Below are 250,000 nucleotides of genomic sequence, written 5' to 3'. Positions count from 1 at the left end.
GAAATCCATTCTCGGCGTGGATTTCAGTCAAGAAATCTTCTATTTCTTTTATTTGCGTTTTTTAAGGAAATTCGAAATTGCATCTTTCTTTTTAATTTAAAATTTACCCGTGATCAGTAATTTAACTCCATCATATGATGGTTGAAAGGGAAGTTCTGTTGCAGAAGGATAAGAGCTTTTCACAGAATAGATACTCTAGACTTAAAGTATTTCATATCATGTTAACGGAAGAAAAAAAACGGGTGCGACAGGTTACAAATAGTGCAGGTTTAAAACCGTGAAGCTTCTCTTTTGTCAATCTATTGATCATCGGTATTTCGAGTCCCATGTCTGTGATAAAACACCTTTGTATCTCCCGAAAAACAGAGCCAACGAAAGAAATCCGTGAGATCCGGAGTTGGATTTCTTAACTGAAATCCACTTCGAGTTCCGTGGTTTTTCACCGTCGAAATCCGTGTTTGAATTTCATGTTTTATTGCAAAATCCGAAATACGGATTTCAAATTCTAATTCCAGATTTCCCAAGCAAAAGCAACAAAGATTTTTTGTCCAACCTCATCTAGTTTTGTTTAAAGTTCAAGTATCTGAGGTCAAAACAAGTAGAACTTAAGCTAGACTGACCCGTGCCTCAGGTGTTCCTGTGAGCCGGATATCGTGGATGAAAGTTTGAGAACCCGGCGGACCCAAGTCTACACATCGACTGTGGTCTACAGGACAAAAATTTCGAGAGATGTCGAGAGAGATGACAATTAAGTTACCAATGTCAGTTGCGTCAGTTAAAAGTAGCAGCGAATGCTATCTTATGCTTGAAGGTTTTGAATTTAAAGAGCGATTCCACTTACGTTGAATGACGAAATCGGAATGACAAAACCGTTTCGAGCCTACTCTATCTTTGAAAGTTCATTAACGATTCTAACACTGGTCACTGAGGGTGAGGAGATTGCAGGGGGGTAAACATAACAAAGATTTAGCGTGTGTAGTTTCGGTGCTAAGAGCGTCAAGTATCTATTTTCCTTTGAAGCTCTTTTTTCTCTCTTTATGATACGATATTCTATTTTACGATTGCTGCCGGTTAAAAACAGATTCATGTTAGCGGTTCCTAAACCTAGCCTAAATAGGTGTGGGGTATGAAATTTTTTGGTTCTTAACTTAGCATCATACGTTTAACAAACAGCAGCTCATGCAAACTAGTAACTTATGCAGAGAAAAAAAACATCAAATCTTGTAATGGCGCGTAGCACATAGGACTCAATCGAGTTTACCAAGGAAGCCGGCGAGTTGGCTGCTGGTGTTAGCTTGCGCACTGAGCAGACGCTAAAGAATGGTAAGAGTAACAGTGAAGCGGTGAATCGGCTATGCAGACTAATTGTTTCGACGAGTTAATTTTCGGCAAGTTCACTTGTCGGCATAGTGACCAGGCACCGTTTCGTGTTTTGAAATTAACAGGCAGCTCGATGAATACATCCAGGTTTGGAAAAATGGCCTCCTTTCACTGGCTTCAGCTAATGATCCCAGTCTATGCTCTCAGACGGTACGTGTTTGTCCGCCTGCGCAGCTCCTTCAAGAATTTAGAATTCTCTAAATGCTTTGTTTTCACGACTTATTCACGAAATTGGACCAAAATAATATCTTGTATATAATTACACTATCTAATTTGTTTAATTGCCTTTTAACAAATAATCGTAACCACTAAACCCCTCTGATAATCTGGCCGGCCCTCGATCAATCTCACTAGAAAAAATAAAATTCCAATGCACGGTATGTGCGTAATCGTATTATATTAAATCTTTGGATACAATGAAATATATGAAGTTCATATATTTAGAACTGCGGTATTAGATACATATGATGCACGATCCTCGCAGTAGATAGCGCTATTTAAGCTATAGCGAAAATCAGACCTGAAAAAAATCAGGCCTGTACGGGATTCGAACCACTGACCTCTGCGATACTAGTGCAGCGCTCTACCAATTGAGCTAACAAGCCAACTGGGAGCTCTCAGTTGGCTTGTTAGCTCAGTTGGTAGAGCGCTGCACTAGTATCGCAGAGGTCAGTGGTTCGAATCCCGTACAGGCCTGATTTTTTTCAGGTCTGATTTTCGCTATTGCTTAAATAGCGCTATCTACTGCGAGGATCGTGCATCATATGTATATTAAATCTTTGTTATCTAAACCACTATATCAAAAATAGATTACTGCTATTCCTTTTGGGAAGGTCTAACCCAGTTCAATAGAAATCACTTTGGAGGGGGCATTTAATCGGCTCCTGGTAACTGACCTCGTGTATAATAAAAACATAAGATTAGAATTCCAATTTTTCATGGCCAAAATGACGCTCTATGACTGAACAGTCCTTGTCTGACGTTTTACTTTATATAACATGGACAGACAAGTAACTTGACTGGAAAAGTTCAATATACGGATAAAGTAAAACAACATCATGTGACGGTGAATTATTTCAATCAATCTAAGCTGTTTTTTCAGCAGATTTTTACTATTACTGTTTGAGACAATACCTCAGGTCCCAAGGTAATCAAAGTTAAGATGACCCTTACTATGTCAGCTTTTAGGTTTTAAGCCATGACTGTAACAATATCATCAGTTTGAAAACTTCACGAAAAACAGTATTTGAGAGACTTATTTACCTAGTCGTAAAATTCCTCAATAAAGCTGATTATAGGTTCTTTTTGTCTGATTTCAAAGAATAATGCAATTCAATAGTCAACGGAAATGGACAAACATGAAGTTTGGCGAATAACCGAGCAGGCAGGCAACGTTTCTCTTTCAAGTGCGAAATATCGCAGCTGCGCCGAATAGCCCTATAGTTATTGGCATCGGCATCATACTCAAAATTTTGTCTTTTCCAAAAGAACAATGACTGTTCAATGTCGCAAACTATTGTGGGAAGAGTGGCTCATTTCACTTTCGTTCATCTGAGTTCAAAGTCCAGGCCCCGGTTGTTCGAAGGCTTGTTAACGTTTTCAGGAGCCCATTACTTAAAAGTAATGGGCTCCTGCGTTATCCAGTGGTTAATATAAATCTCTATCCGGTGGATAGCGCATTACGTTTCGCGATTACTTATCCTCTGAATGGCGATTTATCCGTCGGATAGCGTTAACTACTCGCGCCGTTTCCATAACTGGCCCTGAAAGTTGCTGTGGCAGAAAGAAATCAGCGAAAAAAGTGACATCAGCGAAGCAGGTTTAATTTATATTCCGTAATCGTCAATGCTGAAGTTTATGGTCTACGTCATTCCTAACCGTTGAACATCTTGAGTTTGTTGCGTATGTTTTCCTAACTACACTCAAAACAACTTTGCGAGGACATTGCACGACCTATACCGACACCACCTGCGCACGAGAGGATTGTGAGAACTTGAGGAGGCGCGAAAAGCTCTTTACACACGTGTTTCATAACAACATTGCCCACCAAGGTCACCGCAATATGAATGGGTTTAAATTTATTTTCGGCATGGGTTAAAAATATTCTTTAGGTTGGGTTGTTTCAATGATAAAAAAAAACTCAAGACTGCAAATTATGTAGTTAGCCTTAGCTATAGCTCAAAGTTTTTGGTCAAATCTGGTTAGCATGAATGGTGGTCCAGATATTGAACGTAAATATGAAATTGAAAAACGTTCCCTTCTTATTGAAATAGGGACCGGATTTAACCTGCTCGACGCTAAAAGGTGTTTCTTGGGTCGTTTGCTATTCGATATCGATAATGCTAAGATGAGGTCCTCCTGTTTGCCAAAATTGATATGACTAATTGACTGGTTGCTCCGGGAACATACGGGTACCAGTTTGTTTTGATGCTCAACTTGAGTCATTTCTGGACAAAAATTTGTTTTTTTCCCGCGCGGATTAAGCAGCAGGAAAAAACAACAAAACTAATGCCTCCTGGTTTGTGATGTATCGTGTACCAGTTCTCGATAAGACAATTATTTCATCAGGAGCTTTGCCAGAAAGTGCTACGTAAAAGAGACGGATGAAAATAGTTTTATCATTTCAGTAACCTCTCGTCATATTCATCTACTGCTGTTAACTTTAGCAATTGAACACCTCGAATCTATATCATTTTTGCCACATTTTTTCGGGTTGTATTTTTAAAGCCCACGGAACATCGTACTTGCCGGAACTTTTTGCATTGCTTTCTTGTCCTTGATTGTGCTAATCTGCCAATTTTTTCAAAAAGCTTTCCCGTCCATGATCTTGAACTTTTCGTGTTTTACTCTCCGCATACCTTCTGCGCTACTGCGTAAATAAACCTGACCATCTCGTTTTTCGTGGAAATGATACTTTTCCGCAATACAAGCTATTTATAATAGGGACACTCTAAAGTGGCCAGTCCAGACTAGATGACCCGTCTCAGTGGCTAATGATTTGTTCTCGTGCAGGATGCGAGATTGCTTATTATGCAAGCTGTTAGCAGTACAGGTGGTACCTACTGATAAACATCCGAACGTGTATTGGCCTCCGTCGGACATAGAATCGTGTAGTGCCGTGGAAAATCCGCCAGCAGTTAAAAACAACACTAAGATGGTTTTCCAGCTGTTTTGAGGGTGAAAGGTCATTTTATTCTGCTATCTGGCGAAACGAAGAAGTGCATACTTTAGTATTCCGTGGGAAATGATTACACAATACAGATTTACTCCCCTGGCGCGGAAAACAGCTTTCACTCATTATAAATTTCCTGTTGTCGAAAGAGGATCAGTCGGAAACTAAATACGCATGAGAAACAGGAAAAGACCGTTTTGCGTAGCACAATTACTGGTTGTTTTCTCGTACTTTCCTATTAAGCGGACGCGTCAGAATTCATCTAGAATATAGAATGCCGACCGGCTATCGATCTGTAGTTCGAAAACTGGGGCCGTGTTCCATTTGTAATCGACGTACTTAAGCCAGTGGTACTTAAACATTGGCAAGAGACGTGTTGCTAGGTCATTACCTCAACATTTCAACTGTTTGACAAAACAATAGTGCCATGGGTCAATTGCGTTTAAATTCGTAGACGCAATAGGCATGTTGTTCCTTTCGAGAAATTTATGAGTGCAAATTTTCAATCACGTAAAGCCACTGAAGTTAAAAGACAATCAAAAGGGAGATTGAAATCAACATGATTAACACGTAAATATGCTGATTTCATTGTTTTCTTCTTGAGGCAATTAGTTTACGTGGTCTGCAATTGAATAGAATTTTTGAACAGAATGTATGGTGTTACATGATTAAGACGCAATATTCAGAGATTTTTTAGCTCAAATCGAGCCTACACTAACGCCTGAAGAGTATATCAACCATTCCTAGTATGTTTTGTTAGATTGTTGTACCTTGTGTTGTATTGTTTCATTGACCCGCGGAGACCGAAAAATCAATACAGATTTGCACTTTAAAACAAAAACGCCATGAGGGCATTTGTGCAGAAAAATCTAAACATTTTTTAAATATTAAGGATCTACGATAGAAATAGTATTTTTGCTGTAGTAAATTACTTAGCTCTGAACGATGCTATTTTAACACTATGTAGTTTCATAAAAATGTAGATGTCGGGTTAAATTTCTTGGTTAACTTGTGAACTGTCAATCATGATACCGCAGAGTATCGCACTTATAAATCCTCGTAAACTTGCTCGGTTGAAATGTAATCCAGTCCTAACCCTGCATACTTCAAACCTTTAATAACTTGAATCTTTACGATAATCTTTGTCTGTTCATAGACTGTAGCATGGATTATAGAGGTTTTTAGTTAGCTTCTTTCATTGGGTATATTTAGAACAATGCTCTTCTAATCATCCGTGACCTTTTGAAAAGTTTACTAAGGTAATAAAATCTCTTTGAACTCCTTTAATTCCTTGCGCAACAGAAAAAATTTCAAATACATTTCCCGTAAAGTGCCTATATTCTCATCTTTCTTACAGTGCATCGATGAAGCGTCAGCGGTTGGGAGAGAAAATCCGAGACGCAAATATACTTGGCAACCTGTCAGCAGATAAAAATTCATTGAAATTTGATCTACAAAAACCCTTAGGTGTCAACACTCATTTTGTTGGTCATGGGCGGTTGGTTTTAAGTGCTGGAATGCTTGGAACGTAACCTTTAGCTCCACCTTGTTCGATTTTAAAGGTAGGAAATAAAGCGTTAATGAAAGCGAAAGAGCAACCAGTCAATCATGTAATACAGAGACCATGTCTGATTGCTTTTACTATCAAACGATTTGGGAAATCGAAGTAAAAATTTCAATCCTCACGGTGAGATTGTGTGATAGCTTCATAATCGTTTCCGGTGGAGTTAAGATTTTGCGGCCAAAGATAGTCTTCTATACGCCCGTGCCGCTACTCGCTGATTGGTCAGTTAATGAAAGACAGGAAGCTGTCACAATGCACGTTGCCTAGCGTAAGTGGAAAATCTACCCAGCAACGTGGAGACGTCGGTGTGCATATGCCTAATGACCGATTGTCAATTATAAATTTACAGAATCCCAGATTTTTGGCTCTCTTCGCACCTTGCCTAGCGCAAGCACACTAGACAGCGGAGCTTAGTTGCGCCGGGGGTCAGTCGCGAAGAGGCCACACGCTAAAGGTAGAGATTCAGCAGCATTCCTTCCATCCGTTGGAGTATCTGCTGCTGTAATCAAAGCCTGCGACTGCAAACTGGCTTACTTTATATCCCCGGCGCTCTCCGTGTCAGCGTAGCGCATGACTTCCGCTGCCAGCGTCGAATCTAACATGGAACTGTTGTGTTGCGAGGGACCTCGAGTTCGGTACGCATACCAAGATCCAATTCTACTTCAAGATGATCGTGTTCTGCGTAATTTACTGACCTGCGAAGACAAATACATTCCCAGTTGTAGATACTTCAACATTGTACAGAAGGAGATTGAGCCTCACATGAGGCGAATGGTTACGAAATGGATGCTAGAGGTAAGTACGAACACGAACATCCTTCTTTTAATGTGTATATCCCTTTGCTGAACTGCGATGTGATAATGGTGCTAAGATTTGCCTTGTTTTGAATTTGTCAGGTGTGCGAGGAGCAAATGTGCGAAGAAGAGGTCTTTCCACTGGCAGTGAACTATTTAGACCGATTTTTATCAGTCGTACCAACCAGAAAATGCCAGCTTCAACTGCTTGGCGCTGTGTGTATGTTTATTGCAAGCAAACTTAAAGAGACATCACCGCTATCGGCTGAAAAGCTGTGTATTTATACAGATAATTCCATCACGTGTCAGGAATTACTGGTAAGTATACGATATAAAAAAATTATTACTTTAGGAATATGTTCATTCATAATTTCATTCATTTCTTCTCTGGTGTTCGGGTGCTTGCGGTCTGGCAGCTGATTTCAACGAGTTGTAAATCTATCTCCGGTTAAGTGTATTTCTAACTAAATACCAGAAAACGTGATTTTCCTTGTTCTTTTATGGTAACGTTTTTTTCTCTCTTTATCTTATTCGTGCAGGATTGGGAAATTTTAGTTCTTGGGAAACTTAAATGGGACTTGTCAGCCGTTACTCCTTACGATTTTCTAGAGCAGATTTTTAGCCGCCTCTCCTTACCCAATGAAAGCGTGATCCGAAAGCATGCGGCGACTTTCATCGCTTTATGCTGCACAGGTAAGACGAGCTTCCTATCTATTTACTTTACAAAGATAAGGATTATATCTCAGTCTTCAAGACTGTCTGCGCCCGCCCATCATACCTTAACTTCTTTAAAATGTATGCCACCACTGAACTCGTCTATTGTAGCACTTTACTCCCCCCCCTTTTTTTTTTTTTTTTCGCAAGTTATGCTTTTCTCTTTATTTTTGCCATATTATATTTTTAAACATAACTACATGCCTTTTTTTAATTTTTTTAAATTCTTCATTTTTCAGATGAGAAGTTTTTGATGTACCCACCATCCACTTTGGCTGCGTCGTCTATTTGCGCGGCTGTTGCTGGTCTCACAACAACAGAACAAAAAAGCGAGTGGACAAGAGGAGAACTTGAATCATTCCTACAAGGGCTCACAAATATCGAACCGGTACGGATGAAAGGAAAAAAATTGTATAATTTGAATTAAAAAGTGTTCGGAATGACTTGTCATTTATGCCGTGCAAACAAAGTTTTGCAAAGAGCAAATAAGGAAAAAGCCATGCGCAAATTTTGATAACACCCGCAGGTTTTTCACACATTTATCTCTTGTTTTTAAGATTTCAGTTTTTTACTTTTTTTGCACCAAGAGGCCCGCGCTTTGGTCATTTGAGATATCATCAGCTAGAAAGAGAAACATTCTTCCCTAAGACACAACGTTTCTTTGCATAAAAATGAAAACGCTAAAACAAACAAAGTGGAAAGTGATCTATTTTAGGATTTTTTTTTTCAGGAATACTTGCAATCGTGTCAAAGACTGATGGAAGAAGTACTTCATTTTAATGTCACGGAAACTCCATTAGATAAAATCGAAAATGGAAGCTCGCCGAGTACGCCGACAGATTTACAGGAAATCCATTTTTGACAGAGGCATTTAGTGGACTGTCACAGAACCTTCCGTGTGTGTGTGCCAACCTATCTATCGTGTGTAAATACTGTAATAAAGACTAGAATTTTCTCAAATTGCCGTCGTTTGTTTCCAAGTGTGTGGCTTGCCAGCGCCCGAGTTGTTTTTCATGCAAAAAACGCTCGAGATAACACGCTCCGGTTTCCTTTCTCTTTAAAGTGCACGCATCGATAATTAGAAGTGACGTCTTTGTTCAAAGAATGCGTTTGCCTTCAGAGAGCAAATGGAATTAGGCCCACCGAAGAGTGAAAGGCATTCTTTAAGAGAAAGCAAATATCACAAATCCTTTAGCTTGAATTTGAAATGATAACAAGTGTGTTTTGTGCTGCTTAGTTAACGATGTGTTATGTTTACCAACCCACACGCTAAAAAATGCTACCAATTTGTTTACACCCTTCTCTTTATCACCGTCCGAACCCAAGCGGTGTCAATTAAATGGACAGCCTTGGCACTAATTCGCCCAACTTTGACAGCCAAAGCATGGCCAGTGAAATTGTGCGGTTATTATTTCAGGTGCACACTTTCGACATGATTTAAACACGCGATAGAAATCTATATTTGCCCTATGTGTGTTTTAACCGCGCTGCCTGCCCTCAAACTCTGATGTACACCTGTCTTGAACATGAAGCCACGTGCTAAAAAATTCCTTGGATGATTTTTGAAAACGTCATTCTTCAATTAACGTTATCTGTTTTCGAAAGTGTTATTATCTCTGATTTTAGAGTTCAGTTTTCTTAATTGCCGATCGCTAATAAGGACACGTACCATAGTTAAGGTGGCACTACTATTAATTATTTTTGCGTCACGGCGACAGAACTTGAATCGTGCTTGGTTATAGTTCATTGCATGATGTTGTCTCACAATCAACATACTGAAGTGCGAGCTATGCGGAGCCACCGTTGTTTTCGGAAAATGTTCCCACGAGTAGGTTAAAAATTCAAATCGATACGGGTCAGGAATTTCATAAAGGCCACCGGTTAGAGGGTACACAGACAACAAATTACCTTTTCTTCTTCAAGATTTCTGATGATGCCGTTCCGTCGCAAATTTCCAGAAATGGATCACTACTGCCAAACAAACAGGAGTGTTTTCTCACTATTACATGATCAGACTTAAGAAAGTACAACTACATTCGATCCCGTTACATTTGCCACCGGGCTGTTTGCAAGACCAATGACTCCACTGACGCTTGACTAGGTGTCTATGCAGGACAATATTTCTTTATCAGTCGTAACTTATTTGTCGACTGAATTTCAAGTTACAAAGCTCTACATTGCGATTTTAATGAATGTGCTGAGCTGCCATGATGAAATCCTACTTTCCTGAACAGTTACCTGTTCTAAAATTAGAATTTTTTCCGCAATTTTTGTTTAGACAAACAGCATAGCCCGCACTTCAATGAGCAGGTTCTCGAAACTTGAAAATATCCGGACAAGGAACTTACATTCCCAAACAACGAATCTTAATTTCAGTGTTAATGGGTAATGGAAATAGACTTGTATGTGTCTGACCACAATGATGATAACTAAATCCTGGATCTCTTTATTCTTAAGAAACAGTTTTGTGAAAAGGTTTTAGTTATGTACCAACTGAATGTTATGTAATAGGCACTGTCAGCTGCTGCTCTAGAAAGAGTTCACTTTTACAGCGCAGCTCGTTAGTAAGAATTCAAACTGAGTAGATATATTCGTAAGGAAAACAGACAAATGTTCCATGAGACTTTTTAATACTAATGCTTTTAAATTTTGAGAGGAAACTGTGTCTGAGATTCTCATTAGTACACCTGTTATGGTGTCACCCGCGAATATTGCTGGTTGTTACAAAGTTTGAGTTTATCTGCGTTTTAAAATTTTGTCTCAAGCGATTATCGGTAATTATTTGCTTTATCTTCCTACATTGGCAACATGGCAAAACATTATGCAACGGAAAGAATGATGATTTTCTTCGCCCGGAGTGTGAAGTTCGTGTCCCATATATACTGCTTTCCCAAGCAGTAATATCAGTGGAAACTGAAAAGACACTTGAACGCAGATAAGAAGTTGGTATCAGTTGCTTCTCCAAACATAGTCCACCCTTTCTCGACTTTAATTAGATAAATAAGTATTCCATTTAAGCCTTCCTGAGTGTCGGCTTAGTATTCAAAGTAAATATTTCAGTTTTCAGAAGAACCGGCCACTCTTAAACACTTGCATCGCAGAGATAACTTGGCCTCTTATCAGAATCCAACGATTGATGGAAAAAAATCACCAAAGTGTAGAGGTATCTTAATACTGGGGCTTGAAATACCTAGGCGTTTTTTCTAGCAGGATTCCTTAGCTTCTGGACTGAATCCGCACATAAAGGAATTACGCATGATCGCGAGCGTGCTAGTAATGAAAGATTTTTAATAAAGAAAAGAGGACAGAGCATAATGTAATACTTCACATAAAGTAGACAATACAGGGATATTTTATGACTTTTCAGAGATAACAAAAATCTTTCGTTTGCAGAAACACCTATCTCAAGTTTCCGCCAACTTGGATAAACTGAATGATAAAGGTCCAAAAGTCAGTGAAAAGAGAATCTCGATCAATCTTGTTAATAAAATGTGACCGGTTCAATATCATCTAACTCAGTGCTAAGTTACAACCCAAGTGAAATTAAAATTAAAGTCAGCACACTAGGTGTAACAAGCTTAATCAGTTAAGGAACACACACATTTGCTTCTAAGAACTGAATATTCTCTCACTGAAAGTCAGTGTCAGGTCTCTCTGAAAAGTTCATATTCAGGTTACCCCAAAACTCTTAATGGAATCTCAGACTAATGCGCGCAGCTCTTGAAATAACACTCTTAAGACACTCAAACGGAAAAATCTAAGAGGCTTCGAGAATGCTTCTCTAAATAACAAGGTTTTGCATCTGATATATTCAATCACTGCTCATTCCTGTCCTGGATGGTAGCAGTTGCGTGCACAACTGCAAGATTAACAAGTTATCTTAGACAATCCAAAATATTTGGTAATGCTTCTTCATCTCAAATGACCATTTAAATCAGTAGTGCATTCAAAAATTGCTTTCTTGTTCTTTGGCAGATAACATGTTGGAAGTATTAGAAATTTGAAAAGCTCCAGTTATAAATAATGTAATATTTTTTAGTAGTTTGTCCATCATTAACTGCCGGCTTTTATTTCTTAAGGTTTACACTTTCGTGAAACCGTACCCTGCCTCATTTCACGGGACCGGTGGCAATTGTATCTGCTGTCGAAAAAAACCCGGCTTTCTTTGACTAGTTCTAGGTGGCCATCATCCGAAACTTTTACCTACAGCACAATTTGATTGTGATATGGCTTTTAAGATAAGCGATGATAGTTTTGTTTTCGCGTCAGTGTGAGAGAAACCTCTTGAGAGAGGACCCCGACCGGGCTATCACGATAAAAAAAAAAAACATTTTTTTAAAACAACATTTTCATTTAAAATTTTATAGATGTGCTCTGTTGTACCGTGGCAAGGAAATAAAAGTTAAGGATTGTTTATGACATCACGGCAAATTATAAGTTGTCGTGCTTTGATCGGCAAAAAGCGTGAGTTAGACACTACAGTAGCCCCTTCTCTATCTCTTTTCCAAATGCAAGAATGCAGAGTTGATCAAGAGCCAAAAGCAGCTGTCTTAAACAATACTTGTTCATGTTACATCTTTCAGTTATGAAAATGCAAATTCTTTTAATGCTCATTAACACTTGATCGATTTCCTCAACGTTTTTTTCTCATCTATTTTCAACGGCACTCGTCTATACCGTTAACCTTGGCCATTGATTAGAAGGAGAATTTTGAGGGGTGAAAGTCCACCTTTGGACCGAGTTCAACAATCACGAAAGGGAAAGCGATGAAAATCATTTGTCAAGAGCTCGGGTGTTGATATCGTAATGCCATTGGCCTGTAATCACTGTGCGAATGCAATTTAGGTATATGATAGTTTCTTGAGGGTACCGTGATTTTACTTCTCTCTAATCTTTCTTCCAAGTAGCTTGAATAATTACCCTCACGATTGCTACTGAGCTATTTTCAAGAATTTGAAGTTGCTCAGTCTTTGAAAGAGAGCAATACGGTCAGATAATAAATCTCTTCAGTTTTTTGGGGCCGACATGATTTATGAAGGATTGAGTAGCATTAAGAGTGTTAAAGTGAAACACCATCAATTGTTGTCTATCAGTGACAACTAAAGCCCTCAAAGGTTGTCTAATAGTCTGAGTACCGGTTTTTATCTCGGGAAACAATTTGAATTATGTTGCTGATCAAAGTGGTGTGTCTTGGAGGAATAATTTTGGAATACCATGACTCAAAAGTCGTCTGAAAGAAAGAAAAGTAACTTTAACGTTACATGTTCGTTTATCTTCACCACTGAATAGCATTTTAGTAAGGGACGACAGAGGGAAGAAATTTGCGACTGCAGAGATTACATAAATTCCACCTGCTTTGAAACGCTACGCTACACCAAAAGGCGTCCTGTGAAAGCGGAAAGGCTAATTATGAATTTGCTCGCAATGGCTGGTAAACTCATGAAGACCACATTCATAAGGCTGCTTTCGTACGTGAACAAATGATAAGAATTTCAGGCGGCTTTTATTCACTAATCAGACAGGTTATGGAGTAAATTGTTATTCTGCCTTGAACTTGACCCATCTCAAATGAAATTTAAACAAAAAAATGTCTACTATGTCTTCACGTTAAAAAAATGGTTTTCCAAAGGACTAAATTCAAGTCATAAATGTAAAGATCACAGAATGCTTCCGTCATGATGATTACCTTCGGCTGAGCGGAGATCACGGACTGAGAACAGAAATGACTGGCAAGTAATTAGTACGTAACTGAAGTGAAAGCAAAAAGCCGAGGGGTTGATATCCAAGAAGTTGTGTAATAGAAACCTCTTCGACAAAGATGCGGAAAAAAATTCGATTTTTGTCGTCGCGATGAAGATAGTCACTGAAGCGATTCGGTGGTTCCTCAAATCCATGAGGTTTATCAGATTGAAAAGTATATAAAGTAACTATTTCAAGTTGTTTGAAAGTTGTCCAAGAATTTAGCTTGAGCCATGAATTTCAGTTTTTACACATTGAGAGGGATGAAAACATTTCAGCCCAGAGATAATTAAACGAATTACGAGATATTCAGTCTCTATTATCATTATAAAGCAGCTTTTCACTCGAGAACTGGGGCGGAAAGATGCAAATCTCGGATGTTCGTTTACCCACAGCTTCCAATTTGAGCTCTCAAAACGAACTGATCGCTAAAAATGGTGTTCCACTGTCTCTTCGAACAAGACACTCTCACTCTGGTTCACGATAAGAAAGTCTTGGTTTCGATATAGAATTTTCCCCTCCTGTCTTTGCGTGATTGCCTGAGGCATCGTTCCTTGGTATAACTGCAAACGGTGTGATTTGCAGTGTGATAAATGAGTGTGTATCAAAACATAGAGAATGCAATGTTTTATTAGATAGTCCCTGAGTTTCTCATTCTGTATGCATACAATATGTGCATGGAAAAACAAACCAAAATTACGAATACGCACCCAACGTCAAAATATGCAACTTATTACGGAAGTGTTTTTGGTAGACTGAAACAACAGCTGGAGAGACAAACAGGCTCCTTTAGAAGTGTCCAGAACCACACTGAGGACTTTGTGAGTTCCGGTTTTTATTATTTCAGCGTCAAAAAGACCAAAACGTACTTGTTTTTCTAACGTAATGGGATCTTCGCTTTCTTGGGCTTTTCAGCACCAAAGGAAAAAGTCCTCAGCCGCAACACAGCACTGAAGAGTTAAGCCATGAAGATATTGCTTCACTGTAATCTCTTTCCCATGTTAGCAGTTTGGCTTCTAGCGGATTCATACGCTAACCCGAGAAGTGGTTAAATCCGATGAGAAAACCTTAGATTGAATTTGTGTAAGACTAAGACATTCAGTTGTACACTACATGGTTAGCCGCACGTTCATACTGTATATCATACCTAGCCTGCCTCAGGGTGTAAATTAATGTCTCCCTTCAAAAAGTGAAATGCAATGGATTGAATAAGAAGTCCTTGGGCTGCAATGAAGCTTCTATATGATCAATATGAAATTCATGAATAATCCTTTGCCAACTCTGACAAAAACAAGTTGCAACGAAGAAACCTTGGACTGAAGTGTGCCTTCCATATATTCAATATGAAACTAACAGAAATGTTATTTAAACCACATGAAAGATCTTCCCTACACTCAGTCAGTAACAAGACATAGAAGAGCAACCTTAAAGAATCCCGAATGTTGTTCTTTCTGAGTCACTGATCCACCCGATTCTTCACTATGGGACGTTTTCATGGCTTCAGCAATTTTAATATAAAACGTTTCTCAATGAGAAAAAGAAATCTACAAAAAAACCCAACGGTTTTTTTTTCTTCCTGTTCTCTTCGGCCTGCGATCAGAAATGCCGGACAAAATATAAAGTTTTTTTCCAAATACTTGGTCGCATCATACTTAAACCTGTTGTTATTTTCATCGGAGGTCCTTTTAAATTGTTCGTTCGATCAGCTATTTAAGTACTACTGTAACGCTGGTCAGAACCTGGCTTCAGTACATTTTTGGCGGGAAACATGCCCACATATCGGCACTATTGTTTTGAAAGAGTGGGGAATGGAAAAGACCTTTTTCGGGCCCTTCTCAAATGTTGTTAACACAACGTGTCACAAAGAATATTCTGTACAAAGGCACAATCAAGTTCCAGCTCAAAAGAACACATCTCAATGAAGGAGGAAAAATCTTTTATCATAACCTTGATAGCTGTTGTCAAAAGTCCTAATACATATCATTTGTCGCAACTAACAGGGAGTTCCTTTCTAAAAGTGGGGTTGCACTTTTAGAAAGGGACTCCCAGTAATTTGTTCATGTATGTAGCTCAAATTTCTCTTTTTTAAACAAAGAGTCCTTCCCGTAAAATTCCAAGAAACACAGACAGCCTCTTTATTCAATTGCCGTACTTTGAGCAAGTCAAGTGATAACTACTTTGTACAGAAATATTTCTTTGTGTTCGGTCAGTGGCGAGATGAAAAGGTTTAATCAAGTTCTCAATGCATTCATTGCCATCCTTTTGTCTAAAATAATTAATCTAAAATAATTAAGTCCGAGCCCCAATAAAAATTTCACAGCCAAAAACGGATGAATGCTAAATGCCATAGCTCTACTTGGACAGTTTTTCGAGCCATTTTATGAGACGCGATAATGGAATTTTTCTCTGCCTTTCCGTATATCATTAACATTTAAAGAATTTGATATCGTCTGAAAAAATGTTCCGACAGCAAAAAGATAAGACCGCCCAAACCTTGTCTGATTTCAAAATATTCAGGAAAAACAATACGTTCGATTTGTTTCTCAAATATTTGAATTTCCTCAATTACTTGTTCCAAATAAATATTTCTCTGCAATCCCAGGTCATTCAGAGTGCCTTTATACATTTCGAACCGCCTATTTCTTTGAAACAAAACCTAATTGCACAATTATTTTGGTTTTATCAACCAAGTTGATAATGTAAATTGTCCACCGTAAAGATCTTTAAAGCTGACGTTTCGAGCGTTAGCCCTTCGTCGCTCTAACACACCGACGCAGTACCACAGTTTCTTTTGAAACTTACCCTCTTTACAATTGCATAATTGCTTGTTTCGTTCCTTTTATCTTTTTAACTCCAAGATCCTTCTAAATTCACAAATGCAGCGACATAAATTATAAAACTCTAAAAACTTATGCTCGAGTTGGTTAATTTTTGTAATCAAGTCAGCTATGGAACTTTTTAAAAATAGTTTCTTAATAACAGCTAGTATGAACCCTTTTATTACATCTCGACAGTGAGATTACAATAGAGAGAAAATAACTTCGTCGCCAGCCTTACTTCTAAAACCATGCAAATTGTTACCTAAACATTACACATCACTGCATCCACACCGGTCAAAGTTATTTCTGTCTTTTCTTTTCTTTTGCGGAGGAAAGCACTCCGTGGGACATCAGACTCCCTGAAGTGAATATATCTGACTGTTATTCCACTCTTGAACAATTTGAGTATTGGCTATAGTGGTTCCCCCGTGGGACATTGTTCCCTTTTGAACAGAGAGCAAAAAGCGTAAGTTATGTTAAATATACCAGGGGTGTTCTTGAAATAGTAACAAGACTTTTCCAACAGCATCCCACTAATATTTAGGGAAATAAAGCTTTGAAATTTAATCCCTAATCGCATTCCTACCTAAAAGTCTTATTCATCTAACCCTTGACTTCATATTTGACAATACATGGTTTGAGATGCGCCACCCTGGAAAAGAAAACGGGGGTAAAAATAAAACCATCTTCATTCATCACTTATGCCGCTCATTGTCTGGCGTGGCTGAGTTCATTTTGGAGGTCTCAAACGGCACGTGCACCTGCACACTTTCCCTAACAGCATGAGCTCTATTACACCATGAATCGTCAGAGAGAGAGAGAGAGAGAGAGAGAGAGAGAGAGAGAGAGAGAGAGAAAGAGAGAGATAACTTTATTTAATGAGGGTGAAAACACTTTACAGTTAAAACTGATAAAATAGTGACCCTCATTGTACTTTACTTAAAATGAAATTGATAGAATGACTAATGACCACGATACTAAAGAAGAGTTTGACTTAAGAAATAGAGAGATGGTCGAGACCAGTATACGATTCTTTAAGATAATTCACACCATTTTTCTTAAAAAGCTTAACTATTTCGGGCCTATTAAACTATAGATTGTTTAAGTCCTTTTTCTTCAAATCAATTTTGAAATTACTAATTTCACCTACAAGAAACTTACCCATTATCTCAACATCGACCTGCTCGAAAATTGTAGTAGTCCCCGGGAGACAAATCCCTCATTTGATAAAAAAAACAAAACAAAAACAAAGGTACCTCAAACTGACTTAGTTTGTTATTTAAATAGTTCCAGAGACAACAAATGCCACTTCCAGCGGCGTTTCATTGTAATTAGGCCTGTCAATTTATCCCTTTGAAGTTCAAAAATGATTATAAATTGTAATTGTCGATCCTTCATTCCTTACCACGAGGGAAGAAGTTGTTACATGAAGGTACGAAACTGGTAAAGTAATTTATTACATCCGTTTTGAATTAACTGGTGCAATCTTATTGGCTCTTATTGGTGCGATTTATTCACAAATGGCACCATTTTTCCAGCCTATGAGGAACCTTAAAAAACACAGAAATCAATCATATTCCAAGGCTAGTTTAAAGTAACCAATCAAATTAGAGGAAAATAAAATACAACTTTTTTACAAACTAGCTCAGCACTGGATCAATGTAAAATTTGTAATGATCACACAAATCCTAAATTTGAGCGGTTTAATTCTGTGATTTGAAAATGGATATAAGAAGTCCGTAATTGAACTTCGCGTCCTGCAATTTCGTTCTGAATTCATAATTGTTATTTCAAATCAAAGTTCCGCGGTGCGTACGTTCGATTTTGAAATCACTCGTATATCGTATGATTTCAGAACAAATTGCACTCCACTCAGTTCAATTACCTCTATTAATCACATCCAAATTTTATCTGGCTTTGATTTTTCTTTGCTTAAAATTAATCGATTGGGCAATTTATAAACTACAAATCAGTATCTTCATGCCACTAACGCAAGAAATTATCAAACTTGAGAAACTCTACCTAACTCATATTTCGGATTGGAGATGAATGGTTAGAGACGAGGTTTGAAAACGGACCCTCCATTTGACTCCAGCTTCAGGCTAACTGAATCAGCATGGCCATGGGTGACTCCGCAAAGCCAACCAGTCTTTGACCCTTTAACTCCCAAAAGTGATTAACATGTAACTTCTCCCTATGAATTATGCAAAAAAAAAAAAAGGTAATAAGCCTTGAGAATACTTAAAATAATAAGGTATAAGTTGTTTTATTATATAGATACTGATGAAATACCAGGATTTCTCCTTTTACTAAAAAATCATATCTTCACCGCGCGCAGTGAAGATACTATTTTTATCTTTCACGCGTGAGGATATTGGTGTGGCCATGGTTACCAACATAATTACCCAATTGCTGTTTCGAAAATGAATAAAAAAAGTTGTTTTTTATGTGGAAATTTCATCAGTTTCTATATAATGAACAGAACATTACGTGGCCGCCTGGGGATACGAATTTTATCTTCTCGTGCTGAAAGTATCTCTCACTCATTCGCTGCGCTCACTCGTGAGAGATACTTTCAGCACGAGAAGATAAAATTCATATCCCCAAGCGGCCATGTAAAATCCTCTATATCTCGATCTAACACCAAATTCTTGTAACTAATTAACAAGGAAATGTGCAGCAGCCAGAGGGAAGAATTAACAATCAGATCCTGGGAGTTAAAGGGTTTACGGTAGTGATAGATTGATTTGTTTCTCGAAAAATACCTCTACATAACGGTTTTTTTTTTTCGATCTTCCTATTTTAACCACGGGATGCGAGGCTGAGTGCAGAAGGTACCGTTGAACGTCTTTAAAGAGTATCCCTCTCATGCGTCACTTGAAAAGTACCATGAATAGTTGGCATTTATTCCGGAGTACACTAAAGCGATTGGTGTTGAAGCCTCGCGCACCCTTACCTTACTCAAAACTGTGGAGCGAGCACAAATGCACAAAACCTCTACGGCCAATCACCCGGGACAAACAGCAGCCTTTTTTTTTCTTATATAATTTGGATATATCAACAAAGTTGAAATGGTAAATTGGCCACCGTAATGATTACAAAAGCTGACGTTTCGACGAAGGGCTAACGCTCGAAACGTCAGCTTTTGTAATCATTACGGTGGCCAATTTACCATTTCAACTTTGTTGATATATCCAAATTATTTCGTTACTCCCACCGACGCAGCCCCAAACAGTTTCTTTCGAAACTATCAGCCTTTATTCATTTGTTTTTTTTTCTTAATTCCTACATACCAAAAACATACACTCATGAATTTAATTCATTTTTCTACAACCGCACACTGTTAGACTGTACACTTTGATCAATTAATGTTCAACGTGAGAGGTAGCGAATAGCTTAGCCAATCTATCTCTAGCATTTGTGATAGGACTCTAGTATATTTACACTCACAAAAAGTAGCTATGGTCGCCAATAGCAAGTTCTGATTGGGTTAGAAAAATGAATTTATAACACTCAGGTCACTTCGCCTCATAGTCAGCTCGATAAAAGTCAAATTCTTCCCTTAATGGAATAAGTCACTGAGATCGTCTGTCATTAGCGTCATACAGATCGTTTCACGATTTAAATGGTCCGTATAGATTCGTAGAATTAATTAATTAAAACAGTGAAGTGTTTTAAATGGTCAGTTGATTGATTGATCAATGTTGATTTCACTACTACACAATAACAATCTGCAGTAGGTGTTCATTATCTTCTTTTCTTATGAAAATAAAGAAAAGAAAAAGAACGATTGAAAACTTATGGCCAAATGTTTTGGGCTCGTGATTTGCAATCCGTGTTAATTCTCTCTATCCTCCAGCATTCTTAGTATTTGTTTTTTACCTTTTTACTGCTATTAAATCTATGTAAATTCCTTTTCTACTGGAAAAACAATTCTTTACGTCATCAAAAACTTTGAATGAAAGCATCCTTAATCAGCTACAGACGAAATGGATGTACCTTCACGGTCGCATGTAAATTTGCCTTCTTCATTAGAATTTTGACTTTTTGGAACAGAAAATGTAAGTATTATCTGTTCTCCTTTATAACTTTATATCCGAGTTTCACAACATTTTTATGACAGGCATTTTGCGATAGGCGACCACTTTAATTGCACTATTTTGCTGTTTCGAAAATGAATAAAAAAAAGTTGCGTTTTATTTGGAAATTTCATCAGTATCTATAAAATAAACAGAACATTACATGGCCGCTTGGGGATACGAAATTTATCTTCGCTCGTGAGATATAGTTACAGCACTCCAAGATAAAATTCGTATCCCCGCGCGGACATGTTATATCCTCTATTTCTTTTAACTGAGACACAATAAAGGACGTAACGTCTCAAGATTTGCATTACCAAATTATTCTCTCTATCCTCCAGGATTCTTAGTATTTATTTATTTTTTTACCTTTTTATAACTAATCTATGTAAATTCCTTTTTTATTGGAAAAAAAATTCTTTGCGTCATCGAAAACTTTGAATGAAAACATCTTTAATCAGTTACAGACGAAATGGATGTACTTTCACGGTCGAAATTAAATTTGCCCTCTATGGTAAACTTGAAACTGTTTTCGTTATTAGTTCAGCATTTAGCATTTGTTCTCTTTACCAGTATCCTCTTAGACCTTATTTACACTGTGTTACAGGTAAAATTTTATTCTAGGGTTTTCTGGAATCTAAAAACAATTTTTTTAACTGAGACGTAATAAAAGGACGTAACGTCTTAAGATTTCCACTACCAAATGAAGGGATGTAATGTCTCTCTACGTCCGTAGCCTTTTTGTAGGCAAATTCCATCCCAGTGCATGGTCGGAACTAATAAAGGACATGGAGATGACCAAAATGAACGTAAAAACGAAGACTACTTGGCTTAGAAACTTGTGGGATAATGCCTGTCCACTAATGTAAACAGCACACGTGGTCAAAAGATTTTCCGTACGTGCTAAACTTTGACGGTTTCTTTGTGACGTCTACAATTTACTCTTTATCCTTCTTTCCTGGGTTTTTATAAAAATGTGAATAAGGTGGTCATAAGTTTTAACCGTGTAAGATTTACAAACAAAAGGTGAAATTATAAAAATAGTAATATAAATAGAATGAACTCAAATTTATGGTGAAATAAAACTTTTTTCAACAAAGATACACCTATATTTACTCCAAGCATACATCCTGAGAGCACACAATTCCTTTTGTCCTCTTTCTTTGGTAACAGCAGAAACAGTTTTGACTGAGTAGTTTTTACCTATACCTTCGTACCGTGAGACATTTGCACCGGTTTAAACTAAATTGCTAAGAAACGGTGACGAAAATAATGGCAATTAATTTGAATTAATGATGCGAATTTTGTTGTAGTTTCGAATTCATTTCGTAGCCGTGTCAGGCAGTGTTATTTGTTGTTACTGTCATTTCGCATTGAATTAATTTAGCTTCACGTATCTTTTTCAGCGGATAAACCTTCAAAAGTTCAAGAATAAGAAATCCTCTTTGTCTGGTGGATGTGAATAAAAAAAGCTTCCCACAATACACCAGCTTTAATTACTCAACACAACAGATTAAAATGCCACGTATGGTTTCGCGTAAGCTTGGCGCAAAACGTGAAGAATGGGGAAAATTTTTCGAATTTCTGAAGGAGTCCTCTGTATCTATTGTACTGAAGAAAATTTGAACGCTTTTTCCAGTATCAATAATTTGCTTCGAAATTCAATCATGCGATCTCTTTTTTTTATTATTATTCCCATAGTCATCGAATCCTGTTTTCTCATTTGTTGAAAACGCCACGTTTGTACTCATGACTCGAGAGCGAGCTAGTTCATCGTGCGTTTGTGCCACGTGTCCGCCTGCCGTCAGCAAACTTACTCGACAACGTGTTAACTGTGGCGTGAAATTGAGAAAATAAGGAACTGTTGAATAAATAACCATATCCCCTTCTTATTGCATGAACTTTCATTGTGTCTCAGCCGGTCCAGCGCGGGTGGCCTGCATTGCTAATGAGACCTATTTGCATGACAAGAGGAAAATAGAAAATTTTGATTTGAGTTTGTTAATTCTCGACATTCGATCGTCTTGTGGGAAATTATCAAAGCAACTCAGACGAGGAAGGAATTACATCAGCGCTCTCTGTGGACCTCACTATAGTTAGGTAAAATCCTTGATTTCTTTTTTTTTCTTCTCATCGTTCAGAGATATTTGAATTAGTCGCCTATATTATAGCAAAAGAATCGGAATTAATTACTCTAGCAATTCCAATATGAACTTGGCCTTAATAAGTTATGGTTTAGTGGCGTTTCACTCACAAGATTAAGATCGGCTTTTTTCCATTCACCTCTTTTACGCCGATTTTTGCTGAAGTAAATAACTCTTACATCTTTACGGCGTTATTGCGAAACGTTTGCCTTGTAATATTTGGAAGCTCCGTTCATTCAATAACCACGATTCAAGGTGGTTGAAATTGGAGATATTTGCAGAAGAATTAAACTCTGAATTTTCTTTATAACTTCCATCCGGTCTATTCGGAGATCGATTTTCATTTCTGGCTCCAAAAAATTAGGATGTAAGCCTTATAAATGTTGAGATCAGGAGAAAAAAGTTGTGTTTAACTATTATTTACATCTTAAGGCTCCACGCGTGAAGGCTTTAAATAGTCTCGCTCTTTTTTTTTATCTAGTGTAGTTCACAAAGCAATAAGTATTTAAGGGATAGAATAAGAAGAAATTCTTCTTAAAAATCCCTTTCAAAATAAATGGTCCTCCATTTAAAGTGGCGATTAAAGCGGCGCTTGTAACTTCATGCAAAAACTTTGAGTGGTGGGCGAGAAAATTAATTATTGCATTATGTGCTTGCTGTTTGTGGTGGACCGGAGATGACACGAACCCTGGGTCGTCCGGCGGAACGTTTTACCTTCTAAGAAATGTAAATTTGCGAATATGTTTCTTGCTTTGTAAACTGGGCTTTTTATGATGGGCAGCTGTTTAAACAGGAACAGGCAGAAACCCTGCAGTTCTACAAGATTAAACAGACTTGGAACACATTCGTAATTACATCACCCATTTAGCTTAACAAAAAGGAAAATTCTCGAAATGCTAACCATAGAAATCCTGATGTAAGCAGAAAATTTACACCAGAAAATGCTGTTTGGATATCAAGGGAGATCTCATGGAACTTGTTTGATTTTTCAGCTAACAAAAAAAAATTGGCAAATGCGCATTTTAGTGAGTAAGCAATGTCAAATATCTCACAATTTTGCAACTTAGTTCTTTATAGTATCGCTTTCTTCAATTGAAAAGGAACTGTATTTCCATTCGGCTGAAAATACCTTTTTGTTCAGAATTTTGAATTTTTTCTTCTTCAATGTGTAAATAAAGCAAAGGTGCATTGTTTAGTCTCTGCTTATTGTACACGAGACATGTACACTTTTAAATCGTAGTGTTTTTTTTTTCGTGACATAATTACTTCATTTACAGTTTTTCTCGTTTGCACTGTATAGGTCAAGGCTACAAATGCATTTTGAAAATAATCTCAGTTTAATCAGAGCGAAAGTTACTCTTGAATTATACTATACGACGATTTTTTCTGGTTCGTGGCAACACGTCGAAACTTGTAGTAACACAAACGTGTGCAGGGGAAAGATTCTTCCTACATGACGACAGTTACTGAATTCGTGTTTACCGAGTACAGAAAAGCTGTCTGAAAAACTCTTCTCATTTTGTTCTAAAATTGCTTGCAATTTTTAATAAAAGCGCAGTATTGGAAAAAAGTGAGCAAGCTCGCTGGCAATAAACTTTTAAGTTTTAACAGCAAAGACGTCGCCCGTATTTTGACTAAAGTTAAGTGCACTAATCAGCCCTCTTCTTTGGACCAGTTGACGTTTTTTCCACGCAGATCTAAGTGCGCCATAGAAACATCCTCCAATAATGACCGATGCGCTGGACATTTGTTGTAATTTGTCTTCGACTGAAAAGATGAGGAAACAGCAAACCATACTCACGTGTAAAATGGTATTAAACGTGTTTTTGGTCAACATGTTCTCCACTTCTATTTTGATTTGCATACACCTCGTGAACGCCTCTCCAATGGACAGTCAGCTTTACAGTTCAGTGGGAAGAATTTGGTTGACCTAAAGAATTTTCGGTTTATTACTTAAAAGGTCCAGATTCTGTTTTAAACGGGGTAAGGCGGACTTATTTCAGTCTGACGGGAAAAGATGTGTTTTGAAAAAATTGGGATTCGCTCATACAACCGTAGTAGCGGCAATATACCAACGCTCGAGGTTATTTTCACGTCCTGATTGCATAGCAACTTGTCCACTTTTTCAGCCAAAACGTACTAATTAGTCGTCAAAGGGGAAAACTCGCACTGAATTTTGCGATAGAAAATGAATACGGGAGGAGATGCAGGAGTGACTGCGTTGTAAAGGTAGGATTTGCCTTTCCCCTACTGATTGTGGATGAGTAGACCATCCGCACTCTAACTGCCTAAAGACTTGCTTCATCCTCTATATGCATATTTCTAGGCGACAGCTCATCGTCGATAATGTTGGTTTTTTATGCAAGTTAAAGGTTCTACCTGCTATGTGTTAAAAACAATGCAACATATCTTCAAATTAGAATTACCAAAACAGTTGTGATGAAGGAAGTGCCAGCTTCATAACAACTTCTATTTAGTCGTATCCGTCATAGATGAAAAACTCATTAAGGGTAAACGTTATTGTACTTGTATCACACTTAAAATCAGTATGATTAAGTACCTTTCATTTCTTGAACATGAATGCAGCATTTTTATGGATCGCCACGAAATGCCATAATTTCAACCGAAATAATCATGCTTTGCTTGCATTTGTGACCCGGCGACAGATGGTGAGTTTTCGTGCGATATTTAATGGTTTTGATACGACAATGCTTCCATTAACGATATTAGTATCTATTACAAAGTAACTGTTTTCTGTAATAAATAATCCAACGGCAATTTTAGGGTGTTTAAATTTATAGTTTATTCTTCAACTTGTCCTTAAACTCCTCTTTGCGTCATCCATCATTGTCCTGATCATTCTTGTGTCAGTTTTTACGTCGGTAGAAAATGTCTGTGAAATTAAAACAAAATTATTTATTCACTTCAATTTGTAGTTTCTGACTGCTACGTGACGAAGACGAGGCAATGGAGGCGTTTAACCAAGCTTATGACGAATTTACAGGTGTTCATTCTCTCAAGGTGAGTTGCATAGGTTAGATTTTCAGGCGCAGAAAGCTTAAAGTTTATGCAAATCATAGAGGGATTTTTATTTAATGGTACTGATACGCCAAAGAAAAAATAACAAAAAAAAAAAAAACAACAAAAAAAACACGACTTATTAATCAATTCATAGACATCCGTCCAAGTCTTCACAGCCGTATGTTATACCGCGCTGCTTCGTCTAAGTCGAGAAGTACATCTTTTAAAAATTCAGTTTGGTTTTGTTTTGTTTTATTTTTTTTTGTATCGATGCTGCAAACGGAAATGGGTTTTATCCAAAAAAAAATTAATAACAAAATATTTCTGATCGCGTTTGGCTTATTTTCTTTTATGATTCTGTTTTTCTAGTTGTTATATAATAATGAATCAAACGCACAAAGTTCGACAATTTGCTAGTGCATTCAAATATCTTCATTATGGCCGCATTGAGTTCTGTAAAAATAGGCCGTTGAAGATACTGAGTTGGCGGTTATAGGTAAGTATAGGTGTGTTTACTACAGCTTATGATTAGGAAACAAATTTCAGATTCACATGTAAATAAGGAAGAAACCAAAAATCGATTTCCAGGAGAAAATTGGCAACAGAACAAACCGATTTAAGGCACTGTGAATACAAAGGTCTGTGAAACGTTCACTTTTGCTAGAAGGAAATTTTTTTCTTCTCTTTGACGAAATAAAGGTAAAAAGGTTGTCTCCTCGAGCGCGTAAAGGTTGGGTTGCTAATGAGGAGAGGTTGAAATAACAAAATATGGCTCTTGTTGGACAAAAGAGGAGGTTCGAGCGTTCGTTTTCATGCTCAGTCAGCAGAGCGCTGCTCTGAGTCCTTACTGAATATGTATGGTAGAGTCAGGGATGAAAATTCACACCGATCACACCTAATTAAACATGCGTCACAGTCTATACTTTACTTGTTCTGATATTTGCAATTGTTAAGCAAAGCTTCGCTTTCGTTTACTTTTAAATCTTTAAGAGGAATTAGGTTGCAGATTTCAAATACATTTACCTCAGGTCTTGAAAGCGATGGGGCCAGAGAAAACAAAATTCCAAAGGAAAAGAGCTTGTCAAAGAGCTGTGAAGGAGATTCGTTCGGTTCAAGTATGAGTTGTAAAAATATATACAAAAAAATGTCAAAAATCCATGGTTATTTGATTTGGGTTTGTCTCATGATTATCTGGTCTTGGAATCAAACATTGTTTCATGATATCATTCGAAATCATTTCAGTTCTACGATGTGGCCAGATCCTTTTACGATGTACTGTGAATAGGTGGTTTGCACGTTACGTCATTGCCGCCATGTAGATATCTCAGTAGCTTCTCTTGTTCGTCCACCAACATTTGTTCCTTTCATCTTTGTTAACTGTGTCTCTAGAGATTGGTTGTAAACCACCTATAGGGATGTTAGCAAAAAGGTCTGGCATTCAGTGAATTTTAAAGTGTCATTGTAAGCGGGTTTTTAGTGAGAACGAGTTTTATTATGAGCTAGTCTAGTCTGGTTGGGTTCGTTTTAAGAGGATTTCATTTCATCAAGTTCAGTTCTTTCTTATTCATTTTTGTTGTACTTTGGTCCATGAGAAATAATATATATTTTTTTTCATAACAAAAGGTTTCGTCACGTTTGATATTCTCTTTCCGTCCATTAGAATGCAAATTCATCGAAAGGCTGTCACGCATTCAGCTTGAAAAGCTCTTCAAAGGACCGTACACAAGATAGAAAACTTCTTTTCAAGATCTCTTCGCTGCTGGAAAAGGTAGGAACGTTTTCTTACTAAATTTTCATTATTGTTCATGTCGCAAGAATAATTTTTTAAAACGTAATCACAAACAGTATAACGTAAACGTTAGCTTTGTTACTTGAGGTTGCTAACCACGTCCGAAGTGACTTGAGCGTGAGATGCAGAATTCTCAGGTTCAAAGTCTTGTGCGACCGTCAGCAGTGCATTGCTCTTCAAGGGAGAAAAAAATAGGACCCCCTAATCTAAGTGTACACCATAAGCCTTTTCTTTTCTTCTCAGAAAGAAATAGAAGTCGCATCTTACCCAGAAGATCTCTTTGAGGAACAAGAGCAATCAGACAGCAGCGATATTGACGTCAGTGGAGAACAAGGTTATTCACTCAATGACGACGATTGCGATCAGGTAAGGACGACAAAATATGAAATAAAAATTACTCAGCTGCTGCTGTCTTCATTCCTATTTCTATTTTCTTTGGAGTGACGTGAACCATAGAACGGAATATTGATTTATGGTATGAAATATTGATAAATTTTTTTTTATTTATTTATCTAAATTGCGAAGGACGTCATTTTCGCTAAGAGTGGCTGCGATGATAAAGTAAAACTCACAGACGAGGAAAAGGAAACTTTCGTCTCAGAAGGACTTCCAGTACCAAGCAGGATACCACTGACTAAGGTATATCTAAAGTTCATTCATTAAAATGGCTCCTACACTCTCAGCTGGAGACTGGATAATAGAAAGAGATCATAAACTGTTTTTCAATCTCTTGTTGCGTCCTTTGCTAGCCGGTGCCGCGGTCTTACTAACCGTCAGAAAGTATTTTTTGTTGGTCAGCGCTCAGAACGAAATGATTACTAAAAGGTGGCAACATATTATTTCTAGGTAGAAGAAAGAGCCCTAAAAAGGATTCGGCGTAAGATTAAAAACAAGGTAAGGAATTATCATTGCTTCCCGTATTATACGTAGCAGTTTTTTGACAGTATATCCTAAATATATTCTATACCTCATGTAGTCCTTATGCATCGAACACCTGTGCCAATTCTTGCAGATCTACAACTTAATTGACACAATAATAACTTAAGTAAGGTTGTAAAAATAGGAAAAACTAAAATTCAAGACGATTTGTTATACTATTTTTTGTTCTTTTCCAAGCTTTCTGCACAAGAAAGCCGACGAAAGAAAAAGGAGTATGTCGAAGGTTTGGAAAAAAGGTAAGTCGCAAATTTAACAAATAAAATCGTTAAAAAAATTATCAGCAAAGTAACTAGGACCCTTAACTTCTTAGCACTTCAATTAAAAAGCATTTGGTGACACCTATGGGGATGGGTATGGATATGATGTTCAAGAACCATGCACGCAATGTGACCATTGCTTATAAAACTTAAAATTGGAATTATTGCCGCAAATATAATTAGGAAGTGTTACACACTAAGGGCTCGCTTCATTTTACTTCATTTTTTAGATATATATATATATTCGAGTGTAAAACCTAGTTTAACCTTTTTTTAGCCTGCTTTCGTCTTTTTTTTTTTTACCCTTACACTGGCTGATTGTTTATATAAGTGTCACAGAATTGCTCTGAGAATGTTATAGAAAAGCAATTTGATCCCACTCTTTTCCAGGGTGGAAACGTGCAATTCAGAAAACAGCATACTTCGACAAAAAGTGGACTCACTTGAATCGACAGTAAGGTAACGTGACAGAAGCCTTCCAGCCACCATACAATTAAGTTAGATCAGGATTAAAGCTGAATAATTTTTTATTTAGACAGAGAGAACACAAAGTGGTTATCAGGTTATAACGAACCGGAAAGAAATTTAAATCATCAATTGAGAATGGAGAACAAAAACAAGGATATATTAGTTAAGAACGCACGAAGCGCATGCGTGTGACCTTGCTTTAACTGGCACAAGTTCATTTAGAAAGATAATTATCCCTTTTTTTTTTATTTGCCTGATATCTATTAATGTATCTGTTGAAAAGACTGAAAATTTTAACCACCGAGCCAAGTCTCCATCTAGAAACAAGAAAACAAGAGGAATTTTACGTTCGTAATCTAATGTCCTTAATGGAAGCAAGTGTTTTCACTCTTAAAGGTCGGCACAAAATGTACTTTATTTTCATACAGTGTAATGTAGACTATTGTTTTATTCACGGTTATTTAAGCTTGGCCTGAAAAACTATTTCTGATTAATTGATTTAAATTGTTCGTTTGTCTTCGTTTCCGCCATTGTTGTTCAGAACTTTGCATTTATCAGTTTTTTACTTCATAAGGATTATATGGTATCAGAATGCTTGCTTGTTTTCCAATATCTTGCAACCGAAACGTACAAGATAAAACGTTATGTGAGAGTCCCTTCCAAAAAATCTTAGTTTACTTTTTGATGAGTTTTATCTTCACCAAAAGACCATCTGTCTGGTATCTTGTTTACACCAGAAGTAAACACCTGAAAGTCGAGAACCGTTTGGTGACAAGCTTTTGGTTAAAAAAAATAAAAGTAAATTTAAATTCTGGAATTTTTAGAGCGTTGCTGACAGAGCTGAATAGATTACGTAAAGTTTCTCTGGAGAAAGAAAGAAGAGAAAGACCTGAAATGAGAAGCAAAGGAACTCAGACGGGGACGTGCTTAAAATGGTAAGAGCCCCCACAAAGCTTCACTGGAGTAAATCAGTGATACCTCCATATTCCTCTCAGTTTCAAACTGAAGCTATATGCTTCCCCATTGTGTTGATGTATCGGTCTAAACGATCGGTTTAAATGCTAGATTTTTTGTAGGAATCGTTAGGACTGGTACTCAGTTTTAACAATTCTGATACCTAGCAACTCCCGCAGTTCCTCTCTATTATCAGGAACATTAAAAAGAATGGTATAGGGTTGTAGCAACGAAAAAAACAAAGCGTCAATAATTATCAAGCTACAACCAACTTCATCCTTCCAAAGGTTACTAGATACCTTTCTAATACAGATCACTTTTACCTACTTTTCCAAACGTAAGTGTTCGCCCTCTTTCCTGATAAAATGTGAGTCCACTGATAAATTATCTAAATGTATAGTTTGACAAATTTTTGTTTTCTTTTTGCTTTCACTTTTTTACCGACTCAGTCTCAAGAAAAGAAACGCCGTTTACAAACAGCAAAACCTGGCAAGACTGGAACATCTCCGAAAAAATAACAACTTCTGCACACCTCAGCCTTACAGCTTGCACAAGCTTGAAACACAAAGTTGAACCGAGGAGATGACAATTGGCTTCCAAGCAGTTCCTGTCCTACAGAGCAAGGCCGATTGTAATAGTTCTCGTGTGATGTATTTGTATGATGGTGCTGGAAACAAGTTCAGTTATATAGAAACAACGGGATGTAGATGGAATACTTTTATCGAACGTTGAGAAAGAAGTCATCTTTTAGAATTATTGATATATTGGCCATTTAAAATCAATTAATTGCATGTAAAATATGGGGATACTATGTAAAAAATACCTTGACTTTGCAATACCTTTATATAATTCCGCCCTGGGAATTCAGCTCCTATATCAATAGGGTAAATGTTTTTAAACTACTTATACTGACAGATCAGAAATCCATACGAAATTTTTGTAAAAAATCTTGAAAATCGGGTAGACTTCGAAGATGCAGTGTGTCACGTATGTCATGTGAAATGGCTGTAAATAGTTTTTGACTGGAATTTTTTTTCTAGAGGAGTAAATAGCATGTATTTAGGATACAAGTGCAGTTATTACAAGGAGGTTAAAAGAACAAAAGTCTAATGTAGAAAAGTAATCCAGTCGTTTAAAAAGAAGCAGGCGACGTGCTAGAATTTCCCTGTAAACCCCTTTGGAAAGAGGAAACTTCAGTCCTTGGTGCAACACTGATATGAGCCAAGAACTAGGTGATTTCTATGAAGGTCAAATTTTATGCAACGTCTACGTTATTCCTGTTACATCTGAAACATTAACACTCCGGATTATAAGATAAGGAGAAGCAAGCCGTAAACAGTTGAAACCTTTTTAATTTTGTGCTCTGTTCCGTTGCGCTCCGTCGACCAAAAATTTTAAGGCTATCGATCAGTAACTACTGAAAAGCCTCACTAAATAGAATAAACGAAGAGTCGAAGGTAAGCTACCTGAGACAGTCTAAGAATAGTCAGTTCTTCTCTGAAATGGCAACAATGAATTGTTCTCGCTCGATTGGTCAATTTAATTGGCCAGTGAGGTCTAAATCAGGTTTGAAACACGACTTGCTCTGCCAGGCTCTCCTTAGAAACAGAGATTTGAAATAATATAATACAGTGAAGTGGGTCCTCAGCAGACATCTTTCCATTACCGATCTTCCCTTAACACCTTCATTCAGTCTAGTCTACGCCATGAGAACTTAAGCACGGAAAACAACGCCTGTTCCTTGTTCTTACTTGAAGATTTTGGATTGACCGGTTTGGGTTGTTGAAAGTTTCTCAAACTGGACTGGAACGTTCATTCCAAAAACATCATTTACATTTCGTTTTCTATAATCCTTCGTTGATATTTACCTCCCAAAATCCCATCTGAATTTTTGTCGTTACGTTCACAGCATATGTTTTGAGGTAGAAAGGCCGACGTGACAGCCGGAAATCATGGGTATTTCATATGATTATTAGCTACTGCTTGACGAGCATCAGTTCCAAATGTTGCGCACGAGTTTAACATATTTCCTGTGGACAAAAACATACATCTTTATCCTAATTATTATCTATTATCAGCCTTATCCTTGATGCTGTGAAAAGTTTTGCTAATTCCGATCTCAAAGTTACTAAAGTTTATGATCCACCCTATCTTCTTACGTTGGTATGCCTGTGACTTTGGTAGACCAAGGTGATCAACACCATAAATGGTCAGCAGTAGTTCCCCATTGCGTGTTTTGCTTTCGCAGGGTTCGAAGTTTTCCAGCATCGCACCGACCTTAGTTTATTCGATTGTGTAATGGAAGAAATGGAGGTGCAGAATGTCCAAAGTCCGATAATCATTGACGATGGTAAGGTGTATCGTGGTCATTCTGCGAGTTTTTGCTCATCATTGTGGAAAGTCAAACCTCGGTAGATAGGAAACAGAAGTTCCTTGACCAAATATTATCGATTAGGCAATTCTCAATTTTAACTGTTCTTTTGCAACAGTGACGATTTGACTCTAAGAACGCTATCTTGAAAGCATTTAAGTTAAAACTCGACTTCAAAAAACCTCAAATGCAACCTGGTAGCCCCTTCTATAATAATGGTTTCCTAAAGGTCTTGTAATGTATTTAATTACATGTTCAACTACAAATCGAAACTCATGCGAACGGGTTATTCTATATGATTCTTTCGATTCCTTTCGCATGCCAGGGTCGCTATCTTTTTGCTGATTGTTAGCCCAGTTTCTCATTTTATTTAATTTTAAAGGCGTTTATGATTCACTTTGCATTAGATTGGAGTTCGAGGCTGAAACTTGAGCGGAATATTGATTGTTTTAATTTTAATTGTTCAACATTGTTTAGATAAATCAGAACATGCAATTAACCAGGCAGCTGTGTTTGTAGAAGATGCAGCACAGGTAATAAGGCCATCTTTATTTTTTCTTTGGTTATTGTCAATGTGCTTCCTAATTTTGGTTTGGCCATTTGGAGTTGAATTAAAAGAATTGAAGCAGTCCAGATGGAAGAGGCCTGGAGCAACAGTACATTACTAGAAAGGAGAGGCTAGGTATATTTAGTGCTTCACTTCTCCATGTCCTCCACCTCTTTCTGTATGCAATGCTCTTTAGGTGAAGGAAGACATGATTCTTGTAGTGCTCAAGTAATAAAACAACAATTCTCCCCCCCCCCAAAAAAAGGAAGAAAAATCACTAGTGGGGATATTCCATCAAATATCATGCCTTTGTGCTGGTTTATTTTTGAGAGAAGTGGGGAACATCTGTCTGTAGTCTAAGAAGGTGAGATTTAGGTTAAATAGGGGTGAGCATCAGTCGCTACATGGTTTAGAATTAAGTCCTTTACTGTAAAAAAAGTAGAAATTTGCACTGTTAACTATGAAAGAGCAGCTCTATCATCACTGATGGTGTCAAGGTCTTTCAGATTCCTCCATTTAAGCTGCTCATCTTAAACAGTGGTTATTAACAGACTGTAGTTATTGACTGACCGGAAGGGGCAGATAAGAATTATTTACTTTTGGTGATGACCTGGATACCAAGCACAGAGATGTGCATACTTGAAGACTGAGAAAAGTATTTATTTGTATTGGGCTTCTTGCTGGGAAGGGCACTTAAGCAGGGAGTGTTTCATGATTGTTTTAATAGCACTCATACAGCTGTATGTACATGCAAATCCAAATGTGCTTCTTCTGCAGTACAGATCAATTAACCATAAAGTTGACAGCAAGTCACTGTGGATGTACAGGTGGTACTACAGCAAACCTGTAAGATGGTAAGCAGAATATTCCCAGAGAATGTAGATAAAAGTTACAAATTTTACAATACAATGAAATTTTTTATTGCTATTCATAAGTAAATACTTGTTAAAAACAATATTTTAACATATAGCAAGGGGGCCTCTAGAAACCATGGCAACCATGGGGCTTATACAAGAGAGGCCTCCTTACGAGAAACAAAAGTATATGTATGTGTAGGTGATATGTGTTCAGTGGTAATTAACACTTCTTTTGCCAAACCACCAATCTTAATAGTAATTGTGTCATTGATTTAGTGAAAATTGACTTTGAAGATGTCTTTTAAAGAAGCAAAAGTTTCAAAATGCCCAATATCACTGGGTGAGGAATTTAAAAGTTTTGGTCCTTGAAAAAATATTGAAGTTTGGTTTGACATTGATGAGACTGGTAATCATTTCCTCTTCTAGTGCTGTATGAGTGCGTGAGGTATATGGTGACAAATAGATTAAGAAATGATGGCGGAAGTACATGTAGGCAATAATGATAGGAAAACATAAACTACTACAGGTAACACTTTATATACCGTAAAAGCCGCACCCGCAGATAAGCCGCACCCGCAGATAAGCCGCACCCTGAATTTAGCAGCCCAAATTTTGGAAAAAAAGTTTTTTGAAATAAATCAAAAGAAATCCAAAGTCAAGTCTTGAGAAGTCTTCTTCATTCACTGTTCATCTAACGTAAACTCAATATTAACATTGCAACGGAAAATACTTCAAAGTCTTACCCACACTCCGCTTAGCACTTTAATATAATGAACATTGTTTCTACCAACTTTGACATATGATTGGTCTTTTTCTGGTATTTGTCGACAGGAATTTCTTCATTCAACGCAGTTTTTCCATACATTTTTGTATTACAACAAGAACATGACCAGAACATTTGAAGTTTAGTAACCAGGCATTAGATTGGACGCGAAAATGGAAATTGGTGTTGACATTCACGACGCCTTTTTTGAATGTTCCCGCAGATAAGCCACACCCCCAATTTCTAGCGACTGGATTTTTGGAAAAAAAGTGCGGCTTATATGCGGGCTTTTAAGGTATATACAGTTGAACAGAGTGTTGCCTTATGATGTTGGCATAAGTATATCCATTTTTTATCACTCTTGGCATCTGAGGTGCTACTGATATCCTTGAAACTTTGATACTTGGAACCTAGTTTGTACCTGTTCACCCCACCTACACTCAGTTCACTGTTGATGAGCAGGGGTTTACATTTTCCCAAAAATGGCTTATTTTTTTCCTGGCTAATGAGTAATGGTGGGCAGACAGACTTTTTTCACTTTTGAATTTATTTGATTTAACCAAATTTAAAAGTAAGGTTTTTTATAAGGGCATAAACATTTGGGCAATACTTGTAACTTGGCAATAATAGTGATTTTACAGTTTTGCTGTTAGTGTTGCTGTGCCAATTTTTTTTTTCAGGTTTTTACAAATCCAGCAAACTGTTTTGATTTATTTAAAATGAATTCATCTTCTGATGAAATTTTAAAGTTACGTGTACTCACAGCCCAAGACTTTTGCTTGTACAGATACATGTATTTTGGAGTGATGTGATGTGCAAGCTTTCTGTTATTAAGAATTAAAATGATTTTAACTGTGATACAGGGGACACACCTTTATCATCTTCCTTTACTTGATGCTGGCATTTGTTGAAAAGCCTTCATCTTTAACGTAAGTATTTTTGCCTGTTTTATTTGTTTCTGATAATGTGCTAACATACTTCACATTGCATTCTTTGGAACAAATTTTAAAAGTGAACACTCTCCCATTAGCAAGTTAGACTCACAGAATTTTGCAAGGTATTTGTGTTACATATTTCTTAGTTGATGTTGAAAAAATTGATCCAGTCAGATTGTGTTGTAAATACTATCTGCAACCAAAGAGATTTTCAGTTTTGTTATCTCAGCATTACTGTACAAGCAGATGTTATTGAGAAAGATGTTACTTAATAGAGAGAGCACCAAATTCTTGTTCTAAGTAATTGCTGAACATACATCCCCCTGTTGATAATTTTTCTATGTGCTGTGCTTTAATTTTGTTTGTGGTTCAAATTTTACTTCCCTGTGTTTCCGTTCTGTGTTCTTTCATTTAACTGTATCCAAAAACAGCTCTAGGAAATTTAAAGTCAAGCCAGGAATGAAAATTAATAAAATTGAGTAAGAGGTCATATAATTATGCAATATGGTGGTCATGCACCAACAATTAGTTGCCTATAGATAAATATGATTGTTTAATGTTGATTGTAACTGGTGGCAATCTTTAATTGTTAAATTTCAAGACTCTCGTCAGATCCTCGCTTTCGTGGTAAGAGACCTGACCCTCCTTGTGGAGTCACAGAGAGCTTGGAAATCATATTTCTTCTTTGTTTTGTCTTTGACTTGGTTGTCAAGGTAAGTTTGTGTGGTGTATTTGTAGAGACTGGGCAGTATTTGTTCCAGTCTCCCCCGACGTTTGTTGATCTGGTTGTGAAGCGATGCCATGCGCTCGTGAGTTGAAGTAGAATTAAACCTTTTCCTTCGCAAAGTAGAGTAGGGTCTTTCTTGGGATTTAATTTTTTAATTTGGTTTTCATTTGATTATTCTTTGCCTTTTATGTAAACAATTTTGAGTTTGATTGTGTGTCTGTTTTTACTTGCAAATTTGTTTATTATTGATCTTTTTACTTTATATGTCTTTTGGTGATGTGAGTTTTTAAATTTTATGTAATTTTACTGATAAGATGCATGACCCTCAGGCTTATAGCTTTAAGATCATTTTGTTCAAATATTTTAGGTCAGGTGATATCTGATAGCGATTGAAACCAAGAAAGTTGATGGAAATTTGATCCAAATTTAAAGACGAAATATCAACAACTAAACATCTATAAAAGTTTTTAGCTGTCCAAAGCATTGAACATCATATATTTGAACATTCTCAAGATCCTACATAAAGATCCTCAAAAATGTGTAGATTGCATTTCCCACAACGTGCTTGAATGTTTGGTAATTCTAAATTAATTATTTGACAAGTGAATTTAAGATAGTGTTGTGTAGATCTAAACTGTTTACTTGAATTTATTCTAAGTTCTGATGTACTTCCTATGTTTAGGGTCATGTGCTGGGAAGACGGCAAGTCATCAGGAACAAATGGCTCTTGTCATATAGTGTGGTTCTTATAATCTCCTTCATAGATGTTTTCATCTCACTCAGTTCAGGGTGTAATCTGGTGAGTTTTTTATGAGAGATTGTATAGAAGTTTTTATAACATAACCAAAGTAAAGCGCGCGCTCTGATTGGTCAATTCAGCGTCCCCCATTTGCCCATGGGTGTACGCTGCTGACGTGAGCAAATGCAAAGACTAGTTTTCTGCGCGCGCTTGTTTTTTCTGGTCACGTAAGATTTGTTAAATAAAAGGAAACTCTTGCTACAATGTATCAATGTTATGTTATAAAACAAATGGTAAATGCCACAGTGTACACGATTGAGTTATGGGTGCACTTGGGAGGTTTGCTAAGGACTCAAGGAGCTAGAGTTGCTCTCGGCTATCACCTCGTGCGACTCTTACGCTTCTTTTGTGCTTAGCAACCCCCTGCATGCATCCATAACTCAATAGTGTACGCTGTGGTGTTTACCATATGTTAAATAGAGAACATAAATTTATTAGAAAGCTATTTAAATATACACAAGACTTCAAGCAAACTGGCAGACACTAATTTGTACCATCATTTTAATCTGCTTACTGTGGTGCACTTTTAGTTATGCCTTTCTTTGTTTTGGTTATGCACCATGATCTGTGTAACAGAACTGTTGGTATTCAATTGTGAATATTTTATTTTTATTTCAACAGCTGATTAGGATTCACCGCCTTCTCAGACCATTCTTTTTGATACAAAACTCTTCATTAATGAAGAAACTGGTGAGTGATGCTTTGCACAGGATGAGACTACAGGCTTTGAGTTTTGTGATGGTACATGTCAGTTAGATTTAGAGCACTGAATGAGAAAAATCAAACAGAAGATGAAATTAAAAAAAAAAAAAACCCAAATAATGAAAGGGCAGCCTGTCTCTTTAATTTACAAGATGAAATTGAGGAATCATTATTGTAGACTTCTTATATTGAATTTAAAATGGAATTCAGGAAAGTATATCAGATTCCAAAAGCACAATTTCTCCAGAGTAAGCAAGTTGATGTGTGAAAAAATGCCATGCATGGAAGGGTGTGCAATTTAACTTAGCTGGAACCTCTCAATTCTAGTTGAACCTGATATTACTTGGCCTTGATACCCTGAAGGTAATACACCTTGATCTGAACTGTGCAATAATGTATTTCAGTACTCACACTGTAATACTTAAAGTTTTGAGAAACAACCCCTTGCAGTAATTCATCATCATCATCAGTCTTCTTTGTGCTCTGTTGCCGGTCTCTTGCAATAATCCTTGCTTCTTCCCACGACTTCCAACCTGTGTCACTTCTTTCCTTTTCAATCGATCGCCTCCAAGTTGTTTTGGGCGTGCCCACCTTTCTCTTACTGTCTGGTGACCATGTGAGGGCTGTAGCGCAGTGGTGGTCTTGCGGCATCCTCAAGACATGTCCAAGAAACTTCCACCTCCTTCTTCTGACTTCTATGCTCATCGGCGCGGATCCAGTTTCTTTTTGTAATTCCTCCTTTGAAATGATGTACGGCCAAAATATACCTTGAATTCTCTTCAAGCACTGGTACTGAAAGGAATCAAGTTTCTCGTAATCTTTAGCATTTGTCTTCCATGTTTCACTTCCATACAAAAGGACTGGTTTCACGAGGGTGTTGAATAGCTTAATCTTGGTCTTCTTACTATATTGCTTGGAGCTCCACACTTTTCTCAACTTCCTGAATGCTGTCTTGGCCTTACAAAGTCTGCTTTTTATGTCCTTATCTGCTCCCCCATCCGCACTTACACATGCTCCAAGATAAGTGAAGTCGTTTGTTTCCTGGATGTCTTGACCGTTTTGGAATTTGATCGAGTTGTTGTTCTTGCAATTAACTTTCAGTGTGTGTGTTTTCGATATTCTAATGTTGAGTCCCACTCTCTGAGCTGCCTCTGTTAGCTTATCTGTCTTCTTTTGCATCTGTCCGTGATTGTTTGAGATCAGAGCGATGTCATCCGCGTAGTCTAGGTCTTCTAGATGACTGGTGAATTTCCGTCTGATGCTTGTCTTTGCTAGACTGGTTGTCTCTTGCATTATCCAGTCGATGGTGAGGAGGAATAAGAAGCCTGACATTACACAACCTTGCTTGATGCCAGTTTTTACTTGGAACCATTTGGATGCTTGCAGTAATTGCTTGCAGTAATTGCTTACCTAAAAATAGTCTCAAAGTGTAATAAGTACCTTGTTATGTTGACTTCAATATGCGTTTTCTTTAAGGGCTACATATAACTATAATTGATATTTTATATTTTCCAAAATCATTTCTCTTGCAGCTACATGCAATAAAGAGAACAGTACCAGAAATTCTCAGGTACAAGCCATTTTCTGACTTCAAATTTACTTACAATTGACTTTGTAGCTAAGTGCACTCTCACAATTATTTTTAGTGTGCTGTTTCTTCTTCTTCTTCACTTGTGGTTCTTTGCCATGTGTGGTATGCTGCTGTTCCCACAGGTGAGTCACTTTCTTAAATACTTCTTTTAGCTGTCATACTGTAGGCCTGAATATTGGGCCACTGTCTGTCACATCCTTAATCCTCTTTAGCCCTTTAACCCCCTGTCATCAATATGCATATTCTCCATTCTGCTCTCTGTAGATTTCCTAAGGTGCTAACAGGGAGAATTTGGCTAACAATCAAAAGCTCCTTTTGGTTGGTGATCGTTATCTTAATTCTCATGATATTAATGTGATTCAAGGAGGATATTGCAAGGAGAAATTAGATATTAGTCACTCTGAGGGGTTAACTGATTATTGCTGGTGAATAGTCTACCAACTGTCCTGTAGCAATCATTATTTGTGTACTGTCCTTCTTATGCTTAAAGTCAAGTTATTGGTGAGCAATTACATTCAAGAGTTTGTTATAGTTTTGACTTATTCTTTAATCTCTATTTTTTTCTTGTCATGCCATATTCTTCACATTGGAAGGCATCAAGACAGAACAGTACCCTTTCGGTAAAGTGCCATTAAATTTCTGCCTAACTGACAAACACTGATCCGTCAAATTAGAGATCCATACACCTTAACTTAGGTGTTATTTGACTTGTAGTAAATCACATGCTGCACATAAACAGGCAATACCCATTCACATTTCAGAGTGACCCGTGTAGCAACCTCAGGAATGACTCAAGCAAAGGTGTAGCATGTGAGGGAAATAAATATTTCCCAAGACTGGAAGATTCTCTGCGGAGCCTTTTAGTTCTGTTGACTACAGCTAATAACCCAGATGGTAAGGAAAACATGTTCAAACAAAACCATTGTGAGATTACTCCCAAACCTTTGAAACATTTTTATTCAGTACTTTTTAACTTCAACCTTATCAACCTTATTGACTTATTGGGTTTTTCCCGGCCAATCATCCTTGAATTCATAGTTGCCTGCTATCTTTTGCTGCATATTTGTAGTCGTTGGTAGTGCTGTGTTGCTTCCTCGCCCGTTTACTTACTGATTGCCTGGAATAGGGAAAGATCTAAACAACCAGTGGTCTCTTTTTTTTTTGTCTTCGTACTGTCTCAGGAATGGGTAGATGTGTAATGTGGTATGGCTTGAAAGGGCTGGGTCTAGTTTTCTCGTGCGCAAGACAAGCGAGATACGCCCTGTCACTTTCGTGTCTCCCCCAATCTCTACGGACCCAAAAGTTTTCGCTCCCTAACGAAAGGAAATTTCTCTCTTTATCGAGAAAAAACAGACCCCTAGCTGTCTTAGAAGGAGTTGAGAGACTTTTACCCGCTTGCGGACTTGAAATGAATAGTTAACTGGTGAATGAATGACTGATTGGTTGATCGAGTCTTAAGGCATCGTTCGGCTGTTTTACTACTTTCTAGTTGAAACGTTTCTCTTTGTTTTGAAACAGTGATGATGCCTGCATACATGCAGAACAGATTCTACGCAATTTTTTTCATCACTTTTACTGTAATTGGTGAGTACTTAGAGGAACAATATTACGCTTAAGTTGATGTTTCACAAGTTGTGGCTAACGATCCAGCGTTCGCGTGCTCTTCAATCGTCAGTAAGTACTTACGAACTTCACAGTAGCAATAGGCTAAAAACCTCACGTGGGTAGTTATTAGGTCTGAAAAGCTGTCAAGCAGTAGCAGGTGCTTTAAAATAGGCAATTCAAATGACGAGTTGAAGGTTGCGTCTCTTACAACTCAACCATTTCAAGTCCTTCCAATGAAGTGCTGAACGATTAGCACGTCCAAGTGTTGGCGACTCTTTCCCAGGTCTCAAAAGGCTTTTTAAGCAAATCGAAAGAGTACCAAAGGGTTTACCCTTCGAGCAGACTCCTTAAATCTTTAAGAGGATACGTCGAGGATAGTTTTACGTACAGGGTGATTATCGATGCTCCAGCAGAGACTGTGTTCTTGAAATTTTTCACGTCATAAGGGAGTTCACAATAACGGCAATCCCTTATTTTTGTCCGACATTGTCCAATTTAAACGCTGTGCTATTCTAAATGTACTCAGTCTGCTCAGTTCTGTATTCACAATGCGCATTAAGTAAAAACGCCGTCAAACTACCGTAACAGTACAGAAAACTAAGATTGTCAATAAGTTTTGACATTTCTTCGTAAATATTGTACCATAATTCCACTTTTCTTTTATGTAGGTCTTTACTTCTTCTTAAATATGTTAACGGCCATCATATATAACCAGTTTAGAGGATACCTGACCGTAAGTCTGCTGTTTAATTGTTAAAATGTTGTCTTTTCTGGTTGTTACACTCATATTGCGCGCGCTCAGTTGCAAATTGACTTTTCGTGCAGTATGACACGTGCCATCATGATATGAACAGAACAAAACCTTTTTACTTTCATTGAGCCTGCGATGGAAACTGTTCAGTGTTTTAAGGATATAGCCTGATTTGTGGCCGTATCTAGTGGACAGCGGTAACGTGAAAGGCACCTCAACGTGTTATTAGAAGGAAATTTGTTCTTACGGTTCTCTTTTTGTTTTTGTTAGCTGGTTGTGCCAGGTTACTCATTAATGATTGTGAAATGTTTAGCAGCTTTGATATTCTATGGCTCTTAGGATTTAAGACGAATGGTTTTACGTTTTAATGTTCTTCCAGAGTTCGCTTCAAGCAAGTTTTTTCCGGCGAAGAGTTGGAATCAGAGCCGCGTTTGAGGTTCTTCTTAAAATTCAAGATCAAGATAGCGACGTGCCATTGTAAGTAACAACCAATTATTGTCACGAATTGGCCGCGAAAACCTGGCCCTTAGAAAAAACCTTTTGGGCAATGTTCATTGGCAAAATTAGATAGATGTTAAGGATGCTAGGAATTAAAGTCTGTAACATACAAATGACAATTTTACCAAGGCGATGTAAATTTTTTCGGCTAACCGATTTTGTAATTTTAGAGTACTGTTGCACTAATAGTGTCATTTAGACTAATCAGTAATTCTTTGTGTCTTCCTCTGTTAACTCGCGAAGAGGACGTATTAGCACAGCGGACGCCAAAAAGACTATCGAAAAGGCAAACATTGGCAAAAGAGCTGGTCAACTCGTATTGTTGGTAAGGAGTTGTTTCGCCTCGAACGTAGCTCAAGGGCTTGTACTGGAAACAAATACGACATTTCTTTGGTGGTGCACTTACTTTACCCGTTACTTCCTAACACCAGTGTGCATATTCTCCATACTTTTCTTTATACATTTCCTAATGTGCTGACAAGGAGAGTTTGGTTAAGAATCGACAGCTTCTTTAGTTGGTGATCATTTCATATAATCTCGTAACCTTAACGTGTGCTTCGAGGGTGATTTTGTAAGGAGAAATTAGCTTTTTGACCAGTCGGGTACCCAAAAAAAAAGGACTCAATCACCTCTTGATTGACTGGGTTGCATCCATTTTCCCACGCGTGGTGCCGGTCACGTGTACAGTGTTTCAACATCTGCCTGGTTCCTTGTTCTATTTCCTGAGTTGTCAAAGTTCCGTCATGCAATCTGCTCGTTTGTGCATTGCAGTATTCATTTTGAAAATCGCTTGCAAATTTTACAGTACCTCATATCTTTATTAGATGTAGCGATTCTTTTAGCCTACGTTCTTTTAGCCTACCTTCTTTTAGCCTACCTTCTTCTTCTTTTAGCCTACCTTCCCCCCACCCCGCCCCCCCCCCCAGGAGAAACGGAGAGGAGGGAACGTCTACTTTTCCCTTTTTCTCAGTGATACTTACAGCTTGTACTGCTTTATTTCTTGTATTTTTAGCGCCTGGCTCAAAACACCATAGGTCACCTTGATTCTAAGCAGTTTCAAGACTTGTTTGTTGTACTTGACCAAGTAGCCAAACGTCGAGTCAGACCGGCCATGAGTTACGTGGAGAATCCTCTGCTGAGGAAGATTCAAATTATTGTCTCCAACAAATGTTTTGACTACGCTGGGGATTTCATGGCTGGGGTTAACGTGCTTCTTGTTTCTGTAAGTGTTTTCTCTCTATAAAGGAAGGGGGCAGGTTGCAGGTTGTTTGTGTGTGCGGGGGGAGGGTTGTCTGTGGAGGGGGGGGGGGGAAAGAGAATCGTCTGCTTATCACACCTTAATCACCTGCCTCTCTATCCTGGACTTTCATTTTCCACTCCTTTCTCCGTCCCTCGTTCGTCTTCAGTATAGAAACTTCACCAACATTGTTCAAGCCCGTAAGCACCCTTTTATTCGGTGGTCTTGTAAAATTCCATTCAGCCGATGCAGTTTTTTTAAGAAAGTTTCAGACATAAGTTTGGTTATGACTATTTCCGCTACCTCCTGTCATGCATTTGTTTGTAACTACGACCAATTCATACCATCAATTGTCATTGACGTGAAATTTTCAGTATATCAGATTTGATTCATGCAATCTTCCTATAAAAAAGTAACGCGCCAGTTGTTACACCCGAGACAAATTTTAGGTAATTGTTGTACGGGTTAAAAAATAATTAAGACAATCACCGCTATTGTAAGATTGGTTTAGTTGCAAGACATCACGGTTCTAAACCACCCGTTCGTAGGTCTGATTATTCAAGTTGGAATATGCCAAAATGGTAGCCTAGTAGAGTTATCCTCTTAAATTTAAGATTGTCTTTTCTGAACAGGTGGAAGGTTTCACACAAGCTGTTAGACAAGTTGTTTTCCTTCTGTCTTTTTTTCCTTTCTTCTTCTGGCTTAGATCCTTCTGGACTTTGAATACGACAAGACATGGAAGAAGACCAATTCTCATTTGGCAGTAAGTGATATTTGTGTGATGGATTTTCAGCAGATGTGAAGTGTACAGTTGTCCAAGAGAGACAAAGTAGCTCTACACCAGAAAAGAAGTATACTGATTGAGATTTGTATCGTTTTGTTTGGATTGTGTAGGTCAGCGCAGGTAGTAATGACGTGGGTCGTGGCACTTCAGTTTCAAATGGAACGTATTACTAAGAACCCTATATTACTATTTAGCTGTTTTTGATTTCAGGTTAAAAATACGAACTCTGTTGTGTAGGTTCTGTACCTTATCAGGAGAAAACTCTCTTCTTCATATTTATAAAAACTGAATAGCAATGAAGTATATCTACATGTACACTTTAAACTAGGAAACCTGATGCCCCCGGTGAACTTTTAAACTGAATTCTGACAATCCGCTGAAATTGGAGATTGATTCATTTTTGAGCCTCGATGTTTCTCGCATTTCTAATAATCCTTCTATCTCCGTTCCTTTTTCCTGCAGGTTGTAAACTTCTTTTTCATACTTTACTATCTTATTGAACAGGTAAAACAGTTCTATATCATCAAATGCAGGTCTCAAAATTAACCGAATTACGTTAGATCTGTATTGCTAAATAGAGGATGCTTTAGTCTTGTAAGGTCCAGTTGAACACTTTGCATTTTATTTCTAGTTATTTGCCCTTAGTTATGTTATTATTGCTCATCATTCCGGACAAAGCATATGTCAGTAAGGAAGCCTCAATTAGCGGACGGTGGTATAAAAGGGTCATTTCTCTCTTACGGAAAATTGCCATCCTTTAAACCGTTTCGTGAGAAGCATACCTTGTGTGTTTGTCTGTTGGTGTGTGAGAGTACCTAACTTTTTTTTATTTCCCATTTGGATAAGAGGGGATGAAGGTAAACCATGTAATGTGATACAATAGTGACTTTTCACAAAACGTTCACGAAGTCCATGTTTACCTTCTTAGTTCATTTTTGTTTTGTCTTCTTTGTTTTTCCTCAAAAAGTCGAAGAGTTTTCCAGGCTGATCCTGTTTCATTTGTTAATTATTGATTTTTTTCTTGCTAGATGGTAAAACTTTGGGCTGTGGGCTGGCAACGGTATCGTTCATCCTTAGTAAGTGAATTGATACTTACCCTTGGCGCTCCTAAAATAATAAAAATAAATGTTTCATGCGTGATATTTCTTAACGCCCCTTAATACTGTTTATCAATTGACCCGTACGGCTCCGCGCGCGTAATCCCATAGAACACTGACGTGTGTAGGGCCGTACAGGATGACGTAAGCCGATCAAGAAGAAGCCGTCTGACCCTGTTTCACACGACTTTGTTGCAAAAACCTAAATGGAAAAAAGAAAAGGGCTAAAAGGTCGTATTTTTTGATGAATTAGGAGTTTCGTGTTCTGACTCGAAAAACAAAGGAAAAGTACTTATCGTAAAAACATTTTTGTGGTTGTACCGTGTGCGCTTGTCTATCGCGTCCTCTTTAGGTTGAAACAAAATTTTCGACATTGTCAACACTCGGTGGCCATATGATGTCATGCTTATTGACTGAGTTTGGTCGGGCAGGAGGGAAAGATATTTGGCTCTCGATCCACCATGAAGCATGGACCTCGCTGTGCTCGGTCCTCAGGTCATGACCCCGAGCCAAATATTTTCCCGCCCGGCCCCTCCCACTCAGTCAATGAGTACATGTTTTTGCTGATAAACATAGTGAGCTTGATAAAATAAGCTTGCGCGTTTCCTTGTTTTGGACGCGGCCCGTGTTTGTTGGACCGCTTAGGATGCATTGCAAGGATGGTGGAGTTAAAGAGCGTACGATGTTTGTGACAACTAGTTCTGGACGTTTACTTTTGAAGTAAAAAACTGACTGACAGCGTTTTTCCACAGGTTAATATCTACTGTGGTGTTGTTACCCTCCTTTTGGTGGTATACATATATTTTTTTATTTTATTCCACCACTTGTACTTAACTCTTTGACCCCTAAGAGTGACTAACATCTAAATTCTCCTTACTATACCCTCCCCGAATCACACTTTAAGGTCACATGAATATTATCCATGTTAGCACCCAGGCAAATGTAAGGAGAACATGCCTACTGATGTTAACGTTAAGGATTAAGCGCCCCTAATCAGCGTTGCATGTCAGAAGTAATTTTCAGAGAATTTATGATTTGGTACATAATCCTTTGGACTAAGAGTTCGGAAGTTTGGAGGGTAACACAGTGATAGTGAAATACATTCAAGAGAGAGCTTACGATTGTGTCTTTAAATCTTCCTGTTCGTTTTTGAATAATCAGTTTGGTTGTAGTAATAAGCGTATTGATCGTGAACATCTGTTGTTTGCGCTTCAGGCCCTCGAGATAGTTCATGTTAGTTTGTATGGCGCTCCTTTCCAAAGGTAAGTTATCCACATCTTCGTCAATTTTTTTTTCCTGTATTGCTTATCGTGCGTTATTTTGAGGTTTACAGCCAATAAAGAACGTGGCATTTGTCGACATGTTCGTTACATATCTTTCGCGTGGGATAAATGCCAAGCGTGGGTTTGTTAAGTCGTTGGAACAATCCCATCAGCAGTCTCTTTAAGTAAAAGAAAGTTGAAAATATTTATTACTGTAAAACATTCACTAAGTTTTTTTTTCATTTTCTCTCTCAGCTCAACAAGCAATCAAAGTGAACACAATATAAAGAGAATCTTCAACGTACCAAACATGATACGAGTAATCAACATGTTGATTATCTTCCGACTTTTGAGAATAGTTCCCAACATCAAGGTAAGACATTTATCTCTTTATTATTGTTGGCATTTTTACGTCAATGAACATCAATGCAGAATTTAAACTCCTTCATCGAGTAAATAGCAAGTTTTCAGACGTGCTTGACGGGGTTGCTGAAGCTATTCCCCCGTCGCCTACTATTCAAAAGAGTCATGGCAATTGAAGACTTGATTATGGATTAAACAAAAAAAAAAAAAAAAATTGGGAAAAAATTGAGAAGGTGAGCAATGATTACCTAGTCCCGTTGTGCACCATTAGCAGCAACAGGTCGTAATTGTTTCAAGACCTATAAGCTACAGTAAGTGGCAAAAGTCTTTGCATCTTTTCTACGTTTTGAATTTTGTAATAACTTCCATTCATCTCCCCCTCTCCCTTCCCCCCCTCCTTTTCAATATTGCCTGATGTAACAAAATGCTCGCAATATTTCAGACAACATTTTTCTTGGGGTAAGGGGGGAGACTTCAAGTAACTTATTGGAGATGAATTATAAGATTTCTGATTGATTGTTCTGTTGAGTGGAAGGTTGTCGATCACCCGGTAAAGGGGGGATGGGGGGGGGGGGGCGTGCCAACTTCTTTTGCCACTGAGGGTAAGCCTTACTGGTGATGCTGATAGCTTAACATCTTGTCTTATGTTTAATTGTGTTGTGTTTCCTTTCAGTCCCTTTCCCTTATTGTTGAAACACTGATAAAATTATTGAAACACTTGCGGCCTTTTGGAGGTATCATAGTGGTATGTAGAATGTTTGGTTTTTTTTTACTGAGTTGAAGGAAATTCATAAGTAGTTTTCATCTTCACTGAAAGAGTAACTTCAAAGCACAAACAGTTCTAGCACAACAAGTCAGGCGCAGCTGGAAGGAAAATCTTGCCTAGATGGCAAGCCTCAGATGAAGCTGCCTTGACTGATTGTTATTTCGGGTTTGCTTCTCATTGGCCGAAAAAAAGAAGTGGTTTCCCATGATTCATTAGAACAGTCACAAAGGCCCCATCAAAGCATTTAGAGCTGACTAAACACGCTACAAGAACAGGCTTTGGGTTCCTTGTGTCAATGTTTAATTTGGTTTCAGGCCTCCTATTATGTGTTTGCCATACTGGGAATGATGCTCTTTAACAAAGTGACCAGTCCGTCAGCTGTTGGGGCTAAAGAAACAAGGTACGTTATTTCAGTTGGTTGTGAGTCTAACCCTAAACTGCCAAGAATTACCAATAAGTAGAATCTCTTTCGGAGATCAATGTACTGCTAAGCAGAGGGGCGTTGAGAATAAGTAGATACATCAACCAAGGTGGTTTTGACCGTAATTGCTCCTAATTTGAATTTTAAGAACTGGGTCCAGTTGTTTGAAGGCCGATTAGTGCTAACCCAAGGTTAAATTTTAATCCAGATTTCATATTTCTCAGTTCAAAAGCCGTTTTGGGATAATGTTCCCAATTCATTCAATCATCAAATTATAGACAAGTGGAATTAAACTGAATTTTCTTTTAAAGCTTTCGTATCTGAAATCAAATTTCACGCTAACGCTGGGCTATCTTAACTCACCTTTGAAAAACTCAGCCCTGTGGTCTAGATAATATGAAGAAATAGACATGTTGGGTGCGAAAGGGTTACCATTACTGTATAGTATTAGGTGTGTTTTGACTGGTGTTTTGTTTCAATTCTCAGAATTTTAACTGAAGAGTGCGGCTCTTTTGACCAGTTGCAGTACTACGCCAACAATTTCGACGATTTTGGGGTAATGCACACTTTTGTTTTGAAAACAACTACCACCGTCACCTTGAAGCACGAAAACAATCAGTCCCACAAATTGAATAAAGTAAACTGCTTTGAATTGCTGAGATTCCACATAGTTTAAAGGTCCTCACCAGGGTTTTATTGTTGACTTGTGCGCTGTAACATTTACAATTACCAGCTAACAGTTGGTCGCCAATTTGGGTGTTGAAGCTGGAATCTAAAGGATGGTGACCAGCGGGCTTGTTACTCGGCGTCTTGTCAATTTGAAAATCTCAAAATGGAAGGAAATACATTAAGATGGTTTCACAAGAAGAATTATTATCACGATCAGAGTTACTAGTAGTTACTAGTAACCAAATTATCCTGTAATAGAGGTTTTGCACGGCAGTCATGTTGGATGGCAGAAACAATAGATTATTTTACCCATGGGAAAAAAAATTATTTCTTATGCAAAATATTTTCTTTGTTCCTGCCATCCAACATGGCTGCTGTGCAAAACCTCTATACTCCCCAACGACGCAGTACCACAGTTTCTTTAGAAATATACCCCCTTTCATGTTAGGTGCATTTTTATTTCACCATGTTTTGTTTATTTGTCTTTAGGCAGCTTTGGTGGTTCTGTGGGATCTGATGGTAGTAAACAACTGGCATGTATTTCTTAAAGAGTACGCCAAAGTTGCGAGAAGGTATGTTAACCTTAGTTCTTCCTCAATGTTTATGATGCAGTTGTCAGTGTCCTCGTCGACAATGGTATCCAGTCGTTTCGTACCCACGGTCGATTCGTATCCAGTTTGAGTCGGTTCCTCCCCAAACTGCTTGTCGATTTGTACTCGTCCCAAGCTTTGTTAATTCGGAACACCTTGCGGGCGAAAGCGTGAAAAGATGTCGATTGTTGTGTGCTACAAGTTACACCTTTTGCTGTTCCTTTACGCAAAATATGCATTCATTTACGTCAACAGTTGAAACTATACGGCAAATGTACGTTCATTAGCGCTTCCATGAACTTCATTTATGCGAACTAACTTTTGAATAACGCCATTTGCGTATGTATTAACATTCAATAGCAGTAACGGATGAACAATTGCACCTTTGGACAATCAAAGATAACAAAGATACTTTCAATCTCGTGCAATGGTTTATTCGATAAATAACAACGTTTGTTAGTTCACGTTTATTATTGACCATTGATTGTATGAAGGTGCAACTGATTGTGCGTCTCCTATGCATAGTAATGCGCCATTGGTTGTCATACTATGCAATTGACTTTCTGTTGGTGTTATTTGCCGTATAGTTTCAACTGTTGACCTAAATGAGTGTATATTTTGCGTAAATGAGCAGCAAAAGGTGTAGTAGAGTCAAGTGAGGTAAGCAAGTAAAGTAAAAGCAAAATTCTGCTGTGTATACTTGTGACTTTTTTTAAGAAACTACTAAATTATTGCCTAATTGTGATATTTTTAAGAAAACAGCTTGTTGTTTATACTTGTTGTTTATACTTGTGATTTTCAAAACAATAACAGCTATAAGGTAATTGTGACTTTTTCTCCCTTTGTTAATAACGGTAATAAATTCGTTCATTCGAACATACTTAACATACTTTACTAGTATGGGTAAGAAGCGACCTCGATGGGAACGAATCGGCTGGGTAGGAAACAGTAGTGGGTACGAAACGACTGGCGACCTCGACAATGATCCATGGAGTGAAGCGATGCATAAATTTTTACTGGTTGAACTCACTTGTTACTCTTATACTAACACATTTTGAAAGACAAATCGTGGAGAGGTATACATCGGCAGTAAGAAAACTTACCTGCCTTCTTGAACGCCGTCTTAAGACGTTATGATGGCTCTTCTTCGCACCATGCGTAGCTACATCATTTCCTTTACAAGTCAAGATTTAGACTTAGATATGGACAGGGGTATAAGCTATATTGCTTGTACATTAAACGTCACTCGATTTTCTTGTTTCAGCTGGTCACAACTATATTTTGTTGCCTGGTACCTTATCTCTGTTATCCTCATCATTAATCTGTTTGTCGCCTTAATTCTCGAGGTTAGTCGGTGTCCTTGCTTTCTGTCCGCAATTTCCTTAAACCCTCTATACCCTAATATCAGTATGCATATTCTCCATACTGTTCTTTGTACACTTCCTATGTGCCGACAAGGTGAATTTGTTTTAATAATCGAGAACTTCTCTAGTTGATGATGACTTCACTATAATCTCGTGACCGTAATGTTTGATTCAAGGGTAATATCATCAGGATGGAGAAATTAGATCTCATTCACTCTTTTAAGGTATAACCTAACGTTGAGAACGTTGAGTACGTTGAAAACGATTGGTCAGTTTTTTTATGCTCTAAGATTTGTGTAGAGTTCTTCAGTCGTTGGCGATAGCTTTACTACCGTTTCAATAAAGATACACTATATTCATAGGTTTTTGACACTTTGAAGTCGTTGATATGAAAAGTTTTCTTATTTTTATTTACCCGATTTAGTGAGAACTTCGAATGAAAGATTTTGTTTTTGGAATTGCTGAAAACCTTTGAGATTTTGATCATATTTGACAGGCATTTATCAGCCAATGGGAGATGAAACAGCAAAGAATAAGACAAAACGATGGAGCGAGGTCTCTTGAAGTGAGTTTGACCGAAAAAAATCTGATATTTGCCCATCCTTTGGCAATTTATTTTGTTGTTGATGTTGTTGTGACTGGATCAGTTGCTCGTACAGTTGCTTATTATATGTTCAACGAAAATCCAGAACTTACGCCATTTTATGCCATAATTGATCACCGCTTAATTGGTGCCGCTTAGTACAGGTTGGACTGTATGGTAAAATGGCGTATTGATAGAATGATGAAATGCATTGTAATAGGCTGAGTTCCAATGACTCAGCATTTCACGAGCTCCTTGCCACTGTAATTTGGACATTCTTTGACAATTTTGATATAAGAAAAACTATTTCTTGTATTCGGTAATGAATTATAGAAGACGAAAAAACATCAGTGACACACCCCCTTCGGCGCTTTTGGTACATTTTTTAATTACTCCCCTAATTTAATATCATCTTTGATCTATTATTGGCAACATGGAATCTAGTTTTTAGAAACAAGTTCTGTTTCTGTTTCTCGCACAGACCGAAGTGACTTCACACGTAGGTAGCCGGTTTCATCAACTCTTCAGCACCAACTTAGTTGAGCCGACTGAGGAGGAGCTAGTGTTTGAATTGTCAGGTCACCACCATTATGCATTTGATGTTCAAGGTAATGTTGAAAATACCGCAAACATTCCCCCATACACCGATTCGAAAAATGGCGGACAGCTCGGCTTGCGCGGATGGACTGGTGATGAAAATAATCGAAAACGAGGCTAGTCAGTATACATGCCAACGTACTGCTGTGTGCCGAAATGCACACAAACTGACTATTTAGATGACAACGGATGGCCTGTTTCTTTCTTCAACTTTCCAAAGGACCTGATCTTGCGTAAAAAGTGGATTCATGCCATACGAAGGGACGAAGGGAAAGACTTCACGATCGTGAAGTCAATTAAAGTTTGCTCGCTTCATTTTCGTCCATCTGATCTGCGAAAGTCCTTAAATGGGAGGATTTTTGTAAAAAGTAATGCAGTACCTTCAAAATTTGAATGGCAAAAACAGTCCCCGAAGGAAAAAAAAGTACCAACACAACGATGTTCTCTTCGTCGTAGAGCCGCGCGCAAAACCAACAAGGCGGCGTCAACGTCCACTGAATGTCGTGTTATTTGGCCACAAGATATTTCTGCCGATCTTCCTTCAGAAACTAGTGTAGATCAGCCAGATTTACCCGATTTCGAGATGTGCACGTCAATTTCAGCTCGAGTAAACATAGGTAGCCTAGATAGTTTCGTTGAACATCCATATAACGGATATTTTACTGCAGTAGTACGAGAATTCGTCGCGACATCGCTTTCAGTGTGATATTGTTGCCAGTCGTTGTTTTCTCTTTGTAAAGACTTATTTTTGTCCGGATCGACTATATTATTGTCACGGCCCGAACTTATATATTCTTCGACCATAGAGTAAAAGGAATATGTGGATTAAGAACTGGGATTAAATAAAACAAAGAATCACAAATACAATTTATAATTCAGAGTATTCTAACGGTATCGAAATAGCCTAGTAAGATCTCTCACCTTTTCACGAATTGTGCCTTAATTTTAAGTCCCTTGCACGAATCTGCACGGCACTGAAGCCAGAATCTAGTTCCTCCATCTTAAGCTGAGAGGGTATTCTACGCACCAGAGAAGCCCCGGGAATATCATCTTCTCTTAAAACAACCGAGGAATCCATATTTTTAACCCGGAGGAAAAGGACCTAAAAGGAAAAGCCTGAGCTATTACTGACTAACCTCGACATCACGTTTTTCGTTACCAGTCCATGCGCGCGCGAACCGAGCTGGCCGCCATTTTTCGAATCGGCCTATAGGGTCCCCCATAGGTGAATTATTCTTCTCTATTGCTATCGTCGTGTACTCAATGAGACCAAGCATCGTCAAAGAGCGCCTTTCCGTCGAGTGCCTTGAAACAAACTCAAACAAATCGCACCGCCCAATCAGAGGGAAGAAAGATATCACCAAGAGCCAACGAGAACGCAAAATAAGAACAAACATACTTCCTTCTTAAGCGCGGGAAAACGCACATGGCCAAGAAGCATTTGGTTTTGGTTTATCATTTGATTGGTTGGGGGGGGGGTTGGGCACGAATTTTACAGGCCAATCATAAAACGAGAAAAAGCAAAACTAATGCGATCGTAAATTACTTTCATCCTCTCTTGCTTTCGACACTCTGCTGAAAAATTTTCAGAGATATCGCGAGATCTGGAGCTTTGTATCAAACAACCTTGTTGACAAAGCTGCTCATCTTTACAAATTCTGCGTACCTCAGGGATCAGAGCGGAGAGAATGGCAGCGAGGTTGACTTTTTTTTTACTGAACAGTTCTGTGGAAGAATTTCATGGGACCAACACAAACTTTACATCACAGGGATACAAAGAAAACTTAAGTTCTCAATGATCAAAGTTTCTGAGTTACACGACCAAAAGTTTTCTCGGTGCTTGCTAGATTGGAAAGCCTCTCTTTATACCACCGTCATCGCAGATCTCGTTTGAATATCCATCTTTTCAGTAGTTATGGAGATTTGTCATTTGGTGCCCCTTGATCTTTGCTGAAAATGTAGTGTAGTTCTCAAATAGATATATCACTGAACTGAAAAATATTCATCGACGGATAAACGTGAAAATTACATCGTCCTAGGTCAGAGTTGTATTACTGTTTGATGCTAACGCCGCCTATTTGATAAATATCTCTGAAAGTTAAACTTTTTTGTCATTTATTTATTTACTCAATTTTAATTAAACAGATCTTAATGTAAAAAAAATCACAAGATCTGATTAATTAGGTCAGTTTATACAGAATACGAGGATTCCTTATAAAATAAACTACCTCAAAAAAAAAAAATATATATTTTCATATATATATAACTGCAGACAGTACTGTTTCGGCCTTCTGGGCCTCATCAAAGCAGTGCTGATGCTAGGATGGGGGAGGACCGAGACGGTCACCCCAAACGACCCAATCTTTGTGGTATCGTCTAAGCCATGCCAGAGTGCTCAAACTACAGTAAACTAGCGAGCATGCGCATATATATATATATATATATATATCTATATATATATATATATCTATATATATATATATATATCTATATATATATATATAATGTGTGGTAGTCGGAAAAAAACAACTACATATACATCACTACAGACCTGTTTCGTGGTTGTCCACTCATCAGGGGATTTTATTGGCAGAATAATGCGATACCATCGCTTATATATTACACTAATTGCTAATTAATATGGTTTATGCAGTGTGAAAAGTGTCAAGTCAGCTGTTGCGTAGGAGTGCTTTGTTTCTGTGTCGGCAGGAAGTAACGAACTCGAACTCCTACGCAACAGCTGACTTGACACTTTTCACACTGCATAAACCATGTTAATTAGCAATTAGTGTAATATATAAGCGATGGTATCGCATTATTCTGCCATTGAAATCCCCTGATGAGTGGGCAACCACGAAACTAGTCTGTAGGGATGTAGATGTAGTTGTTTTTTTCCGACTACCACACATTATACCCGCTCTACTATTTGTATCGAGCACTGTTTCACGGACACAAGTTTTCATAAAAATTGCGAGGATGGACAACTTCTGACGTCAAAAATATAAAAAATTCTAATAAAAAGCGTTTCAGTCCGAGACCTTCTTCAGTTATTTACAACTTTTGAAATAAAAAAAGAGCTTTAAATAAGATCGAAGTGCTAATGATTACGTAATTACAGATAACGACTAATGAACTGGTGCTAATAAAAAGATAACAAAAAACCTAATTACAAAGAAAGCAATGGACAAAATACAAGAAACAAACCCTAAAAACTAAGAGATAAGAATACTAAATATGTTAAAGTGAGTCAGTTTGAATTGTTTTTCGTACTATACTCATGCGTATTGAGCACTTTCTAGCAGCATCATGATTTACGACAATTTCCCACAATTATATATATGCATAAAAAGTTATACAAGTTTGCTCAAATAATATGAAATATCATAACAATATATTATTAATCAATTATAAAAATCTATCCCTATTTACGTTAAATTTATTAAGGTAAGATTTGTTAGTACTATTCTTAAATGATGAGAAATGTTCAATTGTTCTGATATCTAGTGGTAGGCAATTCCACAGGTTTACAATACTATTGAAGAAAGGAAACTTAAAAACGTCAGTTTTAAAAAGGCCTTTCACCAGTGTAGCTTCACTATTTCTGATGTCAGTATTTGGGTGTCTTAAAATTTACATATGACAAAACATCGAAATTAATATAACCTGTCAGGCACTTAGAGAAAAAACAAATATCCAATATCTCTCTTCTATATTCTTAAGGTAAAAGTTTCAGTTTGACAAGTCTCTCAGGATAACTTAAGTCAATTTTCAGGATGAATTTAGTTGTACGTCTTTGTACACGCTCAAGTGCAGTGATCTTTACTTTAGTGTAAGGTGACCAGACCTGTGAAGCATACTCCAGCTGTGATCGGACAAGTGATTTGTATAAAATTATCAATGTTTTCTGATCACATTCATTGGTACAGGTTCTTTTGATCATTCCCAGCATCTTGTAGGCTTTACTGATGATGACGTCAATGTGATTATTCCAAGATAACTTGGTAGAAACATGCATACCAGAATCTTTCTCAGTTGTAACTGACATAAACTGCGAGCCATTAAGTGTATAGGTTGAATAAAAATAAAAAAATGTTTTCCTTACAGGTCCAGAGGAAATGTCGGATGGACGACCTTTTCAATCACTTTAGGCTCTGCTTCGGTTACCCAGCTGAGGAAATCTGCCCAGTGAAAGCAGTGAAACTGTTGTGCCGCTCACTTGAGGGGTATCTACATTTACAAGTTCAAAAATTCGTCTCTTTCCTCGTCCTGAGTGCGTGTAACGTAGGGATGCCTTAGATTAACACCACTTGTTCCAGTCCATTGGAGTGTCGATTTCTAACGAAACGCGTGGTTATTCTTCTTTCATATAAAATATCGCTACGACACAGCATCTGGGATCAACGTGGGCCGATATCGCTCGTCCAACCCCAAGGCAGGGAGGCGAGGTGAACTGCCGCTAGTAGGAGTGTCCGTCGGGTGTCATGTACCCACCCTTTCGTATCATTCATCCCTAAATGTCTCTGTACAAGTTTTACCTGTTCTTTTTAATTAATCTTCTGTTTTCTTAATTCAATTTTTTGTCATTTTTGAAGTGTGACACGAGCCAAGATGTTATCATTCAGACTATGGAAAGGATTGAAAACATTTTTATTTTCGTTTCTTATCGATTGCGTCGGCTCCCCGTTCGTGGCACCATTTTTATAACAGCTGTTTCTTTCATGCGTAATAATCTGTGAAAGACAAGATTACTTGACGATAACTAACATTCCATTCACACCAAAGCTTAAACATTCTTAAAAGCTGTTATTTTAAACACGGCTTCAACTTGTTTTGTTTTGTTTTTTCCTCATAGAAGCCGCTTAAACCGATGTTTGTCGACGTCAAATTTAGCACTTTGAAAATGCAAGCTAGGGACCTTTTGAAATTTTTGGGGTAATCCAGTTTTTCACCCGTCTGGTTCTGGTCTTCATTCTGTTAAACCCGGTTTGACGGATCATGTTTTGCTGGTGTGAATGGGTCATTAGTCGTAGAATTTTATGCACCTGAGGCTTAAAACGGTCTTAAAGCCGTTATTTGGCACCCACCCCACCCCACCCCCCCTCCCTTTTAGTTAAACCCTTTTACTCCCAAGATCTGACGTTAATCCTCTCTTCCAGCTGCAATACATTTCCTTGTTAATAGTGTTATCTTGCAAGTTTGATTATCCCCATTACCTGTTTGCTGGATAGGGTATGGGTATCGAAGGGAGAAGCAACATGTCATCATGGCTAAAAATTGGCGGTCGCACTGTCGCCAGTGGCGAGTTACAATACTGACCCAGGGCCACCGAAAGTTTAAGGTTTGAACGCCCGATGCATGTGCGACTATGCTACAGAATTTCGAAAAGTTGCAATGTAAATTAGGCGAAGTACAAAGTTAAAAACAAAAGTCAATATGTAGTTTAATTGGACTACCTTTCTCTTCATTTCTTTGCCTGGACTCAAAGGTCATCCATTTTAGTGAATTGTTAGTTCTGAAGTTGAAATTCCGAGCCGTTTTGACAGTGATTTCACGAGCGATCCACATTCACAACATGTAGACGCCATTTTGATTTTGTGATTGCACAGTTCCGAAGCACACGTTTTCGCTTTGAGAACAGACTTTACACCGAGATTTGAATATAGATTTGGGAAAAAAATGTAGAGATTCGTCCCCGGTTGTGAGCCGCCGCCGCCGCCGCCGCCAAAAAAAGTGAAAAGTGAGGAAGATGTCTCCGAAAGAAGTAAAAATTACGAAAAGAACAAAAGGCAGCGGGCATTTCAAAACAGCCGGAAGCAAGGGAGGAAATGGCTAGTTTTCGACGATAACGCGATGTTTGCTCAGTTTGCAAAGAGGCGACAGAAGTGAACCCTCAATCTAATTCAGAGGAAGCACTGCCTTCAGCTGTCGTACTGCCAGTAGACGAAGATCCAGAGGAAGCTCTTGATGCTGAAATAGTTGGTTGCACAGGTGATGAAGAAAGAGATTCTGGAGATGATGACAGTGAAAGAGGAAGAATTTGTTGATAGGCTTATCCAGAAATACCTGTAACCACAGTCACTGTATGCAAGAATGTCTTCAAAAAAAACCCCAGCTTTTTATACGATGATTTTTACAACAGGTGCAAATAAATTTTTGAAGTTACTTTAATGCAGTTTACTTTATTTACTTAAATAGATAAAAACGCTCAACATTTCTAATAATTTTATTGTGCCAAATGAATGGCCGAAATGTTAAAGAAAAATGTCTCATGGCATTATTGAGGGTATTGCCTTTTGTGTTCTTTCCTTTTAGTTAACTCTCCGTTAAAAGCCATGGGGTGTTTATTCAAGTTTTTCATTTTAAACTAGAGGAAATCGAGGGCTACTTCATTTTGGGATGGGCCACTAGGAATTCAAGGAAACTGGCCTGACTGGCCACCAAGCACTGGAGTTAATTTTTAGCCCTGGGCATGTTAACCACTTCTTGGGCTTAAAAGGTTAATGAGGATTGTACAAAGATAGCCAATTTTATTATTTGGTTTCGTTACTTTATGCCATCGAACGGTCCGAATGGCGAATTTACTCATTCTTGGTGTGTAAAAAAAAAAAAAAAAATGTATCAAATGAAGAATATTCTCAGCAGAGTAAAAGAACAAATAACAGAGGCGACCGAGCATTTTGAAACGTGGGGGAGGGGGGAGGGGCTTATCTTTCACCCAGCCATGCGCATACCCAGAGTCAAATTTTCCAAAATGTCCTTTGCGTCGTTCGTTGGCATAAGCAAACCTCTGCCAACTTTACAGTATGTCCGTAATCGATCTGTGACCGACTCTCATTGTCTCTGGCACATAGTAAATCTTTCAGCTTGGCATTCGATTGGGTGTCCTCAGACAAAATTAACTCGTCTAATTTCCTATAGACACGCTGTCTTGTTTAGTGGGAACTGCTGCAGTTGATAAGCTTCTCGCACACAGGCCTGAGCTGTTCAAAAGAAGTTTTACAACCTATTGTTTCGCCTAGCGCGATGTAGATAAAATGATTTGTGAAAAGAGCTACGGCTACGCCACCCCTACCTACCCCTCCCCCCCATGCAAAGATGGCTGGTAGCTTTCCTTAAAAATTATACGTTTACTTCTGAAAAAAGAAAAAAAAAATCGCTTAGAAAGGAAATTCTACGTCCATCGATTTTCTTGAACCACGGGGTACATGTGTATGTTAGGATCGTTGAAATAACCAGCTCTCGATATTTTGTCTCGTCTGAAACTCATGTCGCTTTCTGGCGTTTTTTTCTAACTTTACCGTCCTTTAAATAAATGAGACGTTTTAAACACTCAATAGAGCACTAGCGTGTTAATCAATTTTGCTTTTTTAATGTTGTAGATAAATTATTGCCGTGGTTTAGAATGTGTTTGATTATTCGTCTCCTCTACAACCTGCGCCTCTATAAAGGTAACGATTTTGGTAATTTGCGTTTGAGAACGTACTACCGAGTTACATTCAACATTAATTCACAAAAACTGGTATTCTTTTTTTGTTACAATGTTTGCGGTTCTTTAACAATAGAAATCCATGACGAAAGACAGGTGACTTAAAGGTTTCAAGTGCACTAAGTTCCTGTGTATTCACGAGCTTCTTCCCTTTCCAATTCCTCGTGTAAATTTTTCGAGGGTTTTTCTCGGAGTAAAAGAGGCTCAAGTTTACCTCGATACGGGTTCAACTCTGTCTTCGCTCGAAGAACTTCGTCGCGTTTTGTACCAGCTGCTGAGTTAGACTTCCTGGGATTTCGCACACCAAATTTTAACTCCGTGGGTAATCTTTCCTCTTTCAAGAATTGCCTAGAATATAAGCGAAATTGGTTTTTCAAAACACCGTCGACCTGGGCTGATCGGAAGGCAGTGGAACAATTGAGGCGCCATGGAAGTATGTCAATATATTCTGGATTCAGCTTTTTCTTTAACGACGCTTCCAAGACTGCTAGCAGCATGTTTCCTTTCTCACCATTATTCACGTCATGTTTGTCATCTCTCAAATTGTCCTCAGTTCTTGAATTATCGCCTTTTTGTTCATTGTCACCCCGCTCTCTGGACGCTTTCACCCTCGATGCTGAAATTGTATCTGCTCGTTTCTGTTCACGTGCAAGACATACTCCTTTTATTTTTAAGTCTGGTGGCACAACTACACTTGTCTTAGGAGTCCACATTTGTGAAGAATCATTCTTACCCAGTTTCGATTGCAGTACTTCTGCCTTACGTATTACTGATCCTTTCACCGTAAAACAGGTGCGAAGACTCAGTTCTTGATCTCTACATGTTTGCCCTTTCCAATCCATTGTCGTTTCCTTCAGAGTTAGAAACTCACCGGCGAAAATCAATGTAACAAAGTAACATCCTTAGATACCAACAACATAGTTGTAACCACGACAACATCAATTCAGACCTTCATTCCGTAAATCCTTTGCTCTGTATCCTTGCTGTTATAGTTTAACATAATCCATTTCGTAAACAAAATTGATATAAACGGCAAATTACGTTTAACAGCTGTTTGTTTAGTAATACGATTCGGATATGTTCGCCTTTGAAGACCTTAATTAGCCAGTGACTTAACAACACCGTTTAGTCGCTCCATCAAATCTTTACAATGACTTTTTTCATTTTCAGCTTACCTGCGCTGCGTGGAAACACAGTAAACGTCTTCGCGTATGAAACATCGTTTTAAACAATGAATCATACTTCCGTTGTTGACTCCGGTTGTGAAATGTAAATTTGGCTTTGTTTTCACTAGGTAAACGAGATGTTTAGCAGGTGTTTTGTGATAGACATGCTCATGTCCAGGTCTCTGTTGAAAACACGGTAGCGCTCTGGCTGAAGGCAGGTGGAAACGAAAAGCATGAGTTGTAGAATTTTTTCTTTTTTAATCAATTGTAAGTTTTTGTAGCATGTTGTTCAAACAGAAAAGCGTAGACAAGAGAGCAAAGGAAACTCTGACTGAACGGAACACCGAAAAGAAAACAAGTGCGAAAAGGAATCCTAACAATAAAATTGTAGTAGCACTGCTCTCAAATTTTGAAATTTTACATAACTCGAAAGGGAAACAACTCGGTTCGTAACTAACCAGAGTGGAACTGAATTTTGGTCGTTAAGAATTAAGATTATGTAGGCAATATTGATGCGAATATCGAACCCTAACTCACCGCCATTTCGGAAACTGAGACCCCAGCCCCTGAGAACGAGGTTGTTTGGTTCTTCTGACTGCCAAGACTGGGAACTAATTGAGTTACTGTGGAACATGCAGGAGTATGTTTGGGGAAATAACGCTATCGTTTAACATAAATCTCTGAGGGAAAACGGCCCTCCAGCTTCACTTAGCTGATAAGGTACAAATATCTTCATACGCTCCCGTCACCTGAATTTAAAAGAAATGTTTTTTGTGGCTGCCAAACACAACAATGGCGAATGTTAATGTCCGCACACACACCGCTGGACACAGAAACATCTGAAAGTCGTGCAGGGATAAGGTACTTCTCAAGGCTGTTTTGTTTTGCATAGTTTTCCTTTTTTATTTGAATTCTAGAGACGCTTTTTGTCGATAATTTTATTTTAATCCTGGTAAGCGATTGTTCAATTTGTTTTAATATCATTTTAATACCTGAACGCGGGAAATTTAAATGTTTCCCTGCGAGCTCTGCTCTTAAATTTTATGGCTACATCCATAGCAGAAAGAGTAGATAGCTGTATCTCTGCGATTCTGTGGTATACTACCCACTGTAGACATCATACAAGATTGGTAAACGGTGTTGATAGTTGCAACTTAATTGAAGTCCTCTGACTTCAATTAAGTTGCAACTATCAACACCGTTTACCAATCTTGTTTACCAATCTAGTTTGCAGTACATAGCTACATAGTGTAGACACTGCAGGTAGCTGTAATTTATCTAACATAGACACTGATGGCTGAAAACATATGCGTTATTGACCGATTATGAGGTCAAGATGACTAGATATTGGCCAAGTTGTTTTTTCACGTTTTTAGGAACTGGGACAAAGTAGAGGTCCATGAAAATACATAAAGAAAACAAGGCAAACATCTAGCCATCTTGAACTAACAAGCATGGTCAATATAGGATAAATTGTGAAGCAAAACAAATTGGATATAATAAGGATCAAGAATAACTTGTTTACTTTGAGAGCCAGTAAAAAAAAGGAAACCTTGTTTGCAGCACCATTTAACATTTTCTTTGTTTTCTTTGTTCTTCTCCATAGTTATCACTGTCCAAAAACTACGTTGTAACATGAGTGTAAATTACAAGCAGTGTGTGCTTGCAGTTAAAATTTCTTCTGTTTTAACTTTTGATGATGATTTTTCCATGTAAACGATTAATTAATAATAAATTGTAAAATTTTAAGACTTAAAATTGCTCTTGACATATGGGCCGTGGGCAGTTTTGCTGTCTTTGTTGTCTGAAAGCATGGAGGACATATGTTTGATGAATGAGGTGTCCAAATTTTTCCCATCATATGTCCAAATGCAAGGAAAAAAATTAAGATTTTTTTTATTTCATAAATTTTTTTGTAGGATGGATGAAAACTGTGGATCATAGGTTTGCATATATCCTTACTGAAGATTGTTTTGTTGTGAAATCTAGCAGTTTGCTGAAGCAGGTAAATAAAATTCTGGTATAAGCTATACTCTGTTTGTAGTTCACTACAGATGTGTATTGTGCAGTGCAACTTGTGGAGTTTGATCTGCAAGTTTGATCTGCGCTAGTATTGTTTGGAATTGCCTACCTAGTCAGTTAAAGTCTAAGCCTAGTTACTCTTCTTTTAAGGCTAGTATTAAGAAATTCTATAAATGCATTGACCAAATTAATTTCGACTCAAACTCCACTGCTACCAACCATATCAGTGACGAATTTAAGTACTACTGATATCTAGTTTGCCATCTTGTTATCTTATTATTATTATTATTACAATTATTATTTATTTAAAAATTTTTAATTTAAATCTTATCTTTGTATTTATTTTCCTTTAAATGCATTGTTTGAGTTAATTTGACTGATACTAATCAGTCAAAGTAAGTCCTATTTATTTATGCTACCCGTATATATAATGTATTATTGATACGTATGATTATTCATACTAGGAGACGTATATAGTTTTAGCTGTTTATTAGTAGATAGCAGGTTCACATCAGCATTAGCTGCCATTTCCTCAACCTGCTTTACCAAATAAAGGATGTATGTATGTATGTATGTATGTATGTATGTATGTAAGAAGAGCATTCTGGCAATTCAAAATGGTATCCATTCCTGATTTAGTTGTTTAAAAGGTGAATGAAGGTGGATCTATCCATTTATCCTTTCCTTTTTTCTGTTAATGAAAACCTCCAAATTCTTTTAAAATATCCCTATGACTGATAGGTAGCAGTACAATTTGTCTTTTGTCTCAGTTTTCTTGAGCAAGAATTGGAATTCTGAACACTATTGCACAAGGACAAGTACATTATAGTGGGAACAAAAAAAGCTGAGCATGAAGATGCTTGCAGAATGAATAAGATGGCAGATTGAGTTAAGAATTAATTATATTTACATACTTTGATGAGGATTTTTTCTCATGCTTGTTCTTAAGCTTACAGGGGTTTATATATGTGTAGAGGGAGCATTTAACAATAGTCTGAACTTCCCCTTCACTGGCCTGCTGAAACTTAAGATTAAGATTAAGTCTGCAAATTTGAACAGTGGATATATAGACAAAATTTTTACTTTTCAAGAGGTGCAACAGATCTGTGTTTTGAGGCTGAAAGAACAGGGAAACACTTTTATAGTTTAAAACTAAAAAATGTCTCTGCAGGAGTCGTTTATTTTTATTTTTATTTTTTGTTTCCTTTCTAGGATAGAAGATGTTCTCCTTTTAGTCCATTCAGGTTTTTTGTGGTGCAGCTGATTTTATGAGATAATTCATATTAATTGTATATTAAAAACAGATTTGAAGATGTTTGTATAGAGTTGGTCCTAAACACACAAAAAAGGAAACATGAAGCCTGTTTGGAAAACTTTAATGTGAAAAATGGAAAAACTGTTTCAGAAACTGGACTGTCTTCTTGCGCTGATGGGATGTTTGACTTTGTACAAGGGATGGGTGAGGAAACCTGACCCTCTAAGGAGTCAGCTTCACCCAACATAAGTCTTCCTTAGTCTTGATCTGTGATGCAAAGACTTGGTCCCCAAAAAGGGGCAAAACTGTTTCGGAAACTCGACTGTCTTTATGTGCTGATAAGGTGTTTGAGTTTGTACAAGAGCTGGATGACTTAAAGCTGACAACTAAGGAGTCAGTCTCACTTTACAAAACTCTTTCTTAGTCTGGATCTGTGATGCAAAGACTTGGTCCCCAAAAAAGAGGAAAAACTGTTTTAGAAAGTGGACTGTCTTTATGCTCGAATGGAGTGTTTGACTTTGTACACGAGAGTTACCCACTAAAGTGTCAGTGTCACAACAAATTTCTAAAAAATTTTGAAGAAACTTAATTTCTGCTTTATGCATAAAAGCTTGTAGATAAACTGAAGGTGTAATGTTTGTTGATTTCTGTATTTTTCAATCCTGATACAGGACCCAAGCAAGAGTGCGGACACTGTTTGTTTTCAAAGTTCTTGGATTATTTTGGATTATAGGACCATGATGGTCTCCATGAGGTGTCCAAGGCAAGTGTTTCGTTGTCATTGAGAAACTGCACGTATTCAATTTATACTGAAGCAAACAACATAGATGCATTATTTTAGGTATGCATTATGGGTATGTTGCAGTGCTGGGCTTTTTGCAGCGCGGAATCTGCCAACCAGAATCTACCTTCTAGTTAGAGTGGAATGTTACGACAATCGCATTTACTTAGAGCTCTGTCCCGTAGCGCTGCGAGTTCAATAAACGGCTCGAGCGTAACTCTTCCACAAAATCTCGCACAATGGATAGGTCAATCTGCAACTAACAGCCAGCTAATCTAAGGAAATATTTGGGAGCTTTTGGGGGCGAACAGGGGCACAAGGAATCTTATTCGCGATAATTGAGAATTAATTTTCAAAAAAAAAAAATAATTTGGTTCTCTGGCTTACATAAAAGATAAAGTGAAGTTAAAAAACGAATTACTGACGCAAAATGTTACAGCCCTTACCCATGAACGTGATCATTATGTGAAAATTGTGAATTGAACGCAAAATCGAATAAATGCGAGGTGACAAATATTTTTTACAGATAAGTAACACAGTTTGGAAAAAAAAGTCCTGGCAGTAGTATTGAAGATTAAAATGTCGAAAACTCATTTGGAAACGAAATGTATCCGCGTTTTGAATGGTCGCCTAATGAACCCCGGCATGCTTACAAACATTATTGGAGAATTCTTGGACGCTTCTAGGCTGTGTGTTTTGATTAAGGTTGATAGGTTTACAGGTATTGAGTCAGGGAATATCGTGAAGCTCTCAATAGGTTTACAAGTCGATGAATTTTTGGTAACTTACTGAATTTAGGTCTAAGTCTCGTTAGCTGTCTCTTCAAGTAGATGAGTACAACTAATACTCTCAATTTGTTTGGAGACGAATAATTTCCGTCTAAGGCTGGCGTCGTTATTACGCCCTTTGGTATGACAATCTTTGTTTCGGGGAAACGGTTCAGGAAAAGTTATCTTCTATGTCAGGAAATTTCGTGTAGACTCAGGGAAAATTAAGGCTTTGGAAGAACTCAAGGAAAAGTGAAATCTTCTGTAAATATGATCTCATTGCTCCTGTTTTGGCTCCTTCAAGACGAAAGATGGAACACTAAATTTTTTGTGATGTCGATGTTACACATGTTAACTACAGTTGATAGATTCCTGACAAGCATATCGTTTCCCTCCAAATGCAAGCCCAAGTAGGTTTGGGAATGAATGAATACACTTTCTTTTTTTTTTTCTTTTATTTTCATTGTTTTCTAACATTTCCAATTCTTTGGTTAATTTCACGGACATGAAACGGGTTTGATAGGGAAAATATTTTATGAATGAAAATGGACGACAAACTGATATTGGGTTTCCTGGAAAATCAATCCTTTTCCCTTGTTATACACTGCATGTGTCTCGCTAAAAGCCCAATGCATAGTTGGAGAGGATGGCTGTGAGGGAAGGTTTGAGGCCATTATTCGGACTAATGTGTTGAGTTGTTCATTTAGTTGATCAGAGAAATTTTAAAATTTTTCTGGGAAAAGTCACGGAAACTCAGGAAATTTCTAAAACCTGTGGCTGTGGCAACCATGGTTCATGTTAGTATACTGGCTGAGTGACAGACCAGTTTAGCCCCAGTTAAGCTTTTATTTTTAGACAAAATATTTTCACATTTTTCCAAAAACTTTTCAGGGTAGGTCTAGTTAATGTTTCTGGAAACGTAGCTCATAATTAATTGGTTTACCTTACTTCCGATTCCTTTTTGATAACATTACACGAAAGTTAACACAAAGCTAGAGGCAGGTGACGCACAAGGCGATTTTGTTGGGCGATTGCAGCGAGATCCACCCCCATGCAACGAAAGTCGTGAGCGAATTTCTTCAATATGCGATTCCCGCACTCTCTACAGCTTAATTTCGATGGCAGCGATATGGTATTGAAACCGCTTTGTTCTTGATAGCCATTGAAAGCATTTTTCGTGTTCGAAAATTGTGCGAAAACATTTCGACATAAGCAACATGGGAAAGCGATAAGCGTGGAAAATACTGGAAGCAGGCCCGCAGGGTAAATACTGGCGTATTAAATCTCTGATATCTGGTATGCGATTAGTAGATTAAGAGTAATAGAGCCAAGGTGATTTGTAGGTTGGTCAATGATCAGGAGTGATTTGTTTTTGGATTGCATGTCTTCACATTCCATTGAAGCTTGCCGTAATTTTTATAAGAATATAACATCACCTCACTCTCAATTCATTCTTCTAACAAGAGACAACGAGGGACCTCCCTTAAAGTCAGTTTTTCAATTTGTTCCATAAATGGATCCCTTTGGCTAAAATATAAATGAAAGAATATCATCTTAGTATTTCTGAATCGTGTTTTTGTGGGGCACAGAAATGCCTTTAAGGTGGCTGAGCACAGTTTTCGCGCGCGCTTTTGCTGATGCAATTCAGCGCGCGCACAAGGATTGCAAAAAACAAACATGCCGTCAATAGAGCGGTCATTTTACTTACTCAACAGGTACCCGCACAATCTGTGCTATTTTTCTCTATAGTCGGCGCAGTGTATTGAGGGCTTTAATCTTTCATTACAAAGATATGTTAGAAAAGGTAACGGTGCAAAGAACCCAGCAATTCTCAGCTTTTTCGTCGTTACCGAAAGAAACCAGTTAAATGCATCGCATGCGTAGTAAGTAAAAAAATTGCGATTGAATGGAAAATTGCTTTCTCGGAAATGTGCCTATATCTTGAGAACCACTTCATTCACGAAATTTGCCACAAAAATACTTCAGGAAATAAGTACCTGGAGTATTAAAAAAAATTGATTTTAAACAAAGGAAATTCTAGAAAATCGAGTGAACCTTCAACAAGGGATAATCAAAGACCTCTGTTAAATTGTTAGCAAAATGGTGTTAACTTGTATCATTACAAGCTCCTTGCATGCAAATTATAAAGAAAACCTAATGACTAGATTTTCTACAAAGAAACAAAACCGATTTTAATTGCCTATTTAGATCTCTTCATGTCGCCATGGCAACGGCACATACGTCAGCTTAACTAACGAAAAAACAAAGTTTATGTTGTTAAGTTGCTTACTGCCAGTTTTGGCGACCGAGAGATCAAGGGTTTTAGAGAAAATGGAGAAAGACACAAAGGTATCAAAAACTGTGTTCAGCCACCTTAATTTGTACAAAATTGCAGAGTTTCACTTTGGTAACTCAGATAGACATAAATCATTTGAAGAAATGAAGAAATACCTACAAACTAATTAGGAAAAACGATGGCTACGGATAGAGAACAATAAAACAGGTTTCCAAAAACAAAAACCTGTAGGTTATTTTTCGAGAATATCACAAACGACCGAAAAAGAACGACCTAACTTTACCGACAGATCGAAACAGACCAATCACGACCGACTTACGTCACTTGAGTCTTACAGCCAATAACATTACGGAAAAACCAACCGATCTTTTCACACGAACTGGAATAAGAACATTCTACTGACAACAATCATTCACTTGACTCTGATGATGACTTCCGCACAATTTGTCGAAACGTCAGTCACTACCACCGACAACAGTCCTTCTCAGGACTACACTCACCCGGACGATCAGACCACACCTTCACAATATCTTGTTATTTTTAAATGACGTCATGAATACTCCTCAGCGTCACTTATTGTAACACTACTTAAAACATAACCAAAATGGGCGGACATATGATTTGATTCAAGTTAGCGGCCATCTTTCACCCCTGAAAGTTTGCTTTTGGTGGATAAGATGCTTTGGGGAAGATCAGACCTTTTATCCCCTTTTTTTTTTCGTACCCAAAGTAGTTTTCATGTCTCCTGAAAACGGCAGCTAGTTACTTGGTCTTTTGATAGAGTTATTGCGAAAGGCGCTAATGCAGACTTTTTACATCAATTCTCCAGGTTTGGTCTGAAAATAGTTTTAATTTTCATCTCTAAATTAGTCAATCCTCTACCTTAAACATTTTGGATTATTGAAAAATAATTAAAAGACACGACGAACAAACTGTCAGAACTGCCTAAATATTTCTTACTTTCATTTTCATGGATGAGATTAAGATGAATTGACAAGTTTAATTTGTACCGGTGGTCCTGAAATTAGCATCTTCAATTGTTTTGGGTCGCTCAAGGGTAAAAGAGATATTTGACCAGAACTGGAGTCCTTAAACTGTTATCATTTCGTTTTCCTAGTCTGTTAGATGCCGGAAAAATAGTGTTAAGGTAAATAGTTTAGTTAAGCGGATAATTGTTGTGGCAGAGTTGAACGAAAGCTTGTGTAATTCTGTTTTGGTGGTCCAGAAATTGTCTGTGAACAGTAAATTGTTAGACTACCAATTTTTATGTAGATAATTATTGCGTATTTTTCCTCTTTCAGCTACCCTAAAGGTTACAAGTGTCGAAAAGGTCAGGAGAGACGACAATACTTTTTATTCTGGTGAGTGTAGCTTTATTGTTCACTATAATGAAGTTTCTCACTGGCTTTTGATAGGAATATTTTGTGCCCTTTTGATAAAGGTTTATTTAGGACGCACGCGAATTCATTTTATCTTCTGAATGGAAAAGATTTCCAGGTCTATTAGTATCTTTGTTGTGGCATAGTTGAAAAGAAGCTTGTGGAAGTTTGTCTTTGTCTTTTGGCGGCTAAATTTCATTCGTCCTTTTAGTTCAAGCCTAAGGAAGTAAGAGTGGGTAATGTTTTCACGGCTCAAATTCTTGGTCTTAATTTCATTTCCCTATCTTGCAGGTTTCTTCGACCACCCAAAGCTGGATACCAAGGATCACGATCACCTTAATAATAAGACTAGAGACAAATTTCAATCTTGGAAAGAAAGCAAAATTGGATCGACCCCTTATACAGAAAATAAAATGAAAAATTGGGGTTGATCCGTCCACCATCCCCAACCACACCCGCCTCTATAATACCGTCATTTCTATAGCACTCATTTACTTAAGCACTTGGACAGTGTATAACACTCATCTACCTTAAAAAAGAACCGTCTTCCACCCCTCCCCTTAGCCGCCACTCTTAGGCAGTTTTAGAACTCTTGACAGAAGACACCTACTCTGTGGTACAAACATCTTTTAATACAGTTCAGTACTACAATATATATTTTAATATTTCAATAGTGATATCACTATTGTTCTTACACTCTCATAATACAGTAATATTACCTTACTTGAGAAAGTTTTTTTTCCCCGTCCAGCCTCCCCCACCACACCCTCCTCTAGCCTACACATTTCTTATATCTTTGAAAGGGTTATCTACTTTATGGTTCAAACCTTTATTTCAAACGCATGCGTTTAATGTTACCAAACGTCTGTCTTAATACACATGGGTATTCCAAGATGTTACCGCGAGGTAGACAGCTTTTACAAATGCTTCAAAAAATTTTTGCGTTCTGTCCAAGGTTGATATTTTTCTCTGGTCTCTTGCTTTACTTCTTGACTATCGGCCCCGTTCTGTCCAAGGTTGATAATATTTGTCTCCAGATTCTTGCTGTGCTTCTGGTCAACCCGAAGTAAAAACAGTAAAAAAATAATACGTTTGCAAGAGAAAATTAAAATTACCACTTCCAATGCGAAGAGCTTTTCCCCCGTGTTATTATGTATCCAATCACCTTATTCCTTAGAAATAAACTGGCGAAGAAATGAAAAAAACTTAGACCAAGTGCTGTTATTGCATTTGAGTATTGAGAAAGCTCTTCAATCCTTCGGATAGCTTGGAATTTGCTTTTGCCACAAAACAACTTCTGTGAGCATTATTTTCTGTGATGGCTCCACAACGGTTAAAAAATTAATTGAAATTTTCATAAGAATTTCGCGTGTGGGTAGATTAAATTACCATCCCTAACAGCGCTACACTTCATCTTTAGCAGAAGATGTGGGAGTAGAGTTAAACTACAAATGAAAACGTAGATAGTTTCCTTCCTCAGACTGTTCACATTTTTGTATTTTACGTTGTTGTTTTGCAGAGGACAGCCTAGAAATGCACAAACTTTTAAACACACGTGGTGAGCTATTGATGTGCTCATCAAGTCTTTTGTTTGGCCACATTCTCGTTGCCAAAGCCGTCGTGGTTTTCTTAAGGTCTCTGTTATCAAACCAAACTTCTGGATTAAAACCTAAACTAGGTAAGATGTAGAACTTTCTAACCTGAAATGAGTACATCAACATATCGGCTTGAAACTTTCAATTCCCGAAGACATCACAAAATTAATGGTTCTTCCATTACTGCAATCTTCAAACAAATCATTGTCTATCTGTAGGTGGTTTGCACGCTACGTCACTGCCGCCATGTTGGTAGACGTGAACAACAGATATCTCATTAGCTTCTTTTGTTTGTCCACCAGCATTTGTTCCTTTCACCATTGTTACCCGTGTTTCCAGTGATTGGTTGCAAACCACCTATAAAAGATAATTTGAGGAAAACATATTTGCCGGTGTAAATATCTGCCAGATTGCTACACCATTTACTGAATGTTAATCATTGGTTACCCTACATTTACATCAGAAAAATTCAAATAGGAATAAAAGAAAAAGCAGAGCTAAAATAAACTCCATTCAACTACTCTGGCCAATTCTCCTGACCCTCCCCTCGAGAGGAAAGAATTTGACTCTAACCGAAAAGTGGTACCTGATAATTTTGACACAGAAAATGGCGACAGCACATGACGACCACACAATTAACATGGCATTAAGTCACAAGGATAAAGTTTAGAATGGCCAAGTCAGCTTTAGACGTTATTGCTTCTACAACACTTTCTTCCCTAAAGAGCGAATAAGAACGCAAAAACTGCATCCAGAAAATGTAACGTTGATACAGGACATTTACACTCCTGTGAGTGTAGGTTCCTATTACTACTCAAACCAGGTCAGTTCTGGTCAACTATGGTTCCTTGTTTGTTCTATTCGGCAATTACCAAGAGCAGGAAGGGAGGCGGGGTGGGGCGAGGCGGGGTGGGGCGAGGCGGGGTGGGGCGGTGTAGATAGTCCCCTACGGAAACGACATCTGCTGTTTGACAATTCGTTTTGTTGTATGACGTTGTGGACTGAAATGCGCGCGATTCAAAACTGTTCTCGGCCGTTTCATTTAGCCCCCTATGCTCTGAGTTACCTTTCAAGATTCTGGATTCCTACCAGTACCCCATCGGTAGAGGCGAAAGTGTTATAATGAATCTTAACAACTACGGGCCGGGCCGCAGTTCGTTTTTTCTTGAAATGGAAATGTGTGAAGATGAGATTTAATACGTTGATTCAAACTTAAGTGAGAAAAATTAATAAGGTGCCACTGAATACCTGTTTGGAACCTGCACTTCGAAGAAATATACGACCTTGTTGTGTGCCGTGGAAGTCTCAATGTGACTTGAGGTGTGGCTTTCTTTGTTTGTGTCAGATGGACCTGAAAACAGAAATGGTTTGGAAACAGTTTGAGTTATTGTGCTGTTTCTTGTTTGCTTTTTTAAGACTTGTAATAAGTGTAACAATGGATATAGCTATTGTAATAATTCGGTTTTGATCCCATGAATCCTTTAAAGGATACAGACAGTTGTATCTTGTTCAATGGGTGCATGATGATCATTAATCGAAAATGGCAATGGCAGGGGCTTGACTAATCCAGATAATGGATTTTTGAATGCTTGAAATAATGCTATAGTCAGCCCCTGTACAAAAACATGTAGAGAGAAAAAGGAGACAGTTGCCAAGTTTCTACAATTTTCTTTTCCACCATCCCCAGGGGTGGATACAATTTCTTGTCCATGATGGCACTTTTCAGTTTTCTGGACCACCCCTGCAGTGAAAAAGAATGTTAAGCCCACCAGACAGAAATGATCAAATGGAAAGGCAATAAGTCAATTAAACACCCAAGTACATGCAAGTTCAGTCTGTAATCATTCAATATATCTGAATCAATATTTCTATCACCCTTTCAACGACTCAGTATGTTACCGGTATTACCAGTCACCCATCCAGCTACCTAGCCAGCCACTTTGCCAGCCTGTAAATACATCAGTCATCACATCATATTGTGGTGAAGGTGAATGAACTCTTAAACCTACATGACTCCAAAGTAGTCCACTTCTGTCACTTCATGGATTGAATCAGTTGAGCTGAATGCTGACGTTGTTACACACCGAAAGCCATCCCTCAAGACCAATGAACATTTCGGCATAAACCGTGAGGAGCTAGGACTGTCAAGGAAACATGAGGAAGCAATTTGTCCAGCCACAAACTGTGATTCAAAGAACCTTCAACCACACAGTCACATTAAGCTCTGAGCTCTACAAATAAACATCCTGAAACAGTTTAAGGTTAATAAAAGTTAATATTTAAACATAATTATCACACAATTCACACATTCAAATCAATACTCAAATGATACTGTGGGGAGAGGATGTGAGGAAAATATAATCTCTGCGAGTAATAATTTGTCAAATGTGGAAAGTACCAAAAAGCTGAAGTTGGCAGCTCACATTCCCATCAGTGTATTTCGTATTTGCTCAAAACGTATATATACGTTACATGTTTAAGTGGCAATCCTTTTGTTGACAATTCACATTGTACTACTCTTTTGTCATAATATGAAAATGGCCCCCTCCATTTATTTTGTTTGAACTTCTCAGATATCCTTTGAAATAAAATTGTACTTGGAAGACAAAAAATTTCAAGAAATTTTGCAATTTTGGCCACTAGTGGCCGTTTAGTGATTTCAGCTACTAATGGCCGTATTGCAATTTTGGCCACTAGTGGCTGTTTTGCAATTTTGGCCACCAGTAGCCGATTTGCAATTTTGGTCACTAGTGGCCGACTTATGATTTTGGCCACTAGTGACCGTTTTCTGATTCTGGCCACTAGTAACCATTTTTGCAATTTGGCCACTATTAACTGTTTTGCGATTTTGGCCACTAATGGCAGATTTGCAATTTTTGATTTTGGAGCTAGCATGTGAGTTTTGATTTTAGACACTAGGGGCTGATTTTTTATTTTGGACACTAGGATACTAGTTTTGGATTTTGGACACTAGAAGCTAGTTTTCAATTTGGATCACTAAGGTCTGATCTTTGATTTTAAACTCTAGTAGCCAATTTTTTATTTTGGACAGTAATGGCTGATTTTTTTTTTTTGGACAGTATTGGCCGAGTTTTGGCTTAGGACACTATTGGCTGATTTTCTGAGTGCTAAATCCATTACTATTATAATAATAGCAACATGTTAATAAGAATGAAATTGATGTTTTAAGTAAAAAACAACCAAGGTGTCCAGAACATTTAGTCCAAGATTGTCTGAAAACAAAAACTAGTGTTCAACAGATTCGCACTGGGGAATTAAAAAGGATTGAATCTGCAACAGATGAGAACTTAATACATGTAGATGTATGTTGATCAATTCAAAGCTTCAACATTCCCCCTACCAGGCAACCCCCCCAGGCACTTGAACTTTATGATTGGGTTTTTTCAAATTCTTACCCCACGGGGCAAAATTTGTGTTCAAATGCCCCAACCAAGTGCTGGATTTTGTTGTCATTTCTTTGTAAAAGGCAAGATAAGGAGCCATGACTTTTTTTTGTAGACCTTTTCTTCTGGGTCATCTGCTTGGGAAAGAGAACTTTTGACCAATAAACACCTCCTTATTAAAAGATAAAACATGTTCATTGCCCTGGAAAGACTTTCCAGTTCTGGTCAAATTCCCCACTCCACACGAGCAAGGTTCCAATTCCCAACTCCTAGGTATGGCCAACTGTAGAATGCCCATGGGCTGCATGTTGCCTTAGGGTGGGGGAGGAGGAAATGTCAAAGCTTTTAAATGATGGGCGCACAACTTACTTTGAAAGAAGTCTTTTTGATGACATCATACCATAATGTACCTTGTAGTTGACTTTTTGCACAGTTTATATCAAAAGGGAATGTAAATGAAGCTAAGGATTTCCTCAAATATTCAGCTGAGTGTTAAAAAGGCTTTTCCACAGGCTACCCACCAAGGATTGATCACAGGAGACAGCAATAGAATGTCCACAGGACCTGGATCCAAGCAGATGATTTATCAGGGATAACCACATGTGACATAGCAAAAAATAAGCTTAGTGTGTTTTTGCATTATATATAAATAAGCAAGAAAGCAAGTTTTGTTATTGATGGCATCATCAATGTCCCTGTCCTCTAATAAATCATAGATAAGATCCAATCAAAATGCATGATTGTATATAGTAATTCAAGTTATTGCTGTGCAGCCACAGGGTAGTGAGTGAGCAGTAGCATGATCAGGATTTAAGACAAATATAAAGGAACTGCGAATTCTCAATTTCATCACTTTTTATCAGAATGCATTGCATTTAAGTAGATAGCACTGTGCCACATTTACTGTGTTTGGTGTATTGCGTTACATAATGTTACTGTATGTAACGGTACCCAGTGGTCTTGTAAATTTACTTTCCTCAGTAAAGGCAAACTAACTTATTGCGTGTATACTATGGTAAATCTACTATCCTGATCCCCAAATGAAGGAAAGTTCAATTAGAGTAATAAAAGGAGTAAATTGATCAATGAATAACTGTACCTTACATAAGTTAACACGCCGGTAAGCCGGAAAGCAAGAGGTGTTGGTAGGCCTGTGCAACTTCTGCTATTCGCTAGGGCTTTTAAATCTTCTGCCCTCAAAGTTAACTTCTTATTAGGATACCTCTTAAAGACTCTCCTTTGCGGTGTGATAATGAGGGTTAGTTTTAAGATGTCTGTATAACCCCAAACATTTATTATGCATTCAGTCTCTGTCCCATGAAAACAATGGCAAAAACAAAACATTATCTTTTAGAATAGTATGGGGTTATATGGAAATCTTTCCGATTATCCTTACTACATAGGAATGGGCTAAAAAGATCCACGATAGCCCACATCAGGAAGGTGATTAAGCAACAAGTTATAAATTGTAACAATTTTTACATGTACACGTGGGATCGAATAACACGACGAACTATTTCTTTTCTCAGTCGGACGTTTGCACCCACTCACCAGTTTGCAGCTTAGTTTTTATAGATTACAGACAGGACCCAAAATCTTCAAGATTATCGCGCTCAAATAAAGGTTGTGATAATGACGATCATGTTTGTTCCTTTCCTCCAGTGGGCAGTTGACCTGACCTTCACACGTGGTCTCCAATTCAGAGTCTTTCATCCTTGTGAGGTTATTTTCCAATTCAAACACCATCAATTAAGAGTACAAATGTTCTTGAAGGTAACCGTTATTTAACCCGCTGTTTCTGCTCCTGTTTTGGGAACAGAATACGCAGTTTGCATTCACCGTTCTCAAAGTCTCCATAATGCTTAACTAGTCTCCAGTGTTTTTCGTCCAATGGAGAAAACGCGTCACGCAAGGCCCGTCACGAAACATGCATAAGGTGAGATGGATTAGTAAGAACGGCGAATGATGAGCAGTGACAGTGAATGATGTGCAGTGACGGCGAATAATGTGCAGTGACGGCGAATAAAGTGCAGTGACGGCGAATAATGTGCAATGACGCCGAATGATGTGTAACGATGGTGAATAATGTGTGATGACGATAAAGAATGTCCAACGACGGCAAATAATGTGCAATAATGGCGAATAATGTGAGATGACGGCGAATGATGTGCAATGGCAGCGAATAATGCCCAATAACGGCGAATAATGTGTAACGACGATGAAATAATGAGTAAAGACGGCGAAAATGTGTAATAATAATAATAATAATAATAATAATAATAATGTCTGATAAAAATCTAAAAAAGCTATTGGATACACGCTTCGGTTAGTAACGATGATGACAACAACAATAATAATCATAATAATTTGGTTCTCTAGGATCAGACTCGTGAGACCCAACAAAAACGACCTACTTATATAAATCGCGAAAGCAACTACTAGTTCGTATTGAAAGAATTTCAGAAAACGTGCATCGAAATTATCCTTAAAAAGTAAATTACATTTAAAAAGTATATGAGAAGGGAAATGACACTCTTACTCTAATAATAATAATAATAATAATAATATTAATAATAATAATTATAATAATAATAATATTTATATAGCGCGCACATCAAAAGCTTCTCGTGGCGCTTTACAATACTATAAAATAATTAAATAACCTAATGCACATAGATAAAATTCAATCAAACAGACGAGATATTACTAGTTACAAATTTTGAAAAGAGAAAGTCTTGATGTTCTTTTTAAAAATAGTTACAGAGCTAGATTTGCGAATTGAAAAAGGAATACTGTTCCACAACTTAGGTGCGTACACAGAAAAAGCTCTGTCCCCCGTAGGTCTTTGTCTTTGACACAGGTTGCACAAGATAGTCCATAGAGCTAGAACGTAAAGATCTTGATGATATCTTGATCTTGAGTAGATCAGAAACATATGATGGACAGAGACCATTGACAGACTTGTACAACAGCAACAGAAGCTTGAACACAGTACGATAACATATAGGAAGCCAGTGAAGCTGCACCAGTAAGGGAGTGACGTGATCAAATTTGCCCTTGCAAGGCAAGTGACAAATCGAGGAGCTGTATTCTGTATTTTCTGTATTTTCTTAAGTTGATGCCCAGGTAGGCCATAGTACAGATGATTACAATAGTCAATACGTGAAGTAATAAAAGCATGTATAAACTTTGAGGCACAGTCAGATAACGACGTATCCTGAACAGATTTCTTTGGTGAAAGAACGAGGTTTTGCAGCCGGATGATAATAATGATGAATGATGTGCAATGACGGCGAATAATGTGCAGTGACGGCGAGTGATGTGCAGTGACGGTGAGTGATGTGCAATGACGGTAAAGGATATGCAAAGATGGTGAAGTGTAATTACGGTTAATGATGTGTAATGACGATGAGCGATTTCTCATCATGGTGAGTAAAGAATAAGGACTTCCGCTGATGTGTAATGTTGCAGATATATTTCATGACATTAAATTACTTGTGATGACGTCGAATAATGTTGAATGACAATGAAAACCGTAGACATGATAACTCTCGAGAGAAAGTAGCTAGGACCATTCGATATGAATTGATGAAATTTGTAAGGATAATTGTTTTCGTACAAGAGTTCAGGTGACTTTGAGAGTCACCGCATTTTCCTTCGTCTCACATGTTTCTTCTTTTAAGACATGCAGTTGTCAGTCCTCGATCTCGCGCTGGACATGCAACGTACATTCTGCCAATCAGAGCACGTGCAGCTCTAAAGCACCTGAGCAATTATGTTTCATACAGAGAGTTCAGTTTGGTCCCTCGATTTTTCTTTTCATTATCTTCCTGGGACTCACTCATGATAGACGAATCGTACACCCAGCGAAAGTAATTTTGATCAAAATGATATCGAAACGCTGTGAGTGTTCGTTTACTTTTAATCTCGAGCAGAACGAAAAAGTGATTACGAGGAAACGCGCAACAAAATGTGCTAGAGAAAACGAGACAGTCAACAGATCCGAAAAAGAAAAAACTCAGAAAAAAGAACGGATGACGAATAACTTGGGCACAAACGGTTCCACCCGAGCTTCGTTAGTCTTCACTCGAGACAAGCAGACAGGTAACGGGGAACATGACGGAAAACGCCCCACAAAAAAAACAGAACTGAAGTGTCTAGGACGAAGGAAAGGGAAAGTGTTCATGATAGATCAAAATTAAAACAAATGAACAGAGGATTTCCGAAGAAGACGTAATGGGGCTGAGAGGTAACAGGCTACTCAAGTGAAAGGCGGAAGGACGCGAAAAGGAAATAATAGAGACAAAGCTAAGGGGACTGAGAATTCAACAAACTTTCAATACCTATTCTTGTTCATTTAATTATCACAAATCCAGACTTTTATACAGTAAAAATATGATCATGGTCTGAAATAAATTAGTTATAAATATTCTAAATCGCTTAAAATACGTTAGTATATTCCTTTTTCCGATTTCATTTTTCAAAAAATCGCTGAACAGTATTACTTCTGTAATGAAGAGGTTTTTACACTGCTTACGTTTCAATCGTGAACACGTCCGTTCCGATGCACTCCTTTGACTGACACGAAATGAGTACGTCTTGAGACATTAGGCGTACTGATGGCGTCATTAACACACTTTTCTCCAAATCTTTTCTAGGAGGGCAATTCGTTTCTTTACGAGCCTTCTCAAAAAAATCAAACGCTGCGGTGGCACTTTCAGGCGTATATTTCTGTGCCTACGAAGACCTTCGCAAAATGAGCGCGTCTATAGCAAGTTCCCTTGGTATGTGTTATTAGAACACTGTGAAGTTCACATAGAAGACGCTGATCATCTGAGAAATTTTCCAGCGCATTTTCGGCTGTTGAATTTTCGCTGCTTTATGTGGAGAATCTGAAAGTGTTTAATCTTCCGTAGGAATGTTCACATCAACTCCAAACTGTCGAGACATCTGCCTTAACTGTCGCTCGTACAGCACGTTCCTTTCAACAGCCTTTTGATAATTGTACTTCAAGTCTTCGATCTCTTCGAAAAAAGCAGGATCAAAGGCTTCGAGTTCCTTTCGTAGCTGAAAAGAGATATGAAGTTAACCACCTATAAATGTTTGTATCAAAATACAAATACAAAATACATGGTTCTCGCTGATGCACCTTACAAATGGCTATTACCCTGACTTTTCAATAAAACTACAACCTTTGGAAAAATTGGGAACAAATAAAACAATAAACGACGTCTCTACTTTTCCATTTCTGAGTTACCCTGAGGCCTCTCTATCAAAGCATGGCTAGGGTAAAACAATTCGATGGATTGAATTCACAATTGGATGTGAATGAAATGTAATTTTCAAATGAAAGAATGAGAACAAAGAATACCTTTCGGACCGAAAAAAATGTGTTTTCAGAAATATACTAATTATGCAAAGGAAGACTGCATTTTGCGGTTCTTTTAAGTTTTCAGAGTAGACTCCAAAGCTCCCACACTAGTTTTTCCCCATAAAAACTCCGCTTTTCCCAGACGACGATGGCACAATTTCTGATACAAAGCTCCAACAAGTGAGCTCCCAGCCTTTCCCAAGATGACAAGACTCGAAATGCTATGGCTCAGGGTAATTGCCTCGTCCAATCTATCTCATGTAGGTTTAGTACATACAAATTCACTGCCTTAGACCAACCTTAGAGACTTCGTGCGACATTCGATCGCGCTCCAACTCCACAGTTTTCAGTCTCGTTCTACCAGAAAAATCAGAAATCTACTGTTAATATATTAGATACAAAAACTGCTAGAGCATCAAAAAGATTTGTTCAGGTGCACATCCTTAATTGACATTTAACGAACGCATTGAACAAAAATCACATATAGTTACTGAGTTACCTCAGTTCCACATCATCGGCCATCATTTTGTCGTAGTTTCGTAATTTCTCCAGAACTTCTTCATTGTCCTAAAACATTAAGAGAAGAATGCCACATTTGAAGTAAACCAGGCGTGCAAAGTTCCCATCTTTAACGACTTTTAAAATCAAACCTCACAGCAACTGGGTCTTTGTTAAAGCAAACAGGCTGTGCTGATCTCAGCCACCCGCAAGGATTTGTATTATACTTAGTTAACACGGTCTTGCAATAACTGAATACATAGTTAGTCACGGTAAGTTGCTTCCAACGATCGACAAAAAGTAAATCCTTCTTCATTGAAAATCTAATAGCGCAGTTCAAACCTTTTTATAAAAGGAAGGTTTTCTTAACCTACTCAGAAGAAGACTTACCAAGTCACGTGGTAGATCACCTGCCTGTCCCATCTTTCTGAGTTGCCGTAACTCGTGTAAAATTTCTTCCTTCTCTGACTCGAGGGATGCCAACCGCAACCTAGACAACAACGACTACAAGGTAAACGATCTCGCAAGTAAAAGTACTTTTTCACAAAAGGTAATATCGGGAACAAGCAGTCAAAATGGAGGGAAATTTCAATTCAAGGAAACTTTTGGATTAAGCGGGTCGTATAGTAAACTACAGCCCGCTCAACTGCCCAATCATAGCGCTTGTACTAACAAAGAACTGAGGATGGCTCAGAAAAAGATTCACACTAATTAAACGAAAATTCAACGTCCCAGTTTTAACATCCTTACATCTAGCTGGCTAGCTCACGATTTACAGAGTTGATAGCGACAGCGTGCGATAGCACAGGTAGCCCACACAAAAATTGGAAATTATCAAGGAAAATACAAGGAAACAGTAAAGGGACACTAATTGCCACTTAACATCAATCACAAAAGACGTCGAAGACGATTACTGCAAAATAAACTCCATTATACTGCTTAGCTAGGGTGCTTCTCTAACTTTTTTCGAAATTGTGAAATCTAAATGTTCAGTTTGAGCTGCAGTCATCGAGAACTTAAGGTGGCTCGTACCGGTTTTCATCTTTTTGATGGTTTGTAACTTTCAAAGAATACAACAGAAAGACTGACCAAGGCCAGTTGAACACTTTTACGGGGTTGAATTACATAATCATTGGTTATCCAAAAATAAGTGTCATTTCGTCACTAGCAGTTTCCATGGCAACGCTTTCATAGGCTTATTCAGACGCATTTTTTAGCTTGTGGCTTAAATAATTCGAAAACTAACCCGGTGACCCCCTGATTTTTTTTCAGTGATTGCTTTTGGCACTTGAAAAGGAAAATGCACAAAGATTTTTAAAAAATTCTACGGAGCGGAATTTCAGAAAATCTACAAAAAGGGCAATTTTCACACATCACAAATTTCCTTCCGTAGAATTTTCTAGTTTTTTTTCTGATGATTCCTTTCGACGTTATTATCATATTGGAACAATAAAAAGAAGGGGTCACCGGACTTGTTTTCATGCAATAGCTTTCGTGAGTTTCGCAATTTCCACGCGCGTTCTCGCGCATTTAAAAATCTGGATTCTATAAGATCGACATTTGCTCATGATCTGTTTTAGCTACCGCTGACAATTGCTTCTTTCGCACGTTTCTCTCGCGCGCGTCACGCAAGAGTGACCTGTTCCCCGCGCGAGGAAACTGGTACGAGCAACCTTAATGGGCAACTTAAGAAACCCCGACGGCGACGGCAACGAGGACGTGGAAAAACAAGAGATCTAACTGGCAGAACAATAGCTCAGCACGTGCGTTTTGAAACTTTGTACATTTCTTAGCCGTCCTATGCAAAACAACAACGTGAAATCGCCAAAATTTGCGTCGTCTGCGAACCGAAACCGCGACGGCAAATTATTTTAATTTCCATTTGGAACTCAACGGCTACTTTATACGTCATGCTGAAGTTGAGCTGTGGCGCTGTATGAGACAGTAAGCTCCTGCAGCCATTTTTGAAATTCTAACTAAGAGTAGAAATTCATTTTTTAATCGAAGTCTTCCTTGGCGTCGCCGTCGTGGTTTCTTAAGGTCCCTATTATTTTTTTAAAGTTTCCCAAAAGGTAAAACGTAACGTTACCTTGTCTGTTGAAGTTCTTTGATCAGATCACTGTCTCCTTTAATATTCGTGGGAAACCTCTCCAAAACTGTAACCTACAAAAATGGATTTAATCACCTTATGCGTCGATCAATTCGAAGCTTCAACATCCTCCTGGGGAAAACCCTGGGCATTTGAACTTTTGAAGATTGGCACGTTCAAATTCTCCCCCCCCCCCTCCCCGACCAAGATTGCGTTCAAATTCCTCACCAACTATGGTGCTGCTGTTGGGTTTTTGCTTGTAATCATTATTCTACGAAATGAAAATTTTCTTTCTAAGCCATTCACTCTCGAAAAAAGACTCTTTACTTTTGGAATCCTCCATTAAAACACGTGTATCAGAATGGAAAGACTGGACATTTTCTATTAATTGCCCCACCCCACCCAGGCAAGGTTGAAATCCCCACCCCTGGGTACGGACGACAGTCAAATGCCCGTGAGTTGCATAGGGAAGGGGGATATATGATTTCGAATCGATCACCGCATCATTACACTGAAAACTAAATGCAGGTAAAGTACATGGTCAGGATGAGTTGTTTAAATGACAGTATACATTATCACGTCTATTACTTAACTTGAAGAACACTGGGATTTAAATAGAGAAACAGACACAAAGAGCAATAGTGCAACTAGCTCCCAGTCCTTTTTGAAACATTTACATTGCGCTTTTTAAGCGATGTAGCGGCTATAAAAAACGCTCTGGTACTTTAAGATAGGATCAGGTCATGAATACTGTCTACTTTCATAACATTTGCTTCTGGCAGTTTTGTTGGCTGAGTGTTGTAAGCGATATTGAGATAAAATAAAGAACAAACCTTTTCCTCAAGTTCTTGCTGTTTCTTCATTAACTCAGTTTCTCTGTTAGCAGCTGCTTTCAAGTACGTCTTGATATCCTTTAACAGATTTGTCTGAGGAAAATAAACACGATTAAGTGTCCTTTATAACCTTGCCGTCAAACTGTCTCTTTCCTCGCCTTTCTCCTCACCCACCGAAGTCATTGCCGCTGTCAAGCAATGACTTTTTTATCCGGCTCAAGTGGCCTGCGGACGACTTGTTACCAAGCTCTACTCTCACAGTGCAGTAACTCCCGGAAGTTATCAACATGGAACTTCTCCTTACAATGTCACTCCATTATTCAGGAAAAAAGGAATGAGAATAGACAAATTTGGGACTAAAAACCCTTACCTTTTTCTCCAGTTCTGCTTCTAGTTTTTGCATCTTTTCCTCGTATATCTTTGGTAACACGACTGATTTCCATTCTTTACTGTCAAGTCCTTGCATGTTAGTGGTGGACAGTCTTTGATGTAACTAATGATGTAGAACGTATATACGTGTTTGGATAGAAAATAAAACTAGTTTTTATCAATACTGTCCCGATTGCGGCTACAAGGCACTTCTAAGTATATAAACTTGTGTCCTGACATTTCTCGCACACACAATGAATCAAGCACAAGGTTTGGTTACCTGTTCTAATTCTTTCACAAGCTCCTCTTTTCTCTGTTCCAGATTAGCGTTTGTAGTTTTTAGCTTTTCTACCTCCTCCATTTCCTTTGAGAAAAAAAGACAACAAATCAAGAACAAAGGACAAGACGTTCGCAAGACCTGCTCAGCAACATCAATAACAAAGTTTCAATTTACCTTTTTTAAATCTTTCAGTAGTTTATCGTTCTCAGCCATCAGTTTAGCTGTATTTCCCTGACTGCTGCCTCCACGGGAGGACTGTGTCTTCTCGTTAACTTTTGCCTTTTCCAACTCATGCTGGTAGAGCAGACAGAACAATGAATTTAAGTTACCTTGTAGAGCGAGAAAAGTCGAAAAGTAAGAGGTTGTAAAACATATCCATACTTTTGATGTACTTGACCGTATACGCCCCACGCGTGAAGTTGAAGGCGAGGAATGAAAAAGAGAGAGAAATACTAAAGGCAAAGTCTATTTGCCTTCCTCCTCTACCTTCGCTTGCTGAGTTATCCCTATTCAACTCTATTTTCGATCATCAAATAAACGAACTCAATCCTTTAAGCCTGCGCCAGACTTTCTATACATGGCTCCTTTGAATCTTACAGAGCACCACAAAACAAATAAAAAAACCAACAATAACAATAATAACAGACCAAAAAAAGGGAACAATATAAGTTTCCTTGCAACATTCACTACTTTCCTGTTATTGTTGTAAACACCTTGCAACTATCAACAGGTGAAGTACCTTGAGCCGTTTATTTTCCTTCATGACCTCGCCATACTGTGGGCCTCCTGCACCAACAGTCTTCTTCAACTGATCATTCTCTCCCTGAAGCCTCTCTACAACTCGTCTCATGGCTGCTATTACTCTCTCCAGATCCTCTACGCTCTGACCACCCATACCAGTACCCAGACTCTTCTGTCAAAAAAAAAAAATAGTGGTAAGTACATCAAAGTTGCGATGTTTTTGAAAGTTAGGTTTCCTCAACCCTTTCACTCCCGAGATCGCGTAGGCAATTCTCCTGACTGCCTTGCTATACAATTCTTATGATGTTTGCTGAGAGAGTTTGGTATTGGGTCAACCAATAATACCATGATTGATATTCTTCTTTATTCTTATCACCTGTCTGCTTAGTATTGTATTGATATTGTAGGGAGAAATTCTGTCTTGATCGGGAGTTGAAGGGTTAACAATGCCAGAGTAGCGAGCTGTAATCTCCAATTGTGGCTATTTGAAGAATTCTCAGTAGTGATTTGTCAGAATACACTTTGTACCTTGCGAGCCTTCTCCCTTTTTTTACTTGCTTCAAGTTCTGCTTTCAAAATTTCCACATACTCTTGCAAATCTTCTACACGAGCCTGGATTAAAAAAAATATTATATATTAATAAGACTTGAATGTCTAGAGCCAGCAGCACTTGAAATATTAGTTCCTTACAAACACCCCATACAAATATAAAAACAGTGGCCTTCCAATGTACATAAAATATGTTCCCATTTTCTCTTTCATCCTATCAATAAATGAGATACAAGCAGACGGTAATCACTAAACTTTGATAACAGTACAACTATCCTCTTTAACGCCAGAAAACTTCAGCGTGTAGCAGTCATCTGACTGTAGAAGAGGAAAAATATGTCTAGAAGGTCATTCCCCGTTTTCAAATTCCCCACTTATGAAATAGACTATTTACCAGCGGGAAGAAAAATTTAATATAATATCACTTGAGTGAAGAGGTTTGTCGCGCACTTTCAGTTGAGCCAGTCATGGAAATAACTTTTCTTCAGTAACAGGATGTGTCCTACCAAATCCTTATTTAAGTCGGACTATTGTCCAACCTCAGAAACTAGTGTCTAAAATTGGACTCTAGTTTTTAAAGTCGGACACTAATGTCTACGACCGGACACTAGCGTCTTAAATCGGACGTTAGTGTCTAAAACCCGAAAGTTGTGTCTAAAATTGGAAAAGAATGAAGGACACTTGCATTGAGTATTCTTAAAATGTAGGTCAAACAATGTATCTGAAGAACTCTGATGGATACACAAGAACTTAAGAGGGAAGACGTCAAAGTGTGCGGATGAAATGTTTAGAAACTGTGCCCGATTATGGTGTGGAATTGGCCGGACATATTTAAAATACGGTCGGACAATTTCCAATGACCAACTGTTATTTCCAGCTCTCTTAGCATAAACTACTATTTCATTACCTTTAGTCGTGGGTTCTCCTTCCGAGCTTGCTCATAGTCGAAACGTAATTCCATATTTTCCTACAAAAGAATGTTACTGTGTTGATGAGTTCTGACCAGATACATAATGAATGTAACATCAAAATGAAATGCATCATGAAAACTACCGAAGAACCCGGAAAGGTACTACGAGAGGAAAACTGAAATATTTCAAGACTACAAACGTCTGTGTGGGTTCTTATTCTAAGGAAACAGCGCGATCTTATTCCACCCTGTTTTACTAGTTCCTCCGGACTCATGAAGTTCTCCAGAGTGCAACAGAACCTTGACAGCCTTCCGCAATTGCCAACTTGTGTATTATCACAGGTCGTTTGTAAATTTTTCAACTTCGACCAAACGTACCACCGTTTCCCATTCATTCATTCTTCAGTAGGATCTTTCGAAATTATATTGACAAATAATGGTATTTTAAACCGTACTCCTGGATTTTGACACCTCCAAAGCAATTTTTACATTTCTTCCAAAGCCTTATTAAAACTGTTACATGTGATATCGTAATCGTCAACAAACCTCCTTCGTTTCCAAGAGCTGTTTTTGAAGAGACTGAATTCTCTGATACATTTCACGATACATGTCGGCATCAGCATGATCCACTGTACGCTGTCATTGGGAAAATAAAGGCACCAAGTAAATGGGCTGTCAAGAGATTAGAGAAAGTGAAGTCTAACGAGCACTATGTTAAGTAGGCGCGATGGATTTCGTGCGGCCGCACGAACGAAGAATCACGTTTGAATAGAGAAGTCACTCGTCTTTGCTTTCAAGTGCGAGTCTAGAGCTCACCAATGGCTAGAAGAGGGAAGAGGGCAAAATGCATTCATTTCCGGCGAAAACATTACAATTCTTGAATGCATTTATTTTGTGTGGGCCTTACAACACTCGCCTTCAGCTCAGTCCTACAGTTTACCTAATTGTAAAGATATTTAAAATGGAAAAATGGAATTACCATCGTTGGGTTAGAATATACAAAATTATGTATAAACTATGTATATTATGTATATACAAAATGATACAACTTATCTTGAGTGTACCTGCTCAGCCATTCTACCAGCAAGGTCTCGTTCTAAACCTTCACTATACTCCACTAATTGTTTGTTTCGAAGCTCAAGCGCTTCCATTTGTTTGTCATGGCCCAGAACTTTATGACGTCTTAATTCCTGATTCTGTGAAATAAGTAAGTAGACAACAACTTTAATAAATGAACGGGACTGAATGACTAAATGAATGAGAGAAAATGAATGAGTAAGTGCATGTGTGAGTGAGAGCATTAGTGAATGAGTGAATAGAGTTAAAATTTCACAAATGCCTTGCTTTAGTCCTGTGTCTCCCACAACTTAGCTGAATTCACACAGATGTGTACAAACGGATAACTAAGGGCGGACAAGAATTTCACCCTAAGTGACGTGATTCCTGGTCATTTTACATCAGAGATGAAATCCTACTTTAGGACGACTTATGCTCTTTTATGGCGTATACTCTTAAGAAAATATCACAGTAATTCATCTGGGAGCATTTAACTGCGTATTTGACCGTCAACAGTAAAAAAAGTATGATACCTCTTCTTCCAGCTTGAAAATATTCTGCCTTAGATCCTGTACAACTTCGTTTGTGACAAGAGCTTGTCCGCCAGTTGACGACTTGGCAGAGCTGCAATGAATGTAAGTAATGAGCGCGTACGAGATCAGTTTTGTAAGAGAAGAAATCTCAACGGACTTTGACATACCTCTTCAATCTACTGTGAAGTCCTGCCTTGTCCTTCTCAGCCCTGCTAACTGCATCTCGTAACATACCGATGGTCTTTTCGGCTTTTTCCAGCTCTCGTGTTTTCTCCGCCAGTTTTCCCTTCAGCGTCTCTACTTTCTGTTGCCACTTCTTGTTGTCCTCCCATCGTGCAACTCCTTCAGAAACCACCGCCACCTGAAACAAATTCCGCAATACAATTAACGAAAGTCGTTCTGACTCGTTGTCCTATTCCTGGTAACAAGCCGTCTGCTCATGCATCAAACACTAAACATTGTACATCAGGCCAAGGATTTCTACTAACTAACAGTAGGCAGTTAACGTATGAGACTGAGCAAACCATCTGCAATAAATTAGGGTAAATTGATCACAGACCTGTAACACAGAATTCTCATCTAGAGTATCTCAGGGTAAAGAAGTAGCCCATACTCTACTATTTCCGGGAGGAGGTTTAATTTGGAGAATAACTTAGCCGAGTCTCCAAACAAAAAGTGTTTCAGCGTGTTCATACTCTATCTTCCTTAATCACTTCCTCAACAATCGGTTTATCGTCACCAGCTCCCCCTTCAGAGTCCTCGGAACTCTTCTGTTTGATCTGTTTTATTTTTCCTTGAAGGCTTTTCACTCTCTCTCGTAGTTTTTCAGATTCAGCACGTTCTTGGGCAAGCTATGGAAAAAAAAAAAAAAAAGAGCACCTTTGAAATAATACAAAAGCTGTTAACGTCTACGATTCCCCATGAAAACCTCTAAATGTAATATTCCTGCTGACAAGGAAATAAAAGTGATTACAAGGTGCGCTAATTGACCACAAAGTATCTTCTAGGAAGGCATCACCACTAACCGTGTTCCTCTCAGTTCTTAATTCTTCCTCTTTTTTCTCCAGCTGTTCTTGCACAGTCTCTAGCTCCTTCAGTTCACGGCCAAGTTTTAGCAGCGCAGAGTCCTTTTTAGCAAAATCCTAAATGAAAGCAAACAAAGTAGAAATACAGAATGTCCTTTAACATAGGATACTCAAGCCACCAAAATTGGATTGCCTTTCCAAAGATGCCCTCTTCCGTTCTTGTTTTCTAACTGTTAGCGGCAGTAATAGGTATCCCATCCAGATTATGAAACACACCAGCAAACAGCGCTCTATTTGAGGACTCCATTTACTCAGTAAACTTACCTAGCCGCAATTATTTGAGCTCGGCAGAGAAAAGTCTAAAAAGCAGGGCAAATTAAAATTTGCACACAACAAAAACCAGCTCTTGAAATAGCCCATTTCCGAATTACCCTTGGCCTCATTTTCAAAACGAGTCCTGGTGCTCATCCTTTCATATGATTATAAGTTTTCATTCACATGCAAACTAAACTCATTTTCACAAGAATGGTTGAGCACCAGGCCTCGTTTTGAAAAGAGGCCAAGGGTAATTCGGAAATGGGCTATTCTATTTATACCTGCTTTAATTTGTCCCTTTCCTCTAACAAAGTCGATTCCTTATCCTTTTGTTTCCTTAGCTCCTTCTTGAGTTTTTCCATTCGATCTTGGAGTTCTTCGAGACGTGCCTTAAAATTAACAAAAAGTTCGTTTCACATCAAATTGGAAATTAAAGTACTTTTTAAAGGTAGAGGGACATACTCTCATGAGGTTCGCATTCAGTCTATAATGGAATATCTGTCGGTACATCTTTCTGTTAATAGTTTTGAGGCGGTATCAAAATGTCAGAGGTGTAACTAAGGGAATAACCTTGAGTAATGTGCTTTTCGCATGTGGTAAGATTTTACACTTACAGTGATTCCTCACAAAAAGAAAATTATATAACAATTAGTTTTCCTCGCAATGTCTGTCTCGAAAAACTACAATAAAAAGAATAGGTCACCGTGCTCGTTCAAGAGCTAAAGACTAACGTACCTCTTCACCCAGTCCATAAATTGAAAAGCAATACCGTGTTCTCGGAATGCTTGCGCGCTCATTCGCCTCATTGCGCGATTTTTATGCGCAGTACAGGAAGTGCGATGCAATACTGACGAATCACCAGTTTAGTGTTACATTTTATACATGTAAATATGGTACTTCATAAACCTGTAGTCCAGCGGTTTCTTTCTCCACAATATGCTGTACATTGACCTGTTGCTCGGCTTTTTTGGCGTGAACCTGTAGATAAAACGGTTATAAAACATTCGTCTAATAAAGAAGAAGTGGAATTGTCTGTGGTCTGTTCAATGACTTCAACTGACAGACGTGTCGATCTAGTCTTAAGCGAAACCTTTTTCTGACATGTATTTGTATTTCGACATGGGTGGCACCAACTTGGAACAGAAATAATTTGACTATACCCTTCTTTTGCACTCCTATTAATCAAAAACCATATCAAAATAACACAAAGAAATCAAATAAGACATTGCCATAAAAGTGAAAAAGGCAGCAGTTACTTAAAAAAGGTACAAGGACTGGATAACATTAAAATTGCTGAACAATTTGTTTTCTGCCTCGTTGAAGTCAGCCTGCGCCAGCCGCACGGTCAGCGGAGACAAGTGAAAATGCAGGCGAGCAAAAAGTGGAGGGAGAGTCAATTGCTGACATTTCCGTCAAGTATCGTCTTCCTCCTTTTTCCTATAACAGGCTACGTTGAACTGGACAGAAGGCAATTGTGTTTAGAATTGCTTTACCTGAACATTTTCCTCTGCAGTCGTCACCATGTCAGCTCTTAGTTGCAGGAGAGCTTGACTCAGGGACTAAGAAAAGAGAATAATACATCAAACATGAATGCACGGAAATGTGAAAAATATCAAATGTGTTGATTATGCTTCGGAGAGAAGAGACGTTACACAGCTAAAACGAAAGGAAAAGTAAACAGAGTAGTTGCAACTATAATTTATGGCGAGAACAAAACATCAAATTGTCATCTCGCTCGACCGTAAAAAAAAAAACAAAAAAACATTATCAAGTACAATAACTGGAAAGCAGAGGAAGTCAGGTGATTCTGCAACAATGATGCGGTTACTTCACTGACCGCAGCAACGGTGATAAAATGTGTATAAGTACATGCACATGTACATCAGTGGTATCTCTGTAGAAGCTTTGCATACTAGAACCAGGTTTGTTTCTTGTACCAAAAAGATCAACAACACCGAAAATTTGGAACAGAATAGGAGGAACACACGTATGGCAATGATGGAAAAGAGAGGACCTGGAATTGGGCATAACGAGGGAAAAAGAAATACCTTTTGTTGTTTTTCCTTCAATGCCAGCTGGTTCTTAAGTCTCTCCACCAAATGTTTCATGGTTTTACTGGGAGCCCGCTGGGCAGCTTCCTTCGCTGACTCAAGTTCATCCTTAAGTACCTCAATCTATGTGTAAAATTATAGAATCGGCAGATAAAGCAAAGATGTCAAACATAGGAAATAATGCTAAGTAAATGATTCGTATCTAACGGGTAGAATGGGGGCAACAGGAAGGTGAAAAGTGACTTCACTAACCTCTTTACCCTGTTCCATTATTCTGTCATCTCGTTCCAGTTTCTCACTGTTTAGTTTCGTAACTTCCTTAGAATGCTCCTCGTTTTTCCTAGCAAAAATGATACAAATACGCGATGAATTTATACACATTCAGTAAAAACTACAATTATTGTCCTGTTGATTGCACGGGTCAAGATTTTACGAAAAGGCGCATGAAGGCCATCTAAGTAGGCTTCAGGGGGGGGGGGGGCAAGTATAAACGAGTAAACTGCATGTAAAGCCGTTAATGAGCGAGAGTAACTCCAAAAATAAACGAAATAAATGACCATAAAACTAGACACGCGTGCAGTCGGGAAGATATACTTGTGGGAAGCTTCGCATTGAAAAGTATGTTCGTGTTTTACCTTGCCATTTGCTGTTTGAGACTGTTTACTTGCTCCTCGTGGTCTTTTTTCATTTTGCTGATTTCGTTTCGCGATTTCTTGTACTTCTCTGCTGCCACAGCTAAGGCATTGTCCTGTTCTGTCACCATTTCTTCTAGCTCAGACAAACGAGCCAGCTGATAACAAAAAAGAGATAAAAGACATAAATGTGTAATGTATCGACTCAGATATTCTATGCTGGTGAAATACCGTTGCATTTTTGTTGTCGAGAGCAAAAACAAAGGATTCTCAGCCTACTGCGTTAGTTCTTTTAATCATTGCGATGTTAATTCATACGCCCAGAAGCACTAAACGTTTTCTTTTTGAAGATAAATATCATTAACAAACAGTAACCAATCAAACCTGTTTGTGCGAAGGAACAGGAGGACCATCATCATTCACTGAATCCTGGGAGAAAGAAGAAGAAATGAGGAAGTATATGTACAGCAAAGGCGAATTTGTCACCTCTGTTTGATGTAAGCACTGTTAGGAGTAATTGATTGAAGGAGAAGCCTTGACTGGACTCCTCCAAACAGATGTAAACAATAATCAGTACTCCTACAAGGAATTATTCATGGTATCAGCACTACCAAGTGAACAAACTAAACTACCTGACTTTGCCGACGGATCGAGACTGACCAATACCTCCATGAAAACTATTAAACTGATCAAAGGCTGATAGTTTCGAAAGAAACTGTTTGGGGCTGCGTCGGTGGGAGTCACGAAATAATTTGGATATATCAACAAAGTTGAAATGGTAAATTAGCCACCGTAATGATTACAAAAGCTGACGTTTCGAGCGTTAGCCCTTCGTCGGAGCGAAGGGCTAACGCTCGAAACGTCAGCTTTTGTAATTATTACGGTGGCTAATTTACCATTTCAACTTTGTTGATATATCCAAACTATTAAACTGATCAGTCAGTTTTCACGTATCCGTCTCATAACATTCAAAAGACCGGCTAACAACTCCTTGCTTGATTTTAGTGATGACTGCCGCTCAGGACGTCGAGATGTCAGTCTCTATCGACCAGAACAAGTCTACAGGACTACCCTCTACCGGACGATCAGACTTCATAAAGGAAAATTCTTCACCTTTGCTCTTCTGTAATACCACTATACTTATATGCAATATCTTTGATACTAAACCCCGCGTTTGCTAATTAGATACATTTTCAATGTCAGAAATAACTCTCTCGAAAACTGACCATGTGAAAAGTCTTCTTCCTTCTAAACGTCTCGTCCGTCTCCAGGTGTAATCTGTCTTGTAGGAGCTGAATTTCTGCTTTGTGTTGTTCAGTTTGGGTCTTGGCTTCCTGCATGTTGAACAAACAGGCAAAAAATCCTAAATGAAACGAAATTACTTCTTGTTTGATCGCGTGAATGTGAGATGATGCGTAAGTCAAGTTTGAAGCCTATCCACCACAAGGTTCCTGTACAAACGCGGATGTCATGCGCGTGCTATTCGCGTTCTCGTCGAGCGCCTGCTACCTGAGATGAGGCCCTACAGCCTCAGTGACAGAGCAAGCGCACAAGTGCTCCGAGGACCATGGATAACAACCGTGCTGGATTCACTCAGACTTTCTCTCTCTAACTATGGCCATATCATTGACCGATCAACAAAAAAAAAATCATTTCTCAAACCAAAAATGTATCATAACTATTCGCCATGAACAATCGCCTCACATTTGTAATTCATCGTCATCTCACCTCTCGTGCTTCTTTCAACATTTCCTGGTATTTAGCCAACGATTCTTCTTTACGAGCCAGCATTTGCTGTAAAAAAAAAAAAAAAAAAAAAAAAAAAAGAAGAAGAAAGAACAGTCATGTATGAAGATGAAGTAAACTGCTGTGAAATGAAACTCTAATAATTCAATTGATCCCTGTAGTTGAACATCTCTTTTGTCAATTGCTGCGATTTGCTTCACCTTGAGCATTTATTAAGAGTTCGAAACAAGTGGGCATGAACCACCAATGATAATTAACATTTGAGACGACATCCTATTTAAACCGAATTATTGTGTAAGCCTCGTGGTTCCATTTAGGTTTCCTCGCCACACTCATTGTTGCATTTAACTAAGCTTATCATGCTTCCTCGATAATTCTTATTACAGTGTGGCAAAGTAATAAATAAATCAATATTTAGACCAGCACCATGCACCACTGAGCAGCAGATTTGGTTTACCCTATGTCAGCAAACATGCACCATTGTCTTATTCAATCTGGTTTGAAAAAAAACCCAAATCAACCACGACTTAGTCACTCGTGTTTTGCAGCGCTAAAAATAATACGTCAGTTCGAAAGCTCTAAGTTCTAATAGGCTCCTTAACATAATTCCCTTTGCTCTGATTGGACGTTGTGACTACCTTTACTTTGATTTTACTGAGACGCCATCAAAAGTCACTCTCAATAAATAAAGCATACCTGCAGACTGGACACAGTTGCCTGAGCCACTTTAAGGGCTCGTTTTGATTCATAATCCTCCTCTACTAACCCAGCAGCTTTCTTGGCTTCTGCTGTGATCTCCCCGCGCTCCGACAGAGGGAGGCGGAGGCGCAGCTCGTTGATCAGCTACAAGAAAATGAAAATTAAGTAAAGATATGATCTTTGAAGGTAAGCTACAATTTAAGCAATTGAAAAAAGGAAGCCAGAAAAAAAAAAAAAAAACATGCTTCGACGAAATTTGAACCCGTGACCCCCCAGGGCGCTACTACGAACTGAGCTACGAGCCACTGTTCAGAACAAGGTACATATTAAAGGGCTCTCATTTCCCGACGAGGAATCTAATCATATTTTTTAACGAGATAAATTCCATTTGGTCTGCGCACGAAAAGCAAGTAAAGCAATTATCCGCGCAGGAGAGCCGCAATTTAAGCAGTCACAGAAAAAAAAAAAAAACCTGACACCATAAAATGAAGATGATTTGACAGAGAGTATCCAAAAGTGAGTGTAATTAGTTACAGTGATTGTACCCAATTCATTGTCCTCTTGGAGCCAAAAAAATTAAAAAAAGGAAAGAAAGAAAGAAAGAAAGAAAGAAAGAAAGAAAGAAAGAAAAAAGAAAAAAAAGCTTTGTACCACGTTGATCATCAAGTATAATAAATTGTTCTCTTCAAACGGAATTGACCGGTTTTTCTTCCTCTGAATGAATTGGTGCACACAAAATCGAATAGTAATCTTTGGGTTGATACTTAAATGAGAAATCAATCGTAAATTGTCAGTTGACAAGTCAAAGTTCATAAGGTTATTTTATTCCTTCCTGAATTAATTGACCTTGTCTTTCTGGGTGAGCCTTTCTTCTGACTGCTTGAAAGCTTGATCCAGCTCTTCGTATTTCTGCGATATAACATTATAATCTTTACATTAAATATAAATATATGACTATAAAATAATCCGCAAATCACAAGAACACCACATTCGCGTAATCTACTTGACGCTTTCCACAGTTTTGAGGACTAATGCTAAATGCTTATTCCACTTTCCACAATCCCTTATTTTCACATCAGGTTTACTCTTCCATCAGGTTTCCTCTTCCATCAGGTTTCCTCTTCCATCAGGTTTCCTCTTCCATCAGGTTTCCTCTTCCATCAGGTTTCCTCTTCCATCAGGTTTCCTCTTCCCTTTTTTAAAGTACTTACCTTTTTAAGAGCTTTGCTTTCCTCTCTCGTTCCTACAATAATCCTGATATGTTCTTTTATGTTTCTAATCGCCATTTCCAGCTGATTTGCCACTGGAAGATCAGGGTCTGGTATCGAGCCAGTAGCTTCCTCAAACTTAGCAGCCGCGTCCGCCAGTTGTTCCTGTTGTTTTTCTACCTTGTCAATCGTGCGCTCAAGCTCCACCTCCCTCTGTTCCCATAGCAACTGCCTCTCTTCGTGTTCTTTGGAGAGTTGCACATTTTCATCTTCCAAATCCGAGATGGTGCGTTCCTGAACTTTCGTCATATTTTCTAGGTGTTTCAACTGCAGTAAAAGCAAAAGAAACAAAAAACACATGATTGTAATCTAAAGATTAGCTGGGGTAGATTAATTCGAGGGGCAACTCAGTTCTCTACAATTGTTGCGGCTGTATGTAAGTAGCCAACCCAAAAACTTAACAGTTTCCAACGAAATGCATTCTGAGGTCTCCGTTTTGTTTGAAAGTCCACTTCCAAAACGAGCAACGTTTGCTAGTTATAAAACCTACCATTGTAATGAAATCCTTCGCTGACTCTCAATAGTGATTCACTGTTCTCCACTGTAGGTCTATGCAAACATATATCATCAAACGTAAAGTGCACACAAATCTTGCATTTGTATTACCTCTTCCTGCAACCTAGTAATGGCACGGTTCAGTTTAAGGTCCTGCAGTCTTATTTCACCCATCTTTGCGTGCCATTCAGTGACTTTAGCAGCCCCTTTACCATCCTTTAAGGTAGCCATCAGTTCCTGTAACCCATCGTGTTGAAGCTGAAGTTCAGCAAGCTTGTCTTCTGCTGCTTCTCTGTCGGTTCTAGCTTTCTTAAGCTCTCCTTCAAGCTTGTGTTTGTCCTCGTGTAACGAACGCATAGTCTCGGCAAACTTTTCCTGAACGGAAAGCAAATTGGAATGGAGGTTGAGCAACTCATATTGTGCATTTAGACTAACAAGAGACGACAACCTCTTTCAATAATTAGATCATTAATCAAAGTTTAAGGGAAGAGCACCAGCCCCCATTTTCAATATTTTCAATATCATTTTCCAAAACTGACGAGATCCTTTCTTTTACATTAATCAAAAATAATAAGCCTAGACAGGGCAAATGGTTTCGAAGAAAAACGGGTGAGGGTAAACAGATCTTTATCCGTTTCGAGACAGGTCCCATGTTGTTATGTTTTCGTTAATGCGCTTTATTACCTGTTTCATCAATGGCAAAGCTCCGCTGTACTGCCTCCGCAGATCTTGAATGGTTCTCTTAAGAAACTTTGCCTTGTTCCTGGCCTCCATCTTAGCGTGATACAGAGCCTGGCCTTTTTCATCAATCTGCCGCTCAAGCCGTAACACGTGAGCTTCCTGTCTAGACAGCTTCTGCATAGCAGCTTCCAGTTTCCTCACCGCTGTACCCTCACTTACCTGAAGGGCCACAATATGGTGGTGCAGTTTACCTGGAAATCCAAAATACCACGTAAAGTTAGAAGTGCTTGTTTTTTTTTAAACAAAAGTTGCTAGTTGGCAGAGTTTTCAATAAAATGTCTTAAGTTGTCCAGTTTTAAGTGATTCCGCTGCGCTTCATCTGTGGTAAGGATAAAAAACACGCCCCGCCCTTGGTGACGCCTTTTTCTCTTCTTCTTTTCTTTTTTTTCGGATACGTGTTTTTATTTTGAGTTCTAACTGGCTCCTTGTATTACATTCCTATCTGCTAACCGGTCGCTTAAATCAATTAGTTTGGGATTAACAATTCTCCATGAAACGTACCGCTGACTACTTTTAAGTACATAAAGAAGAAATATCGCGTGTTACCCTCTAAAAAGTGTTATGCTAAAAAGTGCAAAGAAATGCAGATTTGTTTCTTAAAGGACCCTACAGAATTCCCTCTTTTGAACATCGACGATCAACAATTAGAGCTTGTAACTTCATATAAAGTACTTGGTTTGGTGATTCAGAATAATTTAAAATGGAACAATCATAGTCACCAAGGCCTCTGAACGCCTTCACATACTCCGAGTACTCCGCCGAGGGGGCGTTGAGATTAATGATCTGATTATTATCTATACTGTCTTGATAAGATCTTTACTAGAATATTGCTGTGTAGTATGGCACCATGCCCTTCCCTCCTTCCTCTCACGGGAATTAGAACGTACACAGAAACGTACTCTTAAAATTATAGTCCCAGCGTTTTCTTACTTAAAAGCTCTTCAGTTTTTAAACTTAAGAACATTAGATGAAAGACGTAGTGAACTTTGTCTTAAAACTCTTGAAAAGATCTCAAGAGGAGGTCCTCTTGTTAAACATCTCCTAATGACAACTCAGCACATGTATCACTATCAAACTAGACGCGCTAGCAAATATATATTGCCTAAATACAGGACAGAAAGACTGCGTCGTTGTTTTTTTCCCAAGTACTAGCCTAGCTTTTAATAATTATTAGACTTTTAGACTATATATACGCCCATTCAACTTGTATAAGCATAAACGTATTTGTAATTTTATTATAAAACCCATTGTAACCCAGTCCCTCTTTCATCAGCTTTTATAATTTTTTATGGTCGTACGATTGTAACCACATCATAATTCAGATTAGCTGCGATGATGATGGAATTAAACTTTCTTTCTTCTTCTTTTTCTTCTTCTTCTTCTCCTTCTTCTTCTCTATGTCACTAGGTCCTTTTTCAGTAACTCCCAAAAGAGTATTAAATTTATATCAAAGATTTATACCTATAATGGTCTTGTCATCAGTCTCCATCTGCATGTCGTAAAGTTGCTTCCTAAGAGATGTCAGCTCTCTGTCATGTGACTCCTGCTGCGCTTTGATGGCTTCCGTCTGATGCGAAGCCACTTCCGCCACCTCTTTCAATCGTGACACTTCCACCTTTAGCTTAGACTCGGACTCCTCCAGAGACCGGACTCGTCGCGTGACAGCCACGTGAGTATCTTGTGTGACAGAGTCTTGGAGAAAAATACAAACTTAACTTAAGAATGCTATCTAGAGACTGGGGAAGAGTCTGATAACGGGGAATGGTGCCTAATGACGGGTGATGACTTTGAATGATCGGAAATGATGGGTAATAGCGTCACAAGTTCCACAGATGTACTTCTGTCTGTATTAGGAATTGCGGTGGGTTTATAAGTGAGATCTTTTCCATCAGACTTCAAAACGGGTCGACTTTGAACCTTCAAGATATCAGTCGGGCGCAACTACTAACTGAGCAACGAAGTCACATGATGCGAGTCTTCTACAATCAGAGAGACGCCTACTTGTCTGAAGGTAACCTTAATGAAAGACATTAGGAGAATACTTACTGGAGATTTCGTCCCTAAGCTGCCGCTCAACTCTCTGAGATTCAAGATTCAACTTGCTGATCTGTAAAAAAAAAAAAGGGACCACTTTGTCATCAGACATTAATTTCCAAGAAGGTGATGTGAAGTATCTAGGAATGAGACAACTCAGGACACACTAAACCTCTGCAAACTTTTGCTCCAACTCTACATTTCTTTCCTCCAGTTGCTTGATGAGTGACTGAACTTGTTCATACTTCCTCGTAGCATGGTCAGCGCGTTCTCTCTCATTCAGCTCCTAGTGAAGTTAAGGTTCAGTTGAATCATACATCAACATCAACATCACCATGAATTAGACATTTCTCGGTGATAAGTTGCTCAATCAGTTATCATTTACTTCACAAAAGGATAGATTTATACAGTGTGGGTTGCTAAACACAGACCATACATTCCATGGCATACCTTCATTTCTAGCGTTGCAAGTTTTCTTGATATTCTATCAATTTCTTCCTGACGCACAATGCTGGTGTCTCCTTCACCCTCTCCACCACCTGAAAGGAAAAAATTTCTTTTTTCTAAAATGAAATTTGTTTTACCCACCATAGGCGCCAGAGAGAAACATCTAATGGCGTCTTGACTGGCGGAAGGCCAATGAAACTCTTGATTTTCCGAAAGTATTAGTGGTTTGAAGTTCTTGTTTTCTTTCATTTGTTTCACTTTCACTTTCACTTTCACTTTTTATGACCCCTTAACCCCCGTTAAGAGAGGAGCTACAAATCAACAGCACTAAATCTCTGTCACCTTTCGATAAAAGTTCATTCACCATCTGCTCTAAACTGTGGTTTCGTTCCTTCAGTGAGATCATCTCCTTCTTCAGTTCAGCTTCTCTTTCTTCCAAAGCCTTCAAGTCGGCCTAAAGGAAAAAATCATCCGCAACTTTCTACGATATGTACAAAGTATTCCAAAGACTTTCCACATAAAAAAGCAATGGGTCTGGGAACCAAGAGCAATCCATAAAGTGTCCTCCACAATATGGGATTTCTGTTCTCGGTGAGATGTGAACTTTCGCAAGCAAGAGGTATATGAATCAGTTTTTTTTTTTTTTTCAGATTTAAATTAAAAAAAAAAGGGCTATGACTTTAAATCAGAGTTTAACGTGAAGTGGCCAATGACATCGAGAGGAAAAACGGATAACACAACATTAGTAATATCCACTAGGAGACAATTATTACATTACTATGATCGATCAAAACTATCACAAGATTGAAAGTAACTGGAGAGACAGGAAAAGAAAGGTAAACGCTTCATGAATTGCTAGAAGCCCTTCCTACCTCTAGATTGTCGACTATGGCTGATCGTGCCACGAGGCTGTTTTCCCTTTGTATAACGTCGCGATACTTGGCAGTGAGTTCGTTATACTGTTTGTTCGCTGCTTCCAGTTCAGTTGCAAGAACACTCTCATCTAACGCTTGCTGTAATACTCCAATCTTGTAGGTGGACATTTCCTTAAATATAAGTGAGTTCAACAAAGTATTAAAGGGATTAAAAATACTGAGTCAATATAATCAAGTTTCAGACGGTTTTTGCGACAAATAACACATCCCCAAAATGTTCATAAGAAACAATGAAATTAAATTTTTTAGCAAAGAAGTAGGACTACATTTTAACAACACAAAAAATGCCTTGCATCAAACTTCATGCAAAAAATTACATGTCAAACTGGCTAAACCTTATTCAAACCTCTTCTATTAGCACAAACGAAAACTTGAGGAGGACGAAGGTTAAAGACAAAAAGAAACAAAGCATATCATACTTTGTGTCTCTGAAGGTAGCCTAGTTTCTCAGTAACTGCGGTCTCCATAGCAACGACATCATTTTTGTATCTCTTGTTTTCTTTCCTGAGAGCAGCTTCCACGTCTTGCATGGCCGTGTATCTTCTACTGAGCGACTTCTCGTTCACTCTCAAAACTGTAACCTTTCTCGTCATTTCTCCAAGCCTCTTTTTCTGCTTGTCCTCGTCTTTTTCCAGGGTATCGAGTAATCTCTGCGGACGGGAAAGTCCAAAATGACACTCATTAAAATGTAAGTAGCGAAAACAAAAAAAACTGCGAAAAAAAGTGTGTCATCAACCAAGAATATCATAAAAAGGAATCAAGGAACTCCACACAGCACCCACATCACCTAATCTAACCCGGTTTCCTGGTGATTTACCACACTCCTATTCCCAGTAGATGGGGGCCTGGTTCCAGTCGCGCTACTCATCAGTTAAACATGTAACCTCAATTTTGACATTAGGACATTATCTCTACCGAGATGCGAAGAGTTCTCCAAGAGCGAAGCTCGAGGAAACCAGTGGGCTTCGAGGAAACGGTTATGTCCCAGGACAAATATACGAGCATAATCTCGCGCTGAATGGAATCTTACCGGTTTATGTCGAATTAATTTGATGACCTGGGCCCAGTTGTTCGAAGACCGATTAGCGCTAACCCAGGGTTAAACGTTAATCCAGATTTCTATATTTCTCTGTTCAAAAGCCGTTTTAAGATAATTTTCCCAGTTATTCTTAGAGCATTCAATCACCAAATTGTAAACAAATGGAATTAAAGTGAATTTAATTTTAAAGCTTTCAGATCTGCAATTAAATTTTACGGTAATCCTGGGTTATCTTAATCCGCCTTTGAACAACCCGGCCCTGGTCCCAGTTGGCTTGTTAGCCCAATTGGTACTAGTATCGCAGAGGTCAGTGGTTCGAATCCCGTACAGGCCTGAATTTTTTCATGTCTGATTTTCACTATAGCTTAAATAGTGCTCTTTACTGCGAGGATCGTGTACAAATACGTTTCTATAACCGCAGTTCAGATATATATATTTCATATATTCGTCGTGCTATTGTGTTTGTCATTAATCATATATTTTTCAACGCGCGGGGAAAATGTGTACCAATAACTTACTGTGTTCACTTTTCAGTGTCGTCTGGTTCAATTAAAAAAAATTAAAAAATTAAAAAAAAAAAAAAAAGAAAACACGTTCCTTCTTCTGCAATAACACAATGCTTTGTCATCTTAAAGGTAATGTTATCCGTATTGGACGTTAGAATTGAAAAGTGGAAACTATCGCTTCAGGTATATGCTCGATTCCACCGTTTTAACTGGGGTATATTCGGTCACGTGATACGTTTAGACCAATCGCGCGCAGGCAAAAATATTCGACGCATCATGAGCTCCCTCCTCCAATGAAGATGACAACTGCTCAGAGATCAGTGACAAGTCGAGTTTGAGGTAGATCCATGTGAGATACATGAAGCATTTGCTAGATATAAATATACTTTTTCTATAACGTAAGAGAAAAGAGCAGAATTTAGCAAAATTAGTACCTCGAATTCCATGAGCCTGATTTTATCATGTTCTCTGGCAAGTTCAGTTGAGGCCTTATCTTCTTCGATCGCTTTCTTCTCCTTTTCCCATGTCTCTTTTTCTTTCATAAAATCAACATAAAGAAGCCCCTGTAAAAAGTTGAAATAAGAAAAAAGCTCAGATTTTACGCAAAAAAATTTTGATTTGCCAACTTGATTTGAGCGAAACTCTGAGAGTGGGTTTTCGTGCACCCACAGTTCCGCACGGCGCGCTAAGATCGATTTTTTTTCACCGATTGGTTTTTTTTAACTCACGCGACAAATTTCGCCGGAAAGGAAGGACTGTTCGTAGTCTATCACGTATCAAACTTTTGGTTAGGATTTTGCTTTATTGTTGTTCCTTTTATTGAAGAACAAAACGCCCCGTCCCTTCTTCTAGGATTATCAGACGCGCACTATTCTGACCAGAATGGTTTTGTACGAGATGTCAGTCAACCAGGCCCAGTTTTCCCTCTACCGTCTCCCCTTTAATTGCATTAAAGACGGGGAGAAGGGGGGAGGGGAGAGGAGTTTACCAACCTTTTGGTGAAGAATAACCGAGAATTTCCTCTTGAACATCTCAAGGTCCTTTTCCATTTTCTCCAGTAATTGCTCCTTAAGGGAGACTTCCTTTGAAAAACAAATCAAGTAAACACTGTTATCACCTTGCAAAGAAGCAAAAATAATAAACACATAAATAAATATAAGCGAAATTCCATGCCAGCAGTTAGCAAAAGCATTTAAAGCAATATTTGTTACCTGAAGTACTTGTATAAGATGCTCATTAAGACTGGCAATGATCTCCGTTGAAGAGGGTGTCATTCCTTGCGGCAAAGGCATAGGTTGTAACTTGACAGCGCCCTCACCTAAAATTGTAAACATATGGGTTGTAGAAATGCCTTGTTAATAGATAATCTGTCCTTCATTTCACCTAAGGCTTTCTTGAAACAAAGAGCTTACCTATCTCTTTTAACACTTTAATGTCTTTTTCAAGATCCTCGATCTTTTGGTATGAAAAAAAAAAAAACAAAACAAAACAAAACAAAAAAAAGCACCAGTTTAATAAAATATAAATGAATAAATAAATCTTACCAAAAAATTGGCAATTAAAGGCATACTCAAATTCAGCATCATTGTAGCTAAATGGTGTTCTTATGCCCAGGTCCCGCTCTTTCAAAGTCCACTTTAAACCCTTTGATCTTGTATATTCGCTATCACCCTCGTTTGAGTGAGGAGGGAAACTAAAAACCAACCAATTGTTTGGGTGAGGAGGGAAACTTAAACCAATCACACGTAACATACAAAAATGTTTAACAAAAAAAAAAGGAGTTGGAGTCTTCATGTAAGATGTTTTGAGGGCATCTACGGAACTTTTGGCAATGGCTGTTCAAATCTTAACATAGTAGATTTCTCAGAACACCGATTACTACCTTGGTGTTTTTCCTCTCTAACTGCATGATGGCTTTAGCTGTTTCTGCTCGAGCGTTGTGCAGTTCGTGTCGCAGTTCTTCGTTCCTCCCACTTAGCTGTTCAATCTAAAGTCAAAAGAAGAATTTACAGCTTGATCGACATTGCACACATGTTCAGTAAAGACAAACAGAAAAAGCAACTTACCTGAGCTTTTAATTGTAGTGTTGTGTCATACTGGCCCACTGCATTTCTAGACTCTATCATCTTTATGGAAAAAAAAAAACAAAGTTAGGATGAAGATTTACAATAGTTTCCGAAAGGTAACAAAAAAAAAAATGGACTGCATATCAAACAAATTCAATTAATGAATGACGGAAGCGTAACTTACAGCCATGAGCTTTTCTAAGGCTGGAACTTGTACTAATTTATTTTCCTCTACTCCTAAAACAAGAAAAAAATCAAAAGTAATGATAGTAATAAATGATAAATCATTAAAAATCAATCTCCTATTACGACGCATTTTAAATGGGGAGGGAGGGATAACCTTCCAAACAATAGAGAGACGGAGAAATTCTTCTCTAATAAATGGTTTTAAGGAGGTAACAAAACAAAGTTTTCATTTACAGTTCATTAGAATATATCGCGAACGCACAAAACAAACCTTGTGCTGCCGCATGCTCCCTCAGTTGGGCTAAAATCTCCCGCATTCCAACTTCTAACTGCTTGTTTTCATCTTTGAGTTCCTACGCACAGGAGTTAAAAGACGCAATGAGGGACTTTTAAAGTGTTGTTCAGTTTACCCGTTCATTTAATCTCCAGCCTAAGCCTTGCAGGAACTACATGTCACTATATTTAGCTTTGTCTTCGGATCGTGTGATACTGAATATCAAATTGCAGGGGAACTGGAAATACAAGTAGTTTGTTAGTTTGACTACCACTAAAACGCCATTAATCACCTGAAATAAAGTAGAATAACTAAAGAAGGTAAGATTAATCCTCTAACTCCCCCACGTGATTGACGTGTAACTTCTCCCTAAACCTGTTAGAGCAGTAATAGTGGAAAGAGAGAGAAGAGGAGTTTCCCAGCGATTCTGTCAATCAAATCTACCAAAGAAAAATTGTCATCATCATTTGGTGGATGTGCCACTAAATTCCCTATACCTTATTTTCAGTCTCGATCTTTTTCATATCAGATTTGTACTTTTCAATTTGTTTTTCATTCTTTTCTACTTCTCCTTCCAGCCTCTGGTTCTGGAAAAAAAAAACAAAAAAAAAAACAAACAAACTATCAAATAAACAAGTCATTTACAATGCAATTAAAAACATCATGTAGACAAGTAGTTATACCAGACTAAACTAAAAAGAAAAGTGCGTATTAATCTCTTTCGACTTTAAAAATCTCAGCTGTAAGTAAAGGTACTAATAGGGGCTTTTTACGAAATCGGCCGCAGGAGAATGGGTCAGGATTCAGTTTTCTGCACTGAGGGCTTTTCTTCAAGGAGCATTTCAAAAGTCTTTCTATGAAGAGGCAAGTGCTGTTAAACTTTCTGCGACTGTATGAAAGGGCAAGGAGCACAGCTCAAATGTTATGAAGAGTAAAACAAAGTGACCTGACCCTTATACTACAGGAACATAGAGGTTTCAAGATAGGCCGGTTTCCGGCTTTCCAACGAGAGATCTCTCACCACCGCTTGTTTACCTTACGAGCAGGCTCTCATATTTGCGGGGTTCGCCTTACGGCACAGCCGTCCATTACACCATTACCAGCCTCTTATGGGAAAAGGTTACTGAAACCCCTGGGAACATCTTTATATTTAACATGTTACTGTATGGAAAAAGGCTACTGAAACCCCTGGGAACATCTTTATACTTAACATGTTACTGTATGGAAAAAGGTTACTGTAACCCCTGGGAACATCTTTATACTTAACATGTTACTGAATGGAAAAAGGCTACTGAAACCCCTTGGATATCTTTATACTTAACAGGTTACAGTACGCAAAAAGTTAACTAAAACCCCTGGGAACATCTTTATACTTAACATGTTAGAGTATGGAAAAAGGTTACTGAAACCCCTGGGAACATCTTTATACTTAACATGTTACTGCATGGAAAAAGGCTACTGAAACCCCTGGGAATGTCTGTATACTTAACATGTTACTGCATGGAAAAAGTTACTTCTTAACATGCTACTGCATGGAAAAAGGTTACCGAAACCCCTGGGAATGTCTGTATACTTAACATGTTACTGTATGTTCCTAGTACTTACCAAAGCCTTGGTGACCTCACCATCGGAATCCACCACAGGAAGTCTTCTGGGTGAAGAGACTACGTCCTCCTCTTCTGCCACGATTAAGTCTTCAGCAGTGATTCCTAACTCCACAGCCCTGTCCAGGGGGAAAGACATGATGTACAAACTACACCGAAATGTCACCGGTAACTAAATCTATGTGTCGCTCATTTGTGCGTGACTTAGAGTCATACTCCCATGAATCATTAATTTGAAACGTTCTACGTCGGTGGATGTTCTACAGTTTCTGTCACACTTTATAATCATCTTCGCTCTTTGAAATACCTGTCGCACTTTGTTATAAAATTATCACGCTCTGTAATACCTGTCGCACTTTGTAGTAACACTTGTCGCACTTTGTAATAACACTTGTCGCACTTTGTAATAACACTTGTTGCACTTTGTAATAACACTTGTTGCACTTTATCATGACACTTGTCGCACTTTGTAATAACACTCGTCGCACTTTGTAATAACACTTGTCGCACTTTGTAATAACACTTGTCGCACTTTGTCAGGACCCTTGTCGCACTTTGTAATAACATTTGTCGCACTTTGTCATGGCACTTGTCGCACTTTGTAATAACACTTGTCGCACTTTGTCATGACACTTGTCGCACTTTGTAATAAACCTTGTCGCACTTTGTCATGACACTTTTACTTTGTAATAACACTTGTCACACTTTGTCATGACACTTGTCGCACTTTGTAATAACACTCGTCGCACTTTGTCATGGCACTTGTCGCACTTTGTAATAACACTTGTCGCACATTGTCATGACACGTGTCGCACTTTGTTGTGGCACTTGTCGTACTTTGTAATAACACTTGTCGCACTTTGTCATAACACTTGTCGCACTTTGTCATGACACTTATCGCACTTTGTAACAAAAAAGCTGTCGCAGGTTGTAATAAAAGCCCATCGCAATTTGCTATAAAGCAAGCTGTCGCACTTTGTACTAAACTTGGTTTGGAAGGTCGAGGGCAACAGAAAAGCCTCTCTCAGTTCCATGAATTGACAATTTAGCAAGAAAATAGAAAAACAGCCCACATTTACCTTTGACCTCGATGCAGGGCTTGTTTTCTGAGCTGCCGTTTAAGCTGAAGCCTTTCTTCTTCTAACCTTTCCACCTACAAAAACGGAAATGAACATTCAAACCAAACAATTACCATTTCAGAAAAGCTTCCCAGAATACACAGAACACTAAAACACATTCAATACATGCACATTTGTGATGTACAATTTTCCCCGAGCTCTCAAAAGTGAATTACCTCTTTAGTTAATGCCCTGTTCAGAGCCACTGCCTGTTCTGCTTTAACTTTCTTTTTGTGCCGTACAACTTCAATGTCCAGCTTCTCCTTTGGATCCATTCCAAGTCGCTCTCGCAGCTCCTCATTCTCCATCTCACTGTCATTTACTTTGATCTCCAAGTTGTTAACCTGACTTGTCAGGTCTTCAATGTTCCTGGAGGACAGAGGAATGAAATATTAACCCAAATGGACAACACTATAACATTAACTTTCTATCTCCTTGCTTTCCGGTCACTTATTACTGTGTATTTGTTTCATAACAGATCAAAGGATGAGAGAAAAAGGGAGCTGCACCAGAGCCAAGAGCAAGTGTGACATGAAGTAATCGTTAGGGAGGGGTGGTGGATTTTAAGAAAGGCGGTAAGGGCAGTTATTATAGAGTGAGGTTAGAAAGCGGGGTAAGGGCAGTTATTATAGAGTGAGGTTAGAAAGGGGGTAAGGGCAGTCATTGTAGAGTGAGGTTAGAAAGGGGGTAAAGGCAGTTATTATAGAGTGAGGTTAGAAAGGGGGTAAGGGCAGTTATTATAGAGTGAGGTTAGAAAGCGGGGTAAGGGCAGTTATTATAGAGTGAGGTTAGAAAGGGGGTAAGGGCAGTTATTATAGAGTGAGGTTAGAAAGCGGGGTAAGGGCAGTTATTATAGAGTGAGGTTAGAAAGCGGGGTAAGGGCAGTTATTATAGAGTGAGGTTAGAAAGGGGGTAAGGGCAGTTATTATAGAGTGAGGTTAGAAAGGGGGTAAGGGCAGTTATTATAGAGTGAGGTTAGAAAGCGGGGTAAGGGCAGTTATTATATAGTGAGGTTAGAAAGCGGGGTAACGGCAGTTATTATATAGTGAGGTTAGAAAGCGGGGTAAGGGCAGTTATTATAGAGTGAGGTTAGAAAGCGGGGTAAGGGCAGTTATTGTAGAGTGAGGTTAGAAAGCGGGGTAAGGGCAGTTATTGTAGAATGAGGTTAGAAAGCGGGGTAAGGGCAGTTATTATAGAGTGAGGTTAGAAAGCGGGGTAAGGGCAGTTATTATAGAGTGAGGTTAGAAAGCGGGGTAAGGGCAGTTATTATAGAGTGAGGTTAGAAAGCGGGGTAAGGGCAGTTATTATAGAGTGAGGTTAGAAAGCGGGGTAAGGGCAGTTATTATAGAGTGAGGTTAGAAAGCGGGGTAAGGGCAGTTATTGTAGAGTGAGGTTAGAAAGGGGGTAAGGGCAGTTATTGTAGTGTGAGGTTAGAAAGGGGGTAAGGGCAGTCATTGTAGAGTGCAGTTAGAAAGGGGGTAAGGGCAGTCATTGTAGAGTGAGGTTAGAAAGGGGGTAAGGGCAGTTATTATAGAGTGAGGTTAGAAAGCGGGGTAAGGGCAGTTATTATAGAGTGAGGTTAGAAAGGGGGTAAGGGCAGTTATTATAGAGTGAGGTTAGAAAGCGGGGTAAGGGCAGTTATTATAGAGTGAGGTTAGAAAGGGGGTAAGGGCAGTTATGATAGAGTGAGGTTAGAAAGGGGGTAAGGGCAGTTATGATAGAGTGAGGTTAGAAAGGGGGTAAGGGCAGTTATTATAGAGTGAGGTTAGAAAGGGGGTAAGGGCAGTTATTATAGAGTGAGGTTAGAAAGCAGGGTAAGGGCAGTTATGATAGAGTGAGGTTAGAAAGGGGGTAAGGGCAGTTATGATAGAGTGAGGTTAGAAAGGGGGTAAGGGCAGTTATTATAGAGTGAGGTTAGAAAGCAGGGTAAGGGCAGTTATGATAGAGTGAGGTTAGAAAGGGGGTAAGGGCAGTTATTATAGAGTGAGGTTAGAAAGTGGGGTAAGGGCAGTTATTATAGAGTGAGGTTAGAAAGCGGGGTAAGGGCAGTTATTATAGAGTGAGGTTAGAAAGCGGGGTAACGGCAGTTATTATATAGTGAGGTTAGAAAGCGGGGTAAGGGCAGTTATTATATAGTGAGGTTAGAAAGCGGGGTAAGGGCAGTTATTATAGAGTGAGGTTAGAAAGCGGGGTAAGGGCAGTTATTATAGAGTGAGGTTAGAAATGGGGTAAGGGCAGTTATTATAGAGTGAGGTTAGAAAGCGGGGTAAGGGCAGTTATTATATAGTGAGGTTAGAAAGCGGGGTAAGGGCAGTTATTATAGAGTGAGGTTAGAAAGCGGGGTAAGGGCAGTTATTATAGAGTGAGGTTAGAAATGGGGTAAGGGCAGTCATTGTAGAGTGAGGTTAGAAAGGGGGTAAGGGCAGTTATTATAGAGTGAGGTTAGAAAGCGGGGTAAGGGCAGTTATTATAGAGTGAGGTTAGAAAGGGGGTAAGGGCAGTTATTATAGAGTGAGGTTAGAAAGGGGGTAAAGGCAGTTATTATGGAGTGAGGTTAGAAAGCGGGGTAAGGGCAGTTATTATAGAGTGAGGTTAGAAAGCGGGGTAAGGGCAGTTATTATAGAGTGAGGTTAGAAATGGGGTAAGGGCAGTCATTGTAGAGTGAGGTTAGAAAGGGGGTAAGGGCAGTTATTATAGAGTGAGGTTAGAAAGCGGGGTAAGGGCAGTTATTATAGAGTGAGGTTAGAAAGGGGGTAAAGGCAGTTATTATAGAGTGAGGTTAGAAAGGGGGTAAGGGCAGTTATTATAGAGTGAGGTTAGAAAGGGGGTAAGGGCAGTTATTATAGAGTGAGGTTAGAAAGGGGGTAAGGGCAGTTATGATAGAGTGAGGTTAGAAAGGGGGTAAGGGCAGTTATGATAGAGTGAGGTTAGAAAGGGGGTAAGGGCAGTTATTATAGAGTGAGGTTAGAAAGGGGGTAAGGGCAGTTATTATAGAGTGAGGTTAGAAAGCAGGGTAAGGGCAGTTATGATAGAGTGAGGTTAGAAAGGGGGTAAGGGCAGTTATGATAGAGTGAGGTTAGAAAGGGGGTAAGGGCAGTTATTATAGAGTGAGGTTAGAAAGCAGGGTAAGGGCAGTTATGATAGAGTGAGGTTAGAAAGGGGGTAAGGGCAGTTATTATAGAGTGAGGTTAGAAAGTGGGGTAAGGGCAGTTATTATAGAGTGAGGTTAGAAAGCGGGGTAAGGGCAGTTATTATAGAGTGAGGTTAGAAAGCGGGGTAACGGCAGTTATTATATAGTGAGGTTAGAAAGCGGGGTAAGGGCAGTTATTATATAGTGAGGTTAGAAAGCGGGGTAAGGGCAGTTATTATAGAGTGAGGTTAGAAAGCGGGGTAAGGGCAGTTATTATAGAGTGAGGTTAGAAATGGGGTAAGGGCAGTTATTATAGAGTGAGGTTAGAAAGCGGGGTAAGGGCAGTTATTATATAGTGAGGTTAGAAAGCGGGGTAAGGGCAGTTATTATAGAGTGAGGTTAGAAAGCGGGGTAAGGGCAGTTATTATAGAGTGAGGTTAGAAATGGGGTAAGGGCAGTCATTGTAGAGTGAGGTTAGAAAGGGGGTAAGGGCAGTTATTATAGAGTGAGGTTAGAAAGCGGGGTAAGGGCAGTTATTATAGAGTGAGGTTAGAAAGGGGGTAAGGGCAGTTATTATAGAGTGAGGTTAGAAAGGGGGTAAAGGCAGTTATTATGGAGTGAGGTTAGAAAGGGGGTAAGGGCAGTTATTATAGAGTGAGGTTAGAAAGCGGGGTAAGGGCAGTTATTGTAGAGTGAGGTTAGAAAGCGGGGTAAGGGCAGTTATTATAGAGTGAGGTTAGAAAGCGGGGTAAGGGCAGTTATTATAGAGTGAGGTTAGAAAGCGGGGTAAGGGCAGTTATAGAGTGAGGTTAGAAAGCGGGGTAAGGGCAGTTATTGTAGAGTGAGGTTAGAAAGGGGGTAAGGGCAGTTATTGTAGAGTGAGGTTAGAAAGGGGGTAAGGGCAGTCATTGTAGAGTGCGGTTAGAAAGGGGGTAAGGGCAGTCATTGTAGAGTGAGGTTAGAAAGGGGGTAAGGGCAGTTATTATAGAGTGAGGTTAGAAAGCGGGGTAAGGGCAGTTATTATAGAGTGAGGTTAGAAAGGGGGTAAGGGCAGTCATTGTAGAGTGAGGTTAGAAAGGGGGTAAAGGCAGTTATTATAGAGTGAGGTTAGAAAGGGGGTAAGGGCAGTTATTATAGAGTGAGGTTAGAAAGCGGGGTAAGGGCAGTTATTATAGAGTGAGGTTAGAAAGGGGGTAAGGGCAGTTATTATAGAGTGAGGTTAGAAAGCGGGGTAAGGGCAGTTATTATAGAGTGAGGTTAGAAAGCGGGGTAAGGGCAGTTATTATAGAGTGAGGTTAGAAAGCGGGGTAAGGGCAGTTATTATAGAGTGAGGTTAGAAAGCGGGGTAACGGCAGTTATTATATAGTGAGGTTAAAAAGCGGGGTAAGGGCAGTTATTATATAGTGAGGTTAGAAAGCGGGGTAAGGGCAGTTATTATAGAGTGAGGTTAGAAAGCGGGGTAAGGGCAGTTATTATAGAGTGAGGTTAGAAATGGGGTAAGGGCAGTTATTATAGAGTGAGGTTAGAAAGCGGGGTAAGGGCAGTTATTATATAGTGAGGTTAGAAAGCGGGGTAAGGGCAGTTATTATAGAGTGAGGTTAGAAAGCGGGGTAAGGGCAGTTATTATAGAGTGAGGTTAGAAATGGGGTAAGGGCAGTCATTGTAGAGTGAGGTTAGAAAGGGGGTAAGGGCAGTTATTATAGAGTGAGGTTAGAAAGCGGGGTAAGGGCAGTTATTATAGAGTGAGGTTAGAAAGGGGGTAAGGGCAGTTATTATAGAGTGAGGTTAGAAAGGGGGTAAAGGCAGTTATTATAGAGTGAGGTTAGAAAGGGGGTAAGGGCAGTTATTATAGAGTGAGGTTAGAAAGGGGGTAAGGGCAGTTATTATAGAGTGAGGTTAGAAAGGGGGTAAGGGCAGTTATTATAGAGTGAGGTTAGAAAGCGGGGTAAGGGCAGTTATTATAGAGTGAGGTTAGAAAGCGGGGTAACGGCAGTTATTATATAGTGAGGTTAAAAAGCGGGGTAAGGGCAGTTATTATATAGTGAGGTTAGAAAGCGGGGTAAGGGCAGTTATTATAGAGTGAGGTTAGAAAGCGGGGTAAGGGCAGTTATTATAGAGTGAGGTTAGAAATGGGGTAAGGGCAGTTATTATAGAGTGAGGTTAGAAAGCGGGGTAAGGGCAGTTATTATATAGTGAGGTTAGAAAGCGGGGTAAGGGCAGTTATTATAGAGTGAGGTTAGAAAGCGGGGTAAGGGCAGTTATTATAGAGTGAGGTTAGAAATGGGGTAAGGGCAGTCATTGTAGAGTGAGGTTAGAAAGGGGGTAAGGGCAGTTATTATAGAGTGAGGTTAGAAAGCGGGGTAAGGGCAGTTATTATAGAGTGAGGTTAGAAAGGGGGTAAGGGCAGTTATTATAGAGTGAGGTTAGAAAGGGGGTAAAGGCAGTTATTATAGAGTGAGGTTAGAAAGGGGGTAAGGGCAGTTATTATAGAGTGAGGTTAGAAAGGGGGTAAGGGCAGTTATTATAGAGTGAGGTTAGAAAGGGGGTAAGGGCAGTTATTATAGAGTGAGGTTAGAAAGCGGGGTAAGGGCAGTTATTATAGAGTGAGGTTAGAAAGCGGGGTAAGGGCAGTTATTATAGAGTGAGGTTAGAAAGCGGGGTAAGGGCAGTTATTATAGAGTGAGGTTAGAAAGCGGGGTAAGGGCAGTTATTATAGAGTGAGGTTAGAAAGCGGGGTAAGGGCAGTTATTGTAGAGTGAGGTTAGAAAGGGGGTAAGGGCAGTTATTGTAGAGTGAGGTTAGAAAGGGGGTAAGGGCAGTCATTGTAGAGTGAGGTTAGAAAGGGGGTAAGGGCAGTCATTGTAGAGTGAGGTTAGAAAGGGGGTAAGGGCAGTCATTATAGAGTGAGGTTAGAAAGGGGGTAAGGGCAGTCATTGTAGAGTGAGGTTAGAAAGGGGGTAAGGGCAGTTATTATAGAGTGAGGTTAGAAAGCGGGGTAAGGGCAGTTATTATAGAGTGAGGTTAGAAAGGGGGTAAGGGCAGTTATTATAGAGTGAGGTTAGAAAGGGGGTAAGGGCAGTTATTATAGAGTGAGGTTAGAAAGCGGGGTAAGGGCAGTTATTATAGAGTGAGGTTAGAAAGGGGGTAAGGGCAGTTATTATAGAGTGAGGTTAGAAAGCGGGGTAAGGGCAGTTATTATAGAGTGAGGTTAGAAAGCGGGGTAACGGCAGTTATTATATAGTGAGGTTAAAAAGCGGGGTAAGGGCAGTTATTATATAGTGAGGTTAGAAAGCGGGGTAAGGGCAGTTATTATAGAGTGAGGTTAGAAAGCGGGGTAAGGGCAGTTATTATAGAGTGAGGTTAGAAATGGGGTAAGGGCAGTTATTATAGAGTGAGGTTAGAAAGCGGGGTAAGGGCAGTTATTATATAGTGAGGTTAGAAAGCGGGGTAAGGGCAGTTATTATAGAGTGAGGTTAGAAAGCGGGGTAAGGGCAGTTATTATAGAGTGAGGTTAGAAATGGGGTAAGGGCAGTCATTGTAGAGTGAGGTTAGAAAGGGGGTAAGGGCAGTTATTATAGAGTGAGGTTAGAAAGCGGGGTAAGGGCAGTTATTATAGAGTGAGGTTAGAAAGGGGGTAAGGGCAGTTATTATAGAGTGAGGTTAGAAAGGGGGTAAAGGCAGTTATTATAGAGTGAGGTTAGAAAGGGGGTAAGGGCAGTTATTATAGAGTGAGGTTAGAAAGGGGGTAAGGGCAGTTATTATAGAGTGAGGTTAGAAAGGGGGTAAGGGCAGTTATTATAGAGTGAGGTTAGAAAGCGGGGTAAGGGCAGTTATTATAGAGTGAGGTTAGAAAGCGGGGTAAGGGCAGTTATTATAGAGTGAGGTTAGAAAGCGGGGTAAGGGCAGTTATTATAGAGTGAGGTTAGAAAGCGGGGTAAGGGCAGTTATTATAGAGTGAGGTTAGAAAGCGGGGTAAGGGCAGTTATTGTAGAGTGAGGTTAGAAAGGGGGTAAGGGCAGTTATTGTAGAGTGAGGTTAGAAAGGGGGTAAGGGCAGTCATTGTAGAGTGAGGTTAGAAAGGGGGTAAGGGCAGTCATTATAGAGTGAGGTTAGAAAGGGGGTAAGGGCAGTCATTGTAGAGTGAGGTTAGAAAGGGGGTAAGGGCAGTTATTATAGAGTGAGGTTAGAAAGCGGGGTAAGGGCAGTTATTATAGAGTGAGGTTAGAAAGGGGGTAAGGGCAGTTATTATAGAGTGAGGTTAGAAAGGGGGTAAGGGCAGTTATTATAGAGTGAGGTTAGAAAGCGGGGTAAGGGCAGTTATTATAGAGTGAGGTTAGAAAGGGGGTAAGGGCAGTTATTATAGAGTGAGGTTAGAAAGCGGGGTAAGGGCAGTTATTATAGAGTGAGGTTAGAAAGTGGGGTAAGGGCAGTTATTATAGAGTGAGGTTAGAAAGCGGGGTAAGGGCAGTTATTATAGAGTGAGGTTAGAAAGCGGGGTAACGGCAGTTATTATATAGTGAGGTTAGAAAGCGGGGTAAGGGCAGTTATTATATAGTGAGGTTAGAAAGCGGGGTAAGGGCAGTTATTATAGAGTGAGGTTAGAAAGCGGGGTAAGGGCAGTTATTATAGAGTGAGGTTAGAAATGGGGTAAGGGCAGTTATTATAGAGTGAGGTTAGAAAGCGGGGTAAGGGCAGTTATTATATAGTGAGGTTAGAAAGCGGGGTAAGGGCAGTTATTATAGAGTGAGGTTAGAAAGCGGGGTAAGGGCAGTTATTATAGAGTGAGGTTAGAAATGGGGTAAGGGCAGTCATTGTAGAGTGAGGTTAGAAAGGGGGTAAGGGCAGTTATTATAGAGTGAGGTTAGAAAGCGGGGTAAGGGCAGTTATTATAGAGTGAGGTTAGAAAGGGGGTAAAGGCAGTTATTATAGAGTGAGGTTAGAAAGGGGGTAAGGGCAGTTATTATAGAGTGAGGTTAGAAAGGGGGTAAGGGCAGTTATTATAGAGTGAGGTTAGAAAGGGGGTAAGGGCAGTTATGATAGAGTGAGGTTAGAAAGGGGGTAAGGGCAGTTATGATAGAGTGAGGTTAGAAAGGGGGTAAGGGCAGTTATTATAGAGTGAGGTTAGAAAGGGGGTAAGGGCAGTTATTATAGAGTGAGGTTAGAAAGCAGGGTAAGGGCAGTTATGATAGAGTGAGGTTAGAAAGGGGGTAAGGGCAGTTATGATAGAGTGAGGTTAGAAAGGGGGTAAGGGCAGTTATTATAGAGTGAGGTTAGAAAGCAGGGTAAGGGCAGTTATGATAGAGTGAGGTTAGAAAGGGGGTAAGGGCAGTTATTATAGAGTGAGGTTAGAAAGTGGGGTAAGGGCAGTTATTATAGAGTGAGGTTAGAAAGCGGGGTAAGGGCAGTTATTATAGAGTGAGGTTAGAAAGCGGGGTAACGGCAGTTATTATATAGTGAGGTTAGAAAGCGGGGTAAGGGCAGTTATTATATAGTGAGGTTAGAAAGCGGGGTAAGGGCAGTTATTATAGAGTGAGGTTAGAAAGCGGGGTAAGGGCAGTTATTATAGAGTGAGGTTAGAAATGGGGTAAGGGCAGTTATTATAGAGTGAGGTTAGAAAGCGGGGTAAGGGCAGTTATTATATAGTGAGGTTAGAAAGCGGGGTAAGGGCAGTTATTATAGAGTGAGGTTAGAAAGCGGGGTAAGGGCAGTTATTATAGAGTGAGGTTAGAAATGGGGTAAGGGCAGTCATTGTAGAGTGAGGTTAGAAAGGGGGTAAGGGCAGTTATTATAGAGTGAGGTTAGAAAGCGGGGTAAGGGCAGTTATTATAGAGTGAGGTTAGAAAGGGGGTAAGGGCAGTTATTATAGAGTGAGGTTAGAAAGGGGGTAAAGGCAGTTATTATGGAGTGAGGTTAGAAAGCGGGGTAAGGGCAGTTATTATAGAGTGAGGTTAGAAAGCGGGGTAAGGGCAGTTATTATAGAGTGAGGTTAGAAATGGGGTAAGGGCAGTCATTGTAGAGTGAGGTTAGAAAGGGGGTAAGGGCAGTTATTATAGAGTGAGGTTAGAAAGCGGGGTAAGGGCAGTTATTATAGAGTGAGGTTAGAAAGGGGGTAAAGGCAGTTATTATAGAGTGAGGTTAGAAAGGGGGTAAGGGCAGTTATTATAGAGTGAGGTTAGAAAGGGGGTAAGGGCAGTTATTATAGAGTGAGGTTAGAAAGGGGGTAAGGGCAGTTATGATAGAGTGAGGTTAGAAAGGGGGTAAGGGCAGTTATGATAGAGTGAGGTTAGAAAGGGGGTAAGGGCAGTTATTATAGAGTGAGGTTAGAAAGGGGGTAAGGGCAGTTATTATAGAGTGAGGTTAGAAAGCAGGGTAAGGGCAGTTATGATAGAGTGAGGTTAGAAAGGGGGTAAGGGCAGTTATGATAGAGTGAGGTTAGAAAGGGGGTAAGGGCAGTTATTATAGAGTGAGGTTAGAAAGCAGGGTAAGGGCAGTTATGATAGAGTGAGGTTAGAAAGGGGGTAAGGGCAGTTATTATAGAGTGAGGTTAGAAAGTGGGGTAAGGGCAGTTATTATAGAGTGAGGTTAGAAAGCGGGGTAAGGGCAGTTATTATAGAGTGAGGTTAGAAAGCGGGGTAACGGCAGTTATTATATAGTGAGGTTAGAAAGCGGGGTAAGGGCAGTTATTATATAGTGAGGTTAGAAAGCGGGGTAAGGGCAGTTATTATAGAGTGAGGTTAGAAAGCGGGGTAAGGGCAGTTATTATAGAGTGAGGTTAGAAATGGGGTAAGGGCAGTTATTATAGAGTGAGGTTAGAAAGCGGGGTAAGGGCAGTTATTATATAGTGAGGTTAGAAAGCGGGGTAAGGGCAGTTATTATAGAGTGAGGTTAGAAAGCGGGGTAAGGGCAGTTATTATAGAGTGAGGTTAGAAATGGGGTAAGGGCAGTCATTGTAGAGTGAGGTTAGAAAGGGGGTAAGGGCAGTTATTATAGAGTGAGGTTAGAAAGCGGGGTAAGGGCAGTTATTATAGAGTGAGGTTAGAAAGGGGGTAAGGGCAGTTATTATAGAGTGAGGTTAGAAAGGGGGTAAAGGCAGTTATTATGGAGTGAGGTTAGAAAGGGGGTAAGGGCAGTTATTATAGAGTGAGGTTAGAAAGCGGGGTAAGGGCAGTTATTGTAGAGTGAGGTTAGAAAGCGGGGTAAGGGCAGTTATTATAGAGTGAGGTTAGAAAGCGGGGTAAGGGCAGTTATTATAGAGTGAGGTTAGAAAGCGGGGTAAGGGCAGTTATAGAGTGAGGTTAGAAAGCGGGGTAAGGGCAGTTATTGTAGAGTGAGGTTAGAAAGGGGGTAAGGGCAGTTATTGTAGAGTGAGGTTAGAAAGGGGGTAAGGGCAGTCATTGTAGAGTGCGGTTAGAAAGGGGGTAAGGGCAGTCATTGTAGAGTGAGGTTAGAAAGGGGGTAAGGGCAGTTATTATAGAGTGAGGTTAGAAAGCGGGGTAAGGGCAGTTATTATAGAGTGAGGTTAGAAAGGGGGTAAGGGCAGTCATTGTAGAGTGAGGTTAGAAAGGGGGTAAAGGCAGTTATTATAGAGTGAGGTTAGAAAGGGGGTAAGGGCAGTTATTATAGAGTGAGGTTAGAAAGCGGGGTAAGGGCAGTTATTATAGAGTGAGGTTAGAAAGGGGGTAAGGGCAGTTATTATAGAGTGAGGTTAGAAAGCGGGGTAAGGGCAGTTATTATAGAGTGAGGTTAGAAAGCGGGGTAAGGGCAGTTATTATAGAGTGAGGTTAGAAAGCGGGGTAAGGGCAGTTATTATAGAGTGAGGTTAGAAAGCGGGGTAACGGCAGTTATTATATAGTGAGGTTAAAAAGCGGGGTAAGGGCAGTTATTATATAGTGAGGTTAGAAAGCGGGGTAAGGGCAGTTATTATAGAGTGAGGTTAGAAAGCGGGGTAAGGGCAGTTATTATAGAGTGAGGTTAGAAATGGGGTAAGGGCAGTTATTATAGAGTGAGGTTAGAAAGCGGGGTAAGGGCAGTTATTATATAGTGAGGTTAGAAAGCGGGGTAAGGGCAGTTATTATAGAGTGAGGTTAGAAAGCGGGGTAAGGGCAGTTATTATAGAGTGAGGTTAGAAATGGGGTAAGGGCAGTCATTGTAGAGTGAGGTTAGAAAGGGGGTAAGGGCAGTTATTATAGAGTGAGGTTAGAAAGCGGGGTAAGGGCAGTTATTATAGAGTGAGGTTAGAAAGGGGGTAAGGGCAGTTATTATAGAGTGAGGTTAGAAAGGGGGTAAAGGCAGTTATTATAGAGTGAGGTTAGAAAGGGGGTAAGGGCAGTTATTATAGAGTGAGGTTAGAAAGGGGGTAAGGGCAGTTATTATAGAGTGAGGTTAGAAAGGGGGTAAGGGCAGTTATTATAGAGTGAGGTTAGAAAGCGGGGTAAGGGCAGTTATTATAGAGTGAGGTTAGAAAGCGGGGTAACGGCAGTTATTATATAGTGAGGTTAAAAAGCGGGGTAAGGGCAGTTATTATATAGTGAGGTTAGAAAGCGGGGTAAGGGCAGTTATTATAGAGTGAGGTTAGAAAGCGGGGTAAGGGCAGTTATTATAGAGTGAGGTTAGAAATGGGGTAAGGGCAGTTATTATAGAGTGAGGTTAGAAAGCGGGGTAAGGGCAGTTATTATATAGTGAGGTTAGAAAGCGGGGTAAGGGCAGTTATTATAGAGTGAGGTTAGAAAGCGGGGTAAGGGCAGTTATTATAGAGTGAGGTTAGAAATGGGGTAAGGGCAGTCATTGTAGAGTGAGGTTAGAAAGGGGGTAAGGGCAGTTATTATAGAGTGAGGTTAGAAAGCGGGGTAAGGGCAGTTATTATAGAGTGAGGTTAGAAAGGGGGTAAGGGCAGTTATTATAGAGTGAGGTTAGAAAGGGGGTAAAGGCAGTTATTATAGAGTGAGGTTAGAAAGGGGGTAAGGGCAGTTATTATAGAGTGAGGTTAGAAAGGGGGTAAGGGCAGTTATTATAGAGTGAGGTTAGAAAGGGGGTAAGGGCAGTTATTATAGAGTGAGGTTAGAAAGCGGGGTAAGGGCAGTTATTATAGAGTGAGGTTAGAAAGCGGGGTAAGGGCAGTTATTATAGAGTGAGGTTAGAAAGCGGGGTAAGGGCAGTTATTATAGAGTGAGGTTAGAAAGCGGGGTAAGGGCAGTTATTATAGAGTGAGGTTAGAAAGCGGGGTAAGGGCAGTTATTGTAGAGTGAGGTTAGAAAGGGGGTAAGGGCAGTTATTGTAGAGTGAGGTTAGAAAGGGGGTAAGGGCAGTCATTGTAGAGTGAGGTTAGAAAGGGGGTAAGGGCAGTCATTGTAGAGTGAGGTTAGAAAGGGGGTAAGGGCAGTCATTATAGAGTGAGGTTAGAAAGGGGGTAAGGGCAGTCATTGTAGAGTGAGGTTAGAAAGGGGGTAAGGGCAGTTATTATAGAGTGAGGTTAGAAAGCGGGGTAAGGGCAGTTATTATAGAGTGAGGTTAGAAAGGGGGTAAGGGCAGTTATTATAGAGTGAGGTTAGAAAGGGGGTAAGGGCAGTTATTATAGAGTGAGGTTAGAAAGCGGGGTAAGGGCAGTTATTATAGAGTGAGGTTAGAAAGGGGGTAAGGGCAGTTATTATAGAGTGAGGTTAGAAAGCGGGGTAAGGGCAGTTATTATAGAGTGAGGTTAGAAAGTGGGGTAAGGGCAGTTATTATAGAGTGAGGTTAGAAAGCGGGGTAAGGGCAGTTATTATAGAGTGAGGTTAGAAAGCGGGGTAACGGCAGTTATTATATAGTGAGGTTAGAAAGCGGGGTAAGGGCAGTTATTATATAGTGAGGTTAGAAAGCGGGGTAAGGGCAGTTATTATAGAGTGAGGTTAGAAAGCGGGGTAAGGGCAGTTATTATAGAGTGAGGTTAGAAATGGGGTAAGGGCAGTTATTATAGAGTGAGGTTAGAAAGCGGGGTAAGGGCAGTTATTATATAGTGAGGTTAGAAAGCGGGGTAAGGGCAGTTATTATAGAGTGAGGTTAGAAAGCGGGGTAAGGGCAGTTATTATAGAGTGAGGTTAGAAATGGGGTAAGGGCAGTCATTGTAGAGTGAGGTTAGAAAGGGGGTAAGGGCAGTTATTATAGAGTGAGGTTAGAAAGCGGGGTAAGGGCAGTTATTATAGAGTGAGGTTAGAAAGGGGGTAAAGGCAGTTATTATAGAGTGAGGTTAGAAAGGGGGTAAGGGCAGTTATTATAGAGTGAGGTTAGAAAGGGGGTAAGGGCAGTTATTATAGAGTGAGGTTAGAAAGGGGGTAAGGGCAGTTATGATAGAGTGAGGTTAGAAAGGGGGTAAGGGCAGTTATGATAGAGTGAGGTTAGAAAGGGGGTAAGGGCAGTTATTATAGAGTGAGGTTAGAAAGGGGGTAAGGGCAGTTATTATAGAGTGAGGTTAGAAAGCAGGGTAAGGGCAGTTATGATAGAGTGAGGTTAGAAAGGGGGTAAGGGCAGTTATGATAGAGTGAGGTTAGAAAGGGGGTAAGGGCAGTTATTATAGAGTGAGGTTAGAAAGCAGGGTAAGGGCAGTTATGATAGAGTGAGGTTAGAAAGGGGGTAAGGGCAGTTATTATAGAGTGAGGTTAGAAAGTGGGGTAAGGGCAGTTATTATAGAGTGAGGTTAGAAAGCGGGGTAAGGGCAGTTATTATAGAGTGAGGTTAGAAAGCGGGGTAACGGCAGTTATTATATAGTGAGGTTAGAAAGCGGGGTAAGGGCAGTTATTATATAGTGAGGTTAGAAAGCGGGGTAAGGGCAGTTATTATAGAGTGAGGTTAGAAAGCGGGGTAAGGGCAGTTATTATAGAGTGAGGTTAGAAATGGGGTAAGGGCAGTTATTATAGAGTGAGGTTAGAAAGCGGGGTAAGGGCAGTTATTATATAGTGAGGTTAGAAAGCGGGGTAAGGGCAGTTATTATAGAGTGAGGTTAGAAAGCGGGGTAAGGGCAGTTATTATAGAGTGAGGTTAGAAATGGGGTAAGGGCAGTCATTGTAGAGTGAGGTTAGAAAGGGGGTAAGGGCAGTTATTATAGAGTGAGGTTAGAAAGCGGGGTAAGGGCAGTTATTATAGAGTGAGGTTAGAAAGGGGGTAAGGGCAGTTATTATAGAGTGAGGTTAGAAAGGGGGTAAAGGCAGTTATTATGGAGTGAGGTTAGAAAGGGGGTAAGGGCAGTTATTATAGAGTGAGGTTAGAAAGGGGGTAAGGGCAGTTATTATAGAGTGAGGTTAGAAAGGGGGTAAGGGCAGTTATGATAGAGTGAGGTTAGAAAGGGGGTAAGGGCAGTTATGATAGAGTGAGGTTAGAAAGGGGGTAAGGGCAGTTATGATAGAGTGAGGTTAGAAAGGGGGTAAGGGCAGTTATTATAGAGTGAGGTTAGAAAGGGGGTAAGGGCAGTTATTATAGAGTGAGGTTAGAAAGCAGGGTAAGGGCAGTTATGATAGAGTGAGGTTAGAAAGGGGGTAAGGGCAGTTATGATAGAGTGAGGTTAGAAAGGGGGTAAGGGCAGTTATTATAGAGTGAGGTTAGAAAGCAGGGTAAGGGCAGTTATGATAGAGTGAGGTTAGAAAGCGGGGTAAGGGCAGTTATGATAGAGTGAGGTTAGAAAGGGGGTAAGGGCAGTTATGATAGAGTGAGGTTAGGTTAGTGGAGAGAAGTGAGGAGGTGGGTAATAAGCACACTTCAAAACAAAAGAAATTTTCCAAAAAACTGGAAAAATTGATAACAATCATTTTTTTTTCTGTCTCTTACTGATCTCTGATACGAATCTGAGCCTTGCAGTCCTTGATTTCCTGTACTGCCTCACTCAATCCATACTCCCCCTAGAGTAAAGAAATAGTAACATCAAGTGTGATGCAATATTCAGGACCATTGAGCTTAATCAGGTAATAATTGATAATATCAGTTCAATCAGTTGATAGTAATTCCTTACCCTCTCATATTGCATCATTTGAGCCAACAAGTCATTCAACTGCTTGTCTTTCATAGCTGCAGCTTTTTCTGCCTGTTAAGAAGGGACAAACATATTAAATAACTTACAATGTTGTATGTGGTACTTGAACCTAATTAAATGATATACTTTGGTGTAATTACAAAACTGATTATAAGATCACTTTTCAAATGATTTCAAGGTGCAATGGTCATCTGATAAAAAGCTGGTTACTTTACTCCTCTGTGGCTGAGATCTGATGGATAACCTGACTCTTTCATGCATGTCTTATTTAAGAATAAACATAATGTTCTTCTTTCTACCTGAGGGGGTATACATGCATGTATTAGGGCAGTTTTGGAATCTTCAGGGCCTGCATGGTTGTAACATAGCTAATCCAACTTAGGTACAACATTCTGGCACACAACTTATTACTAGGAAAAGATTTGTTGTTGTTTAGCTACATGTATAACCCAACTAAAGCAAAAGTAAGGTGGGTGCTTGAAGTGAACCCTTTAGAATTATCACCATTATCATCCTGTCTCTAAACTGCAAAACTTCAAGCTGTTCTTTTTGTAGTGTGCTGTTTAGCTGTCTGATTCTTTTCTGCTGGTATGCTGATGGAACACCTGTCAAAAAACAGTATCTTTGCATAAAAAATCTTTTGTGTCAGTAAAGAGAGTGTACAAAGAACGCTCGTGCCTTAACTCGACTAGCATCTAATTTCTCCTTAAAATAAAACCCTGAATCAAATATCAATGTCACAAGACTAAAGGAAATAATTGAGACATGAAATATATAAAGAAAAGTGTAGAGAAATTGCATACTGATGTTAGGGTGTACAGGTAAAGTGTTCTTTGAAATGATCGGCATAGGAAATGTATCTAGAGAACAGTATAGACAACTTGCCAATTGATGTTAGGCTGTACTGGTTAAGTGTACTTTGAGCTGTAATCCAAAATCATGTGCTTTAAATGTAGCTCTGAGTTGCAATCCAAAACAAGAATTTAAATACATGTAACCACAGTTTAAAGTGTAACTGACTTAAATAAAAAATAAAATCACTTATTCATGGTACAAACTAAGCATTAGTTCTACACTGCTTTCATAGAGGGCAAAATTTGTACAGCACCCTGTAAACATTTCAGCCTTAGCTTTAGAGAGTATCTTAAAAATGTACCTTTTTCAGTTAAGGCCTTAACTTCTTCCACATATGAAGCTACCCCATGCATGTCACTTGATGCCTATAAACATTCAAGCAACATTTGACGTGTTCATGTACAAGCACTCATCAGCCCTCCACCCTTCCTCACTCAGAAAACTGAATAACCATCCTGGCAAGGATTGTTGGCACAAAGCAGTACTTAGTTCTTATTAACCGAGCGGGAGGTCTGTATGGGAGAGTCTTGACCGAAGTCGCCAGTACAGACCAAACGCAGTGAGGTCTGTACCAGTGACCGAGGTCAAGATTCTCCCATACAGACCGACCTAGCTCGGTTAATAAGATGTTTATTATATGGCTGCATCTTATATGCCAATTTTTTTATATTCTTTGTACCCTTTTTTTCTAGACTGGTCTAGATGCCGGTCTAGATGGGAAAATCTAGAACGCTTTCAAAATTGATTTCAGCCAATCAAACTCGTGAATTCGGTAGTTCCCAGTCCTTGTGAGGCACAGCCATACAATAATTTGAAATGAAAATCCCCAGAGATGTCTTGCCTCAGAATCTGGGGTGCCTAGTTCTCAAAAGCTTTCAATACAAAATTATTATAGCAAAGTTACCTGAGAGGTTAAAGACAAAAGTCAGTCACCTCTGCCTGCAGATAATTTAAGAGTTATGTATACTGTGTTATGAATAAAGCAAAACTGCATATGGTACCTTTTCAAGTTCTTTTTTAAGATTTTCTATCTGTTCATCTTTCTCAGCCACAGCCTATTAAGGAGAAATCAAATTTCAAATAAGTGACATGTGGCTGGGTTTTTGTTATTGAAAATACATTGTATAAAAGAAAATTAACAATATTTTGCGAGTCTATGGAGTACATGTAAAGCTATATATATACCTGTTGTAACATGGCCAAGGATGTTTTGTCTGTATCCATTTGAAGCCCAGCAGCTTGCCGTTTCAGCTCTTGGACCAATGACCGGTACTGCTCTAGCTCAATTTCCTTTGCTGCAAGCACAGCCTATCAAAGAAATTTGAAGGAAAGTGAAAATTCTAGGTGAGGCAATATTAACCACTATCTTTAAAGTACAACTAAAAGCCCTAATAGTATACATGTGTACATGTGCTAGATGTAAGTTTTTGTAATGTTTGCGTGTATCAAATCAACTGCACAAACCTTCCACTCTTCCACTTTAGAGTTCACAGCTGCCATGATCTGTTCATCAGTGTCCGTCTTAGTTGAAAACTGCATTCTGAGATCTTGAACCTAAGCAATAAATGGCAATGAATGAGGCTAAATGCACTATTATAGTAATTTTTGCCTTTATTTTCATCAAATGGGGAGGGGGGCACAAAAAACAAATTTCTGATTCGTTTGATGAACCCAACAGGGACAGAACATCATCAATAATTGAAAAAAAGAATAATTTCCTCAGGCATAATTCTATCAACCTCTGTAGAAAGGGAGACTTTGCTTGATGCACTTTTAAGACCTGGATGGGTCACTCCACTCCTTTTGTTTGTAAAGAAGTCTAGTGGTTGCAGCTACATAAAATTCAAGTCCAGTCGCATCAATCTTTGATACTGATTTGTGACCATGCTTTTAGCTGATGATGTCAAAGAGAACTCATCAACAATTTTTTTATTTAGTAATATCTTCTGTTATGCTCAAGAGAAGAGTTGATGACCCCTAGTTGCATACAATGAAAAAAAACAAAACAAAACAAAAACAAATAGTGTTGTAATGTTATTTCCTAAAGAAACCTAGACATGAGAGGGAGGGAGAAAACAGGTCGACAAGGGAAGAAGTGACAAGATGGACGGAAGGTGTAGGCAGGCACAACCTTTACCGACTCTCGCAAAGTTGAAAGAGATTGCACAAAGGGGTTAGGGTTAGAGTTAGAGTTAGAATTATTGTATTGGGATGAGATTTTTTTAAAATTCAGAAGCTCTGTCACAACAAAAATGATTCAATACAGTACTATAATTATAAATGAATATTTTTGCATGATACCATGAGTTCATGGTTGATATCTATCTATGCTGCATGTACAAAAGAGTAAAATTCATTTGATAACCTGTGCTCTGAGGGCATCCCGTTCTTTCCTCATGTCATCAATGATCATGTCTGACTGCTGTAGAATGGTCTGTAAAAATGTTCACAAACACACAAAATTGTAAACACTTCCTCCTTGAAAAATGTGACAAAACTACACAAAAATTTCTACTCCAATAGAGTTTAATACAATCTAGATGCATACAATTCAATGTACAAAATAATATAATAAAATATGCATATGTCAACCCTAAGTTTGGTGTATTCATCTGTCATCTTGTCCATCTCTGCAGTTGCATCCTGAAGTTCTTTCTCTGTGTTTTTTATGCGTTCTTCTAACTCATCATTAGCCTCTTGGAGAATCTATGAAGAGAATTGAAAAAGAATTTTGTTTCATCAAATGATCAAACTATATAAATGCAAATTAAAATATGCTTCCCTTTATAGTCACAGTTAGTAGTATCTGAAAGGCTGTAACAGGATGGCAAAAAGGTATACATTTGGATAAAGCTCTTGGAATGGGTTTCTTTGTCAAAACTAAATTACTAATTAAAATTATGGTGTTTAGATCCTAATCAAACGAGCCTGTTGTTCTTCATGCTGCCTGAACACAGTTTGAATTGGAAGTTTACCCTTATTTCATCCAGATACTCAGACAATTCCTTGTTTTTCTTGGAAATCTTCTCTTTAAAGTCAGAGCCTTCTCCTTTTCGCACTACCATACTTTCTCTCTAGACATAAGAGATAAAAGTTTTGAGTAAATATGCTTTTAGAGTTTCCTTCAATTCCAAGGGTCAAAGTGATATCATGCAGGTGTTTCAGACATACTCCTCTTTTCCTACACAATGCCATTGGACACATCTGACCTGGTGATACACCAGGAACTAAATGATGGAAAACAGTACACATGTATCAACCTCTTGATCCCTTGGAGCGAGTAGCATAAACTTTCTCCTTAAAATAACACCAGTGGACCACATGTTAAGGTCTCCAGAATACATGTAAAGGAAATGATCACTAACCAAAGAAGCTGTTGATTACAAAACAAATTCTCCTAGTCAGCACGAAATGTATAGAAAACAGTATGGAGAATATGCATACTGTCTAAGAGTGTAATAGGTTAACATATTCAGGAAAGTCTTGACTATTCTGTTGAGGTATACCATTGCTAAATGTTACTAATTTTAAAAATAATCATCTTGTGATTAAAATACTAATTTCTCCGTAATTGATTCTTGTGGCCACCATAAAAACTAATAAAAGTGTTGCCCCTTATTATACCTGCTGTTCAAATTGTCTTTGTAAGTCTCTCAGGTCCATCTTGTTCCTTTCCAACTGGAACAGTAAATTGCAAGCATGATATTTTACTTAATATACATCATCAGTTCTCCAACTTTAATTTTGTATCTAATTAACATTCTGATCGATTTGACTAAGAGAATAAAATGGGTCTACAACTAAAACTAGGAGCAAGAGAAGCTGACAGCCTTACTATAAACATCACATACTACGATAATAATCAAGGATGCATACTATTCTAAACTAAATCATTCCTAAAACTAAATCAATCGAAAGCTTGCATACCTTAAAGACCAAACTGTCAATTAACACCATAACTGCTCCTATGTATTTATAAGAAATTATAGTGCTGTATATTCTTTATCAGTACCACTGACAGTTTAGTTAGGCTGAAAGCAAATACATGAATCTAGAGGAACTTAAATTTTTTTTTCACACTTTTTGCACCAACTGTACTCTACCAAGTATGTCAGACTCTACAACAGACAGTGGAGTTGCCTTTAGTGGTTAATTACAAGGTCTTATATGTTACAGGTCTGGAGTATTAATTTAAAATAAAAACTCTCACATCTCTTTTCAAACTTTTGTTTTCTTTTTCAGCTTCATCCAGCCTGGCAGCCATCTAAACAGAGCACAAACAAGGAAAAGAGAAACAAGGAGAAAAAAATTATCCGCACCTTTCAAGTCCAGGAGGTCCTTACAATTGAAAAACACAAGTCCAGCTTAATGGTACAAGTCCAGCTGCCTGGACCCAGCTGTTTGATGGCTGATTAGTACTAACCCAAGGTTCAATTTTTTTCTCTTTAGATAATCTAATTACAAAACTATAGACAAACAAAATTGTGCTGGATTTTCTTTAAAAGCTTTCAGATCTGAAATCAGATTTCACACTAAACCTGGTTTATTTAAACCCAGCCCTAACTAAAACTACTGCAGTGATTTAATTATACAGTTAATTATACAGTTAATTATACAGTCCCAGATATCTTTTCAATTATTTTAATGTAAGAATTCGCGACATTCACCTCTACAATACTAGAAATAATGATGGTCTTATTTTAGAAAAAGTTAAATTAGAATGCACCAAGCGCGCTTTTTTTTTATAAAGGTACAAAAATCTTTAATGATTTTAAACAATTTTTAATAATTCGTAGAATTTATTATTGTCCGAATTTACTTTCGTTTATTGTAACTATTTTATAATTTACTCTAAATTGATTTCTATTTATTTTTTAACAGGATCTGCATTGATAGCAGTTTTCTTTCCAAAACTGAAGCAGCAATCCTGTATAAATATGTTTAAATTATTATTATTATTATTATTATTATTATTATTATTAATATTATTATTATTACTGGTAGAGTAAAACTTTATCAGTCTGCTCACTTGGTCACTTTTGTATTTCTCTTGGAAGTAGGCTTCCTCTTTTTCATTGAGCTCCTGTTCCAAAGCCTACATGTAACAACAGAATATCATTAACCCAAGACAAGTTACATCCTCCCTGTGCATGTTGAAGGAAATGTATTTCCTTTGATTATGTGCCTTTGGTGGTAGAAATGTTGCCTCTAAACTTAATATACCAGAACTAAGGTAGGGAATTTGAGAGACTATGTACAAGATAGATGAAAAAAAAAATACTATTTGTAACTTGTGTTTCACAATTCTCTTTCTCCTGCCAGGGAAGAGTGCATTTGATCATTAAAGGTTGTGTATTGGAACGTAAGATTGTCCATTCATACAACCTAGAATACCAACTTTAGTTCTGGGGATCGAAATTTGGATAACAAAAACTTAAAAAGTGTCCAAATTTCAAGGTATCAGATTCACTGGTACACGACAATTGGAGGGAGGTGCATGTTTACTTCCAATCAGGCCAATATATTTAACAATCCCTGTGAAAAACTTTATCAGCAGCAGTATATACCCTTCTCCCGTTCTCGATCTGCTGAATTTCTCTCATGAAATCTTCTCCTCCTGCACCATTATATTTCTAAAAAGCAAACAAAACTTTTAAGAGATTACTCACCCTGGTGACAATCCTGTCCAGGATCCTGTAGGATCCTATAGGATCCTGTAGGATCCTGTAGGATCCTGTAGGATCCTGTAGGATCCTGTAGGATCCTGTAGGATCCTGTAGGATCCTGTAGGATCCTATAGGATCTTGAAGAGGAACAGGATCCTAACCAAGATCCTGTATAGGATCTTAATTTCTAAGAGATTACTCTAACAAATTAAGATGTATCAACAAATTCCTAAATTTGACTGAATACTTAATTTAATCAAACAAGTAGTGTGGACTCAGCCTTTTTTTCATCAACTTAATCTTGGATGACTTCTCAGTCACTAATAAGTAGCATCACTGCTTATAAGTATCAATTGAAAGTGCAATACATTTGCAAGCACTTATCATAAACATCCATTCTATTTGTAAACAAATTTGACTTTAGTAATGAACGAGAGTTCTTTTCACTCTATAAAGAACCCTCGATTCATAACAGTATACGAAATATTACTTTTCATGATGAACAGAAAGATAATCTTTTGAAAAATAACCTCACCCTGTATTGCTGGATCTCTCTCTCTAAATGGGAAATTTCATCCAATAATTCTTGCTCTATTAAGAGAGAAGTATTTTAAAGTTGTACAATAGTGTTTGTCTTGTCTATGATCACATTATTAAGCTGTATGAAGGTAAATATCGTTCACATAAACAGACAGTTTCTAGAATTACACAAATTTGTGTAGTTTGTTAATTTTAATTAGCTCCTAACAGTTTTAAACAAATTTAAATATTGCTTCTATATATGCCCATCTACAATCATCATTTTGGCTTATAATTGTTTTCTATTTGATACTACAGCTTCTACTGATGGGGTTAGTTAGTAAACATCAAACACACAAAACTTGAAGATGAACCCTAAAATATAAGAATCCAACAACTGCATGCAAAACTGTAAGCAAACCATGCCAAGCTGCTGACAATACAAAGAAGTCAAAGAATTCTGAGCCAAAACAAAAATCTACTTAACAACTCCAAATCTTAACATCATACTCACCTCGGTCTCCACCTCCAGCTTTTGTTATTTCCTCAGCAGCCAGCTCTACTTGCAATGATTTAACCTACATTGACATAATTTATATAAGAATGAAAGTCATTACTCCCTTGTTACTATGATCTGGCTTCACATTCTTTTACTGTGAGCCACGCATTTTCCTTCTATGCGAGATACGCGTTTGTTTTCACTTTAAAAATTCATTTCTTCATTCTAAAATAACAAAAGTGTCCAAGGCCTTTCAAATAATACTGTTAAGATCATTTATATACAAATATTATCATTAATGAATTGAACAGGAATTGACTGATCCTGCCCCTAGCGCTAACTCTGGAGTCACCTCTAGCCACAGTTCTTCCAGACTATCTGCTCCTAAATAAAATTTAGATAAAACGACCAGCAAACTAGAATATAAATCTTAAAATTTACCTTCATAACAGTCTTTGTAACCTCAAACAGTTTTATCATTTTGTTTACATCTTCAGCTTCTGCCGAATCTGGATTAACTGAGCCCTTGAAAAGTAGAAAACCGATATCGAATTGATAATATTTCTCAAGTATGTAACCCTGGTATGAAATAGCTGGCAAAGATGGGAATCTGTTTAGTTTACCATCTCCAAGACGCCGTACATCTCATCGGCTGCATCTAGATCTTCTCTAAGCTCCGCTACATTAGTACCCATTATTCTTCCCCAGTCTAAAGGCGGCATTTTATCTCCTTGTGTTCTCAACTATTTGTATATAAATTAATTTGACAGAAATCAGTGGATTTTACGCTTATCGCTTTTTAATTTTCTTGTTATTGCAATCTTCGCGCCGCCATTTTTGAATCTTCCAAATATTCCCAAAAAGTGGGATATAAACAAAGTTTCTATTGGACAGTTGCAAATAACCACCAATGAGAGTAGAGTTTAGTTCAAAAATCGGTATTATGAGGACTTGTGGGTATTGTGCAAATTTTGTGTAGTATTACATGAGTAGCTAAACATGACAATCTTCCTTTCTTCTGTTGACGCCTGATCTGGTCACCCAATGTCTGTCAGACTTTTTTTCACAATCTAGAAATCTGAGTTAGCAGTTAAGAACGTTTAGGCTGAGACTGACCACAATTTTAAGGGCATACTAAGAACATACCCAGGCTGAGAGTCAGTTTAAAAGAACGTCTTTAATTTGCTAATTTTTTTTGTGTGTGAGTAGCATAAATAAAGGTGAAAGAACTCAGTGTAAAACTGTGGTCTGACAGAACAATTTTCTCAAATACGTTGGGAAATTTTTTAACACTGCGGTTTTCTTATTGCCCGATACGCTGAAAAAACAACTCACTTTCTGGTAGGACCTAGTCTGTACTAATAAAAATTCTTAGTCTGTACTAATAAAAATTCTCTAAAAACTTCGTAAAAGAAAGCTCATCACAATTCGTTGATGTTATCTAAGACCCAGACCACAACCGAAATAAAGCGCACTACACTTTGTGGAGCGTTCAACTACATGTTATTGATAAGGTCCTCGCTCATAGGTAAAGCTGGGATCAAACTACAAAACTAAGACCTTCGCCTATTAAAACGCGTTTAGAACGTTTACACGACAAAGTATAGGGGCGATATAATGAATCTTGTTCACAATGTATATATGAAGTTCATATATGCGGTATTAAATACGTATGACGCACGATCCTCGCAGTAGAGAGCGCTATTTATGCAATAGCGAAAATCAGACCTGAAAAAAATCAGGCCTGTACGGGATTCGAACCACTGACCTCTGCGATACTAGTGCAGCGCTCTACCAATTGAGCTAACAAGCCAACTGGGAACAGGCCGTTAAGTTGATTCGTAGTAAACCCGTGATGATAAATCAGACACAATGTATATATGAAGTTCATATATTTTGAATTGCGGTATTAAATACGTATGATGCACGATCCTCGCATTAGAGAGCGCTATTTATGCAATAGCGAAAATCAGACCTGAAAAACGGGTTTATTACGAATCAACTTAACGGCCTGTTCCCAGTTGGCTTGTTAGCTCAATTGGTAGAGCGCTGCACTAGTATCGCAGAGGTCAGTGGTTCGAATCCCGTACAGGCCTGATTTTTTCAGGTCTGATATTCGCTCTACTGCGAGGATCGTGCATCATACGTATAATGAGTTTTGTGGCCCGGCATGGAAAGCGTTTAGCAAAGGTTTTAGTTTCGCTGATTGAGTCTACTTTTTCTGAAAAACAAGGACCTTGTCAATGTGTATTCCAACTCCTCACAAAACTTTGTAGCGGCGCGTCATGAGTTAAGCGTGGCTGTGGTGCCAAGCATCATAATCACCCGCTACCAAATCATGAGTGCCAACGGGCTAATAATTCTACTATAGCAGCCCCTCTAATCGTGATATCGGTGCATAAATCGACGCATTCAGTCAAAGTATTGTACGTCTTTGTTCCTTTCTTATATCTAGTTCTCTTTTCACTGAAATGTAATGACGTGGCCTTTGCTCTCCACTTTCCACAGTACACACGGTTGTGTCTGGGAGAATCAATGACCAGATCAGTTTCCACACAGAAATAATGATTCATGCATATTCATAATGCTTGACTCGCTTAAGGCTGATAATAAATCAAATAAAACAGTTGCTTCTCCCTTGGTGATATTTCTTTGTAATTTTCACCTGTGGATAGGTATATAACTAATGACCAGTATCTCTTTATGCAGCTGACACAACTGGATTATGAAACGATGCCAAGAGATTTGCTACTGTCAACACTTGATCAGTAACCCGGCCTCTAACTCCTGAGAGTGACTAGAATCCAAATTATCCTTACAATAACACTCCTGGGCCGGGTTGTTCAAAGGTGGTTTAAAATAACCAAGGATTTGTGTGAAATTTTATTTCAGATCTGAAAGCTTTAAAAAAAAACTTCAGTTTAATTCCATTTGTTCACAATTTGATAATTGAATGCTCTAATAAAATGGGAAAAATCATCCCGAAACCACTTTTGAACAGAGAAATTTAGAAACCTGGATTAAATTTTAAACCTGGGTTAGCACTAATCAGCCTTCGAACAACTGGGCCCTGAATCACATATCAAGGTCACAACAAGGGCGTAGCCAGGGGGGTCCTGGGGTGCCCGTGACCCCCCCCCCTTGGTAGGTCTTCTTTAGAGCAAACAGCCTACAATATTCAGGTGGCGAAAACGCCATGACAATATCTTGGCCGTAAAAGCCATTGATATGGGCCTTCATGCCGCAATAATACGACTGAACCCGCTGATACATGCGGGAGAGCAGCGGTGTAAATGGTGAGTAGCATCTGTGACCCCCCCTTTGGAAAATCCTGGCGACGCACCTGCACAAGAATAGAGAAAATGATCAACAACTAAAGTGCCTCCCAATTGCTAAACAAATTCTCCTTGTCAGCACCTAAGGAAATGTAAAGAAACCGGAATGGAGAATATGCATATTGATGTTAGGGTGTCAAGGATTAATGGACTCATGAGAAGACAGTGGAACTGTTCCATCGAAAAGCCGAAGCGTTTTTTATCCTACGAATAAAGTGCTCTACACGTAGTCTTTTTGAAGCTATTTTCTGGTTTTAGACCTGAATTTAATCAGCTTCAACGTGATTCCTGGATCCAAGGAAAATGGGTAACGTAAGTTTTACGCCAATTTTTCAAAATTCTTCAAGATTTCACAAAGAATTTTGAATCGCAAATTATCTTTGGGTTTTTCAAAGAGTTAAAACTGGACTCAATAATTTAATCAGGAGTTGTAATTATTTTACAGGTTTGAAAAACTTTAAGAAAAGGATTCCCATAAAATAACTACGATTTAAACTATTTTTTTTTATATTTCAAAAGTATTTTGGGAATGTCCCTTATCGGCTTCCGTAGCCCCCTGGTACAGACTTTGTAAAATCTCGTAGCCTTTTATATAACAAACCAGTCTTTCCCTGCTGTTCTCGACATCCGATTTTCCCAAGTACGTTTTTGGCCTGAGGAAAATTTAAAAGGGTGGAACATGTTCGATTCCCCTTTGTGTTACACACTATTTGAACTGCCAAAATAAGTAGAATGCCTTCCTTGACTTTTCCTTCTAACAGCCGCCCACTTTGAACTAAGATACATCCTTTACCTCGCTTCGTGCAACCGGAAACAGGTTGCCTGAATTATGCAGACAGTGTCTTTATGTCAGGGGTTACGATTCCAGACAATCTAACAACGGGTTACACAAAATGTCTATTGAAACCTCAGTTCCACATTTTCATTCTTGGACAAATGCCGAAAGCTGGCTGCTTGCCTTACTCTTACGCCTTCGCGGACTTTTCTAAGGAATTCAATACGGTTGACCACTCTATTGTCATACGTAATGCACCAATCAATGTCTTGCCCCAACGGGGGGAGCCCGGGCATACCCATGGGCTATTGACATTTTTGAAAAAAAAATGTCAATAAGCCCCTCTGGAGGGCCTTATTAGAATGACAATAGGCTCCTCACAAGGAGGAAAGATAACTGTTTAATTTATCTTAGGAATACCAGGACACTGAGAGGTATATTTCCCCAACAGAAGTTGAGGAGTATGCCACGAGCGTGATGCCATGAGCGAGACTGTCAAACAAAGTTTCAACTTGAACTTTTTTCCTATTTATATCTGCACAGAATGTGCACAAATCGAATGAAAACTTATTGTACTGGCTATTAAAAAATGAAAAATAAACAAGCTGAATGTATTTAAGTTTTTTTCTTACATTTTTTTACTTCTGTTGACGTAGTTGGCGCGAAAGCCGCCATTTTGATTTATGCCAATTCGACTCTCTCTTTCCCAGTCCTTCTCTGACGAAATGGTCAATAAACCCTACCCTGGGGTGAACCCTGTGTCAATACAAGTTTACAGCCCTTCTCCCGGGCAAGGTTATTTTGTCAATAGCCCGTGTATGCCCGGGCTCCCCCCGTTGGGGCAAGACATTGATTGTTGCATAAACTACATGCAATCGGATTGCCCAAGACAGCTCTTCTGTGGTTTCTGAGCTACTTAACTAACCGTTAGCAGTTCGTACAAGTCGCAAGCGATCTAGTCTTGCAAATGTCCCATTTGGAGTTCCACAGGGCTCAATTCTTGGGAATGTTCTCTTTAGTCTTTAGGCGAATGACACGCAAGATTGTTTACTAGATGGTTCCTCTTGCTTTCAATGCGCGGACGACACAACGGTGCTGCATCACGCCACTCCCAAAGACCTTGATATCTGTGTAGACAAGATGAAAAAGACCCCCAGCAGCAATGAGTCGTGGGCAGCTGATAGTAACCTAATGAGACCAAGACCAAGTATATAGTTATTTCCACCAAGCATAATCTTGACGGATACACTCCACCTCTCACCTTGAAAGATGAGACAATTGATAGAGTAAAGAAATTCATGTTGTTAGGAACTTGGCTTCTTGATCTTGGAATGGGCTGCGCCTTGATTCCAGATGTGCGGACACAACCAAGAGCACAATCCTGACCTTGAGTTTGATAATAACAATAATTATAACGCGAATATTTATTCAGGATAACCTGTCTGTTCTTAATAGAAAGAACTGTTATCAAAAGGGTCCTGTACTCAACTCATAAATAATTAAAAATAAACAAATAACTCTAAGAAATCTAAGATTTAAATTAACTTACAAGATTTAAAAGAGTTATAAGTTAATTGGATACTATTGAAAAAAACTCTTTTAAATTACTCTTAAAAAGAAACCATGAATTTAAACTTCTTAAATGCCGGAGTAAAGTGTTGTAAATTAGAACCCCTTGAAAGGCAAAACTTCTCCGTCCAAATTCTAATTTGACTTTGGGAAGATTTAGTGAACATTCATTGTTTCTAGTGTTAATTTTGTGTTCAATTTTGGTGAAATATCCTTTAAAAGGGGTACAGACTTTATCCTGAAGACAGTCAAATACAAGCTGGCAGGACTGTCTCTTTATTAGACTCTCCACTATCTGGACTTGATAATTTCCACCAATAACTTTCTGACTTCGACGTTCAATGCTTTCGATTTGACTCTTACGGGAACATGACCAAGAGAGACCCAGGGTTCCACAATATGTAAAAACAGGTTGAATCATTGCTTTGTAGATTTTCTCGGCACTGCTCCTGTCGATTAAAGGTCGGATTCTCCTAAGTAAATTAAATCTATCAGCTGCTCTTTTATACATTTTGTCAAAATGTGATTCAAGATTTAAGGATGAATCCAAAATTACACCCAGGTATTTATAGGATGACGTGGTATTAATCAGTGTTCCATTTATAAACAAAGCTAGTTGTCTTCCATTCAATGCATTAAGCCTCGTGGCAGTAACAAAAATCATACACTCTGTTTTACCCTTTATCAGATTAAGGACAACCGAGTTCATTATCATGAAACCAAGAAGACAAGTTGTGACAATCTTCCCTGAGATGCTCTTGAAAGGATTCCAGATCTTTAGCAGCCGTAAAAATTACTGTATCATCCTCATAGGTGATGATTGAGGTTTTCTGAAGAGGCCTATGCTCATCATTAAAATGGATCATGAACAATAGCGGCCCCAATATACTTCCCTGTGGAACACCAGAAAATATTGGATTGGCATCTGACAAAACACCTTTGAATCGGACTGATTGCGTTCGAGAAAACAAATAGTCAGTAGACCAGTGAAGCTCTTTATTGTTAATTCCGTAAGATGGCAACTTATTAAGAAGGCACGAGTGACTAACAGTGTCAAATGCTTTTGATAGATTGATAAAAACAGCACACAGAATGTTTCCATCGTCAACGTCTTTCCTGATTATGTCCGTAAAATATGTAACTGCCAGTTCAGTTGAGCGTTTGGATCGAAATCCGAACTGGAAAGATGACAGCAAACCATTATTCTCGAGGTGTGACAGTAGCTGTTTATATACAATCCTTTCCAAGATCTTAGGTAGTACAGAAATATATAGGCCTGTAATTGTCAAGCTCAAGCATGGAACCGCTTTTGAAAAGAAGTATAACTTTGGCGGCTTTCCATTCCATCGGTACAGAACCAGACTGCAGGGAGAAGTTTATCATGTAAAATATTATTATGTTTATTATAATAGTAACTGCATCCTTTAACATTCCAGGGGGAAGATTATCCAGACCGGTCGAATTATTTCTCTTAAGATTTCTCAGCTCTCTGAAGACTTCATCATCGGAGACTGAATTAAAAACAAAAAGTGATGCGGTTTCACGTAAAGTAAGAGGCTTACCCCAAATAAAATTGCGAAGCGGAAAACTCTTAGTCTTCAAAACATCAGCTATAGTGGAAAAAGTCACAAAAGCCTTGGGAAATGGAGGAAATGTCTGACACTTTTGATCCGTTTATATTTATAGCTGCCGCAGAGCCGGTCGTAATTTTTGTTGGGTACAACTTCTTGATTGCTGACCAAAATTTATCTGGAGAAGAGGCTTTGTCTTGCAATAGATCTTTCTGGTAATTGCTCTTACATTTTTTCACTGGGTTATTCACTTTGTTGCGTTGTCGTTTGTAAGATGACCCAGTCAATCTCATGATTTGACCTACGAGCCTTTCTGTTACGTATGATGTACGATCCTCGCAGTAGAGAGCGCTTTTTATGCAATAGCGAAAATCAGACCTGAAAAAAATCAGGCCTGTACGGGACTCGAACCACTGACCTCTGGGATACTAGTGCAGCACTCTACCAATTGAGCTAACAAGCCAACTGGGAGCAGGCCGTTAAGTTGATTCGTAATAAACCCGTGAAAGTGATAAATGAGATGCAATGAATATATGAAGTTTATATATTTTGAACTGCGGTATTAGATACGTATGATGTACGATGAGTAGTTGATCCCTCAAATTCATTTCACTTTTGACTTCACTAGACATCCAAGGACACAGACGACCTTTGATTTTCTTGGTGATGAAAGGGGCATGCTTATCTACAGACTGCTGCAGAATGTACTTAAAGCGAGAGTACGCATCATTTACACAAGATGATTTAAAAACAGAGCCAAAGTCATTGGATCTCAACTCGTTACAAAAAGCCATGGGATCATAATTCGCATTTTTCGTCTCAGAAAATCTCTCTTAAAGAATATTTTCTCTCTCCACGGAAACTCAACTACTTATGCGAAGAAAAGCTTCACAATACTGATTCCACGTCGCAGTCACAAACGATAAAATTTGCGATCGTGCGTCATTAATCAACTAATTTACATAACAAAGAAAGATTACCTCATCTTCCCGAATCGGTAATTGTCGTCGCTCTTGGTTCACCTTGGACTGTAAGGACAATTCCGCTTACGCTTTTTAAAAAAGACGTTAGCTTTCGAGTATCGCAACTAAAGAAATGCCCTGTCACTTTATTTCAAAGGTAAAACACTACGCGCAAAAAAAAAAAAAAACTTCGTGAATTACATCGGCAAAGAAACTGAGAAGTACTTTTCTCAACTTTCCAAAACGTATGCGGGTTAACAGAAGTAGCTCCGTTCCTTTTAGCAATACCGCTACCAAAAATAAGTTTTTGCCGGGTTCGAAGAAGTAAATGGGTTTTTCTGCCATTAATTCGTTCCCATAACTGATGGAGGAGATCCTTCATTGATAAGACTAATTGTGCTCTTCAAGCTTTAAACTTAATTTGATCTTTGATCAATTTAATACAGAGAATAGGAAAAAGTCTGGAGGTGGGTTGTTACAGCCTTCTACAGTAGAGTCTGAGCGGAGCACAAAACAACGAATAAGTAAATAGATAATCAAAAGAGCTATGTGTAGGGCTCAAATAGTTCTAAGCAAAAGAATAACCGAGCAAGGATGAGTGGAAAGGGTGACTAGTTATTTTTGCTTTTGTAAGTCACTGATTATCCGTCGCAAACACTGATCCAATCCACGGTGAAACGAGCAAGGATTGGAACACCGTCTTAATGTTTTCAAAAAGTTCCTGCTGTTCAGAACAGTTTCACAAGCCTCACACTTTTCCAAATCTTCTCCCGACCTGGATGTTCTTGGAGTAAAAAAATTCGAGTCTGGTTTACTTTTTATCGTCTTCTCTGGGTGTTTCGTTTTCCACTGAGTAGTTTTCGACCTTATAAAAGGTTTCAACACCTTGGTGGATGTCACAGAACGTCTCTTTCCAGACGCACTTGTTATATGACTTCGAAAACTTCCTTGTGACATTTCATCAGAAGGTCTATCACCTCCAATGTCGGTATCGCTTTGTGCAGCTGTAGCAGAGTAACAGGTTTGCGTTTGAGCATCCTTTGTGGGGCCAACTACAAACTATAACATGGAGGAGAAGTTATTCGTTTAGCGATATTTAAGTCAAAATCAAACAACTGTCGTGACTGGCCCGATGATTTGCTTCTTCTTCCAAGCCACACATTCCCTTAAAGATAACAGACAAGGCTAGTCAAAATTTACCTGGATTAAGTGGTTTTCCGTAGGACATGTACTCTTATGACAGCACTGCTCTCCTACCGGTTGAGGTGACTTTTCTTCTGCTACCATTATAAAAAATAACGAAGAATTTAACCATTCTCTATTATTTGCAAGGTCAGACCGAAACTAAAAAAGAAAACAAAGCACCTAACAAAATCTGCCTATCATGCATAATTCACAGTTATTGCACTGGATTAAATCTTAAAGACAAGACTTTAAATCAAGACATATCTGCTGCCACTGCTAAATTTCCAACACAACATCGCACATTGGAAGTGACTAGATCGTGAGACAAGGACAACACTCTATTGTGTGCCTAACCACGATGAACAACCACAAGCTTTCTCAAATTTTATCACTGATCTTTCTTAATTCAAGAAATAAAATAAACAATTGATCAAAAGGCTTTTAAAACATCACTCTTGGATCAAAAGTATTTACACGTTAACTACTGACTATATCTACACTTCAAGATAAGAAGTATTCGCAGAAATACCTGTCGATTTTCCAGTGATAGCATGAAGAATAAAAATGGCCACCCTTCTAAACTCTTCCGACTATAAATAATGAACAAAAAAATTGTCAGAGACAATGGTAAAGAGAAGACAATTCCGGTCATTATTTTATTCAGGGTCCTGTACGACCTTGGTGGCCTAAAAATGTCGTGGAATGTAACCATTTCGGGTGGTAAATCCCCTCTTCTGATTGGTTATCCGATAGGGTGCGCAGGGCCTAATGAACTCTATCTCTCCGCAGGGAATTTCACGTTTTGTTTGCTCTCCATCATGCTGTCACTCATGCTTTAGTCATAAATCCTTTATTGACCAAGCTGTTTTGGTCCTGCTCAGCTACCTGTTCTTCTGTCAGAAGCTCAATCAAAGCCGCTACTCCTCCACCGTCTCTCAATTGCTGTTGGTTTCGCTCTGAAATGCAAATCAACAATTCAAGTACTTTCCTTCCATTTTATTCGTTAGTTCTAAACTAAACACACGTGGGTCCTACTGCTTGTTTTCTGCGTATAAACTTCCTCTGTAAAGAGAACGTGTAAGGAGCAGGGATGCAGCCGATGAAGATCACTTGCTTCCCAGTGCACTGAAACTAATCGTGAACCTGCCGTCACTTGTGAGTTAACTTTTCTGTTGATTCTCCTCCTCGATGCGAAGGTTTTCTTCGGGATTCGCAATTTTCCTTCATCCCCAATTAAAATGTACGTACGATAATTTAAATCTAAATTCGACCTGGAAACAGTGAACGAGACGAGCCACCTCGTGGATGTCACACACACGCACACGTAGACACGATTTAAATATGTTTTAATACTGTGTAACTGAATTCGTAGTCTCTTACCACTCTGATCGATGCAAATGGACAGTGCTAATATGCACTTAGTTTTGAACTGCTTGGCAGCCGCACCATCAACCTGAGTAGCTGGCGTTATCAGAGCTAAACATTTCAACAGCAGAGTCACAAGACCAAGGTCTGCTGCACTATCTTGACAGATCACTGAAACGGTTATATGCGGGTTAGAGAAGAATGAAAATGGACTAACATACAGCATCAGGATTAAGACATAGGTTTTTCAAAGATAATCGCTTACTATTCTGCCGTTATCTATTATCACACTTGATGTACGCTCTTTACAAGACGTATGTGGGTGTCTGGATATGTAAGTATGTAAATCTGAGCGCATGTAGGCGTATGCACATTTACATATGTGCGCAAGTCTGTTTAAGTGCTCACGCACATGTTCGCATAAGTGCAAGAGCACAAATGAACATCTGCCCTTGTGCAAAAATGCGCGAGTAGTTGCACATATTCGCCTGTCCGCCTATGAGCATGTACGGCTGTGCATATCCGCGTATCTATGTGCACCTGTGCTTGTGTCTGGTGTTAACCTTCTATTACACGACTCGGGCAGTCAGAGGGCCAATAACTAAAATCAGCCAATCAAAATGCTCTATTGCCGGTCAATGTTCTCTAAGTATTGGACCGGGCACTGTCCCGAATGGTCCCGAATGATACCGCACTTGTGTCCCTTTGAACTTCAGTCGTATAATAAATCTCTTATTAACCAAGCTTGCTCGGGACCGTACAGGAAGAATATCGGCCCTCGGTCTTTTTTTTACGGACCTCGCTGCGCTCGGTCCGTACTGTCAAGACCTCGGGCCGATATTCTCCCAGTACGGCCCTCGCGCTTGGTTAATAAGATATATATATTGAAACTTCAGTAGAGCCGGAGAGACTTCTGCTGCATTCATCAGCACTGTAGAATCAAGAAATATTGGCTTACCGTGTCCTGCTATGACAGATCCTAAGGTGTTGATAATGCGCCCCATAAACAATATATCTCGTTCAGCATGTTCTTTTAGGTCCACAACCTGCTTTAGTAGAATGACCAGAGCACGCAAGCCTCCAAGCAGTCGCACCTTAGATTGACATTCAGCTGGGTGAAAAGTAGAGAAAACTCTGAGACTATTGAAAGAAAATAAGTAAGAAAGTGCCCCTTGTTAATTATTGTCAGGTGTCACTAGAGTCATCTTCATCGCCCTCGTTTGGAAACTCTCATAATGCTTTCCGCAAAAGCAGCGTTCCAAACTGCTGCCATCTAGTCAAAAAGTAATTTGGAAGCTAAATTTGCAGCAGAAGATGCCAATTTAGCAACCTGTGTTAAGCAGTTCAGGGATTTCATTGAGGGCCTGGGCACCGGGCAAATTGACCGGTTGTGAGGACGGTTTTGCCCACCTGGTTTGACCATCTGGAGGAAAGTTTATCCTAAAAAGAAGTCCAGTTCAAACATGTTTTGCCCGCCTGTGAAAACCAGTAGCCCTCCTGCTGAAAACGTTAATGAAATCCCTAGCAGTTATGTGGCAGGCTGTAACCTTTTCATTGTCAGAGTTAAAAATAATGAGAGATACTTGCAAAAATATGCAAAATTGCACAAAATGTCCTTCTCGGATTCTCCCTTTTATGGCAACCATTTTCTTATTTTAGGTTGCCAAATGATGTCTTTAGGTCTGGTTTGGAGCCTAGAAAAATAAAATACTGCAGGGGAGAAGTGGTGCCACTACAACTTCATGATTACAATATTTTAAAATAATTAATTCTTACCATTCTCTGAAACAATTGCAGCAAGAAGGTTTACAGTTGGCTGAAGAATTTCATGCTGCTCAGTTACTAAGAGCAGTTTGTTCACTATTGCTGGAAGCAGCCGACAGCACAGTTTTTGATTTTGAGCTGAAAAAATGGAAATAAGATAACAATCAGTCCCCACATTTGTGAGAAAGCAAAAAACTTTGCTTCCTCAGAGATAGAAAACATCCTGAAGTATCATTACATGATACAACACTACAACAGGCCATTTTACAGTTGTGTACTTAGTTGCCAAGCCTTTGATTCAGAGTGAGGCTAAAGATGACCTTGTTGTGATAGAGACCTGTATCTAGTTAGCGTGATAACAAAGTGATTTACATTTGAAAGGCAGCAAGGTTTGTATCATAACAAGCTCATCCCTAGCCTCACTCCCATTCAAAGGCTTGGCAACCAAGCACACAACTGTAAAATGGCCTATTGAATATAACATCACTATCAAAAGATAAGGGGAGACAAGATGGTTTAACAGTTGCTAGGCTGAACCCTCGGTCTAGAGTTTTGGGTTAAAGACAAAGCTGGGTCATTGCCTTGTTTTTGGGCAAGCCATACTCTCCCAGAACCTCACTCCAGCCAGGAGTAAAAATGAGTATAGGTGAACTGTCAGGGAAAGCTGTGAGTAACCTGCAATGGACCAGCATCCTATCCAAAGCTTTGGCTGGATGCATCATTTGGCTTGACAACAGACCTAACCCACCTAATTCAATTTTCCCACTTACCATTTTGTGGGTTTTGTAGAAGAGAATATAACGCAACAACCACTGCAGTCCATAGCTGAAGGGAGTTTTTGTCAAGGTTATCAAACCACCTTTGACCACTTTCATTACCAGCAGAGGTTGAAAACTGATGTATTGGAAGACAGCTTCTACATGTGTGAAAGCAATCATAGATCAATTTCTGTGAGGAGGGGGGTGAATAGGGATGTAAACCCAAATCCATAGACTTGCCATGACTTAATAACCAAATTCATAAATCCATTTAAAAAAAATGTTTAACCCAAATAACTTGCTACTTGACAAGTGGATTTGTAAAATAGTACCATAAGCTTTTCTATATTTACTAAACAATTTTCAAAAAATAGTTCTCACACTTTTTGTCGGACTTTTAACCAACTAAAAGAACAATTTTTCTAACAATTTTTAACAAAATTTAAAAAATATTTATTACACTTGTGGGCAGCACTCTGAAAACAGTTGTCAGTTGTAAAACTTGTTTTATTTTCCGATGCATTTCTTCTACCCGTTGTAGACTTCTTCAGGGAGATTTACTAGTAAACACTGACTAAACACCTTGTTTTATAATCCAAAGTTAGCGGCTAATACATGGGCCAAAGACCTGCATGAAGGCTTGGCAAAGTTGAGAAAAATTTTTTAAGGCAAGGTAAGAAAAAGGTTTGGGAGCCATGGTTTGTTAGAGTGCTGCTGCAGACTGGTTTAGTTCTCAAAAAAAAAAAAATTTTAAAAACTGTACCACAAACGACTCCTCTGAGAGACATTTTTATATTTTGGCTCTATTGAATTACAAAGCATAAACCACCACGTATCTTTTTCTCTTCTCTTTGTTTAACTTGTACCTCTTTTCTATGTCTTCAGAGACTTCAAAGAGTTAGCACCTTTAGTTATTTTTTGGAAGTTCTGCCAAATTATGATTTTTCTATTGGTGGGCTAACACTCATTGCTTTTACAGGGGAGTATGGAAATATGATAAAACTGTCTAGAAATGATGGGAACTATCCCCTCAAGCACAAAAAATTGGGCAAAAGTGTCTAATATCAGATGGAAACCTAAGAAATTGAACAGTACTGATCAAGATTGACAAAATTGTCCAAGCTCAAACAAAAATCTCCAAAATCAGACATAAGCATCTAAACTTTTATTAGTATGTATGAATACAATGAATATATGAAGTTCATATACTTTGAACTGCGGTATTAGATACGTACGATGCACGATCCTCGCAGTAGAGAGCGCTATTTATGCAATAGCGAAAATCAGACCTGAAAAAAATCAGGCCTGTACAGGATTCGAACCACTGACCTCTGCAATACTAGTGCAGCGCTCTACCAATTGACCTAACAAGCCAACTGGGAGCAGGCTGTTAAGTTGATTCGTATTAAACCAGTGATGATAAATCAGATAAAATGAATATATGAAGTTCATATATTTTGAACTGCCGTATTAGATACGTATGATGCATGATCCTCACAGTAGAGAGCGCTATTTATGCAATAGCGAAAATCAGACCTGAAAAAAATCAGGCCTGTACGGGATTCAAACCACTGACCTCTGCAATACTAGTGCAGCACTCTACCAATTGAGCTAACAAGCGAACTGGGAGCAGGCCATTAAGTTGATTCGTAATGAACCCGTGATGATAAATCAGATACAATTTATTATTACGAATCAACTTAACGGCCTGCTCCCAGTTGGCTTGTTAGCTCAATTGGTAGAGCGCTGCACTAGTATCGCAGAGGTCAGTGGCTCGAATCCCGTACAGGCCTGATTTTTTTCAGGTCTGATTTTCGCTATTGCATAAATAGCGCTCTCTACTGCGAGGATCGTGCATCATAAGTATGTACGAAGTAACATAAAATTAACATAATCAGTTTTAAAAACCCAAAAGACTACCTTGCAATTCATTAAAATTCTGATTCTGATTGGCTAAGAGGGGGGTGCAAGTCTGTTTGATCAATCACACCATGAAATATTGGGCTATGCCACCGTTACTGCAGATTAGTTGCTACAAATAGGCAGAGAGCTGGAAATGAATGTGCCTCTGAAACTTACTTGTACAGATCACAAAGACTATGTAAACATTTTGTTTCCCGTGCAAGATTTTGTCCTCTCCCTATGTAAAATAAACAAGAAAAGACTAATGACCTCCACGATTCATTTCCTGCTTTCTAAACAAGCAATGAACCAGCTGCAGACAGAGTTCAGAAAAATAAATGCATTGTTTGAGAAGTACAGCTAAGCCTCCCCTAAGTAATTCTCATGACATATTTCCATTACGCTAGGGTTAGCTAGGCTCAAGATTGTAACCAATACTGGCACCAATGGAACCAACTTTTTTTTCACTGATGACCAATTCAGAGGTTCTGGTATTCTCACTTAGCAAATAGATTTTTATAGGTTTTGAATTAAAAGTTTAACATCCCAAGTTCAAAAGTACCCCCAGGCATATTGTCTTGATTCATATCCATCTTTAGAAAAAAGAAATAATTACAGACACAAGGTCTCTTGTCATCAAAGATCTCAACCTTTTAACACACATTCTGCATATGTGATCACTGTGTCTCCTTTTTAAGGTGGCCACAGAATTTCAAAGAGTTATTTCATACATTATACATTGTTATAAAGCCAAATCTACTGTACTTACAGGAACATACAGATGCAACTTTTCAAATTGGCAACTAAAATTTTACAGCTGGGGACCATTACTCGTCAATTAAGTGTCAAAAGAGCACATAAACAATTTTTTTTTTTCCAATAGCAGGCCCTGGGTTAGAAAGGTCATTTTCAACTGCTAGAATAAGGGTTGATACTTACAGTTATTAGTACAAATTGTCACCACTAGAAATGCTGAGGTCATTCTACCCTTCAAGTTTTTTGCTTGTAAATTACACCTCAACATGTCAAAAACACTCTTACTTGTCAAAACTCTTTGGCAAAAATCTGCAAGTATATCATTACAGCATGTAAACCATATATAGCATCTGAAGTCCACTTATAGCAATATTCAATTTGCTACAAATAGTCACAACAAGAAAAAAAATTGCTAAACAAATAAATCAATCAATTTAAAAGCAAATAAACAAGGTTTTCAGCAGTGTTGTATCCACACATTGACTTTTGTTTTACTTTCATGGTTCAGCCATCATAAAAACTGAAATGTGAAACCAGGAAGAACCACAAAGCACAACTGCTTGCTATCATGGCTTTATATTATTTATGCAAGCATACAGATGATCTGATTTTGAGATGCATGCATGACTGACAGGTCTTAGCACCAAAAATTAGATGCAATTGATTCATTTTAAAGGTAAAATATTTCTTTTTATTTGATATTTAATGATGAACTCACCATTTCCTTCTGCAGCCATGGCCAATGTATAAAGAGCTGACTGCACTTCACTGGGACTCATCAAAGTTTTACACAGACTGAGAACGTATTTCATCCCATTTGATGAACAAAAATAGTCTTGAGCTCTTTCTGAAGAGATGTAAAAATGTCACAAAGTTTTGATTTTAAAATATGGTCCTTCAGTAAACATACAAAACTTGTCCACTTTCCTCTGTCATTTTTTGATCTGTATGAAAATCAAAACCTACCCCAAAGCTTCATTTATAAATCCCTTATTAGATTGGGTATATCAACAAAGTTGAAATGGTAAATTGGCCACCGTAACGATTACAAAAGCTGACGTTTGGAGCGTTAGCCCTTCGTCGGAGCGAATAGAGGAATTGTGGGTTGTGTGTGCTTTTAAAAGCAGAAAATGGAGCTACGTTATTGGTGGGAACATGGCAACGAGAAAAACAAGAAAAAGCCCAAAACAGCCCCAAACAGTTTCTTTCGAAACTATCAGCCCTTATTAGATTGGACAAACAGCTATTCTTCAGTAACAAAACTTTGGCGAAAGGACTTCACGAGTCATTATAAGCAATGGTAATGTACATGTTTCGTTGACTACATTCCGGTAGTTGCGAATGAAATAAGATAACCTTGCTTACAAGCATAGGTTGGCTCGTTATATTTATTACATGCCCATGCTAGCTTGGATTTGTCAATCGTTTTTATATTTGAGTTTTGGTTACAAATCGCTCGATCAAAAGAAAAAACCGCTATCTAATAGTAACGTACCAGTGATCTTTTCAATTTCTCGAAAAAATCTTCCCTGCCCGGTACAAAAATCATGAAATTTCTCGTGGTTTTCACTCATGTAAACAATAATGGTAACAAGTTTGACTTTGGCTCTTTCCAGACGTTGTCTCTTTTAAAAAAAAAGGGTATTCACCATTATGTTATTTTGGATATGGGTCCAGCAAATTACTCACGGACTCGTAACTGCATGTGTAAACTGTAAAGACTGTAAGGCCTTATGATTTGAAATTCTTTTCAGGAGCAGAGATCGGACTTACTATTCTGCGACAGAATTACAGCCAGTGCTCTCAGAGCCTGTTGCTGTTGAGACGAATCGTCCTTCTGGTATTCCAGGGACTCCACAAGGAGCTTCATATCTTCAATGTCCTTTTCTGGAGAGTTACTGCCACTGTCCATTGCTGCAACTAAATTGAAAAATATAATACGTCTTTGACTGGATTACTTTGCAGGCAGAAAAAAATCTGAATTTTCAAAATTGAAGTGACGACTTATCCAGCAATTAAAAGAGGAAAAACAGATTTAAGTAACAACTGAACGTAAAAACCTGTTAAATCTTACCCGCGTGAGGAAATCCAAGATGGATGCCCAACCCACTCAAAGCCAGTTTCCCGCGGTCTAACGTGAGTTTATGCAAATGAAGTAAAGATTGAGGAGAGGGTGGGTCGAAAAGTGAGAAAAGGTAAACGTTATTATTGTTCGTATTGGGATTTAGAAAATGGAATCGAGTCGGAGTGACCAAGGGTTGTTTTGGGGTAAGGGGTAGGGGCAGGGAAATAAGCCCAAATTGTAATGGCAGTCCAGCTTAATTAAGCGATATCTAGCCTTTGTTGAGTTTTTCTTGCACTTTTAATTGAGCTAAATCTTGTTTTCTTTTCTGCTCAAAAACGAACAAGATGTAAGCGTCAGCGCTTAATGAGTTCTTTTCTGAATTGTTTCACGTCAAAAGAGGCCCTTGACTAAACCAGTTCTGCGTATATCTTGACCACGTCCAAACACCGTCACCTACTCAACAAACAATAACTGTTCATGAGGAATATTTTAACTCTGTTACCAAAATGATCAAGGTGCCACTTTTCAAGTATTATCCGAGTTTCTGAGCAGACCTGTCTGATCGAAATATTCAAAAAGCGAAGAGCAGTGAGGTAAGATATCAGAAACCGTGCCAGTCTACTCAAAAGGGCTCTTGTAAGAAGCATTTCGCGTATACCAAGCCTATAAAGCCCCTCGTGCATTTGAGATGCTCACAACTTTTTATCAGTATCACTCACATTTCACAGAATATCTCTGTAAAGAAGCTTATATCAGGTGACAGGCATGCAGTTTACTAAAACTGGTTTGAAGTTAAAAGTTAATTAACATTATCGTATAGGAACGGCAATCGGCGACAGTGTAATAAGAATGTGTGAATTGACAGGTAATTTCCAGTTTGCTGAAGGAAAGAAATTTAGATAAATTGAGTTCAATATAAGAAGGTCCAGTAAAACATTCCAAGAGCCAGCAGAAAAAAAAAAGACTGAATGTTAAATTTAGAAAGTAAAACATGCCCTTGAGGCATCGCTAAAAATACGACGCAATGTTCTTTATGTCACTTTAAACCATCCGGCTTCAAAATTTCTCCCTCCTGATAAGCCGAACATGCACTTATCGGGTTTAAATGTAACTAAATGATGAATCCTTCTCGCAGAGTCCTTGCTTCCAGATCTTCCCGAGGATTCAAATAAAACGTATGACATCTCTTCAGTGCAAAGTACACCTTAGATTGATGTTTCCACAATTTTGTCTGAAGACAAGTTTCTCTGCTGTTCTTGCTATTGAACGTAATTACATCCTAGGCTCCGTGTAGAGCTCTCAGCAATGACAGCTTGTTGCTGACTGGTTTCGATTTTCATTGACGTCATCAACTGCACTTTTGAAACTGTACTTGACCTCCTTTCCTTCAATTTGGATTGATTTCATCTGAACAGGCGCGAAAAGCGCTTGGAAGCTTTCCAAACGGCATCATGATTTGAAGATCTAAAAGATAACAGTACATATGAAAAACTGTACGAGGAGCAAGATGGTGTATCTTGAAATGCAAATTGAACACTTAGAATGCATGTTGCCGTGAGTCAGTTCCGAAACAGAGCACATATGACATCAAAATTTGGTAAGAACAAAAAGAGTGCCACACGAAGCACAGCAAAACGTTGACGTCTTCTGTAATCTGTTACTGAAAAGACCTACGGCAACATAGCATACGTTTGTTTTACATCATAAAGCGACAAAATTCCTAACATAGGTTGACGTGACGTCATCTATGCGTCTGTCCTCCAATAGATCGTAAGCAAGAACTAATCAAAAAGCGTCTGCAATTTTGCTTATCGTGTAATCGTAAATGATCATCAGTTTGATCTTCTTTTTTTCAAGGCTTTCAGGTATATTAACTTAATCATTAACTCTTAGGCTTACCCAATCAAGTCGTTGTGAAAATCGTGAAGTTGTTGAGGAGTTGCTATCAAACTGCCCGGCACAATTTGGGTTTGAATAGACTGAAGCGCAACTTCCACCCACTTGGACGTCTCCTGCGCAATACACGAGTGGGAAGAGACATCACAGGGAAAAAATATACAAACAACAAAGCTCAACATGCAGAAAATACCAGTACTCTCAAATTACATTTTGATTAGGAAACTGTGGACGACTGTTTGAGTTTATCCCGAATTCCACAGCATAAAGCCACCAAGAGTATTTTCACTGCCTCTTTTTAGTATGCTGCCACATCGCAGGTTTTCCTGGCTGTAAGTATTTGAGTAGTTCATCTGGTCTCCCAGAAAATTCGCTAGCGAACATGTTAGCGGGTGGTCATGGGTGTGAAGAGGCAATACGAGCTTAAAGCATATCTCCCAACCAGGACTTTTCAGCGCCCCCCCCCCCCCCACCCCAAGTAGAGCGAAAACCATAAAGCTGCCGGGACTCCCACAGGAGAATGTGACACTGCTAAATTCTACTTAATTATATGTGTGCATTTTGATTGAATGTCGTACAACCAAAAACCAGAGTAACCACAACAACAAGTCAGAACAAAAGGTGGATATCAAAACAAGCCAATGAAAACGCAACGTAAAAACATGCACTTCTGCTGAGGCATGTCGGGAAAACATGCACATCTGCTAAGGCGTGTCGGGAAAACATGCACATCTGCTAAGGCATGCCGGGAAAACATGCACATCTGCTAAGGCATGTCGGGAAACATGCACATCTACTGAAGTATGTCGGGAAAACATGCACATCTGCTAAGGCATGTCGGGAAAACACGCACATCTGCTAAGGCATGTCGGGAAAACGTGAGATCAAGTCACCGTTGGTTTTAGTTTTAAATCTGATTGGCGGGAAAAGATGTGCGAGTTTTCTGAACCAATGGCAAAACCAAAGTAATCCCAGATTATCTACTTAATCATTCCCAAAATAGCTTTTTTTCATTTAAATATTACCTCTGGACAAAAAGTAATAAATTCCCATAACACTTCAGATACATCCATCACCATGTAAGATGGTAGGGCCCCTGCGCATGCTTGAATAAGACCTGGCAGAGAACACAACAAATGTAAATGAGGAATCTTCAGATCATAAAAAGCAAAAACAAACGAAGCAACATGAAACAGTATTTACCGGTCATTATATTTTGCCCGTGAACTGCAAGGATCTTCTGTACTAAAGAAAGCCTCTCTTGAATATCATTCCGCGACTGAAACCAGAAAGGAAGTATTGATCAGATATAATTCCTGTGTGGGTAAATTCCGTTTTGAATCACCATCAAGTAATGTTGCGTGCATCCAGGACAAAAAAATTGTAGTCTATGATCGCCTCTTTCTACGTTGCCAGGGTAGGACGGCTTATAAAGAAGTCCAGCAATGTACATCGTGTAGCTTGGTCTTATGGTTGCGAAATAAACTCAAAAGACTTTGTTTGGCGACAGTGACCGATGTGACAGTGACTAAAGCGACGAGGACTCACTTCCAGGGTTAAAACCATTTGCTATAGGACAATGTACCGTTGGGATTTCAATGGTAGCCGGGTACCGATTTGTTGTCTACTCGATTTGCTGACACACTCGTAATCACCTTTACTTGTTTTCAACGGAATGACGCCCCAGTAGGAACAGAAAACTAACCTAGTTTCGAAAAGACTTTAAAATTCAAGAAAATACTAACTAATGCAACAGTCTAGAACTTCGAAATTAGGGGTAGCCCGGACCTCCCAAGGTACAGGAAACCCTCCAAACCTTCAAAAGTACCTGCCTGCTGTTTTAATCTTACACCCTTATCTATTGAAACCGCTGAAAAAGTGAACACTGCTGCAAATGGTCTGCTCTGTATTCCAACAAAGTTGCATAAAAATGACCAGGCAGTAAAAAGGAAAATGACACCAACACAGACAAATGATATCTCCGATAAAAATAATAGCCTTGGTAAACACGAACCTTTTCGGTAGCACAGCTGACCAGGCTTTTAATGAATTTCATCACTGACAAATTTGCGTCTCGGTGTTCTAATGTACTTGCCACTATTGCGCACTGGATAGCAGGGACGGCAACATCGCACTTTAAAAAAGCCACAGGACACTTCTGAAGGCATCTGCATTACGACGATGGATATGAATTAAAGGTTGCAGTTAAACAGCCGAAATTTCATGATTGTAGTTATGAGTTGAAAGTAAAGCCACGATTTCGTTAGCAGTACTTTAAAGAGTCTAATTTTTCTAATCATCTGTCGTCTTCCGAGATCTGAACTACAATTCTTCCTGCTCGCTGCCACGCAATTCCTTGCATAAAAGAGGTAAGTTTCTTAAGAATCTGTGGTGTAGCGCCGTTGGTGGTATTACAAGACAATTAACTCTATCAGCTCAGTTGAGTTTTTAATGTGGATTGGCCACCATAAAGAGGTTGCAGAGCTAACGTTTCGAGCGTCAGCACCTCGTGAGAACAAATGGAGGAATTGTGGGTTGTGTCTACGTTCTATATGGAGCTACGCTATTAAGTTAGCGGGAATATGATGACGAAAAAAACTCATGAATAAATTAGTTGAATGAAAAGCGTTCGTTGAAACCTTGGGCAGTAAGAGTGCCGATTTGAAAGCTAAATTTTTTTGTAGTTTTTAGGCTTCCCGTGCTGCCTAGAAGAGGAAAAAGCCGCAGACAGCCACATGTTGCTTAGAATGATTGGGGCGATTCAATTATAATTACTTGTATATTGGTTTAGAAAATTTGGTAAAGTATCTAGGGAATTTGGTAAAGTAAAGGGAAAAGAAAAAAATCACTACACTCATGTCTTACCTGCCGCATAATCTAAACAAATCATCGATGGTGTCGGGATGTTCAATCATTCCTTTTTCTTGGCTTAATAGTTGAAATGCTGGACCGCAGAAAGCCTGAATAAAACACAAATCAAATAAAGTTCCAAACCTTAATTAAAGTTCAATAAGGGTCAAAAGTTGGGGCAACACAACCATACTTAGGGGCGAAAGAACTTCACTTGAGGGTGACGGAACTTGGGGCAAACTTGAAAGCGGGTGATGTCACCTGTCACCGAATCTAGTAGCGCCTAGCTTACAATAGAGTTCTCTGTAGTTCAGTGGCGCAGCATCGAACCGTAGGGCCAAACGGTTTAAGGTTCGATTCCGCCTAGAATTTTTTTTCCCATGTCCCACACTCGTGACGACACAAAGAACAATGTGCTTTAACCCCTTGATCCCTGAGGGTGACTAGCACCTACTTTCTCCTTGTAATATCACCTCTGAATAGAACATCAAAGTTACGAGAGTAAAGGAACTGTACACCAACTTAACAAGCTCTTGATTGTTACAAATTCTCCCTGTCAGCTCTTTGGTAAATGAAGAAAGAAGACCTGCTCCCAGTTGGCTTGTTAGCTCAATTGGTAGAGCGCTGCACTAGTATCGCAGAGGTCAGCGGTTCGAATCCCGTTCAGGCCTGATTTTTTTCAGGTCTGATTTTCGCTATTGCATAAATAGCGCTCTCTACTGCGAGGATCGTGCATCATACGTATCTATAACCGCAGTTCAAAATATATGAACTTCATATATTCATCGTATGTGAAGAAAGAAGAGTAAAGAGGATTTGCATTCTGGTGTTGGGGTGAAAAGCGTTAATCGATCGTGTATTCAATTTCAATCGCATAATCCTGAGTGAATGAAAACTAATATACTATTCGTTCTCCTTCTCAGTTCTAACCATACCATAGTCATTCCAATTAGTCCAGGAACACACCCAGCCTCGTCACCATATTCATCGACTAAAATGCTTCCCAGGTACAGAAAGCAAGAGTGAGGATTGGTTCCATACACGCTCACCATCTGTTCAAGTAACAAAACGAAGGCGTGGGTAAGTGACACAGACAAACAGCTGTCACGGAATCTAAGCTAATGGTATCATTCTTTCCCAGGGGTTTCAGTAACCTTTTTCCATACAGTAACATGTTAAGTATAAAGATGTTCCCAGGAGTTTCAGTAACCTTTTTCCATTCAGTAACATATTAAGTATAAAGATTTTCCCAGGAGTTTCAGTAACCTTTTTCCATTCAGTAACATGTTAAGTGTATAGATGTTACCAGGAGTTTCAGTAACCTTTTTCATACAGTTACATGTTAAGTATAAAGATGCTCCCAGGGGTTTCAATAACTTTTTTTCTTAAGTGGCTGCCGATGGTGTTATAGGTAGTTGTGTCCGGAAATAGGGCGTAAAGCGAAACCCAAACACGAACCCGATCGCAGGCTCAACAGAAGGCGGTAAAAGGACTTATAGGTGACGTTACACCGCCGGTGGCCCGCTATTATTGAAACCCCCGCCATCCATTGACAACTTTTGATATTGCGTCTGGATTTTGCTTCCCTTTGTCTTTTTTTTTAGCGTGCAATCAGTGGACACCTCTATACCGCGGGCACAAACACCAAATTAAGCCTTATTCTGAACCAAAACCTGTATTTAAAGGACACTTCACGTGACACAACAAAAGAACAGTAAAATTGCAGGTTTCTCTGGAGGAGTTACAAAACAGAAAAGAAATTAAAAAAGTAAATAATTTGCTTCACCTGTGAGACCAACGGGGAGAGTAAATTGATCGCTGATTTGCCAAGACAGCGAATAGCGAATCTAATACATCTGAAACCAAAAGAAAACAATATAAGACAAAGATACCAATACAAACAAACCTTTCAAATTTTATGCGCAAATGGTGTTTAATCCTAACCAGAGGATACTTAAACGATACTTTGAATTTGGAATCTGGGAGTGACCTTCACAGTAATGGGCATTGATGAAGCAGTCGTGAAAAGAAGGCCTGTACGGGAGTTGAAACCACGACCTCCGCGATACAAGTGCAGTGCCGGCTCTACCAACTAAGCTAACAAGTTGATTGGCAAATGGTCATTTTGTTGGTTCGTAATAAACCCGTGCAGTGACGAATGAATGAATGTAAAAATACGACTGTTATGTATGTGAACTGCGGATGAATGAACGAATATCAGAGTTATCTTCGCAGTACCTCAAAAATAAGGATCATCCCTTGACGACAAAACTATTTCCTTAAACAAAAACGGCCACACAAACAGAGAGAGACCCCTAATTAACAACAAAAGAATCCGTCAATGACCAGAAGAACACTACAACGACACCAGATGGTCAAGGAAGAGGATCGAAACTTGAATGACGACGAAAACGTTAACAACGAGGAGTATAACACCTGGCAAAAGACGAGACAGAAGAGAGGAGCACAACTTGACGAAGACCCAAGAGGGCGATTAGTATGTTACCGAACACGATAACTTAATACTACTTTCTATCGCAAGAAGAACAGTGCCAGACTCAAACATCCGTTTTCAAAGAAGGATCACTGAATTGACGGTAAAACAAGAGAAGAAGAAGAACGTCAAACAGTGACGATCATAGTAACGACAACGACGAAAAGTGGTAGTAGAGAGTAGTAGATGACTTTATTTAAACTCGGATGAACATGAGGCTTGTTAGGCCTCTAGCAATAGAGATGCTAATATACCGAGGAAAAATACATGAATATAAATTACAGAGTTTAAAAATAAATAAAAGCCTAAATATAAATAGTGATATAAATTACACATTACTTAGTTTTCTCATCTCATTCCTGAAAGGTCCAACAGAAACTGAAAAAATAGTTTCCTCTCTTACCTACAACATCGCTCAATAATTTTCAGGTCCGCCCTGTACTTATCACAGATGTTGGAAAGTATTGGCCACACCTGCAACACCGGATAAATTATCATTTTCAAATTTTCATTTCATTTGCGTTTTAAAATTATTACCATTGTTGAGGGAGGGCTTTGGGATTTTCAGTTTTGCGGTTTTGTAAATCGGTTTTTCGGTTTTTGGGCCAAAAAAGGTTCGGTTTTTCGGTTTTGATGTTCAGAGCGATTTGCGGATTTTACGTGTTTTTGGATTCGGTTTTCGGTTTTCGCGAAAACTCTGATGCGGTTTTCGGTTTTCCTTTTTGACCCCTTTAAAGGTGAAAATGCAGCGGTTTTGTCAGGTTTGCACGCGGTTTTCGGTTTTGCTGCCTTTTTTTGTCGGTTTTTCGGTTTTAGAGGTTTTTTTCTCCGGTTTTGCGGTTTCCCAGAGGCCCCAATGCCCCCCTTCTTGTAATTGTAATTATTATTAATGCAATTTTATGTCTGCACGTAGGTTGAGGTGGCGTTCCTCGTTCCTTTTTGGCCTATTATTTTCGCTTACAGTGTTTTCGTTTCTTACTAAGCTATTGGTCTCTTCCAAGTCAAGTTTGCACGGCCATCAGCACTCCAATCTGCAACCGTTTGGTCTCCATGATGAGTAGAACAAAATTTTGAGGGACAAGTATGACAGTTTCGGACTCTAGTGTCTAGGTGTCTCAAACAAATTCTTGAACACACCCATTCCAAAAAATTAACTTTTGATGTCTATCTGGCCAGCACTCGATTTCAAGGACTATTTCAAAAACGAGTGCGAGGGTTTCATCAGGGTCTCCAAACATGAGAAAGCTGATGAAAGCACGAGGCCTGCGGCCTCGTGCTTTTATTGTTTTCGAGTAGCTTCTCAATCGTGCCTCAGGAATAAAAGAAATGGAAATGTTCACGAATTATTCACATGCTGTCGGCAAGTTTGTTGTCGTTATTCAAATCAAGAAGTGAGTTCACAAGAGTTTGATGCTATATCAAACTCATGGGTTTGATACTGTATGAAACTCATGGATCGCGCGTCATTCCAGTGTTTCACCGGGGTTTCAAATCACATGCAAGTGACGACATTGGCGTGTCTTGGTTGGATAATCACCTCATGAACAATTAATGAGTGCGAGAAACCAAGTTGAAAGCGCTAAGTTACAATTAACTACACTCACTTCAATAACACAAGTGAACGATCTTACCTCCTCTACGACTGTAAGAGCCGGGTGTTTCGTACCATTTTCTACTTTAGGATTAACATATCTGTGTTAGAGTGAAAAGGTAAAATAAATTCCACTTGAAATTCAAACTGGTCTGAGAGGCAGCTTTTCAATTCTAAAATTTTCTGGAGCCATTAAAGGTCCGGTAATACGGGCAACATTTTTCTTCAACTTATCTTGCAACATTGTTGCATTGCAAGTTGAAACCCTTTGTTGAAAATTTGTTGCAGAAAGTAGAACTCGAGTCTACTTTGCGCAACACTTGCCTCAACTTGCAACACTACATTTTGTTGCGAGACAAGTTGGTCACGAACGTGGTAATACGCGCAACAAAGGGTTTCAACTTGCAATGCAACAATGTTGCAAGAAAAGTTGAAGAAAAATGTTGCCCGTATTACCGGACCTTTACAGAACTTTAACACACTTCCACAACACATAGGCGAAGCATAACATATTCTTTTTTCACAAACATTCATCTAATCAGAGAGAAAATGCCGTTATTTTGTTTTTGTTTTAGTTCGCTTGTTTGTTTGTTTGTTTTTATTTGTTTGCTGGTTCGTTTGTTCGTTTTCTTTAAAACTCACCTGAACGTAGCAGCCAGTCTGTCCAACCACAGAGTGGGATCTGGATACGAGTTCGCAGGTGCAGATAGAATCTTGGAAGAAAGTACATCATAACAAAGGTCATCATAACAGAGGAAACATCCAGAGAGGCAAATCAGAACTCAGTGAAAGGGGAATGAAACAGCTTCGAGCGATGGGAAACGCGAGCAAATAAGTCGCGATTGATTTCGCTTCAACAACTGATCGGCTAGGAGGGGAAAGATTTTTCTTGACATTACAAAAAAACCACTTGTAGTAAAGCAGTATCAATGGGAAGCAATACATTTTACACTCAATCAAAAACTCCCCTAAAAGGATAGCAACAACAACAACAACAACAACAACAACAACAACAATTAAAATTCATCGCAACGTGTCAAATGGACACAATTCCAGTAACGCATTCGGTCCGCGTGTATGGTACATTTCCTCAAGCATGAACTACCGGTTCAAGCCACAAAGCTCTGCACGATGCAGCAAGCAGCCAGATCTATGTTTTGTGGCTTTACGTTGACTTGGAGACGCGACAGATTTTAAAAACACTTACCTGTTTAAGTGATGTTACATGTATTCCGCAAATAGAATTTAAGCCTTCGGAAAGTTGTTCTGACTCTATCCCTTCTAAAACTTTACACACTCCTGCAACAAATACAAATACAGAGCAATAAAAGCTGAGATATATTATCAAAAAGGAAGTGGTTTCACATCAGTTACATACAAGACTCTTTCCTAAAGAGACCCAATTTTCCTCCTTTCACAAACTCAGTCTTTATCACTTCTAGGCCTTTTTATGACTCACACTTACACATACCACTTACCCGCCTTCCATGGAAAATAAGGTTCTAAATTCCAGAACTTTAACAGTTTTCTGGCCCTTGCAAACCGCATTACAGCATCAAGAAGCTTACCTTTCAAGAGTCCAATATAAGAATCACTTGAGATGGAAAGCGAATCTGCTGCTACTACCACCTGTGATGATAAAGACAAAAGTTAAAACACTCAAGTAAACTCTTTTAAACTAGGTCGAGATTCCCTTCCTCGCGCCTCTAGAAGCGCGTGAATTGCTTTCTTCTGGAAATAGGTTGACACAGTCATCGCAACATTAGAAAATCAACTTCTGTACACTGATTTCCCGAGTAGTCCACGCAGGAACTCGAGCGGGATTGACTGGCCCCACTCGATTAGTAGCATAGGTTGGGCAAAAGCTGCTTTGGATGTTCTAAGAACTGACAGACCTGATCCATTTTTAAAGTGAACTGTTTGCCCAGCCAGATCGGAGAAACGGAGATCAGACCCAGACTATCTTTCACTTCAGAAGAAATCTTTTGATTTATATAGCGATATGGTGGTGGTGCAGGCATATGAACTTAGAAATTTATAACATAACAAGATAAAACGAAACTCAGAAAAGCAGTGTAATTAAGTTAAATTTAGGGGATTCTGTTTGAATAATCTCAGTCAAAACACATTATAACATATCGTTACCTGAGCTAAAACGTCAAAATATTTTGTCATTTGTGAGTGACAAGCTATACAAAGGCTTTCAATAGCCGAAGCTGACACTGAAGATAGTTTGGGATCTTGAACAGTTGACAACAAGAACTGAAGTATGGGATCTGTAAAAAAAAAGAAAGGAAAAAAAGAATAACTTTTCATTAAGTGCCGAGAAGACAACAGCATGACACCAAGTCATAAAAAGTGATTTACTACCCCGCTGTAACTGTATAACTGTGTAACTCTCTTCAGTAACAGACATTGCGAAACATGAATTTATATATCTTCTAAACAAAAGTGGATTGGTTAGATTTTCATGGGCGGAAGATAGTTTTAGGGCAAACTTTACACAGTTAAAGGTAGTTCATATTCAGGATTCCTAAATTGCTCGGTAGCCCCTCACAAAGAAGGCTTTCCCTCGTATCCCTCGCAGGAAACTGTTCCAAACACAGAGGCACTTAAGTGGACTACACCATGAGTTTAATTCAATAGAAGTCCGAAGCAGGAGAGAGTGCGCCTTCTACTTACCAAGATACTCTGGATGTGTTTTTATCCATTCTGCTAGCTCACCAACAAGTTTAATACTAGTGTGTCTAACAGCCACATGTAAGCTGGACGGTAAGTTTAAAACCAAGGGCAGACAGTGACCAACTACCTCAAGATTCCTGCAACGGACAGTTTAAGCGGGGTTTAAAAAAAAATTCATAAGAGTTGCGACAAAGCTTTCCCTGTTAGAATGTAAAATTCAAATAATAGCTTCATTTGACTATGAAACGATCCCCTTAGTAAGTGAAACAGGATTTGTCAAGTAAAACAATCTCCTAAAGCACTGTTTAAAGGCTGATAGTTTCGAAAGAAACTGTTGGGGTTGCGTCGGTGAGGGCAACGAAATAATTTGGATATATCAACAAAGTTGAAATGGTAAATTGGCCACCGTAACGATTACAAAAGCTGACGTTTCGAGCGTTAGCCCTTCGTCGGAGCGAATAGAGGAATTGTGGGTTGTGTGTGCTTTTAAAGGCAGAAAATGGAGCTACGTTATTGGTGGGAACATAGCAACAAGAAAAACAAGAATAAATTAGTGGAATGAAAAGCGTTCGTTGATCCCTGTGGGATTTAGACTGCCGGTTTGAAAGATGAGCTTTTGTTCAAGATTTTTACGGCTTTCCGTGCTACCTAAGTGTAAGGAAAGACCGCAGATTGCCGTATGTTGCTTAGAATGATTAGGTAAATTAAAATGCCTAGCAACTGGTTTCGATGTGTCCTTGTCATTCCTTTCCACGTCTCGAAGGTGTTCTCGGAATCGGTCACCTTGTCTTCCGCCTGTTTCGCTGATGTATATCTTTTTGCAATAAGTGCAAGTTATGCAATAGATTACAATGGCGAGCCGGAACGGTTAACATGGAAGTGCAAGGTACTTGGCGCCGGATAAAACTATAGAATCGGGTAGGGATAATTTTGTAGTGTTGACCAGGAACCACGTTAAGCCCACAGACACTTGAGTTGAGCGAAAGGTAACAATACGATTTCATATCATAATAACCAGTTTAGTTATCTTACGATGGTACATTTCTTGCTACTGTTGACATCACAAACAGGACGGCTTCCGTTGCTTCCCAAGGAACTGCGTTCCCTTGCTGTACAATACTGTTGTACATCTAAAGATACAAGAAATAATATTTATCAATTCCTTTTCCTTGCAAATCAAACAATGGCAATTATAGTACTTACTTCTTTTTCGTTTTCCTTTTAAGCTTTTTCTATTTTGAAGAATGAGACAAAACATAGGAAACGTGCCTGAATAGTCCTTTTTTCAGCCGTGGGCTTGGTGGCCAAGCCTTTGAACAGAAGTGAGGCTAAGGGTGACCCTGTTGTGATAGAGTCCTGTATCTAGTTAGCATGATAACAAAGAAATTTGCATTTGAAAAGCAGCAACATCTCTATCATAACATGGTCACCCTTAGCCTCACTCCTGTTCAAAGGCTTGGCCACCAAGCCCACAACTGTAAAAAAAGGACTATTCAATAGCTCCTGCGCAACCATTTTCATTATCCCTGTGCAGTCTCACCTGACTAAAACAGTTTCCTGATCCTACAATAAATACACAGTCCTTGATGAGATCTGCCACCCTGAGTCGAAACTCTCCAAACTCGTCACAGTCATCTGGGATTCCTTGCTGTAGAATGGAAGATAACAATAACACAATGCTGACTGGTTCGATTTCTAACAGAGTAGCAACGAAAAAAAGTATAAAACAGTTCATTACTACAACGTTTTCGTCTTTGGTACCTTCAACTGAAACTTACCAACCCTATCCCATTGTCTTTTGACAAGCTAATTACCAACACGCAAGATTATTTGCCGTCTTCTGTACCCTGTTTAGCTAACTTGATTTTTGTCAGATCATTCGTCGAATCGAATTACTGAGAAAGAAGGGGGTGGTGGTGGTTTACGCCTTTAAGCTTCCGGAAACTTACCGACGCATTCGCCCTAACTGATCCAAAAAGAATCTGAAGTAGCACACCAAACATGTACAAAGCTATGCGACTTTTCCTAAAGCTGAATAAAGGCTGATAGTTTCTAAAGAAACTGTTTGGGGCTGCGTCGGTGGGGGTAACGAAATAATTTGGATATATCAACAAAGTTGAAATGGTAAATTGGCCACCGTAACGATTACAAAAGCTGACGTTTCGAGCGTTAGCCCTTCGTCGGAGCGAAGGGGGTTGTGCAAATCGCTCCGACAAAGGGCTAACGCTCGAAACGTCAGCTTTTGAAATCGTTACGGTGGCCAATTTACCATTTCAACTTTCTTGATATATCCAAATTATTTTCCTAAAGCTGTCCAATAAACACTAGTAACGGTCCCTTTGTGGCTCTAAGTTAACAAAAAATGCACTTATCATTATAATTATTACTGAAATTAATTATTACTGTTTGTCCTTACCGCATCGGTTTCTAACCGGCAGTGAACACACAACGCTTCAAGTAAACTTTCAAAATATGGTCTAAAGAGGGCTGCCTTTGCTTCATCTTCAGTCTTATATAAAGCCTCTGATAAACGATACCAGAAGTTGAATGTTACCTCCGCTACCTGTAAAAATACCTAAAGATTTTCATTCTGAAAATATTGATTGAATAATCTGGTGTCGTATGCTCAATTTAGTTGAGCTGATTTACTGCACATAAAGAGACTGCTTACAGCGGTTCTCCATCGAGTGTCGTAAAACCAAACCAAAGTTTTACAACAGCCAATCAGATGAAAGGAAATAAGACGAGCTGCCAATAAGAACTCAAGAAAAAAGCACGCAAACTGCTTGAAGCGCGGGAAATCGCGAGTAACCGAGTCGCCACTGGTTTTAGTTTTAAAGCTGATTGCTTGAGAGAACGGTGAGAGTTTTCTGGACCAATCACATGGCAAAGTGAAGGATAACCAAACCTATCCCAGATCACGTTCGGCACTCAGTTGAAATTTGTTCCGGTAGGTAATCAGGGATTGGTTTGGTTTTGCTTAATGCCGCTCTCAGATTGGTCCAGACAATTTGCACAACCCTCTTAACCAACCACGTGCGAGACTAAAATCAATACAACCTGGCGACTCACTCCCTCCGTCCTTCAGAATTGACTGTTGTGATTACTTTAATTTCGTTTTACGACACACCACTGGAATGCACTCCAAAGAAGATCAACGTGGATTGCAGCGAGATTACAAATTACTGTACCTCATACTGATAATGCTTTACACAAGTCAATATAATGGTGAGTGTTCCTAAGTCACCAAGACTCTGCAAAAGAGTGAATTAAAAGATTTATAGTCACTGAGTATTTCTTGAAAATATATCATTCTTTCAACGGCATAGAACTGCTTTTATGTATCAGTTTCAAGAGACGTAACCAGGGCCTGCAATGTAAATGATGAGCAACGCTATCGATCATGTAATCAGTTCGATTGCTTTTCCCAAATTCTTCAACCATAAATGCGAAATGATGGAGGTAATTATTTGAAAGGGAGAGCTTTGTTCGTTCTTACTGATGAAGAAATAGACTTGCTTGTTGATAACATGAAATGCTGAAATCCAAAGTGATGAATGTTTTTGACAGCAAGACCTTCATCAGCATTTGTCTTGCGAGTCACAAAAAAAAGAAAAGAGAAAAAAATGTAACCATAAAAAACCGGAAGCCTCCGTCAGCGCGAAAATAAGCCCGCACATATTCCCTTTGAGATGAGGTGTTACCCTGAGCTCAGCGGTGTCCTGCACTGATTACTTCTCCGAACAGAAACTGTTCGGGGAAAAATACTGAAAAATACTCTCTTGAGGAGTGATTAGTAGAAGATTTGGTTCTAACTGTTGCATCGTTTCCAACTCCAGTCTCAAAATAATAATGCTTGCAAGTATTATTAGCAGTACTTATAGTAATTCATATCCTCATACCCTGCCAGGTGACTGAACAATCACAGGTAAGAAAGACTCTCCCATTTCAGTAAAAACTCTGCAGATATTGAGAGCTCTGCAAAAGTAAAACACAAAGGAAGTGAAATCTATTGAACATCCGTTTCACAAAATGCCTCCCACCTGGCTAGAGAAAGAGTATTCTTTAGACAAGAGAATTATTGATAGACAACTGTGATTATATATAATTCAAGAAGAAAAATCCAAATTCAGTGCAGAATTGTTTTTGTTATGCAAGCCAGACTGAGTTGTTCAAGTTGAGACTGGATCAAGATGCTTTCCTCAGTCCTGCATGAAACAGTATTGTGTGAAAAGGTGGAAGGTACAAACACTACATAAAGGTTGGTGACTTTGATGAGGAGTGCTTACCGGTCAAAGTCTTCACTTTGCACAGCTTTTTCATAAGCTGGCGGCAGCATCATCACATACTGAAAAAGTCCTTCAGCAAGCTGTTCCTGATTCTCAAGGTTCTACATAAACAGAAACCAAAATGTTGATTGCAACAAAGTGTAGAGAATCTTAACAGCAAGATTAAGGATACCGGCAAAATCTTATGTTCAGTTAAAAAAAATGTCAAGTAGTTATGGAGATAATTCTATTTATTAGTAAATAAGTATAGATAAATGTTCAAAACCACCTTGACAGACTGTTACAGTTACCAAAGAAAAGTCATTACACACCTCAGATGTGTACAGCGCATTACAAATAAAGTCTGCTGCTACTTCATGTAACAAGTCATTGCAATCAGCCTCATGCTAAAAGGGAATTAAAAGGGAAAAAAAACTGCAATTGTCAATTTCAGATCAGCTTTAAGAGTGAATTACATGTACATGTACATGTATCACAAATTGATGGAAGTGGGCTCCATGAATCACAAGTAAATTCAAATGTGCACTAATAGTGTAATGACAGTTGTAATAATATCATTATTGGCAATAACAATGACAATCATGATAATAACAACAATGAAAAGAATAATTATATAACGATTGCTATTAGCCACGGCATGGCATTGGGAGTGAGTGCAGGCCAATTTGGTCCGTAATCATAAAGTGACTGATACAAACAGAGCACCATGTACAAGGAATTTGATTTCATGATTACGAGTATGATTACAAACAGAATCGGATGACGTGACATCCTTCTACCATATAATCAAAACTATGACTAAATTTGAGAAACAAACTAGCCATCTGTTATACTTTTTCATAAAAAAACAACCCTCAAATCAAGCAAAATGCACAATAACAGCATGGACACATGATGCATGCTGTCCAATTGCACAGGCAGAAGATTTACACTGTCCAACTATAAGGCATTAGCACAACTTGTAACTGTCTTATTAGTGCTCAAATCAGGCTGGGGTTAACCAATCATGTTTGAGAATTTGTTTTGATTATCACAATTATCATTACTATAATTGTACCTTGCTAAGTTAAAAAATAAGACAGAAACTGTTAGAAACTAGATTAAAATAACACCACTCAAGAAACCACCCTGCTTCTTCCAGGTTACGAAGAGGTTGCTAGTTAACAAGATCTAACTAAGGTTGTAACTTACTCTATAGATTTTGCTGAGTCTACAAAAACTAGGTGTCTTAAAAGTATACTAACCAAGACATTGAATGTTGACTGCAACAGATCACTCCTTACAAATTCTATGGGTGGGAATGCACTAAGGGTCACCCAGCTACCAGCACAACGAAACATCTGCAAAAGAACCATTATCAGTGACAAGTCAGCTGTCTACTGGCAAAAATGAACTGAATTGGATTGACCATATTTCCTTAAAATAAACATCCAGGTACATGTTTAAACATGAAGGCGCGCTATAAAAGGAGAGGTGCCTTAGGTACCTCTGCATCAGTTGTCAATCAGCCGTCGTGTGATGTGGAACTCTAAGAGCTAGTCAAGTCAGCTTGAGCTATTGCTAATCCAAAGCAGTGAACAGCGGGTGCATTCCTCAAAATTGTTTTAATATGTTTTTATCACAATACAAGAATTTTTGAGATTTGTATTTCCTTTATCCAATGGAAACTGTCTTTACTTGTAGCGGTAAATTTGAAATCAAAGTAGGTGGTTCACACATTACATCATTGCCACCAAGCTGGTGGAAGTAAACATCTCATTGGCTCCCTTTGTTCATCTACCAGGTACCTAAGGGACCTCTCCTTTTATAGCGTACCTTTGTGTTTAAAGTTTCCTTAAGAAAGTGAGTAAGAAAGGGGGGTGGCATTATTTTTGAGAGGGCACTTGTTTAATATTGTGGCCTAGGGGGTAGGTGCTAATTGGGGGAGAGCACTTATTAGAGTGTGGGTGCTTATTCAATGAAGTATGGTATCTTTATTTTCACTCCAGTGCAGATGTTTATGATAAAGCCTTCCTATCATACTTACATTTACCTTGTATGAACGTTAATTCTTAAACAAAAATCAAAATGATTTCCTATGGTTTATAAAGGAGGCTGCTTTAAAGGAACACTTTGGTTTAAATAACAGCATTTTTACATAAATCTTTCCTTACCCTAATTTTTACATTTGTATCTGTTGGAAATTGGCTCACACAAGCTGTCTGTGAAAAAATTCAATGTAAGATTATAATAATTGTATTAATACCAGCAGTGGATAATTATTTTTAAAAAGAAATATATATTGAGACTAATGTAACTGCAGTATGTATTGTTTTATCTGCATACAGTTTTCTGAATCCTCTCATTTAAATATATGATGGACACCATTGTTCTGAAACCAACTCAGTGACTCAGTGGCCTGGCTGCACACACAAAAGCTCAACATATAATTTACAAACAGCTACTGTTCTGCTTATCACAAAACCAAACTCACAATTTGAGTCAAAAATGCTTTTTTGCTATTCTTGTACTTGTTCTTACAGATTGCCAAGAGACAAGAAAAGAAGGGCAGACTTTATTACACCACAGGTAAGCAGTTGGGTTGCCAAGCAAGATTCAAAAGGACACTGACCAAAGTAAAATTTTTGCAATTTTTTTTTGCATAATCTCTTTTTAAAAGTTGATACTTACAAGGAGATTGAGGACTGTGGCTGCTGAGGCACGAAGTTCCTGGGTTACGTCTTCCCTTCTGTTGGCACCCACTCTGAGATGATGACTACCCACCTATCAAGACACCATGATTATCATAGTACAGTAATAAATAAATGCTAGGCTAAGCATAAAAAAATCCACTCTGCTTTGAAAAGAAAATAGAGATTATAACATGTAAACTGGTTTCTATGCAATGGCCACAACAATATTAAAAAAAAAAAAATAGTTGCAGCAAGTTTTTTGGAAGTAGCACACACTAGGTGGTTTCTCACAGCAATAAGTCCCCCTATTAAAAGTATGACTTTTGAAAAACTATGTCCTGTACATCTCCACTCCATACTAAAATTCCTCTGGTTGTCAAATTGCTTCTAAACTATTACTCAGACAAGAACTCTGTACTACACACTACACAGAGCTAACTTACCTCTTCAGGAAGAACTGTTAAGATTTCTAGGAGAACAGGTAGTCTCTCCACTGTTGTTCCAAATCTAGAAGTGACAAAATAAAGTATTTATTTAACAATTAGAAAGCATTGTAGCAAAAATCATGGAAAACAAAATTTATATAGAACATGTACCTCTGACAGAGATCATTGACCACCTCCCTCCACTGTGGCATTTGTACAGCAAGATCAGCAAGAGTAAGGCACAGCTGTTCAGGAAGAGTATGACAGTGATGTTTCTTAAACAACAACTCTAACTTGCAACTTTGCATTCAACACTTCGACCAGAGATTACAATGATGTATTTTGTTCAATTCATTGAGGCTACAAGCTCATTATTTTCCAAAGTCTCTATTTGACAACCCAAAATCACTACTTGGCTGCCTGAAATAAAATTCTAGCCAGCAAAAAATTAAAATTAAACAATAACCTTAGTCACAACATGGGCTCATTCAGTCCAAACTTGGTGTCTTTCCATGCAAATTTAGTCCAAAAAAGGTTTTTATTCACAATGGCAACCAAAACCGTCTCAACTTGGAGCACTTGCTACATGTACCTCAATCTATATCACCTAATGAGTTAGGTCACCAGCAGATATTCAGAATTTCAACTTTACATACCTGAGTAACAATAGCATGAGAAACAGAATGAAGAGTACACAGATGATCCAAAAGAGAATCTTTAAGCGACTGCAAAAAAGCCAGAACAGAAATATCTAGTTTAACCCTTCATGTTAGTACATGTATATAGGCCATGCTGTTCTCCATGTGCATCCATAACTCAATAGTGCACGCTGTGGTGTTTACCATTTGTTAAAATTCAGGGGCGATAACAAACAGTATGCAGACAATGAACTAAATCATGTAATCAAGCCTCGATTCAGCTACCTACAGCTCTTAACACATTAATTAACTGCTGATTCAAATTCATTCTCACTGGTCACAACATATTAATATCTTACCTGGTACTGTGCCGGTTGCAGTTCATAAAAATAATACTGAACCTGAATGGGGGAAGACAATTGATATTATCATACATTCTCTCATGTCATACCTACAGACAATAGATTTTATATAATTATGTAGAAGTGACATCATACTTATGGACAATAGTTTTGTGCGCTCTTGTCTTTAGAAGTGCAGCTCAGGAAGAGATGTAATAAAACAATTATTATTATAACATAACCAAAATAAAGCACGCACTCTGATTGGTCAATTCAGCATTCACCATTTGCCATGGGTGTAAGCTGCTAATGTGAGCAAATGCAAAGACTAGTTTTCTGCACACACTTGTTTTTTTTCTGGTCACGTAAGATTTGTTAAATAAATGAAAACTCTTTTGCAACAATGTATCAATGTTATGTTATAAAACAAATGGTAATCGCCACAGTGTACACTATTGAGTTATGGATGCACTTAGGAGGTTTGCTAAGTACTCAAGAAGCTAGAGTTGCTCTCGGCTATCACCTCCCACCACTCTTACACTTCTTTTATGCTTATCAACCTCCCAAGTGCATCCATAACTCAATAGTGTACACTATGGTGTTTACCATTTGTTAATTTGATTCGGTTTTTGCACAATAGCAATAATAATCAACGCCTCAATTGCATTATCCGCCTCGGCCTTCGGCTTCAGCAGATAACACAAACTTTGGCCTTGATAATTATTGCTGTCATGCTCAACCTCATCCAATCATTGTTAACACCTTAGAAGTATGCCTTAGAATTGCATGCATGCAATACATAAAGTATATGTCATGCAGGGTTTGTACTCTTTCAAAAGCAAGAATATTTAATGTATTTTTGAAGAAGGATTTGCTGTCTGAAACTCATCATCAGAAACACACTTGCATATTAGTTCATACTAACATTAAGCTTAATTTGCACACATTACTGAAAACTTTGCCAATGTCCAAGGAGACCCACTTGTAAGTAAAAAATCTTTTACCTTCCCATATTTATCGAACAAAAAAATTATTTTGTTTTTAATAAAAAAAAGGAGCTGCAGTCCTTGATCGAGCTTTTGTCTTCTTTTTAATTTGCATAATTCATGATTGGCCTATATGTAGTAAGGGAGTGAAATACCATGCTTTGATCTCACTCTTAACCAATCAGAGTGCACGATAATTATATCAACCACAAGCCTCAGCTATATAATAAAATATTAGAATCGTTGTCTGTACTTCAATCATAATAAATAATAATCTGCTGTGAGAAAATCTTCCTTATAACATCACTTGCAAATTTCCTCAAGGATGGCCAGTTACAGACAGGGATTATCATAGTGGACAGGGACTAGACTATTGTTCAATCATAAAATCATCAAAGGCTCCTTATAGCAACCTCATGGTATGAATTTTTGGCACCCTTGGCAAAACCTGCAGTCTGGCTTTCTTAACTTTGGAAAGATTTTTTGATTGTGGGCAACATGTGCTGGCACAATTATTCTGTTTGTAAGCATTTTGATGGAGAAAAATTGTCTTAAATTGCGAATGTGTGAAGAATTAGTTAAGATACCAGCAGCTACAAGATGAAATCAACGAAGTTTCACGCTTACCAATTTGCAGTAAGCTTAAGCTTACTTCATATTTGCGGTGTTTGGGTCTTCATGCACAAATTGCTCATGTTAGTCACTTTTAGGACTCAGGCACCCATTTCTCTGCAGTCGAGTATTCTGTAGCATATTTCCTTTCCATTTTTGGCTCCACAAAGGTATGTTTTGATCAAGTTTGGAATAAAAAAACACTGCACGCTTCAAGGGAAGGGACGCCATTTTGAATCTGTCCAAGTAGTTCGAGCTTTTGTACCACCCCCCAAATATGTGTACACCGTGACTTTGAACGGGGAAACTTGTGGGGGAGGGGGAGAAAAAGTGTTTAATCCAGGTTTAATGCATAAATTAATGTCTAACAAAGTGAGTGAGTGATTTTTAATTGAAATTTGCCCCCAAACCCCAAACCTCATAGCATGACTTAAGTCACATCATGAGGTAAAAAGCAACATGTTAATAACTGCTGATGACAGGAATAAAACTAACCTTTGTACGCATGGTCTGAGCAGCAAAGTAACTTGTTTCTACACTTATGTTTAGCCTTAAAAGTTGGTCAGCTATTTCCCAAGCATAAACCTGAAAAGACAAAACAATTTTTCTGAAAAACAACTTGTTTTAAGAACTGGGCCAGCTGTTTCTTTATCTTCCTTATTAACATTTCAATGTAAGCATAATGCATTTTTAACACATCTCATTATAACAAGTACACCTGCCTATTTTCAATTCAAAATAAACAATTATAACACCCAAAATTACAGATATAGACTAAATGACAACTGATAATAATTGTTTGTGCTATGCTGTCTGAATTTTATTCCTAGCTGGAGCCATTATTACGTCTCTTTGCAAAAATCTATTAGTTTTTGGAGTTAACTACTGTATTATGACATGAATTTCATTGCAAGGACTGATGTTAGAGAAGTCAGTACTAGTATCGCACTAGTATCGCAGAGGTCAGTGGTTCGAATCCCGTACAGGCCTGATTTTTTTTTTAGGTCTGATTTTCACTATTGCATGAATAGCGCTCTCTACTGCAAGGGTCGTGCATCATATGTAATAATAATAATAATAATAATAATAATAATAATACCTTTATTCACTATAATCACTAAAAGTATTTACAAAAATTATGATAAAAATTGGCCCGCTTCATTTAATAATAATGATAGCAATTATTTACAATTTTAAACCACATATCTAATTATTTACAAATTTTTGAAATAATTAATATTAGCGTTCACGATAGAGGACTGATTACAATATATGAGAAAAGAAAAAATTTAGCATTACTAAATAGGAAAAACTATAATAATAATAATAATAATACTAATAATAATCTGCTCTGCTGAGAGTTAGTCACATTACAGTCAAACTTCAATTATCTGCACTTAATGTAACTAGATGAAATAGGCCGGATAATCGAGGGTCCAGATAATTGAGAATGTAAATATTAACGAGGAGCAAAATCTGACTAAATTAAGAAAGATACATCTAATTGTGAAACCAAAACATTTACAAATTGTTCTGAAAAAAATTGGTCCACATTCTCATTGTCCACTGTGAATACCTCTTTAGGTGTGTATCAAAGTTAATGAGAAACGTTTTTACATTAGCCTAAAATGTTGAAGTCAGTTTGTTTTAAAGAAGAACATCTCTAAGTTGTCACCAAACTTCATGATCTTATCCTTGTTCTTGATATCAGACAGATATCTGCTGCTTACAAACACCATATTCAGCTGACAAATTGGTTCCATTTTCTCCTTTTTCTAATCGCAAAATTATAGACTGTAAATCTTTTCTCCAAAGAACGGATTGCTTAATATGCTTTGAGGACATGATGATCATAAATAAACATTTGTGACACTGTGTAGCTTGTTTATCTTGATTACCACCCTGAAGGAACCAACAGAGTGTGAAATCTCACTTAGCAACAAAGCAACTCTGAGCCAATCAGACCTCACTCAAATTTTCTTCATTAATTACAATGTGTGTGAGTGTTACTTTTGCTTTTTGAAAGCCAAACAAACTCACCTTTACTTCACTTTTCAATGCTGTAGTTTTAAAATGAATTTGGCAACAGATCTTGATCACGACTAATAAATATTCATGAAAAAATTGAGACCAGAGTGTCAGAGTGTCTGGATAATTGAGAAATCTGGATGTTCGAGGTTCAACTGTACAAGAATGATCAGCCATTTCAACATGGTTGCATTGTCATAATTATCCTTATTATCAATATAATTATCATTCTTACATGTTAACTATCTTTATGGCTTTTTTTCCTTGCTGCATTGAAAAAACAAGAAGTACAATGGGCATACAAGATGTTAAAAGAGGTGTAAGTGGAGGGTTTGTGCATGGGGGGGGGGGTGAGGAGGGAGGAGTGACAGGTTTGCTTCTAAGGCAGGCAACTCAAAAGGTCCAGCACAGAGAGGCAGGGATTGAAGAGCTAGCCTCTGCTATTCCCTTAGCAAAACAAACCACTTATTACACAGACTAAACAGAGAGCCAAGTAGAATACATGTGATCATCAGGGAAACCCTTCAAAGTTGTTATTGGTTTTAGTATATGAAGTACCAAGACTTCTTCTACACAGCTGTCTGTTCTTTATTCCACAAAAGTAAAAATTTCATAAGAAACCCCCAGAAGTCGTAATGAATAGAAATTCAGAAGTAACTTCTAATGCATTATGCTGTGGATAATAAAACAATCTGGATTTTCGGATAGCTTGAGTAGATGAATCAAAATATGCGACATACAAATTGAATGAAGTAGCTACGCATCAAGAAGGCTATCAATCGTAATCAGAAAATAGAATCAACATCTTTTCTAGCAGTAGGAAGTTCATACTCTAAAATTCCGAATTAAGAAAGGACACATCGCAAGTACCATTAGCGATCATTAATTCACAATTATCGACTGACCTAGGGACACAAATATCTTCACTGAAAAGGAGACAAGCAAGTTCTCATGAGTCTATAACACCGCAGATTTTAGCCCGAAACTGAATTAATAACCAACTTCTCGAAACTAACTTGTAAACCAAGATGCACTTCAAAGAAAGCATACGTTTAGCAAATTTACCCTTACCGAGCGCTGAAGTTCGTGAAGCCATTCTGAAGCTTTCTCTTTTCCATTTGGATCCGAATCATTGTACAGGGCACCAATGACAGCCCTGACTTGATCAACTGAGGGTCGATCCATAATTACGGTTAAAGTTGTGTGCAGTCATTCACAGGCTTTCACGTAGCCTCGCAGCCATTTTGAAGTGTTCGAAGTATGGCGCTTTGGTTTTCCTAAGCGTAAGACTGGAGACTAGTCTAGCCCGTGGTGAGTAAAAACAGCGGTACAAACTTTATTCATATAAAACCAATAAACATAAATGATGATGTAAAAATCTCTTCTTAAAGAACTTTTCCTTCATAGCTTTCCAATGCATGATTTATACATCGAGTATATAATTCACATTAAAAACTCTGTCTTCAAAGTTACTGCGGTAATGAAATGAAAAAGCGACTTGGAGGACGTTTTAGGAGAACTACACAACCTACCTCACGACAATGAGTTGCATTTTCGCGCGTTTTACTTGCTACATTTCGACTTCCGCTCTTTCAAATACATTTCTCCCTTATCCGAAACTGTTACATTAAGAGAAATGCCCTCCAACGTTGAAATCAAAGCGAAAGTAAAAGATTTTGAAACTTTCAAGAGAAAGGCAAACGAAATCAGTGATTCAGAAGGTAAGATGTTTGCTTTGAGACACGCAGGCGGGCGAGTTAATCTGTCGCGTTTGAAGTACACAGGTTTGACCTGCTGCATCGCTAGGACTCGTTAAAAATAGGCGATCTTTAATTTAGATGGAAATTTCAAAAAATTCCCCTAGGATAATATAGTTCAGCTGACATTTGCACTATTACGTTCTACTTTTATTTGCCTAGGGGAGATCATCGAGCAGAAAGACATTTTTTACAATGTACCCCAAGGAAGGCTCAAGGTACCCATGGAAACATCTTTGAACTCCCAAGGTCTAGGGGTTAACACTTACAACTGATGTCGGTGCATATCTTTATTCGCTAGTCTCGAGAAATTGGTGTTAAATCCTGATACCCTTTGCATTTAGCTGTCTTCATTATTTGTCTTTTTTGCTGTTTGACAGTCAAAAGCGATTGCAAGGAGAATTTTCAGAGTGATCTCTTTGGGGATCTTAAAAGTTAAAATGTTAATAAGGAATTTTTCTGGATGTCATTTAGCCTATTGTCATATAGTGCAAGTGGTGAAAAGTGTCATACTGACCACAGAAAATAAAAATAAAAAAGAAATAGTCTACAATTTAATTAAGGTAGCAACAAAAGAAAACAAAATATATTTTATAGATTGGATAGTTTAGTCCAAACCAAAATGATCCACTGTAATTCATGTTTTGCTTATGTCGGAATGAGTGATGTTGTAGAAATGGTCTCTTTCAGTTACGACTCCTTCATAATCAGCCATCTCAACTCATCTTTTATCAAAGAGATGACAAGTCTGGCCCAAAGATGTCAGAGTTTTATACTGCACCAACTAATGAGCCTGATAAATTAGCTGACGTTCTGTCCCGTGCAATGGGGGAGAAAGGTAAAAGACTGATAATGAGAGGGCAAGTTTGTATTGGCCAGTCACATCAAAATGGTGGAAGGGTTTATTAACCCTTAAACCCCCAGGAATGACTAGTACCTAATTTCTCCCAACAACATACACCCCTGAATCAAACATTAAGGTCATAAGAATACAGGAAATGATCACCAACTATGGCAGCTCTTGATCATTAAACAAATTCTCTGTCAACACCTGAGAAAATGTATAGTGAGTTATATGGAGAATATAGATGCTAATGTTTCAGGCTAAAGGGTTAATTGTTGTGCACATTCTGGTCCTGAAAATCAGCAGAAACCTATAAATTGAAGAAATCTGTCAGGTTTCAGTCACCTCTATTTATTATGATTTTGGGGAAGCTGTTTCCATGCAATTCTGTTTTACTAACTCTCCCATATGGATCTATTATGATACAAGTAGTCATTGAAGTCTCTAGAGAGTCAGCCAAGAAGTTCTCCATTGAGTCATTGTTTAAATTTATTATCTTGACTTCTTGAGGTTGGAATTAATTTTTTTTCTTGATCAGGTGTGGTTAAGAAAAAGCGCCTCTTATATCTTGTGGGACAGACAAGAGTACACTGTGATGAGGTTGAAGGATTGGGTTGTTTTATGGAGTTAGAGGTTTGACAATGTTTTTTTAATACACATAATTATTGAAAGAAATCATTATTTGGCAAACAGATGATGTACAAGAATCAGGATTGTCTTCACAGGCGAACTGCAATCAAAGAAAATGTTGGAAAGAAAGCTAAAATAATATCATTCAGGCTTCAGTTGGATGCATACCCATTCCTCCCAGATATTACTAGGGAACTACTGTCAAATGAGTGGCAAAGCCACATGTTGGGAGCAAGGCAAATTTTAGTCAGTTAATTGATATAGCAAAAGAATGTACTCAGAATTAAATGAAAGAAATGAATCATATGTTGACCCAGGGATGATATGTAATTAATTATTTTGATCCTTGCTGGTGGGATGCAATTAAAGAGAAATACTTAACTTTGGGCTTCCTTTTCCATGATTTCTTTTGTGGCATTTCACTCATGATGATCATTTCATTACTTTAAAGCTTCTGTGCAGTTGATCACTCTCAGATCAAACTTTTCATTGTAAGAGAGAACAGACCAACATAGTTCAGTTTAACAACAACAAACATATGAAACATATGTGTGAACTGTGGTTATGAGACGTATATGAGAACGATCCTTCGCAGTAAAGCACTATTTGAGCAATAGTGAAAATCAGACCTGAAAAAAATTTCAGGCCTGTACGGGACTCGAACCACTGACCTCTGCGATACTAGTGCAGCGCTCTACCAATTGAGCTAACAAGCCAACTGGGAGCAGGCCATCAAATTAATTCGATATAAACCCGTACATGATAAATCAAACAACAACAAACATATGAAACATATGTGTGAACTGCGGTTATGAGACATATATGAGAACGATCCTTCGCAGTAAAGCACTATTTGAGCAATAGTGAAAATCAGACCTGAAAAAAGTTTCAGGCCTGTACGGGACTCGAACCACTGACCTCTGCGATACTAGTGCAGCGCTCTACCAATTGAGCTAACAAGCCAACTGGGAGCAGGCCATCAAATTAATTCGATATAAACCCGTAGATGATAAATCAAATAACAACAAACATATGAAACATATGTGTGAACTGCGGTTATGAGACGTATATGAGAACGATCCTTCGCAGTAAAGCACTATTTGAGCAATAGTGAAAATCAGACCTGCTCCCAGTTGGCTTGTTAGCTCAATTGGTAGAGCGCTGCACTAGTATCGCAGAGGTCAGTGGTTCGAGTCCCGTACAGGCCTGAAATTTTTTTCAGGTCTGATTTTCACTATTGCTCAACTAGTGCTTTACTGCGAAGGATCGTTCTCATATACGTCTCATAACCGCAGTTCACACATATGTTTCATATGTTTGTTGTTGTTTGATTTATCATCTATGGGTTTATATCGAATTAATTTGATGGCCTGCTCCCAGTTGGCTTGTTAGCTCAATTGGTAGAGCGCTGCACTAGTATCGCAAAGGTCAGTGGTTCGAGCCCGTACAGGCCTGAAATTTTTTTCAGGTCTGATTTTCACTATTGCTCAAATAGTGCTTTACTGCGAAGGATCGTTCTCATATACATAGTTCAGTTTGCATCTCTTTCAATTTGCTTCACTGTAGGTAGTGATGAAGGAAAACCAAAGCACATTTGAAGGAGAACAAATTGCAAGGGACTTGATGTCAAAGCTAGGAGTTGAAGAAGCTGATCTTGTTAAGGGGGCTTATATAGATTTACTCTCTACAAAAACCACACAAAACAAAAGTGTGTGGTAGGTGGAACAAGTAAATATAACCTGTACATTCATTGCTAAACTAAAAGAATAACAATAGAATAATTGCCGGAGAATAATTATTGTACAGCTTTTTTAGTTTTAAATATTTTTGCTCATTTCTGAGTCTCAAAAAACTGTGTAAACCAAAATTTTTCTCTTTTTCTTAACTTATGCAAGGTTGCTTATGTCAGAATAGCATTTGATTTTTAAAAACATATGTTGTAAAGTTAAGCATAGCGAGACAAAGCATGACAAACAATTCTAAAGTAAGCTATGATTACATAATTACAACCAGAAATATGATTTATGTTTATGTGTAACCCTTTTTAGTTAGAGTATTTGTGAAAATATTCCCACTACGTGTCGTATGGAATATGGAATCTTGTACATGCTTTCCTTCAAAAAACAGGTAGGAACACCAGTTCCACAGGATTTATGAAAGTGTCCTCTCTTATCTGTGAAATTGCGCATATGTGGTAATTAAGTTGTTTATTCCAAGGGAAACTCGTATTATCTTCTTTATTTTGTATCACGTATGATTTAGCTACCATTATGTATATAAGAACCCTGATTCAATCAATAAAGGAGATTCAGTTGATTGTAAAGCAGTTGAGTGTCCTCCACCCCGTGTGTGAGCTCACGTTAAACCCAACGTTTGCCTAGGCATCGAAACGGCTTGACGCTTACCAACCCTCGGCCAAAGTTATACTACACATACATGTGCTTTGTCTCAGAGTTTTCTTGAGGCAAAGGAGATTGGAGAATTCTCCTGCTAAATTTCTCTGTCCTGAGCTTTTTTTTGTCAGAGGTAGGAAATTTCTTCCATTCCTTTAAACTATTCCCATGCTACTATATTTCTAAATAAAAACTGTTGTCACTTTCATCTTTTTTCGTGTTGTAAACTACCCACATTGTAAGTATAATTTTGATATAGGAGCACTTGTTACCATACATCTAAGTTTCTGTTTGGGACAACAGACAAATGACTCATCATAAATGTAAATAATGGATTAGTTTTGAAGAGTCTCTTTCACAAGCTCCTTTTCTTCTTCAGATTTATTAGGTGCTCCATTTTATCTTAACAATGACACACCTAAGGCATGGGTCATTTCAAAGTAAGGGATTATCATATTGTAATAAAATTGTGTCTATGCATGTTTAAGAAAATCCCATCCCAATTGACATCATACTGATTTTTGAGGATATGTCTCTAGCATGTCAAATGAGAAGAAAATGGTTCAAAATGTTCAAGCCTTACTTTAAGGAACCATAGTTAAAGTACATTGTTTCGTAGTATCCCTTTATATCAAAAAACATAGGTCTAAGGAGTTTATGAAGTTAATTATACATGCTCTATTTCCAATATTTAAAATTGTGGATTTTCACTTCATTTTGCCAAAAAGTAGAAATGCATAGTCTGTGTATACTCTATCTGAATTTTAATTAACTTTTCTTCTTAGAAATTTACGACCGTGGCATGCAGAACCTTTTTTGTGTGTGTTTCTTTGAAGTTGTAACCCACCATAAGGGTTGACTTAGCCTGACATAAAACAAAGGCAAAATTCCTGCTCTTTTATTGGGGAAAGAAAGCTTTGTGGAATATTTAGGATCAATCAGACTTTGCATATTTTCCTTGATGGCTTTGTGTGGAAAATAATAGGTTGCTTGGCCTTGTCACGCAATGCGCAAGAGAGTGCGTTATGTTACTCGTGACTCAACGCGCGCGAGAAAGTGTTGCGTTACGTTTATTTATTTATTTATTTATTTAATGATTTGTACCAGGTACTGGAGCAGAATCAATAGGACATGGGTCCCCTACGAGGTTTTAACCTCCAAAAAACCCACCCATCCCACCCCAGGGGAGGACATCCATCACACAGTAATCTCGTGCGTGGGAAATTAACGTCTCCTACCCCTAACCCTGCAGGAGACGGGACCTCCATTTATTCGTCCCTATCCGAGAAGACTAGAATATCTAACCATTTCTTGATGTTACGTTAGCAAGTAATGGGTGCTCGGGAGACTAAGAAATTCGGTAATGTTTAGTACATACCGTACTTTGCCACTACAGAGCGTATATAGCCGCAATGATAATTCAAGTTTACTTTCAACCGTTGTTGGACGTTCCTTTTTCTAACGCGAAATGCGGCAAGGCTGGAGATTTTGAGGGTCGAGAACCGCCATAACCTAGTTTTTGAAAGACAAAGGGGAAACGTTGAAAATAAGAATTTCAGAAATAAAAAGGGTGAGGCCTCCGTCCAAATTTGTCTATGTATAAGGGAATAAGAGAAACATACGTTTCTTTTCCTCTCACCTCGGCTACCCCACTGCCACTTTCCGCTTCGAAGAAAAAAAATGAGGTTGGTATCTATGATTGGTGGATGCAAAACATGTACCCACCTCCGGTGTGCTCATTTAAACAGTTCGATAGAAATCTACTTCTATTTTGTTTCCTTGGAAAAGCATCGTTTATTCCACCAAGCAAGCCTGCGCACTAGCACAGAGGACGCTAAGGCTAAATGCAGGAAAGACGCCCAGAAGCTCGTCAAAGTTTCCCGCGAACGAGTGCCTAGCAACGGGACTCACTTAGCAACAACACAACAACGAAAGTAAAATGGCTGATCAAATGTCAGCAACAGTTTGATTGAGATTACACTTCGATCTGCTCCATTATTTCAAGTTCAATTTTGCAGATTTTGATACAAAAATATGGCCAAGGTTGCAGTTGCTCCGGCTGTTCATAGTTTTTCAGATCTTCGACCGTCTTCGCGTGCACTAACGATAACACCTCGGCCAGCTTCCAGAAAGTCAACTGGCTTTGGAGCACTTGATCGTCCTTCATCTGGAAATGTTTCACGCGGGCGGAATGTTGCTGTTTCTTCACTTGAATCAAAAGGAGCTGCATCGGGTATGTTCATCATACGCCCAGGAAGGCGAGACTCTTCCAGTTCAAGTTTAGGTGGGTGATACAAACAACTTGTTGACCCGAAGAGCGTATGCAATCTGTTGCTCTTTTTTACTTTAATTATGATCTGATTGGTAAAAGATCATTCGATTTTGATTTTATATTCGTTAGTATTGTTAAGTATTTTATAAGAAATCGGAGTTTCCCTAAATACTTGTCCCATTTATATTTTTGGTTAAAATCGAAATCTTGTGTCGCATTTCAATCAGAACAATTAGAACAATTAGAACAATGGTTCGCTCGCGCAAAACAGAGCACTTAATCACTAGCGCGCGGAACTCATTAGGATGGATTGTTGCATGTCATACAGATGCAAGTGAACTCCTTGTGCTCGAGCAAACTATATGTTTAGTAGGATCGTTTACTATGGAGCTCAGTAGGATGCTGTGTAATGCTCGATTACGTACATTTGAGTTATTGAACAACATTACTTGCTTTCGTTTGCTTATTTTCCTATGTTTTGTATAGGTTCACCAAAATCTCCAGACGCAAATTTGAGTTTCATTGAGGTCGAGTCACGTCTGAGAGAAAAGATCCGAGTGAATGCCGCTGAACTGCGTCAGGTGAGATCCCAGTTACCGTTGGTTTCAATATATAAAGACATTCCTCTGACTGTGTAACTTATTTACCAAGCGTGTCTCCATTCTCACCTTCAATATCCCAATTTTAATTTCCCTTCCTGTTTGCCGTACCTTTTTATGGTAATCCTGAAAATTCGGAGGCAAATTATAGCTACCGGTATATCTCTTACTGAATGTCTTCATCCACTATCATCACTTTTCTCCTTGAAAATTTATAAAACTATTTTAAGGAGAATTTACTTATTGGTTGCAAGGTAGTTATCATGATTTCTAAACAGCATTTGAGAGGAAGAAGTTTGTCTTAGTTGAGTTAGGGGGACAAGTCATCCACTTGTTATATGTCCTTCCAGATTCAAATAAATGCAGCAGAAAGACCTGTGGAACATGAATGATAGCCAATCCCTGACAACTTCATTCTTGTTTTTAGTTGTATGCTTTTTTTATTCCTTTTGGGGAATTATTCTCATTTTCTATTTTGGTATGGTAATGTGGTTCTAAGTATTATGCCCATACATGTATTGTGATCTGAAATATTGTTTTAAATATTAACATATTTATCTTTTTTCTACAAGGCTCTTCAAACATTTGATGCAGAAAAGACCCACACAGTAACTCAAAGTGAATTTAAAAGAGCTCTGGATTCATTTTGTGTACCTCTTACAGAGGATCAGTTTGAGCAACTCATTAAAAAGGTGCAGAATTTAAATGTCCCTCTGATTAATGCATTCAGAATATGGGTACATCATCCCCAACTATATCACCCTGACCCAAAGAATAATCTGTCTTCCTCCCCTCTTCAAGTATGGTCATGTTGCCTGTGCCATATTAGATTTACCAAAGTTGTTGATTATCTAATGCCTGCATCATTTTAATGCTTACATATTGACAAACAAATTGTTTATTGAGTTCATAAAGTGTTTTCCAAACTTGGCAGTAATTATGAGTTGTTTGTCTTAAGTTCCTTGTTTTATTTTATCCCTTTCAGTATAAGTTAGGAAAACACTTTAAACAGCTGCTGTGCTGTTTTCTATCCTGTTTGGAGGTCTTCTCACTCTAGTCTAGATCCACCAGAATCAGGGGAAATGTAACTACTTGTATGGGTGTGGTCACTCAGGGAGGGGGAAATGAGTGGGTCAATGTGACTTGCTATTTTCATGTGTCAGACCTGACTTGAACTTTGAACTAGCATATTTGTATTTTGTTCTGTTTACTGTTGTTTTTGTTGCTATTGTTGTTGTTGTTGTTATTCAGTCTGCTATGTCTTAATTTGTTGTGAAATGTATGCATGCCCACTTCACACCACGGGAGCCTGTGATTCCATTGCCATATTAAGATACTGACCTATTCTTGTTTTCCCAATCAATGTGTGAACACCAATACACAGCATATTGTAGCAGTATTTCTCAGTGTACAGAACAGTCAGCCCTTAACCTTTAGTAAAATACCAATAGTAAGGGATAAATCAAGGGAATTAAAATTAAGGGGAGGGAAAAAATTAAATGTTTTGGAATTTGTTTGATTAAACAGATTGGTACAAACAGAGATGGATCAGTATCATATATTGAGTTCTTAGAGAAGTACCACCAGAGAGGAGGGACACCAGAAGGGCTGCGATTTCTTGGCACTCTACACAAGTAAGTGTCTCTTTTTGTTAAAGGTACATATTTATTTTTACTTCAAATATTGTGCTACTGTAACACCCTTAATGATGTACTTCACAGTTTAGGGGAAAGTTTTCTTAGAAGTTTCCTAATTTGAGATGCCACATGTTGGGAGTTTGGAGTCTTGTCTTATATTAGGCAGGATTGCCCTATATAGCCAAATAAATATGGTAAAGTTAACCAGTGATCATCCGGGTGGTCATGAAAAGGATTGTTGTAGGTGATAGCTACTGATATTTATGTTTCCACGACCTTTGGGATGTCATTGTCTGCAGAGGCAAGTGAAGAATTTCATTAACCTAGAGGGGTTGATTGCAGTAAAGCTACAAGCAATAATATCATTACTGACAGTAGTTAATTTGTCATAGTGTTTGGATATGTTTGAAACCAGGTGTAGAAATCAGAGCTTTTTCAAGCCCTGACCATTACATATTGGTAGCAATCAAATAGCCTGTGCTGATTATAGTTTTGGAGGACTTTGAAGTGTACACAAAACCACTAGTCATACAGGCTACAGCACATCTTTTAAACTTCAACCCTCAGATTTACTGTTAATCCTCTTTGTAATTACAATTTTTGTGTAGGTTTAACCAAACAAAATCTCCGGGAGATGCCTTGGCCATGGATGAGGTTGAGAACCAGTTAAGGAGGAAGGTAAGAAATTTTGTCTTCATGTTATACTAAATGGTAATTTTTATTGATATGAATATCCATAAAATTATTAATGATTTAAAACTTCTATGAGACATGTAATTGTATGATTTACACTTGTTCTTTTTAGATGGGTGGTCAACTACAAAGTGTGATGAAGGCTTTAAGACTCTTTGATTATAACAGAGATGGTCACATACAGAAGCATGAGTTGAAAAGGGTCATAGAGAACTTTTGCTTCAGGCTGACAGATGAGCAGTTCAACAAGTATGTTCAGAAAGAACTCACAATTAGATTACAAGTAACCAACATTTTTGCACTGTGAAGAAATTCTTTTTTTTCCAAACTGGCTAGTGTAATTTAGATAACTTCAAGACTTGTCTCAGGATCTAGCTCAAGCATAAAATTTTTGTAATCTACATGTATGTTCTACATAAAAAAGAAGGTTGCTTTGGGAGAGGAATTCAAGCAGTGTAGCCAAAGATGTGGGAGTGGGGGCACATGTACAGTTTGGCAGGGGGTTAAGTTTGCAAAGTGTAGCCAAAGAAGGGGTTGGAAGTTTGGTGAATGGGACAAATCTCTTGTTTAGAAAAATGAATAAAGGCTGATAGTTTCTAAAGAAACTGTTTGGGGCTGCGTCGGTGGGGGTATAACGAAATAATTTCAATATATCAACAAAGTTGAAATGGTAAATTGGCCACCATTACGATTATAAAAGCTGATGTTTCAAGCGCTAGCCCTTTGTTAGCCCATTTACTCCGACAAAGGGCTAATGCTTGAAACGTCAGCTTTTATAATCGTAACAGTGGCCAATTTACCATTTCAACTTTGTTGATATACTGAAATTATCTTGTTTAGAAAAAGTTAAGTTATTATAAGAAAGCAGGTTGGTATGCTCCACATGCTATGATGACTTTCCTGTGTATGAAGGACTCTCCACTCCTGAGGCCCTCCTGAGGCCCTGACTGCTGTAAGTCCTACACAGTCCATGAATGTGTCAATAAAGTTTCCAGTTTTATAATCACATATTTTTAGAGAGACATTTATTTTCTCACCAAAGATTATTTTATATATCACATATTTGCCTCAATATTTAGCAATCCTTTAATATTTCTACCTATTTCTATGCACTATAAAGTTATATTTATCATCACAGGTTGTGGTGTAAATATGACATGACTCGGAATGGTCACACTCTTGAGTACATGGACTTTCTTAAACGACTTGGGGTTAATGCAAAGCCCAAGAATCAAACAAGTAAAACAGGTGAATTCTTTCTTCGTTATGGAGTATGTTCAACACATATTTACAGGTGCATGTTACAACAGCTAAAAATTATTCAGTCCAATACAAGGTACGTTTATGTTCATGGATTTAAGACTTAAAGTGAACTTGAAAATAATTTTGCTATCAACCAATTATTGCAAATACAGATAAATCATGAAATTTAACATGTGTTGAGTGTTTGTCTTTTTTCAATTTGGTTCACTTTAATCCTTGATTTTTGGGGAAATTCAGATTCAGTTTCTTATAAGGTGAATAAATAAAAATTTCATCACCTACTATAATTGATGATATAATTGCACAATCAGAATTCCGTTGTAATGATGTAACTCTAGACAACTCAAAATCAGTGGATCAGTATCTACAATGTATGTGTATCATTACATGGTTGTTTTAAATAAATAGGATTTATTGCAGTGAATCAACCAGTAGTATCTGCACTGATTGTAATTAAATATTAATAACTTCAATGATATGCAGGTGTAGAATAATCAAGGAGGTTTGTAGTTAACCATCAAATGATTGAGACTTTTAACAAGCAAACATTTTTTCTTTAGTTTGCCTCAATTCTACTTAGTCCCTAAATTCTGTGAACTATACATTCTGCTTTTGAAAAAATAATGCAAACATGTGCATTTTCATTAAGGAAAAAAGCTGTTTTCATAAATTAATATTGACTTGCATATTGAACTTTCAGGACTTTTGAGCTATTGAAAATACTCAACAGTAGATTAAAAATAAGCTTCCAGTAGAAATATTCCTAGGGGTTGTTTTAATTTTCGATTCACTTCTTTATTTGACTTGTTTTGAAAACAAATTATTCATCTACCCATTAAGGGTTGAGTATTCACCTTATAATTAAATATTAACCTCCTCAATATTGTCACATAAGTCATAACAAAAAATAAAACTAACAATTATTACAGATTCTCCTTAGCAACACTAGCTCAGTATAAACTTAGGTGGTTTCTATCAGGCAGTCTAGAAGTTCTAAGAGATTCAACAGAATCAAATTGGTGGTGATAATTTTTTTAGAGAAGCAATCTTCTCATAAGTCAGATCACAATGCATTTGGCCATGGAAACTCCTTTTAGACTTGGAGGACAACTAAGAAGGCCAAACCAGGGCTGTGCTCTTGATAATTTAAAAAACAACTTTACATTCTACATGCCTTTGAAACATGTTCCCTCAAAGTCTAAGACTCACAGGCAGTCATGTACCTTCCCAAGCATTAATAGGAATGCTCCCCTGAGGCAAATCTTATTACAAGATCACTACAATGGTGAAATGCCATTTTTCTACTCCTTAGAGGGAAAGAAAATCACTTCTGAAAGTATCAGTCTGAGAAGAACTCCCAAAACATCTTCTCATCTTCATCATAGAACACAGAGTATGTCATGAGTAGGAATCATGTAGTTTTGCGTGTATTTCTTCATGTTAATTAAACTGCACCTTTGTCATGCTATAAGTGCTTTAAGTTTATATAGTTCTTATTTGATAGGTTTATCTGTTTTTATTTTCTATCCATGCCTTTTGGGTTATAACAGTGTGTGCAGACACATGTTTTGTTTCATAGATACTGACTTAATTGTAGAGTATGTAGAGGTTGCATATACTTATAAGGTACAGGAGATTGTGAAATGATCTGTAAAATGAGACTATTTGAGTCTTAATTTTATTGATCATTGCTCGTGACATTTGTTTCAGGCCAAGTTGAAGGTCAACAGTTGGTGAAACTTGCTGCAATAAACAGTAGGCCCAAATCAAACCAAGAGAGGAAGCAAAGTCCTCCAGTTCTTACCATGGTAGAACTTGAACATAAACTCAGAAAGAAGGTAGATAACCATGTGATTTTTTTAAAGAAGTGTGTGAGCTGTTGAATAGCACCATTGAATCTGATCTGAGTTACAACTGACTTTGCACTATTAAACTGAGTACACATGACCATAAAATTGGTTGCAACCTTTTTCCCTTTATGGTAACCTCTAACCAGCTTCAACCGTTTGACCCCTAACAGTGACAAGCATCTAATTTCTCCTTACATTATCACCCCTGAATCACACATTAAGGTCATGAGAATATAGGAAGTGATCACCATCTAAAGAAGCTTTTGATTATTCAACAATTCTCCTTTTCAGCTCCTCAAGAAATGTACAAAAATAGTGTGGAGAATATTCAAAGTGATGTTAGGGTGTAAGGGTTTACATTATTACTGATTATAGCCATTACAAAACTTAACCTTTTTTCATCAATTTATTTACAGACACGAACTGAAGTTTAGTTTTTCTTTTTCTATTTCTTTGTGTGTTTTGTTTGTTTCCCTTTTTTTTTTTTTCATCTCCTGTTTTGAAGTTCGAAAAATCAAAACTGCAGAATAATTTTTTAAATCTGTACTTTTTAGTATGCTAAACTGGTAGAGACTTTAAAAGAATGTACTATTTAATTCCTTTTATAGATGTGTGAAAATCATGGCAATATTACTCGAGCTTTTGTGGCATTTGACAAGCGTGGGGATGGATTCGTAACCTTGGATGAACTTAAAAGAGTTTTGTTCAACTTTGCCTTTCCAATGTCAAACAAACTGTTTGTAGAGCTGATGGACAGGTATGATTATAAAGGGGAAAAATATAAAGATTGATGTGATATATAAAGAAACTGTGAATGCAACCCACTTATGAAAAAATATGGAAAACTTGATTTACCAGATCAGAATTAAAGTACTGTAATAACAATTAGCATTGATACTTTATATTTTTGACTGTTTGATAGTTTATTGTAATTAAAAACTTTTAAAGAGTAAAAACAGATAGATCAAACTTGCATTGAAAACTGTCAGAGTTGTTGTTTATAGCTCAGGTTGAGAGCATGTACTTTGCATATAAAAAACACTGATAATGGAATAGTATTAAATAAAGATGGTGTTAATTGTCTTAAGTTGAACTGTAGTCTTAGTTTGGAATTTTTTGCTGCCATATTATTATTTTGTCCAATCTGAAGAATAACGTATTTTCTGTTTTATTTTCCAGGTGCGAGATTCGTGCCAATCACAAAATATCTTATGAACAGTTCATTGAAAAGTTTCAGGCACCAGTAACAAAAGGAAATGGGCAGACTATTCCAATAAAATCCAATCATAAGTATGTTAATTGATTACTGGCAATAATACTAATAAAAATGGCTTGTTTGACATTAACTTCCGTGATATTAATATCAGAAGACCAATCAATGGCATCTTATTTATTAAACTTTTTTATTACACGACTCGGGCAGTCAGAGGGCCAATAACTAAAATCAACCAATCAAAATGCTCTATTGCCGGTCAATATTCTCTCAGTATTGGACCGGGCACTGTCCTGAATGGTCCTGAATGATACCGCACTTGTGTCCCTTTGAACTTCGGTTGTATAATAAATCTCTTATTTAACCAAGCTTGCTCGGGACTGTACTGGAAGAATATCGGCCCTTGGTCTTTTTTGTACGGACCGAGCGCAGCTTGGTCCATACTGTCAAGACCTTGGGCTGATATTCTCCCAGTACGGCCCTCGTGCTTGGTTAATAAGATATATATTCTGGACATTCTTCTTCCTGTGGTAGATACAATCCAGTGCGTGAAGCAGAACAAATGCCAACCACAGATGATATATGGAAACTCCTCCATTCAAAGATCATGAACAGTTTCCCATCCATCAAGCAGGCCTTTCTTGTTTTTGATGATGTAGGTGCACAAATGTACATGGTGCTTTTTAACCTAGTACTTCCTAACATCAGTATGTATAATCTCCACACTGTTCTCTAAACGTTTCCTATAATTTGCCAACGAGAATTCATTTAGCAATATAAAGAACTTCTTCTTTCCTTTATTTACTTAACATTGATTTTTGATTCAGCATTGATGCCGTTAGGAGTGATAGTTTCTAGTCACAAATAGAAAACATGCTTGAAATTTGTGAGTTGTGAAGAGAGCCCTACAGCTTTCAACTCCCTCAGAGCACATATAGGCTAATTGTATATAATCTGTTTGCTCTACAGAATAAAGATGGTTTTGTCACAAAAAGTGACTTCAGGCGTGTCCTAGAAAGCTTCTGTTTTCGTATGAGTCAACAGCAGTTCCATGAGTTAATGGCCAAGATTGATCCTTACAACAAAGGCTGTATATCTTACTTAGATTTCCTGGACAGATTTGAACAAAGGGAAACTGAGGTGTGTAGCAGTATCTTCATAGAATCCTTTTTTCTTTTTTTTTTTTTTTTTTTTTTTTTCAATTCAAATCTGAATAGTTGACTGCAGCTGGTGTATCTTCAAATGAAATGTAAAAACTTAACATGTAGATACATACATCAACTGTGTGAATTCTGGTGGTTTTGGAAAAATAGTTTCTCAGTAGAGACTGTCTGAATTATTTGAGTTATTTTAAATCCAATTTGTTATCAAAATCTACCAAATGGCCACTTTACAATAGTGAGGGAAGCTTGAAAAAAATCAAGAGGCCTGTTGTCCCAAAGAATTTAGCTCCAAGTCAAGAAGTCTCATTTCAAAACTGGGTTGGTTAATGAAAGGCACTTTGCATTTCTCCATCTTTGAGCGTAAATAATGTGTCCTGGAAAACTGGCAGGGAACCTGATAAAATGTAGGGGTAGGGAGAAGAGGTAGGGGGGTTATCTTGCAATGGTCAGATAACCCATCCAAGGGAGTAACATTACACTCCTGATAATTTCATGTTAAAGAAACCAGGATGAGCACCAGATGGACCTTTCACATGGCTCAAGTGTAGATCTTTTACAGAGAGTGCATTTCAATCTGTTTGCATCTTGTTCTTTTCAGTGTGCACACCCATGGCTGATGTCAGATCATCAAGATCATTCACCGAAAAGTGTGTCCCCTCCTGCTGTCATGGCTTGGTCCACTGTAAGTTGGCTTTTAGTATAATATCTGATACTATGGCTGTTTTCCTGTCTCCAAATGAACTGAGACACCATGCACCACTCTGATTTGGTGATTTCTCACAAATCTACCCTCTATTGCACTGATGAACCTAGAGCAGACTGATATGTGACGGTACTTTACCAACGCAAGGGAGTACGCTTGACAAATTTTACTTGTTCCCCAAATATTCCACTAGGATTTTTATATTGCATTGGGAAACTGGTTCTAAGGGCAGTCCATAGCTCAATTGGACGAAACAATTTCCAAGGAGTTCATATTCATTAGTTACAGTTTTTTTTTACATGTAATCTAACCAAGTGAGAAATTTTGAATCCAAACCTAAATGGTTTTGTCAGGTGGAAGACATCTTGCGCACAAAGATTACAGATAACTGGAAAGCAATTGCCTCAGCATACCTTGGTGTCGACGAAGACAGAGATGGTTCCATATCACGCGACGAGTTGAGGCTACTTCTGGAAAAATACTGCCTTCCTGTCTCTGATGATCACTTCGAACTGTAAGGCACCATTTTTTGCGAAGTCCAGATAATCGCAACAGTAAATAGCAATGGTTTAAGTGCAGATTATTTGTGTTTAGACATTAAGATGTTTTCTGGCAGATGAGGACGCGTGCGACTTTTTCTGTGATCGCAGTTTGGTTCGTTACGCATGCCCAGAAAGGGCGGCGGCATTTTCGAAACGAAACCCTTTTGCACTATTTATCGGTATCCAACAACTTTTTATAACTAGCAAAAATCACGCTTAAGAAAGACTTTTTACCATGCGTCAAAAAATCAAAAACAAAAACAGAACCAAACTAGAAAGAAATAACAGCAAAGACGTTAACTCGTGAGTGACAAGTATGCAATTTAATTAGGTTACCTTTGGGCCTTATTTAAATTGAAATTCTTAATTTTTAGTGTCAATTTTAGTATGCAACTAATTAGGTTAGTTTAAGACGGCATTTAAATTTAACTTTTTAATTTTTGGTATGTTCAATATTGGAGAATATTCTTTGTATAGGAATTTAGTTTCCCTCAATATTATTCTCCAGTCATGGACTTTTTGTATTTTCTGTAATTTTATCTCCTTGTAGTAGCATGGCAAAGTATTATTAAACTTAAACTTGAACTAAACTAAACCAAAGAAGTGGCACACGATACGTTTTGCGTTAATCGCTTTTTTTGCTATCGGTAGATTGGAGTAAGGTCAGTAAGCGTGACAAGGTGTCGTCATCGAATAATTTTGCCAAATGGACACATTATTTTATAAAATGTAGTCTGGAATTATGTAATCAACATGTAACCTAATGCACTCTTACTGACTTCCTTTAATTGTTGTAGGATGTGGAGCCGGGTAGATGAAAATTCGAATGGAACTGTTGATTTTCAAGAATTTCTTGCCAAACTTGTAAGTACTGGTGCACTACAGCTAAATTATATTTTCTGACACTTTCAACCGCTCCGAGGGCCATATCGCTTACATCATAACCCACTCGGATGTTTTGCCTCAGGGTGTAGATATTATTGGCGGGGACATCGACGGTTTAAGCACCAGAATTCTTGATGAAAGTGAAGCGAAGGCTCAGTTTATGAAACAAGACCAGTCCACAAGGTAAGGAACATCTCCAGATAATAATATAGTTCGCCCTTTAGGAGTGGATTCATGCTGATAAATTAGAGACATTTTTGACATCGATCTGTGATTGGTCCGAAAAAATTCGCGTCACTCCCTCAACCAATCAGACGCAAAAACACAATTATCACGACTTGGTCGCCCGCCGCGTTTTCCCGCGCTTTAGGTAGTTTGGTTGTTTTTATTTTGAGTTCTCATTGGCTCTTAAAGTTTCCTTCCTTTCTTCTGATTGGCCCCTGTGATAACTTTGGTTTTGGTTTCACGACACTCGTTCGAAAAGCACTTTATGCCCGTCTTATGAAGTAAAATCAGCTTTTTATGATGTTGGTAACGTTCGAAACATGATTACCGTGATGTTCCGTTCTGGTATGTTTTTACACAATTGATTATTATATTTACAGACTGGAACTTGTGGAAGAGAGAGCCCTGAACCTCACAGGCCAGAAAACCGCTAATGAATGTATGGAAATCCTTAAGGTACAACCAAAATTTCTATAGTACTATTGCCAACTGTCACTAAATGGCGAAATTGTTGCAATTTACCAGTATTGCTTCGGTTTTACGTCTTTGTTTTTGGTGTGAAATTAGCGCCCTCTTCTCAATTACTCAGATGCAAAAATTAATGTAAAACCAATAGCGACTTAGTCACTCAATTTTTTTCTGCGCTTTAGGACGATATCATATGTTGACTGGGAATTTTCATTGGTTCCTGGATATAGCCAGCTTAGTTTTGAGCGGCAGCTATGATCACTTTGCTTTTACTTGACTTAGAAGTAAAAGCCCTTGATGCTGCCACAGTTTCTACTACCTGGAAAATCTTGATCTAAATTAGACCTTTAGACAGTTATTTCTATTTGAGCTTGAACGAACCTGACTCCACCTACTAATCTACTTTGTCAAACTGTTGACTCAACCTACGTGTATTAATTGTCTTCTTAGGAGTACATCTCCCAAAGGTCACCCGACTTCCGAAAAACTTTTGTCAAATTTGACGGCGATAGAGATGGAAAGATCTCGAGAAAAGAATTTCGATTGGTACGTACACGACAGCCAACATTTGAGATATCTTTAGCTTAGCTCTCCATGAAGTCCAATCTGGGTTGTCTGTATTTCCACGAGGTTCAGTTTTCAACAAGGCTGTACCATGCGTACTGGTATCTGAGTTACACGTGTTCTGTTTGTTTTCTCGCAGATTTTAGACAGTCTGGGTTTATACATGACAGATGATCAGTTTCGCATTCTTAGTGCCAGGTAAGAATGCAAACATAAATGAGACGAGAGCAGTTTGCAGGAGGGGAGCACTTCCAAAAGGAATTTTGAAATTTTCTTTTTTTTTTCTTTTCGCTCAGTTACTGGTGTTTATCACTCGTGCCATCCTCTCAACCAAACAGATGTAAAAACTAATCGTGACTGAGTTATTCGCTTTCCCCCTTTTTTAGAGGCTATGTTTGCTTAAGTTTACCTCTGTTTTTGGCGGCTCTATCCCAAATACTGCTCTTTTGATCGGTCCTTCTAATTCCTTGGGTTTTGTAATGTTTTTACCTTCGCTTGAAAAGCGTTCTTTACTTACCCGTTGGAAATTGGGAAAATGTCCTGGAAAACCTTGTCAACTTGAAATTACACTTACCTGTATGATTAATACCAGCTGTACATGAATTAGAGCAAATCTTGCTTTCTTCGCTCTGTGATTGGTCCAGAAAACTAGCGCCACTTTCTCAACCAATCAGATGCAAAACTAAAAGTAATCTCGATTTGATGACGCGCGTTTTCCCGCGCATTGAGCAATTTGCTTGTTCTTACTTGGAGTTAGTATTGGCTGTTTAAGATATTTCTTTTCTGCTGATTGGCTGTTATAATTACTTTGGTTTTAAAACACTCAATGGAAAAGTGCTCTATATGGACAGTTAATAATTGCTTTTCAGACTGGGATTTCACAAAGGAAAGATTACGTATATGGAGTTTCTGGACCATTTTCAAGATCGACGGTCCTTTGGTGTTGGAGAAAAAGCACCTGAATACCCAATTCACAGGTACTGAAGGTTTTCAGAATGGTCAACTTGTTTCTTCTTTTTTTTAAGTACGCACGTCAATAAATTTATCGGACTTTTGTTTTTGTCAGATACAACCTCCCGATGCCTCAAGAGCAGTCGATGAAAGCAAGTGTGGTGGAAGCGAAACTGAGAAGCAAATTGCGGGAGAGCTTCCAGGTTAGAAATCGTGATATACACGGTTAAATTGCCGCATGGGTTATTCATTTTGAAAAAACAAAGAGAGAAAAAAGTAGTCAAAGAGGTGATCTAGTAAAACTTAGGCTAAGTTTCTCATTGTGTGAATACACACGTTAGGCGAGAGTCAACTTGTTTAAAAAAAGATTGATACGCACTGGCACTGACATGTAGTCGGGCTAATACAACGAGGAAACATTCGGCTGAAATTATTTTTATTGTGTGCAATTCATGTTTGCGATATGAAGTCATGACGCAAATCGTAAGTTTGGAATCATAGGCCGTGAAGTAAGGACAGTATCACCCGCTCTACAATTGCTTTACAATTTCGCATCACATGCTAAGGTGTTCCGTGTACAAAGTAAGAACGAATCAGTAAAAGGTTTGTAATTTATTGATCTATGCATTGCTTTCAAAGAAGAGACTAGGCATGGAAGAATGATCGAAAGATTCCTTCTTAAGGCCACACTTTTCCAAGGAACTTGTTGGTATTGTGAAGCACAATTTTCCACATAGTCTGTGAGACAACTGGTGCAAAAATCAACAAAAGATTGGTAATCCAGGGACCAAAGATTCCTAGTCAACGTCTGCACACAACATTTTCCCCTTAATACCAGCGGCTTTTGTGACATGCTAGAGGCCGAAACGACTCTTTGTGACTTAGGATAGGCTGAAACAACTTCCACCTTATAGCCTCTACATAAAATTATATCACATATTTTCCCTTTCTCCGACAGGACCTGCGCGCAGCGTTTCAGAAGATAGATTATGACCGCAATGGGCTGATTACCAGACCGGAATTCAGGCGCATTCTGGACTCTTTCATGTTCCTGCTATCAGACGAGGAGTTTGACAAGCTCATGTCAAATCTTGGAATACAGAAAGGAGCTAAACTGAATTACAGAGAATTCTTGAAACGGTTCGAGCATGTTGAGACTGTTGAAGGGGGACATCCCTGGCTGTATTCTAACCACAGGTAACAGAAGCGAGATTCTTGAATATTTAGATTACGAAAATTAGTCATACTTCGCCATGAAATCACCGGATCAGTACCAGTAAAACCGCCTCCCGGTTAGCTCAATGGATAGAGCCCTGGACTGTTGTGTGGGAGGTCGAGGGTTCGAGCCTCGGCCGGACCAACACTCTAGGTCTTAAAATAATTGAGAAGAATATGCTACCTTTCTAGAACATCAAGAAATGGTTAGATATTCTAGTCTTCTCGGATAGGGACGAATAAATGGACATCCCGTCTACTGCAGGGTTAGGGGTAGGAGACGTTAATTTCCCACGCACGAGATTACTGTGTGATGGATGTCCTCCCTTGGGGTGGGATGGGTGGGTTATAATAGGTGGCTTATTTCTAAGGAGTCTTGTATTCTGTCTTAAGCCTACCTTAGATGATGAAAACTTGATTAAATCAGTATCTGAGCAACTTCGCACGTACCCCTCCCCTAGCTCAGCGACAGTCAACTGATGACAAGTCAAGGTTAATGTTGGAATAGGGCGGGGTGGGTGTGCAGTTGCTTAAAAACTGATATTGATCCAAATCATCATTTCATGGTCTTGCCCACTTATCATCTTTTCAGGCAAAGAGCTTAGTCAATCAATCAAACGCATTTATTTCTGGACGTCAACTTAAGCAGAAAGAAATTAACGTAAAAGAAAAGTGCTAAATTAAAACGTAAAGTAGTCGTCAATCTTATCATCAGTGAAAACAAGAAAAAGGACTTGACGCTTACTGGTTTCAAAATTATTCTACATCAGTTAGGAGACTGTTGAAGGGTCTTTTAAAGCTTTTGAAGTCCTCCTTTGTTATTGAATCGTCTAAGTGGTTTTCGTCGACAGTGAAGTACATCTATTTTTGTTGATCACAATGTGGCTTTTTCTTCAGCTTCAATGAAGCACAGGATCTAAATTACTTGAGCGCAGAGCAAGCGGATGTCATCATAAGAAGAAAAGCGTGGGAGCATAACCAAGACTTGTCAAAAGCTTTCTTGGCTTTCGACCGCGATGGAAACGGAATAGTTACCAAGAAAGAGCTGAGGAAAGTGCTCTATCACTTCCAGATCCCAGTCAACAAAGAAGAATTCAAGAAATTGTGGGACAAGTAAGTCGAGAACTTCTCTAAATATCCTTTTCTTGGGCAGAAGAACAGTGCTCAATTTAGTGCTGGTATCTCACAACGTGTGCTACCCTTCTCAGGTACGACACTGATGGGAATGGCTGTGTGGATCATCATGAGTTTCTGGCCAAGTTAGGGGGGGAGATGGCGCCTGGTGATATGCATGGACCAAGTACACAGATAACTAAACAGAGCCAACAGGTTATGGAGAGTATGTACAGGAAGCAACAGGTACGTGGCGTGCTATTCCTTACAAATACCATCATAACATTGCTTGTAGATTGCAGTGTAAATAAACTCAAGTGCGCGAGAGTGTTTTGATATTCTCATTGTACAAGATGATGACGTTTTTGTATGCAATGAAGAATAGCAGTAGAGTGTACTTCCTGAGGAACGCTGTTGTTATATGCGCGACTTCTTTGTAGTCTCGTCAGAGGAATGTTACGTGCCTTGTTTCCTCTCAGGGTGGGGCAATGGGTATTTTTTTCTGGATACCTCGAGTTTTGTCTCCCCATAATGTCATCCGGTGATTTTTATGTTTGTCGTTTTGTTAGGACCTGCATATGGCTGCCACACTCAATCAAGCACAGGCTGCCTCATTCTTATCCGCACTTGAAGTGGAACAACAACTGAGGTGAATTTGTTTCTATCAATTAATAATTGTTACTAAATTTATGTTCCCGAGAATCCCCCTTCCCAAACACCGTGGCTTGGGTCCGTTTTCAATACCTGAGAGTCTCAAACTTTGAGTTTAGTTTTTTTTTTTTTGTTTTGTTTTTCTGTTTTTTTATTTCCATCCTTGCTCCGATGGTTTTCCTCCATGTCCTTAATTTTTTTCGTCTCCATCAATTCAGCCTGGTATCAATGGGCGAAGAATACTCCATGGATATACCACTGCTTAATATAATTTTCATTTAAACTCACTGTCTGTTTTTTTTAGGGATCGTTTTCGTGACGGTTACGAAAGTTTGAGGAAAGCATTCGAGACAGTTGATACGAACAGAGATGGTTACATATCGAAGAATGAACTGCAGAAAGTTCTATTTGACTTTCACTACTTCCTGGATGATGTTCAACTCAACATTCTACTGGACAGGTCTGTATTAACCTTTAAAACCCAAGATCTGACTGTTAATCCTCCCTTCTAGCTGCTGCACATTTCCTTTTAAATTCAGGGGCGTAGCCAGGATTTTTCAAGGGGGAGGGGGTCACAGAGGCTACTCACCAGATTGTCATGTCGACCTCCCCGCCGTGCATGTTTTACTTCATGTTACAGTTTTGGAATGAGCAATGAGAGTATAGTGGGCAGGCCAAGATATTGTCATGGCGTTTTCACCACCTGAATATTCTAGGTTGTTTGCTCAAAAGAAGGCCTACCAAGGAGGGGGGGGTTGTCACGGGCACCCCAGGACCCCCCTGGCTACGCCCTTGAAATTAGTTACAAGGATTTAGTGTTAAATCAAGTTAACAACTTCTACCCATCAAGTCTGATTATTATATATTCTCTTACGTCATACTTACAGACAACAGATTTTATATATGTAGAAGTGACGTCATACCTACAGACAGCAGTTTTATGCGCTCTTGTCTTTACAAGTGTAGCTCAGGAACGTGCATAATAAAACAATTGTTGGATTCGGTTTTCGCATGATAGCGATAATTATCAAGGCCTCTGTTTTGGTTATCCGCCTCAGAGTATTAATCTCTTTTGAGAGTTAAAGAATTAACACTAGAGTTTCGTGGTGACAAGTGTGTGTATTTGTTTTTTGTTGATTTGTTGTTGTTTTTGTAGCTTTTAGAGTTCCCCTGTTCCGATTTTTGTTGACAAGCAATGTACAGCTTTTTTCCTTTTAGTTGTCACGCTTTGTGAAAGTGTTTTTTCTTGATGGCTTCATTTGACGATTGTGTCGTCAGAACAGGAATGTGGAACTTGCTATTCTGATCAGAGAATTTCTGTTGTTGACCGATACCCAAGTCCACCACACGAACAACCACAAAATTGACTTTCTATGTCCTAAACTTTGAAACTCAAGAGCGGTGTTGATTTTCTCAACATGGTGACATTGTCAAGTCCAACGATTTTGAAATTGATGAAATCAACAACCGGTGAATGGTGCTGGGAAATAATATCAAATTTCCATTACAGCCATAAGAGAAAATTACACTCATCAGTTCGACTAATTAGCTTTGAGATCTTGGATTTAAAGTGTCCACCTAGCCGTTTCTCTTTGGCTTACAAACATCCTAAGCTCCAGAGCCTCTTACCTTAATTTCCAGCTTATCTTCATGATTTTTCTTGTCTCTTGCTGATTTTTCTTGTCTTTTGTCAGGTGTGGTCTATCCGGAAAGAACAAGCTTTCTTACGAGAAGTTCCTGGGTGCGTTCCAGGACCAGAGGCATTCTGGGTATGGGCGCGTTACCTTGGATACACCAGGCAAAGTTTACACGCCAGTGATATTTGAGAGACACGACTCACTTTCTCCTGAAGCCGCCATCAACATACTCAGGAACAAAATCGGCGAAAATCCAGAAACTATCCAAAGAGTAAGTGGCAACCCTTCCCCCTCCCTTGTAAAGTTTATTTGTGTCACGTTACAAATGTTGGTGGGTTTTTGTATTCATGTATGCTTTGATTTCTAGGCCTTTGCCGCGTTTGATCGAGAGGGAGTGGGACTGGTTACAAAGGAAGACTTGCATCAGATAATCAATGCGTTCTGTTTTGTGATGTCTGACAAACAATTTCAGGTAAAAGAAGAATATTTACGCAGTCTTTAGTCGCGCGCCTGTTACTTAACGTTTGAGTTTAACTTTCCTAAAACAAGAAATTTTCGCGTGTGCAATCCCCATAATTACTGTTTTTTTAATTAAAATTTAGTAGGCAATTTACATTTGGTTCAAATTTGAATGGAATTTTTAAGATACTGATGTCACTGATGGAGCTTAACTCTGGTGAATTGTTGTTTCCTGCAGGCAGTTAAATTCGAATTTCCATATCCGTGGTAGTTTAATGAACATCACTTTACTTTGTTGAATCTACAGCTGAAAACTGCTCAACAGCTCAAGAGATTTCTTTATTCCCGTTGTATTCAAGTAGTTGTCATGTTTACTTTAGTGCAAAACTATTTACTTAAGAAGAATTATGTCATAAATCCGTTGTCAACTTCACAGGCGCTCATGAAAAAGGAAAACTTTGGAGAAGGAGGGTTGATATCCTACGATGACTTCTTGAAGAGCTTTCAGAAATCAGACGCCGAGGTGAGAATAACTGTGACTGTTGTCATTTGTAGAACTAGGAAATGATTAGTGGAACGTACAGTGAAAAGCGGTGAATCAAACCCAATTTTATTCTTGACACCCGGTGGTATAGGGCGCTTGGACAAACGAGGTTCTAGTGAGAAAAGCTAATGATTTAACTGGACTCAGTTCATTCGTAGCAGAAAAACTTGTACGTAATAACGAGGAAGTCGAAATAACAAACGGTCGTACGTTGCACTTTTACCGGCAGCATCTAGAAAATGCCTTGTCGATTTTTTATTCACATCCAGTTTACAATTTATGCTGAAAGAGGTACAGGTGATTCCCGCTTGTTCCTCGCCGATTCGATCTGGCATAATATCCTTGCCGTTGTGTGTTTGTGGGTTCACCGCACGAAGTTTGTAGAGTCTTGTTCCCGTTTCGTGTGCAGCATTAAAAATACTTCACTAAACATTTTAGCTCCCGGCGACTTATTTAAAGGTTTTAGAAATGCGGTTTCAAGCTTCTTAGTTTTGCAGATCTGCGGATTAAACGTGCTATCAGAAAGATTAATTGCAAGGTGTTTGTTTACTTTTAGGTAAGTCGTAAGTGGCTAGAGAATTTGTATCCCTCTCCTGAAAAACGCCAAAGAACCGCCGACAACTTCACCAAGCGGTCGCGTGCTATGACTGAAGCCGAAGTAGAGAAGAGAGTTCGAGAAGTTGTAGTGGCGCGATTCTACAGTCTTGCCAAGGTAAAGTATTTTTTTTTTTGTTAATCTCCCGTGACACTTGTCATTCTCTGAAGAAAAATTATGTCAAGTGACTTACCAAATTATTAAAGTAACCTTGCGAAGCCATGCATTACCTGGCGCCTTTTTATTTTTGAAACCAACAAGTGCTGTTGCTTATTCTTGGCTGTTGGTCTTGTACGGTCATTTCCACTGGAATGTGTTGTCATATTAATTTTAAAACGACTTATCGTCATTTTTCAATAAACATTTTCTTGTAGTTTTGTTTTCAAAGTGTCAGATGTGTTTGTTTAACCTTTGCTACTTCTTTGTGCGGTAGAACCACGGTTTTTAAGTCTGTACGATTACAAAGAGCTTTTTAACGTTAGACAATGGATGATCACGTAACAATTTCATAAATCTTTTTTTTTTTTTTTTTCTTAATTGATAAGGCGTTTACAGATGAAGACGTTCACCGCAGCGGGAAAATTAGCGCCAGTGCTCTCCATGAGATACTCAACCAACATGCTTTCCGTATGACAAGTGATCAGTTTAACCACATTTGGTTGAAACTTCCGAAGAACTCCGATGGTACTGTGGATTACAAGGAGTTCTTGAAGATATTCTCCACAAGACCTGATATCACTCGAACGGCGTCTGCAACACCGCCTCACTCACGTGACAGAAGGGTAAGAAAAAAACATTTTCCAAGTCCCAAGAATTTTTTTCCAACTACCCCTCACCCTTTCTGCGGCGTTGGTCGCTTGAGAGTAACTCTTGGCCATGGGATAAATCCTTCTTCGACTAAGCTCTTTTTGTTGTAGTTGCTCTTTTTGTTGTAGTTGTCCTTTTTGTTTCAGTTTGTTTTTTGGTTTTTTTCCTTTTTTTCGTCGTTGTGGACTTCAACTTCATCTTGGGTCATGAAAAGCGAAAAAGGAACTTGAACTCATTCATGCTTTGTGACTAACGAGATCGTATCCGTTTCAGGCATCATATGAGCTCGCAGTGTCTCCTGTGCATACGCCTGTCAGGATCCCCTCACCTGAATCTTTGACCCCGCCCCTTTCAGCAAGTGAAGTAGAGAGGAATATCAAAGACGCGGTGAGTATTGTTCTTTTCGTTTTAAAGAATACGTAAAGGAGCTTTTTGCAATCTTGACATGTTACTAAGAATTTTTTTTTTTTTTCTCATAAGATTTGTCGTCGGTGGCAGCAAATTCAGAAATCCTTCAGGAACATGGACAGTGGTAACAAAGGAACGGTGGACTTTGAACAACTTAAAGGTTGGTGCCACCCCAGTCGACTACACTGCACGCAGAACTCATTTACTTTCCTTGTCACCACAATTTATTGTGTAAAATCGAGCTTCACCTTCAGTCTGTTCGGCACAAGGAACTATTCAAACCTAACCTTTAACATCGAATGGTGACCAAGACGGAATTTCTCCTTACAATATCGTTACAATATCAAGCGGACAAATGATTAGACAGAAGACAAATGAGATCATTCAAGGGGTTATTAGTTGATCCAATACTAATTTCTTTGAACTAACATCGTAGGATTTATATGGCAGATAGTAAAGAGAATTATTATTGAGATCTCGGGAGTAGATGGGTTAAAAAAATCAAAGATTCAAATCGTTCTAGACGACTAAGTGGCTGCACTGTTCGTTTCCTCACTTTTCGTTCTATTCCCGATTCATGCAGGGTATCATTCCAAACCAAGCGCATGCTAGTCATTTTTTTTTAACTGGTAATTTTTTGTTGCAGATGTTCTTTTGAAACACGACATTCATCTCAGCCCAAGCGAGTTATTGTCTTTGTGGAGGAAACACAGCAGTGAAGAAAAAGGAGGGTAAGAAATATTTCACGTTCTTTAATAAGTATACGCATTTCAGCAAGGTTAAGTTGTATTGTTTTGTTCTTCACATAGTGATTAAGAAACGTTTCTCATTTACTTTCAGAATCGTGTACAAAGATTTCATGCGGCATTTTGTATTAAATTTGAAATCTCAAGAGGGAAACTCTCTCATCAGACCCAAATTGCAGCCAAGCAGAATGCCGGTAAGTAGCTTACCGTTGCGTTGAAGAGAACTTTCAAATTAATAGAATAGAGTCAACAAAAGCAAAGTACCATTACAGTACAATTTTCTTACTAGGCGTCTTCCCCTTGTTTCCGTGCAATTCTAAAAACAGTGGGTTTTGAGAAGTAATGTAGAATAACAAAAAGTCTAATCAAAACAGAAGTCTCGACGACTCCATACTAGTTATCAATGTCAAGTTTGCGTCGGCTTATGCGATTTCGCTCCATAGTGAGAGTAGAGTAGAGAGCAGTGGAGAGTAGTTACATTGTCTCGTGCATAGGATTTTGATTATCAGGTAAACGGTTGAGCCATAATCATGATGTTGGCAGAAATTTATTAAATCAAGGCTTAAGTTTCGTGTCCCTTTGTTTCAGACAAGTCCGGGATACACGAGTGACCGGTTAATCGAACTAATGGCCACTATTCGAGCACCAATAAGGCGTGATTGGAAGGAAATGAGGAGGGCGTTCAGGGTAAGGCAAATTACATCGATATTTTGGCGATATAATGTAGTGAGATGGAATAAAACAAGCCAACTTGATTGCGCCGGTAGGCTTTAACTCGTTCCCAGTCGCTAGGATGTTTCTATCCTCTAAAAACCAAGATGTGACCAGAAAGGCCCTGGTAATGAGACAGCTCTGGGAATTTGTAGCAAAAGAGGAGTTGTCTTTTGATGAATGTCAAAGTGAAATGAGAGGTTTGCATTCGTCCTTGTAGTGTTTAGAGAGAGAACTATCGCTAAATTAACAAATCGATTGCCAATTGTGGTAAAAACAGTTGTAGTTTTCTTCTTACTTGATTCTGACGGGTAACTCTGATGAAAATCGTCATTTTTTGTGGTGCTGTTGGTAATAGTAATTCTTCTATCCTCCGTAGGGTCTTGACAAAAGTGGAAACGGGACTTGCTCACTTGTGGAATTCAGGCAGATGATGAGAAAATTCAAGGTTGACCTTAACGAAGAGGAGTTTTTCCACTTGTTTTCCTTTTACGATAAGAACATGACAGGAAGGATTTCTTACAACGATTTCCTCAGAGCTCATTTAGAGTAGAATATTAAACTGTAGTAAACTCTGTACTATGCAATTAGCTGACGAGCTTGAGAAGAATAATGACATTTATCTTCAATTGTAATTTACACACTGTAAGGAATTACTGTTCGTCCTTATTGAACGCTGTACATACTTCAATCTGATGAAAAAAAATTAAATTCTTTTCTGATATAGTGGTCGATCTTGCGTGGTGATCTTAAAATCTTAGCTGTGAATCTTGATCGTAATGGTGATTAAAAGGTAAAACGTCTCGCGCGCCTGATTCTTTGAATTACAATTGAATTGCTGTGTAAGAAATCAATAGGGGAAGATAGGGCCTTAGAATATAATTATTTTCAGGGCGTTGAAGACATAGGGCACTTATTCTTTTTCTTCCATAGAGGTTGTTACAGAGATCCTAGGTAAGTTCCGTCGCAGAGGAATTTCATCTCTTAAGTCTTTTTCTATTTGCGCTCCCAAAATGCGTTTTTGCCTTGCTTTCCTGAGTTCTTCCTGAGTTCCCAACTGAATCTTTGCGTCTCTGGACTGCTTTCTTGAATTCGATAAAGAATTAAAATTGGCCATAATGAAGGGAATCTAAACGATGTTTTAAGCGAAAATCCTTTATCAGTGGATTCGCTCCAACGAAGGGCCAACGAAAACCACATAATCTTGTAAGGTCTTGTAATACCCCACACCGACGCAGCATCACAATCTCTATAGAAACTTACCCGCTATATTGCTTAGCTTACTGACTATCTCATTTACCACTTCAATTTCATTCGATTGAATTTGCACCCACACTTTTAGGCTAGGTTTACACTAGAGGAGAGTTTTCCGGATTCGTAAATGTTTCCGGATTCATCAATTTTGGAGTATTCGGATTCGTAGGCGTTTACACTGAAAGGATGTTCGGATTCCTGACCGTTTACACACGACGACAACTCCGGTTTTTTTTTCTGATTTTCTCTCAAGTAGGGACCTAAGATCTTCACAAAGTTCCATAAAGGTAGGGTGGGACATTCTAAAATTTTCTCTCCACTCGCTAGCTACCGTGACATTTCCCATCATATTGTCCCACCAGGCACTTGTTCGACCTGGCCTAACCCAAAACAGTCTCGGTCTTCGATCCTGCCATCTACGTCGTCGGCGATTAAGTGTGGCTGACGTTAAACTTCCTTGCAATAATAATTTGCGTTTCCTCAGAAATACTGTGGTACACATGATAAAATTTATCGCCTGAACCTGCAGCAAGATTAGGCAACCGGAGACCGCCAGCAATGTTAGCACCAGACCTCCATCTTGGTTTCATCGCAAACTCAAAAGATTGCATGCGGAAATAATATCCGGATTCGAGAAAAAAAGCGGTTACACGACAAAACTTTCCGGATTCAAAAGTTATCGGATTCAAAGTTCACACTTTAAATTCCGGATTCAAAATCTCCGGAGACACGACCAAACCGGGGAGTTTTTATTTCGGATTCGTCCACTTTCGTGTAAACGGCAACATCAATCCGGTACTAAAACATTTCGGATTCATCATGAATCCGGAACAATTTCCTCTAGTGTAAACCTTGTCTTAAAATATGATTCAGCGGATTTGAAAAACAGGCAAAAAGCCTGGACCAGAAGCCTCCTGTCCCCTTATAATCTCTTGAAAAAAAGCTATTACGAGAGATGGATTAGCACCATGGAAGTAGTTTCTCTGGAAAGCAAAAAAATGTAAGAAATACCTTCGTCAGTATGCTCATCGACTCACATTATCCTGGATAGAAAATATTACTTTCGTTTCAACTAAAATTAGCAAATCGTCAGGCATACTTTCACGGTTGAGACATTTTGTTCCCTCCACTGTTTTGTTAGGCTCGATTTGCGCCGCTCTCTCGAGTCTGGTCTTTTTTGTTCCTTCCCGAGAAGATACCCTTCGAGAAGGAGCGCGGGCTCTGGTTCCCGGACAGCGGCTGGTAATCGAGCCTACTGTCTTGTCGAGAATATATCAATCTTTTGCTCAAGTCTACTTAAGCAGTGTAGGTCAACTGGCTTTATCAAATACTGAAATAGTCATAATTTGCAAAGTGGCTCTCTGTATAATCCCAAGTTTCAGTTCAGGTTCAAATTTATTACCAAGTTCGAGTTTATAGTATGTACGTCAACATAAGTATCCTCTTGAATTAAAATTATCAGTAGCTTATAATAGATTATCTCTTTAAATTCATATTTTGGTTAAGCACGAAGACTGATGGGAGTACAATTCCACATTTTTACTCCAATTCTTGAAAATGAGGTCCTCATATGGTCCGTTCTTGAATACTTCGGAGAGAAATTCCCCGAAATATGGTCAACAAACCTTGTGCTATAATGGTGTTTTTATGAGGAATAACTAAAAAATTCAGAACCGTTTGGAGGTGTTATATCAGTGGTTGACGATATCATGCATAACGAAGCAAGTTGTTTTGAAATATGGGCAATGAAGAGGAAGAATATTTTAAAACAAGTTGGGCAAGAGATCAAAACGGTCTGAAAGGAGTCAACCTCACCGTGGTAAGCATCCAGAGGAAGAGAGAAAAAAAACCGACAATTAATTTATTTTTGGCGCCAGGTTTTTCAAAAGTGCGTGTTCGTGAACAATAAAAACAAGTCCGTGCATTTTATTTTTTTTTCGTAAATCGTAATGTTTGTTTGTAAGGTTTGAGGATTTAGGATGCGGTTCAGTTTGACTGTAACCGGCATTGCCATCTGCCTCACACTTCTCTTAAGTTATGTTCTGATTATGGCGCCATCCTTTTTCAACAACTAAGTGAACAATAAAAATATTGCACCCATATCAATTGAAAATTACTTTTGTTCAGGCGGTGTAAATCATTTCTAAAGTGTTGTGGGATTGTACAATTTAATGAAATATAGATGACAGAGTAAACCATGATTTGAAATTTCTGAACTTCACTGCGTTTGATCTAAAGTGGCTAGAGGCAACTTATGTATGTGACTTACGCAGAGAAGATTCAGCATAGTTTGAATAAATAGATTTCGGCTTCGAATTCTTGAATTAGTTCTTCATTAGAAGAAATTATTGACGTGGCCTAGATAACCAAATTTGCTTATGGCCAAAAATGAAGAGCGGAACATTTCCCGACCTTAGTACAATTCATCAACCCAAAAAGATCACGTGATCAAGCCCAGTATGACTCGCAGACAAAACAATCGAAGAGATTCTCTCTTCTGTTGCAAGCTACGTTCTTGTCCTAGATCAGCATTCAGCTCTTGACATGGCTCGAATGCCAAATTTCTTTTGGGTTTGATAACAAATAAATTTTACGTTTACGCTAAAATTTATTTGTTATTACGCTTACGCTATATTTATTGTACATTATTATGGTTTTGGAAATTGAATCGTTCTGTATGTGTTGAGTCAATAAGATTTTTACCCTAGCCTCGAGAATTAGATCGACCATGCTCGGTCGTGGCATTCCCTGTACTTTGCCAGACTTCACCTTTTACAGTAAGGGGTTACTTGTATAGGTGACGGGATAAGATAACACGGTGAAGTTAAACCAAACTGAAAACTGAAAAATGTTTTGAAAAATTAGTCAAATTTGATCGGCTTCTGTTGCCACAGTTACCTTATTATTTTTACAGTAAGGGGTTACTTCTATAGGTGACGGGATTAGACAACACGGTGAAGTTAAACCAAACTGGAAACTGAAAAATAAATTGAAACATCAGTCAAATTTGATCGGCTTCTGTTGCCACAGTTACCTTATTATTTTTACAGTAAGGGGTTACTTCTATAGGTGACGGGATTAGACAACACGGTGAAGTTAAACCAAACTGGAAACTGAAAAATAAATTGAAACATCAGTCAAATTTGATCGGCTTCTGTTGCCACAGTTACCTTATTATTTTTACAGTAAGGGGTTACTTCTATAGGTGACGGGATTAGACAACACGGTGAAGTTAAACCAAACTGGAAACTGAAAAATAAATTGAAACATCAGTCAAATTTGATCGGCTTCTGTTGCCACAGTTACCTTATTATTTTTACAGTAAGGGGTTACTTCTATAGGTGACGGGAGTAGACAACACGGTGAAGTTAAACCAAACTGGAAACTGAAAAATAAATTGAAACATCAGTCAAATTTGATCGGCTCCTGTTGCCACAGTTACCTTATTATTTTTCTTTTATGCCGCCGGAGTTGTGTTGCCTATTGTAAATTCACAGTACAATTCAGAAGCTGAAAGGCGTTTTGGTTTCAATCATTCTTTTGTATGTCATGAAAATGCGGGAAGAATAGTGATCAGTTGACAATGAAAGGAAGAGATCAAAACAAATGGCTCTAAAAAGCGGTAGACTTGAAAACATTTTGCAATCAACAGATTGATAAGTCTGTTGACGACCCCTTCCTTTCAAGAATTGTAGAACAGGTGAGTGAAATAAAGAGCATGAACGCAAGAGGGGGAGGGGGAGAGGGAGAAAGAGACATGATACTTTACCACAGCATCGGCATAGACCAGGAGCCATTCACTCATTCATTCATTCATAAATCATTCATTCATTCCTTCTTTCATTCAGTCAATCAATCAATCAATTAATCAAGGCTCCTGCATAGACTGAACTTTAATATCTATGGGATATTATTGTTCACCACTAAATTTTCTCCGGTTCTTATTTGTTTAAATCAATCACGTGACGCGATAGTGTTCATCCGTGGAGAAACACTATCAGCCCATAGTGCCCGCCCGCGGAAAATACCCGAATGGATAGTGCCCGTCTGCGGAAAATACCTGGATTGATAGTACTCATCCGTGAAAAGTTTTGAATAGTTTGACGGCCGCGAAGTTAGGCAGATCGGAAAAACAGTGACTTTTCAATTCTGACAGGTATAATGTATTATTTAGCCAATGTACTGTTGCGAATTATTGACATTTGTGACAAGCTGAAGGCGCAGAAGAAAGTTTAGTGGTGAACAATAAAAACAATAGAGTGTTTATGTCTCGCAACTATCGGTCTGATAGTTGCCCCTTGGAAATTTGATGTTCTTAAAACTAGCATATTTGCCCTCAAAGCTTCGCTTCTCGGGAAAATATTTGTTTTAAGACCATCAAATTTCCAAGGGGCAACTATCAGACCGATAGTTCCTCGACAAAAACACTCTATTGTTTAAATGGTTCGAAATGAACTCCTCCATATCTGTTTTTGTTAACGAGTAATTATCAAATTTCTACTAAGTCACCGATAATCGAATCTATGCGCAGTTTAAAATATTATTTTAGGGAAGGAGGACGAGATGGTGAGAGCGGCTATGCATTATTATGAAGAGATTGGAAGGGTTTCAAAACGTAAATTTCTCAGTGCTTTGTTGTCGATCTACTGACTTGATAAACATTTAAATTATTGTTTACAAACAAATGTGTCAAATATCCCAGCGCAGGAAGCTTGATGTAGGTGTAACATGTGAATGGTGCGTTAAAAGTGATGCTCAGGAATAAGGCTCAAAAAAAGAGAAACCAAAAATCTCTTTTTCCACGTTCATCATACATTACAGAAAGACGTCTCACACTTGGTCACGGTGCAGGTACCATCCGAACAATCCTACACGGATTGTTCATAATATGCCATGCTAGCGCACTGGAGTACTATACGCGTAGCCTGGCATGGTTGCTTTCACGCAGACAGGAGTTTCTTGTTTGCACTCTTTTTCCTTTTTGTGGCAGTCCCTCTCGCTAGATCCTTGGCAGGAGTAAAAATGCACTTTAAAACCTCTGTTGTTTGAAGAAACATAAATTGAACGATGAGCACATGTCACCTCGGAGAAGGGGTGCAGTGGCGAGGGAGGATTATCCCCGATTAAGTTAAACATGTATGAATCGCCCAAAAAGGTGCGATTTGGGTAGAAGAACCATACGAAGTATTCAACTGATGATGCGAATAGTCTTCTGAGGCCAGAAGGCCATGAATTGTGCTTACCTCTCTTGCAATTCCTCTCCCAGTCCCTTTCGAAACAAGTTTGGAATCTTCTTGTATACTGAAGGTGTGTGAAGGGAAAAAAAAGGTTGAGTTACCTCTCAGAATTGGTTTCCTTATCCCTATATCACATCAAACAAATCATTAACGCGCATTGAAGCTTGTTGTCTTGTAGGCTTGTAGGCAGTCATGTGAGGTAACAAAATTATGCAATCTTTTTTGTGTAGTTTTGGTAATGTCTTGTACATGAAAGATCTTCTCTTATCTTCTTCCAAATAATGCGAGTCAAGTTCTTAATAGCTTAAACCCTAATTTCTCGATCACGGTCACTTTAAATTTGGACTAAAATGTTACCTCTCGCCTGTATGAGACCGAGACAGAGCAGAATGAGCAATCAGGTCTTCAGAAAATTGTTCTTGCTTGAGTTCGGTGAACCTGGAGTAGAGTCCAGTTTAAAGAGAGACAAAATAGTGAATCTGATAATTTACCCTCATAATACATTAATTGTAAACTCGTTGTAATTTTCTTTCATTTACTTTTCTAATGCTATCCTATGAGTGACCTTACGTGCATAGCTGGAAAGTGAACGCAAAGTAGAGTGTGGGGCTGACAAACCCTGACTCGTCGATCTGTTTGTATTTATCAATGTGAACATTCAATACAAAACCCTAAATGAGCCTGTTGACTTCGAGCAACTAGAAGTTTTATGACGTAACCTCCTTCTTCACACGCAACCTCTTTTTCAAGATCTGATCTTTGTATTTGTTACGGAAATCAGTTCATTTCGGTTGTTTGTTCGCAAGAAATTAAGTAAAATCGTCAACGATGTGGTGATGTACTTAACGCTATACGACCAATTACATCTCTCAAACGATCGGATTGCAATACGCTGCTAAAGAGAGGTTTAGATAGATTTCCACCGCCATATGCTAAGCAAAATATGTCATTTAACCAGGTGTATTCCAATGAGATGCATTCTAAATTTCGGTTTTGCCGTGTTGCTTAGTGTTTCATGCGGTATTTCGGTAAATAAATCCTATATTGAGGTATAGCGATGATCTCAGACCCTGCGGCGTGCTTCGTTCGAGCTCTGGTGAACGCCTAAACTATCAGCCTAAACAGAACTGTTTGCTTTGCGCTATATTTCGTTTCTTCCTCAGTGCGTCCTTCTACAATAATCGCTGATTTGAGGGTCTAAATGGGGTTAACCGTCAACCGTCAAAAGGCCAAAATATTAACCGTCAACCGTCAAAAACGCAAGTGAAATCATGATCACCAAGTGCGGGTGTAATGAATACTGCAAGGTCGGTGTTCCGTTGACTTTTCGTGCTGTGATTCGTTTTCCTTAAGATGATTTTTGCCGTATTGCGGTATTCATGGCTTACCAAAGTCCAACACCTTTGTTCTCTTTTATATTGAATAGCCGTTGTAAAAATTAACATAATGTTAACGGTTAGTTAATGGTGCTTGAATAAATTCAACATCAACTTAAACTCTTATTTCGAGTGGGCCATCAGTGTAACATAGTAATAGAAATGGTTTCGAAATTTCCGCATTCAGTTTCTCCGCAAAGCGTCTACATAGGCTTGTGTTATGCACAAAACACTGAACCGATCTTTATGGAAAGATAGTACTACAACGCTTAAGAAATGATCCCACCATCATTTCCACCAATTGTTCCGCAGAAATATCACAATAAATATCATTTCGGAAATTTTTAGAGAAGGGCTTAGCACATGAATCTAAAAAGCCTCAGAAGCCCTTACCTGCAGTTCACTGACAGAGCATGCGAGGTATTCATGGAAAGGGCTATAGGTATGACTCCTACCGCGGAAACTCTCGCGGGGTTTTCTAGTTTTTCCTGCATATGCCAGGATACTTTCTTTGAACGTTACTTTTCGCAATCTCAAGCAATTTTTTTTAACCTCGTTTGGGATTGCAGAGATCAATAAATTCGTGTTAATTCAAGCAAGGCTTACCTTCGCAGTCCGGTTTGTCTCTTTAATTTTGGCGCGCAGCTTAAGTTAATGCGAAGTGATTTCAACTACGGAACTCTTTGTTCGGTGAGCAATTTACCTCCAACAGACTACAAATATACCTTAATGGGATGACGCTTTATTTTTGTGGAAATCAAAGTTACATGTACACTTCAGTAAATTAATTTTTGTTTAATTTTACAAAAGAAAACATTAACTGTCTCTTGATCTCTAGAGATTGGAAAACAGAAAAACTGCATTTTTTTAACACTCTTTGTTCGGCAAATATTTGGGATTAGCCATATTCTTTAGAGATAATCCCATCATTATTTCCACCAATTTTTCTGCAGAATCACCATGATAAATATTGACATTTTGGAAATGTTTAGAAAAGGGCTTAACAGATGAACCTTAAAAATCTCAGAAGCCCTGACCTGTAGCTCACCGACAAAGCATGCGAGGTGTTCATTGACTTTCTTGCTTGTTTGTTCTCTTTGTCGCGGACTTTCGTGCGTAGCAGGTAAATAAGCGGAAAATTGACGCAGAGTCAGCGAGGGGCTGAGTCGAGAGAGCACAACACACCCTGTATGGTCGATCTGTTTATATTTCTGTGTGAGCAGTCATCACATGGCCCTCAACTAGCCAATTAACTTCGAGCTACCACAAGTTTTAATCTTGAACCGTAAAATGTTACGTCACACGCCCCATCGTTTTCTTCTATTTTTTATGGAAATTCATTTCGGTCGTTTGTTGGCGCGAGTTATCAACGAAGCATTGATGTACTCAATGTTACGACGAATAACAATTCAGAGAAGATACGCTGCTAAATAAAGGCTTAGACAGACTTCTACCGCCATTCTCTGATCAAAATAAATGTCGTTTAACCAGATGCATTTAATTTTGCAGGGAAACATTGGAAATTTCGGTTTTGTAAAAGACGCACAGGACCGCCCTCAATGGAAGAATGCTGTGGCCATGCGCCGCTTGTGGGGGGGGGGGGGGGAGGGGGGCAAGAGAAAGAATAACCACGAAGAGGAATATTAACCCACATCAAATATTAAAAACCTACTTACCTTAGTAGCTTGAGTTAGACTTATTTGTAACTTTTACTTTATGTGATAGTGGCTCAAAATGAGCTCTTCGACCTCGGACATTTCTCAGTGCTTTATTGACTTGACAACTGTCTACAAATGTTCTTAATATTTCAATGTAAAAAGCGAAATGTTAACTGTAACATGTGAATCAGTGGTGCGTTAACAGAAACCCATAGAAATGAAATGAAAAAATGAGAAACCAAAATCTCTTTTTCCACCCTCATCACGGCGACCTACATTGTGGTGTCTCTCACTATACATTACACAAAGACGTCTCACACTTGGTCACGATACAGGTGCCATCCGAACAATCCTCCACGGATTGCTTATAATACTCCATGCTAGCGCACTGAAGTATATACGCGGAGCCTGACTTGGTTGCTTTCATGCAGACAGGATTGTCTTGTTTGCATTCTTTTTCCTTTTTTTCGCAGTCACTCGAGCTACTTCCGTGGCAGGAGTAACACTTCAAAGCCTCTGTTGTTGATGGGAGAACAGAAATTGAACGATGAGTAAATTGTTGCTTTCGAACAAAAAATTTTTAACCGTTAAGGTGCAGCCTTTGAGAAAGTTCTCGTGCTAATCTCCTTGATGGATTCTTAAAGTTGGGGTTTGATGTGGTTTTATATTCATTGGCATCTTTGAAAGATTTGATATGATTCATTACAGAATCCAGGAAATTTCCAGCTTTAAAGGAAGGAAAAACACATTAAGTATTCAACTGATAACGCGTGTCGCAGTGTTCTGAGCCAAGAAGATCATACTCTATGCTTACCTCTCACTTGTAATTCCTCTCTAAATCCCTTGCGAAACAAGTTGGGAATATTCCTGTGCACTGAACGTGCATGAAAGAAAAATCAGGCGGATTTATTACAGAAAATTTCCTCTCTTAATACTTGCGAGGAAAATACACCAGGAAGCTGAATATATGAATTGTAGTGAAAATGTTACCTCTCGCCTGTACGAGACCAAGACAGAGCAGAATGAGCAAGCAAGTCTTCAGATACATTGCTTTTTCTTGAGTTCGTTGAACCTGGATTTTTAAGGGAAACAAGAGAGTGATATCTAAACAGTTAATCGTATACTACATTAATTGTAAATTGTTTGTAGAAATTTTTTCATTTATATTTCTCTTGTGATCTCAAGAGAGAGCTAACGACCGTGGCGGGTAAGTGAACCAAAATTGACGCTGATTCGAGTGAGGGGCTGGGTCGAGAGACACACGAAGACACACCCTATCTCGTCAATCTGTTTGTATTTATCTATATGAGCAGTCATCAGTAAGCCCTTAAAGCCATTTGACTTCGAACTACCAGCAGTTTCCATTCAGCTGTAAAATGATGCGTCGTACGGCACCTCTTTGTCGTGATCCCTTCATATGTTATGGAAATTCGTTTCGGTTGTTTGTTCGCAAGAAATTTACATAATTAAACATTTGATTAAACAACTAACAAAACAACACTGTACTGCATGAGATGTGAACAAAGTCAATGTTCTGATGATTTTTAGATCTAAAGATTTTTTTGCTTACACCTAGTTTGTTCATTTTTTTTTAACAGCTCACCTCAAAAATGTACACAATGCTGCGGCAAATCTAATTTCGGAAGAGATTACAATACGCTGTTAAAGAAAAGTTTAGATAGATTTCCACTGCCATGCGTCAAGCAAAATAAATGTGTCGCAATATTGCTTATTATTATCCAACTACACCTAGACGAGTACAAATAACGCCATAGGCGAGTACAAATATCACGCGGTATTTGTACTCGTCTATTGAAGTACTGGTTTAACAGGTTTTCTCGCATCGCGCAAGCGAAGAATTGGATTGTAGTTACGAAAACAAAATGGCTGGCAAATATAGGTCGAAGTTCATTAGATGAATCAAACGAAGAAAAACAGCTTGACGACCAGAAAATTTCTTCATTTAATGAAGAAAATAGAAACAGCGACACAACAACCCGCCAATTCCGTTCCGCTTCGCATACTTCTGTCACGCACTCCCCGTAAATAAAATCCACGAAATTCGCCCGCACTGAAATAACAGTTTGGCGTGTTGGATAATAAATAACTTATTAGACGTTTTGTTGTGTAGTATCGCTGACTATTTTTACTCGTTATTTGTATTTTGACTCGCCCTACGGCCTCGTCAAAATACGGCACAACTCGTAAAAATACTCAGCGATACTACACAACAAAACGTCTAATAAGATACCGTATTTTCAATTATGCGGTATTTCGGTGAAGAAATCCCGCATCTCAAATTCTGTGACGTGCGTTGCTTCAGGTGAACAGCGAAACGAAAATATTTGCGTCGCGCTTGATTTCGTGTCTTCCTCAACGAGCGGTTTTGCAATACTTGCTGAGTCCTGTCAGCCTTCTCTGACTCACTTTTACCTATCTTAACAGAGAAAAATCCGTTCATAACATACCTAAGAAAATTTGAAGCGAGCGGTTACGATAAAAGAAACAGAGAGGTTTGAGTAAGAAACCATTAAATTAGAAAATCAGTAGAAAACTGACTCTATCCCAAACTCATGCAGGAATGTAGAATGCTTTTATCATTTATGTAATTGTGTGCATGAATCTTATAAATGTTGAACCAAGCGGTACAGTGTGAGTATCCTATTTGCTTACCGACTTGTGATGCGGTATTTAAGAAATGTTAGTTTCAGTATCAGAGCTCGTTAATGTCCAACTACTTCGCGATGTTACGCAAAATACTTTTGTTAAAACGGATAAAATTTTCATTCGCAATCCTATTGAATACCCGCTTTGATAAGTTAGAATAAAACAGAAAGGAAATAGGTTGCGCCAAGATGATTTCAACATCAAATTGAACCCCTTTGGCCAATAGGGTAGAATCGTACTAGAAAGGGTTTCGATTTGAACATAGTTAATAGAATGAACCTTAAAATATTAGAGGCCCTGAACTATAATTCATCGACAGAGTGTGCTGAGGTATTAACTTGAAGAGATCCGATTAGGTGCGACTCCTGCGGTATGGAAAATCGCATTTGCCAGGATCACTTTCTTGAAAACATCACCTTCCTTTACCTTTCTTTGTATGATGCACGATCCTATCAGTAGAGAGCGCTATTTATGCAATATGGATCGTGCATCATACATATCTACAACCGCAGTTCAAAATATATATGAACTTCTTATAAACATTATACCTTTAGCTTTCTTTCTTTACAAAATTCTTTTATCGAGTTTGGAAAAACAGCGATCAACAGATTCGTAAACTTATGAAGCAAGTCTTACCTCGGCCGTTTCGTGTTCTCGGTAGCGTTGTTCTTCAGTTTTGGCGCAACCTAAGGTAGTGGGCAGTGATTTGAATAATGCCTCTTTCTGGTAATTACATCCCACAGATCGCGCTAAAGCATCAATGGTCATCTGAGCGTGCAAGGTATTAATCAGGGAAAGATCAATAGAAGCGACTGTATCACGTGCTTTCTTGATAACAGCGCGTTTCATTCTTTTTATCGATTTTGGCATTGTAGCGATCTATAGATTCGTGAACTTATTAAGCAAGGCTTACCTTGGCAGATTGTTCTTTCTCTGTAGCACAATTCTTCAGATTTGTAAATTGTTTGTAAAAATTTTTTCATTTATATTTCTCTTGTGATCTCAAGAGAGAGCTAACGACCGTGGCGGGTAATTAGGGACCTTAAGCAGTCAGGACGGCAATGCCAAGGAAGACTTCGATTAAAAAATGAATTTCTACTCTTAAGTCAGAATTTAAAAAATAGCTGCATGAGCTTACTGTCTCATACGGCGCCACAGCTGAACTTCAGCATGACGTTTAGAAGTAGCGTTGAGTTCCAAATGGAAATTAAATTAATTTGCCATCGCGGTTTCGGTTCGCAGACGACGCAAATTTTGGCGATTTCACGTTGTTGTTTGGCATAGGACGGCTAAGAAATGTGCAAATTTTCAAAACGCACGTGATGAGCTATTGTTCTTCCAATTAGATCTCTTGTTTTTCCACGTCCTCGTTGCCGTTGCCGTCGTGGCTGCTTAAGGTCCCTTGTGAAGCAAAATTGACGCTGATTCGAGTGAGGGGCTGGGTCGAGAGACACACGAAGACACACCCTATCTCGTCAATCTGTTTGTATTTATCTATATGAGCAGTCATCAGTAAGCCCTTAAAGCCATTTGACTTCGAACTACTAGCAGTTTCCATTCAGCTGTAGAATGATGCGTCGTACGGCACCTCTTTGTCGTGATCCGTTCATATGTTATGGAAATTCGTTTCGGTTGTTTGTTCGCAAGAAATTTACATAATTAAACATGTGATTAAACAGCTAACAAACCTACACTGTACTGCAGGAGATGTGAACAAAGTCAATGTTCTGATGATTTTTAGATCTAAAGATTTTTTTGCTGACACCTAGTTTGTTCATTTATTTCAACAGCTCACCTCAAAAATGTACACAATGCTGCGGCAAATCTAATTTCGGAAGAGATTGCAATACGCTGTTAAAGAAAAGTTTAGATAGATTTCCACTGCCATGCGTCAAGCAAAATAAATGTGTCGCAGTATTGCTTAGTATTTTCAATTATGGGGTACTTCGGTGAAGAAATCCCGCATCTCAAATTCTGTGACGTGCGTTGCTTCAGGTGAACAGCGAAACGAAAATATTTGCGTCGCGCTTGATTTCGTGTCTTCCTCAACGGGCGGTTTTGCAATAATCGCTGAGTCCTGTCAGCCTTCTCTGACTCACTTTTACCTATCTTAACAGAGAAAAATCCGTTCATAACATACCTAAGAAAATTTGAAGCAAGGGTTACGATAAAAGAAACAGAGAGGTTTGAGTAAGAAACCATTAAATTAGAAAATCAGTAGAAAACTGACTCTATCCCAAACTCATGCAGGAATGTAGAATGCTTTTATCATTTATGTAATTGTGTGCATGAATCTTATAAATGTTGAACCAAGCGGTACAGTGTAAGTATCCTATTTGCTTACCGACTTGTGATGCGGTATTTAAGAAATGTTAGTTTCAGTATCAGAGCTCGTTAGTGTCCAACTACTTCGCGATGTTACGCAAAATACGTTTGTTAAAACGGATAAAATTTTCATTCGCAATCCTATTGAATACCCGCTTTGATAAGTTAGAATAAAACAGAAAGGAAATAGGTTGCGCCAAGATGATTTCAACATCAAATTGAACCCCTTTGGCCAATAGGGTAGAATCGTACTAGAAAGGGTTTCGATTTGAACATAGTTAATAGAGTGAACCTTAAAATATTAGAGGCCCTGAACTATAATTCATCGACAGAGTGTGCTGAGGTATTAACTTGAAGAGATCCGATTAGGTGCGACTCCTGCGGTATGGAAAATCGCATTTGCCAGGATCACTTTCTTGAAAACATCACCTTCCTTTACCTTTCTTTGTATGATGCACGATCCTATCAGTAGAGAGCGCTATTTATGCAATATGGATCGTGCATCATACATATCTACAACCGCAGTTCAAAATATATATGAACTTCATATATTCATAATACCTTTAGCTTTCTTTCTTTACAAAATTCTTTTATCGAGTTTGGAAAAACAGCGATCAATAGATTCGTAAACTTATGAAGCAAGTCTTACCTCGGCCGTTTCGTGTTCTCGGTAGCGTTGTTTTTCAGTTTTGGCGCAACCTAGGGTAGTGGGCAGTGATTTTAATAATGCCTCTTTGTGGTAATTACATCCCACAGATCGCGCTAAAGCATCAATGGTCATCTGAGCGTGCAAGGTATTAATCGGGGAAAGATCAATAGAAGCGACTGTATCACGTGCTTTCTTGATAACAGCGCGTTTCATTCTTTTTATCGATTTTGGCATTGTAGCGATCTATAGATTCGTGAACTTGTCAAGCAAGGCTTACCTTGGCAGGTTGGTCTTTCTCTGTAGCACAATTCTTCAGATTAGGCGCTGCGTAAGTTAAAGTGCATTGATTTAAATTTAGAAAAACATTGTTATATATATATATATACACATATTGTGGGAGGAAAAAGACAAATAAACTACTACTTCATCCCTACAAGCCTGTTTCGCGGTTACCCACTCATCATGCTAGTGGCGATGACTCATCTCACAGTGCTCAATTTGGACATGAAAGCAGAGCTTGTTATACCAAAGAGCTATATCTAACTGCAGACAGTACTGTTTCGGCCTTCTAGGCCTCATCAGCACAGTGCTGATGCTAAGATGGGGGAGAACCGATATGGATCCCCAAACGATCCCACACTTGTGGTATCGTCTAAACCATGCCAAAGTGCTCAAACTAGAAGAGCCTAGTGAGCTATGCACAATGCTAGCGACGATGACTTATCCCACAGTGCTCAACAATTTGGACATGAAAGCAGAGCTTTGTATGCCAAAGAGCTATATCTTTATAGCGGTTATAAATTAATGACAGGAAAATCGTTTCACCGTTACTCTGAGTTTCACGCAGCTTACGCTGCGATCGTCAGACGGTCTGACGATCGCAGCGCAAGCTGCGGGAAACTCAGAGTAACGGTGAAACGATTTTCCTGTCATTAATTTCTAACAGCTATTGAAACGCTCTGCAACCCACATCGAGCACTTTTTTACAGCCACGACTTCTCCTAGTCTGTTTATATATATTTATATATATGTGTATATATATATATAGCTCACTTCGATTAACTCATAGATTAGCCACTTTTTAGACTTTAGATTTGTTAGGTAGTCTTTATATATATATATTTGTAAACGGGTCAGTCACTTTTATCATGAGCCCCTGGCTCGGGAGATCTGGGCGACCACTCCCCGTGCACCTGACACAAAATAAATTATCCTTATCCTTACCATAATTGCTGATTACCTTCATCATTTATTCTTTCTAAACAGACATGCTTATTCTTGAAATCATTTTGCCATGTCATCTTGTAACAGTCTTTTATGTAAGATTTAAGGAAAAACGGCTAAGAGAAAAGAAGGTTTCTCTTAAAAAGTAAATTCACTCTAATTGCGAAATTTCGTGCTACCCGCGAAAACTACTTAACCGTTTCTGGTGAGGGCACTTCATTTGCGTGCAAATAAAGCAAAAGCTTTTCTTTTTCTAAAGAGCCGGTGTGTCTCCCAGGGACTAACTGCTCATTTTTCATAATCCCCATGGACTAACTGCTCATTTTTCTTTGACTTAAGTATAAATGTTTAAATAGGTTTCCGACTTGCTGTTCCACAAAGAGAATTTTAATTTGTCTGAAAACACACACGGAAGGCTTTTTAATCAAATAACTTTAAAATAACAGGTTAGTTAAGCAAATTTCATGATTACATATGCTTGTACAGTTTTTATCAAAACTTTGAAACTAAAGTTTTACGGTTCCAATCTAGTGTTCGTGTGGGCGAAATTGAGTAGCCTTCTACCTTGTCAGACAGTTTGAGATATGACAATTCATTTACAATCTAACCACGCATTAGGTGAAAGTGAGCTGATAGCTCCTGGTTTTATCAGAGACGAGTTCAGAATTTGGGTGCCGGTCTAGTTGGTCTGGCATTTGCTACTAAGTATAGTTTTTCTCTTCAGTATCATCACCATCAGCCAAGTACGACTAATCAAGCGACAAACGAATTTGTTTTGCTTAATCATAAATTTTCTCTAAGTCACTGTAAGTTTTTTTATATCATCAAATCTAACGTCGGAGGAAAAACCACAAAAAAAATGGTTGAACGAATCCCTGATAGTACTTGGAATCGTCAACGTAGGTGTAACAAAAATCGGTCGTCAGCTTAGGGAATCAATAGCCCAGATTATACAAATTATTTGATATTGTATGTGAGTTTGATTTGCATCAGGAACAGTAGAGCTTAACCCACACCCTCGCGTTAGAGAAAAATTTCGATTCGGTGATATTTCGTTAACTTTGAATATGTTTCGTTCTGCATTCTTCTCTAACTTCCTTGTGCTTGTGCGTACATAAACTCTGTATACTACAGGACATGCCTACAGTAACTTGCTCTAACAAGTAAGGGGTACACAATGGAGGAATATATTACCTGGTTAGAATTGCAGACAGTGTCTAACGAAGAAGTAAACGACAGAAAAGGTCAGTATGTACCCTTAAGGACATTTTGACGCAGAACGAAAAATTAGTTCAGATGAGGCAAGTGATATTAATACTTGATTCCTTTTGTTGGGGACTCTTATAGTCTAAACGTACCTCCTATGTACCATGTTGTTACCTGTAGAAAATATTACATAAACTATTGCATGTTTTTAAAAGGATTCAGGAGACTTAATTATAACATATTATCTGTTTAATTCCAAGTTTTCAGGTCAATCGTAAAATCGTTTTTGCATTAAATATATATGTACTATAAACTTGTGGTATGGTTTCTCGAAGTATTTTAACACATTACGTTTTTTTGTAATTTGACTTTTACTTCAGCCTTTGAAGATTGCTTGAGAAAAACAATAAAGGATGGAGAATTTGACGAGATCAGTGACAAACTTACTCCAAGAGCTTTGACAAAATGTAACACGAACGCTCTGCTGATGGCAATGGAGGTAAATGTGTTATAGTTACATTGTTTAAATACTATGAAGACCATTAAACGAAGAACTTCTTGCAATAATTGGTACCGAATATTGCAATGAGACCATAAAAAGACCGACCCGTTTAGATCGATAACGTTCTAATCTTCTTGATTGAACACTGAGGCAAGCGAATATTTCGAAACGAAAAATTTCTTATTATTTTCAAAATATTATTTTAAGTGCGTTCGTCAAATTCATTATCAACTTTATCCAACAATGTAATAAGCCACACTTTCGACCGCTTTACCGGCGTGATAACCCAAATGAGATCGAAGTTGATAGAACGCGAGAAAACTTTGTAAATTACGAGCCAGAGGTGAGCAATTTGCAAACGTTTCGAACATTTTCAAATTTTTCGATTTTCTATGGGTTTACCGATGCAATAAAAGATAGCGGGTTTTTGACCAGTTAGGGCGCTCGCACTATCTCAGTTATTTCACAAAGAAGAAAAAGCAAGGCGTCTTTCATGTTTACCATCGTCTTCGTGAAGAATACAAGGGCAAGGTAATGTATGCCGGTTACTATTATATCTTGTAAATTTTCTGTTAACAAAGTTGTTTTGTAATTCTATTTGCAGGTGAATTTTGAACTTCAACGATTAGCTGACAAAAAAGGACCGGACCACGAAGATTTCGACAAGCTAGCCGCTTCTTTGGATGAGTTTATTTCTCGCCTTTTTGATCCATTGAAATCAGGTGGACGATTACGCGATGTTTTTTTACGAGATTCAATTGACAACGTCATGGACGCTGCGATAGAGTTCAAACAAAAGAAAGTAAGTGGAAATTACAACTTTTGCTGTTCATTTACGCAAAACATACATTCATTTACCTCAATAGTTGAAACTAGACGGCAAATATACATTCATTAGCACTTCAATGAACTTCATTAACGCGAACGAACTTTCAGTAACGCTATTTGCAAATGTATTAACATTCATTATAGTTCACCACTAAATTTTCTCCGGTTCTTATTGGTTTAAATCGATCACGTGACGCGTTAGTGTTCATCCGTGGAGAGACTATCAGCCCATAGTGCCCGCCCGCGGAAAATACCCGGATGGATAGTGTCCGTCCGCGGAGAATACCTGGATTGATAGTACTCATCCGTGAAAAGTTTTGAATAGTTTGACAGCCGCGAAGTTAGGCAGATCGGAAAAACAGTGACTTTTCAATTCTGACAGGTATAACATATTATTTAGCCAATGTACGGTTGCGAATTATTGACATTTGTGACAAGCTGTAGGCGCGGAAGAAAATTTAGTGGTGAACAATGAAAACAATAGAGTGTTTATGTCTCGGAACTATCGGTCTGATAGTTGCCCCTTGGAAATTTGATGTTCTTAAAACTAGCATATTTGTTTTAAGAACATCAAATTTCCGCGGGGCAACTATTAGCCGATAGTTCCTCGACAGAAACACTCTATTTTTTAAATAGTATCAACTGATGAACAATTGCACCTTTGGACAATCAAAGATAACAACTATACTTTCAATCTCGCGCAATGGTTAATCATTAACACCAATAGAAATCAATTGCATAGTTTGACAATCAATGGCGTTTTTGAGACATTCAATAACGCAATTTACATAACGACGCACAATCAATTGTACCTTTATACAATCGTTTATTCGAAATGGTCAATAATTAACGTGAACCAACAAACATGTGTGTAGTAATAACAATCAACATGAATTTGACTTAGACCGCCGTCTTGTGTTAATGTTTTGTCGTGTAAAGTACTGGATTGATGTTCTGGTAATTAGCCATAATGAGTTTTAGCAGCTGTCAGGTGGACAAAAATAAGGTTTGAAGTTGTAAGGAAATTGTGAGGCTTTCACTTTGTTTGGGAAAGAACAGATAGGTCATAATTAGTTTGGTTTCATTGGAATTTACAACCTGTCGCAACAACTATTTTTTTTCATTAACTTTGTTTTCAAGTTCTTTGCGCACCCAGTAATAAACAGCCAAATGACAAAGAAGTGGCATGGTGAATTTGGCTGGATGCGAAAGTGTTCTTGGTTGAGTACTGAGCGCTGGTTATGGGTATTCCTGAATGTCTGGTGTGTGTTTGATGTTGTTCTTTTCCCCATAATCTTCATTGTTTTTGGAGCATATCATTTAACGAGAAAGAAGACAAGGAATAGAGAAGGTAATGTTGAATATAAAGCGGCTTAAAGCTCTTCATCCACTTTCTTAGGTCCAATTATGAAGTTATGCCAATAAATAAAGATACAGTGTAAAGCTCCGCTAGCGCAATGCAAGAATTTTTCTTAAGGATGTTCTACATTCCTTTCTAAAGAATAACTGCACTTCAAAAATTTAGCATTTTGACAGCTTATCTGCCCTGTAAAAAGATTCTGCAAAATTTTGTTTGTCGAGTAAAGAACGTTTTAATAACATTCTTCGTCATGTTGAAGAAAGAAAAAAACCAACGTATCATTTTACGTATATCACTAATAAATTAATTTTTTCTCTGTTTCTTCCAAACAAAGGAATATTTCGGAACAAAGAAGACATATACGGTGAGTAAAACTATTAGCAGAAAATGTGATAATACCTCAATGGTTAATTTCACTTTTTCTCCCATTACTATTTTTTGGCAGGAAGGTATCTTAAGTACTTCACTATCCCCTATTTCATCTTTGTCCGTGACACTTTCAGTTTCCTGGTCCATCTAGGACTGCACTTCGGTCTTTGTCTCGCACCATCGAGCATTTCAATCAGCGGATTGGAGTGGGCTATTTGTGTGTTCTACATGGGTCGAATGGTAACTGAAATGAAACAGATTAGAGACACCAAGATACCGCAAGGTGAAGAGTCAGAAAAGCCGGGTATCAAGGAGCCGTTGACTTGTGGCAGTGTTGAAATTTTAGCTGATCCGAAAGAGAGCAGTATTCGGAAATCAAAATCTACGTCGTTGGCGAGGAAATTTAGTAAATACCTGAAGTGAGTATGTAAAAAATATATATATTACATAAAACTATTTTCAACATTTCACTAAAATGTTCAAAGATTATCAGGATTTTTCCCTCAATATCAAAAGTCCGATGTATCTCAGTTTTCCCAGTACGTCGAAGCCCCAGAAACCTTGTGTTTCTGGTATCTTTAACCCGTTCCCTTCTCTTCGATTCCTCAGTAAAACTCCCCCCCCGTCTCTGTTTCTCAAAAGAGGAGGACGATAACTCAAAAGAGAAAAAAGAGGGGTCTTAGACTCAGATCCCGGAGAATAATAGCACGATCGATACGGCTACCCCAACTGAGATTAAGAGACAGTTATCGATAGCAGGCTCTAAATAATAAGAACTGATAAAATTTAGTATTATTTGGTAAGAGAGAGGGCCTGATACTAAACAATGTCATTAATGATGTGACTTTGCATTTCGTTTTTGTCTTTCAGTGATCGTTGGAACGTACTGGATTTAACCACAATCACTGTATACCTTATTATTTTTGCCTTGAGAATGCTTACCTGGGCGGTTTCAGACTCTGTGGTTAATAACAGAGCCCTTGTCATGACTGGTTATCTTTATGGCCTCAACACCATGTTCCTTACTTTCCGAGCTTTTGGCCTCGTGATGGAAATTATCAGAGGAGTGGGTGCCATTCAAATCGCGTTGTTTTTCATTCTTAGCGACGTGGCGATCATATTTTGGCAATTTATGGCTGCTATTTTAGCATTTTCTATCGCTATAACCAAAGTATATGTTGCAGAAAGATCCTACCTCGTTAAGGAAGACCGAGACAAAAATGCGTAAGTGAGAGTTCACGGATTCAATCATTAAACTTTCCCAGCGCAGAAAGAGAGTTACTAGATAGCGATAACATGACATGATAACCTTATTTGTGAGTCAATATCGGCTCGCGCCACTGAACTAGTTTCGGATATTAAGCAATGATACGAATAAACCTGCGATTCTTTTTAAAAAAAAAGCCAAAAGTCTGCTGTAGAAGAATTCCAAGCTGAGTACATTACTAGCAAATCAATCCTAATAATGGCCTCTTTGTATCTTTTGCGTTACAGAGTTTGCAGCGCCGCTGTACTTTCCTGGTATGTTTTGTTTGGGTAACTTGATTTGCAATTATCTTACAATGGGTGTGTTCATCATATGTATGCTCAATCGAACCACTTCAGTACTGTCATATTTATTGATTAAAAGGTTAATCTTAACATTCAACATTCCCAAATTTTTTCAGTTGGTGGACAGTAGCAAAGCATTTATGCTGGTCCTTGCTAGGGATTGTAGAGCTTGATGCACTGGACTCGTCAGACGAATTATCAGTGACTGTGGTTCGCTTTTTGTATGGAGGTTTCATGATCGTGGGAGCTGTTCTCCTTATGAATATGATGATAGCACTTCTATCAAACACATATCAACGAGTTGAAGTAAGAATCGCTTTTTGTGTTGGAATGATTACCAGATCGTGTCTTTCGTTGCTCGACATTTCGGTGCATTTCTTGAGCGATGGTTTTAGTTCCTTGATTTCTAGTTGTTACTTAACACTCTGTTTGTTGTTTTACCATATATGGCAGCTTTAGAGGGAAAGAGCGTCTCAGGCTAACTTGATTTCCGTGGTTTGTAGAAGTCTGCTAACCTTCTATCACAAATGCTGCAATCGGAATGGCTACGCTTCTTGCTATCTGTTTCGTGTTAGACAGTGAGTGGAGTAAGTCGCCTAGCAATGTGCGAAAAAAAAAAATTAAATTTAACCGATAGCCTGTCTTGTTTGCCAGTCCGAAACGATTGGTAGATTTATTCTAAACCGATTTATTATTCGCTCTTGATTTTTACGCTTGTTAGCTGATTCTAGTTTCGTCTTCATCAACTATCATGCAAAATAAATCTCGAGATCATGATCTATTTACTAAATAGACCAGAGAGTAGAATAGACTGGGAGATAGAAGTGTTTCGATCAACTTACATTTTTTTCTTTCATTCAAAAGGATAATTCCCTGAAAGAATGGTCATTCCGGAAAGCCATGAGAATTCAGACGTACAGCTCATATGATCCCATCCCTGTTCCTTTTAACCTCGTGTCAAGTCTGCTGTTGTTTTTGCGTTCCTCTTTCCAATGTTTCTGCTTCTGCCTCAGATGGAAGCGAGAAAGACAAGAGGTCGACACGCAGGATGGAAATGTAAATATTTCTTATGTAAAGTCAATCTTAGTTGGAATAAAGCAATAATACATTATAATTCCTGATGATTTTTTATTTTTCCTCTCTTTTTGTTTTGTTTTGTTTTTTTTTTGGGGGGGGGGGTGGGTGGTTAGGGGGGTAAAAGGAATTTAACAAACCAGCGAAACGATATGAAAAGAAACGAAACAAAAACACAAAAAATGGAATTATGCTCCTTCAGTTAAGAAAAGAATGTCGTAGTAAAGCTGAATTTTCTCTCGAGGAACGAAAATAGGATACCATAACGTTATTTAAAGGAAACATATTAACTTTGGGTCAGCGAGCGAACCATTGCGCTCAAAATGTCAAACAAGCATTTGCGGTGTTTGACGTTTTTAGGCAAATATTCTCATCTATTTGATATTATTTATTTAAACTCTTAAAAGCGCAACCTTGTAAAGCGATCAAGACCAATCCGTATATCAAGAATGGAAGAAAAGATGCTAAGGCTTAAGGTAAAACTTTCGTTCCACATACGAGGCAGATAAACCAAGCCTCTCAGTCTTTTAAGTGTAAAGGATCACTTTGCTTGTTGTCATTTAGCTCCTAATAAATTAAAGTAATAGAGGCTGATTTTTTTTCTCTTACTCAAATCGCAGATGGAGTCGTTAGATTTGGTAGTCAAAAATCTTCAGATCAAATATTTTGCAAGTTATGGGTATACATTTCCTCTTTCAGGTAACCATGTGATGTGATAATGATGATTTACTCGATTAATTTCTAAATCGAATTAAATTTCAACATGCCCACTTTTAATCAAGATATATAAAGATAATGATGCTAAAGAAGTTTACTGTGAAATATCGAATTGTCTTTCGCTTAAAAATAAAATAGTCTTTCCTCTCTCATTTGAAACAGATCAAGGGAAAATGGAAAAAGTCTTCCAGGAAACTAGAAACCTTAGACCAATGACGAATCAAGTTGCTTACAGTACCTTTATTACTGATGGGTATGACAAATGCGTCCTACCAACGGGTCCCAAGGTGAGGCTTTCTTGCTCGCTATACGTTGACTTCACATTTTTTATGTTGGCGATGTTTTGTTTTTCCGGCTATAAATGACAGGCCTGGAAGAGTGAAGGCATAAGGATAGAGAATTACCTCCTCATGTACGAGGGAGTGAACGTTTGCAAGACGTGCAAGGATCACCCAACAGCTTCACAAAAGAATCATGGTGCAAGATATCTTGTTCCCTTCACTAGAGAGTTTCCCAAATTCGAGGTAAGTAGTGTACCAAAACAATGATCACGGTTTCTTAATTTTGCTCACATGCATTTTCAGTTACATAGAGCGGGAATGAGGATAGAAAAAGAGACAATAAAAAAGCAAGTTGAACTAAATACTTTCTGGTGGTTTAGTCTTAAATGACCCTGGTGTGAATAAATGATTGAATGAATGAATGAATGAGTTGAATGCCACCAAGAAGTCGAAAAGGAACATTAACCGCCATGAAAACTTTTGAAAAGAGAATGAGTGAATCAATGGATAAATGAATGAAAGTATAGATGAACGAATATACTTACTACAGAAACCCTTTTAATATGTTACATGACAGAAACACACAAGGGGACCTACTAAGCCTAAACAGATGAAAAAAATTAGTTGAATGTTCATATTATCGCAAAGATTCCCATTTTTAATCCTTAAGAATGATCTTCTGTCGGAGCTACTAGTAATAACGAATCCTTTTTCCTGTTTTTAGGTTCTCATTTTAGAAGCAGGAGAATGTCGAAGTTTAGAAGTGGGAGCGGCAGGAAAGAATTACGAATCTCATGTCAATCGGAGCCGAGGATGGACTAACGATTGTATTGGATACCATATCAACGGAAACATTTTCGACGCTTTTACAGCAAACTCAATCAATGAAATTGAAGGTGCGCAAGACAGATATGCTGAAACGATGTTCCTTTTTTCCATTAAGTGGATGATATTCCGCTGATGCAACTCAATAATTTATTAATTTGGACATAGCTATTGTTCATTGTCATAACTTGCACTTATTGCAAAGAGATATACATTGGTGAGACTGGAAGAAGACTAGGTGACCGATTCCGACAACACTTTCGCTTGTCTCAAAGCGGTCTTTGTTCTTTAGCCATACCTAGCCTTGAATTAATGGTTTTTATTTCAGATGCCATGGCTGATCGAGGCGATGTGATTGGTTGTATGGTGATGTTTGAAATGGCTAAAAATGGGAAAGTCCCCGTTGTGTTTACACTCAATGGAAAACAGATTACACAAGCAACCATTGCAACCAATTTTGAGGATAAGGAATCACTGTTGTTTCCATTTGTTAGTATGGGACATGAAGGAGTAACAGTGTCAGCTAAGGTTAGTTTTTACTTGGAAAAGAGTGGTTCATAGCTAGTAACTGTTTAGGATTCCTTAGGAGTCGCCTATGATACACAGGCATCGTGGCATATTGCCTTCCTGTTGGTATTTCGATGATACCCTGACCCTATCCTGATCTTTATTGATGTCGATCTGCTTGAAAAATTGTTACAATGATAATGGCATTACCAGGCATCACTCCACGCTGAGTTCATGCAACGACATGCATGACTCTCAGCCAATATGAGTTGCGTAATTTCTTTACTTTATTGACACATATTCCTGCAATGATCATTTTGACTGGATCACGAAAATGGACCATCAAGAAGATTCCATCTCATCTTTTTCACCCATCATTTTTAGATGCGGCCCGGTGGAGGGGTAAGTAGGTTAACAATGTCAGAGATGTGGGATAGAATGACTTCAACCAGTTCACCTGGGACAGTTTCAACACAAGAAAATGAGAAAGCTGCAGTTTGTCATGATCTGGAGTACGCTGAAACCAGATTTCGACAAGTACGGGATGACATGTTGGCCAACCTAAGGATGAACTTCAGAAGAATCGAAGATGTCTTTAGTCAATGGAATAAAGAATGCATGCTTATGAACGATTCAGTTCAAATGGGGCCAGCCCTTCGGAAGAAGATAAAAGAAACTTTAGAGGGATTTCAGGAGGTAGAGGAGCTTGGAAAACAGCTCGATAGAAAGTTTGGCCAATTTTTAAAAACCTGAGGACATTGTAGCAACAAAAAGCTGAGATAGGTTAATCTTAAGCAATTACTGGAAGTTTTTACTCCTTTTACAGTGGCTCACACATGTTCCATTTTTAACTTTCTAACAATCAATTCAAACATTGATAGTTTCAACTAAAGTTTTTCGAACGATTCCTCGAAAATATTATTAGAAATGTTGAACAAATAAAGTTTGGATGCTACGATCCATAGAAGAAGGGGTGATTAAAGTTAAAGCTCATTAATCGACTTAGTTTAAGTTGCTACTGCTTAACCTTGCGCGATCTTTGGATGAAGATGAAAACAGTTTACGGTGTAAAATTCTTGAATTGCCTTCAACGCGAAAAGACGGTTTATTGTCGGTTAATGTAATTGAGCGCAACTTCATCGAATAGGTTTGTCAAAGGTACCAAATATTTACGGGACAACGGCGAATCTCAGGCCAGGCTGAGATTCCAAAGGTTTGCACCACTTATACAGCGCCGGCGTTTGTGGTTTCGCATCACCAGTAATATAGTGTCCAGCTTGAGGTCACAGGAAAATGATCTATAAAAAATTTCCCATTTTTCCAGCTGGAATAAAGGGTTTGTAAATTTAAACTGAAATTCTGCACCTGAAGAGAACATGACAACAGAGAACGACAGGTACCATTGCTCTCCGCTCAAACATTCCAGTCGAAACGTCCCGCAGATTCATTGCTAAAATTGCTTTTTGATGGTCTAATTGGGAAAGCGAAATATTTGCTCTTTGTCAAGTTTTTGTGCAGTTGTCATAATTGTTGTTATTTTACCATGAAAAACAACGATACTGGTTCATACAAATTAAGAGACGATCTCTCTGACTCATGAATCCGACACTTTTTGGGTACAATTAGTTTTTCTAACACAAAGTCTTTGCATACCTGATACAAGAGAAGCAATTTTCTCTCTGCTTTTCGGGGTTATGATCGAAGTCAACTTTTAGGGAGTTACACTCCAAAGGAAAATACACCCATGATCTTCCAAGTTGTCATATTCAGGTAATCTTGTTTCACGAAGCGCAGCTATGTCTACGTTGGAACTCTTCATTTCCGAGGCCACAAGGGCAGTCTTTCTTTCTGAGCGCTGTGATGTTAGCCTGTCCAACAGAATGCGTTCACTCTATTCTGCTACGCATAAGGCTGCTGTTTTCGTCGTCTTTTTCCCTGCCTGCCTGCTTCTAATATACTTTTCTTTGCCTGACGGAGTGAGAACAGATCAGCGCGGACCTTGTTAATCTGGGAGACTTCCAAGCCGGTGTGAATAGTTTTCTGACTGACCATTTCATGAAACCGTCTCCTTGCGAAGTATTAAAGTACCGCTAGCTTTCGCTAGACTAGCAGCACGCTCTTGGCCGATAGAGGTATAATCAGTGGCAAGAAAAGGCCAAGACAAACTGACTCCAGTATCTGTTGCAGTGACTGACCAGATGATAGGTTTATGTATCCCTGCTTTTTGCGTAGTGCATGTCACGATGCACCGACTGGCAAAAATCCCCCACGGGTCTTGCTATAGATGTGCTGTTCATCTACCAGGATGTCCAGGCTCACCCTGAGTAACAAGTGTAACTGCAGTAATCGTAACCTCACAACACCACGATAATGAAGACGTATTTATTGGGTACCAATGATGTTGACGTTATGTGGGTTGAAACTTAAAACAATAAATGAATACGAAATTACAACAATTGACTAATAAAAGTGACAGGAAAGAAATACACTGAACGAACTGAATAAACTTGAAATGACAATACTTACATTGTTACGATTTCTACGAAACTGCTGGACGAATATAAACTGCCAAAAGGCGAAAATAAGATGAACTGGAGTAACTGCTCAAAGCGAACTACTGTATGACTAACGGAAGACTAAACTCTGAACTTGAGAAAAACTAATTTATACATGCGAAAACGACTAGCTAACTTAAAGTGCAATTAGCGCCTATATTACGAAAGAAACTAATTAACGAAGATACGTGACACAGAAACAACAGAAGCTAACTGACCAGCGAAAAAATACTAACGAACGACGAGAAGCAGCGACAACGCAAAAGGACACCCTAATGATTGATTGAATGAGAAAAACAAAAAAAAAAAACATTCCGCACGCTAAGACCCTACAACAAGGAGTGGCCGACCGCAGACCTTAGGACAGATCTTGCTTTTAATTCTGTCAGGATGCCCAGTTTCACCCTCCACGCCCTCTAAGGGGCGGGGTAGCAGGTTGAGTCGCCGACTTCCCGACCCAAGAGACAGGTAATACCAGTTTTCAGGGTTATCCGGTAGCAAGCAAACCAATTCCTGACTAGACAAGGTCACGCTACGCTCGGCGAAAGCACCAAGACTCTCGAACTGTCTTTTTCTGCTTTATCTAATTACTGGGTTCTCCATTACACAATTCTACTTACATCCAATTTTGAAGTCATATAATAACTACATTCTAATTATAAACGAATGACATAATAAAACTGAACTACCTAACTTACTGACGGAACTGACGAAATACTTGAAAACCTGCCGAGTGGGAAGTAAAACAACAATATACACTGCTCTGACGCAGGGCTAATGGTGGTTCTAAACGCCAGCCTTTACACTCTTTACGATGGCCAATTCACATTATCAACTCAGCTGAAAAAACCAAATTATCTTGTTTCCCCCCCAATGCAGCACCACAGTTGCTTTAGAAACTTACTATCTTTAGTAATGTGCATAGTCTGTCGAAAAACGAAAGTTTCGCTGTTTTGAGCACATTGAATATTATCAACATGTAGTAACAGCTTTCGAATAAAACATCATGCAATAGTTTAGTTATGCTACCGTAAGCAAACTCTGTGTATGAATTCCTACGCCAAAGTAGCTAGAAATCGGAAACAAAACTTTCACCTACCTCAACAGAAAAAATGTTTCTCTAAGTAGATTTAATGTTCAAAAAATTAACGGCTTTGCGGAAGATTCATTATGATGCCACACGCAAAGTAACAGACGGCAGTCGCATCCAAGGTTATCAAGGAAGTGTACCTTTTGCCAAATTAAAGCAAACTCGTTTCTAGAACTCACGTTTCTCCCTAATCTCTTGTAGGTGGGTGTTGTCGTGCCCCGCTCACAGTGGATGTGGGGAGGGAGACATCTAGGGACGAGATTGGAAAGGTTTGGTGATATAGCGAGTTTGCCCACTTCGTTCACTAATATGTCAATCCATGTATATGTACACCAGACAGACACCTTATCATTAGAATATTTTCACATCGGTGTAAAATGAAGTGCGTAATTTACAAACTTCGTCATAATATTTTGAGAAATATTTTGGAACGTTCAAAATTACCTTTAAATTGATGGAGACAAGAAAATATTAGTTCGGGTATAAGAAACACAAAAAAGTGTTTTTTTATTGTGTCTTACTATAAAGATAAATGAGAGCCTTTAAGGACTCAAAGTATTTAAAATTACCCGGCTACCTGAGCGGACAAATGAACAAGCCAGGATCGATTTTAGATTTGAATCTAAATGGTCGAGAGGATGGCGTGAGACTATCCCAAAGCAGAGTTGATCAAACTAGTGCATCCCTGAATTACTTTGGATTCTCTAATACATTCTTGAAAGCTACTGCCTTCTTTACGCTTCATTTACCGTCTGAAAAGTGTGCTAACGAAGGCTAAACCCCTAATGATTACAAGGCAAAACCGGGCTCTTATTTCAACTCGGTGTTTACTTGAGAAATAATATTAAAAGAAGAAGAAGAACCTTTATTAATTTATACCGCTCAGGGTAGCCCCTTCAGACGCAAAAAGCTGTCTGTTATCAATGGGAGCCCTGAGCAACAACGCACAAAAACCTCACTAAACATATAAACATTACACTAATACAGGTAATAATATAAATAGAAAGCTATTTACAAGTAAAAGATTAAAAGATGTATAACACGAAATATCATTAAGATAATTCGTTAAAAATAGTGCAACCATAATACTAGAAGGATATTTTCGCAATCTCAGTTCTCACAGCTGGCGGATGTAAGAGGTTGCTTTGTCTAGTAGCGCGCGCATGGATTGTATTATTACTTTTAAAATATCGTTTAAAATACTAGGGACATTGACCTTGCGGCATTTCTTAACGAGTTTAAAAACAGATTTACGTCGACGCTCCTCCAACGTGAGCCACTTCAGAACGCCCATTGCCTGCTTGCTGCGCACGGTTCTAGCCACTATCCTAGCAGCCCGGTTTTGGAGGGCTTCAAGGTCTTGTTTGCGATCTTCCCCGCAACAGCCCCACACACCTACACAGTATTCTAAAATTGGCCTAATTAGACTACAATACACTACATTTGCACTCTCTCTAGTAAGGCTTCTACGAAGCCTGCTAAGCATTCCTGCGCGTTTTCCCGCCTTCGAAATTAGCTGCTTTATTTGCTCGTTCCAGCTAGGGCGGTCATCAAAAACTATACCTAGCTAAGTGAAGTGATACTGACGGGCAGGAGTATCAGAATCACGCTGTTTATGACCACAAGTTTTCCGTAAGGTAGCCATCAATTTGCTTGCTGCAGATGCGAAAAACTTATTAAATGCGATGGCAATGCATTGTTTGTCAGAAGAGACAACGCAGTCTACTTTGATATTTGGAGAAATAACTTTCTTTTCTCCCGGTAGGATTTTCTTCATCGTCTTCCAAAACGAACTGTGATCGCCACCACTTCCTCGATGAGCCGTTTATTGTAAGACACTTTCGCTGACCTTATTTCTTTTGTCACACGATTGAGAAAATGGCGGTAGTTTGCTCAATCTTCTGAGGCATTGCTTTTGATTGCTTTTTTGTGAAAATAATCACGCTGGCGCATAGTCACCTTTATGCTCTTGTTTAGCCGGGGACAAGTGTCAATGCCGCGCACGCGGCGCTGCGCCAGCGGTGCATGACGATCAGCAATCGTGACAAATTCCCGCTTAAAGGCATGCCAGAGATCATCAACAATAGCAGGTCCATCGAGAGCAGGAGCAGAGTTCCAAGTAACACCTTTCAGATCTTTGCGAAAAGCGTCAACATTGAAATGCGCATAATTTCGGAAGGTCTTGACTTGAGAAGGTGCTCTTTCCAGTTTAATTTACAGACACAATAAATCAGTTCATGGTCACTTAAATGGGTGGAAACTACCCCCGACTCACACACATTCTGCGGGCAACTGACAGCGACTAAATCAATAAGCGACTTAGAGTTTTTAGTAATCCTTGTGGGCTGGTCGATTAGCTGCTTGATATTTAGACTCCTGAATAGCGATTTAAGTTGTTTACAATCGGAGTCATTACGGTGACTAGACATAAAACAACAATTGAAGTCACCAAAAAGGAGCATCTCTTTGCCCTCAGCTGAAGCAGTGTCTAAGATACCATTTAGCTTAAACATAAAGTCCTTATCGTAATACCGCGAGGTACGATCGGGTCTGTAAAAATTTCCAACAAGAAAGCTGGGTGATTTAAGAACAGCAATTTCCAGCCACATTTCTTCTAGGTATCCAATTCAAGATCATCCCTCCGCGTAGCCACCAACTCGTCATGAACAAAAACCGCAACGCTGCCATGATTGCCCTTTCTGTCCTTCCAAAAAAGTCTATAACCCGGTATTTCATATTCACTGTCACTCCTGTCGGCCTTGATTCAAAGGCCTCAGACAGAGTAATTATTTGTATGCTTGACTGGAGTTCTTGTAACAATAGGCGAAGCTGATCAATTTTATCGCCAAGGCTTTGTATGTTTTGGTGAATGAACTTGAGTCCACGGAGTTTAACAACATCATCCAGTCCATTAACAGGCCCAGGGTTAAGACTAACATCTCCAGACAGTAGAACCAAATAACCTGCACACAAAGAAAGATTAGCCTCATTGATTGAAAAGTTTAGGAGATGAAAAGCTATCGTGAGGTTCGGACATTTTAAATGCCTGAAACCTCAAGACATTTTCACATTTACACCGAAAACTTCGAACTTGGGCTTCCCCACTCATAATGGTAGGTATATACTGAGGGACGCAAAAAGGCGTCTAATGTGTCAAGCAACTAATGCCTCTGCGAAAGTGCATTACATGAGAAAGTGTAATAACAAAGAGTTGAAACCTCCAACTTCTTTCTCCGTACTCTTATGAATTCAAACTAGGTCATCAGTAATTTACGTCTGGGATCTAAGACTATCTCTCAGAGTAGACCTTCGACCATATCAAGTGCTATTTAGACGCTAGGTATTTGGTTCTCTTGGAATAATGCTTCGTTTGAAAGAAGAGACACGCGTGAGTACCCGGGTGAACAATTTTTTTGACAAAATATTAGTTTGTTCTAAGAATTAAGCAAATTTTTCTGGTTCTTTTTTTTTTTTTACATCCCTCCGTTTTTTTCTACCTTTGTCATGATATGATTATCAAACTTTAGAAGTCAGACGCTCGAGGACTTTGTGACAGAGACATATATTCGTTGGGATTCATTCCTCCAGCAGTTGAGATATTTGGCGAGACGGTGGTGTTATTCCCCTTTGATAAAGCCATGTAATGCATTTCGGCTCCTCTTGTGGTACTCTTCGGCCCCTCTTCGGCTCCTCTCGGCTTCACGTCGCCATTACTCCGGTTAGCTTCCTTGCGAGTAGCTTTCGGATTCATTCCTGCCGCCTTATTTGGTAGAGGAACTGGTGGAAGAGGTCGAGAGGTAACCGTTTCCTCGATAGAAGGAGCTATTTCATATAAAGGGTTAGTGTTGTCCCTCGTTGGCAATGAAGTCGTATTTGTTCCTGTTCCCAAGTTGATTTCGTCACCGTTTTGGGTTTCCTCTCGATCGCCTCTTAAGGCTATATCGCTAAAGGTTACCTGTTGTTTCCTAGGTTTAGGTTTAGAAAGCCTCCGATTTTGAAAGATAAGGTAAACAACTGCAGCAATAAGAAGGAACACAAGAGATGCCAGTATTGATAATATTATGATAAAAGTAGTCTTGGAGGTTGTACTTCCTGTCTGTGTCAGTGAGGGCTCATCTGTAGAGCAAAAGAGATATTAAAGTAAACGGATACACACAAGCCTTACCAGAAGCTGCGAGTTTTTGACATATTTCAGTTGGAGGTGTTTAAAAATATGAAAGTAAACGGTTCGTGTGTTTGATATACCTAACCATTCGAGAGTTATCGAAGAAACAATTCACATTAATCGCTATCCCTACTGCTATCATGTTTACGATTTTCTTTTTCATAACTTAATGAAATTATGAACATAAAAATAATTAGACAGCACACAGACAAAAAATAAATCACAATGTGAAGAAGCTGAATTCTCAGCTTCATTAAACACACAGGAGTAACGAGTTTTATTTTCTTGACAAAATGCGTTATTTGCATCAACTGAACGAGAAGTAAGTTAACTTACTTATTGTAGTTCGCTCTGCACAGAGATGCCTCGAATGGCCATCAGGACACGAGCAGATATAAGAATCTCCATTGCTAAAACATTTTCCACCATTCACACACGGAGAACTCTGACATGGATTAGATACTGCTACAAGAATAAGTTAAACAAACAAGATACTCAAGTGACACTTTAGTCTGTACGGCAGGTAAAGTAATGGTATAACTATCAACAAGTACCTACTGAGATAATGTTACTTTCTACATATGAAGAGTGCATGGAAGGAAATATATAAAAATTATATTTTTGAACAAATTAGCGAAAATAATTAACCATCTGTGCTTTAGCCAGGTAAATCAACCCAATGCACAATGCAGTGAAAGGCGGGGTGGACAATTTCCCCCAGAAATGGTATGCGAAGAGCTGTAAACAAATAAGGCTTAACCTTCGCAATCTTTCAAAATCAACATTTTGAACTGCATGGTGGTGGTCCCCTTCCACATGCGAGCGTTACTTATTATGTAAAATTAATCAATACTTGCAAACAACTGCAATCAAAAACAAATTTTGATAAAGTTGTTTCACTCACATTTTTCACAATGGATTCCTATGAATCCCTCGGTGCAGTTGCAAATAGCACCACCTCCAGTATCAATGCAGGTTCCATGGTGTTGACATTTAACCTCCAAGCATTTGGAACGGATACCTAAATGAGGAATTAATTTGCTTATTAAAAGAGGGAATGAAACGTTTTTTAAACATTCAAGTTCAGTTTGCAATGATATGAGCCAGTTTTTGTCAGTGTCGGGAAACGAACACTTGACATCGTAAAGGACACTTATTCCATCAAATCCATCTCCCTTAATTAATGTATTTCCTCATTAATTATTTTTTGTCAATGAAATAGTTCGTTTGCTGTCTAAGATGAGAGCACCATAATTTTTTAGGGAAAAATGTGAAAGAAAATACAGAAAAGGAAAGACCAGAAACTATGCACAGCTAACTATATCCCCGTATTTTTTCATATATCATAATTATCAATATCATTAATGTTTATTATTTTTTTGACGTCTTCGTTCCCGTCCCTGTACACTTTACACTCGTCCCTTGTGTTTCTTGAGTGAGGGAAAAGTAAGGCTGGGTACACTCTTAGAATAAAATTCTGTAAACGTAGATTTGATTTAGTTTCTGAGGACTGAGGAGGTCCTTTTAAGAAAATGTTTCAACACCGACGCGTGCTCAAAAAGTAGATAGGTCACCTGTTTGATATGGTAGCTTGCATAAAGCTGTTGCAGCACTTGATCCTCTGGAAGGGTAACCAGACACATATTTTGTACATTCTCTTAAATTTGTCTCGTTGCCAAAACATTTCAGGTTCCTGAACCATTTCGGCCCAGTGTTCGAACCACTGAACTGATTATTATGACCAGATGAAAGGCTCGCAGGATACCCCAACTGGCGGCATACCACGTGAGCAGCATTGACGTCCCATCCCCAGCTATCTAAAGTTCCCCAGACTCCAGCGTAATACACTTCTACTCGTCCAGCATTACTAATTGGAGCACCAGTGAGCCTCACATTTAACACTAAAAAAATAAACATTAAGTTACTATGGCAGCGCGGGCTCCAAGTCTACCAGTAAGATCTATCCTACCGTTGAATATCAAACTCAGTTAAAGACTTTATCTTGCTTAGCTGTATATTATGATTATATTACTAAGTTTGCAAAATCTGAACTAATTCTTTTGACCTATCACCTTTTTGTTTCTTTTCAAAGGCGATCCTTTAGGGTAGAGTACAACTTGGTACTTAAAGTCACGTGCGCACCGTCTCCTATATCACTGTTACCTGCCAATGAGTCGTTGAAAAATAATAACGAAATCTGCGCGATACGGTGCATGTGGGTTGAACAGCTTGACATTTTATGAAGTGCGCAGGCGAGCAAAAACATTCAGCAAACGAAGAATTTAGTAGTCTTCTGTCCGCCTTAGTCCGTTGTTAACGAAAAAAAATTAAGAAACGTAGATAAAAATTTGATTGCTTTATTCTGGAGAAGTTGTTCGTTAGCAAAATGATATTGTGACTTTTAAATGTACGTATTTCATTTTAATTCTATGTTTAAAAGTTTTGATCAACATTATTACAATATGAAATTTTCTCAATTTCTACATTTATTTTATCATTTTTTTGGAGGCAGTGTAGCAGCAAAAGATGTATTTGACATAAAAATAACAATCGGAAAAAAAAGTAAAGACTAAATCACGAAATTATCTTGCCATCTATGTTTCTATTCGTGAAGTCGCAACTGAAAATACGCTTAGTTATGACTTACTTTGAGATGGGTTGAAATCTGCCTCTCTGCATAAAACGCCGGCTGCATAATCTGGACGTTCTTCTTGGTAGTAAATTTGACGCCGTTTGTGTCGGATGTTGTCCCACGTGGTTACTGCACAGTCTGAGATTTTCAGTTCATTCCCATTGCAATGTATCCTCCATATCCAAAATGGCCCTTTCAATCGTCCGAAAGCTGCCTTTTTGAAAATTTTATGAGCACCTGGATATCCCAGCTGGCGACACACCACATGACCTTCATTGATATCGATATAACGGCCAAGTACTCCTCCCCATACTCCATAATACATCACCTCGATTATACCGGCAAAACTTAGACTGGATCCCGTCAAGCGAAGCTTGAAATCTGAAAAACATGTTAAAATCGTAGTCACTTTTCATCATTTCAGCGTCGACGTCCCGATAGAGTAGGAAATTCAAAGCTGTTAACTAAAGGCTAAAATATAGTCAATAAACCTACAAGCCAGAAAAAATAACAAATTAGACTTATTTCAACGCTACACTGTGTCCACTTGATAAGCACAGAGAACTTTCAAAACGAGTGACACTAAATCAGATATTTATCGAACTCAGTCATTTAAGTCTCAGTTTTTGGATAGTGATGTATCCCTTTCCCCCGAGACAGGTCCCAATACGCCTCAAACGAGTGTCAAGGGAGAAATCACGCACAATTTGAGCAACTCTAATAACATACTTGTAGTTCGTATGCTTAACTCACTGCAAAGCTCACCGCTCTTTAAAATATATCCCTCACCTTAGTTGCAAATGATCGATTGTATCTGTTAGCTATTATCTAAAACTGTTCAGGGGTAAGGTGCTGACTCACCGCCTATTTGTGTATTACTTGGTTTGCAAATGACACTGAGATCATAGTTATGACTGTAAATCGTTAATTTTGGCTGGCTGTAATGAGTGCAATTTTGCCAATTTCTCTCATCTCCGAGGCATAGTATATCCCTGGTTTTATACCACTGAGGGCCAGATCCCGGTCCAAACACGGCTCGGCCAACTGCAAGGACGCTGTCAGAGAAGTTCAATTGTCTGCATATTACTCCACCAAAAGTGACTTCAGAACGGTGCACTAACCGGTAATGAAACCTCGAATAAAAATTGTATACAGTCCCCCAAATTCCGTGAATTCGAAGCTCTATTCTACCAGCGTGCCTCACAGCAGAACTTGCAAGCCTTACATCAAATCCTAGAAGAGATGTAAAAAATTCATTATAAATCACGACGAAAAAAGTCTCTTTCTCCCTAAGGATCTAAAATTGAGGATCGTGTTTAAGGAGGAAGTGTTCGGTGTTGTGAGCATGCTCTGAGATGGCAGAGGTCAGTGTCTGAACGAATTACTGCAGCAGCATTTAGGGGAATACAAACCCCAGAAACAATGGCGCCTAAGGAAAAAAAAAAAAAAAAAAACAGCAACAGATGAGCCGTGTGACAGCAGATCTGTTGCTTTTCCTCAGCTGGCTGAGGAAAAGTTCTTCGAAATACACCGTGACAACCATAATCAAAGCTATGATGGCTCAAAAGGTAACGTATCATCCAGTGGACTCTGACGCCTGAAGAGGACTAACAGCATGCAACCAAAACGTATAGCGATAAGTTTGTAAGGTGAACAATAAAAAGCACGCACTACTTGGCATAAAATGCGAAGAAGGAACAACAGATTTCCATGCAATTTCCCAGTTATTAAATGTATATCACGATCCAAGTGTGTGCAAATTAATATTTACCTGAGTCAGCTGTACCATCGCTGCACACAACATTTGCACAGTTAGAATATGTCGTGGAACGAGTGGCGAAATTCCAAGCACATTGGTATAACGCTGATTCATTTCCATAACACCCAAAGTTTTGGAAAAAAATTGGCGAGGTAACTGAGCAAAATAACCGTCTTCCTGCCAGTAATGCTGTGGTGTATCCTAGCTGCCTGCAGACAACTGTGGCATCTTTGATATCCCACTTGGAGAAGTATATTGAACCCCAGATTCCTGCATAATGAACTTCAACTCGTCCCATATTTGGTGAAAGAGATCCCATTAGCCTAACCAGCATTCCTGGTGTAAAAGAATGACATACGAAAAGTTACGATCACCGTGAAGTATAATCGCCCTTATCTGAAGGTTGACACCGTTGGATATGCTGCCATCTCAGGTTTGCATTTTCCTTACAGGGAGCGAAAAGGTGTCTGTCGTCCAAAGAGGCCATTTGACACCCACCCATCAATCATTCGTTGATACGGCTACCGCAAGTCATGTTCTTATGACTCGGCTTCTTGCCTGTTGTAGATAAGCTAGGCAAACTTAAGTTTAAAGGCATAGTTGGAGCAGTACGTAAACACTATCAACGCATAAACCTTGCCGTGTTCTTGAGGATTTCAGAAAAAAAGCTACCAAAATAAAACAAAGCTACAAACTGCTTACCATCCGCGTGGGACAAATTCTTGCATTCGACACTAGCAATGTTTCGCCGATTTTGTGCTTCAGACTTGTTACCAATGCCATCATGAGAGCAGCTCATTAAGTTAGCTTCACTCCCAGAGCATTGAAGATTAGTTATCCACACAGGACCGCTGACCGGCCCATACACACCGTTCGCCAAAACTACTTCTGCACCAGCTTGGTAACCAAGCTGGCGACACACCACTGTTGCGTCGTTTGTATCCCAGTTTGTTCCACTGATTGCTCCCCAGATTCCTGCGTAGAGCACTTCTACTCGACCAGCATTAGGAATTAAGGATCCTTGAAGGCGAATTGAAATATCTAAAACGAATTGATAAAACACAACGATCAGTGTACCTTGATAAAATAAAATGACAAGGCTATCACAGTTTTTAAGACTTGTAGTGCGTTTGCTCGCACGGAAAACAATTAGTTGGTTATCACAAAAACTTAAGATGATAAGGGCTACTAAACCGCCTTAGTTTGAAACAATTGATTCGTAGCATTGGGAAGAAGATATAGGGAATCAGTTTTGTCAACCAGACGTTCAACATGAAAGTGACGGTCTGTTCTGAAATGGCCCTTAAAAACCGTCTGTTCTGAACCAGATCTCAATAAATTAGTCGCACGTGGGAGTGATCACCAAGAACTTTCAAAAACGGCCTAAATAAACACCATTCTCAATGTCACGTGACTAATTACGTGACCTCACTCATTACACTCAGTACAAAGTACAAAGTCTCAAAAAGTAGGCATTACTCCACAAGGATGTAACTCCAAACCTTTCTGTAAGGCCGGTGGGTTGTGTATTTCGCTTTTTTTGGACTCTGCTCCTAAACTATTAAGTATTCTGACACTGGCTACTATTTTTAAAGTAAACTGCATAGAACTAAACTGTTTCCGGCTCAGCGCTCGAAACTTTGAGCAGTCTGCATTACTTTCGATTAATATGACAGCAGGCACGCTGCTAATTTTAGATTGACACATAGTTTGATGAAAGTTGTAGTAGAACAAACTAGTGTCTGGGAGTAATTGAGGTTTGAATCCCTTCTAAGCTGGAAGTTTTTTTCCTTCTTCTCTTTCTCGAACTTCTTCAATTGAATTTCATCTGTTAAAATTCTTCATTAGCATCCACGCCGGAGTCAGAAGAAAATTAATTTGATTTATGTGAATCTTTAAGAGTGTACTCAGATGTCCAAACTTATGAAAGGATAGACCCAAACAGCTCGTTGGGCGAAGTACTTTCCCTGAATGCTTCATTAAAAACTATGACCAACACTAGGTCACCCACGCATCAGCTTAGTGGCACAAAGTAACTTGAGTAAAATATCTTTGACCAAACTCACCAACGAAACTTAATATATAATAAAAGGATTTTATAATTAAGGTATTTAAATCCGTGAAGTTTACCTGACTTACTCATTTTGTGCACATCTTAGCACTAAAGAAACATGTGCAAAAGGACCCAAAGCAATCATGAAATCCTATATTGGACGCCTTGAAATTTATTTCAGAAAGTTATCATCTAGTACTTACCGCGTACATCAGTATTGACTTCATGGGTCTTGCATATCACACCCGCTTCTCTGTTTTGATAGACATTAATTTTAAGCCAGTCATTGTACTGACATTGTTTTAAAGTCTTCTCATTTCCTATGCAACGTACGTTAGACATCAAGACTGGTCCAGATCCTTCCCCAAATGGTGAATATTTCAAGGCCGTGACGACACCTGGGAAACCAAGTTGTCTGCATACCACTTCAGCCTCTGTTCTATCCCAAGACGAAGACCCATCGATACGTCCCCAGACTCCATAAGAAAGAACCTCAACACGTCCAGCAAATGTGACGTTGGAACCAGTTAAACGGATGCCAACATCTGTTCAATTGGATGCAAGTTTTTCAGTCTATGAGCAAAAACTTACGATTCAATGTTATATCTCGAAAAAACAGAGGTAAAACAATCTGTGACACGTGTACTAGCTGGCCGCTTACTAGCTGCAATGCTGGAATAACCAGTTCTCTCAACATCTAGCGAGTGCGGCTTTTTTCGGTAAATTGTTCACTCTCATCAGTCTCTGACCCCTCACTTAACTGGCCCCGGCTAAAGGGTGGGTGAGAAGGGAGATACAGCAGCCCTCCTCCTCCACGAGGCAGGAATAGATGGAAATGATCTCGAAAAAGGCTCAAGATTCAAACAGAAACAAAGAGAACATTCCAAAATGACTCTGTTGGCGTAATTTTAAAATGTTATTTAGCTGCCGGGTTTATATTTAATGTATTGCTGTTTGTTCATATACGTGTGCGTATATATATCTTATTATTAAAAACTGGATCATTGGATAATGCAATTCAAGACTTTCAATTGGCTTAGCCATTATGGTATATGAGCCAATATAGCATAATCTAATATCTGTAAATTGTAACATCTGGTTTCTTCCTACAAAGTAAAATCGAGAAGATTTGCCTCATATCTTGGAGGCCTTTTCTTTCTTTAATAAAACAATTATTCCACTCGCGCTTGTTGGATAGAGATAATTATAACCAACTCGGCGCTATGCGCCTCGTTGGCTATCTATCATCTCATATCCAGCGCGCGCTCGTGGAATAATTGTTAATTAGACGTCAGTGTTGTGCAGTATCGCTGAGTATTTTACGAGTTGTGTTGTATTTTGACGAGCCCTACGGGCTCGTCAAAATACAAATAACGAGTAAAAATAGTCAGCGATACTACACAACAAAACGTCTAATAAGTTATTTATTATCCAACACGCCAAACTGTTATTTCAGTGCGGGCGAATTTTGCGGATATTTATTTACGGGGAGTGCGTGACAGAAGTATGCGAAGCGGAACTGAATTGTCGCGTTGTTGTGTTGCTGTTTCTATTTTCTTCATTAAATGAAGAAATTTTCTGGTCGTCAAGCTGTTTTTCTTAGTTCGATTCATCTAATGAACTTGGATCTATATTTGCCAGCCATTCTGACTCTTCGTCGTCGGAAATATGATTCAAATTGTCTGCCATTTGTTTTTTTTGTTTTTTCGTAATTACAATCCAATTCTTCGCTTGCGCGATGCGAGAAAACCTGTTTAACCGGTACTCTACAATAGACGAGTACAAATACTGCGTGATATTTGTACTCGTCTATGGCGTTATTTGTACTCGTCTAGGTTTAGTTGGATAATAAATATACGTACATATGAATGTGTATCTGAAACAAATATAATAAAATGTTGGTTAATAATCTAACAGCTAATAAAAGCGGTTGAATTCGTCAAATGTCTCTATGGTGATCCATTTCCGTCCGAAAAGTTGTTTTTTCAGCATTTTTCCAACTGGATGAGGCTTATTAGAATATTCCTACAAAATTGAAGCAATACCCACCAGAATAGTACAGCACAAGCCTCATGAACGTCAATGCTGATAACGAGATCATCTTTTCTGACACCTAGAACTCTTGAGTTTGTGGCGCCTAAAGGAGAAACGTATACTTCGTGTCGTGTTATTCAAACAAAAAAGCGTGTGATGCAGAAAACATAGCCTGCAGAGCAGGCTTCTAGTGGAGTTTGGGCGAAAGTTAGACCGCGCGAAAAATAGAGCTAGGCGAAAAATGAGGTAGGGGGAGAGGGGGAGGAGAGAAAGGAACCTGCTAGCAGTACTTGAAAATTTGAACAACCCATTCGCTCACGAACAGGCAATTCTGATTGGTCCAGAGGAATATTTTATTGACAGCAGGATGTGACGTCATTTTACGTTTGTCATTGCCACGAATCACATCCAATATCGCGTTCAGCGAAGGATAGATCTTGCGTTGAACGATTCTTTAGCTACTTTTGATGCCCTAAAAAACTTTATTTTAAATAAATTAACAGCAAGATGCCATACGTCAACTTGCAAGAAATAAAGATGTGTTGGCGGTATTACCGACAGGCTTCGGTAAAAGCATGATTTTTAGATTTGGTATGCGAGTCAAGCAGCTTCTCACGAAGAAACACTGTTGTATGGTTGTCGTTGGCCCTCTAAAAAGCATCGTTGACGATCCATCCTCTGGAAGATCATCTACGTTTAAAAAAGTGTCCAAATCGTCATCTTTCCTCGGTTTGTTTGTCCTCGATGAAGCCGGGTCGAGATTCTCGCTCATATTCAGGGATTTTCTGGATTTCGGTTTTGGTAGTTTGGGCGAGTGTATACGAGCGGCCTTCTTCTTATTCCATGCCGGGCTAGATTTGTTTGGCGCATTTAATTGCCGCTTCTTTGCACTTTTGGGCTTTTCTGGAGTTTTGCTTTGGCCATTTGCGTTCTTAAGGATGAATGCATGTAACTGTCCCAAGTTTCTGACTTTCCTTTCACAAGGATTGCAACAGCGCTCGGAGAACTGTTCATTGTTTTGAATGAGTTTGATGCCAATTTGAGCACACACGTCTGATAAAATTATACTCCATAAGCATCACTTCTCTTCGATGCTCTGAATAAATTTTCTGATGATATGCATGAGCCGTATTCCACTTTAAAACTACAGCCGCGAAACCGACAATTTTCGTTCGGCGACACGTCAACGCAAATTTAATTTATCAAATTTTTCACAAATTTTGATAAGCGCGAAGTTTTCACGTGTGTGTGTTTGCAACGGAAGTGAAACTCCACTTCCGTCGCGCTACCTGACTGGCCAAATGTTTGAGCCATGATCGTTAAATCTAATTAGGAGGTGTTTTTCAAATTTTCAAGTATTGCTGGCAGGCGTTTCTTTCTCTCCTCTCCCCCTCCCAGTACCTCCTAATTTTTCGCCTCGCTCTATTTTTCGCGCGGTCTAACTTTCGCCCAAACTCCACTAGAACGCCTGCTCTACAGGCTACAGAAAACAACAATGGATTAATCAGACAGCAAAGTAAACAGCCCACATAAGATATTCTCAAAACCGTGCTAGCGAAAGAAAATTCCCAAACATTTTGATCCCCTGTTCATTATGGCGGTTTCAGGATCATATATGATATTGTTGCACTTTTAACTTAGTACAGTCTACTACGAGCAATATGAGTAACTGATAGACTTTCAACTACGACAAACTAGAACGGAGATTTTGAATTTTAACTGGGAGGAGAGAAAAATACTGTTTACAGATTGTTTTATGTTGTTCAGTGTGAGTGAAGGAAACATCACAAGAAAGTATCTTCTGTGATTTCTTGAGACATGACCAAGACATTGAGAGGCAAACCTCCGTCATTTATTACAGAGAAAAACAGGGAAATTTGTCACGTTTGGCGGATCTATAATTTCGCAAGGTCAAGAACAACGGCTCTGACATAAAATGGAGATAACATTGTTTGTGACAAGAGTAGCGAAATCTCATAGTAAAGCCTTGTTATTTATCACAGCAGAAATTGGCAGTGTAAGTCAGTCACTTAGTTTGATACCCTGTGGCTGCATTTGAAAAGGCCACCACGAAGAGTAAGGGAAGGCGGGGATTGGGGTTTATTTGAAATCGCAAAACCGTAGAAAAAAATCATCGAAAGCCGAAAAACCGGAAATAAATTCGATCGAAACCGAAAACCGCATGCAAAATCGTCATAGCCGATAAATTTCCACTTCCCAGTTATCAAAATCCTAATCGATCCGATACAGTAGTGACCAGTGGAGTCTACAGAGGTTCCGCGCTGTTCGAGATCAGTGGAGGCGCCTAGCTAACTGTTGCTTAGATCGAAGAGATACCGAAGATACCAAGTCTGGAACCATTAATATTTTCTATGAAAACTGAAATTGAATCATATGACAACTGCTTACTAAATATATTTAACGCCTCTATCATGAATACAAAATGGAAAACAAGCCGAGTGTCTCTCGTGATTATCAGTTTATATACCCACGAAAGTTTCTTCCCAGTAAACTAAGATGCACAGTAAGCTTTTGCAGTTTCTGAGCGAAGCCATGTGATCTTGCTCAAAACCAGACGCAAATTAGAATAAATCGAGCAAATCTTAATAAACATTTCCGGGTCGAGAAAACGAAATTCATCTTTTTTCTTCTCTCTCTCGGTTACAGTTCTTCATTACAGTCCGGAACCTAACTGAAAAACGGAAAATTCGTAACCATTTATCTTGGTTGACAACCCTTTTCCAGTATAACGTCACTGCAGTTGAACGGTTGACGCAGCGAGCTCAAGGGCATAAATCCTACCGATCTTGTTGCTATTTTTGAGATCGCTTCACAAACCAAACTTGGGTCCTTGTACTGAGTTTTAAGCCCCACCGAAACAATACACATCACGTACCAATCGGAAACTTTTCACTGCTTGAGCACTTGAGCACTTCGGCACTTAATGCCTTCGGATAAAATGTTATGAAGAAGACTAGTTGTGATACCATGTACCGCATTTAAACTCTGAGCATGAATCTCCGGAGTAGCTAGAAAACGGAAACAAAATTATTTGTCACATACCTCAAGAGAAAAAGTTTTTCCCGGCAGTTTTGGTGTTCGAAAAACTAACTGCCTTGCGTTAAAAGGTATGCAAAGAATTAGTTATGATGCCACACACAAATACATGCAACAGATGACAATCCCATCTAAGGACATCAAAGAAGCGTATCATCTGGACTTTCGCCAAATTCAAGTAGGCTGGTCTCTAAGATCACGCTCGCTCCCCAATAATCCCTTGCGGGCAAGTCTGTTGTCGTACCTCGCGCGCGTTCATGAGGGGACAGTGACCTCTAATAACAAGGTTGAAAAGCATAGGTGATGCATGCAGATTCCATACAGATACGCTTGACTTTAACAGAAAAAACACATGTAGACTCTTAGTGCCGTTTAATTTATTTCACAAAGTTTAGCCGTTTTACGAAAAAACTGCGATTTAAGTCGTCTTCAATTTAGGCGTACTTTTTATATGAACATTTATTTTTGTGATCAATGTCAAGAAGGCCGAGAACGAATAGTGGAACAACATTCATTTGATTAAATCGACCCTCTTATAGAGAATCCCCGAGGTCCACTGCTTGTGGTAAACTGTGGTTTGGGTTGCATCTTGTATAAATAAGCGGCCCTTACTGGAACAAGAATAATTGAGGATGTAGAGGGTTAAAGAGTTCAGCAGTTAAATGCCTACAAGATGTACTCCCCTCTACGTAGTTTTTTATGTGTCACTGTGTCTAACGTGTAAGTCGGTTGAAATTCCAGACATGTTGTGACACCAGCAAATATATAATGAGATTTTATGCTCTTTAATCATTTGCTTGCGTATTGATGTAATTTATTAGGGACTTTAATTAAGCAGTCAGGACGGCAACGCCACGGAAGACGTCGATTAAAAATGAGTTACCACTGTTAGTTAGAATTTCGAAAATGGCTACAATGTGTTTACCGTCTCATAGGGCGCCAGACCTCAAACTCAACATAACACATAAAAGTAGCGTTGAGTTCCAAATGTAAATTAAAATAATTTGCCGCCACGGTTTCGCTTCGCAGACGACGCAAATTTTGGTGATTTCACGTTTTTATTTTGCAAAGGACGGCTAAGAAATGTACAAAGTTTTAAAACGCACGTGCTGGGCTATTGTTCTGCCAATTAGATATCATGATTGTTTTTCCACGTTCTCGTTGCCGTAGCCGTCGTGGTTTGCTTAAAGTCCCTACTATCAATTGTCTCCGGAGATTCTAGCTTAGAGAGGAGGAAGTGACGTCATGGCTGCGCATGTACTACAGCTGCGGAGTCGAGAATGCAAATGTTTGCCTTCGAAATGTTTTTTTAAATATATCGCAAACATAGACTAATGGCAACTGGACGGTTGGTTGTTAAAATTACCTATATTTCGAGCACACTCTCACCAATCTACCTCAGAACTCCTTCCCCGTGAAATGATGAAAGCTATACCCACACTTACTTATTCAAGACATTCTTCAATTGTAAGGATACATATCTTATGAGACGTTTTGTTGTATAGTGTCGTTTAGTATTTTTACAAGTTGTGCCGTATTTTGACGAGCCTGTAGGGCGAGTCAAAATACAAATAACGAATAAAAATACCCAGTGATACAACACAACAAAACGTATGATAAACTATTTATCATCCAACACGCCAAACTGTTATTTCAGTGCAGGCGAATTTCGCGGATATCTATTTGCGGGGAGTGCGTGACAGAAGTATTCGAAGCGGAACGGAACTGGCGCGTTGTCGCGTCGCTGTTTCTATTTTCTTCAATAAATGATGAAACTTCATTGTCGTCTAACTGCTTTTCTTCGTTCAATTTATCTAATAAACTTGGATCAATATTCGCCAGCCATTCCGACTCTTCGTCGTCAGAAAAGTAATTGAAATTGTCCGCCTTTTTTTTTTTTGTTGTAACTTCAATCCAATTCGTCGCTTGCGCGATGCGAGAAAACCTGTCTAACCGGTTCTCTGGAGTACAAATATCGCGGATAATGCGTTAAGCAGCTAGGACCTATACAGAAGTGCATTGCTTGAAAAAACGTAATAGTATAGAGTTCACACTTGTAACTTCTCTCTCCGTGCTCTAATAAATTCAAACTAGGTCATCTGTACTTTACGTCTCGAATTCATTTTGACCAGACAAGAGGGGAGTAAACCCAAGACTATCTCATCTATAAGCCTTCCACCATGCCAAGTGCTATTTAGACACTAGGTATTTGGTTTTCTTAGAATAATGCTTCGTTTGAAGGAATAGACAAGTTTGAGTACCCAGGTGAACAAATTTTGCAAACAATGATATTAGTTTGTTCTAAGACTAAGCAAAGTTTTCTGACTCTATTTTTTCAGATCCTTCCGTCTTTTCTTTCAATCTTTGTCATGTTAAGTCAGACACTTGATGACTTTAAGAATGAGAAATATCTGTGTGCCTGTTTTGTGACAGAGACATGTATTCGTTGGGATTCGGTCTTCCATCAGCTGAGATACTTCGTGAGGCAGTGCTGTTGTTCTCCTTTGATAAAGCCATATAATGTTCTTCGGCCCCTCTCGTGGTCCTCTTCGGCCCCTCCGCGGCTCCTCTCGTCTTCACACCGCCATTTCGTCGGTTGGCTTTTTCACGAGCAGCTTGGGGATTCATTCTTGCCGCCTTATGTGGTGGTGGAATTGGTGGAAGAGCTCGAGAGGTAGTTGTTTCATGGAAAGGAGCTATTTCATATAATGGGGTAGTGTTGTCCCTCGTTGGTATTGAACTCTGATTTGCTCCTGTTCCCAAGTCGATTTCGTCACAGTTGTGGGTTTCCTCTTTATCGCTTCTAAAGGCCATATTGCTAAAGTTTGCATGTTGGTTTCTAGCTTTAACTTTAGAAAGCCTCCGATTTTGAAAGATAAGGTAAATAACTGCAGCAATAAGAAGGAACACAAGAGATGCAAGTATTGATAATGCTATGATATAAGTAGTCTTGGAGGTTGTATTTCCGTTCTGTTTCTGCGAGGACCCATCTGCAGAGAAAAAATGATGTCTAGGTAAACTTGATGAAAAGGACCTATCCGAGGCGTCCGTGATGGCGTGCATTTTAAAAAACTTTCAAGGAACTCTAGAATGTGAAAATGTATAGTTCGTGCGTTTGATATACCTCATCAATCGGCGAACTTTATCTAAGTTTCCTTGCCATTATCATGTTTACAATCTTCCTGTTACAGCATAATAAATTAATGATGATTTTGAGAAAAAATGGACAACAGAACACAGAAAAAAGCTAAAGCTTACTACTGGTCGCTAAAGATGCTGAATTCTCAGCTTCGTTAATCACACAGGAGTAATGAGTTTCATTATCGTGGCAAAATGAATTGTCTGTGCACGGGTTGCTCTGGCACGGCCTCGCGGCTGCAAAGTATAAGAACAAGAAAAAATTAACAACTCCAATTCAAAACTTGAGAGGAATTCAGCCCTATTAAAAAATGCAACAATTCTTACTCGTTGTGACTCAAAATGGTATAACCTTATTTGACCACCAAGGACTGGTTACAGAAAGTCTGACCCAAACCATAGTTTTACGCAGTCAGTGAGCTTCGCTTTCTATTAAGAGCGTGGATTCAACTAAATGATTGTTCTTCTATTGTTAGCTTTTGGCCCTCTTGGCACTGTATTAAAAAATAATTGCTCAGAAAAAGGTTCAGCTAAATTGAGGATTGTTTAGGACGCGTTTTTTTTTTCAACAAAGTGTTAAGGATTCCTATCTAATGTTTTGGCTCAACATGTATACAGTTACTTTCCAACAAAGATTTCAAGTTAGCGAGGAAAGGAAATGAGAATTAAAAGGTAAAATTTTTAAAATTAAAAGAGAACAATTGCTAGACCCTCAAGTTTATGGTGCTGTAGTCACGAGTTTTGGAAATCACCTAGCCTCGCTTTCAACGATCATCACATCATGTTCCACAGGTTCGTTCTGCTCGTTGCCAGAACTGACCTAAGTTTGTTTCTATATATTTGCAACAACGGATGAAGACAAAAAATAAACTTACTGATCGTAGTTCGCTCCTCACAACGAAGCCCCGACCTCCCATCGGAACACGAGCAGATATATGAAGATTTTGAGCTAAAACATTTTCCACCATTCTCACACAGAGAATTCTGACATGGATTAGATAGTGCTACAGGAGTAAGACAAACCAAAAAAGATACTGAAGCGATCACTTTGGTGTGATGGCGGCAGAAAATGGTAAGCTTCTGATGCTCAAACCAGGTAAATCACGTCTAGATCCCCCCCAAAGCAGAGAAAGGCGGGTGAACGGAATTTCCTTTGCATTTGGGATGCGGTGAGCTCTGAAAAGATTATGCTTAACTTTGCAATCTTTTAAAATCAAAGTTTTAAACCCCTTAGTCATTGTTCTTCTTCTTGATGGGAGCGTTACTTACGGTTATGATAAGTGCAATAAACCACCAGGAATGGTGTTCTCAAAAAAGGGAATCTGGATCTGTTATAGGCACGTATCTTTTTCGGCTTTGAAATTAAGGTACAAAGTATGCGAATATGGATCTATGCAATCTGTTTGTGCCAGTCAAAACAAAAATGGGCTTGCTGGTGGTTATCTTTAAGGTATCCGGGTTGAAACCGTGATGTTGCTTGTTCAAATTCCATTTTTATAATCGCTCTGTGTATTATCAACGATTGTTCAAAACTTGCAAACAATTGCGATCTAATAAAAATTTAATGATAACATAACTGAGTTGTTTTACCCACGTTTTTCACAATGGATTCCTGTGAATCCTTCTGTACAGTTGCAAACAGCACCACCTCCAGTATCAATGCAGGTTCCTCGGTGTTGACATTTGAACTTCGAGCATTTTGAAGAGATATCTTGAAAATGACAGCGGAAAGCAGAGAATATTCTTACAGATCATTAGTGTGCTTATTACAAGACGAATGAAACGTTGCTGAACCCAATAAAGTTCAGTTTGCAACGATATGAGTGTCGGGGGACCCCCACTATTTCATTATACAGAACACTAATTTCATAAGATCCTCCTACCCCTCGCCAATCGTGATATAATACTACATTTTAGTTAC

The 250,000-nt window shown here is 38.6% G+C and overlaps 14 protein-coding genes and 2 long non-coding RNA genes across 37 annotated transcripts in view; 7 read left to right on the top strand and 9 right to left on the bottom strand.

Moving 5' to 3' along the window:
* LOC111345419 (ADP-ribose glycohydrolase OARD1) overlaps positions 1-1,502 on the bottom strand; it is an 8,084-nt gene extending 6,582 nt beyond the window's left edge. The window contains exon 1 of the mRNA XM_022952694.2: positions 1,262-1,502. The gene's annotated coding sequence lies outside the window, so the exon portion shown is untranslated. The remainder of the gene's footprint in view (positions 1-1,261) is intronic.
* Positions 1,503-4,331: 2,829 nt separating this feature from the next.
* Positions 4,332-31,316, top strand: LOC111339760 (uncharacterized). Of its 4 annotated transcripts, none has more exons than XM_088744336.1 (11): positions 4,332-5,122; positions 5,910-6,114; positions 25,342-25,426; positions 27,087-27,194; positions 27,459-27,581; positions 27,741-27,854; positions 28,062-28,109; positions 28,332-28,390; positions 28,802-28,870; positions 29,704-29,814; positions 30,283-31,316. In XM_088744336.1, exons 3-11 carry the CDS (start codon positions 25,373-25,375, stop codon positions 30,404-30,406), a joined length of 810 nt encoding a protein of 269 aa, XP_088600462.1. In that variant the 5' UTR covers positions 4,332-5,122; positions 5,910-6,114; positions 25,342-25,372; the 3' UTR covers positions 30,407-31,316. The 4 variants fall into 4 exon arrangements, with proteins under 4 accessions (XP_088600462.1, XP_022802213.1, XP_022802214.1 ...); XM_022946479.2 differs by lacking the exons at positions 4,332-5,122; positions 5,910-6,114 and adding exons at positions 21,693-22,361; positions 24,992-25,074; XM_022946478.2 differs by lacking the exons at positions 4,332-5,122; positions 5,910-6,114 and adding an exon at positions 21,668-22,361.
* On the top strand, positions 6,404-8,584 carry LOC111345418 (G1/S-specific cyclin-D2). The gene is made up of 5 exons (XM_022952693.2): positions 6,404-6,911; positions 7,013-7,228; positions 7,450-7,603; positions 7,864-8,012; positions 8,355-8,584. Exons 1-5 carry the CDS (start codon positions 6,687-6,689, stop codon positions 8,484-8,486), a joined length of 876 nt encoding a protein of 291 aa, XP_022808428.1. The 5' UTR covers positions 6,404-6,686; the 3' UTR covers positions 8,487-8,584.
* LOC111339761 (uncharacterized) lies at positions 16,347-24,462 on the bottom strand. The gene is made up of 4 exons (XR_002695690.2): positions 24,207-24,462; positions 17,344-18,376; positions 16,769-16,834; positions 16,347-16,625 (listed from the first exon to the last, which is right to left on the bottom strand). It is a non-coding gene; the product is annotated as an uncharacterized LOC111339761 (long non-coding RNA).
* A 714-nt stretch (positions 31,317-32,030) lies between the features above and the next one.
* Positions 32,031-57,429, top strand: LOC111339759 (two pore channel protein 2). 6 transcript variants are annotated; one of them, XM_088744285.1, is made up of 30 exons: positions 32,031-32,183; positions 32,682-32,737; positions 33,529-33,605; positions 35,235-35,300; positions 35,908-36,019; positions 36,716-36,832; positions 37,454-37,522; positions 39,067-39,104; positions 39,181-39,247; positions 39,719-39,745; positions 39,887-40,019; positions 40,644-40,709; positions 41,399-41,463; positions 41,861-41,958; positions 42,223-42,304; positions 42,992-43,201; positions 43,923-43,979; positions 44,463-44,504; positions 45,029-45,076; positions 45,850-45,888; positions 46,313-46,359; positions 46,615-46,732; positions 47,396-47,467; positions 47,803-47,888; positions 48,396-48,465; positions 49,068-49,150; positions 50,433-50,514; positions 51,029-51,097; positions 51,597-51,723; positions 55,817-57,429. In XM_088744285.1, the coding sequence occupies exons 1-30, from the start codon at positions 32,132-32,134 to the stop codon at positions 55,858-55,860; spliced, it is 2,319 nt and encodes a 772-aa protein (XP_088600411.1). In that variant the 5' UTR covers positions 32,031-32,131; the 3' UTR covers positions 55,861-57,429. The 6 variants fall into 6 exon arrangements, with proteins under 6 accessions (XP_088600411.1, XP_088600436.1, XP_088600417.1 ...); XM_088744310.1 differs by lacking the exon at positions 32,682-32,737 and adding an exon at positions 32,811-32,886 and having other exon boundaries at positions 32,101-32,183; positions 33,534-33,605; XM_088744291.1 differs by having other exon boundaries at positions 32,105-32,183; positions 33,534-33,605.
* A 3,274-nt stretch (positions 57,430-60,703) lies between these two features.
* LOC111339744 (uncharacterized) lies at positions 60,704-69,535 on the top strand. The gene is made up of 6 exons (XM_088744364.1): positions 60,704-61,225; positions 62,284-62,369; positions 63,599-63,640; positions 64,313-64,404; positions 68,787-68,846; positions 69,156-69,535. Exons 2-6 carry the CDS (start codon positions 62,289-62,291, stop codon positions 69,202-69,204), a joined length of 324 nt encoding a protein of 107 aa, XP_088600490.1. The 5' UTR covers positions 60,704-61,225; positions 62,284-62,288; the 3' UTR covers positions 69,205-69,535.
* LOC111321857 (uncharacterized) lies at positions 69,479-75,742 on the bottom strand. 5 transcript variants are annotated; one of them, XR_015995094.1, is made up of 6 exons: positions 75,415-75,742; positions 74,233-75,173; positions 72,469-72,705; positions 71,708-71,810; positions 70,565-70,816; positions 69,479-69,916 (listed from the first exon to the last, which is right to left on the bottom strand). It is a non-coding gene; the product is annotated as an uncharacterized LOC111321857 (long non-coding RNA). The 5 variants fall into 5 exon arrangements; XR_015995095.1 differs by having other exon boundaries at positions 74,233-74,427; positions 74,963-75,741; XR_015995097.1 differs by having other exon boundaries at positions 74,233-74,427; positions 74,968-75,741.
* Positions 75,743-78,203: 2,461 nt separating this feature from the next.
* On the bottom strand, positions 78,204-129,781 carry LOC111339746 (centrosomal protein of 290 kDa). Its single transcript, XM_088744264.1, has 69 exons — positions 129,561-129,781; positions 129,379-129,462; positions 128,953-129,016; positions 128,455-128,510; positions 127,821-127,886; positions 127,283-127,348; positions 126,464-126,517; positions 125,878-125,931; positions 125,229-125,327; positions 124,846-124,959; positions 124,619-124,687; positions 123,718-123,807; positions 123,439-123,561; positions 123,255-123,308; positions 122,555-122,618; positions 121,903-122,003; positions 121,378-121,449; positions 121,197-121,267; positions 106,450-106,642; positions 106,235-106,308; positions 105,157-105,274; positions 104,049-104,138; positions 103,549-103,630; positions 103,276-103,328; positions 103,092-103,151; positions 102,908-103,012; positions 102,438-102,480; positions 102,237-102,343; positions 102,018-102,107; positions 101,460-101,588; positions 99,900-100,130; positions 99,418-99,591; positions 98,888-98,999; positions 98,549-98,637; positions 98,271-98,384; positions 98,111-98,171; positions 97,526-97,756; positions 96,008-96,255; positions 95,435-95,698; positions 94,772-95,095; positions 94,407-94,469; positions 93,558-93,704; positions 92,844-92,909; positions 92,342-92,449; positions 91,500-91,544; positions 91,119-91,273; positions 90,736-90,823; positions 90,481-90,606; positions 89,926-89,991; positions 89,339-89,410; positions 88,714-88,821; positions 88,118-88,234; positions 87,788-87,943; positions 87,260-87,453; positions 87,093-87,183; positions 86,568-86,699; positions 86,050-86,139; positions 85,501-85,560; positions 84,573-84,656; positions 84,043-84,216; positions 83,478-83,597; positions 83,304-83,387; positions 83,025-83,147; positions 82,655-82,747; positions 81,822-81,895; positions 80,123-80,222; positions 79,734-79,801; positions 79,534-79,591; positions 78,204-78,930 (listed from the first exon to the last, which is right to left on the bottom strand). Exons 1-69 carry the CDS (start codon positions 129,657-129,659, stop codon positions 78,766-78,768), a joined length of 7,419 nt encoding a protein of 2,472 aa, XP_088600390.1. The 5' UTR covers positions 129,660-129,781; the 3' UTR covers positions 78,204-78,765.
* A 7,777-nt stretch (positions 129,782-137,558) lies between these two features.
* LOC111339751 (telomere repeats-binding bouquet formation protein 1) lies at positions 137,559-147,053 on the bottom strand. Of its 3 annotated transcripts, none has more exons than XM_088744235.1 (13): positions 146,954-147,053; positions 146,653-146,799; positions 145,598-145,726; positions 145,063-145,188; positions 144,301-144,361; positions 142,234-142,379; positions 141,476-141,601; positions 140,658-140,810; positions 139,715-139,870; positions 139,220-139,290; positions 138,864-138,924; positions 138,350-138,429; positions 137,559-138,208 (listed from the first exon to the last, which is right to left on the bottom strand). In XM_088744235.1, the coding sequence occupies exons 2-13, from the start codon at positions 146,789-146,791 to the stop codon at positions 137,765-137,767; spliced, it is 1,692 nt and encodes a 563-aa protein (XP_088600361.1). In that variant the 5' UTR covers positions 146,792-146,799; positions 146,954-147,053; the 3' UTR covers positions 137,559-137,764. The 3 variants fall into 3 exon arrangements, with proteins under 3 accessions (XP_088600361.1, XP_022802203.2, XP_088600370.1); XM_022946468.2 differs by having other exon boundaries at positions 146,940-146,957; XM_088744244.1 differs by lacking the exon at positions 146,954-147,053 and having other exon boundaries at positions 138,350-138,426; positions 146,653-146,925.
* A 557-nt stretch (positions 147,054-147,610) lies between these two features.
* LOC111339750 (transportin-3) lies at positions 147,611-171,719 on the bottom strand. The gene is made up of 31 exons (XM_088744231.1): positions 171,520-171,719; positions 168,916-169,005; positions 166,841-166,882; positions 166,500-166,568; positions 166,015-166,088; positions 165,862-165,925; positions 165,417-165,509; positions 164,900-164,947; positions 163,991-164,086; positions 163,058-163,132; positions 162,747-162,847; positions 162,360-162,435; positions 161,649-161,711; positions 160,874-161,020; positions 159,998-160,105; positions 159,490-159,587; positions 158,458-158,594; positions 157,921-158,051; positions 157,344-157,404; positions 156,983-157,074; positions 156,418-156,488; positions 155,816-155,876; positions 154,588-154,658; positions 153,477-153,546; positions 152,626-152,742; positions 151,706-151,800; positions 150,855-151,008; positions 150,044-150,119; positions 149,866-149,957; positions 148,844-148,956; positions 147,611-148,408 (listed from the first exon to the last, which is right to left on the bottom strand). Exons 1-31 carry the CDS (start codon positions 171,631-171,633, stop codon positions 148,348-148,350), a joined length of 2,760 nt encoding a protein of 919 aa, XP_088600357.1. The 5' UTR covers positions 171,634-171,719; the 3' UTR covers positions 147,611-148,347.
* A 265-nt stretch (positions 171,720-171,984) lies between these two features.
* On the top strand, positions 171,985-176,002 carry LOC111339756 (uncharacterized). The gene is made up of 5 exons (XM_022946473.2): positions 171,985-172,169; positions 172,368-172,423; positions 172,896-173,043; positions 173,588-173,682; positions 175,246-176,002. Exons 1-5 carry the CDS (start codon positions 172,085-172,087, stop codon positions 175,396-175,398), a joined length of 537 nt encoding a protein of 178 aa, XP_022802208.1. The 5' UTR covers positions 171,985-172,084; the 3' UTR covers positions 175,399-176,002.
* Positions 176,003-177,992: 1,990 nt separating this feature from the next.
* Positions 177,993-200,712, top strand: LOC111339758 (EF-hand calcium-binding domain-containing protein 6). 4 transcript variants are annotated; one of them, XM_088744212.1, is made up of 37 exons: positions 177,993-178,305; positions 178,831-178,925; positions 179,516-179,635; positions 180,471-180,577; positions 181,189-181,258; positions 181,386-181,522; positions 182,412-182,521; positions 184,247-184,374; positions 184,995-185,143; positions 185,566-185,676; positions 186,134-186,254; positions 186,569-186,739; positions 187,361-187,444; positions 187,819-187,979; positions 188,805-188,871; positions 188,975-189,075; positions 189,498-189,573; positions 190,036-190,131; positions 190,289-190,347; positions 191,019-191,126; positions 191,216-191,303; positions 192,059-192,297; positions 193,213-193,428; positions 193,524-193,674; positions 193,998-194,077; positions 194,384-194,539; positions 195,774-195,987; positions 196,084-196,188; positions 196,612-196,698; positions 197,276-197,431; positions 197,860-198,096; positions 198,395-198,508; positions 198,602-198,689; positions 199,176-199,260; positions 199,370-199,469; positions 199,864-199,962; positions 200,366-200,712. In XM_088744212.1, exons 1-37 carry the CDS (start codon positions 178,107-178,109, stop codon positions 200,537-200,539), a joined length of 4,659 nt encoding a protein of 1,552 aa, XP_088600338.1. In that variant the 5' UTR covers positions 177,993-178,106; the 3' UTR covers positions 200,540-200,712. The 4 variants fall into 4 exon arrangements, with proteins under 4 accessions (XP_088600338.1, XP_088600331.1, XP_088600346.1 ...); XM_088744205.1 differs by having other exon boundaries at positions 177,993-178,356; XM_088744220.1 differs by lacking the exon at positions 177,993-178,305 and adding an exon at positions 178,714-178,750.
* Positions 200,713-209,605: 8,893 nt separating this feature from the next.
* On the bottom strand, positions 209,606-215,266 carry LOC111339742 (uncharacterized). Of its 2 annotated transcripts, none has more exons than XM_088744195.1 (4): positions 215,153-215,266; positions 210,502-210,583; positions 210,326-210,385; positions 209,606-210,027 (listed from the first exon to the last, which is right to left on the bottom strand). In XM_088744195.1, exons 2-4 carry the CDS (start codon positions 210,557-210,559, stop codon positions 209,804-209,806), a joined length of 342 nt encoding a protein of 113 aa, XP_088600321.1. In that variant the 5' UTR covers positions 210,560-210,583; positions 215,153-215,266; the 3' UTR covers positions 209,606-209,803. The 2 variants fall into 2 exon arrangements, with proteins under 2 accessions (XP_088600321.1, XP_022802196.2); XM_022946461.2 differs by lacking the exon at positions 215,153-215,266 and adding an exon at positions 212,815-212,946.
* Positions 215,267-217,553: 2,287 nt separating this feature from the next.
* On the top strand, positions 217,554-226,554 carry LOC148741702 (short transient receptor potential channel 6-like). Its single transcript, XM_088736684.1, has 17 exons — positions 217,554-217,620; positions 217,963-218,081; positions 218,689-218,886; positions 220,053-220,263; positions 220,607-220,636; positions 220,718-221,060; positions 221,512-221,865; positions 222,136-222,162; positions 222,309-222,498; positions 223,057-223,248; positions 223,674-223,742; positions 223,887-223,965; positions 224,146-224,270; positions 224,352-224,507; positions 224,989-225,160; positions 225,418-225,617; positions 225,981-226,554. Exons 1-17 carry the CDS (start codon positions 217,554-217,556, stop codon positions 226,347-226,349), a joined length of 2,901 nt encoding a protein of 966 aa, XP_088592810.1. The 3' UTR covers positions 226,350-226,554.
* Positions 226,555-229,716: 3,162 nt separating this feature from the next.
* On the bottom strand, positions 229,717-245,084 carry LOC148741701 (scavenger receptor cysteine-rich domain-containing protein DMBT1-like). Of its 3 annotated transcripts, none has more exons than XM_088744189.1 (12): positions 244,948-245,083; positions 241,900-241,987; positions 240,054-240,423; positions 238,500-238,838; positions 237,810-238,133; positions 236,900-237,271; positions 236,054-236,419; positions 234,981-235,307; positions 234,311-234,427; positions 233,743-233,871; positions 232,739-233,357; positions 229,717-232,204 (listed from the first exon to the last, which is right to left on the bottom strand). In XM_088744189.1, the coding sequence occupies exons 3-11, from the start codon at positions 240,190-240,192 to the stop codon at positions 232,765-232,767; spliced, it is 2,706 nt and encodes a 901-aa protein (XP_088600315.1). In that variant the 5' UTR covers positions 240,193-240,423; positions 241,900-241,987; positions 244,948-245,083; the 3' UTR covers positions 229,717-232,204; positions 232,739-232,764. The 3 variants fall into 3 exon arrangements, with proteins under 3 accessions (XP_088600315.1, XP_088600313.1, XP_088600314.1); XM_088744187.1 differs by having other exon boundaries at positions 230,086-232,204; positions 240,054-240,395; positions 244,948-245,084; XM_088744188.1 differs by having other exon boundaries at positions 230,086-232,204; positions 233,743-233,868; positions 240,054-240,395; positions 244,948-245,084.
* Positions 245,085-245,687: 603 nt separating this feature from the next.
* LOC111344880 (scavenger receptor cysteine-rich domain-containing protein DMBT1-like) overlaps positions 245,688-250,000 on the bottom strand; it is a 25,760-nt gene continuing 21,447 nt past the window's right edge. For both annotated transcript variants that reach the window (XM_088744186.1, XM_088744185.1), the window contains 4 exons: positions 249,674-249,790; positions 248,955-249,083; positions 248,200-248,316; positions 245,688-247,931 (listed from right to left, as the gene is read on the bottom strand). In XM_088744186.1, coding sequence (XP_088600312.1) covers positions 247,336-247,931; positions 248,200-248,316; positions 248,955-249,083; positions 249,674-249,790 — 959 coding nt within the window. In that variant the 3' untranslated portion in view covers positions 245,688-247,335. The remainder of the gene's footprint in view (positions 247,932-248,199; positions 248,317-248,954; positions 249,084-249,673; positions 249,791-250,000) is intronic.

Source organism: Stylophora pistillata, chromosome 1 (genome assembly GCF_964205215.1).
Source record: "Stylophora pistillata chromosome 1, jaStyPist1.2, whole genome shotgun sequence".
NCBI lineage: Eukaryota > Metazoa > Cnidaria > Anthozoa > Scleractinia > Pocilloporidae > Stylophora > Stylophora pistillata.
The sequence above is the reverse complement of the archived record's forward strand: the minus strand, read 5'-3'. Positions and strand labels throughout refer to the sequence as shown.

What these genes read in the sequence shown, in the direction of transcription:
- LOC111345418 (XM_022952693.2), top strand. Translation starts at nt 6,687, where the DNA reads ATGACTTCCGCTGCCAGCGTCGAATCTAACATGGAACTGTTGTGTTGC. An exon ending in TCACGTGTCAGGAATTACTG is followed by an intron (nt 7,229 to 7,449) that starts GTAAGTATACGA and finishes TTATTCGTGCAG; the next exon opens with GATTGGGAAATTTTAGTTCT. An exon ending in GGCTCACAAATATCGAACCG is followed by an intron (nt 8,013 to 8,354) that starts GTACGGATGAAA and finishes TTTTTTTTTCAG; the next exon opens with GAATACTTGCAATCGTGTCA.
- LOC111339760 (XM_088744336.1), top strand. Translation starts at nt 25,373, where the DNA reads ATGGAGGCGTTTAACCAAGCTTATGACGAATTTACAGGTGTTCATTCT. An exon ending in CAGGTGTTCATTCTCTCAAG is followed by an intron (nt 25,427 to 27,086) that starts GTGAGTTGCATA and finishes TCCGTCCATTAG; the next exon opens with AATGCAAATTCATCGAAAGG. An exon ending in TCTCTTCGCTGCTGGAAAAG is followed by an intron (nt 27,195 to 27,458) that starts GTAGGAACGTTT and finishes TTTTCTTCTCAG; the next exon opens with AAAGAAATAGAAGTCGCATC.
- LOC111339759 (XM_088744285.1), top strand. Translation starts at nt 32,132, where the DNA reads ATGGAAGAAATGGAGGTGCAGAATGTCCAAAGTCCGATAATCATTGAC. An exon ending in TCTTTGACTTGGTTGTCAAG is followed by an intron (nt 36,020 to 36,715) that starts GTAAGTTTGTGT and finishes TCCTATGTTTAG; the next exon opens with GGTCATGTGCTGGGAAGACG. An exon ending in TTGTTACCCTCCTTTTGGTG is followed by an intron (nt 45,889 to 46,312) that starts GTATACATATAT and finishes TTTGCGCTTCAG; the next exon opens with GCCCTCGAGATAGTTCATGT.
- LOC111339744 (XM_088744364.1), top strand. Translation starts at nt 62,289, where the DNA reads ATGAAAACTGTGGATCATAGGTTTGCATATATCCTTACTGAAGATTGT. An exon ending in CTAGCAGTTTGCTGAAGCAG is followed by an intron (nt 62,370 to 63,598) that starts GTAAATAAAATT and finishes TTTCCTTTCTAG; the next exon opens with GATAGAAGATGTTCTCCTTT. An exon ending in CGACAATACTTTTTATTCTG is followed by an intron (nt 68,847 to 69,155) that starts GTGAGTGTAGCT and finishes CCTATCTTGCAG; the next exon opens with GTTTCTTCGACCACCCAAAG.
- LOC111339746 (XM_088744264.1), bottom strand. Translation starts at nt 129,659, where the DNA reads ATGCCGCCTTTAGACTGGGGAAGAATAATGGGTACTAATGTAGCGGAG. An exon ending in ATGAATACACCAAACTTAGG is followed by an intron (nt 124,688 to 124,845) that starts GTTGACATATGC and finishes ACATTTTTACAG; the next exon opens with ACCATTCTACAGCAGTCAGA. An exon ending in TTAAAAAAGAACTTGAAAAG is followed by an intron (nt 122,619 to 123,254) that starts GTACCATATGCA and finishes GAATGTTTATAG; the next exon opens with GCATCAAGTGACATGCATGG.
- LOC111339751 (XM_088744235.1), bottom strand. Translation starts at nt 146,791, where the DNA reads ATGGACAGTGGCAGTAACTCTCCAGAAAAGGACATTGAAGATATGAAG. An exon ending in CATTTGCATCGATCAGAGTG is followed by an intron (nt 139,291 to 139,714) that starts GTAAGAGACTAC and finishes TTTGCATTTCAG; the next exon opens with AGCGAAACCAACAGCAATTG. An exon ending in CGGAAAACCACTTAATCCAG is followed by an intron (nt 138,209 to 138,349) that starts GTAAATTTTGAC and finishes TCCATGTTATAG; the next exon opens with TTTGTAGTTGGCCCCACAAA.
- LOC111339750 (XM_088744231.1), bottom strand. Translation starts at nt 171,633, where the DNA reads ATGGATCGACCCTCAGTTGATCAAGTCAGGGCTGTCATTGGTGCCCTG. An exon ending in ATACAAATGTAAAAATTAGG is followed by an intron (nt 164,087 to 164,899) that starts GTAAGGAAAGAT and finishes GTTCTTTTGCAG; the next exon opens with ATGTTTCGTTGTGCTGGTAG. An exon ending in TTATTACTTTTTGTCCAGAG is followed by an intron (nt 148,957 to 149,865) that starts GTAATATTTAAA and finishes TGTATTGCGCAG; the next exon opens with GAGACGTCCAAGTGGGTGGA.
- LOC111339756 (XM_022946473.2), top strand. Translation starts at nt 172,085, where the DNA reads ATGCCCTCCAACGTTGAAATCAAAGCGAAAGTAAAAGATTTTGAAACT. An exon ending in CCGTGCAATGGGGGAGAAAG is followed by an intron (nt 173,044 to 173,587) that starts GTAAAAGACTGA and finishes TTTCTTGATCAG; the next exon opens with GTGTGGTTAAGAAAAAGCGC. An exon ending in GTTGTTTTATGGAGTTAGAG is followed by an intron (nt 173,683 to 175,245) that starts GTTTGACAATGT and finishes GCTTCACTGTAG; the next exon opens with GTAGTGATGAAGGAAAACCA.
- LOC111339758 (XM_088744205.1), top strand. Translation starts at nt 178,107, where the DNA reads ATGGCCAAGGTTGCAGTTGCTCCGGCTGTTCATAGTTTTTCAGATCTT. An exon ending in TTGAGCAACTCATTAAAAAG is followed by an intron (nt 179,636 to 180,470) that starts GTGCAGAATTTA and finishes TTGATTAAACAG; the next exon opens with ATTGGTACAAACAGAGATGG. An exon ending in TTTGTAGAGCTGATGGACAG is followed by an intron (nt 185,144 to 185,565) that starts GTATGATTATAA and finishes TTTATTTTCCAG; the next exon opens with GTGCGAGATTCGTGCCAATC.
- LOC111339742 (XM_022946461.2), bottom strand. Translation starts at nt 212,946, where the DNA reads ATGACCATTGATGCTTTAGCGCGATCTGTGGGATGTAATTACCAGAAA. An exon ending in GAGAACACGAAACGGCCGAG is followed by an intron (nt 210,584 to 212,814) that starts GTAAGACTTGCT and finishes TTAAAAATCCAG; the next exon opens with GTTCAACGAACTCAAGAAAA. An exon ending in AGAGGAATTACAAGTGAGAG is followed by an intron (nt 210,028 to 210,325) that starts GTAAGCATAGAG and finishes CATCAACAACAG; the next exon opens with AGGCTTTGAAGTGTTACTCC.
- LOC148741702 (XM_088736684.1), top strand. Translation starts at nt 217,554, where the DNA reads ATGGAGGAATATATTACCTGGTTAGAATTGCAGACAGTGTCTAACGAA. An exon ending in AAATTTAGTAAATACCTGAA is followed by an intron (nt 221,061 to 221,511) that starts GTGAGTATGTAA and finishes TTTGTCTTTCAG; the next exon opens with TGATCGTTGGAACGTACTGG. An exon ending in CTCAATCAATGAAATTGAAG is followed by an intron (nt 225,161 to 225,417) that starts GTGCGCAAGACA and finishes TTTTTATTTCAG; the next exon opens with ATGCCATGGCTGATCGAGGC.
- LOC148741701 (XM_088744187.1), bottom strand. Translation starts at nt 241,951, where the DNA reads ATGATCTCGTTATCAGCATTGACGTTCATGAGGCTTGTGCTGTACTAT. An exon ending in GCTTGTGCTGTACTATTCTG is followed by an intron (nt 240,396 to 241,899) that starts GTGGGTATTGCT and finishes CCAATTGAACAG; the next exon opens with ATGTTGGCATCCGTTTAACT. An exon ending in AAGTAATACACAAATAGGCG is followed by an intron (nt 236,420 to 236,899) that starts GTGAGTCAGCAC and finishes CATGTTTTTCAG; the next exon opens with ATTTCAAGCTTCGCTTGACG.